The sequence below is a fragment of the Nyctereutes procyonoides genome, unplaced genomic scaffold (genome assembly GCF_905146905.1).
Source record: "Nyctereutes procyonoides isolate TBG_1078 unplaced genomic scaffold, NYPRO_anot_genome, whole genome shotgun sequence".
In the NCBI taxonomy this organism is placed as follows: Eukaryota; Metazoa; Chordata; class Mammalia; order Carnivora; family Canidae; genus Nyctereutes; species Nyctereutes procyonoides.
The window spans coordinates 423,338-711,695 of NW_026575142.1; the positions used below are offsets into that span (position 1 = coordinate 423,338).

Below are 288,358 nucleotides of genomic sequence, written 5' to 3' on the forward strand. Positions count from 1 at the left end.
TACTCGGCTAAGGGATTGGTTTGCTGATGTCATCCTAGTCTCTTGCCAAATCATTCTAAGACGTGTGATCAGTCTAAGGAATCCTGCATTTTGGTGTAGGAACTAAAGCATTTTGTTCTAAAATGTCTTTATCTCCCATTTCCCTCTACTTCATATTTCCTTTAAAAAAAAAAAAACAACTCTTGAATTGTTTCATACTTTTCTTGTGTGTCATACCACATACATTTCCTTTCATTCTTTGTGCCTCCACTCTACTACTTTTAATATATGTTTCTTCTGAAGACTGTTTGCTATTCTTTAGGTAGAAAAAACAGTCATAAGATTTATAGCTTGAAAACTCCACTCACTCTGGAGTCTCCCTTTCAGGACAGGCATTAACCATCTGCTTTCATGTCTTTATTGAGCATCTTTGTTCTGAGAGCTCTGAAATCTGCATCTTTATGTCAACCATTTAAATGGGCTAACTCAACTTCCCGCTTCCTACTGGTAACACTCGTCACATGTCCCACGGGCACTTTTAGTTAAAATATTCAAAACTTAATTAATTATTCATTCTCGGCACCCAAGGTTGATCTTTAAAAAGATTACCATTATCATTAATAGCTTTATCATCCACTCAGTCACAGAAGTATGTCTTTGAATTTTTTTTTTTACGGCTCCCTCTCTATGACATTTCCTGTTGAACTAGTGTTCAAATACTGTTGCTTCTTTTTCAGAAATAATTCAAGAATTCAACACTTTTTCAGTTGTTAAAAGGAAGGACTTCAGAACCAGAAAACTGGGGTTTATTTAATTTATTTATTTATTTTGAAAACTGGGGTTTAAATCTTGTCTTCACCATTACTATTTGTGTGACCTGGGGCCTATTGTTTAAAACCTCTCTGGGCCTCAGTTTTTTTGTCTGTAAAATGAAAATAAGCATAATATCTATATCATAGGGATTATGGACCTAGAACAGTGCTTGGTGTATTGTACATGCTCCCTAAATCTTAACTATTATCATTTTCATCACCATCTTTCCCTTCCCAGACAACCAAGAGGAATATTAAGAACACTGCTGTATAAATGAGTGTGTAGCTCAAAAGTAAGAGAAAAGTACATCGAGACTCGGTAACATAGACATTCCAACCAAGGTTTTAGAGAGAGAGAGGAGAGTAAAGAAAAGAAGATAATGGCTAAGTTTTTAATAGGTGCAACAAGTAAAGGCTGAGTCAGGGGAAGTGACACCAAAAGGAAAGAAAGAGTGCTGGAGAAACAGGATTAAAAACAGAACTAGTAGGGGAAAATTTCAAAAAGATGGAGTAGCAGCAATGTTAAATGCTGTCAGGGTTTGCACGCGGGCTTTTGCATGGGACTTAGTCATCAGTGGAAAGATGGCCCTGCTGCATAGAGTTGAGGGAAGACAGATAATGTAGAGAATTTGTTCAAGAAATATGGCCAGAAAAAAGCACAGACCCAGAGCACTTATTTCCTTCTATTATAGTTATTTATCAGCTTTTCTAAACCACTAGAATGTGCACTTCTTGTGGGCAGTTTGCTAATCTTTGTAACCTTAGCACTGAGCCCAGAAACTGGCACCCACTAGATGCTGGATAAAGGAGTTGTATGGCTGATGATCATTAGAGCGATTAACTGAAACTGTAAAATAAGAGTGTCTTAGTCTGTTTGAGATACTATAACAAGAACCACAGACTAGGTGGTTATACACACAGACACTTATTTCTCATACTTTTGGAGGCTGGAAGTCCAAGGCCAGGGTGCTAGCATGGAGGTCCTGGGGGAGGCCCTCTTCTGGGCTGCATACTTCTCATGGTGGCCTCGCATGATGAAGAGGCTAAGGACCCTCTGGAGGCTCTTCTATAAGGCACTAATTCATGACGGTTCTACCCTCATGATTAAAACATCTTTCAAAGGGCCCAACTATTGATATCATCACCTTTTTATTTTTTTAATTTTTTTCATCAACTTTTTAAAAGGAGTTAGGATTTCAACATATGAATTTTGGGGGAATACAAACATTCAGATCATAGCATAGAGTAAACTCTTTCTGGCTTAGGTTTAATAGAATGGAAACTGAAACGCGTGTTAATTTTTTTCTCCCCAAGTTACTATTGGCCTAATTTTCAAGATATGTCTCAATGATGCAAAAATATTTTGCATACTTAAAGTTAACAATAGAGATTAGAGGATCTAATTAAAATATAGCTAATTTTTGAAAATATCACAATTCAATAAACTTCACAACTCTAGTCTACGTTCCTCTTGCTCAAGTTTGAAAAGTCATACATTTACCCTACTTTAATTCCAAGTTAACATATACAAGAAGACAACTAAGCTTTTGTTTGATCTGCAATTGGTACTTCCGATCAATTTGTTGAATTTACTGCCTTGAGGCTCCTTTCAGCATTTGGTTTAAGGTTGGATAGTCTTGCTCTTGCCATCTTTCGTGTGGTTCTAGTCACCTCCCTAGCTTAGACATACCTCTTACCACTTGCCTTTCTAATGGAGTCCATCTGTCAGTGAGCCTGGACTCACTTGAACCAGCTCTTTCTCTATTCCTACTCCGTCATGGCAGGGGCCCTTTATCTCCACATGTCTCCTCTTACTCCCTCCCTACTCCTTACTCAGTTCCTCTACTCCTAGGCCATAATGGGACATACACACCTTATAATCACTTAAAAAGTTTTTTGTAGACTTAAGAGAGACTAAGAATAGTTTGTTGCAGGGAGAAGAGTAGCTGCTTTTCTATTTTAAACAGATAATTTTAGGAAATAAGGAATGTGGCAGGGTAGTCTGAGTCTGGCCCTATAATTACTTGAAAATTCCACCAATTTTTCTTTATAAATGTGATATCTTGATTCTAGTGTGTTACACGAATTTGTAATTATTTAAAAATGTTCATTACTTTTGCTTCTGTAGTGAATTATGAATCCCCCCCTTTTTTTTAACCTTGAAGATCTAATTACCTATAGGAATTGTAAGAAATTTAAAAATGTGATTGTAGACTGCCATCTGTTATTGATATCTACTATTGGTCAGATATCTTACATGCAATTATTTTACTAATCTTTGTAATTCCTCCACCATTTAGGGAGCGTTACCTCCATTTTATATACAGGTAAGAGTGGCCCATAGAGATGGGGTTAGGTAACAAGTTCAGCATGGTCATAGGAATCTAACTCAAGGCCAAATACTAATGGTGCTGTTTTTGAGAATATTAATACTCAATTCAATTATTTTAGTAGGACTTAGAGATGAACTATTGCCTCATTTATAGACATAGCCTCCCACTGTGATTTAGAATATAGGATTCGGAATTAGATTTCCTGCATTTTTTAAAAGATTTTATTTATTTATTCATCACACACACACACACACACACACACACACAGGTAGAGGGAGAAGCAGGCTCCATGCAGGGAGCCCCACAGGGACTCGATCCCGGGTCTCCAGGATCAAGCCCTGGGGCAAAGGCTGGCGCTAAACCACCAAGCCACCTGGACTGCCCAGATTTCCTGCATTTCATATGTCTTCTCTGCTATTCATCAGAGGTGAGGCTCTGAGCACATGCCTTAACATCCCCCAAACTCAATTTCATCATTTCTAAATTAGAGATGATGATGGTAAAGATGTCGGCAGTTCCTTTTTTCGAAAATTGTCTGTGTTAAATAAAATGATTCATGTAAAGCAGTTAGCAGTTTACTGGTGTAAACTAAACACAAAATAATTGTTGTTTTTTTATGAACTCAGACATTTTGACTTAAAAACATCACTTTTTTCTTTTTTAGCTAACAAAATAGGAAATAGGAAAAGCTATATGTTCAAGGTAGAAGTCTGCACATTCCTGTGAGTTTCCTCAAAAATTTAAAAGTAGAACTACCCTACAATCCAGTAATTGCACTACTGGATATTTACCCAAAAATACAAAAACACTAATTCAAAGGGATATATGCACCCTTGTGTTCATAGCAGCATTGTCTACAATAGCCAAATTATGATAAAAGCCCAAGTTATCTGTCAATAGATGAATGGATTAAGAAGATGTGATACACACACAGACACACACACACACACAAAATGAAATACTATTCATCCATAACAAAGAATGAAAAAATGAAATTTTGCCATTTGCAATGACATGGGTGGATCTAGAGAGTGTAATACTAAGTGAAGTAAGTTTAGTCAGAAAAAGAAAATACCATATGACTTCACTCATATGTGGAATTTAAGAAACAGAACAAATGAGCAAAGGGAGAAAGAGAGAGAGACAAGCCAAGAAACAGATTAAAATGAGGGTCACCAGAGGAGAGGTGGGCGGCAGAGGATGGGTAAAACAGGTGATGGGGGTTAAGGAGGGCACTTGTGATGAGCATGGGGTGTTGTATAGAATTGTTGGATCACTATATATTGTTTTTTTTTTGGATCACTATATTTTATACCTGAAACTAACAACACTAAACTAGAATTAAAATACCAGATAAGAAACCAGATAAATAAAAAAAAACAATGAGGTAGAAGGAAACTCTTCAGTCTGTGACAACATGGGACAGACCTTGAAGACAGTACGCAGATTGAGATAAGTCAGACAGTGAAAGACAAATACCACACGATATCACTTCTATGTGGAATATTAAAGAACCACACTCATAAAAATCTAGAGTAAAATGATGGTTACCATGGACTGGGGTGTAGCGGAATAGGAGAGATATTGTTTAAAGGCTCAAATTTGCAGCTAATAGTCACATCAGGCCTGGAAATCTAATGCACAGTATGCAGCATGTGGACAATATTGTATTATAACCCAAACTCGATAAGAGACAAGATCTTGGTTTTTCCCACCATAAAAAAGAAACAGCAATTATGTGTTGTGGTGGAGGTGCTGTTGCTACGAAGGTAATCATATTACAATATAGAAGTATAAAATCAACACGTACACCTTAAGTTCACATGTTTTATGTCAAACATAATTCGATAAAAAGAAAAACTGATTTCCATAAAAAAAGAAAGTAAATGGCAAGTAGGTACCGCTTTTCACCTCACCATTCCAAGTCCATAGCCGACATAATTAACCCAGCACTGTATTATTTCCTGTGCAAGGCTGAGATCTGTCCTCAGGCTCCTCCTAGTAAGATGTCCCAGGCAGTCATCATGAATCAGTCCGGAGTCAGCCCACAGGATGAAGTCTTTGAAGTCCATTTGCAATCTTTGTGAAATACTCAGTTTTTTTTTTTTTAAAAATAGCATGGGGACAAGAAATCTAAAGGGAAAATAAAGTAGGGAAATATTCCAGTGTGCTGAGATCAAACTTTAAAGATGAAATGGATTTGATAATGTGAAAGTAAGCCTAGGTCAATTCAACAACATTACTGAAGCCCAAATAGGTCTGAGTCAGACGCACATGAACACGTAATTTAGAAACAAGGTAAATTGTATTAGGTTGTGGTTCATTTGTCCAGAAAGAAGTCCTCAAAATTTCCAAGAATGGGACAAATGAGGCACTAAGGGACCATTTAGTCATTATTCATTCAGCAAACATCTTTAGGCAAAGCCCTGTTTGGTAAATGAAAAGATGCTTCTTTTTTATTTTCACTTTTGAAATGCTAAAGACCCAAACTTCCCCATAAAATAGCATACATCACTAAATTGGAGAATTAATGTTTATGCGGAATTAGGGTTTATGTGAAAATGCCTCATTCTTATACAGGGATAGCATGGACAAAGTTCTCCAATTTTATTCTAAATAATTCTCTAGCATTACTCTTGAGAATTTCAATGTGAGATATTTCACTTTTATTAAAATCCTCACATATATATAACTAAGTATTTGTTCAGTTGAGTCTCTGTTTCAGGCTAAAGGGTCATCAGCTCCTTTGGAGTTAGCTGGTGCTACGTCTGTGGGAAATAGTAAGATGTCTAGATTGGAACAAGAAGTATAGCCATGGAAGTAAGATGGGGCCCTCAATATTGAAACTGGCGACAAGAATGCTTAATACAGGTGATTTATCCCATACAAACTTAAAAAAGTACTCAGAATGGCACTCAGTTCTCTGAACTTGCTGAGACATTGCAACTTTGGCTATTCTTTTATGTCTGATTCAGCAGTTTTAGAAACACTAAAATACTCAGCATTCAGCTGTGTTCCCATTTGCACAGACTGCACATCTGCCAAAGCAAACACTGGTGTGGGCCCTGTAATCCTAGCATGCCACCAGACTTTCTCCTGTATTTATGGGATGGGTGTGTTGATTGCAAGTTAGAGTCCTGGTGTTTGGTTCTTGACTACATTGTACTTAAGTTCATTCTATGTTTGTTTTTTTTTTTTTCTTTTGGTTAGAACTTGAAAGCAATGCCACTTTTAGATTTGGGAGGGTGCAAAGAAATAAGGCACAATAATTACATTATAGTCATGATAAATCCTCATTTTATTTCCTTGACTTGTATATATGTTTGAAAGATACATCTCTTCTCGTTTACAAGCTATACTTTAAAAAACTCCAGTTCACATATTGAGCTATTAAGCAAAGTTCTTTAAAAAGTAAATAATTTTATTTAAACATCGATACTTTTAAGTATAACAGGTAGTGAAGTACCAATGATTGAAATTATTATCTGGAAAAAGTTAATAAATGAGCATTATGTCTTTGATCCACTTTCCCTTATTCCTCCTTTCTGGCCAAATCTTCCAACAAAGCTAATGATTTTAGTGATGATTCTCAAGTTCATTATGCCTCTAGTGACTCTTCCTTAAACTGAGTCATTGCTCACAGTGAGTGGTGGAATCTTGTATTCTGCTCTCTCTCCATCACGTGACCCCATGCTTAAGTGCCCCTTCCATCACTTCTTTACTTTGCTCAGCAGCTCTCTTTTCTACCACACGAGTTCTAAACCTGGAAGAGTTAATTTTTCCCGCTTCTGAATATGAAGCCTCTGCTTAGTCTGCCCAGTTCCCTTATCACCTTGTAAGTCCGTCATTCCATCCTCTACACTTGCACTTATTCTTCTCACCTCTCGCCCATTAATTCAAATCCTCACGACCCAATCTGATGATCTCACAAACTTCTGAAAACCAAAGAGATAAAAACAAAATATTTAAGACATCTAGACTAAAAAGACAAATACATAATATATAAATGATTGCACCAGATTTCCCAACAGAAACTGTAAGACACATGAAAAAGTAAAGATAAAGGGGACATTAAGAGATATAGAGGTTGGAGTAATCTGATTAGAATTTCAAAAGGAGAGGGATGCCTGAGTGGTTAGTGGTTCTCACCGCATGATCAGTTTATTTACATTTATTACAACTTAATTTTTAACATTGCATTTTATTCTTCTGATGTATCCTACTTTCTCTTTTTCCCCTTCTTGATTTTTCAGGGAAGAGGTTAATAGATTTTAGGTTTTGTTCACATTTTAATCCTCCACCCCCAGCTACAGTGTATTTTATGCATTTAAATTCTTTTAATTATTGTCCTAAATATTTTCACATACATTAAACTTAGTAATCTAGAACTAATATTTTTAACTTATTACCAACTAAAACAGGTACTTAAAATGCTTTACTTCTAAAACACAACAGCTATAAACTATATGATAAAAGTAGCATAAAAATGGCAATGAGAGAGTGGAATTCTACTGTTATAGTAAAGTTTAACACTATATGTGAAGGTTGACTTTGATTTAAAAAGTGTTGGGATCCCTGGGTGGCGCAGCGGTTTGGCGCCTGCCTTTGGCTCAGGGCGCGATCCTGGAGACGCCAGATTGAGTCCCACGTCGGGCTCCTGGTGCATGGAGCCTGCTTCTCCCTCTGCCTATGTCTCTGCCTCTCTCTCTGTGTGTGCCTATAATAAATTAAATAAAATAAAAATTATAAAAAGTGTATATTTTGAACCCTAGAGGACCACTAACAAAGTATTAAAAATAAGTATTATTCATAAGTCCATAATGGAAATAAAATAGAGTTGTACACAATATTATCATCCAAAAACAGACTAGACATAGCTAAAGAGTGAATTCATGAAATGGAAGACAGAACCTAAGAAATATCCAGAGTGCAACATAGGAAAACAATAAAATAAGAAAGAAGTTTGAATATGATACATCTAGGTGTTTTGCTTTTCCTCTTTGTTATTTATCTTGTTTCATGTTCTCTTAGCTTCTTGAATCAGTATCTTTACTATATTTATTATTTTGGAGAAACTCCTAGCCATTATCTCCCCAAGTATTATTTTTCTCATTCTTTTTTTCTTCTCCAATTTGTTTTACAACCTCATCTTCTTTTCATATTGCTGGAAACCATGATGCTTGACTGCCCTGTAACCGCTATTGGGTTAAACAAAAATTATGATTTTGAAGGTTATCTTGCTTTTACCTATTTTTAGGATAGGAGAAACACAGGTTAGCTTTCTACCTCCTACTTAGAAGCTAGATGTCCTTTTATTTTATAATTAATTTTGATACAGTATCTAATGAATTTTAACAATGAATTATATGAAAATCAGTACGTTTTACTTTCCTTTTGCCTTCCTCTTCTCTAGCTCCTTAATTTGGGTTACTTTGTTATCTAGGCCATCAAGCTTAACACATGTTTTTTCTTTCCCTTCAGTCACAATTTTTTCAGTTTGTAGCATAATCTTTTCACATTTGTGCTTCCATTTTACTGTACTTGAAACCATCTCTTGATTTGATCAGATTTTATTTTTAAGATTAATTTTTGAGCCAGTTTTCTGTTTCCTCAGTATTTTCTAGATATCACTCCATTTTTTTTCTGGTGCTGAATATTACTGCAAAAAATTTGCAAGCCAACTTGATATTTCTCCTTTGTATCAGACTTTCAGCTGCCTCAATATTCATGTAACTTTTATTTATCATGAAAATTCCATAAATCCAACAAGATAGGGCCTAGTGTTGATCATCCAGTAACAATTTTGTTATGATACATACATTCTTTCTATATGTCTATTCAAGATATTCTTTTCTTTCATGAAAAATGTTTTTTCTCTCATATCTTTATTTGTTTTCTGTTCCATTTTCTTCTATTTTTAAATTTAAGAGCACCAAATATGTATACATTGAATGTCTTATGTTTAGTCATTCAATATCTGTTTTTGCCTTTGTATATTTAAACAATTGGTTAGTTTCCACTTTATTTTTGTGTGAGTACCTTTAGCTTATTCACTATCTCTGTTTTTAGTAATATTTATTGTATTGCTTTTATGTTCACATATGGCTTTTGTTCTAAATATTTTTATCTTCCATTTTTTGAGCACTGATAAACTTATTTTACATCTTCTATTACTATATAAACTCTTTGGCTCATAGTTTTTTTGTGTGTGATTTGTTAATGGAAATGGCATACACTAATTTTATTGAGAATCTGAAGAACTCTTTATATAAACTATGCCTCTGTTTTCTTGTGTTTTGCTTTTCTTCCTATGCCTTCTGCTTGCATGTTTTTTCTCCTTTCATTTTTCAGTTTCTCTTTTTTGTTTCCATGCTGGCACTTTATGGAGCTGGAAATTTGCAGAAAAGTAGCAAAGAAACAAGGTGAAAGGTCTGTAGCTTTGAGATTTGTTTTTTTGAGCACTCTTTTAAGGTCCACCTTTACTTAGTTCTCAGCATCCATGAGATTGGCACAGCTGACAAAGTGACATTTATAGTGACGTTCTCCTTTCTGCCAACCTATCCTTTTCCCATAGTCTTTTTGAGTTTGATCTGATTAATATTACAGACCATTTGATTAAGATGCTATGCTACCTCCTAATGAAATGACTATATATACTTTAGTATATACTTTATATATATATATATATATATATATATATATATATATATATATATAAAGTAAAAAGTGAAAAAAAGATAGAAGTTATATAGCTAAATAATTACCATTTGGTAACAATGTGTTGTAGTTGAGGCTATGGACCTCTGGATTCAAAAATGTTGAAGTTTGTTGGGATGCCTGGGTGGCTCAGTGGTTGGGCGGCTGGCTGCCTTTGGCTTAGGGCATGATCCCAGAGTACTGAGATCGAGTCCCATGTTGGGCTTCCCGCCGGGAGCCTGCTTCTCCCACTGTCTCTGCCTCTCTCTCAGTCTCTCATGAATAAATAAATAAAATCTTAAGAAAAAGTACTGGAGTTTACCCAATTCCAATCACTATCTTTGTCTAACTATACTTAACCATTCTAAGTTTTGGTCTTCTTATCTTCGAACCTATCTCAAGATGGTGTTTGCATTAAATGACATAATGCCTAGATGGCCCTTACTAAAACGTTGGGCACAGAGTATCCAGTAAACGTAATGTTTCATTTTTATTATACGGGTTTTCTTTTAAGTATGAATTCTTATAAATTGGTGAAATCCTTATCTACAAGTTGCTAAAGCAAATATCCACCTTGATCTTACCTGTTTCATCTTTTCTCAGTTATCTTTTTCTGTGTCTCACCAAATTTTTTGTATCCATCACTTAGATGCATTCTGTTTTGATGGATTGTATCTATCAGGATCCTGGTCAACAAGAGATGAAGGCCTCAAAAAAGATAAAGGAGAATAATGCAATCACTCTTTACAAAGGTGTGTGGAAGGCAAAATAAGACCAATAGGAAATAGTAAAATGTTGACTTTATCATCCTTATGCCCAAAGGAGAACAAGGACAGAGAAGTTCCTGGAATCTGGGGAGGTACTGCTGTAGGAAAAAGCTACTGCCCAGGAATGCAGCTGTTCTCTAACCACAACCCGGCAGGAGGGGACTAGGGGAATATGTACTCTGACTTCATTCTCGTCCTGCTTTCCTGTTATGGTTTTCCAAAGGCCAAACCATAGCAAGTAGCCGCAGGACAAGGTTGTCTACTGCTGCAACCTGTAAATGTCAGCCTCTTGGGGCAAAGAGATGTGCAAACAAGGATGGAGAGTGAATCTGAAGGAACAAAAGAAGAAAACCAAGTAGTCTGTTGCTTCCTTTGAGAATTGATCATATTAGGATAAAAAGTCTAACTGCAGGGATCCCTGGGTGGCACAGTGGTTTGGCGCCTGCCTTTGGCCCAGGGCACGATCCTGGAGACCCGGGATCGAATCCCACGTCGGGCTCCCGGTGCATGGAGCCTGCTTCTCCCTCTGCCTATGTCTCTGCCTCTCTCTCTCATTCTGTGTGACTATCATAAATAAATAAAAATTTAAAAAAAAGTCTAACTGCAGAGCTGTATTTCTATATAACTTAGACTTTAAATTGAATAACCTTTATCTACCTGAATTTTTAGAGTTCCATTTTTTTAATGACCGTTCTATAGCTTTGTGATTTGATGAGCTCAAAACAAATAGAACTTCAAAGATTATTCTAGATTTTTTATTTTATTTTATTCTAGATTTTAAAGAGAAGAGAAAAAATTAAATACTACCTTAATAAATCTTGCTCTGAAGTTACTTATAGCTTTATCCCATGGTTCCTTTTATTTTGCTAGCATTAAATAGTTTTACATTTAGGTTTTTAATTATCTCTTATATGTGGGTTATGTAAATCCTTGCTGACTAAGAATGGAATTAATAAAGTACCCAATCTTACTTTTTTGATCATAGACTTGCCCAACAATTCTTTTTTTTTAATTTTTATTTATTTATGATAGGCACACAGTGAGAGAGAGAGAGGCAGAGACACAGGCAGAGGGAGAAGCAGGCTCCATGCACCGGGAGCCCGACGTGGGATTCAATCCCGGGTCTCCAGGATCGCGCCCTGGGCCAAAGGCAGGCGCTAAACCGCTGCGCCACCCAGGGATCCCTTGCCCAACAATTCTTGTTTATGGGAATCTAGCTCACAGAAGATTATAGAAAAAAAATAACTTTAATTCTTCCCCTACCCAGAGTCTACTAATCTGAAGAGATAAGACATGTGAAAAGCATACATATAAACATCAGCATATTACATGTGGGGATTTAGTTATTCAGGTTAATATGTGTATAGGACTTTATTTTATTTTATATTTATTTATTTTTTTCATGTGAGAGACAGAGAGAGCCTGCACCAGTGGGATGAGGAGCAGAGGGAGAGGGACAAGCAGAGTCCCTGCTGAGCATGAAGCCCAGTGCAGGGCTGTATCTCAGGACCCTGATATCTTGATCTGAGCCAAAATCAAGAGTCAGATATTCAACCAACTGGTGGTCCCCAGATCGTGCAGGCTCCTAGATCTAAATATCTATCTTACTAAGGTTATTAAAGGTTAAGGTAGCAGAATAAAAACCAACAAGGGCCTATGTAAAATTTTTACCACGTAAGACAAAAACAGTAATGTGAAGTTTCAGGCCATATCAATCACCTCCATTCCTTAAATATACCAAGCAAAAATAGTCTGAATGCATTTGTATAAGCTTTTGCTGGAGTTTTCTTCCCCTGAAAATTCTCATGGCTAGGTACTTTGGTCATTTGAATCTCAGCTTAAATATCATTAACAAACTAAATAAATAAACCTAAATAAACATTATTTTAAAGCCAATTCAACAGCCGAAACACACCCTTCCTTAACCACAACAAAGGATATATATGCCTCCATGTGGCTTCATTTACCACCCAGAAACTTAGAGAATCTTACTGGGAACTATCTCTGCTTTCCTTTATTTGTAGTATTTTAAATTGGGAACAGTTCAAGTAACTAACAATAGGAGAGTAGCTCAGTAAGTTATAGAGTTCTTAGGATAGAATATTACACAGTCATTAAGCGTTGTGCACAGAATTTTAGGTAGCGTGCATTAGATTCTTATCTCAGGGGCCCCTGGTGTCTCAGGGGTTGAGTGTCTGCCTTTGGCTCGGGGCCTGATCACGGAGTCCTGGGATCGAGTTCTGCATTGGGCTCCCTGCAGAGAGCCTGCTTCTCCCTCTGCCTGTGTCTCTGCCTCTCTCTGTGTCTCTCATGAATAAATAAAAAAAACTTAAAAAAAATCTTATTCAGTGTTAATTGGGGGAAAAAACAATATACTGAGTGAGATTACATATTAAGAATGTATTCTCAAATGAAAAAATCTTTGAAGAGAAATAAATGTTGTAAATGTTAATGATCATATCAAGGTGGTGTGTTTATTAGTGAAATTATTTTAAAAATATTTTCCTCACTTTCTCTTTTCTAGGGGCAGGAGGAAAAGCATGTGCTACTATGCAAATTTGAAAATTAAATACTGTAATAAAAATGTAGAAGAGAAATGGACATGCTTGGACTATGGTGTTAAGTCAGTGTTTCTCAAAATCTTGGTTTGCTCTCAGGAGCCCTTTGTACCTTTTTAATTACCGAGGACCTTAAATAAAATTTAGTAGTTTATACTTTTTGATATTCACCATATTAGAAACAACAACTGAGAAATTTGTATTAATTTATTTAAAATAATAATAATCATATACCCATTTTTTGTTAACATTAATAGTGTATTTTTATGAAACTAGCATAACTTAGCAAAAAAAAGTTAATGAGAAGAGTAGCATTATTTTACATTTTTGCAAGTCTCTTTAAAGTCTGGCTTCATAGAAAACAGCAAGATTCTCATATCTGCATCTGATTTCAAGCTGTTGCCATTTGTTGTAATGGTTAAAATTAATGGTTAAAGTGAAAGAAAAAAATCTGGCATCATATAGATCTGTACTTGGAAAAGGAGGGAAGGCTTCACAGACTCACCCTTAATTCCCAAAAAAGAAGATATTGTGAGCACGTAGGAATGCTTAGAGCTTCTGAAGTAGAGGATGAACTGCAAGTCAGTATGATGTCCTTATAGTTGTGTGACTTCTGCATGTCATGTGACCCTACTGAACTTATTGCTAATTACCTATGACATGAGCTTTTTTTTTTTTTTTTTAAGATTTTATTTATTTATCCATGAGAGACACAGAGAGACGCAGAGACACAGGCAGAGGGAGAAGCAGACTCCATGCAGGGAACCCCACACGGGACTCGATCCCGGGACCCCAGAATCACGCCCTGGGCTGAAGGCAGGTGCTAAACCACTGAGCCTCCCAGGGGCCTCATAACATGAGGTTCTTCACTCACTATATGGCTAGGGAAATTCGGTGGGGTGTGCTCGTGAAAGTCCTTTGCAGCATCAAGACTTGGGATTCCACACATGTCGTTTTTGCATTTTCCCTATGTAATCAAATCACATCTTTCATAGTAGTTATGTTTGAAACTCGTGTAGTCATAAATTGTAAAGGAATAATATTTGGCTTATGTACATTACTCTTAAGCAAATGGAAAGTCTGTTTTTTCCAGGGCAATGTCAGATACTTTCTCTCATTACTGTTTCCCATCGGTTCTCTCCACTTCGTCTCCTTTAGCTCATTCTGTTAGATGAGCTCTCAACTTGGATGTTCTTTCTGAGTTCAGGCAGTCTGAGGGGAACCCTGCCAAACTAAGGCATTGCTCACTTGTCTTGTCCTCTTACCCACTGAAAGTATGTTTTAAATGGCTAAAAATAACTACAGGATCCCACACTGCCCATTATTAAGCAGAGAATTGAAAGGATTCTTCTCAAACAGCTTATTTGTGTTTAATCATCCCTCAAATGTAGTAAGAATAATAAGAATGATAGCTTATATTTTATTAATTTTTAGAATTTGTAAAACTCATTTATGAATAGTTCCTGTAATAGTCATTGGAAATCTGAAGGGACTTCACGATCTCCTTTTCCAAGGAGGCACTGGGCTTGGTGCCCAGCACCCCTTGGTGGGGGGGTGCTCTCCCTGGGTCAGGAGCTCGGCTGGGCCCAGGCTGTCCTGGCCCAGGGCCACCGGGCGTCCTGTTCTGGTGAACAGCCTCGCACGCATCACACTGCAAGTCCTGAAGGACCCAAAAGGAGTTTTTGTGGTTTCCTTGTTGTTGTTGTTTTGAACCTAAAACTAGTTTGATTATATGAGATATTCATTCCCTTTCTTCAGGATTTGGAATTTGGAACTGTGTTTTTTTTTCTAAATAATTTAAAGGCCTAGTAACCCGCACGGGCTTCATCAGAGAGAGACTTAACAAACGTGTTTTCAATTCTCTTCGCCGTGTTGACTCTCAGGCTGCTGAGAAGCCTCTTTGGGGGGAACTTAGAAGCTGAGATGAGGTTGCTACGTGAGAAACAGAATTCAAATCGATGTATGGTTACTGATTCATGCACATTTTTTCTTGAGCTATGTCTTCTTTTGGAAGTAGAGATATGGGTGTGGTTCCACAAGAAACAAAACCATGCAGAATATTAGAAATGCTTTATTTTAATTTTTTTTTTTTTTTACTTTTACTACAAGAATAAAGATGTAGGCATGTTTTTGATGTCTTTCTTCACCTGTCCAGTGACAGAGCATTCTGGAGAATACAGTCCTGTGGTATATTAGTTTAGTGAAATCATTAAAAAAAAAAACCCATAGTACCTTGAAATAGAATAATTGGCACAGATATTATCTTGAGATACTGACTAGACTATTAAGGATGAAAATATTGTTAGGGTTAGGATTTATTGCAGTTGGCTTTTAAATATTTCCTGTCTTCCCTTCCCATTTCCTTTGCTGTAAATACTTTATGCTTTTAAAATATTATATTTTACTTAGTAAGTTGTGAAGTAGTAATAAGCATTAATGAATCTATTATTTATGTGTATTTATTACTTGTGTATTAATAAGTATTTAAGTTTTACTTAAATATTTCATGCTTTGTACTATGGAGGGGGCTCCATGTTGCACTGTTGAGATTTAACTCTGCTAGGCTACTGACAGCTCCTTTAAGCCACTTGAATATTTTCCTCTCTGTCTTCCCTAACCATCTTCAGCCAGTCTCTGTTGAGTGCTGTCTCTTCTTTGAAGCTCTGTGTAAATTCTTCCATATGTGTAAACCCTTTCCAGATTCCTTGTGACTCTCTGTCCTCTTACCTTACCCCATTTGCCCGTTGTGTGCACTCCTATAGTAGAACTCATCCTGGGAGAGTGGGGATTACAGGTATCAGTGCTTGTGTCTCTTACCACCAAACCAGGTGAGCCCTTGGAGGGCAACGAGTATGTCCTATATATATTTGCATCTTCAAAGTAATCTCTCAATAAGAGTGTATTATATCGAAATGCATGTAATTTTTGAAACCAGAACCCTCACTTAAGTAGGGAGATGGATATATTAGGATGTGCAAGGTACCCTGGAAACAGCATCAGAGGGTGGTGGCTGATGCTCATGCCTCAGGAGCACAGTAACTTCTTAATTCTTTCTTGGAGATGATTTCCATATCTCAAATATTGAAGTAATTTGGAGAGTTTTTAATAGATTTGTTAAAAAGTGAGCAGAATTCAGAATAAATTATTTATTTATTTATTTATTTATTTATTTATTATTATTTATAGATTTATTTATTTATTCATTATAGACACAGACTGAGAGAGAAAGGCAGAGACATAGGCAAGGGAGAAGCAGGCTCCTCTCAGGGAGTCTGATGTGGGACTCGATCCCGCATCCCGGGATCAGACCTGAACCAAAGGCAGGCGCCCAACTGCTGAGCCACCCAGGCGTCCCAGAATTCAGAATAAATTTAGTAAATTAAGTGCACTATGGCTCCACTACTGGAGCCAACTGACGGGACTTGTAGATTGACTATATGATGCAAATTAATGAAGGATCTCTTTTTACAATTTAAATGTGTACAAATTTAATTGTAGTTAAGGTAACAGGAAGAGAAGTTGCTGACGTTCTAAGTGTCTCTTGATTGTTCTTGCTGGGTATTATATTTATGGAAAAAGAGATTTCAGATGTTTCGGGGACAATTCTCCAGATCCCTCTCATTCCAAAATCATGGAAGTGGAGATGATGCTGAAAGGGAAGACAAGGCACATTTATGAATCTCACTCATCCAATAATATCTTATGATTGCAATTACTCCAGAGAAAACAAAAGTAAGCCTCCGTAAAACAAGAAAATGAAGTCCATGTGTTTTCCCAAATCTCAGGAGACAATATCACTAATATACTTTAAAGAAACATTAAAATAATATACTCTCCAACTAGTGAGTGAAACCTGTGTCTTATTTTCTGTGTATGAGGAATAATAACCCAATTTTTGTAGTAAATGATCACAGAGGGCTTTGATTTTCTCATCTTTAGGTGTCAAGGAGGACTCTAGATTTATGTGGGTGCAGTAACTTAAGATCATACTCAAAATCAAGTTTATGAATTACCCGTCACCAACTCTTTTTGTATGGGTGTGTATGTTTTTGTGTTTGGATATTTATATATTTTAACTAAATAGTAATTAGGGCATTATGTCTAAATATACAGAATGTTTCTGATTTCTAAGCAGTATAATAAGTGAGCCACTGGATCCTGGTGGTGTTTAGAACATTGGAAAGAGCCCAAATGCCCATCACCTAATAGATGGATAAAGAAGATGTGGTATATATTATATAAATATATATATGTGTGTGTGTATAAATATATAATATATATAATGGAATATTACTCAGCCATCAAAAAGAATGAAGTTTTGCCATTTTCAGTAATGTGGATGGAGCTAGAGTATATTATGCTAAGCAAAATAAGGCAGTCAGAGAAAGACAAATAATTAACTATAGAGAACAACTGAAGGCTACTGGAGGGGAGCTGGGTGGGGGATGGGTTAAATGCGTGATGGGTGTTAAGAGGGGCACTGGTTGTGATGAGCACTGGATATTATATGTAAGTGATGAATTACTAAATTCTACTCCAGAAACTAATGTTATCCTATATGTTAACTAATTAAAATTTAATTAAAAACTTGAAACATGAAAACAAAGAACATTGAAAAATCTGCTGCATAGTGACACATTTTAATAATTAAGACTTCAATTACTATAGTTAGAGCCTATCTGAACTCATAATAGTATATTTATACAAAATGAGCATCACGCCCTGGGCCAAAGGCAGGCACTAAACCGCTGAGCCACCCAGGCACCCCTGCTAGCCTTTCTTAAGAGCCAGTTTATAAAAACTTCTTGCATATTCTCTGAAAGAGAATTCCACAGCTCTGCAAAACAACTAACTTTATTAAAGGAGCTGAAGGAATAGTTTGCCCCAACACCAGGAAAATTTAAAATACTAAACAAAATACTGATGAACTTGTGAAAAGTGATAAAATATATCACATTATTTTCCTTGCCCTCTACTTCCGTCTCCATTCCAAGGATGCAGTTCCCCGACCTCTGGCTGCCACGTAAGAACTCAGAATCTGATGGGCTGAATCACTCCTTATTTTGTTGAAAAACAACCTACAACTCTTTGGCTTTTAATTTTTTTAAAGCAGTATATGGAGCATAACAAGCTCATTTGGTATAAATGGCCTTTGGTGTCATTGAGTGTCTGGACAATTTCTCCTTTGTAGCCTGTCCCTAGTCCTGCCACCTTAAAAGTTTCCCTGAGGGGAAGCCCTGACTCATGGACTCTCATTTTAGCTGCAGAGCATTGTCTATTCCAATACAAACAATCATCCATTTTAGGATTTATTAGGCTTAATAAATAAACAGTGGATTAATGGTTAAGAATGAGAATAAATTTAAACATGTAAACATACGAATTTAAGAAAAGGAATGCACTGCTGATATATGCAACAGCATGGACAAAATCACAGAATCAGACAAAAAAGGCTACATACTCTTTAATTTCATTTATATAACATTTTGGAAAGGCAAGGCTACGGGATGGAAATCAGATCAATGGTGCCAGGGATGAGGATGAGAGAAGATGGACTCAAAATGGAGGAACTTTTGGGGACAAGAAAATATCCTCTGGATTGTGATGATGGTTACACGATTGTATGCATTTGTCAAAACTCAAAGAATCATACACCTAAAAATGTGAATTTTGCTCTATTTAAAGCATGCCTTGGGGCACCTGTTGGCTCAGTCAGTAGAGCATGAGGCTCTTGATTTCAGGTTGTGAGTTCAAGCCCTACATTGGATGTAGAGATCACTTAAAAATTAAAAAAAATATTTAAAATAAAAGAGAGAAAAAGGAAGGCATGTCTTAATAAACATAATATAAAAGAATAAAAAACAGAATGTGGGAATTAGTGGAGCATACTGTGATAGATAATGAAACTTCTTTCTAATTACCTTAAGTTTTCATCTTTATGTAAATTGTAACAGTTAAATCTTATTTTTTTAAAGAGTTTTTATTGAAGTATTGCTGACATACAATGTTATATTAGTTTCAGGTGTGCAACACGTCGATTCAACAATTCTATATATTGCACAATGCTCACCATGGTAAGTGTAGTTAGCGTAAGTCACCATATACCATTACTGCAATATTATTGATTATATTCCCCGTACTGTACTTTTCGTCACAGTGATTTATTTATTCTATAACTGAAAATTTGTACCTCTGAATCTCCTTTATTTATTTCACCTATCCCCCAAATCTCCTCCTCTCTGGCAACTACTGGTTCTTTGTAGTTATGATTCTGTTTCTATTTTGTATGTTTATTCATTTTTTTAAAGATTCCACATGTAAGTGAAATCATATGTTATTTATTTGTCTTTCTGTTATTTCACTTATCATAATACCCTAGGTCTATCCATGCTATCAAAAATGGCAAGATTTTATTTTTTATGGCTGAGTAATATTACATTGTGTGTATATATATATATATATATTAACAGTTAAATTTTTAAGCTGTTGATAAATTATGCTTTTTATTTTTTGAAAGATTTTATTTATTTATTCATGAGAGACACACAGAGAGAGAGGGAGACAGGCAGAGACACAGACAGAGGGAGAAGCAGGCTCCCTGCTGGGAGCCCGATGGGGGACTTGATCCCGGGTCTCCAGGATTATGCCCCGGGCTGAAGGCAGGCGCTAAACCGCTGAGCCACCCAGACGTCCCAAATTATGCTTTTTAAAAGAAGCACTAATGCTGTTACTTGTTTTTATTTAACCAGAACATATATAATAATATTACCTGTATGCCAGACATTGTCTGTTTTACAAATATCAACCTATTTAATCCTCAAGATGACCAAGGGAGGTAGGCAATGTTATTATTCTCATTATGCAAACAAGGAAACTAAGATGCAGAAAGACATGCAAGTTTTTCATAGTCACCCAGCTGGAAAGTGGTGGACTGGGATTTGGATTCTGTGAGTCTAGCTTCAGAGTCTATGCTCATAACCACTATAATTCTGCAGACTTTATTATTACTATTATTATTATCTTAGCTTTTTTCTTTTTTTTATCTTCGCTTTTTTCCAGCTTTATGGAGGTATAATTGATAAATTTGTATACGTAAGGTGTAGCAAGTGATGATTTGATGTATATATATGTGTATATGTATATATATAGTGAGATGACTGTGATCAAGTTAATTAACAAAACCCTTATCTTACGTAATTACCTTTTTGTGTGTGTGGTAAGAACATTTATGACCTATGCTTTCAGCAAATTTCAAGTGTGCAGTAGTCACCGAGCTGTACATCAGACTTCCAGTCTGTAGACTTTTTTGATACTGCTTATCTAGTTAGTAAAATTTGAATTATAGTTTAATCATCATGAGGTACAATGGGTAGAGTGCTAGGACTTGGAAGCCTATGTTTGAGACTGTTGTTGGCACTGTGTAGCTTCTGAAAGGTCACTAATCTTTCTGAATCCCAGAGTAAAGTGGAGATAATCATCCTGACTATGTATGTATTCAAACAGTATGTAGAGAAGAGGGTGCTACACACTCCAGTATTATTTACCAGATCACTTATGACTTTGCCTCATAAGACTTTTCATAACTTCTAAATATAACTGTTGATTGCCTCAGGAGATAAGGCAGTTTTTTGGGATGTAAAATCACAAACTTTTCTCAAAATATGACTTATTCTGAAACATGTTTAGATTAAAATGAAAGTTTATAACTTAAGAAGTTAACAGTTTCTTTTTTTTTCTTTTAAAGATTTATTTATTTATTTATTCATGAGAGACACAGAGAGAGGCAGAGACAGAGGCAGAGGGAGAAGCAGGCTCCCTGCGGGGAGCCTGACGAGGGACCCGATCCTGGGACCCTGGGGTCACGCCCTGGGCCAAAGGCGGCGCTAACCACTGAGCAACCCGGGCTGCCCAGAAGTTAACAGTTTCTATTACAAAAAGATATTTCTAATTATGCCAAGATGTAGATATATTTTTAGTACAAATACTCAGAGGTAACCTATATTTACAAAGTTTGGATATAAATAGGACTTGTAATTAAATTCATTGGTTCATATAATTGCTTACTTGAAAAAACACCATGCTAACTACATCCCAAAGGATTCTCCCCCATTGTCATTTGTTAAAGAAAAAAATCAGTGATGGAGTTTAGGGAAATAGACATCCTATAATTTCTTTGAACGTCAACTCCTTGTGAGTTGTAAGGCTGGATCTGGTCATTTCTTGCTGTATGTACGACTTGACACAAGTCACGCAGCTGCCATGAGCCTCAATTTCCTTTCTTCGTCTGTAAAACAAGGAAAATAATAGCGCTTATCCCACAGTATTGATTTAGGGGTTAAATTAATTAACACACGTGCAAATGCTTACACGGTATTTGACAAAGCGTAAGGGCTTAATACGTTTAGCCGTCACCACTGCTCTTGTGGTCACTGTCCCAGTGACGCCACCGCAGGAGAGCCTAGCCCTAACGCTGGCCGCTCCTGCTCCGGGTCTGGGCTCAGGTGCTCCACGGCGGGTGGGTGCAGAGCGGCCCGAACCGGTGAGGCTCGTCCTCCTCTGACCCGGGTCCTCTTCCAGGCTCAGGTGCTTCTCTCGCCAGGGTTGTCATCTTCCTAGTCCTCTGGGTTGGCAGCTGCGAATCCTTTGGACTTTGCTCCCTGCGACTTGTGTCGCGGGCTTCAGTCGTCGAGTCCTACTGATTCTTGAGCAAATGGCAGGTGTTTAACAGGTAACTATCGGGCAAATAGAAGCAAGGTCTGTGTCTCAGGGATCTCGCTGTCGGGGTCAGGGCATGTGGCCGTGACGTGATGCTGCTCAGGTGTGCGCAGACCACGCTGGCCGGTTCTGCGAGGGACAGCAGGCCTGTGTGCGGACGTGGGGGTCAGACGTGGGCTTGGCCGGCCCCTCATCCCCTCAGGTGGCACAGCCGTCCGCCTCGGTTCTCCCCGTTAGCTAACTTCTCGGTGATTTCATTTCCAGAATCCACCCGAACCCCTTTGCTTCTTTTCATTTCCCCGCACGTCCCTGTCCGAGCCGTCGTGTCTCACTGGAGCCCGAGTGCTCCCTGACTTGCGCCCTCACGTGCGTCTTGCCTTGGTAGAAGACGTTGCTCTAAGCCGTCCAGATTTCTAAAATATCAAAACATTAGGGTACATCACTCTTCTGTTTAAAAATTCTTTATCTGGTTCTCACTGCATTTAGAAAAAGTAGCCTCAACTCCTGTCCAGGATGCGCAGGGCCTCAGGGCCGGAACCTGGCGAGGCGGCCTTCTCCCGGCCCCTGCCCGGTCACAGCCTGGCCCGTGGGGGTTGGAAGGTGGTGGCCCTCGGGACGTGCCCACGCTTCGTGTCCGCTTTGTCTGCCTTGGTGTTTTCTGGTTGTTCTTTGAGATGCCCACGTTGTCATCTTCGGAGTCTGTGACTGTGTTACCTTTCATGCCAAAAAGCATTTTGCAGGTGTGATCAATGATCCCAGGACGTGAGAGGTTGCCCTGGACTGCACAGGTGGAAGCAGGACTGTCACACGTGTCCTTAAAAGCAGAGAACCTTTCCTGCCAGTGGTCAGAGGGAGGACGTGGCCGTGGAAACAGCTGGCCTTGCTCGTGGACGCGGAGGCCGTGGGAATGGGAGGGGGCCCTGGAGGTCCGCAGAGGCGAGGAGAGGTCCCCCTGGAGCCCTATGAGGGACGCAAGCCTGTTGGCACCCTGACTTAGCCGCGAGGCCCAGGCTCGGGACTCCCAGGACGACCCAGGCGACCGCACATCGCATTGTGTGAAAGGACCACGTGTCCGTAAGTGGTACAGCGGCCAGAGGAAGGTCGCCTGTCGCCCAGGCCCCTTGGACTTGCTGTCCCCGCTGGGCATGCTGCTTCCCCCGTTCTCTAGGGCAGGTACCTCCACACTTTGGGTCTCAGAGTCGCTGTTACCGCTTTCAAGGGGCCCGCCCTGCAGGCCCTGATCTGCAGCGTCCCCGCCTCCCACTCCTGAGCAACTCTGACAACACTCCTTGTTTCCTGCACGGCGCAGCAGGGGCTCGAATTATCTGTCTGCGCATTCGCTCACTAGTTTATTGCCGTTTTCCCACTCAGGGTTCTAAGCTTCCACAGCATCGGGGACCTTGTTTATGTTGTCCACAAACATATCCTTAGTTCCTGGAGTAGAACCTGGCAAATAACGGGTATTCGACAAATAGCTGTTGAATAAAGGAACGGATTAGACCAGGGAAATGGTTTTTTTCAGGCAAAGGCCAGAGCCTGAGCAAACATCCAAGGTGTGAGACTGCCTGCGTGCCTGGGAAAAATCTAGGTTTCCAATGGCTGAAGCCAAAAGAGGAAAGGAGGAGACGGCACCCAGGAAGTAGGTGTTTCCTCTTCGCTCATCCTCCTCCCTCCCCTCCCCCGCCGCTCCCTACCTTCCTCTTCGTTTAAACTATCCTAGAACTATAGCTTGTAAGTACTTGGGAGGTAACTTGTTTTTTTTTTTTTTTTTTTTTTTTTTAAGAAAGGAGAAGTAACTGAGTGAAGGAACGCACGACAAAACCCACACGGCCTGGGGCCTGGCCAGCAGTCGGATGCGGGTGGGGGGGCCTTGCTGGGCTCCTGAGCTGGGGACTAGAGCGGCGTCCAGGGAAGATGTTCAATGCGGACACTTAGACACACGAGTCGACAGGTGTGCAGCTCGGGGGGGAGCCGTGCCCGGATGTCGTCAGCGTGTGACCCGCAGTGAGGTCAGGGATCTGACAGCGGACACGGCCCAGGAGGGGGGCAGGGGGCAAGGTGTGCCAGGACAGCGCTGGGAGCGCTGCAACCCTCTGGAAGGAATTACGAAAGAAGTTTGACCAGAAGAGCAGGGAACATAAGAGGAGCAAGTGGGACCAGGGAGTGTTGGGAGGAGGGAGTTTCAGGAAGAAGGGGGTCAAGTACTATGGGGAGGGAAGAGGAAGGGTTCACCCGCAGGGGAGGCTTGGTGTCTCCTGCAGGGCAGGCCGTGACATTCTCCTGAGGACGGTGACACACGATGGGGGGACGAGGAGGTAGAGGGAAAAAGGGGATGACGAAGGGGACTCACTAAGGGAAATCTTTGTGGGTTTTTTTTTTTTTTTTTTTTTTTTGAGGATAGAGAGGGGGACAGAGTGAAGTCCTGAAGGAGATGTGAAGGGACGGAATAGAGACAGACGGGAGGACCAACCCTAAAGGGGCTGAGACAGCTTTCTCTGGAGACTGGAAATATTGGTGTCCTGCAGGTCCAAGAGCTCGGAAGAACCGAGAATACTCACTTAGGACATGAAAGTCTCTGAAATCGGACCCTAGATCTGCCACTTAGGAGCTGAGCAAACTTGAGGAGGTAAACTTCTTTGAATCATAAATCCTCATATATGACTTAAGAAAAATAATAACTTTCAAGGAGGCCGTGAAAGTCGAGTTGGTAAAGACTTACCCAGGAGGTGCACAGTGTTATGTCTACACACGGGAGGGCTTCGCGAGGTTGTGACAGGTTGCTGGGCTCCCCGCTTAAACACCGGGGCTTGGGACCAGTTCTTCAAGGACCAAGAAACGGTCGCGTCCTCTACCCTGAATGTAACCACAGCCGCGAAAGCAACGCGCCTGGTCAACACCTGTGTACACTTAACTCTTTTCCAAGCTGCAGTGTAGGATCCCAAAGCCGATCATAGAGAAAAAGCCCAAGTCACAAAGCTCAAAAAGACGAGCTAATTTATCACAGCTGTCCTGAAAGTATGTTCTCTGTCCCTATCATGCCAGATGCTTTTGGTTTGACAGGAAGCAGAGGCTGAAACTGGAGGGACCTGTGGGAGGTCAGGTGGTGTTTTTAATCTTTGCTATAAAAGTGAAAAATCAAACTGAGAGACACAGAGGTAGAGCTGCTTGGAAAGGTGACCGCCTGTGGAATGTCTCTCCAGAGATTGTAGCTCCAAGCTGAGATGCAAAGGGTTTTGGGTTTCTTGTATTAAAAGGATGGCGCATCGCTCACCTGACCGTGCCCGCAAGCCCCCCTTCCTCTGCACGTCTCCTGCGCTGAGTGCGCCCCACAGCTACGTGCTCGGGCTTCCAGTTCTGTGTCTCCTGCAAGCCTGTTTCTTGAGCATCTCCATGTGTTCCCTAGAGGCAGTGGCATGGCTTTTACTTACTTTGTGTCACTGTCGCCCTCAGGGCTCAGCGCAGTGTCAGCTACGAGGAACAGTGACTCACCTGAATTGCGCGGAATGGGCCATTTTGGTTGTAGGGGGACTCGGGGTCACAAGTGTATTCGGTTTGCAGGACGCTGTGAGGTCATTAAGATCTTGGCAGTGGTGAGGAACGGCCCCAGATCACGAATGCTGCTCTTAAAAGGCAGGTGTAACCGGGACTGCCACAGAATCTGAAAAACTGGTGTAGGAGTCACAGCAGCACCATCTCCTCCTACGTGGCTCTTTGCCATCGGGGACGTAGCTAATACCGTGTCACTCATGTTAGTGTCGCGAAGCTGTGTACACTGGTCGGGCCAAAGCCCTTTCCTCGCAGGAGAAAGTTGGGGGCACAGGGATGATGGGGTCAGTGTTTCTGCAGTCGGTCAGCGCCGAGCTGCTGTGGGAAGCGAGACTTTGCACACCAAGTGCGGTGTGTGCCCCCCGTCCCTGAACCCGAACATAGTAGCCTGGCTCCTGAGCTGGTGAAGCTTTCTGGGACAAGAGGGCCCTGCAGATGTGCCCCCCTCAACCACAGATGTGGAGAAGGGCAGAGGTCAGCGGGGTGTCAAGCATGATGCGCCACAAACCGATTTGTCTGCAAGTTTCTTCACCCAGACGTTACCTGGGCACAGGTTTACTAGTCCCCTTCCAGAATCTGGGGGAGAATCGGGCACAGGGAGGCAAGACTGTGTCCTCTTCAGTCAAAGGAAAGGGTCAAGATCTGATCCTTTGCCATTCAAGCTGAACAGGAGCCGTGGGTTATCTAGACCCCAAACAACTGGGCTAAGAGGCTGGATCTCCTCCCTAACGTCTTTTTCAGCTTATAGGGGACGAGTGAGAGGTGAGGGGGTGTGTGTCGGGGGAAGGGCTGGGGAGGGGAGGGTGGGAGGATGGGGCTCTTTTTCCAAGCGGTTTTTCTCTAAAAAAAAAAAAAAAAGAAGGAAGGAAGGAAGGAAGGAAGGAAGGACGGAAGGAAGGACGGAAGGACGGAAGGACGGACGGCAAGAAAAGAGAAAGGAAGCGAAACGAGCGTCCGTCGCCACGGTCGGGTCCCACTCGGGTCTGCCCCGTAACCCGAGCGCGGCCCCGGCTCGCAGGCGCGGGCTCTGATTCGGCCTCTCGCCGTCAATCAGACGCGCGCTGGGCGTGCCCTGGGCGTGCCCTGGGCGGCGGGAGGCGGCGGGGGGCGGCGGGGGGCGGCGGGAGGCGGCGGGGGGCGGCGGGAGGCCGCGCGGGGCCGTCCTCCTCCTCCTTAAAGCCGCGCGGCCGGGGCCGCCCCGCTCAGACGGGCCGGGGCCGGGGCCGGGGCCGGGGCTGGGGGCCGGGGCTGGGGGCCGGGGCTGGAGGCTGGAGGCTGGAGGCTGGAGGCTGGAGGCGGGGCTGAGGCCGGGGCTGAGGCCGGGGCTGGAGGCCGGGGCTGCTGCAGGAGCCGGAGCCGGAGCCGGAGCCGGAGCCCGAGCCCGAGCGGCCCCGTCGGGGCGCAGGCGGGATGGCAGCAGCCTGCGTGCGGGCGAGCCCGCTGCTCCTCGTCGCCGTCCTCGTCGGCCGCTGCGTGGCGGTGACAGCGCAGGACGACGGCGACGACGGTGAGTCTGCCGGGCGCGCGGCTGGCGGCGGCGGCGGCGGCGGCGGCGGCGGCCCCGGGGGCGGTGACAGGTGTGCCCCGGGCCCCTGCGGAGTCGGGGCGGGCCCGCCTGGACGCGGACACTACGCGGTGTGGACGAGGCTCGAGGAGCGCCCGCCGCGGGCAGCCGGGGCCGGGGTCGGGGTCGGGGCGCCGGAGGCTGGGGCAGGGGGTCGGGCTGGAGGTCGCGGTTCGGGGCTGGGGCTGGAGGCTGGGGCTGGAGGCCGGGGGTCGGGGCGTCGGGGCGTCGGGGCTGGAGGGCGGGGTCCGCCCCGCGGCTGGAGGCTGTGGGTGGAGGGTGGGACCGGGGGCCGGGGCCGGGGCCGGAGGCTGGAGGCTGGGGCGGACGGCGGCCGGGGGGAGCCCCGCGCTCCCCTCCAGCTGCGGCTCCCGAGCCTTTGTTTAGAGACCCCGCCGCCGCCGCCGCCGCCGCCGCCGCTCCGACAGCGGATCCCCTTTGTGTCGGGCTCCTCGTCCTCCTCCCGCTGCGGGCTTCGCCGCCTTCTCATTGTCGTTTGGGATCTCGGAGCACTTGGCCTCCGCGGAGGCGGCCTCGCTGCCTTCCCGGGGCGGAGGCGGAGGCGGAGGCGGAGGCGGAGGCGGAGCAGCGGCCCCCGGAGCCGCGGGCCCCCGGCCCCGCCCCCGCCCGCGACCCAGCCCCGCCCCGGATCGCGACCCCGACGCGACCTCAACCCCGACCCCACCTGCGACTGCGACCCCGACCCCGACCCCGGGCGGACCGCGGCCAACCCGCCGCCTCCCCCGCGGCGTCTACGGGCGCTTGCGGGGGCCTTATCCTTGGGGCGCGAGGGGGGGGGTCACCTTTTCTTTTTTTCCTAAGCGATTTGCGCATGTCCGGGTGGGGTGGTACTGCTGGGCTGCCGCAGAATATAAGAAAATACTTAATTTGGTTCCACTGATTATTAGATCCTTATTCTCCGGACGTGTTCTTTTTCAGAATAGGCCATTATAGACTTCCGTGGCTATTTAACATCAAACTCAACCTTTTAAAACTTAGCACGTTGGGACTTTTCGTGTCTCCTGCGGTGTATGTCTATGTGCACACATATATAGACACACAAATACATGCCGATACATGCAGATGTGTATGCACATGTTTTTTGACCTACCTCTGTGTATTTTTGCTCTGAAGATGTTCATGAAAATCATCTAGAGGCCACAAGTTCTAAAAATCATTTAAAGAGTGAAAATAAGAATGTGAGATACCCAGCGATCTGTGCGGAGTCCCATAGAGGGGGCACTTTCTAAAATCTTGGAGCTTTTTATATTACTTTTTATGTTTTAAAAACAGACCGTTCAGAAAAGGTAAAAGTCTTGAATTTCTTTGTAATCGTGTGAAAAACGTGCATGGCTTGGAAGGGTGGGGAAAATAACTGGGAAGTAGAAGTCAGAAAAGGGGAGAGAAAAAACAAAAATTACAATAGAAATAGCAAATCTAATTAGGAGAGTTCTCTCCCCTCCCCACCAAAACAACGACTTTTAATTTAAAAATTCAAACTTTCCTTGTTAATATAAGATGAATGACTTACTTTTATAAAGTGTGGAAATGATTGAACATGTGAATAAGCGAAAGGAGTGTTGCATAAGGTTAATGGAATAGGCTATATATGCTCAAAGATTTCCCTAAATAGTTGTAATTACTCTGTAGGTGTTTCTGAAAAATAAGGAGTTAAATTTTTCTTACTATGAATTTACATAAAAGTTAGAAATTTGTAATTTGGTGCAAAACAGTCTCCATCTCCTACCAACCCTTCTTCCTCCAATGTAACCAAACAGCACAGTAGCCAGAATCTCAAACATCAGATTTTACAGAAAAAGTGTAATTCCTTGCATTCACATTGCAAAAAATAAATTCCTCTGTTTTATTACTCACCCTAGGAGAGTATATGTGTTAAAAATTTCAAGAGCAAAAGAAAGTAGTATGATCTTATGTAAAGGTGTCTAGAAGAGAATTCCAGAATCCAGTATACTCAGAGTTTTGTGACTTGTATTGTACTTACTTAAGGTGCATGTTTTGGTTTCAGTTATATTGAATGGATACTTGGCAATATTTTGTTTCCCCTGTGCAGGCTTGACACCAGGTTAATAAAAGTGTCAGTTTTGAAACTCCATGTGATTTTAAGTTTGGGGAAGAGTAAGTTCAGGTAAATGCTTTAAACTAAAGAAATATCTAAAGTACACATACAAAACAAGTATGTTTTTCAATTTTTCGCTATAACTAAACCATGTAATCTGTTATTGACTTTGTAGACAAATATGTCCTCTTTGAAATGTAGAGATGTGTTATCAAACTTTAATATTTAATATTTATGTGTTACAAACTTTGATATTTTTTCTTTTCAATACTTCAAGGTATATTTTTCATCTATTTGACTCTGGTTATTTTACCAGAAATGTAAACATAGGCATAGTGGCGCTACCTGATAGAAATTCTTAGGAATGATGTGATGAAAGTAAGGAAATAAAGTTTTAGGCATTTTAGGCCCAAAACTTTACTAATTGTCAATAAGTTTTAAGAAGTGAAACGATTTTTTTAATTCCTAAAAACTGAAAAAGTAAATTCTTAACTGAAAGGAGGTTGAACTAACTTTAGTTGAAACTATTAAGTAACAAGAATCAGAGTTAAGATGACAAAATCAGCTTTTCATGAGTTTTGGAGTATGTGTGTTTGTGATGGTGGTGGTGGGATGCTTTGAAAGTTTCCTTTTTTTTTTTTTTTACTGTAGGAGAAGATACTATAGTGCATTTATAGTAATTTTGACATTCCTAAACAAAGTTCTAGCTCCTAGTGAGTTATACACATTCTCGCTTATTGGAAATGCACAGACTTAGAAAATCATCTTTGGTATGAATCACTGATTTCAACAACAGAGAGAGAATGGAGAGAAGGAAAGGTGCAGAAATGTACCATTTTGTTTCCAGAGACCAGGCAGGTAACCTAAACAAGTGAAGCAAGTGAGTGTTTGTACATCAACAGGGATGATGGGCCTGTGGAGATCTGAAGATGCATGCCCACTTTAAGGCATTCAAAACTAATGTTTTCAAAAAGCATTGCATAAGCCAAACGCAGTATATCTGACTGCCAAGTTTGGCTCATGGACCATAAATCTGCAACCCTCTTGTTGCAGCCCTACCCTGATATCCTGGACCCAAGCCAACTTCTGATGATTAAAGACATGAGGGGCTCACAGTACTTTTTATATCATGGTCCCTTGCACTTTATTATGCTATATCTGCCACTTATCTGATTGTTAAAATACAAAGTTGAAGACACAAGTGCTTATTGCTCGGTATTACTTGGATCAGATCATTTTAAAGGAAGTAGAGAATATGAATACATAGCTTAAGGTACTTGATCATTCATAAATCATTTAAAACTCATTACTATTAAAATAGATACTTTGGATCATGTAGGATATGCACTTTTCTTTTGTACTGAATGTTTTAATTTGGGTTCAGCTACATCTAGCAGAATGCAGTAGTAAGCCAAAAAAAAAATTGGATTTCTTTTTCCCCTCTCTTTTTAAAAGAAGCTTTCAGGTAGTGAAAGGCTGGTGTATTAGCTCTACAATGCTGTCAACGACTCCACCCCTTTCTAGTTCTCTAGTCTCCTATCCCTAGAGTATGACCCTTGATGTGATGGTCCTAGATGGCTTTTGGAGTTCCAGCCATTACGTTTACTTTCTAGGCATCTGGATAGATGATGAGAGACAAAGGCTGTGAGTCTCCTTTTCTCACGGAGACTGTCAGGTCTCCATGCCATTTCAACTTGCTTCTGACGGCTGGAATTGATCATCTTGTTACAGGAAGCCACAAGGGAAGCTAGGAATTGTAGTCCTTCACCTAGGTAGCACTCATCATGTACTCTGCTGGGTAGAGTTACCTTCTGAAGGTTATAAATGAAAGAACAGCTGTTAGGAGGCGACTGTAGTCCCAACCACGATGAGGATCAGCCACTTTCAGTTGAACAGACCTGCTTTCAATGGGCAGGGTATAGTTGTGATCACTTCTGAGTAGGCCGTGGAGCTCAGAACATGGGATGGAACTTAAATGAGGCTGCAATTCCTTGCTTCCTAATTCTTTTCAGATAAATTTACAAGTGCCTGTAACCTTTATCCAAAGCAAAATGAAGCTTTACTTTGAAGAGTGTCTCTATCTATATACAGACATAGATAGATATACATAATTTTTTAAAATATTTATTTTTTAATAGGGGCAGGGGCAGAGGGACAGGGAGAGAGAGCTGCAGAGCCTCATGGGGCTCAATCTCAGGACCCTGAGAACATGACCTGAGCTGAAAACAAGAGTCAGCCATGCTCAACAGACTGCACCCCCCAGGTGCCCCGATACAGATGATTTTTTTATATTGGCAAATATATATGGCAAAACATATGTTTTGACCATGACTCGTTTAGTTCATGCATAAACCACGCACAGATCCATGTTGAGCTGGCCATATAATCATCTGAAGAGCTTGTTACCAATATTGATTCTAGGCACCTCTCCTTTCCAAATACCCTGATTTAGTAGGTTTGGATGGGATTTGCAAGCTCTGCAGGTGTTGGTTAACCACTGCATTACATCTCTGCCTAACATTCCTTTGATCTTGATATAGCCCAGTTGGCTTCTTGTTCCAAGACTGCACAACTTGACTTGATAATAACTTGCTATTCCAGTTATTCCTTTTAGTTACAAGGCTGCCTAATTAAGGTTTGTAGATAAACCGTTGCAAATTCCCCATCATTTTGGGGAAAAAGAACTCAAGCCCAAATCCTTTTTCATGGTGGCTGAGGTAAATCATTCAACTATACCATGGACTCATGTTATCAAAATTTCCAAGTGAATATATAGGTTTCATTTTCTCTTTCCCTTCCTGTTCTTCACACTTTTAGCACTGTTACCACAGGCGTGCATTGCGATTCATTGTGTTGATCATTGTAGAAATGCACATAATGCTGATGTGAGGTAAAAACAGAAAGAGAAAGCTTTGCTTTTGAGGAGATTGGAAACATGTTGATCTATGACCACAGAAAGAAATCTTTTCTAATTCAAACAAGGTGCTCCTACTTGAAAGACAATCATACATCATCATTTTGCCTTTGATCATATTTATAAAATGTTTAAAGGTCAGTTTTTGACTTACCATTTTTGCTCTGAAATCACAACATTGACAAATTTAGATATGCATATGAGAAATGTAGTAATGGTAGGGAGAAGACTAAAATTGCTACTTATTGATTTATTGTATAAATTTGGGCATGTTGTACAACTTTATGTAAAAATGGAGTTAGGAGGATGTTGACAATTCAGTTTTTCTCTTAGTTTCTCTCCAAGTAAATTTCACGTGTATTTCATCTAAATTTCCTGTAAGACTGTTGAGCCCTTCTAGTCAGTGTTTTTTTTTTTTTAATTTTTATTTATGATAGTCACAGAGAGAGAGAGAGAGAGAGAGAGAGAGAGAGAGAGAGAGGGAAGCAGAGACACAGGCAGAGGGAGAAGCAGGCTCCACGCACCGGGAGCCTGACGTGGGATTCGATCCCGGGTCTCCAGGATTGCGCCCTGGGCCAAAGGTAGGCACCAAACCGCTGCGCCACCCAGGGTTCCCTAGTCAGTGTTTTTAAAAGTATCTACTCTTGCCATTTGCTGGAGGGGGTAGGCTATCCTATGGAAAATTTTGCCTTAAAATTGTGGCCCCATTGGCAACCTTAATGTTTGTTTGTTTTTTTTAATTTTTATTTATTTATGATAGTCACAGAGAGAGAGAGAGAGAGAGAGAGGCAGAGACACAGGCAGAGGGAGAAGCAGGCTCCACGCACCGGGAGCCCGATGTGGGATTTGATCCCGGGTCTCCAGGATCGCGCCCCGGGCCAAAGGCAGGCGCCAAACCGCTGCGCCACCCAGGGATCCCAACCTTAATGTTTTTATTATATTTTATTGATGTGTTCAAAACTAAGCCCTTCAGAAGGAATCAAAGTGTTTCCATCTTACATTGAATATACTGAGGAACAGTGTATAAGAAAAATCACAGTAGTGTAAGATTCTTCTTATCTGCATGCATTCTACAGAGAAGGTAGTAATGTTGACAATATTAATGAATTAATATTAATAAATTAATGGAAACTTGTCCCTGTATCTCTCTGGTATAATGTTTAAACTAAAAAATGATTACTTTTTTTTTTTTTTTTTAAGTTTCTCCTGGGAAGGAGAAAAGACAGTCTCACAGTTCTTTTTCTCTATTTTTTTCTCTTTTGGGTGTCTGCTCAATCAGAATTATAAATTTGGTTTCAAGAGACAACGAATACATTCTCAGTGGCAGTGTTACTTGCCGCATACGCGTCACCACCTGACGTAGTCAGGAGAGTAACCCAGTCCAGCAGTCGCTAGGAAAACACCCGGGTTCTGGTCCGTCTCCGCCATGAGCAGTTTTGCCACCTGCAAAGAGGGCTTTAGCCTCACCAGACCTTTGGGTCCTTATCTAAAGTTTGGAAAATGTACACACCCCTGCAATCTGATGGGACTCTTAGCAGATCATTTGGGATCCTTACCTGAAGGTAATTTTAGGAGACTTAAATGAGACCCAGAAAGTGATACTACAATCTGATCTCAGTCATCATAGGTACAAACTTTAGCAGTGTTATTTTTGACTTTTACTTAATCTTTGAATTTATTTTGAAAAAACTTTTGGATTTGCTCTCCTTCCATATTTTTGTGTGTTTCCCATTTCCTGGGGGAACCTGCTCCATCATGCTCTCTTTTCTGTGACTACAACCACCTCCTTTCTCTGGGGTCTTTCCCCTTGTTCTGTAAACCAGCTCAACTCTCTCCAGGGCCTGCGTCTGTCTCACACCCTTAGTTCTTAGCCCAGCTGCTCTAAAGGCCTACTCTAGTTTTCTGTCTCTGCCACCATGCCGCACTCATCCTGATGAACTCTGACTCTTGCCCCATTCCAGCGATGCTGGTCCAGTGAGAGGAGGCCTGAAATGTTGGATGTCTCAGTGGGTCCCTTGTATCTGTCTTATTAGGCCTGTCTCCTTAATTCGATACAACTAACCACTCCAGCTCTCCTGAAAGACTACTCTCTGAAAGTTCTCCCTCTGGCTCCCAGCCTCTTCCTTTCAGTTTCATGGGCAACTTTTTAAATTTTTTTTTTCCCCACAGGATTTAGTTCAGTGGCCCTCCCTGTCTATTCTCCTCCTAGATTGTCCCAGAATCGCTCACCCTCAGGGTTTTGCTTAACAGCAAACTGCTGATAATTCTCAAATCTTTCTCTGCTATCCTGATCTTCCACAAGAACCTCAATACCTAGCTTCTCTCTGATGGGTCATAACCACTTCAAGTTTGGTGTATCTAAAACTCAACTCATGATGGTCATCCCATCAAGACGAGACCCATCTTTCCTATGTATTCCTTCTATCAGTTAATGGCAACATCATCTTAACTGGTCACTCAAGGAATATTCCAATCAGTCACTAAATTTTGCCATTCCATCTGCTAAGTAGTTCCCAGATAAACCCATTTAGCCCTCTCTTCTACAAATGCCTCAGTTCAGGCCCACATCAAATCCCCAGATTATTGCAATAGCATTTAAATTCCCTGCCATGCCTCCTGTGTGGCCACTTCCCATTCACATGTATATAGACCCCCTCTGCTGCCACTGTGATATAAAACTAAAATCTGATCACGTCATTACCATCCCTGTAACCTTGTGCTGACTCCCATTGTTGGGGAAAAGGATAATGTTCAAGCATCTAAGGATGGCATAGAATACCTTTTATGATCTGGCCCATTTCTAGATTCTTAGTCATATCAGCTGTCACTCTGCCTCAAAATAGGAAAGTGCTTGTACTTCCCAACTCCCACTGCACATACACACCTGTACTTTTCCTTTTTTTCACTCACCTCTGCCTTCCAGATTCCACTCCATGTTATGAATTCATTTTATATGTTAGGTACATGATAGTTTTTCCATACATTTTTACCAGTTGAATATTATTTTTGAAAATCTAAGAAAATATTTCCCACCATTTATTAGTGAACTTACGTTAAACTCAGTTTTTGCAAATTTGCATAATCTTGAGCAATTTTTGAAATGTCTTTATGTCTTAGTTTCTTCATCTATAAAATTGGAATAACAATTTTTACCTCAAGTAATTCTTATGAAGACTATCATGTATAAAAACCACTTAGGTAGTATGGATCCTGACAAATAGCAGGAGCTCATTAAATGATAGTTGATATTGTTACTTGATTACTATTTAATAATACAGCAATAAATACTTATTAGGTGATTATGAGAATGAAAATTACATATTATTGAAAAATAAAAGAATTAACTTTTGCTCTCAGAGAGGAAAGTCTAGTGGAGAACTTAAAATGCAAACTTTACCTACTGTTGTACTATGGTCATTTTGATAATACATCAAAGTATGCAACTCATTTCTAACGAGCTGTATCTTAAGCGGTCTAAAAATTGGACTCTTCAAACAATAGAGCTTTATAGTATCAGCTCCTTGAGTAGGATTACTATGGGAAAAAACAAAGGAAACATCACATCTTTCCGTGGAGCCTGTCTCATGGCCATGTGGTTTGAAGCATCACCCGCCTCTCCCGCCTCACACGCCACACACACACATTTCACTCTCCGCAATGGTTTCCAGTGTGTGAGCAAGCCAAGCATGATTCCCTCCATGGCCCAGTGCTACCTCACGCCTGCCTACCAGCTCTGTCTCAGAGTTTATTTTCTGAAAATATGATAGTCATAAAAGTCTGTTCAAAATTGGAAGCTTATTTTCCACACTGCATTGCACTGGGTTGCACTCGGAATGAGAGGAATGGCTTCCCGGGCAGGGATTTACAAGGCCGCTCCCAGGACTGTTTGGTACAGTGGTGGGGGTGACCATCTTTTCCCAGACTTGGCAGCAAGCCCTTCCTCCTCCAAAGGCTGCTCGTTTCTTCACTCCTTTTACTCCCTGAAGGTTTTTGTGAGGTTGACTCCAGAAAGCAGAAACTGATAGAGGAAGTAGGTACATTATTCATGCTCACACTCTCCTTCCTTTGCTGCTTCTTTCTTCTCGGTTTTTTAAACTTAAACAAAATGATGGGTTTGACTTAGAGGGACGTTTGCGTTGGAAATTCACCAGGTAATTTGTAGCTGTGAATTCTTTTAATTAAATCTTTATTACTCAGTATGGTGGTTCTGTGGCCATCAGCTTTAGATTTTTCATCATGGAATTCTAAAAATATGGATGGTTTCCATAGCAAACAAACTCCTTTATGAGGATTTAATATTTTCATTTATCTTAAACAGCAGTCATATGCTTACTATTTGTTTCTAAGGTAGAAGAACCTATCAGATTTCTTTATGCTGCTTCAAAATGGTTGGTAAGCCATTTCTTTCTCATTCTTTGCACAGCTTTATATTGAATAAATGATTAAGTTATAGTTTAATTTGGAACATCATCTTTCTCATGTTAGTGCTAATTTTTGAGGTAGAATTTCTGGTAGGATGGACAGTGAGGTTAACTGGTTACCATAGAGGATGAATTGCAAAAAAAAAAAAAAAGTTCCACATTTTCTCATCTTTGGCTATAAATACAAAACCTTGGAAGCTTTATAAAGAAAGCTTATACTTTATTTTGAGACGGCAGAGGGTACTGGTCATTCCAAGGCAAATGAGTGATTCTGATATAAGAATTTCCTTTTACACAAATTTGTACTGAGAAAAAAAAAAAAAAAAGACTTGGACCCTGGAAGGAGGAATAACATTTCCTCAGGAATCTTGCGTTCAAGCCTTAAGGTGCTAAAAATCTTATGTCTTTCTGAGTGTTCATTAAAAAAAATCTCACTTCTCTAACCATTTCCCATTTCCCCTCAAATCTTGACATCTACTGATTAGATTAAGTGGGTGTTTGTGCTTTTATTTTTCTCCCTTAAGCATAGTAAAATTGAACTGAATTTTGCTGAGAAACAACTAATAAATTCCTGAACTAATGGAATTCTCATTAGCCCTGGAAGATTTCAATCTTCTTATGATCTGTTTATTATTACTTTTAAAAAAGTGGGGTAATTGCATTATGTAGAGAATGAGACAAAAATGAAACAGAATTACTGCTATAGACATTAACCAGTGAATACCATTGGCAGTGCTTGTGTTTGGATACCTGGAGGAGGATGAAATAAAATTAAATTAGTATTTTTATGATAACTAGTATTTTTCAATAATATTTTGGCATATTCAGCATGAGTGTTTCATAAACTTGCCAAAGCTTACACTTACCTGAGCTACCTACATCTGTTCCATGGGTGCAATGTTACACAGTCCTTAGAGGAATGAGCAGGTTCAGTTCCAGAAAAAGTTTTAAAACAGATGACTTTTGTTTTTGTTTTAGGAAAATATGCTTTCATCCCCCTTTCTGTTTGAAGGGAAAGCATTCAGAATTCTGCATGAGAATCAGGGTCTTACCCTGCAGCTCCACCTGGATGTCACCTTCCCAAATTTTGCTTCAAGTTAGACTTTTCCTTGGAGCCTAACCTCTAATCAAAACTTAACTGTGTGTGGTGTCTTCTTCTTTCCTGCTCCGTAAGACACTAATGCACAACACATGCTCCCTTAGTTACTGTTCTATAATGCACAGTTTTAGTATTACTCCCTTACAACGAGAGCTAATTATATGGTAATTTGCCTTTTGCAATCCTTTTTCCACTATTCTCTGGCCATCAGAATCAGCAGACACCCTGGCTCTGGGTGAAAACTCCACCGTCGCATCTACTCTGTGGCTCACGCTTTAGGAGGATGAGACATGGCTGTTGTGGACACTGTTTTCTTGCCCATGGAGGGTTTCACCATCAAGACATTAGAATCACTTCAGATCCAATCTAATAGAAACTGGCAGTTGCTTAAGTATAATCAAAATGGAAGTTTCCCCACGAGATTCTGTTTTTGAAGAGGACTTTTGAGTTTCTTCAGGATAGACTTCTACGGTAGTGCACCATGTGGAAGGCATATGTGCTTGGGAGGATGGGTTCTCTGCGGGTATGCAAGGGTGCCAGTTAGCTTCATTGAAGTCATTGAAATGGAAGGCACCACGGTAATGGGAGTCGTCATGACTGTACCTGTATCATATCTTGTGAGATTTCTTTAGAGAATTTCAAAGAGGTTGGGGAAGTTTGTGACATCTTTTTACTTTTGTTCTTTATTTTCTCTATTTTTTTTTTTTACTCTATATTCCTAAAACAGCCACTTTAGAATAAATAAATAGACACTACAATACTATAGCTCTATATATTTCTTTTTTTTTTTTTTTTTTTTTTGGACAGCAGTATATATACTATCAATCAGGCCTATGGACAGAAGAAACAGGTCATTGTCTCACAGTCAGATTTTTCTATTTTTGGAAATTTCCTCAGTTCCAACTATTTCCATTTTCAGTACTTAGGGCCTTTTATAGTTAGCAATTTCTACATTTCAAACTTCTTTTCCACCTACTTTCAATAAACAGTTACTAGAATATGGGTCTTTGGAGTCCACATTTGCCATTTGCAACCTTATGATCTTGAGCAGGTTACTCATCTTTGAGATTGTTTTTTCATCTGCATATTGAAGAACTGAGTTAAACCTTTCAGCTTTTCATAGATATTGAAGAAAAGCAGGTATTATTAATATTCAGGATGGATTCCCTGATTGAGCCATTGCAGACTTTTTTTCTCCATGACTGAAATAATTCTCGTCGATCTATTCCGACTTACTAGGTGTGACAGGAGAAAAAAAGGGGGAGCGGTGACTTCTAGGCATGAGGGGCAGAATGAGGGTTTGGGAGGGAGAGGTATAACTGGGAAGTTTGAAATGGCAATAAATAATTACTTATCTCATGTTTTCCCCTTGAGCTAGGCCTCTGCCCAATTCTTGATTATTCACATAGCAGGTTAGGAAAAGAAAACCAGCAAAACCCCTGAAAGTCGTACTTTGGTGTTAGGATGCATGTCACAAACTTAATACCTATACTCGTTTAATTTCATTCTCTCTCTCTCTCTCTCTCTTTTTTTGTAACAATGATTTTTGGCAACTATTTGCATATTTGGTTCAGGTAGAGTTGTTCGAGAAAAGTGAAACTCTGTTGAATATATAAAAACTCTGTTTAAATTCGCATTTTGCCGCGGTCAAGGCGGACTTCTGAGAACCCTGGGCAGTGTTTGGTGAGGGGCGGCCTGTGCCTCCCCCTGGGCGGTCGGCGGAGACCGTGGAGCTGGTGGACGGTTCCCTGGGCGAACCCAATGTGGCGGCAGTACCTTGGGGCGCCAGTCCCGTCCGATGGCTGGAGGAAGGTGCTCCCTTTCCTTAGAAGTGCCTAGCGTTACTTTCCTCATCGGAAACAGGGATAACACTGTCTCGCAGGTGCCAAATATTCATGTGCGCGGCCACTTAGAGGCAAGGCCCGCGTGAGAAGTGCGGCGGCCTGCGCAGCCCCCGAGGCGACCTGGACGTCGTCTCCGAGGTACATGACGTCAGCGGCCCCCCGAGGCGGCCTGGACGTCGTCTCCGAGGTACATGACGTCAGCGGTCCCCCGAGGCGGCCTGGACGTCGTCTCCGAGGTACATGACGTCAGCGGCCCCCCGAGGCGACCTGGACGTCGTCTCCGAGGTACATGACGTCAGCGGCCCCCCGAGGCGACCTGGACGTCGTGTCCGAGGTACATGACGTCAGCGGCCCCCCGAGGCGACCTGGACGTCGTCTCCGAGGTACATGACGTCAGCGGTCCCCCGAGGCGGACTGGACGTCGTCTTCGAGGTACATGACGTCAGCGGCCCCCCGAGGCGACCTGGACGTCGTGTCCGAGGTACATGACGTCAGCGGCCCCCCGAGGCGACCTGGACGTCGTCTTCGAGGTACATGACGTCAGCGGCCCCCCAGGCGACCTGGACGTCGTCTCCGAGGTACATGACGTCAGCGGCCCCCCGAGGCGACCTGGACGTCGTCTCCGAGGTACATGACGTCAGCGGCCCCCCGAGGCGACCTGGACGTCGTCTCCGAGGTACATGACGTCAGCGGCCCAAAGGAGTAGAAGGCTCTCCGTGGACATGAAGAAAGTAAAATACCTGCTTGCCTAACTATCCTCCCAAAGCCTCAAACTAGGGATTAAATAGGACAAAATTAGAACAGAGGCTTTGACTTGAGGATAAAGGGGACACGAAGAGGACGCCAGCAGGACCTCCGTGACGTGACTGGTCGGCGGCGGCGCCCCCTGCCGTCCTGGCCCCGGCCGCCCGGGCAGCTGCCTCAGAGTCCGAGCGAGGCTCCGAGGGCCTGACGGCGGCGTGTCCGCCTCGCCCCGGTCGAGGTCACCCGGAGTCGGAAGCTGAGACTGGTGACCGGTGTCCGCGGCTCAGGCCAAGGCCCCATCACCCCTCAGCCTCCTTCCGGGGGGCCTCAAGGCTCGCCAGTCGCTCGCAGAGAAGCTGCGGCTAGAGTCGGGCTTCGGGGAAACCGGGGAAACCGGCTCCCTCGCCTTCCCGAGTGAGTTGTCGGAGCGACTGTAGGCACGGCTCGCGGTCGGGGTGGGACCGGGACCGGGACCGGGACCGGGACCGGGACCGGGACGCGGGGCCCTGCGAAGCTCCCGGCAGCCGCTGCGGCCCGCTCCCGGGGAACCGGCCCTACCCTGCAGGGCGCCGCGCCCTCCGCGGTCCAGGTGAGGATTTGAGGTTTTCCCCGCGTCGCAGTTCCCTGCCCCTGCGCTGCCTCCCGGGAACGCAGCTTCCAGCTGCTTTGGAAAAACAATCCGCTTTTCAGGGAACGGCTTTCGGACGAAGTTTCTAGAGAAATTTCTAAAAGGAGACAACATTTCCAGGAAAAATTCCTTTTTTGATTTTTAGAGATTCTATTTATTCCTGAGAAACACAGGCAGAGACCCAGGCCGAGGGAGAAGCAGGCTCCCCGCAGGCAGCCCCAGGCGGGACTGGACCCAGGGACACGCCCTGGGCCTGGGCCGCAGGCGGACGCCCACCCGCCGAGCGCCCCCAGATGCCTTCACTGGCCGTGCGGGTGCCCGGGGAGAGTCGGGCGGCCCCGGCCCAGCTGCAGCCTGTTGTGCCCACAAGCCTCAGATCCGAGCGGAGCCAGAACCCAGAGTCGGTGCTTACCCCGCGGAGCCACGCGGCGTCTCTAAGGGACCTTGTGACACGAACCCACAGGAACAGGAACTCACAGCCGCAGATCTTGAAGGCTTCGGGCGCCTGAGCCCCCGCTGACCCCGGGCGCCCCCGGCGGCCCGCGCCCCTCCCGCCCCCTCCGCTCCCTCCGCCCCCGCGGCCCCGCGCCCCGCGGCTGCCCGCTGTCGGTCCGCTGGTCGGTCCCGGCTGGTCGGTCACAGCCTGGTCATTCACAGCCTGGTCATTCCGCCTGGTCAGTCACGGCCAGTAGGTCACGGTCGGTCCCGGCTGGGGGTCGGTCCGGGCTGGTCGGTCCCACCTGGTCATCCTGCCCGGTCGGTCACGGCCTGGTCATCCCGCCTGGTCATCCGGGGGTCAGTCCCGGCCGGTCGGTCACGGCCTGGTCATCCCGCCTGGTCATCCGGGGGTCAGTCACGGCAGGTAGGTCCCGGCCGGTCGGTCACGGCCGGTCATCCCGCCTGGTCATCCGGGGGTCAGTCCCGGCCGGTCGGTCCTGGCCTGGTCATCCCGCCTGGTCATCCGGGGGTCAGTCCCGGCCGGTCGGTCACAGCCGGTCATCCCGCCTGGTCATCCGGGGGTCAGTCCCGGCCGGTCGGTCCTGGCCTGGTCATCCCGCCTCGTCATCCCGGCCGGTCCCTGCACGGCCGGTCGGGTTGCTCCCAGCCTGGTCCACAGGCACCTCAGGCGCTCCTGGTGCTGATGGGGTTGTCCTCAGGGCGGAGCGCCTTGACTTTCCCTGAGGACTGGAGCTACTAAACTGCTCTTCTGTTCAGACTTGGAAAACAAGGAGGGGAGACCCCGAGGTGGCTCGGCGGTTCGGCGCCTGCCTTTGGCGCGGGGCGCGGTCCTGGGGTCCCGGGATCGAGTCCCGCGTACCCATGGGCTCCCTGCATGGAGCCTGCTTCTCCCTCTGCCTGTGTCTCTGCTTCTCTGTGTGTCTCTCCTGAATGAATGAATGAATAAATAAATATTTAAAAAAAGAGACGAGGAGGAGCATTAAAAGGCTGTGGGCTTTCATGGAAGGAGCAAGTTTTTCAGCCTGCATCTACGCTTATTTTTAGGTCCTTACTGTGTTTCGCACTTAGGTTTGTGGGGAAATACGTACACGTTTACTGTGAATACCCGGGGGGTGATGCGGTCCGTCAGTATTTCCTCCAACACAGAACTTTTTGGAACATACTGCTTGCCCTCCCTTTCCTGCAGGGAAAATGAGGCTGCGTTTCTCTGCTGCTTTTCCCCATTTCCCTTGCTTAGTCCAACTGACTCTTTTATGTCCCCAGATCCTACTAGAATTTTACTCCCAGACATCCTGGGGGTGGAGAGCAGCCTTCTTTCTGTATGTATGTATGTCTTTCCCATAACTATGTGTCTAATTCAGGTGCATGAAAAATTTAGATTAAAAATCTGAAAAGAGGGCGCCTGGGTGGCTCAGTGGCTGAGCGTCTGCCTTTGGCTCAGATCATGACCCCGGGGTCCTGGGATCGAGTCCCGCATCGGGCTCTCTGTGGGGAGCTTGCTTCTCCCTCTGCCTGCGTCTCTGCCTCTCTCTCCGTGTCTCTCGTGATTAAATAAATCTTAAAAAAAATCTGAAAAGATTAACACAAATGCTAACCAGAAATGCTCACCTCCACGTTCAAATCAGAGGTGCCAGTGGGAGTCACTGTCAGGGTCTAAAGTAAGTGACCTACTGGTCATTTTCTAGCCCTTGGTAATAATGCACTTTGGGAAGGAAGGAAGATCCCCCTCAGAAACCATTATTGCATTAGTGGCATTGGGATTTAATTCAGATGATTATGAAAATTTTGACGTTTTATCAAAGGAAATAATGTTTGGGATGCCCAGGTGGCTCAGTGGGTGAGCGTCTGCCTTGGGCTCGGGGCGTGACCCTGGGGTCCTGGGATGGAGTCCCCCGTCGGGCCCCCGCAGGGAGCCTGCTTCTCCCTCTGCCTAGGTCTCTGCCTCTCTCTCTCTCTCATGAATAAATAAATAAAATATTTGAAAATAAAGGCAATAATGCGCTAATCTCAAGTGTCGGTGGTTTTGATTTGCTTTTCTCTAGAGCAGAAGGTAGTCCCAGCATACATCTATGAGACACTTCTTGTGTTCATTCATTCATTTACTACTTCAGTAAACATCTGCTGAGTACCTGTTGTTTACCAGGCACTTTACTGACTGATACAGAAACAAATATTTAATCCTTGCCCCCAAGGAGCTAATCATCTCGTGGGCACAAGTAAAATAAGGGATGGTACCGTGGGATCTGCCTCCTTTTAGAAACCTCTGTAGTCCTCCCAGACGTCTGTTCTTCCCCTTTCTATGGCACCTTTAGCACTCAAAAGGATCTTCTGTGTTGTCCTTTGCTTTATTTGCACTTTTCAGTAAATGACATTGAGCTGTTGGTTTTATCATATGCTTCTTCAGAACAAGACCATCTCTCAGTGGATAAAGTAGGTGGTGGGTGCTAAGGGGAGCACCTGTGGTGGTGGGCACCGGAGGTGGTGTGGACACCTAAATCATCCATCTGAAACTGATAGCACGCTGTGTATTGACTATGGGGAATTTAAATAGACGCTTAAAGACTGTCTCTGAAACCCAGAAAATCAAATGCATTTCTAGGGCTACACATATTGTAGATCCTCAGTAAATGTTTGTGATTAATAATTAAAGTGAAATATATTTTTTGATGGTTCAAAATCAAGTGGCTTCTCTCAGTTGATTAGGAGATTGTGTTTCAATTATATTGCTCAATCTTTCCTAGGTTTCTATATCAATAGTAAACTTGAAAAGATGGAATCAGCTTTTATATATAGGTTAGCTATATTTAGTACTTCTTTCTGTGAAGCCTCATAAAAATATATACTTCAAAGCACATGAATTGGGTATGAAATAGAAACAAAAGTTAATTTTATAATTTATTTTATCTATAGTGACTTTAGTCAGGCTTTAGGGACACAAAGATGACTAACACACGATCAGGTATTTTCAGAGACATAAAGTCCCTTAATGAGGGGAATTGACATTTGAGCCCAAAGGTAAAACGTGATATAATAGGATGAAAAAGAATGCCAAGGGTTGGTTTCCTGGAGAAGATAGACCCCCAAACATAAATGACGGAAGTGTGGTAACTAGTGGAAAGGACACGAGAGGAGCAAGAGGACGATGTCCAGTTAGGAAAAAGGACATGAAGAAATACTCATATTAATCAGCATTGTTTGGTAGGAAAACTGTGAAAAACTGCAGAAAACTGCAGCTACTTTAATTAAGGTCTTGAAGCATAGAATGGGATAGGATCATCTCATTATTAGAATTTGATTTTTTAGACAATTGATTATAAATTCTGTATTTAATAGTAGTAGTGATAAAAGTATAGATTATTATTTTCCTCTCCCTATCCAATAAAAAGCTGAATTGTGAAGTGATGGAGAAATGTAGGACCATAGTTGGGATAAGAGGTAGAATCAAGTAAGGAATTTTGCTTTATTTTCAGATGACAGGATGGGATGTTTTAGTTTGAGAGAAGGTGTCCCAGGAAGACTGATTATTTTGAAGATCCAGAAAGGGCAACAAAGGTTGCCCAACGATACAGAAAGGCACAGGGTTGGGTGTTGGGGTGGAGAGGTTAGCCTCAGACAGGAGCTGGGAGTGTCATAAGCTTTGACGCCAGAAGCAAGGAGGCAGAGAGGCCAATGCGGCTTCAGGTGAAAGCTGTCTGTGGGTGCCGGCAGGGGCATGGGGAGGCGCGAGGAGCGGAGGGTCGTGATAGCTCAGGCTATTATCAAAAAGAACACATTATTGCCTCAATGATTCAGTTACTTTAATGCATCAATTTTAATGCAGTACAAAATTAATTTAATGTCATTAATTAAATTGCATGTCTTGGAATGTTCCTCAGGACCAACTGTCCTAACTATTGGTCTGCTGTGCTAACATGATGCAGAGATTAAATTATCAGTAAATTATTTGTTTTTGTTGAGAAGGTTGGTTGTCAGATCATTGTTCAAAGTGCTTCTGCGTTATAATACTTAATGTTTCTTTTTCCAGCTGGGAGCCACCACCCTGTTCTTTTGGACAGTCATCTTAACTTTCCCTCCGACCCTAACTGTCACTTGCACCCCCACCACAGGTCGTGAAATCACAGTGATTAAAAGAGTGATTACTTTCCCAGAGGTAAGGCTAGGGTGTTCTCTCCTGGCCAGTGATCTATGTTCTGCGGACGTTCATTTGGAGTTTGCTGCCTCCGTAACTAACATCACACTGTACCTGGTAGGACTCCACACTTCACGAAGTGCATGTACTCAGTTGATGCACACGTGGAACCCAAAAACCTGAATTGACAGGTGAGGAAACCGAGACTCACAAAAAAAAAAAAAAAAAAAAAAAACGATGCAGTGGATTTTGGACAGAGGTACAGAACTTAGGTATTCTGGCTCCCGGTCCCAACAGTCGCTCATAGAAACGGAAAGGAGCAAGACACGTTTGGTCAGAAGAAAAGCTCTCCACACTACACAAAAATCGGTTTTGTTTAGTGCTGCATCCTTAGAGACCTCAGTGAGACCAAAGCTGTGGCAGGCCATGATTTGGGAAGGTATCATTTGGTCTTGTAGAGATTTAAATTTTTTTCTTAGATGTTTTTTTTTTTCCAGACAATGAAAGTTGAGGATTATCATGAAAAGCTGTAATGAGAAAATAAGCAAACAATTTTTAATTTACCCAACTAAAATTTTTACTTGAGATGAAATAGGAAACCTTGTCAGCAGATGCAATCACAGGATGTGTTATAGGATAAGAGCCAAAAATGACTTTGGAAAGAAAAAATGATGTGGATTTAGCACTCAGTGAGACACCCTTAATTATTAGGTTTTCTGTCCTGGCTTTCTGCACTCCACTGATTATAAAATTAGTGAGAACGTCACTGGTCAAATATTATTGAATTCTAAGTTCCAGCTCAGACATTGGAAGTAGAAAAATAAGAAATGGTCTTCTTAACCTACAGAGTCCTGGTATGAGAGACACAACTAGCCATAAATTTTTGTAAAGAGAACTAATAAATAGGGAACAGCATGTGCGTAGATCTGCTTAAACTTGTCTATAAATTAGTTAAAACTACGTAAACCAGACCTCTGCACCAAGCATTTTCAGTGGGAGGATCCCCAATGAAAATGTTTATTTGCTAAGAAATTTTTTTTCTTCCTTCTATAGTGACATTTTTATCAAAACATTTATCTTTCTGTGAAGATAATTACAAACAAGTTATTATTTAATCATATGCAGAAATGTTTTACATTTGTGTAAATGCTGTCCCTTGATAATTAATCTACAGTAACAAATATTTTTCTGGCCTGTATACCAGGCCAAGGGCTATGGTACACCCAATCTGTATATTTATTAAATATCAGAACTAGATGCCATGGTTCCTAACCTTAGGAAGCTTCTAATGTAGTTGCAAAGGAAACACTTGAAGTAATTAAGCTCAGAAATAGGATACATAAGCACTGAATAAAAATACATTAATTTTTTATAATAAGCATAATAAGCCTGGGGTAAGTTTAGGAAAGGGGGAAATTGGCTGGAGCTGTTAGAAAATGAGTGAAAGTTTCGGAGGAAAGCAGGCAGGAGTACACAGTGCTGTGGAAGCCTCCGGAAAGGTTCTTAGTCTTAGCTCGACAGGACTTCCATCACGGAGGCCCAAGGGGGGTGATGGAGAGTAGGTACTGGCTTTTAGAGTGTGGAGCTAACCTTTCTCAAAGGCCTTTGAGAGAATAGTTGTTCAAATAATTAAGAACCAAAGCAAAATTTCCAGTGGTTAGGCTTCTTATATGTTCTAATATATTTGTTTCTGAACTAATTTCATTTAGTGGTTACCTAAGTCTCACATTTAAATTCTACTCAGCTTAGTTCTATATTATGTTCTAAAGGACTTACTGGTATAAAAGTAGAGGACTGTGACCAGTGGATTATATGAGCAAATAGCGTAAACTCCACCTTGGCATGGTATTTAATCTGTATGGTTTAAGAATACTTGCTATAAAAAATAACATAAATTTCCATAAATTAATAAAGCCATTACTATGGAGTCAGTCACTGCACATACCGTCAGGTTCTGACGAGGATTGTAGACTCTCAGGGACCCTTCTATTAATTACTGATATGATAACCCTAAAGACTTCGACTTTCTAATTAAAATTCAGCAAGTATTTGTTGGCTATGTACTGCGTTCCAGCCACTGCTCAAGGCCGTGGGCATACATACCACAGTGTGAGACACGCTGCCTGGCCTCACTGAGCTCAGTCTACCCAGAGAGACGGAAAAGCAAGTACACAGAATGGAAATGTCATTTTTAAAGTATTTTTTAATATGTTATTTATAAAATGTTATTTTTAAAATATTTTTTAATTTTAAAAAATGTATTTGAGAGAGAGAGGGAGAGGGTGCCTGCACGTGCACACACATGGGAAGAGGGACAGAGAGGGAGAGGGCTGAGCAGGGGTCCCCATCCCAGGACCCCGAGATCATGACCTGAGCCCAAGGCAGATGCTTAACTGAGTCACCCAGGTGACCCTGGAATTGGAATGTTTTAGCAATTTAGTTGTCACCATAAACTTTCTTTTTCCAATTTAGATAAGTATCAGATAAAAATGGTTTATTATTTCATCCATTTTATTGATTGTAAAAATGGTAAGTTGTTTCTTCAAACCAGGAAATACCAGAGAGAACAGAGCATTTTGACCAAACTCTTGGCAAAGTTTTATTTCAAACCAGAATGCCACAAAACGTTTAGTTCACCAAAGAATTAGCCCACATTTTATTTTTGTCATCCAAAGCATGTTACATTCCAGACTTTCTGTTACTGGCATGCGTGAGATACACTTTGAAGTGGATGGTGGTCTCGGTTGGGTTCTCTGTTCAGTCCAGTCACGTCGGTAAAGTGCTGCAAATATCATTTCTTACGTAAGAAGATAACAGGACACTGATTATTGTTTAAGATGAATGAGGAAATGATACTTCTTTTCTTTTTGGACCTTTTTCCTTTTGTCTTTCACATGCTCTGCTAACTCAATGTTTTCAATTCTTTACCACTCTTCCATTTTTTTGCTTTTGTCTTGGATTAAACTTCTAGATGTGTTATTATTATTTTTTTGTTATTATTTTTATATGCTTTAGTAAACACAGAAGAAACAAATTTTTTAAGAAGTTAGCAAATTGGGACTTTTAATGTGGTCTGAAAGTATTAGCATCATTTGTATTTACATCTTTTTATATACGTATGTTTATATGTGTATGTATGTGGGAGAGAGAGAGCCATATATATTTATATATAATTTTCATTGAACATACATAATATTTAACTGCTTGTTATATTATGGCCTGAGTGCTGAGTGCTGTCCACTGGGGAGAAGGGTAAAAAATTAGAAGGTAGTTGGAGCCATTACATAGTCATATTAGCAGTTGCCTAGGCTGAATTTTCCATTTTGTAACCAGATGTTATTTTTTAGCTACCATGGCAACTAATCCTCAATCATTTTCACTATTTTATTGCAAATTATTACACTAACTTAATAGAGCATATGCTTGTTATATTCCCTCGCGTAAATTAATACTAGATTTGTACTAGCTATTTTGGAAGTTACAGATGGTAATGTGATTTTACACTGTCAGTTTAATGGAATTTATTCTTAGATAACACATATTTGGCACAAAAATATAGTTGAGATAGATATGTGTTTTGGGGTATGCAAAAATAACATCAAATTTTTCTATTAATGCATCAATGTGCTTATTTAATGCATATGTCTCATTGGGGCAATGTCTCCAACAAAGCAGGATAATCAGACTCTTAAAATGAATATATGGGGCAAGGCCATCAATATATATCAGAAAACTGAGCATATTTGAAACTTCCAAGTCTTGGCAAGTCCTTATGAAGGGAAAATATGTTGAAAAGAAACAACATATTGATTTGTTTTCAAAGGTACTATAAATTGTAATTTTATGGCATTTCTTGTGCTTTTATTTTTAAAATTCTACAATCTTCAATATCCATAGCCGAAAAATTATTTCCCTGAAAAAGGAAACAAACTTTATTTATTTAACAACTATTTATTGAGTGCAGTGTGACAGATACAGTCCCTGGCTCTGGGGATGAAGTCGGGAGCAGGCCTCTGACCACATGGAACTGGAATTCTGTAGGGTGTGGCCGGCCATTAACAGCCTTCCAAAGATGCCCACGCTCTGATCCCTGGAACCCGTGAATGCGTCACCTCATATGGCAAGGGATGATTAAGTGTATAGATGGAATTGTGGAGACGAATCAGCTGACTTCAGGAGAGGGACATTAACCATTAACTTGCGCTAACTGGGTGGGCCCAAGGCACCAGAAGGAGGCAGAAGAAATGCAGTTGCAAAAGAAGATGTGACGATGAAAGCAGGGGCCAGAGTCGGAGAGAGATTTGAAGATGCTGGTTATGAAAACTAGGGCAGGGCCATGTGTCAAGGGGTGTAAGTGGCCTCTTAACGTGGAAAAGACCCAGTAAATGGGTTCCCTTCCAGGGCATCTAGAGGGAGTGCAGCCCTGTCCACACATCGATTTTAGCCCCGTGTATCCCATTTCAGACTTCTGGTGTCTACAACTGTTAGACAATAAATTTGTGTTGCTGAGCCAGTAAATGTGTAGTAATTTGTTACAAATGCAGTTAAGAAATGAATATAGTATAGAAGTGGGAGAGGAAATTGGACAGAGGAACCAGAGACCCGACAGGATGAGATGGCCAGGCCTAATGTTACTGGCTTTGAAGCTGGGATGGACCATGAGCCAACGAAGAGAGGCAGCCTCTAGAAGCCGACAGGCAATGCAGTGAGTTCCCCACGGGAGGAGAGCCAGCCCCTTGATTTAGACAGACTCATTTGGGATTTCTGAGCTTCAGGCTTATAAGATAAAACAAATTGATGTTGTCTTTATTTTTTTTTAAAGATTGTTTATTTATTCGTGAGAGACACACAGAGAGAGGCAGAGATACAGGCAGAGGGAGAAGCAGGCTCCCTGCAGGGAGCCCGACATGGGACTCAATCCCAGAACCCCTGGGTCATGCCCTGGGCTGAAGGCAGGTGCTCAACCGCGGAGCCACCCAGGGGCCCCAATGGATGTTGTCTATAAGCCACTGAGTCTGTGACAGTTTGTTACAGCAGCAGCTGAAAATTAATATAGCATAAGGCAATATATAAACTAAATATTTCTTTAAAACATAGATACTTTTTAATAATAATTGGCATAAAGGAATTAAAACAAAGTAAGGTTCTGGAGCTGCGTGGTCCAGCATAACATCCCTAACCACTTGTAGCTATTTACATTAAGTTAAAATAACTAAAATCCAAGCGCTACCAGTGTGGCTGGTGATGATTTTATGGACAGTTTATTTTTTTATTTTTAAATTTATTTCTTTAAAAGATTTTATTTATTTATTCGTGAGAGACACACACAGAGAGAGGCAGAGACACAGAGGGAGACGCAGGCCCCACGTAGGGAGCCCGACACAGGACTCGACCCCGGGACCCTAGGATCAGGCCCTGGGCCCCCGGGCTGCCCCGGGCAGCTCACATGGTGGAACACGCCCATCACAGAGAGTTCTCTTGGCCAGTGCGGGTCTGGAGAACGGCACTGTGTTACGGTGGGGGGTGCAGTTTGCGTGAAGGTATGACCACGAGCAGTCAAGTCAGGCAAGCGGCTGGCTGTGGAGGCGGCAGTGCAGAGACAAGGGCAAAGTGTCGGTCGTCTTGTGGGGCCCACTCACCTGGCAAAACCGCTCATGCCAGCCGGAGAAGTAAAGCAGCAGTCCTGGATTCTGGTTTACCCGGCCAAGGAGGCTCATCTTTCCTAAACTTGAAGTCCTTCGACCAATAAGTGTTGAACTAGGACTTCACGTAGATAGTGTGTGTGTGTCGTTGTTGCTCTGTCTTCATTTCGTTGTTCTTGAGCACTTTGTGTTGGTGACTGATGGTGCCTCTCAGTGATCACGTCTTATGGATTAAAAGATCAAGTTTCCGGGGTGGTTGTCTCCAGAGCATTTGTGCATGTGAGTGTGTGTGCTTGTGTGTGTGTGTGCTTTTTTGTTTGCTTGATCCTTTGTTTTAATTTGTTCCTTTTAAATTATTTTAACTTCAGGATGTTCTAACACTGGCTCATAAAGTATGTCATTCTTAGTATGATAGAAAGTGCCAGAGTGTGCAGTCAGCGGGTTCCAGTACAACCAGGGCATGTTGGAAAGCTGTCCTCCAAGGTCATGTGGCATCCCGGGGGGTCCATATGGGAAGTACCTTTTAAGGCAAATGTGTCTTACCGGTGAAAGTTACAGAGGATGATTTCCAGATGTTGAGATGCTTGTTTTGGCGACTGCTACAGAGAACCTAGACATGTCTTGCCAGAACGACCAGAAGGGCTGTGAAAGTGCTGATGTAAGAGGGGTCGGGCACGTGGCAAGCGAGGCCAGCAGAACCCAGGAATCATGGATACAGGGGAGGCAGTTGAGCCACGGGAGCAAGATCTGGAAGCCCAGGGCACTGAGAGCACGTTGGCGCCCGGCCTGGGTCACACTGGGCGCACACATGGTGCCACCACCGCGCACTCCGCTTACCCCTTCCCCTGCCTTCTTAATCTTTCCTGTAAAGATGGGTGTCGACGTGTCAACCAGGGAAACTCTTCCCAGCTGATGTGCCCGTTAGATACGATGCAGTCAGTAAAACCTGCACAGCTGGAGTCCCCCTGATGTGTCTTCAAATCCTGTGCTCACCATTTACTTTCAGGATGACCTGGACTGAATTGCTTAACCCGGAACCAGTCCAGCTTCCTGATCTGTAGGAGGGAGGTTATGATCTTATTGGCAGAGCGCTGCTGTGAGAATCAAATGAAGTAACGGATGTGAGCGCTGGACTCCTGTTTTTAGCTCAGGTCATGATCTCCACGTCATGAGATCAAGCCCCCCGTCAGGCTCCATGCTGGATACAGAGTGGCCTTGGAAGTCTTTCCCTTTTCCTCTCCGTCTGCCCCTTCCCACTGTGCACTCTCTCTCTCTCTCTAAAATAAATAAATAAAATCTTTAAAATGCAGACTGTTACTTGTCATCCCAAACTAGTCAACCAGTTCCAAGCACTTCAAGATACATGAAATTCCTCATCTGCCTCCACATCTTGGTGAGATCTTGGACTTTCATTTTTTTTTTAAGATTTTCATTTATTTATTTGAGAGAGAGAATGAGAGAGAGCTTGCACGTGCAAGTGAGTGCAAGCAGGGGCAGGGAGAGGGACAAGCAGACTCCAAGCTGAGCGTGGAGCCCCACGTGGGGCTGGATAATCAGTTCTCCCAACCCTGGGGTCATGTCCTGAGCCATAGTTGAGTCAGACCTTTAACTGAGTCATCCAGGTGTCCTACACTTGCATTTCTAAATCATTTTGATTTCTCCCCTTCCCTCTACAACATTCTCCATCTCCAGATCTTTTCTGAAATAGAGAGTTTTTCCCCCCCAATCTCTCTGCTAAGCCTGGCCTCGGACCAGAAAAGGCCAGATTCTTCCAAAAAGCCAGACTCTGGAATTGGAACCTCAAAACCTCATTGGTACTCCCAACTATTTTCCCAAGGGGTGGAGTAACAGGAGCCAGGATAACAGGAAGGGACCCCTGTGGGGAGCCAGCCCGTTCTACACCTGGACATCTGGGTGTGTTCCACTGCAGATTCAGTGGGGAAGCTTTGAAGTCTGAGTTTTCAGTTGAGCTACACTGTGTGTTGATCTCCCAGCCATTTCAAATTAGCACATTAGCTGCCCTGCCCTTTGTCATCCTAATTTCTCTGAAGAAACATCACAGAGATACAATTCAGAATTTTTTGGCCTCATGACTTAATCACAGGATGCTGACCTTAACCTATTATTATACTTGGGAGTTGGAAGCTTTCAGCATAAATCCTAGCACCTCCGTCTACCAGCGGCATGATTTTCTATTTTAAATCCTACACATTGGGCCTCCGGTTCTAAATCTAAATAAAACGAAGGTGAAATACTTGTTCTGACTGCTTCATATTGTGTGAGGATCGAATGAGATCATGTGCGTGGAAGTACATAAAACGGTAGATGACTCCGATGTCAGTCTCCGAAATTTTGAATTTTTCTGTTCACACTGCATTGTGATTACTTGACTCTACTCTCCCTCCTTTGTGACTGAAAGATAGAGATAATTTTTATTTCTGCATATTTGTCTCAGCCCCAGTACCTCGCACGTGGCTGGTCCAGGGGAGGTATATAGGACATTCTGAAGAGTGGGCCCTCTGAAGTCATGTTGCAAAAAATCCGTATCTCAGGCTATGCTCATAGCTCATGCTGTGGGATTCTGAGCAGGACAGTTCAGCTCAGCAAGCCTCAGTCACCTCATCCCTCACATGGCATGAGAGTCTCTGCTACCTACTTCCTTTATCAATCAAGAGAACTAACACATTTAACACAATGCGTGATATGGATTAAGTTTACAAAACTTCTTAGCTTTTATTTGTACTCCAGGTACTTAAATAAATGTTCCAATGAGATTTGTTTTACCTAATACAGATTTTCTTCTATACTAGACACTGTTTTTTTTATTCTAGAAGTTTGGAAATAATTTAATGCCTTAGATTATAAGGCTTTTTGTTTTCAAGGCTCTTCAGCAAACACAGGAACAATCACAGATCTCCTTCTAAAGTAATTACTAGGATCATAGACCCAACAATACAGTTTTCAGGTGGACTCCATCGTTACATGATTTTTTAAAAAACAGAGTGGCTTTTACAATAAAAATGGTTTTTCTATCCTTTCTTACTAGGGTATGGTTTTACCACAGCTACTGAGAAGTATGTAAGATGTGTGCAGTCAGTTGAAAAAGCTCAGTTATGGCAGAGCTTTGAAAATAATTATAGAGAGTAAAATTTGAGAAGGTACTCTAGCTATTTTGAAGTTGAGAATGTAAGAAGAGTTATAGGGGAATATGTGTATTTATGGTCTTTTAATTTAATGAAAGCACACCTTGATTTTAATTTAAGAATTTAATTAAACACACTTTGGCAACTCATCGTGGAAGGAGAGTAAGCTAACTGAAATGGAGTCTTATAAAAGCAATAGCTAAATGTCAGGTGTTTACTGAATGTGCAGGTCATCTAGACCATCACTTCTCTTTAAGCCTTTGTTGTGCATTCATGTCTTTAGTCATGGATATTATAGAAAACAAGACAGTCAATAGTTATTTTCACTATTCCTTTTCTTGGGAGGATCTGCTATGTAGATGATATGTGTCTTCAATCTGAAGAAGATTGCTTCATTTGTCATTATGCCTTTATTAAATATAAACCATAAAAAAATTTTGGGACTAACTCCAACACCATTTGCCATAGAGATCCTTTTAGTTTCTAAAGAAAGTACCTTTTGGAAGTACGTCCAGGGGAGAATATGATAATTCTTTTGTAATACAAGGGGTGAAGTGATTGAGTTCATATCATGGAAGATAAGAAGGGAAGATACTAGGATAGGGCCCCTGTTAGTGTGTCTTAAAAGTATTTGAAGGACTTATTTCTTATAACTCCCAACAGACCAAGGTAGCTCCATATAGTAAAAAGTGTAAGTGGATCAACTTTGGCTGCCAGGTAGTCCATGCTATGCTGATTGAATTACATTAAAGACAGCTGCTCAGTGTTTACACATAGACACTCTCTAAATGCCATGTGAATTCTCTATGGAAGATCTTAATGATTTGACCTAACCGAAAATGGAATGGGCTCCCATTGAAGTGGGAATTTCTCCATCTCTGGAAGTAACCAAGCAGAGGCTTTATAGTCATTTAGGGATGCTAGAAGGGATTCGTAAGACATTGGGCTAAACAGATCCTTGTTTTTTTCTGACAATCTGTGTAAATGAATTTCATGTTCAAGAAGCCAAAGACCAGCTCCGTGAATTCATTCCAGAACAAAGATACAAAGATGGAACATTTATTATATATATTGAAATTCTTTATCTTTCAAAGAATCTTTTTTTTTTTTTTTTTTTTTTTTTACGGAGGTGATGAAATCCAAGCCTGGTTTAGGTTGATTCCCTTATAAGATGAACACTACTGGTAGACCACAGAGACATTAACATCGCAAATTAACATTTTAATCTTTGAGAACTTGTATGGCACTTGAAAATTTACATCTTCAAATATTTTTGTCCTGAAGTATTTTAGTTAGCTAAATTTCAAATAGGAATCTCATATGCATTGTGTCTCAATGATTTTTATATTGACCTAACAGGATGAGATTTGTGTTTGTGGCCTGATAACGTGACAATTAGGATGAACTCTAGTTACTTCTTTTCCTGTTGTTTGTCACCTGAGAGCATTTTGGATGTAATTTATTGCCTGTTAAGCCATCTCCAAAGTACAATTATGATATAGGAAACAATCACTATCGTTTAGTGGCTGAACAATTGGTTGCTTTCATTTGACCTTTGCTGTGTTCTGTAAGCCTGTTAGTTTGATTCCTGGAGGCATACACATTGTTCAGGAATTTTTGCCAGTAATGAGTGAGGGCTCGTTTTCCATATTGACCTCATACATAATTACATAAATTAAAGCAAACCATAACAACTGAGGATACACATAAAATATACTTCACAGAGGGATTTTAAGGCCCTTGCATTGCACTAAGCTGGAAATTACATAGCCATATAGGACATATATTATTTTTGAAAAGTGTATGTTTCAGTTTCTACTAAGACTTTACAAAGAACACTGAATAAAAGGTTCTGTTTTAATTAATGTTATCGTGGAGTTTTTTTCTCCAGAAGAATTTAGCTATGGAAGAGGAATATTGGCGCAGAAGGCCACATTTTATTCTGGAGGTTAGACTTGGTAATAGAAATTTCTAATGCTGGCCTTCCAAACTATCTTAAAACCACTAAATACTTAAAGGTAAAGGGGAAATGTAGAATGTAGATCTTAACCCACTGGAAAAATCTGTCGTTTTCAACGTACTTAGAATTTCTTCATTTTCTGCATTTCCAGAATTTGTTGATATTTGGCCAAATCTAATTTAAATCTGTAATTAACCCTTATCATGTGTGGTTTATTTCTTTGGTTAATAATATAGTAGATTATTATTTTTTTAATGTGAAGTATTATATTAGTTTTTATTGTTTAGACTTCTGCAAATGATACTGCATTTCATGTGGCTGTTAAAAGAATCATAGACTTTTGGAACTAAATGGAATTTAGATCCGATATTAAGTCTATTAGTAAGTTATTTATTTTAGATTGTGGAAGGACAAAAATTTTAGTAATCAATCAAATGTTAACCCAACAAGATTATTAATCAGCAAGTGTTACTGCATTTATTTCACTTCTAAAACAATCTTGTCTGAGGTTTGTAGAAGTTTAGTTCTAGTTGTCTTCACTAGTTTCTGAAACAACAAAAAAGATTTCGTAAAATACCATAAAAGATGATGAGAAAATCTTAACCTAAAATTTGGTATGAAGTTTTCTTTTTGATAAAAAGAGAGTGAAATTGTCCTGATGGAGGGTTAACATTTTCCATATTTCAAACTTCTATAGAGAGCAATCAGTATTTCTTGTAGAAGATCATCATATCACCATGAAAATAAGCTTTACGTATTATAGGAATTTCATCTTTGGTTAAGGCCGTGCTCTATATGAACAGGTAATCTGTATGTGGGATCAAATTTGTGCAGTGAAGATTCTTTCTAGAAAAATGAAGAAGATTCAGCTAAATCTACGACTCTAGGATATGTAGGGGTAAGACACTTTTAAAAGTACTTCCAAATATATTTATACCCTGTCTGGTATTCTTAGTTAAATCTTGGTCATTGCAGTATTTTATAATTTTCTAGCATCATTTTGGGAGGGCAATATGGATTTTATGTTTAATACCAACTCTGTAATGTTCTTTTCTTTTTAATCCTCTGGTTACATAAAATACAACACATATTTCATTAATTCACTAGTCCTTTAACTATCCACTAAGAGCATCACAGAACTTTTTAATGATGATCATTCACAATTTGGTTTTTTAATTTCTAGAAGGGTTTTGAATTGCCCAGTAGTGATTCTAAGGATTTGTGGTAAAATACTCAAGAATTCCCTAGCATTTGATAGAGGCCCAGAAATCCTCACAGAGGAGATGAAACTTCTCATTTTCCTCCCCAACCCCTCCTCTTCTCCTCTCATCTCCTTCTCATGAGACCTTGCCAGGGTGCTGGAATTTTAGGGTAGGCTTCTGGATAGATTTAAAGATAAAAATCACTGTGATATTATATGTAAATCTAGAGAATTCTTTTTTGAAAAGATTTAATTATTTATTTAAATTAATAGATTTAATTATTTTAAATTAAATTAATTAATAAAATTAATTTAATTTTATTTAAATTAAATATTTAATTATTTATTTGAGAGAGAGAGAGACAGCATGCACAGAGAAGAGGGGGTGGGCAAGGGAGAGAATCCTCACGCAGACTCCCTGCTGAGCACAGAGCCTGATGTGGGGTTCCATTCCAGGATCCTGGGATTATGATCTGAGCTGAAATAAAGTCAGATGCCCAACCAACTGAGCCATCCAGGTGCCCCAAGTCTAGAGAATTCTATGGGTGCTGCTTTTTTCTAGAGAAGTTATAGCACTTCACTCCTTGGAAGCTTCCAGCATTTGAACTTCTTTACCTGAAGAAATATTTGGCCCTACTTTTCGTTTCTTGACTCTAAACTGGCTCCTTAAGCATGTCAAAACATCTTCCTAAATCCCATGGTGACTCAACGTTCAAGTAGTTTTGGTATGAACGTTGTCAGAGGCCTTTAGAAAATTCAAATAAATTATATTCACCAGTTCTCTCCTGTCCAAATGCTTACTTAGCTTGACAGCTCTAATAGATTAGTCAAGCATCATTTCCTCTTCCAGGACCGTGGTTCCTCTGTGAGTTTTGTTGTGTTAAGTACATAGTTATCCCCCACTTTATAACAGATTTCATCAAATTGCCTGGGTGAAATGAGTTTTAGATTTCCAAGGTCTTTACTGGATTCTGTGTTTATGAATGGGGTCATATTGACAATTTTCCTTTTCTGGCTTGGTCTAATTTGTTATTGACAGGTAATGTGTCTTGACTCTTTAGTCAACATTTCACTCTTAAGTTCTTCCATAATTTTTGTGTAGATGCTATAGCATCACAGATGTTAATCTGTGCCGGATTTCCCAATGAATAAAACACTTAATGTATTTTTAGTAGTTTGACTTAAGCACCTCTCACATGACTACCTCAATATACAGTTTAAGTCTGAAATCTTCAAATGAATAAACCAGCCAAAACAGAAAATAACTAAACATTGTCTGAATAGTCCCCCAATGCATGCTTTTATATTTAGGATTCCTCAGTATTCTTTTTTTAAAATTTTATTTATTCATGAGAGACACAGCGAGAGAGAGAGAGAGAGAGAGAGAGAGAGAGAGAAAGAGAGAGAGAGAGAGAGAGAGAGAAAGAGAGGCAGAGACATAGGCTGAGGGAGAAGCAGGCTCCCCACCAGGAGCCTGATGCGGGACTCGATCCTGGATCCCAGGATTACGCTCTGGGCCAGAGGCAGACATTGAACCGCTGAGCCACCCGGGCATCCTGATTTCTTTGTATTCTGTGCTTGGATTCTTTCTTCCCTTTGACATTTTTAAGGATCCTTTTCATTATTAGCTTTGAATTTCCTTGTAAGATAGTTTCACAGTTATTTTTCTGGTTTGCTTAATTTATAATTGTATCTGACCTGTTACATTTAGGAAGCTTCCTTTTTCCCTTATATTTGGAAATCTTTACAGTTTATGCCTATGTACGCTCTGCGAAGTCAGCTTCTACTATACCAATTTGCTGTGAAAGCATTTTTTCTTTTTTTTTTTTTTTTTTGCATCTGGCTTGTTTTTATGATTCATGACAAAAAATTCGTCTTGGGCTTCTAATGGTGTATTTTAAAATAGTCTCCAGACTTTCTGTGGTTTATTTTATTTTAAACTATTCCTTTTTACTTTTTATAATGACCACATTTTCCTAAGCTCCTTTTCCTAAAATTAAATGATTTTGTATAGCATTCCTTCTTTTGCCCAAATGCTGAGCTGAACTGTTGTAAATAATTAGTAGACAGAAATGGGCACTCATGATACGGCCTGCATCAGTTCTTGCTCAAATCTGCCTAGATGCTGAAAATTAAGATTTGGCAAGCAGATATCTGTAATGGCCTGTGTTTTTGCATTTCCAATGTGCTTACTATCTGCCTATGAGAGAATGACAATATTACTACTTCACTAGATATTTTCACTTTCTTATTTGCTGTATACTATTCTGATTATTTTGTCTTAAATAGTTCCCTATTGCATTGAAAATAGGGTTCAAATTCTTTAACAACCAAGGCCTTTCATAATTTGGTCCTTACTTATGTGGTCTTTATGTACTTCCCACATGAGCTCTTTCTTTTCTTTCCCAGTATAGTTCCTCCTAAATGGTATCATTTTACAACTTGGTACCTACTCCCATATCTTCCTGGAGTACAGTTTCCATCTTCTTCATCATCCATGTATATTCACATGTAGTGAAGATGTCTTTACTATGATCACAACGTTAGCTGTCAGCCACTTTCCAGTTAAGTTGAACGAGACTTCCCTAAATCCATGATCCTTTGCCTTCTGTGTAATTCTACTGTCTTGCCTATATAAGTCTGGATGTGAGAGTCAGAACCTCACTCATATACAATAAAAGCCATTCATGCCAAGTCTTTGAGTATTTAATAATTGAATTGAAGATTTAAGGTTCTAAAGAAGGGTCACATTATTAAGGACTAAGACCTCAATTTTCTTTCCCTGTCCTTCCTCACTACCCCCTTCCTCTGTCTTTCTGCCTCTGTGTCCCTATCTCTCTTTTCTTCCTTATCTTCCTTCTCAGAGGAAAGATACTTTTTCCTTATCTACATTTTTTTTTGTAGGCTGAACTCACCTTGAATACAAGATTTCTCTGATAAGCAACTTAGCAAGTCTATTCTTTTCTTTAAAATACTGTACTTGCCCCATAGAATGGGGGCAAGTATGACCCCTACTGAATGAATGGCCCAAGTATTGCCCCTACTGAATGAAATGTTTAGCTCATTACCTGACAGTATTTTTTTAATTGCCTAGGCAATGTAGTAGACACTGATTATATAGTGGTGTAAATGCAGATACAATTTTTGCCTTCATAGAGTTTCTAATTTAGCATGTGATCCAAATAACAATGCATAACGCAAACTATTTGCTTTGGATCCCATTCCTATGGCTACCATAGCATCTGGTACATACTTCTATTCCTGCATATAACCATGCACTATTATAACTGATTAATCCTTTTTAATAAAATTTTTTTAAGTTTTATTTTAAAGATTTTATTTATTCATTCCTGAGAGACACAGAGCGAGAGAGAGACAGAGAGGGAGGTGGGGAAGAGGGAGAGGCAGAGACACAGGCAGAAGGAGAAGCAGGCTTCCTGCAGGGAGCCTGATGTGGGACTCCATCCTGGGACTCCAGGATCACGCCCTGGGCCCAAGGCAGGTGCTGAACTGCTGAGCCACCCAGGGATCCCCATAACTGATTATTTCTGAGTTGATCTCCTCTCTTAGTCTGTACATCTCAAAGGAGGGATGCTGTCTTAATTCACTTTATGTTCTTAGAATTCAGTATAGCATGTACATAGTATGCTCTACTGTAATAGGTATTCAATAAATTTTTGGGGTTGTGGGAATGAATATTTTATGTTTTCAGCTCAGTTGCATGATTTTAGTGAGCTATATTTGTATTACTATATTTTTACTATTAAATAGGAAATTCAATGAACACTGCCTTGAACCTATGGAAAAATATTAAACAAGAAAAAGATGCTCAAGGAATGTTATTCTTAATTCCTGATGTAAGTGATTTTTTCACATAGTTTTATGTATTTCAGTAAGCTACCTGTTGGACTTAATAGTATCCTTATAGTATTTCTAATGCTTTCTCTATGCAAGAATGCTTATATCCTCTTATATCCCACTTACTCAGAGTCTAGGATAAGGAAGTGTAGAGCTTCCATTTTTCCATAATTTAGAGATTTAAAAAGAATTCTTCAGTGCTCTGAAAGTAATGCTGGTTGTGGACTAGATTAGCTCAGCTTTCCATGAGGTTCCACACTCAAGGGCTAGTTCAGTAAGAGTAATGGTCGGGAAATTGCATGCTAATGTATTCCAGGAGATGGTGAAATTTCTTATCTTATTAATTTGGCAGTGGAGAGTTCCTCTTAGAAGAATGTAATTTCCTCTCTCAAAGAAAATGAGGCATCTGTTCCTACTCAGAACCAAATGGAGAATTCTTCATTCACATCAGCATGTCAGGGCTGCTCAGTGCTCCAACTGAACTTACTGCTCAGAATATTCGAGTCATCCAGACTAGATAGTGTATCTAGTGTTTCACATTATTTATTGGAGTCATAACCACTTACCATTTCCTAATTTCTTTATGATTTAAAAAACCTGATAAAATATGTGTATATTTTCAAAGTGTAATAAGATGGTCATGGAATTCAGTCAGATTACTTGAAAAATAACCCTATATATTACGTTTGGTTAAATATTTTTGTTTGGTCCAATCTTTCAGCACTGTGTAGTTCTGAGGACATTGCAGCCTACTGAGACCTCATGGAGCTAAAGATAAATTTAAATACAACATTTGCAATAAGCAAGCACTGAGTATTTGTTTTTCCTCCCTCTCCTTGAAGTTAACTCTTGCTCAAAAATAAAGCTTTTGCTCTTCCAACTAGGTAAAAGCAAGCAAATTCCCAACTAGGTACTCGCTTACTGAAACTGAGATTCCTTTTTTGAATGTGTGTCACACTGTGTATTTTTTTCTGTATTTCTTTTATCTACCTTTTGATTTTTTGAATTGTTCAGAAAGCCCTCAAGTGCTTTTGAGTTTACTGTTTTTAGAGGCTCAAGAGTCTTACATCAGAGCAACATGCTTCTTACAGGGGAAGAATGTCTTTGAGGGCCCACACCCCTTTCCATAACCATCTGGTTTCCAGATGATAAATACAAACACTAGGGATTTTTTTTTTCCTCCCCTAAACATCTGGGAAACAGATTGGACCTAAAATTCTACCCTGGTGATCTCTAATATATTAATCTTCATTATCATGTCAAATTCTTTAATAATTACATTGTCCAGCTACATGTTTTAAAGACTGAACACACAGTACCTGAGACATTCCACTAGTAGGATGTTTTCCATGATGCTGTGTTATCTTCATTCTTTTCTATAGCCTGACCACGTCTTACTCTTTTTTTCAAAAGCTGGTTTAAGACCTACTTCCTCTGCGAGGTTTTTCCTAGTTAATCTAATACTCATGCATCTCCCTTTCAATGCCTGGAACACTAATGTTCACTTGAAATCAAAGTGTGTGTTGGTTTGAATGTTGGGCTTGTGTGCTTTGGTTGTCCAGTCAGTTTAAGTCATTTGATAACAAGATTCTTTGTTTTTGTTTAGTTTGTAAAGTGTAAGGGACATAGTGGATGTTCAGGACCTAGTTGTTGAATGAAGACTGCATTAATGCCATCAAAGAAGCCTCATTCTAATACAGAATGTGGGAGAAACTACATTAGGAAGAGATTAAGATGGGGAAACATTCTACAATGTGCAGTATTAACCTGCGGGGTTCAGTCTAGCCTGTATCTAGCTTTCGTATAAATTAGAGAAGGTGTCACCTCTGGATGGCCCAGGGCAAGTGGATAGTAGCATCCTTGTGCAAACAAAAAGGCTTTTCTTCTTCCAGTGGATGCGGCCTTCAGGTGGACTCAGAGCAAGATGAGGGGAAGTTGGCATGAATGGCAGCTCCCACCGGCTCCCTCAGTTGGAGACTTTGTGAAGTGTACAAGCTGCAACAATCCACAACAGCCTTCTAAGCAGGTGTGCAGATGACACATGCAAGTATAGGAAGCTTGGTAGTTCAGGGAGGCCTTACCCTGGCCATACTCCGTGTGGCCTGACGCCAGAAGCTAAGAACCGAGAACGGGGCACAGATTGGGGGAGAGATGAGGGTAGTTGTGGCTGAGGTGGAAAAGATTTATTTAAGAATCTAGGTTTTTAATTATCATACAAAAGAACATTTAAGAGAATGAATGGCAAGTTCACAGACAGATAAGGGAACAGATGAAGTTTGTAAGGTGTGAACAACTGCTGGAGTGAAGAAAAGGGCACAGTTCTGAGGGTGTGGGCAGATCGCACTCAGGGCAACTGCTGAGCTTTGAGGAAGGTGATGTGCTTGAGGTGCCGCTTACGGAGGTAATTTAAGTAGCTGCTTTTAAAATAGACCGCAAGGTAGCAACAGAGGAACGAAATCTACAGGTGATCTTGAAAGCAGAAAGAGGGAAATGATCAAGGTGAAGTATGGAGAGAAATTTCTAGTTGACGTTACGGGAGTATAAAATCTGAGGATGAGCACTCTGAAAGTTGAGGAAATGGAATGGATAATAATGATTTAAGTTATTATTCCTTAGTGGATATTTGTGAATATAACAGTAATTTTTATTATGCTGAGGGTATAATTTATTGAGTTCCTAATACGTTATTAAGCCCAAGTCCCATCCATTATTATAAGTCAAGCAAGTATGTAGTGCTGAGGCGGCATTCAAAAATAGGATCTTGTCCATCTGGTCTGAAGGTTTCTTTTTTATGACAGGATTATTTATTTTCCTTAATTTATAAACTATTTATGATTATAAGCTAACTTTAGAAGTGAGTTACACTCTAAAATTCTGTGTTCTATAGGAATGCTTCCCAAAGCATATGACATTAGTCTCAATAGTACATGAGATAACTTTTAGGTAACACATAACATTTAATCTTTTGCAAGTTTGATGTTGACATATATATTTGGAAAAACTATACAGCTTATCAAATCTGAGGTTTGTTTAGAATGAAGTGTAAAAAATTAAAGGTTAAAAAATGAAAAGTCAACTTAAAATAGATTTTAGCAGAAAATGCACATAAATAATAGTATATTATATACACAAATATAGAAAAACTACAATTATAATGAACTCGTTGACTGCCAAATGGAAGATCCTAATCTACAGTCTACATATAAATTTTAAGCATGTATCTTAAAAATAAACAGGAATTGGAGAGAATTAGAAATATTTAGAAATATTTAGTTGGAAAATAGTAGAAAGAATTTTACTATTTTAAGGAGATTTCTGGTTTAAAATTATTTGCAACCATCAAAATATAGTTTTAAACCTTTTAGAATGGTCTGTATTATTCCAACTGTAGTTTGCCAAGTCTATGCAATGTTTTCTTTTTCTTTTTTGCAATGTTTTCAATATTTACATAGATTAGGGGAATATCTAGCTGTTAATAACATGAAATTCATATTACCACTTAGCATAAGATGTAAGAGATTCCAAAAAAGAGTTTGATACTATCTGTACAATGATTATCCATAAAACGTCTCCATTTCTTTCCTTAGTATCGTGAAGCTTAACCTTTCAGTCTTTGTTCCTTGACATAAAAACTTCATTACGAAATTAAGTAACAAATATTATTTGACAAATAGACTTTTAAAGATTTTAAAACAGCTTCGCTAGTAAATCCTATACTCTCTTTGACCCAATTAACTGGCCAGTTAACTTTATTTACGGGCCAGAATACACCTAAAGAATCCAGAGGAAAGTCCGTGCATTTCAGGCTTTCTCTGCAGCACTGGCGAATTTCAAGAATTCAGGGGAAAGTTGAGAGATGAGAATTAGTTAACTTTCGGTGTTGCTTTAACCGTGTGACCCATGTGACTGTATAAACTTATTTTATTTATTAGGTGAGAGGAGATCTCTCACCAGAGCCACAAATAAATCATCCTGGGGGGAAGGGCACTGCGCTGTATCCTAAGGACACAGCTGTGGGCTCAGCTTAGGTGAAGAACGCATCTTCTGCAGTCGCGTAAATAAGGCTTTGAAAATGGACTCTTCACTACTTTGGGGAAATCCTTTGCCCTGTGAGCTGCAGTCCCTTTATCTGTCCTATGGGGACATAGGAAAATAATTCCTACCTCAAATAAAAATTTAAGCATTTATCAGACAACATCTGAAAGATGCTTGTATAAAGTAAGCACTTAATAAAAGGTTTTTGTTATTACTGGTGGTGACCTGAAGCATGTTAGCTAAGCAGTGTCTTCACTTGCCTGCTGCGCACTGTGTTTCCAGCTTATTTCATCCACACTGAACCATCTGGAATCCTTGGCTCATGTTACTCATCTCCCATCTCTCTGCCTGTCAATCCTGCTTTAATTCCCAGAATAGCTTGTTTTCAGCACATCTCTATTAAAAGGAATACTTCTGGTTATTTTATAGTTCCTTTCAATAAAATAATATTTGTCATTTAAAATCGATTTAAATCTCAAATGGGTAAGATATGATATTCTAGTACATTTTAGAATAGAATATTTGAATTAGATTAACCAACAAGAAATATTTACATTTACTTTTAATGTAAATTATCTCATTTTATTTGAGGTGAGAATTACTAAAGCTAATACCTAATTTGGAAAAACTGAGCCACGGGAAAAGAAATAACTTATTCAAGGTGTCCCTGCTAGTAATTGGTAGAGCTGGGTCTTCTGATACCAGACACTGTTTTTCCTGGTATATATTAAACTTTTACAGTGAATAATTACAACTTAATACAAAAATCAGAAAGGGTAAAGCTAATAGCCTAAAGGGAGAGGTGTATGGAGATTTAAAACTCTGACAATGTGGCATTGTACATTTTGAACAAACATAAACTTCCCCATTCTCTCTCTTCCATTGTCTGTATACACACATATCCATACATTTCTGTATCCCTTTTTTTTTTTTAAGATTTTATTTATTCATGAGAGGCACAGAGAGCAGCAGAGACCCAGGCAGAGGGAGAAGCAGGGCCATGTGGGGAGCCCCATGTGGGACTCGATCCCGGGACTCCAGGATCACACCCCGAGCCGAAGGCAGGCGCTCCTCCGCTGAGCCACCCGGGGCCCCACCTTTCTGTGTCCTTATCATTAATCTTGCTGCATTGTGTTGGTATCTGCGTCTGTCTTCCTGGTCTATAAACATATCTTTGTTTCATAATCCTGTGCCAAACATGCCTCCCGGCTTAAAAATGTACAAACATGCCTCCCGGCTTAAAAATGTAGGGATTTTCACAACAGTTCACTCATCTGTTGAAGACAGAGTAAAGGACAGAAGGCAGCTTGACCCCGGCAGGGCTCTGGAGTGGGAACCAGAGGACTCTTCACCTTTGAAGGCTCAGGCCTGTTCTTTGTGTTTTAACGTGCTGGGAAATTTTTGTTTTGTTCTTTGTATGGTGTTGTATGGAGTATGTATATATGGTAAAATGAATACTCTGTTAGTATAAATTATTTTCTTGACTTTGATTATTTTGAGTTTTTCTTTTTATACTAGATAATTATAGAAATGCTCAACAATTATACCTTGGCATGCTTTAACTTCTGGTCATTTTTAAAATGCCTTTTTTTTTTTTTTTTAAGAAGTTTTAGATTTATAGAAAAAGGCACACTCCAGACTTAATTTCCCCTCTTCTTACCACCTTATACTAACAATTAATTAACCAGTATTGCCACTTTTACTCATATTTCCTTGGGTTTTACTTAATGACCTCTTTCTGTTCCAGGATCCCATTATTACTTTTAGTTGTCACACCTCCTGAGGCTCCTCTTGGGTGTGAGAGTTTTATAGACTTACCTTGAAGTACCGGTCAGTTATTTTATAAAATGTCGCTTAATTGGGATTTTTCTAACCTTTCTTTTAATGATTAGACTAGGGTTGTGGATTTGGGGGAGGACAACCTCAGAGGTAAAGTGCCATTCTCAACTGCTGATGCGACTTCCTACTGCTGATTCCCGAGGTGATGTTGGTCAGGTGTCCCCACTGTGAATCTGCTATTGCTCTTCCTTCCTGTCCATCACTCTGTGGAAGACCGTTGCCGTGCACAGCCCCATGGAAGGAGTAGGAGTTATGTCCTATCTCCTTGAAGGGTAGTATCTCCCTGAGTTATTTAGAATTCTGCACATTCCATCCATCCATCCATCCATCCATTCATTCATTTATTTATATCATGTGGACTTACAGATATTTATTTTAAACTTTGGGTAATAATTCAGTGCTACTTCTCTTTTTTGTTGGTCAGGTTTTTCCTGCTTTGGCCATTGGGAATTCTTGCAGGTGGCTCTGGTCTCTCTTTGGTAGACCGCATCATTGTTTTCTTTCTTTCTTTTTTTTTTTTCCTTTTTTTAGTACTATTTTGCTTTTTAGCATTATAAGATGCTCCAGATTTATCTTGCATATTTCCTGTTTCAGTCATAGAGTCAGTCATTTCCCCAAAAAGCCCCTTTTTTTAATTGGCATTAGAAGCCACAATCTGAGACCTAGATATATATGTTCATTGCTACTTAGAGTCATTTTTGTTTTTTTACACCTTCTCAATTGACAGATCAAGGAAATCTATGTGTGTATACAAACAGGTGTATATACATATACCCGTTAATATTTTAATGAATTATGTTTCTATTAGTGTTTTAGAAGCAAGGACACCTTGGAAGTAGGATACCCTTGGCTTTTATAGCATTTCTTCTCAAGCTTTCCATGCATGGGATGTCATATAAAACAAATGCAAATTAGGACACACTAATGAATACCATCAAGGTGTAGAGCTAAGCGAAGGCTGAAAACATCATAAAAGTATACTCTAAACCAGAGATTCCTTCCTGGAGTTCTCAGGCTGAATGGGCCTGCACGTGCGTTTTGTTTGTTGCATACAGTGCTTTTAAAACTATTTGAATCACATAACATTAAAAAAGTGAGAGATGTCAAATACAAATATTGATTTCTAGATTCTCTTTAAAGTTCATTGTATCTGAGAAACGCTGGGCTCTCATTATTCGTGTACCAATTGCCTTGCATCGAACAGGGGTTCAAGTCTTGGGGAGGACTGGACTGCACAAGCTCCAGTCCACCCTAAGGCTGGCTAACCCACTGCGATCCCTACGCCATTTTCTCGTAGATACTGAAGAGCCAACTGAGGGTCCATTGCACATGTGCTGCTGTTCTTCCCGTGCTGAAGAGGAGACAAAAGTATTTTTTGAATCCATGGCTAACACAGTGGGAAACTGAAAGGTTGTTTGCAATATATATATAATTTTTTTATGTAAAATGAGAGAAAGCATATTTCTCTATGCCAGTGGGAAATATTCCTATTTGCTTAATATGCAAAATGTGACTGCATTAAAATACTACTACTTAAAATTCCAATGCAGAATGAACCCTTGACCACTAAATTTGGATGTCTGCTCTAATCCTTTGTTCTTCAATAAGGAGCAGAGCATATAAGCCTTCTTGCCACTTCTAAAGAATGACTTTATAAAGTAATATGATCCAACACATTCCCTTGATGTGTATATACCATTAATATATAACCTACTTTTAAATCTTTAGAGGACATCTCTGTGTCTCTTATTTTCTATGAAAATTTTTTTGTAAATCTTGAACCACGTTATTTTGTATAAAAGGCCAATAATAAATAATTTACCCAAAATCTATAAACTACTTTTTTCTGCTATACTTAAGGCACTAGATTTGTAATTTTCCCTACAGAGTCCAGTTAGCCAAAGTCCAGGGCCAGAGAGTTTTATTCAGAGTCCAATTAGCCAGAGTTCAGTTAGTTTTATTCAGAAGGGACATGAAGAAAGGAAAAAGTTCTTAATTATAGAATATATATTTCTAGTATGCCAAATATATGGAATATAGATAAGGCATTTTATTTGACATTTGTCTTTTATTTTCAAAATGAACATTATGAGAAAATAAAAAGTCTGAGCTATTATTTGTTAAAGGAAAAAAAATCTAGGTTATAAGTAGCAGGAAAGGAAGCAAGCTTACAGTTTCCCATGTTTTACTGGCTGAACCAAATTCAAAATATCTGTCAGGAAAATGAACTTCTGGGAAGAAGAAAAAGGTTGTAATTATTGGAATAAAGGTGAATTTAGATAGAATTTTAAGTATAAAAATATAGTATAAAATAAAATTTAAAAGTCTAAAAAATAAAACAGGTTTAGGAATTTGACCACCTTCCTCTTCTCCCAGTATCACTGCATAATTGGCATCATAAGATTTCGTTACGTTTATGAATGTCTATCTCCATGTATATATAAATATATAAACACATAATTTTACCATGTGTATACAGATGTAATATATTTGTCTCTATATGTATTTATAAAAAAATATGTAGCTGCCAAATACGAGGGTGTATAACCATTTCTATAAAAGAAAGTTCTACAACCACAATACAAACATATGAAACTATATTTCATATATATATATATACATATTATATATATATATATACACACACACACACACACACATACAGAACAGTAATCTTCCAATTAGACAAAGCTAATAAACTCAATGGAAAATTCTGGTCTGTGGAATATGTTGAGTTTTCACATAATTTCTTAGGAGCATTTGCCACATAAAGTAACATTTAGAAAAACTGATGAATACAGCTTGAGTTAACCATTAAGATTCCAGACTTTCAGTGCTGGGAAGCCAGAAATTGAATCAGGACTTGACTCAGTGGGTTCCACGCTACCAATCGCTTTCTTCCAACGCCCGCTGAGCACTGCCCAGCCTGGGCATGAATGTGCTTGATGAAGAATATGCGATCAACAAAATCTGCTTCTCTGCTGATCTTCATTCTTGATGGAAAAGCTCCCACCTGAGATAGTACTGCTGGTTTCACATCTGGGCCTATCACTTCTGAGGTGGGAATCCTGGCCTCGGGGCAAGCAAGCTGTTTAATCACTGTGAGCTATTATTGCCACCTTGTGGGAATGATACTGTGTTGAAGGTTACATGAGATCAAGAAAATAAAACTTTTGGACAGTACTTAGCACATAAAGTATTCAATTAACTTCCTTCTGCTACCACTACTATCAATGTAAAGAAAGTCCTTTAAAATTGGATTCTCTTCTATCTTAATAACTCTTTTAAAATTAAAAAAAGAATAAAGGCCAGTATCCAACTTCTGAGTCACCAGTTCATGGTCATCAATCTGGAGATGTCCTAAGAGAGTAGGTATGGCCGTAAGGTTTACAACTGTTTGAAACCGAAGCAATTGAAACACTTGAGCCTGCAGATGATCATTAATAATAAACTTCCAAGTGGAGTAATACCTTAGTTTTTCAGTTCACTGTTTCTAACTACTATTTACGATACAAGTGAATAGGATTTGCTAGAAATCATTGCAGCATCTTATTTGCAAGCTCAGGTAGTGTTTCTCTTACCAGATAGGTACTCTGCAGTTTCATGGAGCATTGAAAATGTTTGTGTTATTATTAGCATTTGGCAATATTTGGTCATTAAATATTTTCACTATAAATTACATGTTATTATCCAGGTTAGGGAAGAAGAAAGTTGCTAAAGGGGTTGAGAGAATCTAGAAATCCATGACCATCTGTGGTCAGTTCTGTTTTTGCTGTTTGATTGGTTTAAATGAGAAGTTATGTGTTTTTAAATTAAGTTAGTACTTTATTGTTTGACTTCAGCTGTAAATGTAAGCTGACACGGAAAACAGAAAAAAAAAAAAAAGGAAAATTATGACATAAATTGAAGATTTGCCATCCAGCTAGCCCTGGGTTGTGGAACTGGAGATATGGACACTGTTCTTAAGGGCAAGATAACTTTCCAAAGCTTTGAAATGCCTCTTAGAGCTTCTCAGATTGTACTGATTTCATGTGGTTATTAATAAGGCGTGTGGGAGCTAGTGTTTTCACTAATGATGGAGTAATTGTAACTAGCAGGATTTTATTTTGTAAGTCTTAAAAACTGACTATCCACCCCATCTCCTTCTGTGTAGCCAGGCTTAAGAGAATGTAAATGGAATTTTTTGCGTTGCTATGTATGATACAATTTGCTTCATTTTCCTGGTCTTTGCTCTTTATTTCTTGGTGTTTGGTAACTCCTAAATTCCAAACTCTTTAGGTAGTTATGGTTTTTTTATGCTATAGTTCATCAAATATGGATTTGCTTTGCAAAACTGTTGGAAATTATAGTCCAATACAGTCCCCCAAACTGCCAAGAGATGGTCATGTTTATATTGTCAACTATCTCAATAGAATGATTTTCAGGCTCAGGTTATGCTTACTGTCAAGTCTGTAAAGGCTTCCTGGCTGGTGAGAGGGTAAGTTGCCAAGTGACCAACACTGGAACAGAATGGAGGGCCAGAGGTATTAGGAGCTCGCAGATTGGAGTGGAGAAGATGTTAGATCTAGGAGTCTTGATACCAAAGAACACTGATAAGCATATCTTTTCTGATATTTGTTTCTTTTTTATTAGCAAAAGAAGAGCTTGCGGGAATGGTGAGCCAGTTGCGTAGGGCTATGTCCTCACTAGTTTGTAAGGTCCATGGGGGCAGGGCAGTGATTTCCTGTATATTTTTCAGTTCCTTGAGTTCAGAAATCGATGCCTGAAAGAAAACCAAAAGACATTGTCTTTCCACTCTTCACTGCAGGATAAACTGCTCCAAAAACAAACAAACAAACAAACAAACAAACAAACAAACAAAAAAACCAAAAAAAAAAAAAACCAAAAAACAACAACAACAACAAAAAACCCACAAAAAACAAAAAAACCAACCTTTGTCTCACAAGAAACAGAACTTCTGACTCCTGACTGTCACCAACATCCGGCTTCACGTGCCTCGCTAACTTCTTTCTCTTTTTTTCCCTTCTGTCCTTAGGCTGAACCCTCCTTGATTTATCCTAGGACCAGAATAATGAGCACCTATCTGGTTTGCTGCATGGAATCTTTCTCTCCTCTATGATTCTCCCAGCTTACTCTACAATCTCAGAAGATTCAATCTTCATTCTTTCATTTTACTGCTCAATGAAGGGAAAGACTTCAGTGCTATCACATTACCATCCACCGGGTTAAACAGGACACCGTTAGCTGGTGTTCAGGGTTGTGATGATTGGGAGCAGCTCACTTCCTGGCGACCCTCCCATCTATTTCTAGGTAGAATGCTCACGGTCAGGCCAACCAGATACAAGAATGTCCCCCAAGCACACCCCATCTTCAACCCCTCATCTCTGAGTGATGGCTTAGGTGTTTCCCCGGGTGTTTTTGCCAAAGCTCCTCGCCAGGCATTCACAGGCATTGAGGGCTCAATTAATCAGTTTTCTTGAATTTTGACAATAAATGAGATGGATAGCTAAAAATCATACACCTTTTATTCCTGTCATTATGATTTGGTTACTTGAATTTCATTGTTTCTCAATTCTGGTATGCTTTTCTAAAATTGATTTATGGTATTTGGTGTGAATAAACATACTGTCAAATTTTTAGAAAGTTAAGATAACTTCTGCATAATATTTGAAGTCAAGGCTAAAACACTTGTACAACTCCCTGAGGCACACAAAATAATCTTATCTCATTAATGGAAGGCGTTCTTTAAAAAACTGTTTTAATGTACCATCAGGTTTGTAACCTTCCTAAAACGAGTTCTCTCTTTTCCTCTGATTTTCTGAAGTTGTCTGTACCAAAATGATACTGTTACTCTGGAATGTTGATGTGGTAGGAAACTTCTACTTATGTCTCTAAGAAGTAGGCTATGATTACATATCATAAAAATAGATGTAAAACGTGGCTATTCTGGCCTCTTGAGGTCAGAGAACCTTGCCAGGAGTGTGTTTAATCACATGCCTGTACATCTCAGTGTCTTAATATTTCAAATAACAGATTTTTTTTTTTATTTTTTTTTAAATAACAGATATTTTAATACAAGATAATCAAAATATAAACCTGAATGGATGAATTAATAGATACTTCAAATCTGTTACCTTCTGAATTAATCAAAACTCAGTATTCATTTTTTATTTTATCAATTATATTACATAGAATTATTTTGCAAAATATTCAAATATCAGCATGAGAAATATGTAATTGTGGACACACAGAATCTCTCCTTCTATACTTTTTTTTACTAAGTGCAAAAAATGAATTTAGCTAAAGTTCTATATGTATATGATGAAATCCTCTCGGAAGAACTATAAAGCTAATTGAATCATAGTTGAGTATTTATTCCGGTCAACAATTCAGTTATTCTTTTAAGTTTTTATTGATTTATTTATTAAAGTCATTTCTACACCCAACAGGGGGCTTGAACTCATGACCCTTGGATCGAGGGTCACGTGCTTTTCTGACTGAGCCAGCCCAGCAGTGTAGTTCTTAAATTCACATTTCATTAGAGTCATTAAATTTTCACCTTTTTGGGCCAAAGAGATTACCGTCATTGTGATTTCCTGAAGCCAAAATTGCGCGGAGAATCATCATATGTTGTCCTTCCCCTCCAGACAGGCTGGGTGTCTCCGTGAGCTCCAAACCTGGCTGCTTACTGTTTCTGCGCAACAGAGACCCAGCGGGTCGACGCAGACCTTTCTCTATGAATTCGGCAGAATTTTTGTAGCTGCCCTGGGGGGTCCAATAGCAGCTCAGAGCCACCCTTTGACTCAAATCTTTTGTCCAAGAAAGTGACCGAAGACTGTCTATCTTGGTGTCTTAAGACCATCTAATCCATTAAACTTTGTTTTCTTTTTTAGCTAAGAGCTCTTTTAGCAAAAGTTAAATTTCCTCACTGAAATATTGCCATATTTTCATGAAATTTTTGAAATGGCATGAACAGTTTTAAGGGCAAAAAGGGATATTTTTGATGCTTTGTGTTATATTTGTCATTAAGTTACATTGGCCAAGTGTCCATTATATGAACTTTACAATGCACTTAACCGTCAAAATAATTTCCTGTAACCCAAGAAAGAGCTTAAAATCACTATTCATGATGATGATACTTAAAGATGACATTCCTCCTAATAAAAATGGTAATTTAAAAAATGTTAAAATCTCTGTGAGCTTACCCCTGGGCTAGGGTTATTAGAAATTAACCCTAGTTTCCCCTCCTCACTCAACTCATGTCTTTGCTAGCACTTTCTGTCTTGACCTCTTCAGTTTTCTTTGTAACATCTGTCACTCTTGGACATATTAAATGATTATGTGTTGATTTGCTTATTTTCTGTTTCTCTCCTCTATTGTGTAAACTCCTTAAGGAAAAGACTTTTTCTGTTCTGTTCACACTTACATTCCTAACACTGGTCTGGTGCCTAATAGGTAGTAGGTATTCAATACATATGTATTGAATAGATGAATGAATGAGAAATAAATTGGACTTTTTGATATGACTTGGGATTTAAAAAGTGTATGCATAGTTCATGATTACTTGTGCAAAAGGTAGGATGGTAGACTGGTTTATCCTCTGAATATTTCTTCATCTGGAAAATGAAATGGACACTCATCCCTGCAGAAGAGGTGACGTGTGAAATCTTCCCAGAGCCAAAGTGGCTATTTATGGTAGCAATACTCTGATTTATTCTTTTCTTCCCTTTTATTTAGTTCATGCAGCTACAGTGAACACCCACTATGTCTCAGATCCTCTGCGAGGTATCAGAGATGTAGATATGAGCAAGACCGATTGCCTTGCAACCAATATGGAGTGGAGAGTGTGGCCTAGAAGGCAGGAGAGAAAAACAGGGATGAATCTGGTCAGCCTTTTATAGACGTAATTCCCTTTTGAAATTGAGCAAAGATGAGGTGCTCAATAAATAATTGTATTTATTTATTTATTTATTTATATTTTTAAAAATAGTTGTTAAATAAATGAGGAAAATGAAGCTTTAAAGAAACTCTAAATCAAAACTTAATCCCTTTTAACTTATTTCTATAAGGGAAAAGTCAAATACTTATTTTAATAGATTCTCCTCTCACAATTTCTCCGTGATTATTAGGATTTGGGGGTAAATCGTCACACAGAAAAAGCACACAGAGATTCTAGCTACAAAATATTGCCATCCTCCTGTGAACTACTGGGGGAAGGGAAATTCTCACGCAAGTCAGGTGACGCAGTTCCTCTCAGAAATGACAGCATCGAGGGACACGTTGTCCGTGACTCCATCACCGGCGTCCAGGGAAGCGTCCGGCACAGAGAAGACAAAGTGCTTTTTCGTCAAATTGAACTGAAGGATTCGAAGGAGGAAAAGTGCTTTGATTCTGTGGCCAGACGATCTCTAGAACATCTCCGCCCGGACAGCTTACTTCAGTTAACCGCTCACTTCTTTAAAGGGGTCTCTCTTTGCTGCGGGGTCGGTTGTGGTCAGAAAATTCACAACTGCTGTGACCGAGCCATTTGAAGAGCACAAGTTGAAACGGCTGCAGTGCTCAGGCCCCATGAGGCCAACTCGGTGTCACGACAAGCTCCCGCGCACTGTCCTCGGCTACGTGGCTGCGCACCGTGCTCTTTTCTTGGGGGGCCAACTGCCAGCCAACCAGCCCTCCAAACCTTAGCCTACGTGAAGCTCGAGTGGATGCACATGACACGGTTGAGTCACTCTTTGACTCCTGACTTGAGAACGACTTCCTAGGCCACATCTTATACTCTGTCCATTTTTAGATTAAATAGGTGATTTATGGGTGTAAACGTCACCTAGTAGTTCATGCAGGTAAAACAGAGAACAGGGTTTTAAGAAATGAAAACAAATGATATTTGTCATAGAAACTATTATTTGGTCCACTTCATTGTCTCCTTACTCTTGCATATTTAAGGGATGTCTCAAAATCATCTCTCAAGATAAAAGGAAAAGGTCATTCTTCAATTATTTGACATATTTCATACTTAAAATATGGATTTTAAGAAATTTCTCTAGTGAATTATTTATGGGCTGGGCCCCTTTTGGTAAAATGTAAGGGTTTTTTCCTGCCAACTTCTAAAAGCACAGAAAACAAACCAGCCACAGCCAGCGGCCTTCCAGCTTTAGTAATGCTAGCCATCTGTTTTCTATAAGGTGGTGGTTTTTTTTTTTGTTTTGTTTTGTTTTTGTTTTCGTTAAATTCTCCCTGTGAAATGCTTTTCTGGAGATTTCTTTTTTTGGTCTGTGTGTTGTACCCAGTGACACTACTCACTCATGGACCATAAAGGCCCGATCAGATTCTGGGAGAGCTTTGTAACTTCTGATATTCACCCCAGAAAATCACTGTACTGATCAAAATTGGATACTTTTCCAGGGAGGTAGATTTCTGAAATACCGGAGCCCTATGGATTAAAGTGAATTTAATTTAAGAGTTTTTACACCTTAAATTAAAGATGATTCTTGAGATTTCAGGTTTGTGGTCATTTTTAGTGGTAAATTTTCTTACTGGGGGGAGTGCCCGTTAGCTTATCTCGGTGTTGTTTTAGGGAAGGAGCGGAAAACATACTCTTTCTAACAACTGGACCTAAGAAAGGAAGGGCCCCAGGCCGGCATGAGCTTTCTGAGAAACAGCAGTTCTCTTGTTTCTTCCATTTAGCAGAAATCGTGTATCACTGGACATGCTTACTGTGATAACTAAAGTAGATGACTGAATCTGGTATCAAAACACTGGAGAAGCCATTTAAAAATACAGATTTCTAGTTGCAAAACAAAATCAGAACCACAAGAGGTGATTTTTAAAGACCACTGCTTTGAGTGATTCTGTTGCAAAGCCAGATTTGAGAAGCATGAACTTAAAACAGAAGCTGAAATCTAAAATAAAATAAAATCAAAACAAAATTAAAAAAGAAAAACTCTTCAATTTGAGGGATACATAGCATTTAAAGTGCCCAAAACCATACAATTTTTATGGAACTGATTTGGGGTGAAATCTTTGAATGAAGGAAGCACTAAAAGATCATAAAATGTGGTCATAAAATAGCCCGAAGCTGAAATGGCTCTGAGAGGGAACCGGGCTCGCCTCCCAGCCCTGCAGGCTCAGGGCTACTTCCCTACTTTTCAAGACTTTCCCTGCCAGGAGGTCTGGGCCATCGTGAAATCACAAAATACTCTGTGACCGCTTGAGAAGCCTCCTGTCAAGGTGACCGTATGACTGGCCTCAAGACCTTTCGGGCTGTGCTTCTGCCAACGCCGGCATCGCCGTGGCTGGGTGGCTCAGGCACAGTGGCCTCCACGGGCCTCCACGGGCCTCCACGGGCCTCCCGGGCCTCCCGCCTCCTACCGTGGCTTTGCCCGAAGTCGCAGGCTAACTCAGAACACTTGCTCGCGCCCTACAGCCACCCCCTTCGCCTCCTCCTGGGCTCCCGCTGCTCCCCGAGGCCTGAGCACACCCCTGTGCTGTGAGCTGTTGCATTCGTGGGCTTAGGGTGGTTTGTGGGGGGATCGGGACTCCGCCGCCGCCGCCACACCGCACCCCGGTGGGTTCCTGCCCGTTTACGGGGGCAGGATTGATGTCCCCGCCGATGCTGATGGGCCTGCGTAGCAGGGAGAGAAGTGAGCGTGACACGCGTGTGTACGGTACACGTGGAAGTGGGTTGGGCGGCCAGAGGGCTGGGGACGGCCCTGCCTAGTAATGGTGGTGCTGAAATGACCCGGGTGTTTGAGACGCTCTCACATCCCTTTGATTCTCAAAACAGCCTTGTGGGGGGAAGTATTCACCCCTGTTTTTAGATGAAGACATTTGAGGGTCAAATCAGTTCTCATTTGCCAAGTGTCACGGAGCGCCTGATGCTCCCTGCGGGGGTTACTGTGGTAGGGCTGGCAAAACGTTTGAAACGCTCAGGTGCCCTCCACTCCTCAGGTGCGGGGCTCCCGGCGGCCACCCTGGCGTCCCCCTAGATCTGAGGCTCAGGAGCCAAGGCTGAAAGGTTGCCCTCTCGTTCCCAGTTCCTCATTCTGACCTCGGTGGCAGGTGCCCCAACCCTGAAGGTGAAGCCAAAGCGCCAGGTGCTCTGCCCCTGGGCCCGCTCTGCCCCTTCTGCCCTCTCGTCCCCCTTCCCGCCTTCGGACCTTAGTGAGGGACGTACTGCCCCTGAATAAATCCCACTTGGCTCTGTGACAGCACGTCCACCAGCCTGGCCCCCGCGGGGAAGAGCCGGCAGCAGTGGGGCCTGTGCTGCTGCTGCTGCTGCTGCTGCTGCTGCTGCTGCGGGGACCGTGACCCCTTGACCCCTTGACGGTCTGAGGGCCGCTGCTTGGGGCGCGAAGGCTGGCGGCCCTAGCGCGGGGGGAGGCCCGGCCCAGGGTAGGGGCTCAGGGTCTGCTGGGTGGGTGAGGGCCGCAGGCCTCCGCTCTGACTGTAGTGTTCCCTGGAGTATTTCTGTGGCTATTTCTTTGGAGATCCTAAATCATTCCTTACTTGGCCAAGACCTTCCAAGGGTCCTGCACTGCACACTGGGTTTTATATATGTCATTTTGTTAAATATGGTCATTGAACAGGGGAAGTTAGATTTAATTACATTATTTTGTTTGTGCACACTTTACTAAAAACATGTCATTCCCCCTCAGTTTTAGGACCTTTTGACCTTTTGATATAATCGGCAAAGAGCCAATTTCCTCTTTCCTTTTAAGAATATGCTTTAAGTGCCAAATCATTTCTCTTGAAATCAGTTCTTGCTTAGCAACATGAAAAGAAATAAAGTTTTAGAATTAAAAAAAATTCATTTATTCATGAGAGACACACACAGAGAGAGGCAGAGGCACAGGCAGAGGGAGAAAGCAGGCTCCTTGCAGGGAGTCAGACGTGGGACTCGATCCCGGCACCCTGGGATCACGCCCTGAGCTGAAGGCAGAAGCTCAACTGCTGAGCCACCCAGGCACCCCAAATTTTAGAATTTTATTTTTTTAATTTTTTTTAAAGATTTTATTTATTTATTCATGATAGAGAGAGAGAGAGAGAGAGAGAGAGGAGAGAGAGAGAGAGAGAGGCAGAGACACAGACAGAGGGAGAAGCAGGCTCCATGCAGGGGCCTGATGTGGGACTCGATCCCGGGTCTCCAGGATCATGCCCTGGGCTGAAGGCAGGCGCTAAACCACTGAGCCACCCAGGGATCCCCAGTTTTAGGATTTTAAAAAAATATTAGGGAAGTACTTTCTTTTGACAGTAAACACTTAAGTATTAGTATTCTTAAAAATAAATATTAATTTAGTGTTAGCAATGATAACTGAGAGAAATTTGCCATCATCTCTTTCCCTCACATGAAATAGGACCATTATTCAAAATCTACATATACTAATAGATAATAGAGAGACTTTGCTACCTTATGGTTACACTGGCTTTTTTCTTTATTAGATTTTAAGTTATTTAAACTTAAGTTTAAATAATAATTTTAAACTATGAAGATGGACAAAGTGCATGATTAAGATTGATGAATCCCAAGTGGTTTTAAATGTAATCTAGTTCCTCTATAAAAATAGATATTTAAGTTTCTGACATCCTCAGCACACTAAATAATGGAGTTTGTAGTTCCTCATACATGGCCTGGCATGAAGTAGCATTAACTCGTGGCTGGACGAGGGTTATCACCATGTATTTTATATTCCTGTAAATTCTTGGTAAACTCCTGAAGGCCCATGATTTTATGAGTGTGGAAGAATAATGTTGCATATTTGAATTCTACTGTACTTGCAACTTGGTATGGATATAGAGAATGATTATTTTATTTTTATTATTATTTTTTAAAGATTCTATTTATTTATTCATGAGAGGCACAGAGAGAGAGGAGAGAGAGAGAGAGAGAGAGAGAGAGAGAGAGAGAGAGGCAGAGAGACAGAGGGAGAAGCACGCTCCATGCAGGGGGCCTGATGTGGGATTCGATCCTGGGACCCAGGATCAGGCCTCGGGCTGAAGGCAGGCGCCAAACTGCTGAGCCACCCAGGGATCCCAAGAGAATGATTTTATCTATTCCTAGAATTCCTAAGTCCCAGAGAATTGGTAAATGTATGTGATGATGCTTGGTAATGTGGTCCAGCCATGAAAAGTTTAGCTGAGCTCACAAGAAATCCCATCAGCCTTTATACTTGATATTTAACTAATAAATTTCCCTCAAGTAACCCTTAATCACTGCTACTCCATTAACATCATAAGAATATCCAGTTTTACCCAGTTATCTCCCATTAAACCAGTATGCAAATGATCAGGTTTTAATTTTTCATTAGATCACATGCCCTCTTTTAAAACAAAATTAGCTATCACTTTTTTGTAAAATGTTTTATTCATTTTTTTTGACAGAGGGAGAGTAGAAGGAGGGGAAGCAGCAGAGGGAGAGGGAGAAGCAGGCTCCCCGCTGAGTTGGGAGCCCGGTGTGGGGCTTGATCAGGACCCTGGGGTCATGACCTGGGGGCCCAAGGCAGATGCTTTACTGACTCAGCCACCCAGGGGCCCCATGGCTATCAGTTTTATTCCATTATTTGCTTTTATTTCTCATTATTATTGCTGGACAAATTACTAAACAGGAGAAAATTGAAATTGTACCTTGGTCTTTGGAGGGAGTTTTCTATTTTCAAAGCTCTTATCACAAGATTCAATAAATAAAAAAAGAAACCAAGAGATAAAGAAAGAAAACAGTTAAGGACTTTGGTAAAGACTAGTTTATTTAGACTTTGGGAAAAATGAAAGGAAATGAAAACCTGAATAAGGTGCAATTTAAAAAGCAACTGGTTATTGGTTTGCTTTAAATTGTATTTTTCAGTGGTGAATTTTATTGAATTTTCCCCAGTGACTTTTTCAGCATCACCTCTTAGTTTAAATAAAGTAGGTAAAGTATATTGTTTGTTATTAGGGGGAGTCATATTTATATAGCGTGGGCTGAATTTTCTAGAGGAAAATTTCATTTCCTGTGTCCTATAAACCGATCTAAAAAGGACTAAATAATAGTTGGTATGCATTCATTTGCTATTCATAGTCATCAAGATGCCCGAAGGCTTATTTGTGTCACGGAGATAGTTTTTTCCCATCAATATCCTGTGAAGCTTCAGGAAAGCTAGGGGAAATTTTGCAGGATATTACGGTGGTAACATTTGGTGGCTACACAGGCATAACGTCAGGAAATGAAATTTTGACTGTTTAGAATTGGGAACTGATAGAAAGAAGAACGGAGTTCACATTCTTAGTGGGTTTCACTTGCTTCCCCTTGATAACCAATTCTTAAAAAACCCATCGTAATCGCTCTTTTCTTATCTTGAAGATAAACAATGCTTTACTCTTGTTTCCCCTTTCAGGTTAATCCAGACTCCTCTTGCCCTTCATTCTTCCTAGGGGCTGTCAGTTTATTACTGTCACTTATTCAAAAATCTACACTCAGAATGTGAATTTTAAATTTTATGTACACAATCTTGTCTTCCCTTTGTTCTCACTCTAAGTAGCAGTATCCAACTGGCTAACTTAGAAGGTAATAACAAAGACTGTGTGGTTGTTCAAATACTGGCTCTGCCCCTCACTAACTTGGTGATAACTGACCCCAAGCCCCTCTCGGAGAGGTTGTAAGGATTGAGGATACAATTTGCCTAAGACACTGAGCGTAGCTCTCATAACACAGTAACGAGTAGCCGTTAGTATTATACTGGATTATCCCTCCGATGTAACTTAAATAGGGTTTAGAATTTTTCCAATCAAGTTTATTGGTCTTTCCAAAATTTATCTTATCAGTGTCTACACCAGTCTCCTATCCTGTAGATACCTGCATTAGTTTCCTAGGCTGCTGATTGATGACAAAGTGTGACAATCTGGGTGGCTTAAAACAACAGAAGTGTCTTGTCTCCATTCTGAAGGCTAGGAGTTCCCAATCAGGATACCAGCCGTATGGGCAGGGCGGGTTCCCGGAGACCTGTGGAGTGAGGATTCTTCGTTGCTCCTGGTGGGTGCCAGCAGTTCCTGTCCTGGGTTTGCAGGTGCGATTCGATCTCTGCCTTCAACACACATATGTGTCTTCCTGTGTTCTTTTCTCTTCTTATAAGGACACCAGTCACGTTGCATTAAGAGCCCACTGTACTCTAGTATGACCTCAGCTCGAGTCATTACGTCTTCAAAGGACTTCTTTCCAGATAAGGTCAACATATCTTTTTAGGGCACATTACTCAACTTACAACCATATCTGATAGATGTTACTTCCTCTACTCATTCCTGAACCTTGCAGGTCATTTTTAGTCCCACCTGTAGTTCATCAAACCTTGCATATTTTATACCTGGTGTCTCATGGATTTACACCTCTTTCTTCATTCCTAGAACAACTATCTCTCCTAACTACAGTTTAACATGTTCACCTGGTAGCCTTTAGTCTCCTCTGGTTCCGGCTCCTGTTCGAGTCTGTTGTCAGATCACTGTCACTGAAGGTTATTCTACATTCTTCTGTTCATTCACTTATTTACTCAACAAGCATTTAGGGGACGTTTTCCATGCATCAGGCACGTCTGCACTAATCATGCAGAGATAAACTGAATGTTGTTTACCCTCAATAAATGTGTAGCCTGGGAGTGTTCACATGCAAACAGATGGATTGTTGCAGGAACTTTGTGAGGTGGAGGAAGGTGAAATCAGGGTACAGAGAAGAGAGCGGCCAAGTTACATGTGGGAAAGTGCAAGTCATGGGACACTTTGTAGAGGCAGACCTATTCTTCCCAGAATTCACATCAGCCTGTTTTCCTATAAATGGAACCATTCCCCTCATATGCCATGTTTGCCCTCCTCCTGCTTTTTTTTTTTTTTTCTTCCCCTTAGGTGGTTCCTGCTCCCTTCCCAGGCACTCTTCCTTACCTTCACATCTAAAACACCTTGCATTTTTCAAGACGTAATGTATTTTAAAATTTAATTTTTTAAAGATTTTATTTATTCATTCATGTGAGACACGGGCAGAGGGAGAAGCAGGCTCCGTGCAGGGAGCCTGACATGGGACTCGATCCGGGGTCTCCAGGATCATGCCCAGGGCTGAAGGCGGCACTAAACCGCGGAGCCCCATGGGCTGCCCAGGACCTACTGTAGAGCCTACTTTTGTTCGTCCTTTCTCCCATCACATTAGCTCACAGCGATCCCATCTTTTCAAACCTCTTACGTGGAATTCTGCAAACCTAGTATTGTACACAAATGACTTGCTATCTTAAGTAATCTGTGGAAACAGATATAAATGGATTTGCTAGGAATAAAATAAACGCACTTCTAGCACAGGCATTTGATTCCTTATTTTCTCCTGTGTTCTAAATCATAAACTTGCACCCATGGACAAAATTCAGGGTCTTTCAATGTAGACATTATACAATATAGCTATGTTTGATATTCTAAAATTCCAAGGCCACATAAGCCAGAATTCTGTACCTAAATTTGAAAAGTGGTAATAAATTTGGCTTTGCTGAATTTCCAAATGGTTATGGAACTAGACTTGGAAAAATGCATTTATACTTCATCGCAGCATGGCCAGACTTAGTCATGGGGCAGCTGGTTCCTCCCGTGTCTCTCTGCACCAGTTCCTGGCCTCTGCACGGGTGGCTGGCTCCTCTACGATGAGCTGGACTTCCACTCCTTTCTAAGGCAGCTACCTAAAAACCTCTAAGGAGGTTTAGAAACAAGAGTGCTGTTGTTTTACCCTCAGGCAAGAGAAGAGATGGCAAAAAAAAAAAAAAAAAAAGAAAAAAAGAAAGAAAGAAAGAAAGAAAGAAAGAAAGAAAGAAAGAAAAAGAAAATACGAGTAATGAGTGAGAGGAAGTGCCTGTATGCCTTCAGATCCATCCTGGCCAGTTGGCAGAGAGAAGGAGTCCATTGCCAATTACCAGCAATGAGCCAGGAGTGACAATATTATACAACTTGGAAGTTAGTTTTTGGAAGAAACCTCTTTGGATCTTAGTTTTTTTCACTCAAAGAAAAAGGAAAACCAGGGAACAGAAAGAAGAAAAACTAAAAATGTAATACAGAAGGGAAATAAAGAAATAACAGAACTTGAATCCTAGGACTCTTGATTTTCCTTACCTCCAGCCTACATCAAGTGCCCCTCCTAAGTATTTCCATCCTAACCCGGCTTTGCCTCTAGTTTGTACTTAAAGAATGGTGTTCTCACACTCTGTTCCTGGACTGCTTCCTGCACAGAGGGAGTGAGCCCCTTAAGAAGGGGAAGGTATTTGTTATATTTCATTATATTACCTCTTTATTCCCAATGTTTGGCAGAATAACAGATAGATAATATCTGTTGTCTAAATTACATGTCAAAATGCATTTCTTCTGTTATTTTGAGATTTGCTTCGAGAGTAAGTACATTTGCTTTATCGTTTGAAAGCATTCTCAATGTCAGAGATGTTGGAAGCCTCAAACATGGAAGACCAAAACCCACACAGGGATCTTGTCACTGTGGCCCTGACGTAAGACAGCTGTATCATGAGAACTCATTGGAGGGTGTTTGTGGGTTTCTACTCTCCCACTGATAGTATTCAGACTGTCCTAGAGTCTTTATTACCAAATAGGACCCTGAAGGGCAGTCAAATAGGTGATCGGTCTGCTCTTAAGATAATTCAGTGTCACTGGGATTCCTATTCTCTTCACTCCTGGCTTACTCGAAGTCTGCTTTTATAAACATACGCCCCTGCCCCCAATGATTGCTTTTGTTTTAGCATCTAGAAAACTCTCAGGTTGATGTTCCTGAGGCTTAGTTCTAGTTAAAGTAAATAGCATTAGGCAAAGACCTTTCAAAACACAGAGGAAGATTTCCAGAATTGTTTATAAAATTTCAGTGTGTATGCAAATTTTCCAGAATGCACTATTGGAATACATGTATTATGCAAACTTATTTTTCTCCTACAAGAAAGTTTCATTACCTTTTGCAGTTTTTGTGTATTTTGATTGTTTTTGGCAAGGAAGCTGAACTCCAAATGTCTCATTTCATGATCCACAGTGTACTCGTGCATTAGACAAGTATTTGGTAAAATTTGCTGTATAAATAAATATTGACTGACTGGATTAAATAATGCCTCCATTCCCTTTGCCAGGTTGACTAATTTATTTAGATTAACTTTAACAACAGTTTAAGGTCAAACTTATTTGTAATATCCTAGAATACCTCATTTCACCTAAAAGTAAAAGCTCATATTTTATTTCTTCTTATAGGCAGAAACACTGCCTATAAGGCAGAAACACTGAGGCCCATTTTTCATGTACCAAGTAAACAACCTGGTTGCTCTTGTCTTTTTGTCCAACCTAAATTTTACACCCACAGGTTAGCAAATGTTCTACATCCTTCTGTGATTTCAATACCTGCTAGCCACTGTGAGCACAAAATAAGTGTTCCATAGCTATTTGGGATTGAATAAATAATTCAAAGTTTTTGAAAACCCTAAATCTTCCTATAGATACTTTAATAAAATGAGTGCTCTCTTCTTTTACATACATTCATAGCCACTATGTTTTTAGAAATTAACATATGAATTAAAAAACAGTGATAAAATTCAGAGTTTAAACAAAACCAAAAGGAATAATTTTGAATAGCTGTAAGTAACTTAAAGCTTCTTAAATTTAATAAAGCTTGTCATGTTCGTATTACTTCTACAAAAGGGTGTTTAATTTGGTCTCCATTCATGTACTTGTTAAAGGAAATAACTTCTCAAGAGCACATAGATTTACAGGTCAAAATCATGGGTTCCATTTTTTTGGTATTTTTCCTATCCCATCCTATGAAAAGGAAATATCCCTAGCTGAATTCTGTGGCTTGCTAAAGAAACTTGCGAGTCTTCCTTCTCAGTGTAGTAAAGGTATGTAGGGAGAAAAAAAATTATCCTGTTGGTTGATCTCAGTCTCCTTCCTCTCTCCCTGTCCTTTGTCCTCCTCCCTTTCTTCCTCCTCTTCTTCCTTCTTTCTTTGCTTTTTGCTTTTCTTGTGTGTTGTTCCCCCTACAAACACAGAAATTTCCAAATGAATAGTTTGGTCGTGCATATAGAAAGTTATTAATATAACTTTTCAGTAAAGGTCTAGTTTCTGTTTCTTCTCCGGAACATTACTATGGCATTTGGCTGGTGTTAAGATTCGGTGCATATTGGGGCTTGATCTCAAAACCGCAATAAATAAGGTGGCAGGTGTACAATCCTGGATGTGCATTATAGGAGGTAAGGTGAACGTGAAGATGAAGGGATGGATTTAGATTCTGAAATAATGGCTTTCGTCTTATTTTAAGTAATCTATTACCTGCCAAGTGATTGGCAGTGATTAAGGAATGCCAGAAAGAAGGGTAAAATCCATCTTCATTTCTGTTCTTTGGTGAAATCGCCTCCTAATTTGTAATTGCCACAAAACAGACGTAAATCTAGGTAGATCAGGACAAAAGTGGGTATTATGGGCATCAGTTCAGGTCTGTAAATATACCCATATGGATAAAATCAGAAATGGTGCCTTCAGGATGAAAGCAGTCGGGCTCCCTTCCTGCAGAAGTGAACTCCCAAGGGAACAGTGCAGAGACACCACTTTAGGTCCCCTTTACACACTTCAAGCTTTTTAGGATTCTTAAGTAAAATGAGTGGAACCAAAGAGCCATTGAGAACTGTGGAATGTTTAGTTGATTATAAAAGAAATTTTAGTCTTGTCAGGGCAAGAGCAGTGAGTAAAGAATAATTCAATTAAGAATAAAGTAGAAGAAATAAACTGACTACGATGTCTGGATTTTGTCTAGAAGCCTGAATATTCCTCTTTCAGGGACTACAAGAAAAGAAAGCATAATCTAGCTGCAAAGAAATCATAAGATACTGAGTTGAAATCATTCTAAAACCGTTTCTTCATACAGAGTATTTGATTTTATACCCATCTTTTAGTTTTGAGTGTAGTGGACACAACGTCACACAACGTCACAGTTGTACGTCATAGTGATTCAACACCTCTACACCTTGTGCTAGGCTCACCTCGAGTAGAGCTACCATCTGTCACTCACCTGAGAATATTCTCTTAAAATATATAAAGACAACTCTTTTTAGTCATAAAAATGAATAAACGTCTATGTCCTCTTCAGGACATAATATCTGGAATGCATAACATTAAAAATGACATTCCCACAAGGCCACATATCTAAAATCCCTGTAGTTGTGGCCCACATTTGAATAGTAGTGAAAAGTGAGGCTTTTAAAAAAATTGTATAATATGCCCAGGATCAGAGCAAATAATTTTATATATCCAGTATGGTCTAGGTCTCTTCCTGATATTCTTATAACTGAATGTTCAGCAAGTGCAGTCATCAAATACTTGTTGAGCATCTGCTGTGATCCTGACACTACTAAAAGATACTGAGATACCTGGACGAACCAGAATAAATCATAACTGTCCTTCTGAAGCTATTGTCCTATCATGGGGAGACCAACAATAAACGTGAATACAACAATATGGTAGAGTTCAAAGTGACAGGCATTAGATTAAAAGGAAAAAAAAGCACAGTGACTGGAGGATTGAGAGCTGCCTGTGTGTGTGTGTGGGGGGGGGGGCAATTTTCAGGTTTTCCGTCAGACGGTTAGAGCAGGTTTAAGGCAACGGGTGGCCCGTGAGCTAAGGCTTGAAGGAACTGGCAGAAATCTGGAATACAAGCACCGAACATTGCTCAGGATTTGCGGCTCACTTACCTCCGGGATATATAAAAGCCGCGACACCACCCACCTGACAGGAAAATAGGCGGATTCTTTTTTCCGTTCTCCTTTATTTCAAACAGCGTCGTGCCGCAGAGAGCCGAGGCGGGCGGCGGGCGGCGGGCGGCGGGCGGCGGGCGGCGGGCGGCGGGCGGCGGGCGGCGGCGCGGGGCCCGCCCTGGGCTTGCTGCAGGGGTCGCCACCGACACCGCCGCATCCTGAGCAGGCGGCGGCTCGGCTTCAGCCGTGTCTACAGCTACTGGACAGTTGGAGCCGCGTTTTCGGAGAAAAGCAGCATCTGTGTCAAATGCAGTAGCAGCCTGCAAGGCGGTTCTGCAGACACAGTCGTCCGCGAGCGTCGCAGGGGCGTCGTGCGTAACTTCAGCTTCGCATTTTGGCCACGATCCTTCAGATTTCCCAATGATACACGGGAAGCAACCTAAGTAGTGCCTAACGCGAGAGATTCTCCTTTTACTTTTTTTTCCCATTTTAACCGAAGTGAAAACAGCAGTCTTACCACGTAAGCGCAAACCGCCTGCGCAGACGGAGAAGCGCGCGTGGCTGCCCGGGGACTGCGTGTGGCCGCAGCGCGCTCCGGGGCTCCGGGGCTCCGGGGCTCCGGCTCCGCCGCCGCCGCGGCCTCGTCTTCTCTTCACGCCCTCAGAGCGCGAGGCACTTCCTCAAGCCCGTCGCTACTCGGCCCGGAGCACACAGTGTGGCTGTCCCCGGTGACGCGGAAGCCCGGCCGGTGCGGCGGGACCGGGACCGGGACCGGGACCGGGACCCGCAGCCTGAAGGCCCCAGGGCGGGCCGCGCCCGCGCCACCGACCCTGCGGCGCCCCGAGTCGAGCTGCCGCCCCGCCCCCGGGCTTCCTGCGCGTCCGGCGGCTGGGATGCGGGGTCAGGCGGGGTCGCTCGAGGGTCCCCGAGCACCCTGCCCGCCTCGTCTCTTCCCCGTCGGACCGACAGGGCCCAGGAGCAGAGCGAGGCGGCAGCTCCGCGGAGGATTCTGGGCCTGGAAAGGCCCGGATGTGCGTGGGCGGCGGGGCCGGCGTGGGCGGCGTGGGCGGCGGGGCCGGCGTGGGGGCACCGCCGAGGTGCCGCGAGCGCGCGGCTTCACACCCGCAGCCAGACGGGCCCCGGCCCGGGTGGGGGGGCCAGGCCAGCGGGCCAGGGAGGCCGGGCGCCGTCCTCCGTCGGCAGCGTCCAGGGCGTGAGCTGGCGACGCGGACGCGGCCCTCCTCCGTCGCGGGCACGCGGAGGCCTGGGCACGGGGTCCCGGTGACCTGATCGCCCCCGTGCAAGACGCGACGCGGCTCCGGGGACGCGGACGGGCGCCCGTGTGCGCTGGGCTCCGTCCCCCGCAGGGCCGCTTACCCCCGCAGCGCCGTCCACGCCGCCGCCGTCCCCGCCGCGATGTCGTCCCCACGCCGCCGTAGCCTGCGGCTCCTCAGGACACGAGGCTGAGGACACGCGGCGGAGGGGCCTGGTCGCCAGCCGCGCGCGTCCAGCGGAGACGAGCTCCGGCCGAGCACTTGAGGGTGAGAGACGCGCGGCTCCGGCACCGCGTGGGTGCCCCTGCCCCGCGAGGAAGGCGCCCCTCGGAGCGACGGCGCCGCCCGGGCCACGAGGAAGGCGCCCAGCCCCGCCCGCCCCGGGACCGTGCGGCCCGACGTGGCCGAGGGGAGGTTCTTCCGCGTCCGTGAGGAGGGCGCGGCTGCTGGGGCGCGAGCCTCCCGGGACCCCGCGCTCCGCGGCTGCCCCGGGCGCAGGAGGCCAGGCCGCGCCGGGAACCCTCCGCCCCACCGGCACGTCCCCGGGGCCTCCCCGGCCGCCGGCGCCCTTGCTGGGTCTCGCCGTCTGTCGGACGCGTCCGTCTGTCCGTCCACCCGCCGCGGGCGCCGCCGTGTCCTGGGGGGGGGGGCGCTCGGGGCAGCGGCCGGGGTCCACGCGGCGGACGGTGTGGCCTCCATCCCGACCCCGAAGGTGACGCGGAAAGCGGGAGAACGTCCGCCAGATGCACGCGGGGCCCCACGGCCTCTCGGTTTTCCCGCGTTTTTCTTTCTTTCTTTCTTTTTTTTTTTTAAAGATCTTATTTATTCATGAGAGAGAGAGAGGGAGAGGCAGAGGCCCAGGGAGAGAGAAGCAGGCTCCGCGTGGGGAGCCCCACGCGGGCCTCGATCCGGGGCCCCGGGGTCACGCCCCGGGTGTGCAGGGAGCAGCAGCCCCGGGACTCCGTGGACCTGCTTTTCGGCCAGTGGCGCTCGGTGTCTCCGTTGGGGCGTTTCTCCCTCAGCCACAACTTAAGGAACAGGGTGACCCCTAGTCTTTGCGTGAGCGGTCGGTGCACTGCGGGCTAAGCCCGTGCTTGCGGCGTTGTGTGCAGATGTTTACCGCGGAGCTTCGCTGTTTCAAACTGATTTTTCATCTAAAAGCAAACAGCTGTTTGACGTCCAGGCTTCTTAATTGTTTCACGGCACGTTGAGGCGTGGGTTCCATGCCTGCCTGGCTTCGAGCTCCCGGAATAGGACCCCCGCGCACACAGTCCGTGTTGTGCCGCGATGGACCTCGCTGTTGAAGCCGACGCACGGGAGCAGCCCGGTGCCTTGGCATCTTCCTGGGCATGGCCGCGCCACACGGCTGTGTGGAAGGACCAGATCTGCGAAGCCCGGGGCAGGCAGAATGTTGGCCAAGCAGAGCTTTTAGACTGAGGAACATGGGGGAAGGCTCAGTGGCTTTATCCTCAACTGAGATTTTTACCTGTAGTTCCGCGTTGGGTATACTTATGTGGCAGACGGTGAATTCTTTCTACCCTAGTACTTGTACAGTGGCAGGGAGTTGCTACACTTATTGTGGGCATTTCACAGTGTATGTGATTCTCAGATCACTAGGTTGCACGCTTGAAAATATAATAGTGTATGTCAACTATACTTCAAGTAAACATAAAGAAAAATATAAATTTTTTTAAAGATTATTTATTCATAGAGAGAGAGAGAGAGAGAGAGAGAGAGGCAGAGACACAGGCAGAGGGAGAAGCAGGCCCCAGGCAGAGAGCCTGACGTGGGACTCGATCCCGGGTCTCCAGGATCAGGCCCTGGGCTGAAGGAGGCACTAAATCGCTGAGCCACCCTGGCTGCCCTAAATTCTTTTATAAACTAATCACAAATGCATTTTTTTTTTTAATCTTTAGCTTTACTTTTGTAGGGTACAAAGTCAGGGCCAGTGCATGTAAGTTCATGAACCATGATTTAGATTCATTCATTCATTCACTCATATCTATCCTTTGAACAACTGCTTGTGGAATGTTGGCTCTCTGCAAGGTATGGAGTCAAACTTTAGAAATACCACGATGAACAAGAAAAACTAGCCCTTATCTTCATGGAATTTACTGGCTAGGGAAGGAGATAAGAAAATAAACAAAAATAGTAAACTAATACTACTTGTGGTAGATTTGATCAGCACAGTGATTTTTGCCTATCTGTTCACATTTTATTTATTTATTTATTTATTTATTTATTTATTTATTTATTTACTTATTTAGTGTTGACATTTTAGAACTGGTTAATTAGCTGGTGTAGAAAACGAGATGGATGGATGGATGGATGGATGGATGGATGGATGGACGAGTTCTGTGAGTCACACCAGTTGGATAAAGAAGGTCTACTCTTGTACAGCGGGCAGAGAATTGTGGGGGCAAATGACAAGCAAACCATAATAGTGACTTCGAATTTAAGTAGTTTGGAGGGTTCTAAAGGATTTAAGTAAGCAAGGATGATATGATCCACATTGTGTTTCAAGATACTATAGTTCTTTTTCTTAAAAGTCACAAAATTAAAGAGGTTTTATATATATAAGTGTGTGTGTTTTATAGTAATTGTCTAACAATCGTTATTGTTTTGTGTATAAATATGTGCATATTTTTTCCAAATCTGCATTACATTTTTATTTAAATGTAGAAAAGTATTTGGCAGATGCAATAGCTTATACTGTTGTGGTCATGACTTTCCTGAACTAATTTTGGTGGAAAGATAATGCTTTGCTTTTCCTTTGTGGTTTACTAAGCACCTTTAGTTTAGCAAATATATTCCATGAAATGAGACACTGTTATCCTTTCCTACCTTATGTTTAGAACTAATTTTTAAAACCCCACACACTGTTTTAAAAGTGCTTTTTTATGGTAAAAGAATATATATCATCTTCTGTTATTGTGGGATCCACTAAAGTTTCTAATGAGCTGAAAATCACAACGAGGCTCACCAGACCTGGAAATGATATATTCCCTTGTGAATCCATCCTTTCAAGTGTTTTTTTTTTTTTTTTTTTTTTTTAAGATTTATTTATTTATTCATGATAGAGAGAGAGGCTCCATGCTGGGATCATGCCCTGGGCCAAAGGCAGGCGCTAAACCGCTGAGCCACCCAGGGATCCCCCCAAGTGGTTTTTTGAATCTCTTCTTACTGATTTTCCTATGTTTGGTTATTTAAACCTTCACAAATGAAATCTTTGGGAAGCATTACCTGATTAAGTATGTCTACTTTGAATCACTTTTTTTCCTTCCCCCGTCAAGCTAGAATACAAGTATTATAGTCATTTCATTGTGAATTACATATTTCTCAATATGAAAGGACGGATGAAGTAAGTTCCTCCATGTTTGCCTCCTTGGTGGGTTACTGCTTAGCCTAAAACTTTTTGAACCCACAGGATGACTCGCCTTCTTAAATATTTCCCAGATTCCAGAATTTCAGAAGATTACTGACCTCTTTGCCTCTCCCCTCTTTTTCTTCTTATTCTAGAAGGATATGGTGAAGAAATCGCCTGCACTCAGAATGGTCAGATGTACTTAAACAGAGACATTTGGAAACCTGCCCCTTGCCAGATCTGTGTCTGTGACAATGGAGCCATCCTCTGTGACAAGATACAGTGCCAGGATGTCCTTGAATGTGCTGACCCTGTAACTCCCTCTGGAGAATGCTGTCCTGTCTGCCCACATACAACTGGAGGTAGCAATACCAACTTTGGTAAGAATGCTCAAGGCCAACTCAGAGTTGATCCAGTGACTCATCTTTATAATTGCAGTGGTTTTTGCTCTCAGAATTCAGCAACCAAAAAGAATAATTAAGCCACTAGTCAATGATGTCTGGGGTTAATGGTTTTGCTCACCCACTTTATCTAACACTAGGGAAAGGAGAGAATAATTTCCTGTTCTCTTAAAAACCAGGGGAATTTTGGGCTGAATTTTGTGTGGTTATGTCTAATTTAAGTTAAGAATTTCTTGTAGTCATTTTCCATGGTTTTTTGTTACCCTGCGCATGCTGGATGCCTCCAAAATATTTGTTGAGGTCATTTATTGTCTAAGAGGACATCTAGAAAGCCCATTTGTCTTCTCTGGAGCCAAGTTTGCTCTTGGGAATGGAATAATTATTTCTAATGTTATTTAATGCCAGAGCACCCTCTGTTACATTAGTTCATAAATGCAGAATGTTTTTAATGATGGCTCAGAAAGACAAGAGAATGAGATGGATTTCCTGGAGAAAAGAATGATATAAATTGCTGGTTTTTAAACCTTTTTTTTGAGACAAATGTCAACGTCTAATATAGACCATGTATTTGAATACATGTGTTAAAGACACATATAAGAGGAACAAATTCATTTTTATGTTTTAATGAACCAGGTAAGATTAATATTAAACTATTATTTGTTTCAGCAGTCATGAATGTTTTCGTAGCGCATGCATTGTTGTCAAGAGAGCGTTAAGGCTTTATTCCCCCAGCCCAAAATTCCATTGCAAATAACCATAAATACAATGAAGAATTCAACTGTATTTTCATGGAAGCACTAGATAGTAATTTACCAATTCTCCTCTTGGATATCATTCAACAGTAATGGTGTGCTTTGAATAAATACCTAAACTCTAGTTTTAGGAATGTAAGCAGAAACATATAATCGGAAGAGTTAAAACTATGACACCTAAGGGCTACCCAAAGCTGATGCAATCTGCAAAGAAGCTCTGGGAAAAAAGTAAAATTAAACCTGTGTGGATAAGTGAATAGTATGTTGGGACAGTGGTGGCAAATAAAAAAAAATAAAAAAAACCAACATGCGACCTTTTGCAATAGCTGGGTTTGTGAAGTCCATTTTGTTCCAAAATGAATAATAAAAATAGAGCTAGCAACAATGTTTATAGCAAAGATAACCTAAGAAAAAAGGGAAGGTGTTAGCTACATTTACAAAATTAAGAACACACTGGTAAATATATTACCACAGAACTGATAAAAATTATGACCATTTCACCACAAACTAAATAAAACTTAGTAGAGTTTATTAAGAAAGGCCTACATTAGAAATATAAAATAATTAACGATGAGGAAAGAAGCAGAGGGAAAACCAAAAACCATCATAGGGAAATGAAGATGACAGAGGAAGAAGCGCAGGAAAAATCAATATTGCCATTAAAAGAAAAAATTATCTTAACAGATCTATGAAAAAAGAGTACTTTTCTTTGTATTTGAAATAAAGATATTTGGCAAAAATAAATATTCTTGATAAAGATGCTCAATAACTTAGTACCAAATGACGTTTCATTAACCCGGTAAAATATGTACATCTCAGCTTAAAAGCTTCATTATGTTTAGTACTAGAATTATTTTCTCTAAACTCAGAGATAGGTTATGGATATCCATTATCACAACAGTTTAATATTATTGAATATACCTGAACAAAAAATTAGATAAAAAAAGAAATTAGAGGTATAAAAATCAGAAGAGAGGAGGTAAAATGATTTGTTGCAGAAAATATAACTGTGTACTTATAAAACTTAAAGGGAAAGTTTTTTACTAAAAAATAATTTAGTAAGATGCTGCAGTGTGAAATTAACAAACAAATTAACAGATTTACTATATACCAACAATCAGCCCATAGAATAAATAATGGGAATAAAAAATATCTTATTTATAATAGCAACAGAATAAAATGGCTAAGAATAAACAATGTGAAATATATAAGATCTACCTGAAAAAAATGGTTACCAAGTCAGATGACAACTCTAAAAAATGGAATTTCCCATTATGTTTTTGATTAGGAAGACTCGTAATAGAAAAATCAGTAATAGTGGCCCCCTCCAGGGGATTGAAATGTGGGAAATAGGGGAAGGGGACAGGATAGAAGGAGGTTTTTCACTCTATAATTGTGTATCTTTAATGTATTTTGGGTTTTTAGGTATACAATTGAATAACTTCAAAAAAGTATAAAAAACAAAAAATATATTGGTTGAAGATTATTCATGACAAATACAGTAGCTAATTTTATAATTTAATGAACTTTAAATGCTATATGAATGGTGTGAAGAATATTTGAATAGTGTCAGAGTTTTCCAAAGAGATGTATTACTTTGCCTGTTACCAAAATATTGACCTAAAACAACTTTTGAGTTCTCCCTACTGTTAATAGGGAAACCTGTTTAAGTTACATTCTGACACCCCAAAAACCTATTACTGAAAATAAGTATTTAGGAGATTCTCATTAACTGTTTCTTCTTAAAATAACATATTTAACATATTTATTCTTCCCTTTCTTACAGGTAGAGGAAGAAAGGTAAGTTTTACTTCATATGGTTTTATTTTCAATACTGTCCACTCAGGACTGTGCTTTTATGGTATTTGAAAGTCTTTTGTAAAGTACAAATTACCATACAAATATAAATATTTGAGCTACTTCACTTATAGATTACAGCTGCCTCTGTTTTATTCACTTTGTTAATTTTTGTTTATAGATGTTTCTTCTAGAAGGTTGTAAATCCCTTAGGGATTGAGACTGTGCCACATTAACCTTTGAATTACTTGCATTTATTGGGGTGCCACAGTGGCTTAGTCAGTTAAGCAATTGACTCTTGATTTCAGCTCACATCAGAGTCTCATGGTTGTGAGATGGAACCCACCTGGGGCTTCACACTGGGTGTGGATCCTGATTAAGAGTCTCCCTCTCACGCTGCCCTCCCCCCCCCAAAAAAAACCCAAAAACCCCCAAATTACTTGCATTTATCACTGTGCTTAGTATATACCTTACACATATTAGAAGTTCAGTAATTGTTTAATTGAAGAAAGGATGGATGGAAAGAAGGAAGAAAGAGTGGGTGGGTGGGTGATGGTTGTATTTCAGTGGGGTTGTGGCCTCTCTTCTCTTGGTTCAGAAGTGAATATTCACTTAAAAGAAGTAATTGAACACTTTATCAAACACATAATCAGCTTCTCTTCTTTCCTCTTCCCCTACCTTAAGGAGCCTAAAATCTAGTCCCAGAAACAAGCCTTACATTCAGGAGGATGATGGTACAATTTAGCCAGAATCCTAAATATAACTGCCAATTTGGCCACTTCTCACCTGGATGTGGGTAATCTCTCCTAGTGAAGAGAGTTCCATTCCCTTGGCATTGTTCTCCGTTTTCTAGTTAATTCAAAAGCAGTGGCATTTGCTTCAGTATTATCCAGATGGGATGGGCTTGGGGATCAGGAACGGAAATGGGCAGTCATCCTGAATTTCATGGCAGATTTGAGGCAGATGACCGACCACTGACTTTAAGTTGTCTTAATTTTGCATACGGTGGAACTTCATTAAGGTGATAATCAGAGCATCAGATAAAGCAAAGCTATACCCTCATATTAAATGAAATGATGCTATCCTGGCTACTTCTACAGTTTTTGGTTAAAAGGGCAATACCATAAATTGTCTTATTTGGAATAAATATCAGTGAAGCTATTTAGATTTGGATATATGTCAAGAGTAGGTCTACAGATACCAGCTCATGTTTTATTTATATCTGAAATTAAACCTGAACTTTTCTAAAGGCAGCGTGGGACAGTTGGGGGAAAGACATGCTTAAAACAGCTGCCAACTTACCACATCCTATTATGTGCTACTATCTTCATGACTCGGTCATTTCCTATCAGGTGCCGTCAGAACTATCAGAGCAGGGTACTGTAACAAAAATGTATTTTGTGCTTGGTTTATATGAATATTGATTTTATTTGTAATTCATTCGTTCATTCATGTCAACCTTCTAATAGTTACTGAGCCTTTGTTAAATCCCTGTATGAGGCAAATGATACAGATGATGCAATGGTGGGAAAAAACACTGTGACCGTCTCCATGGTAACGCCATCCTGTAAAAGTGGTGAGACATGTCCATGTGGCTTTAAGTGATGAGTAACAGACAAGAAGCAAAATTAAACTGTAATTCTCATCAGGTCTCAGATTTGGATCTCTGAATCAGATATGAGTATTTGAATTTTATGTTTCCCAGTGAGTACGAAAATCAAATTTGGCAGATGTTAGACAAATGATTATTCCATGTAAATTAATTTATTTATAGCCCATATTTTAAAAAGCAACAAATACTTACATTTGTGGCTTCTTTCCAAAATAAGAATCCTCATTGAATCATTAGAAACATTTATTATCAGAACCTGATAATGGATCACTCAATCCCCACATCAGGTATTGTGGAAAAATGAAAGTTCATAATGAGATATCAAAAACCTTACAATTTAGCTGACAAAGATACCAGCAAGTTCCATTCTCCTAAGCACAAAGAGCAAAGGCTGCATTTTAATTGCTGGTCTCTTAAAATGGAGATTTCCCAACCATTCTTAGTTGACTATTCCATTTTTCTCTTTTTGATTGAAATAATTTCTCTTCACTTTTTACTTGTTTTTCTAGATTTGTTCCAGAAAAGAACTTTTTTTTTTTTTCTCCCAGCATTATTCTCATAAAGTCTTTTCGGTATTGGGTGCAGATTTATCTACCCTTTCTAAACAATTCAAATTCTTTCAGCATCTCAAAAAAAGCTCTTACAGCTCTTAAAAGGTTAATTTTTTTTTAATACTTTCAGGAAGTAAAGTAAAATAAAGTAAAGTAAAGTAAAGTAAAATAGGAAGAGTCAGGCTGGAAGTTAGGAGACTTGGAAGTGCAGAAATAAGCCTGCTCTGTTTTCCTGCCCGTGTGTGATGATCCTCTTCTTCTAGACTGTTTGTAGGTTGTCTTTAGTCTCTTGTGTCCCACCTTGGACCTGCTCACGTAGCGCTCCCATCTGCTTCTGTAGAGCTATTTCCCACTGCCAAATTCTCTATTCCCAACTTCCTAACCTTAGCATTATAATCACCAGGTGCCTTCAGGATGTTACTCTGCCATAGAATCCATTATTAAGACCAGTAGGATTGTAAAGTATTTTTTAAATTTCATCTTATAAAATTTTGTCAGATATGAGATACAACTGGAGGGATATAATTGAATTGTACCTTTCGGGAGTATGCTTAGGTGATCTAGATCAAAAACCTGATATTAAGGGATCTCTGGGTGGCTCAGCAGTTTAGCACCTGCCTTCAGCCCAGGGCGCGATCCTGGAGTCCCGAGATTAAGTCCCGCGTCAGGCTCCCGGCATGGAGCCTGCTTCTCCCTCTGCCTGTGTCTCTGCCTCTCTATCTATCTATCTATCTATCATCTATCTATCTATCTATCTATCTATCTATCTGTCTGTCTGTCTGTCTGTCTATCTATCTATCTATCTATCTCTATCTCTATCATGAATAAATAAAATCTTTAAAAAAAAAAACCTGAAATTACATATGATCTTTAACCCACAACTTCGCTTTCTAGAGATACATCACAAGGTATTAACTAGAGATACTGCACATATATTTATAAGCAAGGATATTCATTGTGCTGTTTTTTTACTTGTGAAAATGAAAGTATAATCTAAGTAAAATACGGAGGCATTGATAAGGTACACCAAGTTCAGGTACATGCTGGAAAACTAAGAATACCAGCATGTTAAAAGTGGTTGTCTCCTGGGTGTGGAAATGTTGTTTCTTTTGTAAATTTCCTTTATTTTTAAAATTCCTCATTAACCCATATTATTTTTATGATCAGATAAAAGAGCAATGTCTGTGAAAAGAGAAATAGAACTCGTTACTCACTTTTTCTACATTTTGGATATCATTCTTCATGTATTCATACTCTTCAGTTGCCCAGTAAAAAGCATTATTAATGGAAATTAATATATTCAAGAATTTATTGAGGATTTCTGTGTGTCAAACTAAGGATATAAAGTAGACTTGATCAGGACCTTGGTGGGACCAAAATCTGTTGAAAGACAAATTCCCAAATAATTAATGCATGTAAATATATGGTAAAATAGAGGTATATAAAGGTACAATTCATCCAGTATTATCTATGTACTTGAAATCATGCTATGAGAACACAGTTTTTCAGAAACTGAAGTTCTGAGAATCCCATCTACAGCTGTTGCATTTGCTACATCTATCATAAAAGCCAATTAAACTGCCTGATGTTATACCCTTTAAGTCATTTTTGTTTCTGGTGTTATTTTTCTTTTCCTATTCAGTTAATATTTTTTCTAGATTTACCTCAGATAATGAGAATTGTCTAACCAATGTTATAATGTTCTTTCTTTCTTTCCTTCTTTTTTTTCTTTCTTTTGAAGATAAGCAAACTTTTCTCATTATTTCTCCGATTCTTCCATCAGTTTTAAAAAAGGTGGCAAGGGTTTTAGAAATGGCTGGCAACTGTAAATTACTAAAGACTGGGTGACGTGTAATAGGAGTGTGAAAATTCAGACGTATCCAAATATTGGATTTTCTTTAGAGTTTTCCATCTTTGGATAGATTTCCTATGGTACTTTGATTTTACAACTTTTCAACACAGCTATCCTGGTCTAGTCAATTACTAGGCTTATTCAGTATAAAAACTAAAGCAAAGTAACTTGATGCTTTTCACACATTGGATGGATATTTTTGTGTCTTTCAGATGAGAAGTAATTTTTTTTTATCAGCAATATCTGACTACTGTAAATATTGTTTCTTTTTTTAAAAAATATTTTGTTTGAGGGAGAGAGGAGTGAGGGAGAATGTATACGAGGAGAGCAGAAGCAGAGGGAGGGGCAGATAAATTGGGAGAAGCAGACTCCTCGCTGAGCAGGGAGCCTGACTGGGCCTTGATCCCAGGATCCTAGGGTTGACCTGAGCTGAAGGCAGATGCTTAACCAACTGAGCCACCCAGGAGCCCATTTTATACATTTTTTTACACAGAAATTCCCAGTGTTGATATGGAATATTCTAGTATGACATGATTATGCTCAACAAGCTATTATATTTTGATAATTGAACTTTTTTTTTGCTTCATAGGGACAAAAAGGAGAACCAGGATTAGTGCCTGTCGTAAGTATCCATAAATATTATTTTCATGTGTCTTTAATAAACTTAGTTATAGCACAGTTATAGATTATTGCTTATATACATACCCTCATAGAAAGAGACATCGGTTTTTTTATAACCAAGTTTTAGTATACGATAAGCAAGCCAAAAGAGATTAATTCTTTAATATAATATTTAAGGCTTATTTATTACAATATTCTTGACTTTATTGTCCCATGACTGAAAGTGGAAATCAGGGTCTTACAAAGTTAAGAATATTCTATATGGATGTAAAGGGATACTTAAGATCTATATTTTTATAGTATAAATAGCAATATAATCCAAATAGAAAGGCATTATTTAATGTTCCGCACTTCTGGAAATATATCTTGCCATTATCCTAACTGAAATTCCATACTGCATAAGAGTTACTTAGACTTGTACATGATCAAAAAGTATATTCTTAAGGAGGATGAAAATTCTTCAACCACCAGTCTCCTAGATCTCAAAGGAGTTGTCATCACTCTGTCAAGACAAGCATATGCATGTTGATTTATTTGTCAGAGTTTGCGTTTTTGCTTTGCCTTGAAATTGGCTTGTTTTTAACAAAGATTCCTAAAAAGGCAAATCATTCATATTGTTGTCTTTTATTTAAAAGCTCTTAGGTGTACTTACTATGTCTTAGGTACTATTTTGAGTGCTCTACAAGTATTTATTTATTTGTCTTCACAACAGTTCTACTGGGGGGTGGGGTAATTTTACCATCGTCATCACCATTTCACAGGAGGAGAAACACTGAACATGGAGAGGATAAGAAATAGTTCAAGGTCACACAACTGGTGAGCCACAGAGTTAGGATTTGAACCCAGGCCTCTAGGCTCCAGCACTGGTGCTCTCATTCACTATAAGGGTACTGGCTCCCTGTTTCAGAGCAGATAAGTTAGGTCATGTCCTAATGCTAAGCAGGGAGGACATGGGCATCAGTCGACAACATCCATTTGCTCTAAAAACATTCACTGGACTTTTGTTGTTACTCTTATTTGTTTGGCTATTGATTTTTCTAAAACTCTGTCGCGACGCCATTTTACAGATTATCTTGTTTATTGTTTAGGTAACAGGCATACGTGGCCGTCCAGGACCAGCCGTAAGTAGTTTCCTCCAACACTCATGGTGCCCATCAGTTCTTAGAGATACACTGAAAATCTTTAAAACCATCAGAGACATCAACACCATGACTCTTGGCTTCTTGAAATGTTTTGTTTTGAAACCTCTTCAAGTTCAGGTGTTCCTTTGCAATGATGAATGATGCATGAAAGATCATTTCGTTCTGAAATTGATGAGCCCTATTGTTCCTTTGGGTTAGAGTCACTGTTGATCATGAGGAAGGCAAGACGCTCTGTTGTCACACTGTTACATATTAGTCTTACTCATTGGAATCGGGGCCCACGCGCCTGCTATTTGACAATGATTGAAGGTGGGCTACCTCTATCTGTTTAATGAAATAAACTCTTGATTACATCTGTTTATGAAATTAAATCATATTTCCATAGAATTTGCAAAGTCACACATCAGAATAGCATATTAACTAGCTTAGCATAAAAGACCATTGATCTCTGGGTTGGATTACCAGTGGCCTTCCTGGGTAACTAGATGGAGAACATAAACATACGTTCCTTTAGACCACTGATAATTTGGGGTTTGCACATCTTTGTAGTTCTAAAAATCCAAACTGCATGTTTTTATGACCATAATTTAGTGGCAAAGGCTTGTTTGGGACAAGACAGCAAAAATGATTCTTATAAATTTTGCAGTTATCATTCAGGTAATAGATTCAGCTCACTGGGCTGCAGACACGATAATGTAGCATTTAATTCTTTAATTCTGTACGGGCCTTTAAGCTTCATTGCTGACATAAACAGCCTTTCTCTGTACACAGAGGTTTTTTTTTTGTTGTTTTTTGTACACAGAGCTTTCATACGCACATGGCTTTATATTCTATAGATTGAATTGAATTAGAAGAGTGATATTTCTGTTTTCCAATTTTCTTAGCTCCAGCAAACATTTACAACAAAAACATCTGAAGTATGCGTGTTTTGCAGGCATAATCATCACTTTCTGTTTTAGGGACCTCCGGGATCACAAGGACCAAGAGGAGAGAGGGGCCCAAAAGGAAAGCCTGTAAGTTGACAGCAGAGTCTCCTTTTTGGTGAATTGTCCCCCATACCAGTAGGCGCGTCTGTACCACATCCCTGGATACAGCAAAGAGTTGGTGGCACTGTTTCTCTGTCACCTCTATCAGATGTGTCAGAATTCAGGTCATGGAGCGATGCAGTGTCTCCTCTGCGTCGGAGGGAATTATCGCAGGGGAGGGCTTACCTATTGTCTTAGTAGGTAACACAGATGACGCCTCTTTGTCCCTCAGGAGGTCAAACTAGAACAAAGTAGAACTTAAGGAAACATGATGAATGGCTCACGTTGCTTGCAGGAGTTGTAAACCGTGAGCGAACAATGCTAAGAATGTGCTGTTGAGGTAAAACACCCAAGTTGCATGACCTGTGGTTGCCACAGGAACACCCAAACCTGATAAAGCACAAGATTATTAGAGAACTAGGTTTTCTTTCGAGCGTTTGTACAACGAATTTATTTCCAAAGTATCTATCGCTCTTTTTTCACTGCACAGCTGCTGCGAAGCTGCTATCCAAGGACTCATTTTAAAGATCAGCAAAGCCACTCCACAACAAAGGGAGCGCCTCTAAATTTAAATGATCAACTGTATACCCTTGAGATAAAACATGAAGATGTTATATAATGTATGCCAAATGGTTTTTTCTCTTATTACCAAGTCCTAGGATAGCAATTCTTTTTCTTTTTATACCTCCCCGTCGGAAATGAATGTCTTTCATGCGTTAAATAATGGGATTCATTTCTGTATTGCTATCGTTATCTTATGTTTTAATGAGAAAAACTTGTGCTGTTTGATTTTCTGTCTAGTGATTTCTACTACATTTAACTCCAGATTTTTAGCTTTCCAGATATGCGTTTATCCATAGTTAGGAGAAATAGATGAGCAGGGAAGCAAACAAACCACCTTGAGGATTAAATGAAGAACAACGTACTTCAGGTCATGTTGCTGGGAACTCTTGCCGCTGGTTCCATCTCTGATACTGTTTTATGCTTCCACGCATACGGCCAAGTGTAGTGTGATGACGTGCTCCTTGCAGATGGTGCCCGAGGCACGCGGGTGAATGAGGTCCCCCGGGGAGCAGGCCAGTGGCCTGCAGGCGCTCTGGGCACCTCATGCTGTCTTCCTTCCTCACTGCTTTCCTGCTGAGCTGCCTCACCCACGTCGGTAGCCTGAGCACAGTTAGTGGCTTTCCAGGTGTCTGCTCTGAGTTAGGGTGACAGAAACGGTCAGGAGATAACTTCAGTTAGGTGGAGTGTGGAGGACCATGAAGGAAACGTCAGGTATCAGAGCCCTCGTGCTCCAAGTACTGATCCTGCTGAGCCCTGGGTCTGGGTGGAGGTTGCTACGGAGATGGTGGTGGACTTCCAGGGTTCCTTGTTAGGACTCCGTCGGCTCTCGCCCCGTCTTCTCCTCTTTACCTAGTGTGTGATATGCTGCACTTTCCATCTTGGTCAGCAGTGAGACAGTCGGTGAGGATTAGGGATGTGTGTGTGTGTGTGTGTGTGTGTGTGTGTATACAAGAGTGGTGAGTCGTTATTTATTGGGAATTAAGTGAAGCAGTGTTGGCAGATGGGCAAACAGGAAATCTGTGGCTGTGTTAACCCTAGCAAGCAGTGGTGGGATGGTAAGTGTTTAACAACTGATTCATTAAAAAAAATAAAAAGTGCCTGTGCTTTTGCTGATTCCCGTGGTGTAAATGCCTCCACCATGGCCAGTTGCAAGATTAGCAGGCATGATGTCACAAAATACCCATAGGTAGTGTGTTCTGCCTCATGTCTCAAGACTTGAGGATCTAGACTCAGGCTGTGGCTGGCACCTTGTGGGCTGGACTCTCCTCACAAATACCATTTCTTCCTCTGCTTCCATTACCACCAGTCAGGATTTCACGATGTGAAGTGTGGTTTCTCAAGCCCAACACTCTTGGCATTTGGGGCCAGCTGATCCCTCTACGTTGCAGGGTAACTGGCAGCATTTCTGATTCCACCCACCCGCTGCCAGTCGCAGCACCTGCCCTCCCCATATAGCCGTGACAGCTAGAAATGTCTCTTGATGTCACTAAATGTCGCTCCAGGGGGAGGGAGCAAAGTGCTCAGGATGGAAAGCCACTGCTATGGAGATGTTCTCATGAAGCCCTCGTTCCTACCGATGACCATGGGGTCTGTGTCTCATCATGGGGACTTGGTTCTAACTCAACTACCCTGATCACTTCATGGTGACCCACCAGCAGTCCGTCAGGACATGGACAGTGGTTCAGGTTGCACGTGACACTTCTTGGGTCTCTTTCCTCATCTGTAAACTGGGAACAAGCCAAGTGTTACCCACCCCAGCATCTCCTGAGTGTGTGGTGCCTGGAGCTGGGGTGGCACTGACGGGCCCTTCCTCTCCTGGGTGTTTAGAGGCCGCCACCTAGTGGCCTTCGGTCAGTACTGCTGTGCAGATGGTTCCCTGAGAGGAGTAGGGGTGCATCCTGGGGGTGGGGGGTGGGAGTGTGGCGGAGGGGGGGTTGGTGGGAGTGGAGGTTGGTGGGGGCCGGGGGTGGGGGGTGGGCAAGGTTGGGTGGTGGGGGGTTGGTGGGGGTGGGGGGCGGGCAAGGATGGGTGGGTAGGGGAGGGTGGGGGTGACGGTGAACAGAAGTTGGTGGGGGTGGCTGGGGTGGGGTGGGCAAGGATGAGTGGTGGGTCGGGGGTGGGTGGTGGGCAAGGGTGGGTGGTGGGGGGGTCAGTGGGGGTGGCTGGGTGGGGTGGGCAAGGATGGGTGGTGGGTCAGTGGGGGTGGGGTGGGGTGAGGGGGAATGAGGATAACGGGACGTTTACCTCAACACAAATGTGCGTACTTCAGCTCCCTTGAAAACGGGAAGGTCTATATTTTAATGTGTTCCCAAATTATCTTTTCTGTTTTCAATGTTTATCAGAAAAACTGCTCATGTAGTATATTTTTTCTTACTTTCATGTATAATTATGTTCACTTTATTTTGGGCCATTTTTACAGATTTGTACTAATTTCAATCTCCATTTGCACAAGAGTACAAACTGTGTAGGCTATGGAGAGGAGACGCTTTGGAGGCACAGAATACCTCACACTCAGTAGGACAGTGGGCCGTCTTCCGGTCGGACTTCGAAACATGATTATTAATCATAGAGGGATGGAAAAAGGATACGATTTTTGAGGATCAGTATTACCCAGACGTCTCTCTACTGTCTCATATTGACACTAAATGTGGCTTTGGTGTTGTCTTTAGAAATCTCCTTGGGAGCAGAGATATTTCAGCTCACGTTTTGCATATAACAGAACCTGGTTCTCAGCAGCTTCATGTTTCAGAAATACAAGTTTTCCACGCAAGGCCATTCGCGTAGGTTAGACGACTGCTCTTCCTGTGCTGCCGTGGACAGCACGCATTTGCAGTTCGTGTGCTCTCATCTGTAGGCTCAGGGGTCCTAGACGGCAGTTACGGTCAGCCTCTTAAGCATGATTACAAGCCTTCAGTGAACTGGCAGTGGCGTAGGGGTCAGCGAGGGTTTGACTTGAGAAAGTAATTGATAATAGTTTTCTGAGAAATTATTTTAAGTGTGTTTCAGACTACTTCTGTTTGGTAGATAAGTTCACTTATATGCCCCTTTCCCAAGAGGTAAACAGATCCTTATGAATCTACAGAAATGTTTGAATATAGTAATTAAATTACTGAATAGCTGTTACGCCACCGTCCCCACGGCCATCATCTGCAAACTGCCCCCTTCCCCACCTCAGCTTGTTTTATATTTTCTCTTTCCGCTGTATCAGCTCCTGTTCTAATTACTTACTGTAAGCCAGGAGGTGTTCTCGTGGTTAGGCACGAGGAGCTGCTTTTATCAAACTCCAATTCACTTACCGTATTTTTCTTGATCTTTGCTTCTAATTATAAAAACCATACGGACTTTTGAGCTCTTTGGTCCCTTCTTTCCTTGTCAAGTCTGTTAAGACTCTTCAGGGTTAAAAGTCAGAAAATACTTCACAAGACTTGTGGGAATGAAGAGGTTGGGGGCTGGAGCATGTTCAGAACTGAGGACGTGGCTGTTCCCCAAGCTGCCTCCAGAATGGTTGGGAGGAGAGTGGAATTTGGCAGCTTGAAATCCTTGCTCACTTCTCTGAGAACTAGACTTGGCTGGGTCTCTGAGCCTTTCCCTCTCCTTCTCATTGGTCTGGTCTACCTTCAGGGGTGGTAAGGAAAATAAAGTTTGCCAGACTCCGAAGTACTAGAATAAAGAGGATTGAAATGTGAAAATGTAATAAGCATATATTGAGTGTCTGCTGTGTGCCAAGAACTATACAAAACACTAAAAAATTCAAAAGATTAAAAAAGCCACAAACCCCAGTCAGTGGGCTTTCAGATATTTTTTTGGGGGAGAGAGGAGGTTAAGCAGGCACATATACAGTTAACTGTAAATCTAAGACAAACAAATTCAGAGATTTTTATTAAATATCACAAAACCAAACAAATAAGGAAGCTTATTCTAGAAAATTGGTGAACTGAATACAATTTTATGATTATCCCAAGAAGGCTCATGACTGGGGATTTAACACATCAAGAGTAAAATTTTTACCTACAGTATACAATGCCCCTATGGAAATCCACGGCGTCAGCAGAGCTGATGAACTTAGTCTAGGTTGCTGGGTTGCTATTGGCTGTTTTTTTTTTTTAAATAGAATTTTTTTTTTTTTAAAGAAGTTTGAGGTTCACGTAAAATTTCAAAGGAAGGCACAGAGTGCTCATGTATGCTCTGTCCCCATAGCCTTCCCCACTGTCAGCCTCTCCCGGCAGAGCCCGTAGTTCACGTGAGGATTCCCCTGGCGGGTGTATGTTCCAGGGACTTGGACCAGCACATACTGACACATCCTCATCATCCCAGTACCATACACAGTGCTTTCACTGCCCTAGAGTTCTGTGCCCTGCCTCTTTATCTCCCCATTCCCACCCTAAGCCCTGGCAACTGCAGATCTTTTTACTGTCTTTATAATTTTGCCTTTTTCAGAATGTCATAGAACTGGAATCATCATATAGTAGGTTATTCATTTTTAAGATGATGAGCACTCCATCTCCACCAAGAAGTCTGCACGTTCAGCTTTCTATGACGTACATATTCGGCAGTGGGCTCTAAATCTGCACTGGCTTGTTTCTCCAGGGTCCTCGTGGTCCTCAGGGAATTGATGGAGAACCCGGGGTTCCTGGTCAACCTGGTGCCCCAGGGCCCCCCGGACATCCGTCCCACCCAGGGCCTGATGGCATGAGCAGGGTGAGTTCTGGGCATTACTCAGTGTTGTATTTAGATTATACGTTCAGCTTTTAAAAATTGTGTAATTGGAGTATAGCCGACCTACAGTGTGGTGGTAGTTCCAAGTGTGCAACCTCATGATTAAACGACTCTATACGTTACCCAGTGCTCGCCAGGCAGGCGTGGCTACCATCTCCTACCGCACAATGTCATCACAACGTGGTTGATTACAACCCTGTGCTGTACTTTCCATCCCCGTGACTTATTATTTTATAATCAGAACTTTGTACCTCCTGATCCCCTTCACCTATTTTGCCCGCCCTCCTCCACCTAAGTTTTTGATTTATTATTATGATTTCAAGTTGTCTCAGTTCAGATGTTGGCCCTTGACTGTAAGAGCAGCTAAGTGAGTGCAGTGCTGCTATGGAACAACAATAAAACTAAGAAGTCACCAGAGAATTGTTGGAAAATTCCAAACAGCATTTTTTTAAAGTACTACTTCAAATAACTTGTTTCTCAGTTCTGTTCTGGACTCTGCAATTTTGTTCTTTTTGTTGATTTTAAAGGACTACTAATACTCTTCCTAATAGAAACTGAAAAGAGAAACATCTGTATCCTCCTGCTGTTCTCCAGGCTCAGGATGCTCACAAAGTCTGTGCCATGTCCTCCGCAAGAAGGGAGGATGACACATCCCTTATAATGTATATGGAAAAGGCCACAGAGTTGACGCTAAAAATGCTATCTGGTTATTTCCCAATTTTAGTTTACTGCCAGAAATGAAATAAAACAAAATATCTTTCCATAAATGCTTTCTTGAATTCTTAGTGGCAGACATAGGGGATTTATGAATAGATCACCCAGGAAAACAAGGAACATATGGAGCCCTGACATAGGACTGTTGTTTTATAATAATTTATACAGTTTCTTCTCAACTGATTGCAGAAGGAATTGCCAATTTATTTTTTCTATAATATGCACATTTTCCCCAATAAAGTCTAGAAATTAACAGCACTCTTGGAATATATATATATATATATATATATATATATATATATATGGACAATTTTGGTCAGTTGGGTTACCAGAGTTTTTGTGAAAGAGAGTAGGTAAATCTGTTGCCAATTCTTGGAACAGTCAATGATTCATTAAAAGGATGATAAAATCTTTATCAACCTCTGTAAATACAGTTAAAGTTTACTGGTCATGAACAAAGAAACAATACCATCTAAGTAAAATAGTCTGGAATGGAAACTGGAATCTTCAGGACAGATATTTTAAAAGCATCTTGCAGGCTTTGTTCAGACATTTGGCAAGCACCAATTGTGGGAGGAAATCAGATAAAGAGATTTGAAGCTGAAATCGATGAGACGGGCAGGATGGTGCACGCTTTCACCCAGCGTGAGACCGACCGCGTGGTCCAAAGGAACATGGTTATAAAATACTCCGAGGAAGATTGTCGAATCAAAAACACACACAATGAAAACGAGGTTGAATCTTTTTCTGCACTTTAAAGTCAAAAATATAAAAATATTCTCAGAAGAGTCTTTGTATAAGAATCCCAGATAATGTGCGTTTCTCAATTTAAGTTTGTTGATGTATGTCTTTTACTGTGGAGATAACATGAACTTGTTGCTTTCACAGCCATTTTCAGCTCAGATGGCTGGGTTAGATGAGAAATCTGGACTTGGGAGTCAAGTAGGACTCATGCCTGGCTCTGTGGTAAGTGCAGATTTTACCGATAAAGCTCTTGTGGAAAATAACATTATATAAAGCAAGGTTTGAATTAGCTAGTTAAGAAGTAGTCTGTGTCTTCTTAAACAAATCTGTCCGTCCATTAACTCCTTCAAATTATTTATCAAACCCTGCCGTGTACCAGTTAAAAGCCCGGCGGTGTTCCATTCATAACTGTGCAAAGTACTTGTTGACTTTAATAAAGTGTTGCCTCTATAGATCATTTGATTTATGAAGAAAATAAAGAATTTTAAAACATATACTCACCACAACAAATGTTAGAAACAGTGATTTGGCAAAACTGCCATGTGGGAAATTTTGGCTATCTATCTATTTATTTATTTAAAGATTTTATTTTTTTATTCATGAGAGACAGAAAGAGAGAGAGACAGAGAGGCAGAGACACAGGCAGAGGGAGAAGCAGGCTCCATGCAGGGAGCCTGATGTGGGACTTGATCCCGGGTCTCCAGGATCACACCCTGGGCTGAAGGCGGCGCTGAACTGCTGGGCCACCCGGGCTGCCAAATTTTGCCATTTTAATTTTTGTTTTTTCCTACTTAACCATCCTCTGACTGCCTCAGCCAACAACTCTAAAGTTTCCTCATAACCATTCCCATCGACTTTTTAATTTCTTCAGCTGCCAACAGGAATCCCATTTTCTCTGAACCTGGATATTTGGAGAATACAATCTCGTAACTCAAAGGCATCCCAGATTAATGGAATGTCAGGCAGTAGCCAAGTGTGAAGTTAGGCCACATACATAACCACCCCATTTACCCATCCTTAAACATTGTTTGTATACTTTTTAAGTCCTTCGCAGTATGGGCTTCTTCAACGATCACCTTGGGATGAATTTTTGAAATAGGTTAGTTTTCATCCACTTGAAGTTCAAATTGCCTATGTGTTTATTTTCTAATGAAGTGTCAGTTTTCTTACTAGCTAAACCTCTGATCAGTTCAAAATAAAAATTTAAATTTTTGCCATAAGAACAAACTTGATTTTGATCTAATTGATTTCACTTTTTCTGCCATTTCAAAAATTATATGCATATATTATTAATATAATTTCTAAAATGGTATTTTCCTTCTCATTGTCATGCCTCAGTGTAATCATTTCATACTTAAATGGAGAAAGCCTATGTAGATACTTTAAATGTATGTTATGAAAGAAATAATCCAGAAATCTTAGTGCCATAGATAATTTCAAACTTAATTTTAGTATGACCTATTCAATATTGTTGTTGATGGCTTCCTAAGTCTTTAATTCAACGTGTTCATTCATTTAAGTTATAAGAATTCTCTGCTGTGACACTGAAGAACTAAATAGACAGTTTGAGAATTACTTTGCCTGCCAAGATTTTTCTTTTTAACAGAACCACCCTTAAGCATGCAAATGTTCTTGTCCCAAAGACATGGGGAAAAAAGAGGCTGAAAGTATATATAAAATCATCCCAAATGTTGCCAAACTTTAATCTTCTTGAATTTAGCTACATTCCAGATGAGTACAAATGGAGAATGTCATCATCTTTCACTGTCAGAGCTTCACTTTTCCAGATTCTAAGCCTGATGCAAGATTTTTGAAATTTTGGTCTAATTGTCACGAACACTATGCAACTTTTCTCATTTGTTTTTAAGGGTCCTGTTGGCCCAAGAGGACCTCAAGGCTTACAAGGGCAGCAAGTAAGTCTTTTTATAATTAAACTACGTACTGTAACAAAATAAATACAAATAAGGTCTCTGTGACATGAATGCTTTTGGCTGGCCTTTAAATTCATATTGTAATGCTCACTTGGAACAAGCTGATTCAGTTAACTTTTACTCAGAAATTTATGCAGCATGTTTTTCAAAGTTTCTTCACGGGGCTCAAGTTTTATCATCTGGTTTCTTTATGTGACTGGCCTCCAATACAAAGAATTTTTATATGCCTTTGCTTCTAAAATAACAGATCATTATGTCATGTCATAATGAAAATTCTCCTAATTGGTTATGTGCTAACTCTGAGGCTGAGAAACCAGATCACAGAAGGCTACCACCATGTGGTATTAAAAACTACAGTCAAGATAATCGCTCTATGGAATCTTTAAAAAGAATATAATACTACACTTTCTTTCTATAGCATATCAAATACAAATAAAATAGTGTGGTGCTTTCACCAGATAACTTTTGTAGTGATTTGACAGGCAGTAGGAAATATTTTTTTCAGAAGAAAGGGGAAGAAAAAGAATCCTTAGCTCTGTTAAAGATTTCATACGATTGTTGTCATGTGTGTGGAGTGTTAATTCAAGCTATTTTATATTCCTGCCGTCGGTGAATAGAAAAACCTAGTTGTTGACGGTGATGAAGAAGATGATGGTCACGTCACGATCGTGGTGCTAACTACCACTGATGGAGCACTCACTCCATGCTGGCTCTACTCTAGGTCCTTAACATGTATTTGTTACCAAGAGAGCTATGACAGCCAGGCGAAGTAGGTAGCATTATTATCCTCATTTCACAGATTAGGAAATTGAGGTATAGAGAGTCAGTAGCTCCCTCAAAGTCACAGAGCTGGAAGGTAGTAGAGCCAGTGGTTTAAACAACTGCACCATCTGCAGGAATATGTGATTTAGTATTCTGTTTTTCTTTGGTTTGTATATATAATTTACATATAATTCTATTTATTTACATAATTTGTTCTCAATTTTAGGGTGGTGTTGGCCCTACAGGACCTCCTGGTGAACCCGGTGAACCTGGACCAATGGTAAGTGTCAAGTAAGCATGTAGACCCAGTTAAATATGGGTCCACAGTTGTAATAATGTAATAATAATGATGAGCTATTTATTTTGTCAGCTCTTTCCTAATATAGTGAGAAATTACAGTCCAGTTCAGGAGGCACATATTATGTTTCCTGTGGTAGAGTATTTAAATTCAGAGGCTTTGAATATGGTTAGCAGACCATGCTGACATATTTGCATTTATGAAATTGATTTTTTTTTCCTTTGGGCCCATAAGCTGAAGCATGCAACATAAAATTTAGAATATAAATAAGGCTATTTTCTATCATATTTTCATTTGTCTCAAGGATATTTTAGATTTTTATCATTGATAAGTATAGGCGCAGAGAAGTAAATGTTCTCTTTTCCTTTTGTTTCGTTTTATTATTAGGGTCCAATTGGAGCACGTGGACCAGAGGGTCCTCCTGGAAAACCCGGTGAAGATGTAAGTTGCCTTCCTTCATTATGTTTTGAAACTTTGAAGAAGAAGGAGCTACAGCGTTCATATGAATATTATTCCTTGATTACCAGTTTATTTTCCTCACTTGTAGCTTTCAGAAACTCAGGCAAAACTGGAGCGTGGTTTTACAAAATCTAAGAGTATTCTTCATTTTGATGGTTGTATATCGTTAGATTCTTTTTCCTTGAATTTCTCTGGATTTCCATTGTGATTTCTCCATAAGATGCTAGAATTTCTGTCACGATAGCCATGACTTTTGCTGGTGGAACCCCTGAAGTGAACTTAAAGAAAATACATTGCTCGGATGGCAAAACATTGTTATGAAGTCTTCATTAAATGGAATTTTTTAATGTATTAATTGTGTAGTGCCGATATTGCTCTCCAATGCTGAAAAAGCCATTTCTTCAATTGGCTTTTTAAAGTTAAGACTCAACTTCAGGTTTTAACAGTAATAACGGGTGATCTAAGAACAGGATGCAAAAACAGATTTGCTTTTCTGGATTTTTTTTTCTTAGTTGTACCAAAATTGAGGATAAAATTATGGGTAAACCATTAATTTCTGTGTGATATAAACCAGGTAAATATTTTCTCTGTGTGTGTCATGAGATTTATTTAAGCAGATTACATTGAATTTGGTTATAAAGAAAATATGTCTAGTAGTTCTTAACTATTTTATCACAAGAAATGACATGTAGTATTCTAAGAAACTCTTAATTCAGGGCCTCATGTTAATACAGAATAACATAGCATATACCCGTCTGTGTATGTGTGGGTAAATTCTGATGTTTTAAAATAGTGAGCTAGGTCAGACAATATAATTGATATTAATTTCTTCTTCTGGATAAATTAATGAATGAAACCTTCACAGCTGACTGCTATAATGGATTGCTAGCAGGAATAGAGCCAGTTTCACTTTTATACTGTTTGGAGAGCATTGGGCATGAGCTTTCTTATTTGGTGGTGGTTGGGGGGGGTGTGGAGGGGGCATGAGCTTTCTGAAAAAAGAGTTTTATCTGCAATTGATTTGTCATCTAGTCTCAGAAGGGAGTATTTTAATCCTCTTTGCTTTCTCCTCCTTTTTTTTTTTTTTACCTTAAAGGGTGAACCTGGTAGAAATGGAAATCCTGGTGAAGTGGGATTTGCAGGATCTCCAGTAAGTTAATACTTATCAATACAATGCCATAAAAGCAAACTTTGAAAAGTAAAGACTATTAAAATCACCTTGTAATTCATGATGTACGTTAGACAGTATTACCAAGATATGTTCCCTTCTGTCATTGTGAAATAGTACATTTTGCCAGAGTGACAGCTAATTCCAATTTCCTATTTTGCATTGGCACCATATGAATAATCCTCCTAGAGCCAGATAATTATTTCATAAGCTAACATGGACACTCTCCAAACTGAGTGTCAAATTTACGAAGTCACCAACCTGACCTATTTCTATTTCACAACTTCCTAATCCCATTTGTCTTTTTATTTTTTATTTTTTTTCCATTTGTCTTTTTAATATCTTTATTTTGTATTGTCCACACGTCTAATAGAATAGCTTGAGAGTTTACTGATTTGTTTTTTATATGCTAAGGACAGTATATTGTGGACAGGATGCCTCTTTGGCTGTTCCTCAAACCGTCATGTTGGCTAGAAGTCTTGATCGATGTTCTGGACCCTAAAACCTTATGGCAAGATACACTGATGGCCAGTACCCCTAACATAGCTATTTTTCCCCCTTGGCTTACCACAGGGACACGTCCCTGGTAACACACTCCACTTGGCCCTACTCTGAACCCACCTTTTCATCCTCACTCAGTGTTACTTTGATAGGCCCTCTCCTAGGATATGCTACACAGGCAATGGGGAAAATTAGAATAAGCAAGCAAAAATCCTCTTAACACTTGTGCTCTTACAGTTTCTCCTTGTCTAACAACCCCTACACTGATTCAACCTTTTACTTCCTACATTTCCTGTAATTTTCTAGTGTTCCTTCCACTCAATACAACCAGTAGTACTGAATTATTTTCCATTTACTTCCTGAAAATTGATGAGGTTCAATGCGGAGATTTTCTTTTAAATGAGTGCTCGTGTTTTAAGGGAACTTACTGGGCTCCAAGGATTATTTCGTTTCAAATATAAAACCAGCTCTTTGCCCTCTCTCTTCTTTTCCTCCCTCATGAGGAAGGCATGAGGTTTAGTCATTAGCACAGATGTGCACGTCTTCCAGTCCAGGCTTGGGCCTCCCGTCCTGCTGCACTCCTGCGCATCCTCTCAGTGTAGGCCCTCCGTGGGGAGGAAGAGGCCCTGCCAGCATGTCACAGATGCACTCTGCAAGTTCTGTGCAACGACACATGTGATTGGGGTGTGATGACAGTCTCAGGTCAGCAGAAAGGGAAAATTTTATGAGTACTAGTACATCTGGTTCATTTTCTTGTTGTATTAGAGATATGCAATCACATGAGAATTCCCTTGCAAACCACAAAAACTCGATGTTCACTAGTTACTTGAAATAGCATAGCTCAGTAATTCTCCTATAGGCTGCATGTACTGAGTTTCCTGCTCAGGAAAGAGAGGGAACAAATATCAGTAAAGTGGGAAGCATTCCAGTGGAAAAACTTAAAGGAAGTTCTTGAAGTGAGGAATTCCTAAGCAGGGCTGTGTAAACAGAAGAATTAGTGGAACTTTATTTGTTCAGAGAACATGGTTTGATGTGCCCTGGCTGTTATAACCCCCCCTTAAAGCACTACAGAAATATTTTCCCTGTAAGAGGTCACAGAGGAGTGATTGCTTTGCTTTTATCATATGAATTTCATTGAGTATTTAGAAAACAGTGAATGAAGGCAATGATGTCCAGAACAGAAGATTTTGCCATCTGTGAGATTGTGTCAGCACAAGAGAATTTCCTTAGATAAGGTTTGGGAAAAGTGTTATGCGTGTTAAGAGCCATGTTAAACCATTTCTTCAGTTGTTTATTCAGTGTTTATTCATTGGATGCCCACTCATTAGGCATAGGGCTGAGTGCCACAGATATGCAGATTAATAGTAATAATTGATAATAATTGATACATCGATCTACACTATCACTGTACTCAGTTTTCTGGTGCCAGTGGCAATGGCATTCAATTCAAAGTCAAATTAATGTAGGCAATGAGAATAAGTGAATAATTAAGTCCCTGGGTCCTTATCTATTTGAAGAGAGTGTGAGGGAAAAGTTTCAAGCATCATTTCAAAATAGTCAAACCATTTGGATTTAATTTTCTGTTTGATTTCTCTTGTTTTTTTAATTCACTATGCTTAGGTGGGGGATTCATAAATTAGCATAAATTAAGGCATTATCGAGTCTAGGATCCAACCTGTTCTCTCCACATTTCTTGACCAACCCCAGCCCTTCTGTTGGATATTTCACTTCTTTCATTAATCTTTGAAACAGTCATAGATCCTAAAACTTCTCCTGAACATTTTACTTAAAATAAATTTTTGATTACATTTTAATGCAATCTTTCTAATCCTATTCTGCTGCCCATATTTAGTAGTTCAGAGAAAATAAAACAGATGTATTTATTCTTTTACCACAAGTAAAGCACAATATAGAGAAAGCATAGTTTTCCTTATGTTCCTTCCCTGTTTTTTTCCCCAAATATGTTGATCTAGTTGGTTTAGACATTGAACATATTGATTTAGGCTTATTTTCCTGTTTTATGTTTGTTGTTTGCTTGTATTTTTTGTTTTTTTTATGTTGTTTTTGCTATTAATTATAATACAGTGATATAGTTTCAAAATTTGGAAGTGTCATCAAATCAATACCTGACATTAATCCACATTTTTGTATAAGTCATGTTCCCACTTCTAACAGTGTATTTGCATTGCTAATTTTTGATCACCTAGGTGTATTTTGGCAGATTAAAGTGTACTACTCCATTCTCTTTGTTGGTATTTTGCTAAAAGAACCTAAGAATTAGATTTTTTTTTGGAACAAAATTTAAGCCATTTCCTATTCTTATTAATGACTTTCAATTGCCTTATCTATTTTTTTTCCCCATAGGGAGCTCGAGGATTTCCTGGGGCTCCTGGTCTTCCAGGCCTGAAGGGTCACCGAGTAAGTTCAATCCTTTGAAATCTTTTCAGATATCATAGCTTATTGAGTAGAGTCTGGGGAAGCATTACCTTCAACATCTTTATAATTCTGCTTGTCAGTTGTCCTTAGCTGGCTAGGGTCTCCGTATTCATCTGTGGTTACCAAATTCACAATGCTTTTTTATATTTCCTTTGAATTTCATTTGATTCTATAAACAAATATATTTTGTGTTCTTACTGTATGCTGGTTACTGTACTACAAGAGGACACAGTGATGAATGAGAAAAATCCACAGCCTTCAGCTTCAGGCGAATAGGGTTACAGTTATGAAGACAAAATTACATAGTAGAATAAGTGACATGATACTAGAGAGTGCACTGGGTCATGGGAGGGCCCAGTCAGCCCAGACCTGGAAGGCCACAGAAATGCTCTCTCTTTATAACTCAAGATAATTAATATGTAATCGTTATGTGTTACCTACATATATAGAAATTACGTATCACTCAAGATGAAGATAAAACTTTTTTTGCAGCAGCAGTGTGTGCTTGATCACAACATTGATGGGCATGTAACAGAACCAGAGAGCTGTTTCTGGAGAGGATTCTGTAAAGCCTGGTGCCCATCCAACAGTGAAGAAAATTTCCATTGGTTGTAGTAAAGAATATACACATGAATATAATCTGAGAGACTACTTTGAAAAGTAGGGCAAGATTAAAACCATAGAAATTATGGAAGACAGGTAGAGGGGGAAAAAGAGGATTTGCTTATGTAACTTAATGATCATGATACAATTGGTAAAATTGTTGTTCAGAAATATCACACTGTCAATGGGCATAATTGTGAAGTGGAAAAGGCCCTTTCTGAAGAAATATAGTCTGCTGGATCACAAAGAGGTCGTGCATGTAGAGCTGTCAACGTTATGGGTCGTGGAGGAAACTTTGGTGGAAGAGGAGGCTGTGGTGGAGGTGGTGGCAGCAGAGGTGGTTATGGAGAAGGGGATGGGGATATAATGGACTTGGAGACTTGGAGGTGATGGTGCAGTGACGGTGGTGGTCCTGGTTATACTAGTAGGGAGGGACATGGTGGTTTCGGACCAGGATACGGACGCCAAGCAGTCGGATATGGCGGCAGTGGAGGCTATGTTGGTTACAATAAAGGAGGAAACTTTGGAGGTAACTCTGGTGGTGATGGGAGCCACAATGATTTTTGGAAGTTATAGTGGATGACAGCAATCAAGCTATGGACCCGTGAATGGGGGCAGTTTTGGTGGAAGAAGCTCAGTCCCTATGGTGGTGGTTATGGAGCTGGTGGCGGAGGTGATGGATGTGGTAGCAGAAGGTTCTAAATCTCTCAGAAGAAAACGCTACAGTTCTTAGCAGGAGAGAGTGAGAGTTGTCAGGAAAGCTGCACTTGGAGATATCGCCCCAAATGCAGTAGAGGAGCTGCAGAACTCTGCCACTTAAAGGAACGATGATCCACAGAGAAATTATTGCGGCTTACATAGGAAACCCTTCCTACCCAGGACTCTCACAGCCCCAGTTGGCAAACCTTGCAGCTATTATTACTGCAGTTAGTGTCAGATGAGGTCTTTTATCTGTTACAGCTTTTTCTTTTTCATTTCATCACATCAGGTATATTGTCCAACATTGTGGTCGTGGTGCCAGGAATAAAAAATTAAGAGATTTTTAACTGTGTAGTTCAGTTTTTCTACATTTCAGTAAAGAAGCTTTCACAAAATGCAGTTTTTAAGATGTTTACTTGTGAGTTAACAAGTAAAGAAGATAATTGTTAATTACTATTTTGTATGAATTTTGCTCAAGTGAACTGTAAAGAAACACTTGCTGACTTGCAGTTTAGAGGGAATTGATTCTCTGGATTTCCAAACCAGAAATAGACTCTGACATGTGGAGAACATACATATTTGTATGTTTATAGTATGTTTTACATAAGTAGAATTAGGTATTTAAATTAGCATATTTGTGAATTTTATAACATTAAGATTTACCTTCAAATGAAAAAAGATCTCAAAATTCCAGAAAAAAAAGAAATTACCTATCTTCTATCTATCTGTCATCTAATTATCAGAAAGCATGACTGATATTTAATAAGTATATACTGGCTGGCCTGTTTTGAGTAGTTGAGCCTCCGATTAGAATGCGCGCTGCTATACTAGTTATTAATTATTTTGAATGTCATCCATTGCTATAACCTAGAGTTTATAACTATATAAACTGCATAATTATTTGTCTTCTCTAAAACCACCATAAGTCTTTCATATGTAGCTATAGATGAAATTTCTGCGAAGTCACAAAAATCTGAAAGGTGAGAACACTACAAATTAAGAATGTTGCTCTAATTTTCTTTGAATAGGCTTTCAAAAAACTTGAAAATTTGGAAACATTCTGAGTGACAACTTTAAATGACCATTTTTATATTTTTATAAGGCACTTTCTGTGAGCTTTTTGGTTCTTCTTTTACAAATCTGAGGATGAAAAAAAAGCAAGTAAAATATAAATTTATATTTCTCTTCTTAGGGACACAAAGGTCTTGAAGGCCCTAAAGGTGAAGTTGGGGCAACAGGTTCCAAGGTAAGCATGCCCATTATCCCCAAGTCACGTCTCTGTCACACCTTAGGTTTGCTTCAAGTGCCTACCAATTTTTCAGAGCCATCTTAAGTTCTGGAGGAATGAGGAGTACCAAAAAAGAGATATTTGAGTAGGTCAATATAATTTTTAAGAGATGAGTGGCAGTAGATTTGGCAGGGCCCATGACATGGCTTCCCTTTGCCACCAAGAACAGCCATCATGGCACTGGGTTTCTGCCAGCATGGGGTGGGTGTTACAGGAAGATGGTACTGTGAATTCACCCGTTAAACACACTCCCTCTTCTTTCTTCTTCAAAAATATCTGAGAGGTTTAGGTAGTTGTTAGCTTCATCATTTAGTACCCTTTTAATTCCAAGGCCTTCTGGCCATTGTCTTCACAAGATGTGTTTATGTTTCGAGAGAGAGAAAGAGAGAGAGACCATAAAAGAAGTACAGAGGACTTTTTAGTGGGAACTTCATGCAAGATATACATACACATATCTCTGTGTGTGTTTGTGTGTGTGTGTGTATTTATATATGTGTATATGCATTGGCTTTAATCTTTTTTATTTTTAAACTTCCTATAATAGATCTTAAAAGGTCAGTTTTAGCTTTGCAAAGTTTTACTTGAGCTAAAGTATTATCAGATATAAACATATAATTACTTTTTGTTCCTAATTAATATGAATAGACATGATAGTCTTATCAATCTTGTTTATTACATTTTCAGTTTTATTTTATGCTTATTTCTATAGAAACTAAATTGCCATTGCATTTTAAGAGAAAATAATACATCAGAATTTTGAGGCCCTTCATTTCAAGTATGCCTTTCAGATGCCCAGTCTGAAAATACACTTTTAAAATCACACACACACACACACACACACACACACAGACACAGAAAAAGTGATGTATCAGTTGTAGGTTTCTCATACTGTAATATAACCTCATTTTTGCTTTAGGGTGAAGCTGGCCCTACTGGTCCAATGGGTGCCATGGGTCCAATGGTATGTATCAATTTAATTCTTTGGGTTTTATTTGTTTTTTTTTTGTTTTGTTTTGTTTGTTTGTTTTTATTTTTTAGAAATTAAGAGAATGTTTATATGAAAAATAAAAAGATATGGAGAAGATATGTTACCTGATGAAGTAAACTTGATTACCAGCTGATAGAAAGGCATATCCAGAGAATTGCACCCTTTAAATAGAACAGGCTTCTTGCATTTCATTGTTTTTCTTAACCATTGAATGCTCTTATTCTTTTTCTATAGTTAGTGTTTAAATCAGAATTATTGTAGATTTAGTCCATTATAGTTACATAAAGTAAAATCTATTAGGTAAGAGGTGGTAGGTTATGTATCCCCACAGGTAGAGATCTTTTCAAACCCACAGTTGCTTCTAGAAATACTACTGTTTGGTGGCCAATTATGATGAGTCTTGGTTGGATTGCGTGATGTAGCCAGACTACCTTAGGAGTCAAATAAGATGCTTCAAGAGATGTTTTTTTTTCTCTCTCATCTGTAGGGCCCAAGGGGAATGCCAGGAGAAAGGGGAAGACTTGGGCCACAGGGGGCTCCTGTAAGTATGTGTGCTTCAGTGTTTTCAAAGGAACTGAATATGTCTTTTAAATGAGAAAATAGTACTGGTTGTCTACTTTTTAATTTTTCGGTTTTTATATTTGCTTTTTATTTTGAAATAAATTTAGGTTTACAGAAAAATTGCAAAGGTAGTATAGAAAGTTCCTGTGCAAACTTCACCTAGCTTCTGTTAATGTTAACAGCCTACATAACCACAGTACATTTGGTGCCTACTTATATTAATACAAAAGTTAAGAAAACTATAAAAACCTATAGCAGCATGGAATAGAGTCCATGAAAAAAATAAAAAATTTGGAATAGTAATAAAATTATAGTAGGTACTATTTACCAAGCAGCTGTCGTATGCCAAACATTCTTCCATGCTTTATTTCACATTCATCATAATCCTAAAAGGTAAGTACTGTGAGTGTACCCTTTTAAAAGAGCCGAGTTTTCTGATTATCTGTGTTTGGTTTATTTTATTAGTCTTTTAAAGCTTTTTTAATTTATTCATGAGAGAGTGTGAGTGTGAGAGTATGAGCCTGAGAGAGGGACAGAATGAGAGGGAGAAGCAGGCTTCCTGCTGCGCAGGAAGCCCAATGTGTGGAGCTCGACCCCAAGAGCCTGAGATCATAACCTGAGTTGAAGGAAGACATTTAACTGTCTGAACTACCTAAGCACCCCTGTCATTGATTTATTTTAAATGTATAGATTGAGAAATGCCCTTGCTGTCTGCCTGTGTGCCTTGACCTAGCCAGATAGGGGATGTATTCCATTGTTTCTGTTCATAGCTCCCTGAAGGTGTTAGACTATACTTGCTAATATTTCAACCTTGCAGTTCATTGTATTGCACCTGCTTTAATTTGGACAATTAAGGACTGCACCTGGCCTTTATTGCGAGATCTTCTCATCCCCATTAATAATAGGAATCCCAGGCTTACAGTATCCCCTGCTGTTACCCTTAGCCTAAAGATGACAACCACCTTAGAGTTTCTGAGTAGTACAAAGTCAGGGCCTTGGCTGGGGAGAAGTGAGACCCTCTCACTAGGCCCTTTCTTATCCCTTTGAAGATAAAGTGTCGTCTGGAAACACAGAAAATACTGTAGAACATAGTCAGCTGTTGCCTCACCCACCCTTACATGGAGTATCCACTCTAGTATGTTTACTTCTCTGTGCTTCATTCTACTACCTGCCAAGGCAGTCCTGGCATTTCTATCCCACTTAGTCTAGGCCATTGCTCTTCCTAAGTTTCAAAGAACCATCTCCCATGTCAACACCATTTTTCAGAGTCTTTATCAGAGTGTTAACTGCATCATGGGAGAGTGTTTGTGTATTCTTTAAGTTTTCCACTTTATGTTCTTTCCCTCCTGATCCAGTACCCTCAGGACCTACTCACATGCATTCTCTTTTGGATTCTCCCTCTATGTGATGTAAAGCACTCATGACTCCTTTGGTGTGTATCTTCCCTCTTTTATCAGAAGCAACTTTTCCTCAACTTAGTTATTTTGAGAAAAAATAGTTATTCATCTGGTGGCCAAAGGACAGGAGCAGGGGGTAGTGGTGGTAGCATATATTGCCTGGTAAAGTAGAGGCTTCTGCATTCCCTTTAAGCAAGGAAGAATAAGCTATTAATGGTGGGGATGGTGGGAATTTCTACAGGCCCATAGACTTCAGAGTTGAGATTTCAAAGTTCTTAAGATATCCCAATGCCAAATTTCATTCCTTCTAACCAAGGGCCCTCAAAATAGGGACAGCATAACAGGCTTTCTGTGCTTTAGAATTCAGCCTTCACAAGGGCTATTGAAGCTTTATCAAGCCCTGATCCCAACCATCAACTTTTTCTTCCCTCTGATTGTAGAAGATTACGATATTTTAAGATGCTTCCAAAAGAGTCTTATAATGATGATTAAACACCATTAGCCTTTCAATGTTTTTCTCCAATGTATTCATTCAACAAGAGCCATGAAATTCCGTCAATTTTATAATTGCTACTACTAATCCTTCTCAAGTGCCTGAGCTACTGTACCCATAGCCCTTTCTCTGACACTTGTGCCCTATCTCAGTTTACTACTGGAGACAGTGTTCATTGCTGCATCACCCCAGGATGTCAAGAGTGAGTCCTACTTCATCTGTCACAAGCCATTCAGTGAGGAGTCCAGCTTTACATTTTCATTTTAGAGTCCACTTTCTTGTACTTCTTCAGGCACCAAGGGTATCAGGATGTTAGGTCTGGTTTCCTAGGAAACAACATCAAAGCAAAGACTTATATGCAGGACATTTATTGTGGAGTGCTCTCAGAAACTACATTTGTGAAGAAATGAATAAAAAGCAGGGTTTGTCACAGGGAGAATTTAAACTGTATTACAGTTACAACAAAGACCCCAGTCTCCATGAGTCCTCAGTTCCATGAGAACTATGGGGCTGGCATGGCTCATCAGACTTGTCATGAATGGGGGGCCAATCCTTTGTACCACTGCAGTGGTACCTGGGAAGAGGCATAACCTTGGCTATGTGAACTCCTTAGCTGAGGGCAGTTTATGGGAGGGTCTTAACTATGAGTCATCAGCTTGTAACACTTCCAGCAGTGGTACAATGGTTTCTTCAGTGCTGAAGGAAGATCTAGATGATAGCCATAGCATTCACTATTTAATTTCCTCTGTGTGTGCGTGCGTGTGTGTGCTTTATTTTGTTGTTTTTACAAGAAGCACATTCCTCCTCTGAGTTAATCTATTAGGAAGGCAGATGTACAAAATTTCAGTATCTTTGAGATCATTTTATTGAAAGTCGTATGTTCCAAGTAAAAAGGATCATTTTAATCAGTTTCGTTTTTTCAATTTTGATTCTTCTTTGTTATTTTTGTAAGGACAAATGTGTTTATTACTACCTTATCAGTGTTGTACAAAAATATATTTTTTTTGACCCATTTAAGGGTTGTTGGTTAACTTTAATATTTATTCTTCAGTTTTTAACATGGAAATTTTAGAAAACAAATGAATTATGAGCAAATACTGTAGAAAATGGAATTTTATTTGTCTTTTTCCTCCTAATTAGGGACAACGAGGCACACATGGTATGCCTGGAAAACCTGGGCCAATGGTGAGTTGTATTACTTTCATATTCATTCACTCATTTATTGTTCCATTTGTACATCTGTTAACATTTACAGAGCATTCAGCGTCCTGGACACTTGGAATAAAAAGGTGATAAAAAGGTGATAAACACAAATCACTTATATTTGGAAACTGCCTTAACTATCAAGGGAGAGAGATATATCAGTTACTATTGCAGTGTAATGCTGTTGCTAACTGCTATGCTGTGCAGTGCAACTTGAAGTACAATTATGGGAACCTACCTGTCTGTACCTACATCTAGAGTAAGATAAAGATATCAAGGAGGACTTAAAGAGGAGCAACTTTCAAGTTAAGTCTTGAAAGATGAGCATATAAAATGAGCGGGAGGGGGCAGCCTGGGTGGCTCAGTGGTCTCTCATAAATAAATAAAATCTTAAAAAAATAAAATAAAATGAGCAGGAATGTAGCATGGTCTACAGGATGGATAGATGAGAAAAGCACAATAAACTCAGAGAAATACTAGGAGGGTAAATCAGATTTGAAAGTATTTGCCTTTAGGATCTTTCCTGCTTTGTTACTCCTAAAAAGGAAATAATAGCAGGAAAACATAAGTATAGTTTAAAAGGGATTTTATTACTGCAAAACTGATGGAATTATAGTATACTCCTCAAAGAAGAATCAGGATAACCTAGAATGGAATGCTTCCTTTTTTTTTTTTTTTTTTTTAAAAAAAAAGGTTTTATTTATTTATTCAGGAGAGACACTCAGAGAGACAGAGACACAGGAAGAGGGAGAAGCAGGCTCCATGCAGGGAGCCCGAGGTGGGACTCGATCCCAGGACTCCGGGATCACACCCCGGGCTGAAGGCAGAAGCTCAACTGCTGAGCCACCCAGGAGCCCAAGAATGGAGTTCATCTTATACTCATTTCTTTCAATGATTTAAACTCTATGCATGTCTTCCCAAATATGGGATAGTGATAAATATCCACGTCAGCTTGAAAAAAAAATCACTGTAAAATATCCAGGTGATTCTTAAGCATCATTTTTATAAAGTACAGTCCCGGATTTTGGTATAAAACAACTTTCTAAAAACTATATTACTTGGTTAACACAAATAAAATACATCTCTCAAGAAGCAGTTGTTTCAAACAGTTTGTGATTGTGACTTGTTCTCTAATACACTACAACAACAAGTGTTTAATGCCACTGGACATGTCTTTTGGTACTATTTCATACCAATGTTGGAAGGTACTTATAATAAAATTATATTATCGTTGGGATTTGAAAGTACTAAGTGGATTATTCTTATGTGTCCAAATACAGAACGTTGCCTAAGAATGAAAGATGATTCAGTAGGACATTGATTAAAAAACATGTCTGATCACTTTTCTGGTTTCTCTTAATAGGGTCCTCTTGGGATACCTGGATCGTCTGGTTTTCCAGGAAATCCTGGGATGAAGGTAAAATGTTAATATGTTTAGCTGATTACAAGAAGTACTAGGTTATGAATCCCAAAGTGAGGAACTTCATTTCATTAATTGTATGGAGGTTGCTCTTAACCATGGAAAAAGCCTAGAGCGTTCTCAGCGCTATTCTGGTAGGGGAAAAAAAAATAGCTTAGAATATTTAAAAATGAGATTAGCAAACAATATGTAACTGAAAGAGAATTACTGGTAATTATACAATTGTAAAGAATCTGTTGCCTTAGAACTCTAAGGCTAGACAATTGTAACAGCTGCAAGGAATAAGAACTTAATCTGAATTGGAGCTCTGTTCCTGGATACAGCACTAAATAGCAGAATGTTCTAAACAATAGGAGGTTATAATAAATCAGAGGTTGTCAAAAGGCTGTTCTCTCACACAGTGCTGGCTTTCACTCCTATTCCTGCTCCCTACCATTGACACAACCCATTTAAAGGAATAAGCAGGGAGGCTATTTGGCTTTCCACAGGGGAAGGGATTACAGTATTCTGTTGGGATGATTTACATTTGTAGGGAGCCACAATTTGTTCTTTCAGTATTTGGGATGATAAATTCAAGGATTAGAGTAGGAGATTATTAAGATTATACTAGCTAAATTAGTGAGTACATTCCGAACACTACTTACAAGTTTTAAACAACACGGTGTGTTTGATTGCCTCTCACACCCAGTTTCCCCTTGGCAATAGTTTTGTTCATCTCAAAGAGGAGATGTACTCACAAGAGGCCATGGCAATCCCCTCACTTCTCTAAATCTTGTCTCCTCACGGAATTTTGTTGAAGGTTAAGTAATGCCCTCCATATAGATCCACACTTCCTGTTAGTAGTGCTACTCAAATGGGTTTTGAACTCTATTTTGAAACAAACAACAACAAAAAAGTCCATAGCTGACATTTTAAATACTCAGAAATGTCACCATCATCAAGTCAAATGATTCTTCAGGCTGTCCCTAATGCTGTCTCTCAACTTTGGGCCGCAGAGATGTGGCTGCTTTACAGTGGCGCCCTGCATCATTTCACTAACCAACCCCTTATTCACTGAGAACTCACTGTGCACTGGAGCTCGTAGGACCCTCTTGAGGTTCCCTCTGTTTCTGATCTGCTCCCTGAGGTCCTAATCCAGCTGTTCCTGACTCTGGCCTTAGAGGGCCCATCCCCCCATGGTCCCTCATCAAAATATTCAAAAACCCTTCCCCTTTCATGTGAGACCCTCTGCTCTTACACTGAGTTCTGGCCAGAGAACTAGAGATAGAATGAATACTCACAGCGCCCACGACTAAGACTGGGCAGAAAGCAGTTTCTGCTAGATTGTGGCATCTAGCTAAGACCTCATTAGAATCACAATTTATATAACAGTTCATGCTGCATATTTCCTTCTCCTCCTCAGGTTTTCTAATACTGGCTGTTGGATACTGAAAACTGCTTAAAAATCAAACAGTTTGCAAAACTGTTTTTCACAGAAATTGTTTGTCTGTCCTATTCCCACCTCCCCAAACATAAAATTCCCAGATCTTTGTTTTTGGCCGGGATTCTGCTACACCTGTTAAATTCTTCCATGGTCTCTGTTTTTCTGGATGAAGAATAAACTTCCATCTCCAGTTCCTTGTATTTCAAGGATTCAATAGGGATTTAACATGTTTTATTGGCACTAATGAACACCCATAGGCTTACAATTTTAGTTTTAAAATTCCAGCTCCAGGTCCCACTAGGTTAGAGCTAGAGGGATCTAATATGTTTATAAAATACAGAAAGTCACTTAGGTTTAAATTTTGGATAAATATAGAATAAATTTTTAGTATAGATATGGCCCAAATATTGCCTGGGACAAACTTATACTTAAATTATTTGTTATTTATCTGAATTAAAAGTTAACTAGACATTTATATTTTTATTTACTATCTGGACCACTATCTTGGGTTGAAATAACGGTAGTTATCAGGTTACCTTGACGACTTAGCTTTGCTATTAATGTTACAGACATCATCACACTCGAAGAGGTTTAGGAAAGTGAGTCCACTTGTTAAGTCATAGTTAGGCACACATCCTTTGTAAACCAGTTTGTGCTTATGACTCCTTTAAATACTTGAGTATTAAATGTAAAGCTCCAAAGAAGCAATTAACTTTGAACCACACATTTATGTTCTTCTTAAATTAACATTTCTTTTGTATCCTGTTAGGGAGAAGCAGGTCCCACTGGAGCAAGAGGCCCCGAAGGTCCCCAGGGTCAAAGAGGTGAAACTGGGCCACCAGGCCCAGTTGGCTCTCAAGGTCTTCCTGTAAGTTCCTAGTACATTTAAGAACTATATTCTTAACAGAAAGCTTGACATGTTTTATAACTTCAGAACAAAGGCAATCTATTTTAATATATCTTCTTTGAATTCTGAATGAGTGTTTGCAACTGACTTAAAAAAACATAATTCTCTTGTCAACTCTGCAAAATTCTATCTACTTTATGGAAAAGGGAATTAGTTACAGAAGTGAGTTTTAGGATATAATGGTGGTTGATGTTTTACAACAATTTTCTGCTTCCTTTTGGAATATGAGTGGACATTCAAAGACCACCCTAGATATGGCTTAATAGCTTACAAACTTTTCATGTATCTTTTAGGGTACAGTAGGAACTGATGGTACACCTGGTGCCAAAGGCCCAACGGTGAGTAACTAAGTGCATTTGTGCCACATGAAACACAAGTGGGCGTGATCCTTGGGACCATAGACCTGTACTTAGTCTCTGCTCATCATGTCGTTCTTTCATTCTGATAGGGCTCTCCGGGTACCTCCGGTCCTCCTGGCTTGGCAGGGCCACCTGGATCTCCAGGGCCTCAGGGTAGCACGGGACCTCCAGGAATTCGAGGCCAACCGGTAATGTCCTTTAAAATAACTATCATCGTTAGTATAATCCGACGAAGAGCGCCAAGAAAAACAGTATTCAGTGAGATGGAATGAGACATAGATAATGTGACTTATTTGAATGAGCCAATTAAAGACAGAAATCTTTGTAAAGTGGAAGCCAAATGTTAATGTACAGTGTAGGCTTTTAAATTCAAAGGGGAACATTATTGCGTTGTGTTGGATTTTAGTGGGTTTTTAAATTTAAAATAATAAGGTCATGACTTTGGTCTGCCTCATAGAATTTTATCAGTATTTGAATAATAAACTGATGGAAATATTTTACAAGCCAGTGTGAAGAAATCTGGAGGCTATAATGACACTTTGGTTAAAATGGGTTTAACGGCTATTTCTCAAGAGATATTGTGAAAAGTGATTCCACCATATTGTTCAAATCAAATGAATTTCCATATTTTGTGAAATTATTTATTAGAAAAAAAATGTTACGACAAGCCCATAAGAAATAAACACTTTGAGAAGCTGTGCTTATATATTTTTAGCTTGATATATAAAAATTAAAACTTTCTTTCTTAACACTACCTAAAACAAATATTTTGAATTCTGTTCCAAGTAACTTAGTTATGCTAATAAATCCTTTTAAATGCTGGTGACAGATTTATTAAGACATAAATGTTGCTGATACTTCACATTTGATTTTATCATGTTCTCAATTTAGCAATCTGCTCCCCACAAGTTTAACTAGTATTTAAAAATACATGTATAAAAAAAACACAGAACGCTCCAAAGATGAAATGCCTGTTTGAAGTTGTCCAACTGTCAATAAAAACATAAATATAAAATTATCTTGATTCTGGGTAAACAAGTCTGTTTCCTAAAATAAACCTGAAATAGATTTATCTGTAGAAGTTGTCATTGTTAGTTCTATTTTAATTAGCAAATTGGAATAACTGAATAATTCTAAATTTCCTAGTATGCATGATAAAACAAGATTTTAAAAATAAGTCTCTGAAGACTGTAAAATAGACAAACTGCTACCTAATCAATACTAGATTTTATAAAATTTCACATACATTCTACAAGATTTGCAAAATTTAAAAAATGATAACACAAACTTACCAGCAAAAGTTTTCAAGGCCCACTTAGTATAATTAATTAAAGCAGGTTGGACTGGCTAAATGTCCTGGTTCTTATAACTATTCATACTTTTATTTTAGGGTGATCCAGGAGTTCCGGGTTTCAAAGGAGAAGCTGGCCCAAAAGGGGAACCAGTAAGTCTTCATTTTTTTGTTTAAAGGATAAGAAGAGCATGAATATTGTCCCAGAGTGCACAGGTCAACATGCTCAAGTGTTAACATAATAATACTGAGAAATATACCTTTAGATGGAAACAGTTTAATACAGTTTCACATTTATAACTGACTTCATTTTAAATGAAGCTTTTGACTATGACTCCCTTGTACTATGGTCTTTCTGGTAACTGTCCTTCTGTTTTCAATAGGGGCCACATGGTATTCAGGGTCCAATAGGCCCACCTGGTGAAGAAGGCAAGAGAGGTCCCCGAGGTGATCCAGGAACAGTCGGTCCTCCAGGCTCCATGGGAGAAAGGGTAAAATTTGAATAATAAAATAAATTCTAGAATTGTAGGGGAATTATATGGGTAAATTTTGGGATAGTAAGGAATGATAGAGCAGTTAAAAGACATGCCTGCAAGTGCATTTCACAGCAGGATGCAGGATGTTCAGGATGATTGTCAATTAAAGGAGCCACCTGTTTAATTGGTGCTCATTCATTCATTCAGTGAATACTGATTGAACAACTACACTGGGCCAGTTTGATATATTGGTACTTAGGCTACATCAGTGAAAAAGAAGGCTGTGGTCCCAGCCTTCTGTACTAGTGGGGGCTAGTAATAATCGTTTACTCCAGTGGGTAGGTACACAATAAACAAGTGAATGGGCAAACAAAAATATAATTATGCATTTCAATGAATGCTGTATATACACGTAGGAAATAACAGGGTGATGTGGTAAAGAGAGAATAACAGTATATGATGGTAGTGTGACATTAGGTGGTTAGGAAATAGGATTCTTTGGGAAGATGGCATCCTAGCTGACACCTGAAGATGAGGGTGAGCAAGAGAACTTGGAGAAAGAACGTTGTCAGCAGAGGAAACAGGAAATGCAAAGCCAGGAGGCCAGGAGGGTCGGTGACTTTAGAGATCAGAAGAGGTCGCCATAATGAAACAACAATATCACCGAACATTTGTAGAAACTTTCAGAGGAAGCACGGAGCTTCACGTGGGAGACAAAACAAATACATGTCATTGACATTTTGATGGTGGTGGATGGTGCCATTCCTTTGCTGCTCATATCAGATTTTCTCTATATTTAATTTTACAATGAATTGTTAGTATAGTTCTTAATTTGAATAATTTTTGGCTCAGTACTTACATGTTTTCCAAAATTTAACATTTCTTTCCATATAGTTAGGTTTCTTTTTTTTTTTCCCCTGCTTACTTATCTATTGCCATGTTGGCTTGATCACACCTCTTAAAACCATATAATACTAAAAGTAAAAATTATATGGGTAAATTTTGGGATAGTAAGGAATGATAGAGCAGTTAAAAGACATGCCTGCTAGTGCATTTCACAGCAGGATCAGATACTCATGATACATTTCAAGAGCATCGACAACAATTAAGAATCACGTTTTGGTCATTTGTAGGGTGCTCCTGGCAATCGTGGTTTTCCAGGCTCTGATGGCTTACCGGGACCGAAGGTGAGGTCATCCTATCAAATGTTGACGCTCACGTGGGTGGTGCTCCAAAAGATGCCACTGTCCGGAATGGTGCTCTAGCTTTGGTCCACGTGGGTCCAGATCTGAAGAGTGACATGGAGTTTGAGCCTAATGTCAAATCCCTCTTGTGCTGTTTCTATTCTATAGAGGGATGGGGGATGTATAATGGTTGGAAGTAGGGAGAAGTTTGTTTTCGGACTTTTTAGGGACACCGCTGAGAAGAAAAGGTCATACACCTTTCCTTGACTGGTATATATACTTTTTCCTTTATCCAGAATTTAGACTTTAAAATTTTGGTATTTTTTTCCCCAAATCTAGATTAGATAATTTTCATTGGCTAATGATGAAAAACCATTATCCTATAAGAAATACAAATTAGAAGAGACTATGTTGTGACATTTTTTGTGACTTTGTAACTACTTGACAAAGCGTCTGTATGGTATACCAGTGCTTTGATTTGTACAACATACATTTCATATTTATTGCTTTTATTTTCCTGCACCATTTCTTTTTTTCCTGACACATTCTGCTTTGCATTGGAACAGGGGGCTCAAGGAGAGAGGGGTCCTGTAGGTTCTTCAGGACCTAAAGGAAGTCAGGGGGATCCAGGACGGCCAGGCGAACCTGGGCTTCCAGGTGCTCGGGTAAGAACACAGCAGTTTGCTACATCAAGCCAGAACTGCTCCTGAGAATTCAGTGAAAGGACGTTTTGACTTAGCGAGTCTTGACAAGTTGGAGCATTTCTTTGGTTTTACAATTTTTTTTTAAGATTTTATTTATTCATGAGAGACACAGAGAGAGAGGGGCAGAGACACAGGCAGAGGGAGAAGCAGGCTCCATGCAGGGAGCCCGATGTGGGACTCGATCCCGGGACCCCGGGGTCACGCCCTGGGCCCAAGGCAGGCACCAAACTGCTGAGCCACCCAGGGATCCCCCTGGTTTTACAATTTTGACCTGATTGACTTTTTAAAATACTGGTTTGCTATTTTATCATGTAGAGAAAATACAGTAATTTCTACGCTCCCTTTCTCAAAGGAGTACATATTAATGGTTTTGCCACTTGACATGAAAGAAAATCGTCTTTGTCAATATTTATTTTTTCCTTTACTTGCTAACAAATAATTACCTTGGCTTTTAGCCAAACAGAATTCGTGATACATTTCATTTTGACCAAATGTCATTTGAAAATTCATTTGGATTATGGAATCACTCTTATATTCAGTTGTCAACAATGCTCCTTGAAAAGAAAGGAATTCATACAATAAATTGTTGGATGGAAACATACATTTGGCTACGTGATCTTGAACCCAGTGTTCACTATATGAGTAGAAGTGTATTATAGCTTCCTCCTTCTATGTGGCAAACTGGCATTTTCTTAGGAAATGGGCAGGCCAGCTGAAGGGGCAATCAGCATTGCTTAGAGGAAGAATGACACCCCCCCCCCCTGACTGTAGCTCACATCTGGACTGGGAGGACCACGAATACTAAAAACCTGTGGGCAGCATAGCTGTGGGTGCTGTGAGTTTGGAGTAACATGCACCTGCCTGTTGGCCAGGACCAGTATGCTGTGTTCACGATGCTGTTACAATTCTGCTCACATGGGAGTTCCAAGGCAGAGTGGCCCGTGTGCCCACCATGTAGACTTACTTGCTCACATGTGACCTGTCCCTTGTGGGGGGAGAGGATGCCCTCGGAGGCTGTGCTGTGGGCCCCCACCCCGGCCCGTGGAAAGCCCACATAGTGCGGCCTGTTGGCACGCTGTGTTTTCTGCCCTGGTCCTTCCAAAGCCAGGAGGGGCAAGGACCCCGAGGGGCGTGTAGGCCTGTCTGGAGGAGCCTAAGGCCACTGGGAATGGGCATTGCAAAGTGGAACGGGGTCCTTTTAACGTGGTGCTGTTTTTATTCTCTAGAATCTTTACTTCAGTTTCAAGTCAGCAACAAAATGATGGTTGCTTTTAATTTTCAGGGTCTGACAGGAAATCCTGGTGTTCAAGGTCCTGAAGGAAAACTTGGGCCTTTGGTAAGTAATGTAAACAATTCCTTGGGGCACCCAGTTGGTTATGCATCCAACGCTTGATCTCAGCTCTGGTCTTGATCTCAGGGTCCTGAGTGGAGCCCCATATGAAGCCTACTTAAATAAATAAGTAAATAAAGTCCACAACCATTAATAGTTCTCAATAGACCTACAACTTAAATGATAAGATGTTTATTTGAGGTTAATGCTTTTAATCGGCTGGATGCTGATCTTATTTACATGTTTAAAATGCTGAAGTAAATTTATAGGATCTTCATATTTTAAAATTCACCCAACATTGATCAAATTTAATTGATACAATATCTGAGATTAAAATTGTTTCTCTGACATCAGTGGAAAAAGTTGAAATTATGTATTCTTCCAGGACTGGTCAAATTTGTCTATTAGAAACATTCTCATTTCTTGATGTCCTCGCAGTTGTATAGGTTTAAGAGAGGTAGGTACAACTTTTGACAGCTCATGTATTCTGGGCCTTTTCTTTACACTAAAAATGTGAAATAGAAGTATCAAATTTTCATTACCACAATCTAGAGTAAATTAAAGAAGAAAGAAAATTTTCCCTATGAATATGAGAGAGTAAGGGTTGTGAGGATGAGGTTTATATATAGAGAATAAGAGTTAAATCTCTGTTCTAAATACTCAAACTACTTCAGCAATTTTTTTAGGCACTCAGCTGTTCTGATTCACTAAGAAAAAGGTGAAGGATAACTTAAAGCTTACATAACTTTTATAAGTAAGCAAAGAAAGGCAGGTGTCAATTCGGTGATACGATATTTAGAGAGAATTTACGTAAAACGTACACTGCTTCTGTCTATTTTGTAGGGTGCTCCGGGGGAGGATGGCCGGCCAGGCCCTCCAGGCTCCATAGGAATCAGAGGGCAGCCGGGAAGCATGGGTCTTCCAGGCCCCAAAGGTAGCAGTGTGAGTACAGTGTGTAATATGTTTGCTCTCTCATCATAATCCTCACTTGAAGCAGGCATGATTGGAGCAAATTGAATTTTAAAATAGTTTCTATTTTTTCTGTAGGGTGACCCTGGAAAACCTGGAGAGGCAGGAAATGCTGGTGTTCCTGGGCAGAGGGTAACTATACATTTCTTCTAAAGGGGGGAAATAGATATAAATATAGATATATGTACACACATGTGCATATCGCTCATCCAGCTGTCTCATGGCCTCACCTCACATATTATCTCTGTGTGATATTAGGGAGCTCCTGGAAAAGATGGTGAAGTCGGTCCTTCTGGTCCTGTGGGCCCCCCGGTATGTGGTCTTTCAACCAGAGTATATTCACATTGCATTTTTCACTGACGTTTGCTTAAGACTACTTATAAATAAGTTTCAGGGGATGTAAATAAGAAAATGCATGATTGAAGAATTTCAGTTACAGTCTTTTCTTTTGATTCATGTGCTGGCACCTCCTTTTTAAATGGAGTGATTGGACTTTTCATTTTAAGCTTCTTTAAAATGTTGATGGCAAAAGCTGCCTCATCATCTTTGCATGACACAGTTGAAGAATATATCAGCTAAGGAAACTCATGTGTGACAAATATTTTGTACTCTTTATTGATAATATATAAATACTGAGTTATACCTGCATTCTTCTAATGATGACTTATAGAAATTTATTTAAGCTGACTTATTTTTTTGGAGGACTGAAAAAAAAGAAAGTTTTTTATCCTTTAAGGTACATTTGCATCCTAGAATTCCAAAATTAAATATCAGAAATATTTTGGCATATTTATTTGTTTGCAATGGGGCAATTTAAATCTTTCTAAAATGTTAGATTTGCTTCCTTCAGTTGTTCTAGTGTTGAAAGCTTGATTAATATTTTTTATGACACAGAGAAATAAATTGGAATAGAGATACACGTTTCCCTCACTACTGGAAAGTAGAGCATTGCTCTAAAGACGTTTATAAGCTGAAATGACATAAAGCAAAGAAGCCATTATCATTAACTTATATGGAAAAATTTCTTAAAATTCCTAAACTCCAAAAATAACCTCTTCTGGATTTTCTGATACCTTAGGACATATCTTGCTCTTACAGATGCACAAAATAAATACAGATAAAACACAGATGCTCACAGTTGAGCGCTCAGAGAGCTTGATGCTCAGCTGCTGAGTGTGGCTCCCGAGGAAGGAGCTTGTGGGGGCCGCTCTCACTGCTAGGGGTGCACGCTGCCTCTATGGGGGCTCAGTGCGAAGCAAATGCTAAACGCTGTTTTTGCATTTTGCTTTTTTTTGTAAAATCAAAAATTATCTGCAGATTTCTTTCAGTTACCAAAAAGCTAATATAGGGCTTTCATAAAAGTGAAATGATGTAACACAAACTTTGGAAAAGCGGGGGATTACCTGTTTTAAATGATTAGATACATGAAAGTAAGGAAATTTTCCAGGTTCAACTTACCCAATTTCCCTATAATTTTATGGTTAGCTGTAGACATTTTCTTTTTAAGATTTCATTTATTTATTCATGAGAGACACAGAGAGAGGCAGAGACACAGGCAGAGGGAGAAGCAGGCTCCATGCAGGGAGCCCGATGTGGGACTCGATCCTGGGACCCCAGGGTCACGTCCTGAGCTGAAGGAGGCGCTAAACTGCTGAGCCAACCCAGGGATCCTGTAGACATTTTTTGGATCAAAAGATAAACATGTCATCAGTATCTTTGCCAGCTTTAGAAGATATTTTCTCAACATCGAGGATTCAAACAATACCATTAAATTACTTCATTATAATGCGGTTTGTTATCTGACTAAAGTGAAAACTATGTGATTAGGAAAAAGGCGACTATCAGTTCTTCTAGTAGGTCACATAAACAAGAAGCAAGTGTAAAGATCACACTCTACTCATGATTTTCTTTCCTTCATGACTTAGGGTCTCGCTGGGGAGAGAGGAGAGCAGGGACCTCCAGGGCCCACTGGCTTTCAGGTATGCACAAATTCACTTTTCTGTTTTTTTCCACTGTTAATTAAGCTGCTTTTTTAAAATATGAAAAGATATGGTCAGATGATGTGAAATTCCACAATTTTGAAAAAAGTCCCTCTTTTAGTAAATGGATAAAATGGATAAAACCCAACATTTTTGTTCAAAGAGAAGAAATAGACTTCCCTTGAAAAACTGATCAAAATCAAAATTATTAACAAATTAAAAATTATAGAGTGTTCTTGATAAGTCTTACTGGACTATATTAAAATCTACCTAGTTTTAAGGAAGGAAAAATGTCTTAAAATTATTGTTAAACAAATTTCATGATTTACCTAAATATATTGTATGGGAAATTATTTAATAACGGATAATCATACTTTGGTGAAAAAAGTTTTCAGGAGTGACTTTCAGCACTATACTAGCAACCTAAAATACTGCTTTCAGCCCCACAGAACTTAACAAATGTTAAGGATCTCCTGTTGGATTCTTACCTTTTTTTTTTTTTTAACTAAGTGGTGTGCGAATGAAGGTCTGACCCTATCCAGGGGCCGGCTGCTGCGTTAGGGTAGAAGATAGTCTCCTTACTCTGCTTTGCTTGTTTTTAAACAATCTTTTGCCTGACAGTAGAGTCACGGAGGCTCTGGGGGTTATAAAAGGTGAACTGCTGACACTCGTGGCCTGTTAAACTTTGAAAACTCACAGTTTTCTTTTCTTTCTTTCCCGTAGGGGCTTCCTGGTCCTCCAGGGCCCCCTGGGGAAGGGGGAAAGCCAGGTGATCAGGTAAGTCTTAAAACAGTAATAAGAGCAATACTAAAAGGTGGCGGTGCGTGGTATCACTTAGGATATGTGAGGCTCTGTCTGGTTTGCTTTATACATGTTGTCTCTTGGAATCCCCAGAACAGCCCTACCTATCTAGGTACTAGCGTCATGCCTGTTCTTTAGATGAGGAAAATGAGCCCACGGATGTTTTGTGACTTTCCCAGTCACTCGGAAGCTGGTATAATTTGAATTCTGGTAATCTGCTTCCCAAGACTGGGTTCTTACCCACTGAACATGTATCTTATCAACTACAGAGTTTGGCGGGAGGCTTTATATGGTTATAACAGATACTATTTTATTTCTATTATTTTACCAGGACATCAGTTAATTTAGTTTATTTTTCTATGGGTGATCTGTTCATTCATTTAACCATTCAACAAATATTTGCTGAGCACTCTGTGCGTAGTGGTGTTAAGCCCTGGCTCTAACCTGGCTTTAAACAACTGAACAAAATGGACATGAACTTAGCCCTTCTATTACACCATAGTAGGAGATGTGGGGTTTCTGGGGAGACACTGTGTGTGGGGAAACATGGAAGATTCACCTAATTCAGATTTGGGGATTTACAGCAAGTTTCCCAGACAAAGTAATATCTTTTACAAGTTAAGAGGGCAGGAGGGAAGGTAATAAAATACTCCAGGAAATTGTAACAGCAGGTGCAAAGGTCTTGCTTATCAGATTAAGACTCTGAGAAAACTAGTAAGTCAGGAATGCAGAGTAAACGCAGAGGTGGAGATGAGGCTGGATGATCAATCAGGAGCCAGATTACGGAAAGTCTGAATGTGAATGTAATTGGTTCTGATTCTTCTAACAGGAGATGATGAAGGGCTCTCAAGCAGGGAGTAGTGCTTTTAGGGATTGGACTTTAGGAAGACCACACCACAAGGAGGGGGATAAGGAGGGGTACATTTCAGAGGATAAGACTGGGCCTGCTTGATAACAGCTTTTGTTTTGTTTCTTTTTTTTTTTTAGTAAAAAGCAGAGTTTGAGGAACTGAAGAACTGAGTTTATTTGAGGAACAAAGGAACTTTTTTTCCCCTCTTTATACTTTGTGTTTATCATTTTATTAATTTTAAATAAAGTATAAAATAAAATAAATGATAAACACAAATATAGGTTAATGGCAATTCAGTACATTTAGTTCGATAAGATTTTAAAAATTACATATTCATAAGTTCACAGATCCTTTACCAACATTGAACATTTTAGTCTATGTAGTCAAAGTCTTCTGGAATTCCAAAATTTTTATCAATTTTATTTTCTTCGAACCCAAATTTTCTTTTGGCCCAAGATCTTACTGCAAATATATTATCAGTCCATCTGTTAGCAGCTTCTTTGGCCACTTTATTTGCTTGACGTAACTCTTCCGCAACTTGTGGGTCACACTCTTTATGTTTTTTACTTCTGCCTTTAGCTGTTCCCTTTGGTCTCGAAGTGAAGAAAGCTCTTTTGCTAGCATGGTTGGCTCTTCCATTTCGTGACATAAGAGGCAGATCACTAAGTCAACAGAAGCAGTGGTGTTCTAGTGGGACTGCTAGCAGCTTGTATGGTGCTACGTGAGGAGGAAAAGCTGGCCTCGTTTTGGAGGATGTGAAGTCACTGTCCAAGGACAGCACATGCTTCTTCACGCTTCCCTTCTCCCAGCATCATCCTGGGTTGGGGTTGGAGGATGGACACTGATCCCTCTAGTTAAGACATATCTGTGTGAGCTCTTCTATCACACAAAGGAGAATTTCTCATGGAGGATTACAGTGGAATCAGACCTATTGAGTATATTGAGGTTAACATTTGTGATTTTGCAAACGTAGACAGTAGTGGTTATAATCTGTTATCCAAACTATCAGAAATATGTTACTTTGTCAAAAAAATATACTCTGTTCAAAATATTATAGGGTGTTATCATGTAAATCAAGACACTATGGATAACACACTATCTGCCACAAAATTGTAAGCTCTACCGTGTTTCATAATTGCCAGATGTACCATTACTTACGTATCCTACAATACACCACATAATGCCAACTAAGCTACCGCAGTGTATTCTTATGAGATAAAATATTATGGAAAAAACGCTCGGATTTGTTTATACTTAGGTTTTCTTTTAAGCCACATATGACCCACTAGCATACATAAAAAGGAAAATGAAAAATAAATAATTTGGTTAAATTATTCTTAAAACCTCACATTCAGGACCAACCCCACTTCTACCTTAGTTTTCATTCCAGTCTTTGATGAAACAACAGCTTTCTTTGTCATTGGTAATTATTTTTAACTGAAGAGAGAGGTTTTGAACTTTTTTTAAAAAATTTTTATTTATTTTATGAGAGAGAGAGAGAGAGAGAGAGAGAGGCAGAGACATAGGCAGAGGGAGAAGCAGGCTCCATGCACCGGGAGCCCGATGTAGGATTCGATCCGAGGTCTCCAGAATCGCGCCCTGGGCCAAAGGCAGGCGCCAAACCGCTGCGCCACCCAGGGATCCCAGGTTTTGAACTTTTTGACAAACTTTCCTTTAGTAAGAGCAAACTGAAGATTTTCTAAGAGTCACGACTGCACTAGTTCGAACCCATAATTCCCAGCAGAGTACATGGTCCACGGTATATAGTCAAGAAATATTTACTAAGTTGAATTGAACTGGTTCTGTTTAAAAGATCAGCTCCTGGGGCGCCTGGAGGGCTCAGTTGCTTAAAGTGTCTGCCTTTGGTTCAGGTCGTGGTCCCCTGCATCCTGGGTAGAGACCTGCTCAGGCCCCTGCTTGGGGAGGAGTCTGCTCCCCCCCCCCCCCATTCATGCTGTCTCTCGCTTGCTGTGCTTTCTCTCTCAAATAAATAAGATCTTAAAAATAAAAGATCAGTTCTTTATTGCCTTTTATTTCAGTTTCCTCTGTTGAAATTTTTTTCATTAGGAAATAAAATTACTATATGTGTTGTTGTCTCTAAAAAAAAAAACCAGTGCACTACATTTGTGAGATAATATTTTGCTTGTTTTCATTGCCCAAAATCAAACATTCAGGTGTAATAAACATTTTTTTTCTGGAAAAATATTTCCATCCAATGTATGGGATATCCCCTCATTTATAAAAGTATGCATATTTTTCTTCAATGTTATGGGTTTATTCAAATTTGGTATGTGATATGGGAAGATTTCTAATAAATACCTAAAATTTAGCTCAAAGCATTTCTTAGAATTTTTAAAATTATATCTTATAGGGAGTTCCTGGAGATCCTGGAGCAGTTGGCCCATTAGGACCTAGAGTGAGTATTTTCTCCTTTGTCATTCACTTTGTTTCCATTGCCTTCTGTTGAAATAAAACATCTTTTATCATAAACTGGGCTTTATTTTAAGAATTAAAATTTTTTCACTTGATGAACATCAATCTTACGTTTTGTGCTGTGCAACTAGCATATCCTTCCTTGAAGTTCATATCACTAAACTAGAAAATCAAGCCTCAATAGTTGCTCCTTTCTCAGGTTTTCTCCAGTGGAAGCAGTTTTCCAGATTTTCACAAACATTTTTAACCCACTTTCAAATCAGTCTCTAAGATTGTTTGCCATCCTGATGTTGCTCTAGGGAGAACGCGGAAACCCGGGGGAGAGAGGAGAACCAGGAATAACCGGACTCCCTGGGGAGAAGGGAATGGCTGGAGGCCATGGCCCTGATGGCCCAAAAGTAAGTGTGGCAGGAGCTCAGCTCTGCAAGATAGTTTCAGCCCGATAAATGCAGGACGCAACTAGGATGTATTTCTCTTGTTGCAAGACAATTCAATTATATCATTTTCTTCTTCAACAAATTTTCAGTAAGCATCTATGAGGCTTTTTCCTGGCACTAAAGAGTCAGCTGAAAAGAAGTCTCTTTTCTGTGATGGAATTTATGGTTTAGTGTACATGGTGATACGTTCTCCTATAGAAACCCAATCCTAATATTTATTTATATGACTTTTACTAGTGACTTCCATTAATAAGCAGAGGCAATAAACAGAAAATTGTATAATTCTGTTAATAAGCAGAGGCAATACATAGAAAACCGTGTAATTTATTAAGAGATAGTCCTAATTATATGCTCCTCTTTTTTTGGTCTCCGGTTCCACAGTTCTGCTTACTAACCATAAAGTATGTCATTTTTGAAATCTGAAAGTAAAATACATCATAAGGCAAAAATCAGTACCATTTCCTTTGGGTGCCATTTAAAATTGATAGAAAATAAAGTGGCCAACTTCAATATAAACAATTAAAGTAGAATTTTTCATGATCATGTGGCATTAGATCCCTTATCATCTTCAAGGCCCAGAGTGATTACATAGGATCTGTTTTAATTTAATCACTGACTTAGCCTATAAGCAAGCTTAATGTCATGGGTTCATTAGTGAGAGTGAAGTACTCTCTAAAAATAATGTCTTCTTTCTTCATTAGGATCCCCATGATGTTGTCCAAGGTAAAGAAAGGCAACTGTTATTTTATTTCAATTGATGCTCAATTTCCCCAAAGAAAAAAGTTGAAAACATAAACCAACAATCAGAAAGGCAAAGTCTTTTTTTTATTTCAAAAAATGACCTCAGAGATAATTTTCATAAATGAAAAATAAATGCACTAAGTTGAACCATATGAAATTGCTGATATTCGACTATTTTTGACCTACCAGCAGAGAAATTTCATGTGGCTCAATCTTAATACTGTACTGGTGAGGTCACTTATTGTTGGTTCATTTTAGGGCAGTCCAGGACCATCTGGGACCCCTGGAGACACAGGCCCACCAGGTCTTCAAGGTATGCCAGGAGAAAGAGGAATTGCAGGAACTCCTGGACCCAAGGGTGACAGAGTAAGTCTGTGTTTTGTTTTGTCTTGTCTCGTTTTGTTTTAGTTCATTCATTTAGACTTTGTAAATTCCTTCTGAAAGTTATTTCCTGTCTAGGCTTTTACTTCTATCATCCTAAGTCACCAATCTTCTTTCCCTCCCTCCCCTCCCTCCCTCCCTCTTCTTCCTTCCTTCCCTCCCTCCCTCCCTCCCTCCCTTTCTCCCTCCTTCCTTTCTTCTTTCCTTTCTTCCTTCCTCTCTCTTTCTTTCAATATCTATGCTTATTAAGAAAAATACAGAGTGCCAGTCACTTCTCTAGGCTCAAGGGGATATAGCTATGCACAAGAGAGATAAGCTCCTGCCCTCATGAAGCTTCCATACAATTGAGAGAGAAAAAAAAAAACAATTGAGTGAACAAATGGTATTTTGTGTGTTTTCCCAGGGTGGCATAGGAGAGAAGGGTGCTGAAGGAACAGCTGGAAATGATGGAGCAAGAGTAAGTGAGATCATTCCTTTTCCCAGCTAAATTAGGAATCAACATTATCATTATTACATGAATTTGCATGAACTTTCCAAAATAAAGTTCATTGTGTTTCCATATGGCCAGGGCTTGGAAAATGATGAATTTTGAGATTTGATGTTGATCGATCATGGATACTCATTTTGCTTACCTTGAATTAAAGCAGGCCAAAAAGTAGTCATTGTTGAGGGAATGACATAAAACACAATTTACTGTGCATATGAGAACAGTGCTTTAAGCGGGGGGGGGGGGGGGGGCTTTATCTTTCTCCATTTTCTTTATATTTCATATGCAATGTTTATTTTTGTTCAAGTGTTAATCTAATGAGCTGTTCTAGACCTCATCCCAGGGCAGGCAAGTAGAGTTCTGCAGAGTAGCCAAGTTGAGGTAACTGTTTCTCAATATGCTGGATTTGTGGGTGAGAAAATGACTGCACAATGAATCATTATTAATGCTTTCATCAATAAGGAGGATGAAGAAGTGAAATGCAAAGGAAAATTCACCCCAGGGCATTGACCTTTAACAAGCTTTCCATCCTCAGAAGTAGAATTCATTTGCATTTGTAAGGACAGATTGAATATAATATTTTAGACATGAATGAAATTATTCTGTCATGTAAGAGGGGATAGATATAGTTGCTCAGACATTCAGCATTTCCTGGAATAATTCCTGATATTTGATGAATAATTTCTGTTTCAGTATGACATGGTTTGCTGTTAATTGTCATGCTGTGCCCTGGCAAGAGTACTTGTACTATAAAAAAGCTCACATGGAACCATCGTTAACACATGGATTCTGCACAGTGAGCCATTGTTAACACATTGATTGTATTAGCTTTTGATAAGGAAAATAAAGTAAAATACAGAAAAGTGTTTAGTTTTTAGTGGTAATTATGCCTTTTTTCTTTTTTTCTTTTTCTGAAAGTCTCCTTAAGGGTGAGCAAATTATGAACATGAGATGTTTCTTGCATTTGGATTGACTCTAATATTTGATTTCGTATTTCAAAAAAGGTCTAAGTTAATCTGGCCTATTGTTTGTATCTTATGTCAGAGATGGCCTGTGGTGCATAGTGAAGCAGTGCAGTGCTGGTTGAAGGAGTGTTGCATTAACAGTTTATTTTAAGATGAAATCTGAAATAGGTAGCTATTGTTCTATGAACTGACTTTGCAAGTGCAGTGGAAGAGAAACAGGACGTAAACAATGACTGCTTTGTTTTCAGTCAGGACAATACATTGCTTTAGGGAGGAAGCAGAGCAGACCATTTGTTGTAAACTCATACTAAAGGGAAAAAAATGAATGATGTGTTTTCTCTGTAAGAAAAAAAAATGGGAGAATTTAATCAAGTGATCTTTATATATAATCCAGTTCTTTGAGGAAATATATTAGGTAAATTATTGAAAGAATATTGTTCCATTATAGGTCTAGAGAGTATAAGATCACAGTTTTCTCGTGTTCTTAGAAGAATATAAATTTAAGAAGTAATTTTTATTCCTTAAATGCCTTACATAATACATACAAAAGTTAAATTACAAAAGAATATATGTGGGCCGCATATGAAGAGGCAGGGGAATAGGCACATATAATAGATAGAAAACTCGTTCTGGAAAAGACTCTAATATAGTCCAGTTTAAATTTTTTTCTTAAGATTTTATTTATTTATTCATGAGAGACACAGAGAGAGAGAGAGAGAGAGAGAGAGAGGCAGAGACATGGGCAGAGGGAGAAGCAGGCTCCATGCGGGGAGCCCGATGCAGGACTTGATCCCAGAGCCCCGGGATCACGACCTGAGCCAAAGGCAGACGCTCCACCACTGAGCCACCAGGTGTCCCTAATATATAGTCCAGTTTAAAGATTGTGACCACATTTCAAGAAGACCCAGTTTGAACCCTTGTGTGATAGCTCCCTAAGCTCTGAGCATAAAGAACCCCAACCACAGCGTATTTGGGTAGTTACACTCCTTGTAATCTTAGGAGAATGTAGAAAACTCAATGCTTTATCACAGTTTTACTTAAAAAAAAAAAAACAGTGGTATTTTGTTTATATAATTTAAGAATATGATATTCTAGACAAAAGAAAAGCTTTTTTCAATCTATACTCAAATTTCAAAATTAAATAGGCCAAGAAACACAGAAACATTGTAGAAGAATAGTGTTAACTTAGAACTAATGTTTTGAAGATGGTATGATGTATGGATGAGTTGAGGTGGATGAAAGAGATTAAAGCATTTTGTGGAGAGAATCCAGGAAATTGTTTTAAAGTAAGTAGAAAAATCTTAAGAATATACACATTATATATTTATTATAGACAACGTTTTGCAAGAGCAGCTAAGCTGTAACAAAACAGTTCCCTTGTTTAATCATGGAGCATTCCATGCATTCCCGTCTTCAGTGTGCCTGTGTTCTGTTCATTGACAGGGTCTTCCCGGCCCCTTGGGTCCTCCAGGTCCTGCAGGTCCCACTGGAGAAAAGGTAGTATCATAAATTTCCTATTTTGTGGGCTCAGGATCAGGAAGTCTGTATGATAGCTCTTCCACATAGTGTTCTCTGTTTCATAGAGTGTGGTGGTTGGGCCAGGTCGTCTCAGCGCTCTCTCCCCTGTCTGCCCTGCTCTTCATGCTCAGGGTCCTCCAGTTGCATTATATTCTGCTCCTGCTTTGGACAATAACCGTCTAACATCTGCTTTCTAGGGTGAACCTGGCCCTCGAGGTTTAGTTGGCCCTCCTGGCTCCCGTGGCAATCCTGTAAGTGGCAGTATTTTGATGTGTTCTAGAAGGGGAGTGAGCAGTAAAACAGTGCATCATTTTGTCTTGCTATTTATATAAAACCACGCCTGTTGCTTCAGGCTATTTATAACTTCTTAATTTTCAGCATTTACTTCTCTCATTAAACTCAAAAACTTACCAGTCTGTTATTTCTATGCAACCTATTAAATCTAGGTAAGTAGCTCATTTACTTAATAATTAAGAAACCTTTTAGAGACTTCAGACCTTGGAAATTTTGTTCTATGGCCCTTATATCTATATCAGCCTAAAAGTCTTCCTCAAGAAATACATCTAATTCATCTATATATACGTTTAAAGACACCACAAATCTAAATGTAATATAATGGTATTTTTTTTAAAGGAATTTTTTTTTTTTATGATAGTCACACACACACACACAGAGAGAGAGAGAGAGAGGCAGAGTCACAGGCAGAGGGAGAAGCAGGCTCCATGCACCGGGAGTCCGATGTGGGATTCGATCCTGGGTCTCCAGGATCGTGCCCTGGGCCAAAGGCAGGCGCCAAACCGCTGCGCCACCCAGGGATCCCTATAATGGTATTTTTAAATACTGTTTCTATTTAGAGTAAAGTGTGAAAGCCACAGTAATCTTTGTGTTCTCCTAGGGTTCTCGTGGTGAAAATGGCCCAACCGGGGCTGTTGGTTTTGCTGGACCTCAGGTATAATTTTCAAGCATCTCTAATTTACAGCGAACACTCTTCTTGTTATAGCAATAAATTTACTTGATTATCATTGTCATATGTATTGAAGGTACAACATCAGATGCTGGAAAGTTTACAGTTTTCTAGGCAATATTCTCATTTTTAATAAATTCTTTCATGACTGCCACTAAAATGGATGAGTTTGCACTATTTCAAATTTTATACTTATTTGTTGTTATAAAAATGGGATGGGATGACTTATTTGTTCAGATCCTCTTCAAAGATCTCATTAGGGAATTTTTTTCTTCTGAGCTTCATGTTGATTACAAAGCACCATTTAAAAATGTTCGGTTAAATGATATGTTAGTAATAATTACTGTGAAGTAACTAGTCTATAAGTGTTATAATCAATGGCTTATTTATACAATTGATACAGGGTCCCGATGGGCAGCCTGGAGTGAAAGGTGAGCCCGGCGAGCCAGGGCAGAAGGGAGATGCTGGCTCTCCTGGACCACAAGGTCTAGCAGGGTCCCCAGGACCTCATGTAAGTGAAAAGAAAAACAAAACCAATAATTTGAGTCATGTGCCCAATGTTTAGACTTTGTGTTTAGCCCATCTTGTTTTACTATAAGTGATTTTTTGTTCATTTCTTTCTATGTAGGGTCCTAATGGTGTTCCTGGACTCAAAGGTGGCCGAGGAACTCAGGGTCCACCTGTAAGTTGGTTTGAAGTTCTGGGAATTACGTGCAGCTAGTCACAGACCTCTAGCACCTTGTGGCCATTTTAAAGTTAATCTGAAGCTGTAACAAATTTTTATTTGTATAAGTAAACTGCAGTGGAAAGGGCACTTAAGTGGGAAGATCTGGGTTGCAATTAGTTTATGATCTTGGAGACCCAGCTGCCTCACATATAACATAAAGAATATATTGCCTGCGGAAGAGGTAATGGATACTGGGAACAGCTCAACAGAACTCCGTTATGCAGATTAATGTGATGCTAGCGCTAGCCCTGAGTATCCTGGTAGACGTGCAAGATAAATGGAAAGTAGAAAGAGAAAACTAGCGTCCTTCCTACCAGTTAATTCAGATCCACTCTAAAAACGTAGGATACAAGAAAAAAAATATATTGTTTACAACAATGAAGGGGATCTAAAGCCTAATATCCCTGTGAAAAAAATAGATCCCCAAAAGTGTATATAATTAATAGTTATTTTAAAATTGCTTATATGATATTATATTTCTAGGGTGCAACAGGGTTTCCTGGTTCTGCTGGCAGAGTTGGACCTCCAGGCCCTCCTGTAAGTCAATTCAGTAACTCAGATCATTGGTAGTAATCGCACACACACACATGAGAATACACAAAAACACACGTATATACACATTATATAGATAATATATATTTGAGTTATTGTTTATGGTTTTATTTAATCCTTAATAGTTAACCCATGTTAACAACCATTATCCTAATAATTCATACGTACTGGTATCCTGTCATAGCAAATTTGTCTTTAATCATCTAGTGTGTTTTGGAGTCGCTTATTTACAAGAGCATTTGAGCCTCAGTGCTTGACTACTATTCCATTTGGATACTAAATTCTGATGGTATTGTGTGCTAATAGCCATTTCCTTCAGTTAGGAAGCATCTCTCTGAAGCTTTGTTTAATGTTACTCTTTCATGATAAGATCTGGTCAGACAGAAAAAAAATGTTATATATGCATTGATGGAGCAAAGTCTTAAGAACTTTGAAAATCCAAGTTAATTTCAGTATACTTTCGATATTAACTCAAAGGCAATTGCAAATAATTTAGATTTCTTTTCGGGAAATGAATCTGCAGCTGTGTTTTGTTTAATTTTGTTTGAATCTACCGAATGATTATCTAACAGAAAAAATGGACCTGAGGGGCCGTTGCATCAAGGGCTCTAATGTTGCTTCCACTTTGCCCCGCGGTTTCTATCTTCTACTAGGGAGCTCCGGGACCTGCGGGGCCCCTAGGGGAACCTGGGAAGGAGGGACCTCCAGGTCTTCGTGGGGACCCTGGCTCTCATGGGCGAGTGGGAGATCGAGGACCAGCTGGCCCCCCTGGTGGCCCAGGAGACAAAGGAGACCCAGGAGAAGATGGGCAACCTGTAAGTTTGGCATCTTTGTTTTCCGGCCACCTCTAACAAAGATATTTACCATTAGAAATCTGTAATAGTCACTGCCACAGAGAAACTGTTTATGCATCTAACCTGGCTACTCTCATAAATCCTTATGCCCTATATTTTTAAGTTTATAAGTCTCTGCTCTAGGAAAAAAAAAAGTATACGTTTAAGTATAAAATATAACGATAATCCCTGTGGTGTTCAAAAACTAAACAAGAAAACACTCTTTGTTAAATATCCGTGCTGTATAGAGAAGTGTTTTTTAAAATACATTATTTTATTTGATATCTAAGTATCTCAAACACTAATGTGTGTTGCTAGACTACTATTTCTTTATTTTAGAAATTTCTTTGTCTTTTCAAAAAGAAGAGAAATCTTTGCCTAAATAGTTAACTCTTTTATTCCTTCAAAATTCACAGTACTCTTCCAAGTTTCTCAGAAGCCAGTGAGCCACCTTTAAACAATGTTAGGGCTCTGTGTGGAGAATAAATGTTGACTATTCATATCTTACAAAACAGAATTTTTTTCTTGTACTGAAAGACCAGTAGAGCTGGAATCTGTTCCTTGCATAAGGTTTTACCCTGGAGAATTCCTAATTAGTTTATCCTTGAAATTAGGGTCCAGATGGCCCCCCTGGTCCAGCAGGCACTACTGGACAGAGAGGAATTGTGGGCATGCCAGGGCAGCGTGGGGAGCGAGGCATGCCCGGCCTGCCAGGCCCAGCGGTGAGTGGCCACGTTGGTCAGCATTTCAAGTGATTATTGCAATATAATTTGTAAAGAGAGAATTTCTCTTTTTTCCTTAATAAAGTCTTTCTTAGATACAAACTCTGACTATCTTAAAAACCTTTGACTTTGAATGTCAAATTCTTTTCTTAAGAACCTTGCAAAGTCTTTGAAAAATATATTTACTTAACCCTGGGACCAGAGAAGTAGACAAATAAGGATATGGATTTGGGGTGATTCTAAATCTTTCTTCAAAGATTAAAAGTACCCACAGAGCCAGAGAAGGGGGACAATCTCCTCGTGAGCAGCTAGCCTCTTGTTAAATCAACATGTTAACAAAAGCATCCATATTTCACAGTTCAGAGGGCAAGTTTTCATAAATCATCAAAGGGAAGGAGTAGTTGAGCCAGAGCAACATTGGAGGTGAAAGTGGGGTGAGCTATGAAGATGGACTCTGACAGCACTCTCCTTTTCCCTGGAGCGTGCTAAAGACCTCATAGTCCCCGGAGTGTGGATAAAAGTTGGACTTACTGTTAGCTTTGAAGAGATTGAATATTACTGCTGAAAGTTTACATGCTTGTGGAAGAAAAATGATGTTTTTATATGGAATGTAGACAGAGAGGTGTCCTGCTGGGACCTTGGAACTGGAAGAATGTGGGTAGAGATCTGAACTCGCAAACCAGGAGTTAGGGGGTATCCTGTTGTTATCAGAAGTGAGCCACAGACCCAAAAGTAACACCTCCCGATGTGACAGTGAAACCCAAGTGCCGGGATCCAGAAATAGCGAGTCGAGAGAGCGGGAGTGAATGTGGATGAGCCTGTCTTACCAACGATGCAGGTTCCAGGAGAGCAGCCAGGATTCACCATAGGGCATGGGATTGAAACCCAAAATACACACCTGAGCTGGTGGCAGAGGACACTTCCTGGTCCCTCTGATATGTCAGAATGAATGTGAGAAGGGAGCTTGCCTCTAGGAAGGTGCTAGGGTGACAGGAGGTTTGAGATAGTGGATAATTAATATTATAGAAGGAGGGACTGGGGTGTCATTTGAATAAACAGAGCCTTTCTGGAAACCAGCTTTCTTACATTTCTTTGGAAGTGGTTGATTGACCTACTTCTACTTTTATTTCAGGGCACACCAGGAAAAGTAGGACCTACCGGCGCACCAGGAGATAAAGGTCCGCCTGGACCTGTGGGACCCCCAGGCTCAAATGGCCCCGTTGGGGAGCCTGGCCCTGAAGTGAGTGCCACAGAGAAAATTATCCGGGTGGCATGGGGACAATATTTCTTTTATTTAGAAATCAATTCAGAAATTTAGAAATTGTGCATTTGCCTTGAAGTTTTTTGGTGGTGCTCTTTGCTTCCCTGGAGAGTTGTGTAAATGACGACAGAAGGAGAAGGAAGTAAGATGGGTATCTTCGCACTGACCTTCATCTGGTCTGGAGCCAAGTATTTTAGTGGATTTAGGTTGTTACCAAATTGTTTTGAAGGTGAACAGACGCAGTAATTAATCTTTTCTTGTTATTTCACTCTATAATGGCATATTTCTCAAAATCGCCAAGTTTTGTGGTAATAGGATTAATAGAACTATTACAGCTTGTGAAAAGAGAAAAGTAAGGTGAGATCATTCTACCTAAATATCACTAGAAGGTAACATCATGCATGTCATGTTCCCTTAGGCTCATCTGAGAGGAAATCAATGCTTGAAAGGTGATTTGTGAAGTTATAGGTTGGAATCTCCTCTGTTCTGTGCTTTAATGAATAAGTCACCAGTGTCACATTTTCTTGGAACCATACCTTTCAGAGCAATTTTTGATCAAATGATAAAAATATAGTCCTGAAAAAAAAATCAAAGTAATATAGGGAGAGAAGAATGTATATTCTAAAAAAAAATGTTATTTAATATCTAAACACGATTGTTTTATTTTAAAACTTTAAGGATATTGTTTGGATAAGCTTAAGATACGAAAGGGAGGAAAACCATTTACTGGTAATACAAACAAACCACAAAATTCCAAGAATAAAATTTCAAAGGATTTGAGGTTTATCCCCCTGTTTTAAAATAAAAAGTAGAAATGAAGAAATTTAGATTAAGTGCAGGACGCCTGCCTGAGTGCATGGGGGGCTTCCCTGGTGTGGCCCTCCCCTGGGGCTGCCTTCCTGGGCCCACCCTTGAAGAGCAGATTCAGTGTTGTTCTACACAGAGCACGGAAGGACCCAGATTCATAGCAGATTCCACGACGGTTTTAAAGTCAAGCTGCCATAGTAAATGGAAGTTCTCGATGCTTGAGTGTGGGATATGTGCACAGGGCAAGGCAGTAACACTGCACTTTATAAGCACTGTATCGTAAATGGAAAATGCAATGTCTTCAATAAAACTGTATTAAAATTGGCACTAAAACAAGTAAGAATGTGTTAATAATTTTAGAAGCAATTCCAAGCAGTAGAAAAGATGGCCCAAGACTTTCTTCTAAAAAAAAAAAAAAAAAAAAAGACTTTCTTCTACTAGAATTTCCATAAGTGCTGATTTACACTTTATAGAACAGAGGTGGAAAACATGCTGTAATTTTTCTGGCGCTTGGAATGAGATTTTTGTTTCATTACTCTGTCAACTCATTTCTCAAATATGATTCTTTGTAGGGTCCAGCTGGTAACGATGGTACTCCGGGACGGGACGGTGCTGTTGGGGAACGTGTAAGGGCAATTTCGCTGATTAGAAATGTGCACTAATGTAAATTTGAAACCTTTGTAAGACTGAAGAGTAAAATTTGCCCTTTCTTTCATAGCTCTGGGGCAGTCCTGATTTTTCTGATAGTAGCTACCTTTTTTTAAGGTCATCATTTAGGTAAATGAAATGAGACTTGAGTACACAGCAAAGTGAGACGGCATTTCTTATTAATTGTAGGAAAGCAAATTGCTTTCATAGCTGGTGTAACATGAAGGCTTTGGATACAGAGGAAGTAGTCTAAGTGTCACACTCATTCACAAATATATGGAAGCAGAAGCATCGCTGTGTGACATCTAAATTTCTCTACTCATCTCCTAAAGTGAATGCCCCATGAGAAAATAAACCAGGTGGCTTTCTGCCTGTTACATATCCCATGGTGTGTATTAAATATCATGACATATGCTGACCTGAAAACATCCCCAGCCTCGTCTGAAGGCCCAGTCCCTTTGGGTAGTCACACGGTCGTCTTAGACTGTGTATCAGTCCACGGAAGGCAAAAAAAAAAATCAGTCCCCCAATTTAACATCTGTTATGACACACTGGCTCTGCTCACTTTGCAGCTCATCATGTGACCAAAAGGCCTGTATATTCAGACAGACTTTGCCCGGAAGCTTGATTCCTTAAGCAGCCAACAGTGCAGCCTTGAACAAATTTCCTGAACCTCCGTTTTCAAATAGTTTAAATACGATTAATACTTGCATTCAGTAACATGTTTAGAGTATCTAGTAGGCACTCGAAGAGAAAGAGTTTTAAGGCATCTTGAGTAAGCCCTCGCCTCATCTGCCATAAAGCTAGGGAACGCAGATTCTCTGGCACCTGGGTTTCCCCCTTGGTCAGCATACATCTTACAAGGTAGTGGTCTTCAAAGATTTTGCTAATGTGGTCCCTGGTATAATTTTGAAAATCTGTGAACCCCTATGCACAATTTAAGTTGCCATCACATTTTATTTTAATCCTAAATTTAAATAGTTGGAAAAGAGGTAATCATTGGTAAAGTCTAAATGTGTATGTGCTTTTAATACATTTTTTTCAAACTTGTATATTTGCCAGTTTTGCTTACCCGATGTTCATATGTCTGTTCTCCAGCCGAATTGCCACCGTTTATCCCGGTTGCCAAACTAACCAGTCAAATTAAGACTTAATTTCTGTCAGCAGAATAGGTCTGACTTCATTTTTCAAGTCAAATAATCATGACAATACATATTCATATAGCAATTATCTCACATTTGACTTCCCGAGGAGACGAGATTTGGAGCCTTGTCATAGTTGGGTCACCTGGATAAAATAAGAAACAGCCTCTTTCTTTCCAAGTACCTCGTTGCTTTATTCCCAAGTGAACTGTGCGTTCTAGAAAAGTCCATAGTTTGTTGCCTAGAGGTGTCCCCTCCCCGGGGCATTGCACCATAGTAAGATTGTAGAGAGATTGGAATACTTTTTCTTTGATAAAATGAGAGAGGCGTGATTATTAAAGAGGAAATAGGGAAGGATACTTCAGGTCAGTTGTCTGAGAGAACACGTGGAATTGAAAGTCTAGAAAATGGGTTCCTTAAATTTCTCCCAGCTCTTACACTCTGGAAAGTCTTTATTTATCCCAAGTGAATGGATACTCCTCTGGAGGACTCTTTAGTGTAAAAAACTCGCTAAATTCTGGAGGTGACACTGCTATACACTACAATCTTGACTGTGATGGTAGTAGGGTGAGAGTGAGGGGAGGGAGAACTGGAATTGGGGAAATATTCTTTTCAATTTGATTTATTAAGAAGTAAACATAAGTAAAATATTTAAGAAAAATATACGTTGAAATATGAAAGTAAGGTTTTTAAAAAAGGCATATGTTTTCTTACTGCGAATAGCATGAGGGTATAGAATGCCACTGTTTGATGATAAATATGAAAAGAATAATCCCATGGTTATTCTCTGCAGGGTGATCGTGGAGACCCGGGACCTGCAGGTCTGCCGGGCTCTCAGGGTGCCCCTGGAACCCCGGGCCCTGTCGGTGCTCCAGGAGATGCAGGACAAAGAGGAGATCCGGTAAGGAGACCCAGTTTCATACCGACAGTTACACCTCGGGGAGCTACATGTGAGCCTGGACTTAATCGTACACGGACCCTGGATCAAGGACTCTAAACAAAGAATGATAAACATTCTTAAATTGTTGTTAATCTTAATGGAAAACATTTGACTTCCGCTAGATATTCAAAAATCCTGATGCTTTGAATTTCATCATCTAACGATGTTGGGGTGTATAGGAAATGTAATACGTGTGCATCATGTTAAATTTATGCTAGTAATGTCTTAGCATAATCCACTAAGGAGGATCGTCACTCAGTGAAATCAGTTAATAAAGTTGGCTAAAGAAGTGTCATCGGAGTTGTAGTGAGCACATTCTTACATCTAAGGACATTTGGTTTGATTTTAATCCATTAGCCATAAGAATATACACAGGGATATACATAAACCATATAGAAGTATCCAACTTACCTATTTTTGAATTCTGTATCTATATAGTAATATTTTTTACATACCGATTTTTGTGAAAATTTCTTCTAGGGTTCTCGGGGCCCTGTAGGACCACCTGGTCGAATCGGAAAACGTGGCTTACTTGTAAGTAAAGTAATTATTCTTTAAAAATAAAAATATTCTCATATATACACACACATCTATTGTGTGTATATGTATATGTATATATGTGTGTATATATTATATGTATATATCCCCAAAGGAGCACAATTTAAGATTCAAAAATGAAGATCAGCAAGTTCCTCAAACTGCGAACAAAAGTATTACTTTAATACCCAGAAGTTTGTGTTTGTTTTATAATTTTAACATATGTCCTCTAAATTTCACTGTGAATTCTTTCAATAGTCAATAAGGACTTGTGGAGTCACAGGTTTCAAAATAATAGGAATGGTGCCCTTTTTTTTTTTAGAGATTTTCCAAAAATCACATAGGAAAATGAGCTTGAAATCTCTTTGTAAACTTGAAAAGTGCTAGTCAAATATTTTATATTTTCAGCTAGACTACCCTGCTCATGTTCTGATCTTTTTGCTTTTACAGTTGCTTCCAGGTTAATGATTATTATATAGCTGTTTTACTGCAAGTGAATCTTCTCTGACGGGCAGCCTGTTAGCCATGTTCCTTTCACACTTATTATAAAAATTAATATCTATACTGATGAAAAAATTATAGCCTTAAATTCATGATCTATTACTAAATCATAATTCTCAGTTTTAATTTGAGCCTAATCGGAGACAATTTCAGTTATATGGTGTGTCAAGTGAATGATTTTCTAACTACTTACATAACAATGTGGTTTATTTTTCATAATTAAATGAATTTTAGTTAATAATTTAAATAGGTGATTTCTGGTTTAGTTTATTTTCAATTATGAAATTCTAGGACATCCCAAAATAAAAGAACCTCTCTAACATGAAAACATTCAGGCTGATTTTAGTATTTAAATTTGTATTATTATATAAAATACATAAAAGTAACTGAGATCTACTCTTATTTTTATTATAAAAAGATTCCCATGCTGTTTGACAGTTAGGATGTCCAAATTAAAAAAAGAGAAAGAACTAAACAAAATAACAAACTAATAAAACTAACCCGAGCGCCAGTATATATTTGAGGATATTTTCCATTCTCCTAAGTCAGATTGATAGTTTGAATTATCTTTTAGGAAAACCAAAGACAACAGAAGCTGTCCTCATAGTAGATGACCCTATGCCTCCTGTCCAATTACTGTGAACCCTTAGATCCCTGGTGCTTTTCTGAGTCCCCAAGACGTAAAAACAACAACAAACAAACAAAAAGGCAGCCCAAGACTGATCAGATTGATCTGATAATTTCCACCTCTTGGCATAGCTACTATCCCACAAGAAGATGCTGAATTACTGCTTTTTCTTTAGTTTCTCAGCATCAGGATTGATGGATTTGGGTACAGATATTGCAGATATAAGGATAACAAGCATTTCTTTGTGTCTTCTTTAAAGGAGAGTGCTTAATAATGATATTCCTCTTCTGTTTGCTTGATTGAACAAGACTTTGCCAATTTTTCATTCCCCCCAAGTTTGAGATACAGTCGGCACATAACATTATTATAGTACGTAGCACAATGATTGATGTACGTATATGTTGTGAAATGATTATGACAATACCACAGAAAGTGTAATTAGCAGCCATCATCTCACATACATGCAAATTTTATTTTCCTGTGGTGAGAACTTTTACGGTCTACTCTCTTAGCATATGGCCACCTTTCTAATATATTCTCGGGGGTCATATCCAGTTAGCTTATCTACATGTGCAAACTTAATAATCATTCCTTTCTTAGAGGTAACATAAGTAAATAAGGACTCACGTTTTAGTTTAAAAGAATCTGTGTGTAGGGCAGCAGCCCAGGTGACTCAGTGGGTTAGCGCCGCCTTCAGCCCAGGGCGTGATCCTGGAGACCGGGGATCGAGTCCCACGTCGGGCTCGCTGCATGGAGCCTGCTTCTCCCTCTGCCTGTGTCTCTGCCTCTCTGTCTCTCTGTGTCTCTCATGAATAAATAAAATCTTAAAAAAAAAAAAGAATCTATGTGTAGTGGCAATATTTTTGCATAATGATATCAGAAAATATGTGCAATACAGTCTTTGGAAAGTGTTTCAGATAGGTTAGGTCAAACTTAAAAGTGCATCATTTTACTATGAATGCAGGGCAAACATTTAAAAAAGTGAATCTGTAGGAAAGCCTTATTATATATCTTATGTTTTTAGTGATCGCGCCTTCATTCTTAAGAAAAAGAGACAAAAATTTCTCAGTCCAGTTCAGATAAGTAGCTAGGTTAGTTCATACAGTTGCCCCCTTTCCCTCTGTGGGATTTCCATTACCTGTGGTTAACAGCAGTCAGGAAGCAAACGATCCTCCTTCTGGCATGTCGTCAGAAGATCAGTAGTAGCCAGACACTCCGTCACAATGCCTGCGTCATTCACCTCGCTTCATCTCATCACGTAGGCATTTTATCAAATCTCACATCCTCACCAGAAGAAAGGTGAGTACAGTACAGGAAGACAGAGAGAGAGAGAGAGAGAGAGAGAGGCCACATTCACATTATTATATTGTTATAATTGTTCTATTTTATTATTCATGATTGTTAATCTAATTCGTGCCTAATTTATAAACCTCACTCTGAGATATGTATGTATAGGAAAAATGTAATGCTTATAGCGTTCAGGCTTCCACTGCAGATCGTGGGACGTGTCCCCTGTGGATAAGGAATCCTTGTACGGTGTTCACAATTGTAGTAAATATAACTGTAAAAATTAAAACTGTAGTAAATTATAGTCTCACCAAGCAATATCCACGCCATGACCCTCTTTCTAGGGACCCCAAGGACCTCGAGGTGACAAAGGTGATCATGGAGACCGAGGTGACCGAGGTCAGAAGGGCCACAGAGGCTTCACTGGTCTTCAGGGTCTTCCCGGACCTCCTGTAAGTATTACTTGGCTTCCGTGTACAAATATACAAGTATCTTGACGTGAACATTTATTTACCCATTAGGTGATTGCACTTTTTGTATCTTCTTTTCATTTCAAAGCATATCCTGGTGAATATTTAATTACCCAGTTATCTAGGATAATATGCCATTTATCAGCTGTGATTCTGTAGGAAGCAATAAAGCAAAAGGATAGGTAGGTGTACCATCGCTCCTACAGTTGAGGATCCGTCGGCTCACGTAGGTGTTGGAGAGATGGGAGACTTGAAGAAATCAGCGTTTGCTGCGAAAGTGAATGACAGCACGTTTTTAAAAGCTGAGAACGGCAAAATGTGGGTGTAAACATTTTGGCAACAGTTTTTACTTTTTTCCTCCCTAGGGTCCCAATGGTGAACAAGGCAGCGCTGGGATTCCTGGACCATTTGGCCCAAGAGTAAGTAACAAAACCTACTAAGTTGCAGATAACGAACAATAAGGCCCTTGGTGACATAGGGCTAGGGCTTGAGGATCGTTTTTTATGACATTGAACCGGAGTCAGCCCGGGTTCTCTGGAGCTCTGATTCAGCAATTCCCTTTAAGTAGAAATATTCCAAAATATGACATATTGCTTCACGAGCCCACATTAGAATCTTTTACCTACTAGGTATATGCTGATCTGTTATTTCATTTTCTTAGTCTGTGTTCATGGAAATTTTATTGAACTCCTTGAGAAGATATAATAAGACTTACCATGAGGTACAAACAGATTTTGAAGGTGGATACCTCCCCCCCCCTTTAAGTAATTGAGATACTTTCTCAGAAGTGGTTTGCATAAGGCTAATTCTGAAGAAAATAATAAAATGAAACCAGGATTTGCAGCTTTTAAAGATTCTACATTGGTGCTAATGCTGCCTCCAAAATGTCATTAATGTCTTAGGTCAATTGACAGACATAATTACTTAGGAAAATCATTAGAAAGAATTTCCACTATGTCTAAATACAGTGTAAACAAATCCTACATAACATTGAGAAGAGTGGTATTAATATAAGTAGGATGTGATGAGATCCTGGAGAAAAAGCACACAAATTTAACTTCTATTAATCATTCATACCTTCTGTCATTTTCTTAGTCCTAACTAATTAGATTACTAATTAACTTTATAATACATGAGATTTCATAAAACAGCCTTCTTCCCATAAAAGCAGATGACCAGTCCATTAAAGTTTTTGCCTGATGCTGTCTTTTATGACACATGGATGATGGAAAATTCATGTGTGATCAAACAGTGAACATGAAGGATCCAGGACCCCAATGATTAGTCATCAGGACAATGAACGTGAAACCACTGTGATAGCTCTGTAAGGAATATAGTTCTTTGGTTAGACAGTCCTTGCAAAATGTTTTTTCATAGAATCTAATCTACCTGGCAGGCCAGAAAGGGCTGGCAGGATATATTCAGGGTCCTAAATGAGAAGAACATGCAACCAAGAATACTTTATCCAGCAAGGCTCTCATTCAAAATGGAAGGAGAGATAAAGAGCTTCCAAGACAGGCAGGAACTGAAAGAATATGTGACCTCCAAACCAGCTCTGCAAGAAATTTTAAGGGGGACTCTTAAAACTCCCCTTTAAGAAGAAGTTCAAGTAACTCTGAACGTGAATGGGCTTAATGACCCCATCAAAAGGCGCAGAGTTTCAGACTGGATAAAAAAACAGGACCCATCTATTTGCTGTCTACAAGAGACTCATTTTAGACAGAAGGACACCTACAACCTGAAAATAAAAGGTTGGAGAACCATTTACCATTCAAATGGTTCTCAAAATATACCCTAAAAACTACAGAACACTTCTGAAAGAAATTGAGGAAGACACAAAGAGATGGAAAAATATTCCATGCTCATGGATTGGCAGAATTAATATTGTGAAAATGTCAATGTTACCCAGGGCAATTTACACGTATAATGCAATCCCTATCAAAATACCATGGACTTTCTTCAGAGACTTAGAACAAATTATTTTAAGATTTGTGTGGAATCAGAAAAGACCCCAAACAGCCAGGGGAATTTTAAAAAAAGAAAACCATATCTGGGGGCATCACAATGCCAGATTTCAGGTTGTACTACAAAGCTGTGTTCATCAAGACAGTGTGGTACTGGCACAAAAACAGACACATAGATCAATGGAACAGAACAGAGAACCCAGAAGTGGACCCTGAACTTTATGGTCAACTAATATTCGATAAGGGAGGAAAGACTATCCACTGGAAGGAAGACAGTCTCTTCAATAAATGGTGCTGGGAAAATTGGACATCCACATGCAGAAGAATGAAACTGGACCACTCTCTTGCACCATACACAAAGATAAACTCAAAATAGATGAAAGATCTAAATGTGAGACAAGATTCCATCAAAATCCCAGAGGAGAACTCAGGCAACACCCTTTTTGAACTTGGCCACAGTAACCGGAGAAGGACAGTGTATGTTCTCATTCATTTGGGGAATATGAATAATAGTGAAAGGGAATATAAGGGAAGGAGAAGAAATGTGTGAGAAATATCAGAAAGGGAGACAGAACATAAAGACTTCTAACTCTGGGAAATGAACTAGGGGTGGTGGAGGGGGAGGAGGGCGGGGGGTGGGGGTGAATGGGTGACGGGCACTGAGGGGTACACTTGACGGGATGAGCACTGGGTGTTATTCTGTATGTTGGTAAATTGAACACCAATAAAAATTAATTTATTAAAAAAAAAAAAGAATCTAATCTAATCTGATCTAATCTTGTTTCCGGCAGGGTCCTCCAGGTCCAGTTGGTCCCTCAGGTAAAGAAGGAAACCCTGGACCACTTGGGCCTATTGGGCCTCCTGGTGTGCGGGGCAGTGTCGGAGAAGCAGGACCTGAGGTAATTCCAGGGGGTTGTGCACACAGAGCACTGTTGGTTCCCATAGCCTGGATTCTACCCAAGGAACCTCCATGAAGCATGGTGGACAGGAGAGTTAAAGAACTCTGGAGGGACGCCTGGGTGGCTCCGGGGTTGGGCGTCTGCCTTCGGCTCAGGGTGTGACCCTGGGGTCCTGGGATCGAGTCCCCCATCGGGCTCCCTGCATGGAGCCTGCTTCTCCCTCTGCCTGTGTCTCTGCCTTTCTCTCTGTGTCTCATGAATAAATAAATAAAATTTAAAAAAAAAAAAAACCTCTGAAAACAAACGTAGGTGTCCAACAAGAGCTTGTCTATATAAGTAACTATTTCAAGTATTTTAAGACAGATGATTCAGAGTATATAAAATGAGTCCAACCTACCAAAGCCTTGACTTCATGTGACACCAGTGAGAGAAAATAGCAGGTTATGATTGTATTTATAATTAAAGTTATGAAAATGTTGCTTTGCTTTAAATGCCAGCAAACTAAATGTGAGCTTTGATGAGTATAGTCGTTCATGAAAATTCTGGAAAGCGAAAAGTATTAAAATTAAAGTTTTTCTCTATTAAAAATGGCATTCAGAAAGGATTTAAATTAAAACTTCTTAAAAATTCTAATAGTATCGACTTGGGAGATATGAGGAATTTGGGAAACACCCTCCTATTTCTGCCATGTGCATGTGTACATGTGCACGTGTTGTTTAGGAGTTAATGTGTCTCGTTTTCCTTTCCCTCCTTACTCTGTCTCTTCCCTTTACTGATATTATCATTAAACTAAATACTTATTATTTACTATATGGATGGAATAGCCTTGTTTTTCCTATGGTCAAGAGCAATATCTCCTGTCTAGCTCTCTGAATGGAAAACAGCTACAGAATTGGAATACCTCTGACTTATGTGGCTCTCGATTGATTCTATTCTATGCTTCAGTGGCCCTTAATGGAAAAAAATACATCTTTTCCCCCAAACAGCATAAAGGAATGCATAGAGCCATGATATGACCTGAAAGGAAAAACAAACAAGCAGATTTAACAGGCTACTGAGGGAGAAGCCAGGTTGGCACTGAATTTTGAAGCAACTTGCTCAGAGCCCATAACAGGCGGCAGGGCTGGCTTGGAGCTCCAGCCTCTGACGGCTGGGACCGCGCTCTGCGCATCGGATGTGGAGCACGCGCCTCTGCAGGTTGTCCCCAATGCCCTCAAGTCCTGGGCTCTTCCTTGGGAAACTGCAGAAGGGATCGATAGTGAGGATCCACTTCCAGGCCTCTGCCACTTTAGTTCTTTATGGCAAAAAAGTAAGGGAGCTGTTTATTTTTGTTAAGAAGACCAAAGAGAACTTTTTACAATTTTGTTTAGTACAGAGAATCTGCTTGCTTTGGCAGCACATACACTAACATAGTACAGAGAATCTTAACCTACAAATTAATGCACATAAAAAGATGTCCTGCACTTTCCTCCATATTTGGATGTAGGGGAAATTGTTTCGGGGGTGTTTCTTGTGGGTATTTCCCTGATACAGACGTGAGGCCTTAGAGAACCAGCACCCACAGCTCTTCTACATCTCCTCCTCCAGCTTCTGCCCATAAATCCTTTGGAAATATTTCAGTTTGCCTTGCCCCAAGTAGTTTAGAAATGAATCGACATGTTCACACATTCTTAACATGAAACGTATTGCATCTTCAAGGTAAACATTGGAACAAATATTTTGTGCTTTGATTTTTATTGGTCTCAGAGGCTGACTTGCAGGTGTGTTGGCTGATAACAGTCACACATCATGTCTCATCCTGGGAGAGTTACAGGAGCAGGCTGCAGCGCAGCCCTCCAGGTTTAAAAAGTCTGAGGTCACAGATGTGTCAGTACCACCAAACTGGGACAGCGCTTTGTAACCCCCCACATAGGTACCAAGTCCCATTGATGCTTTGTGTCCAGATGAAAAACAAAACCCAAAAAAATCTGTTAACTGTATTTCTGATTTTTTTTTTAAATTAGGGTCCTCCTGGTGAGCCCGGTCCCCCTGGCCCCCCGGGGCCCCCTGGCCATCTTACAGCTGCTCTTGGAGACATCATGGGCCACTACGATGAGAGCATGCCAGACCCACTGCCAGAGTTCACTGAGGACCAGGCTGCTCCCGATGACAGAAACAAGACTGACCCAGGGGTCCATGCAACCCTGAAGTCACTCAGTAGTCAGATTGAAACCATGCGCAGTCCTGACGGCTCTAAGAAGCACCCGGCCCGGACTTGTGATGACCTAAAACTTTGCCATTCTGCCAAGCAGAGCGGTGAGTAGGCGCCTGCCCGTTCGGGCAGAGCCCGTTGTTCCTGATTGATTGTGTTCTTGGCCACATTCTGAAACGTGGTACTGAGTGAGTGACAGACTCAAGAGGTGACAGGACCAGCGCGGCACAGGCTTTATGCGTTGGTGGTGGGGACGGTCAGCGATGTGACCGGTTATGGGATGAGAGGATCCGTGTTATAAGGACCAAAACAAAAACAAAAACAAATAAGAGGACCTACTCCATTAGTGATCCAGTTTCATGTCATTTTGGAGATAACTGTTGGCATTCTAATTGTTGCTCAACTCATTTACAGTATTGACGATAACGTTATTTTATTAGATTCTAATTCTATTTTGCTTTAAAAAGTTGGCTTTCTAAATTTAATGAGAACACATCCATTTTGGCAAAGCCACTTCATTATGGTGACTTGTCTGTCTTTGGTATAGCTCTCTATGTAAGACGGCGATGGTGGTACTTCATCCCTGGGCATGTTTTGAGCTTTAAGCACCCTCCCGTTGTGGCATAGTACGTCAGAGCAGTGCCTGGCACACAGGAAGCACTCAGACGGGTGACTTTTACTTTTTCCTCAGCTGTAGAGTATTTCCTAAACTGAGATACTCTGTCTTAAAAGAGTCCTTCAACAATGAGTTCATACTTTTCAAACCATCTGTTAACTCTTTGAGAGACTCATAATCCTTTGAAATTCTCTTTATTTAGCATGTATTTTTATTTTGGAAAATAGGTGAGTACTGGATTGATCCTAACCAGGGATCTGTTGAAGACGCGATCAAAGTTTACTGCAACATGGACACAGGAGAAACATGTATTTCAGCAAACCCATCCAGCATACCACGTAAAACCTGGTGGGCCAGCAAATCTTCCGACCATAAGCCTATTTGGTATGGTCTCAACATGAATAGAGGATCTCAGGTAATTCACAGTCCTTGCTAAAAACTGTATTCTTTGCTTTTCATTATTTATTGTACTTTATTATTTATATAAGACCATGCTATCATTTTTGACCAGATTTATTATTGCATAAATAAATCTTACTACGAATTATATTAACAAATTTTGAATGATAATTTCCCCCTGGATGCAATGTGGAAAAGTAATCATTTTTACTTAGTCCCTTTAATGCATGTGACCCTGGCTGTAGAGTATACTCAAAGGGATCTTGCCACAGTTGAAAAAAATTGGATTATATGGGGCGGGGCGGGGGGGGGGGGACCTCAGTGACTGGCGCCTGGATCTCTTGCTGACTTTGTGACCTCAGGAAGTTGCTTAAACTTTACGAGGCTCAGTTTTGCCATTTTAAAGTAAAAGTGATGGGGCGCCTGGGTGGCTCAGTTGGTAGAGCATCTGATTCTTGGTTCCGGCTCAGGTCACGACCTCAGGGCCCTGTGATGGAGCCCTGTATGGGGCTCTGCGCTCAGCAGGGAGTCTGCTTGAGGATCTCTCTCCCTCTCTCTGCCCCTCCCTGCTCATGCATGCGGGTGCATTTGCTCTCTCTCAAATAAATAAATAAATAAACCTTTAATAAATTTAAAATATAAAGTGAAAGTGATCATATTTATCTCACAGTCTCTGGATGAATATAAAGAGCTTAATATAGTATCTAGTTCCTGATAAGCTACAGATAGGTGTTAGATAAGTACCATAGAAGTATTTTTAATGATTCACTATGTAAACTTTGTAGTATTATTTAAACTTAAAGCATTTTTTTAAATATTTTTTTTCTTTATTTATTTATGATAGTCACAGAGAGAGAGAGAGAGAGGCAGAGACACAGGCAGAGGGAGAAGCAGGCTCCATCCACTGGGAGCCTGACGTGGGATTCGATCCCAGGTCTCCAGGATCGCGCCCTGGGCCAAAGGCAGGCGCCAAACTGCTGCGCCACCCAGGGATCCCAACTTAAAGCATTTTTATAATTACAGTTGCTCCTTGAACAACACAGGGGTTAGTAATAAAAATCAGTCAAAAGTCCGTGCAGTGAGAAATCTGGGTACAACGTTTGACTCCCCCAAAACTCAACTACTAACAGCCTGCTGTCGGCAGAAAGCCTTAATCCATACCGTAAAGTTGGTTAACACATATTTTGAATGGTGTATGTATTACATACCATATTCTTATAATAAAGTAAACTAGAGAAAAGTAAATGCATTAAAAAAATCACAAGGAGGAGAAAATACATTTATAGTATTGTACACTGAATATACTGAAAAATTCTGTGGATAAGTGGACTTACGCAGTTCAAACCCTTGTTCTTCGAGGGTCAACTGCATAGGGAGTCCTTAAACATTTTGAAGTCCAGTCTCCTTTAGGTTTCTTTCATGGTCCTGCATTTAGATTCTCATCCAGCCTTGCCATTTCCTGTTGTCATATGAATATTTCATTCTGGGTCTCCTTATGGCACCCTAACTGCAATTTTCCCCTCACTTCTGCTTCTGATCTTTCCTCCGAACTCATGTTCATAGCAAACATGTGAGACATTATGAGTATATATAGGATACACTGAAATCTACCATTACTTTAATGAGTAGGAGAATTTTAAATTTAGATATACCCAAGAGAAATGTAATTTAGTTAATACAATATGTAAAAGGCTCAGATAGGAGCACTGAAAGTAAAACTCAAAGAGAAGGTGAGCAGAAAGGAGTCTGTAGGAAAACATTTTTGATTATCTGTTTTTGTTAGCTAACAGAAAGTTTGTATTTCATACTTCCTGTAAGTATGGAACAGTGGATTTTAAAAGCTGTTAACTCAGGGGGATCCCCGGGTGGCTCAGCAATTTAGTGCCTGCCTTCGACCCAGGGCGTGATCCTGGAGTCCCAGGATCGAGTCCCACGTCGGGCTCCCTGATGGAGCCTGCTTTTCCCTCTGCCTGTGTCTCTGCCTCTCTCTCTCGGTGTGTCTCATGAATAAATAAATAAAACTTAAAAATAAATAAATAAATAAAATAAAAGATTTTAGGCCAGTAGTTGAGTCCTAGTTCTTATTATAATCAGCAATAAAAACAGTGAGTTACTTTTGATACACAATTGAGCCAGTGTTCAAGTATAACTTCTAAAAAGCAATATCTAAGATTGTTTAAACAAATAGAGAAGCAGATTTCAAAAATACCTACACTTTCTCTGATGAGTTATAAATATCATTGGTTTCATTACCATTTGGTTGGAGTAGGAAGGTTTTTACTTGTGAGTATTCATAGAAGTTTCAAAATATTTTATATATAGGCAGAGTATGTTGTTAAATGAAAGAATAAAAGTAATATTCCTTAAAACTGATGTCTGAAATCACACACACACACACACACACACACACACACACACACACACACACGGGGACTGTGAGACCCTTCAGCCCTTCAGCGTTTCAGATAACAGAGACTCTTTGTTTCCCTAGTTTGTTTACGGAGACCATCAGTCACCTAATGCAGCCATTACTCAAATGACCTTCTTGCGCCTTTTATCAAAAGAAGCCTCCCAGAACATTACTTACATCTGCAAAAACAGTGTGGGATACATGGACGATCAAGCCAAGAACCTCAAGAAAGCTGTGGTTCTCAAAGGGTCAAATGACTTGGAAATCAAGGCGGAAGGAAATGTCAGATTCCGATATATTGTCCTTCATGACACTTGCTCTGTAAGTACTTTTGGCCTCTACTGATCTGATTGAAGAAGACATTTATTTTCAATAAAAATACCGTCACGGCGGAAGTGGGGCAGTTTTACCCAGTACGGGTTTATGCACGATAGCTTTGTTTACACTTATCCTGGAGGGTCAACTTGGATGTGTCTTAGTACGTGAAGCATGGTAGAGATTTTAACACAAAATAATTAGCAAAGGACTGGGTCCTTGAGAGTCGACCCGGCTCTTGTGCAAACTCCCTGTGGTTCTTCCACAAGTCACTTTATTTAATCTGAGCTTAAAATTCCTTGATTCTAAAACATATAATCGATCTGAGATACCCTTTACATTTTTCAGATTTGTAGGTTTCCTCACTTGCATATATAGATGCAAAAAGGGAAAATACTTAATGATGAATGATAGTTTCATTTGTGCAAAGCAAAAAAGTGCTCATGATTCATGTTAGTGACCATCGGGGAAGCTGTAAAAGAACAAAAGGCATTTCTTTGAGCCCGTGCCTGCCAGCCATGCCAGTGCCACCTCGATGGTAGCAGTGCTCATAATTTTAAGTATTGCCCTAAAAGTCATTGCTTTCACATTATAAAATTTGGCTTTGTAGTTTGTGTCTACCATCTTTGGAATAGTTTGTCTAGACTGTTAACCCATGGCACCATTTAATTTCAGAAACGAAATGGAAATGTGGGCAAGACCGTCTTCGAGTACAGAACGCAGAATGTGGCGCGCTTACCCATCGTAGATCTTGCCGCTGTGGATGTTGGCAGCACAGACCAAGAATTTGGCATTGAAATTGGGCCAGTTTGTTTTGTGTAGAGCAGGCCAAGATACATTGACCAAGAGCACCACCCCCGCCACCAGTGACCACCACCATTCACAAGAATTCTGACTATTTGAAGCTGATCCTGAGACTCTTGAAGTAAAGGCTAATCCCGCATCAGCACTGTATATATGGTCCTAAGTGCCTGGCCTCCTTATCCTTCAGAATATTTATTTTACTTACAGTCCTCGAGTCTTAATTGATTTAAACTATTTTTCGATACACCAGTTTAGGTTTAAGACGACCGATGATAATGACCACCTTTTTAAAAAGTAAACTGATTGAATAAATGAATCTCCGTTTTCTTCAATTTATTTCAATGTAATGACAAAGTTGCTTAGTATTTATGAGAAAATTCTTCTTCCTGGCAGGTAGCTTAAAGAGTGGGGTACGTAAAACCACAGTATGTGTTTATTTCACTTGGCTGTAGTTTGAGAACTAGAAAGTAGTGCCTTTTGTGACTTCTCATTTCCAGATTATCGATTAAAAGTGAAATCCAAATATTTATCCTTGTGACTGAAACCTACACGCATGTCTTGATATTGTTTAACTACCATAAAGACTCTTTAAAGAGAACTTTGAAAAAAATGTCAGTTTCTCATGGTCTTAAATGGAATTTTTAAGTAGCATATATTCAATGGAATTTATGGAGAACAAAGTGACCTTAAATTTTTGTGAAGGGTGGCAACCTCAGACTTTTTTCTCATTCAAATCTAAAAGTACCTTTCCCTTTTGACTCAGTCTATCAACATATATAGAAGTTATATGATTAAACATTGAATACATTTGCACTTTTCTTGTTTAAGAAGACATTGAATGCAAAATAATTTACACATACAGCTTCATAAACATATGTCCAGGACCCAAAGTCGAGAGTCTTCCACATGTACAATCTCCTCATCCTGAAGCCTATAACGAAGAAAAAGATTTAGAAACTCAAGTTGTGGAGCTGACTCTAAGCAAATGTGATGATTGGAATTAGAACATTTGATCTTTGAACTCTCATAGGAAAAGTGACCCAACATTTCTTAGCATGAGCTACCTCATCTCTAGAAGCTGGGATGGACTTAATACTCTTGTTTATATTTTAGATACTAAAAGGTGCTATGCTTCTGTTTTTTATTCCAAGACTGGAGATAGGCAGGGCTAAAATGTATTATTATTTTTCCTCTAATGATGGTGCTAAAATTCCTTCTATAAAACTCTTCAAAAATAAAGATGGTTTCATCAATACCACTTGTGAAAAAAAATAATTGTTAGACTGCCCACTTCTGAAAGAAGGAGCATTGTTCCAGTGCCTTTTCATTGTTCACCTGTCCTACCGTGTCTGGAATGTTATGTGATACTTGCATGTTTCCTAGACCAGAACGTGTAGGTCCCCTTGTGTCTCAAGGTTGTTTTTTTTTCCCCCCTCGATTGCATTTGTTGGCTCCATTTTTATTTTTTTCTTTAAAGATAAACAGCTGGGACCATCCCAAAGGACAAGCCATGCACGCAACTTTAGTCATGTATCTCTCTGCAAAGCATCAAATTAAATGCACGCTTTTGTCGTCAACGGTTTTCGTTTTGTGAGATTCCTTTGAACGTATTAGATCCGTTTTACTTACGATGGTGAAAAGTAGAGTGTTGTGTTCTTTTTTGCCATTTGTTTAAAGGACAAAATGACGAATACCTTCCATTGTGTATATAATGGCTTAGAAATGAAAATCAATTTTCAACATCACCCACGAAGGCAACACGACACTAATTATCATTGTCTTATGCCCTTGAAAATCTCAGGGTAGTATTACTGATAAAAAGAGAAAAGCAACTGATTTTTCATTGTTGAATAAACTGATAATAAAATGTATGTTTCATAGTACATCACATATGAATTTAGCCTAAATGATTTGGGTTTTATTTTCAATATTTATTTCACAACATTGTTTTCCCCCAGATTGTTTTTTTTTATTTGAGCTGTACATCTTAATTTGAATATTTATGTACCTGAAGGCATCTGTGAGTTTTGTTTGTATTAAAATGTCCTTCAAGTCCAACCTGTGCAGGTTGTACAGTTCAGATAGATAAACCAGAAATAATAGGTGGTGATTCTCTTAAGTCAAAAACACTAACAAACTCTGGCTCTAGAAATACCAGCTCTTAGTTGGAGCTCAGGAATGAAAGGTTGACCCGGACCATCCCAGCCCTCAAATTATCTGAGTTCTAGATCCCAAGGTCCCACTATGCCCGTGGACTTTAACCATCCAGCTGATCCCTCAAACTCCACGTGGCCAAAAGTGAAATAATCTACATCTGGGGAGGATTCTAGCATTCATTTATTACTAATTTATTAAAAATACAAATGAAGGGGCGCCTGGGTGGCTCAGTTGGTTAAGCCTCTGCCTTTGGCGTGGGTCATGACCTCAGGGTCCTGGAGTTGACCCCATGTCCGGCCCTCTGCTGAGCAGAGCCTGCTTCTCCCTCTCCTGTCCCTCCGCCTTGCTTGTGTTCTGTCTCTTACAAATAAAATCTTAAAAAAATAATACAAATGAAAATTCCTGGCATTAACAGAAATGAAAAATAGCAAAAATATAACAAAGAATGCTGAAAAGACAAAACAAAGAATTTGGCAAATTATGGCCAAATTGAACGTAACTTATTCCAAATTGAAAAGAGCTTCAGAGCAATTGTACACAACATCCCTTCTCAATAGTGTTGTGTTGTGTGGCTAAAGTCAAGTACAGAAAATTCTGGGGGAGAAAAAGAAAAACCATTGGAACTACAGAGAGTCCCTATCATGCTATGAATAAAGAGATGTCAGGATCACTTTCTTCTTTGAAGTGATGAAGATTTCAGAAGAGCCTAAGAAGAATAATTATTTAAAAGCTAATTTGGGGGCTGAGTTCCAAACCCTGTAAGCCAAGGCCGTGATACCCTATGCCCACCAAAAGCCTCTGGAGCGCAAGGCTTGTCAATAGGCTTTTTTTTTCCCCCCAAAGTGGGAGGTTTACCCAGGAGCAGCATTCCTTCCTCCTCTGTCAATGCACCGTTTCATCCACACTTCAGTGTGGGTGCGCCCGGGGCTCAGCCGTCCTCTCCCCCTCACGCTCCCTCTGCCAGCTCGCACGCTTACCTGCCCACGTTCGGGTCACTGTGTCCGGAGCTCCAGAGTGCTCGGCAGCCCAAGGTCTCGGATTCAGGGATGCGCGCGTCACTAACTTGCCGTCTTCATCGGGCCCCCAGGTGCTTGCGGCCCAGGCACTGTTCCTACCTGCGAGCTGCCTTATGTTCTGTGGTCCCCGCCTGGCGCCGCAGTGTCACCCCCGTGCGTTCAGTGAGGCCGGACCTGGGGGGTCGTTCCTGACCCCTCTCTCCCTCCCCCTGCCGGATCCTGGCATTGCCAAGGGTTTTTAATCTTGCCTTGTGAAAATAAGGGAACCCTAATTTAAAACAGCTGGAGAGCCCTGAGGGGCTGCTGTGGCGGAACCCCACTGCTCCCAGGAGCGGAGAGCAGCGCAGCACCCGCAGCAGGGGGGTCCCCCAGCCGCCCCTTCGCCCTGTGCCGGCGGCGTCTGCGGGCCCGTCGCCTTCCTCTGCTCTTCCCCGCCCCCCACCTGCCTTCCCCACCCAGCGCAGGGCCCAGTGGGTCAACACCTTTGGCCTGTGCGTCCCTCGCCCCTTACCTGTTCTCACCTGTTCTCACCTGTCCGCGGCGCAGCCACGGCTCACCCTTCACCCGTGGGGTAGGTAAGCTCCCTGCCAGGGCTCCTGGCTCCGGGTGCCTCCTCCCCTGGAGCACAGCCCAGGGCTCCACGTAGTCCACCCCGATGTGACAGGGGTGCTCGTCCCATGCCGAGGCTGTCGGGGGGCAGGGGCGCTGCGGGAGGCTCCCCTGGGCCGCCGGGCTCGGGTTCGTTCAAAACAGATTCGCTCAGTAAAGGATGAACAAGTGCGAACCGCAGAGCTGGAGGAGCACGGGGGGGGGGGGGGCAGGTGTGAACACCTGCCCCATGGCCTGGCGAAGCCGAACACGGCTGCCACACGTTCACGGCGCCCTTTCCATTAGTGTCACCGGCCACGAGGCCGGCGTCTGGACCCCGAAGGCGGGACAGTTGTCCGGCTGCCGCTCGAGGACGTATTGACCATTCGGGAGACAAACGGAGCAACACAGCCACTGGCTTCAGTAACACCTGGAGATAAAGGGGTGCAGGAAGCTTCAGGATGGGACCACAGGGGGGAGCTGGGGACGCCTGGCCGGGGAGGAGGGAGGACTGGGGCTTGGGGACGAGGGGAGGCCTGGACCCCAGGAACTGGGGAGACCCAGGGTCAGGGAGGAGGAGAGGCCCAGGCCTGAAAAGGAGGGGAGGCCTGTCCTGGGGAGCTGGGGAGGCCCGGGCTCCAGTAGGAGGGGAGGCCTGGGCCAGGGGCGGAGGAGAGGCCCGGTCCCAGGGAGCTGGGGAGGCCCTGGGGTTGGGGAGGAGGGGAGGCCAGGGGTCAGGGAGGAGGGGAGGTCTGGGTTCGCAGAGGAGGAGAGGCCAGCGGTCCAGGGAGGCCAAGGGTCGGGGAGCATCGGAAGCCCGGTCCGGGGAGGAGGGGAGACCAGGGTCCAGGAGCTGGGGAGGCCCAGGACCCGCGGGAGGAAAGGCCCAGGCTGGGGAGCTGGGGAGGCCCGGGCCCGCAGAGGAGGGGAGGCCGGGTCTCGGGAGCTGGGGAGGCCCATGTTCGTGGAGGAGGAGAGGCCCGGGCCCAGGGAGCTGGTGTGGCCTGGGTTTGGGGTGCAGGGAGGCCTGTGGTCATGGAGGAATGGAGGCCAGGTGTTGGGGAGCAGGAGAAGCCAGGGGTCGGGGAATATGGGAGGCCTGGTCTAGGGTGGAGGGGAGGCTGGGGCCAGGGAAGAAGAGAGGCCTGGGCCTGGGGGGATTGAGAGACCCAGTCTCGGGCTGGAGGGGAGGCCCTGGTTCAAGGAGGAGGGCAGGCCCGGGGTCGGGGAGGAGGGGAGGCCAGGGGTTGGGGAGAGGGAGATGCCCTGGCCCATGAAGGAGGGGAGGTCCGGGTCCTTGGAGCTGGGGAGGCCTCTAGGCTCAGGGAGGATAGGAGGCCCGGCCCGTGGCGGGGAGGCCTGGTCTATGGGAGGACCAGAGGACCATGACCTGGGAGGAGGATAGGCCAGGGCCTCGGGAGCTGGGGAGGCTAGGCTCAGGAAGGAGGGGAGGCCCAGGCCCGGGGTTGGAGAGGAGAGGAGGTCTGGTCCTGGGGACCTGGGGAGACCCAGGCTTGGGAAAGAGGGGAGGCTGGGTTCGTGGAGTTGGGGAGGCCCGGGCCCAGGGAGCTGGGGTGGCCTGGTGTCAGGGAGCTGGGCAGGCCTAGGGTCGGGGCAGAGGGAAGCCCTGGCCCAGGGAGGAGGGGTGGCCAGGGCCCGGGAAGGATGGGAGGCTTGGTCTTGGGAGGTTGGGAGGCCCGGGACCCGGGAGGAGGAGAGGCCCGAGTCCTTGGAGCTGGGGAGGCCCGGGGTCGGGGCAGAGGGGTGCCCGGCCCGGGGAGGAGGGGAGGCCCAGGACCCAGGAGGAGGGAGGCCTGGGGTCGGGGAGGAGGGGAGACCCGGCTTGGGGAAAAGGGAGGCCCTGGCCTGTGAAGGAGGGGAGGCCCGGGTCCTTGGAGCTGGGGAGGCCCTGGCTCCAGGAATAGGGGAGGCCGGCCCGGGGAGGGGGGGAGGCTGGGTCCCGGGGAGCTGTGGAGGCCTGGGGTTGGGGCTGAAGCGGGGGTCCCCTGGCATCAGGGAGCTGGGGTGGCCTGGGCTCGGGGAGGATGAGAGCCCTGGGACTGGGAAGGAGACGATGCCCGGTCCTGGGAGGAGGGGAGGCCAGGTCCCAGGGAGCTGAGGAGGCCTGGCCCGTGGAGGAGGGGAGCCCCGGCCCGGGGAAGAGGGGAGGCCTGTTCTATGGGAGGACAGGAGGCCCGGGACCTGGGAGGAGAGGCCCGGGCCCTGGGAGCTGGGGAGGCTGGGCTCAGGGAGGAGGGGAAGTCTGCTCCCGGGGAGGCGGGGAGGCCTGGGGTCCCGGAGGAGGGGAAGCCCATTCCTGGGGAGCTGGGGTGGCTTGGGTTCAGGGATGAGGGGAGGCCCAGGCTCGTGGGGAGGGGAGGCCTGGCCTTGGGGAGGACTGGAGGCCCAGGCCTGGGGAGTAGGGGAGGCCCAGTTCCGGGGAGCCCCGGGATTGGGGAGGAGTGGCGTCCCGGGCTCTGGGAAGAGGGGAGGCCGTGTTCGCGGAGGAGGGCAGGCCCAGGCCCGGGGAGCTGGTGTGGCCTGTGTTCAGGGTGTGGGGTGGTCCGTGGTCGTGGAGGAATGGAGGCCAGGGATCAGGGAGCAGGGGAGTCCAGGAGTCGGCGAGTATGGGAGGCCTGGTCTGGCGTGGAGGGGAGGCCCAGGCCCGGGGGAATTGGGAGGCCCAGTCTCAGGCTGGAGGGGAGGCCCAGGCCGGGGGAGCTGGGGAGGCCCGGGGTCGGGGAGGAGGGGCCTTGACTGGCTGGGGGAGCAGCACACATGCAGGCGTGGGGTCCCTAAGGACGCAGCTTGTTTGGGGGACTGCAGGGAGGCCTGCAAGAGGCCCGCCTGGGGCCAGGAGGCCGCTGGAGGCACAAGGAGGTGTTGTCAGGGGCTTGGAGGTCAGGGACGTGGAGACGCATTCCAGGCCAGCTGCTAGGAGGAGGCGATCCGGGGTTTCTGGCGGGAGCGTGGCCGTAGCCTCGGACACCCCAGTCATGCGAGGGGCTGGTTCGTGCTGTAGCAGAGGAACTGGGAACCCCTGCAGGCCTTTGCAGGCGTGGGGGGGGGCACCCTCCTGCGGGCGGCCCATGCCTTGATCCACATCCCCCCGGGAGAGAAGGGTCACCGCACAGGGGTGCGGGGTTCAGGCCACTGAGACGTGCCCTGCGGTTCCTGCCCTCTGTCACCTGGCAGGGACAGTGGGGACAATTCTTAGGGGGACTTTCTGAAGTGAGATGAAAACAGCTTAGTCACGATGATGCTGGAGGAAAGGTCGTGCAGGGGTCACAGGTCGCGGCCCCTGAGGCCGGAGGAGGACAGACGGCGTGGACTCCAGCAGCAGGACCCACAGACGGGCCAGGAGGGAAGGCGGCCAGCGGCGGGATCCCCGGTAGCTGAGGGGGGACGGTGCCCCTGGAAGGTGCTGGGGATGCCCAGCTGGGCGGGGGAGGGGAGTCAGACTCACAGACCCGGGGCCCCGACGGCTGTCAGTGCAGGAAGCAGGTCCTCCGGAATGACGGGGAGCGGGGAGCTGGGGCACATCTGGGAGCACTGAGGGCTCCAGCGCCCCTCTTCCCGGGGCAGGTGCTCGTTGCCACCTGTGGGGTCACGGGTCACTGCCGAGCTGTGGCAGAGAGTGACCCCGAGTGGTCCTGTGCCTCGGGGATGGGGGCCTCGGGCTGCAGCTCAGGCCAGCATCTGGGGTGTGGGGGGGCTCAGGCCAGCACCTGGGGCATCGGGAGGGGCTCAGGCCAGCACCTGGGGTGTTGGGGGAGCTCAGGCCAGCACCCGGGGCATTGGGGTGGCTCGGATCAGCACCTGGGGTATCGGGGGGGTGCCTAGGCCAGCACCCCGGGGCACGCAGGCCGCCAGGTGAGCCCAGCCTCTCGGGGCCTGTCTCCAGGGCTAAATGCACGAAGTCCTGGGGAGGGAGCCAAGAGGTGAGGCGGGGTCGGGGGGTGGTGGCCTGCGGGTCCCGCACCGTCAGGCCTCACGTCTGAGGGTCCAACGCCCGGAGCTCGGTTCCCAGTTCCCACTGGTGCTGATGGAAGAGTCTGAGCACCGGGGAGAGGACGTGGTCCCAGAGCTGCAGAGAAGCCCACCGCGTGGGTTCGCGCAGTTAGCCCGGGAAAAGGTTGGGGTGCAGGTGATGTCACGCGGCCCAGGGCGGTGAAAGGGGGCGGGGGGGGCGCTTGGGGCTGCAGCAGTGGCCCAAGGCCCTGGGAGGAGCACGCAGGAGGGGGCTGAGGCCTGGAGCTGCAGGGGTGCCTGGGGGCTCCACAGCCTGCTCCTCAGCCTCCCCTCTGCTCCCCGGGGCTCCCCCTGCTCCTCACTGCTCCTCTGGGCTCCTCAGGGCTCCCCCTGCTCCCTGGGGCTCCCCAGGCCCTGGACCAGGTCCCTGCCCCCGCCGGCCCCCCTGTTGCAGGCTCACCCCCGGGCGCCTCCAGAGAACAGTCTGCAGGTGATTTAAGGTGAAGACAGTGTGGGAATCCGGGGAGTCACTCTTGGGAGGAGCCCCAGGGTCCCTCCCTTCCCCGACCTCAGCCCGGCTCCCGAGCTCCCCAGCCAGCCCCCGCCCTTAGGTGCCCCTGGAAGCTCCGCCCAGAGGACTGAGTGGGGTGCTCCCTGCCGCCCCCTCCCCCGCACCCTTGTGCCTGGAGCTGTCATCCACCATCCGGGCCACGTGGATAGCCCTGGGGGCTTGGCCGCAGTGACCTAGGGCTTGGTCGGGCCTTGGGGTGGACCCTGTGGACCCCGGGGGGCTCAGTGCTGAGTGTCTGCCTTCAGCCCAGGGCGTGACCCTGGGTCCTGGTATCGAGTCCGCGTCAGGCTCCCTGTGTGGAGCCTGCGTCTCCCTCTGCCTTGTCTCTGCCTCTCTCTTTGTCTCTCTCATAAATAAATAAATGAATAAATCTTAAAAAAAAAAAAAGTGGGCAAATTCAAAGGCCAAGCCCCCCGCCCGGTTCTGCACCTCCTTTCTTCACAGTAGCGCCCTTGAACCCCCTTCCTGTTTCTCCCTGAAGACGTTCTGCTACCTGAAGACCACCTCAAAGGCTACCCTGTGCCTTAAAAAAAAAAAAATTTTCTCTTTTTCATGAGGGAGAGGCAGCAGGGCCCCAGGGAGCAGGGAGCCGGGTGCAGGGCTCGACCCCGGGTCCCCGGGGTCACGGGCTGAGCTGCAGGTGGGCGCTCCCCCCGCCCCCGGACCCCAGGCGCCCTGCATGCAGCCGCCGTCCCCTCGTCCTTTGCCAGCCCCGTCGCTCTGACGGCCCAGTGAATCCTGTGACGCGGTATTTTCTCAATGTCCTGGTGCCTCGTTCTCCTCGAATCGTCTCGAGCCCTTGGTTCTGGGCTTCGGTGCCAAATAGTCACTCAACAACGTCACTGAATGGAAATGAATAAACCGAACGACTTTAATTATGACATGTGTCGTGCGAGCATCGCGGCGAGCACCCCCTCGATTCTGCGACATCGTTCCCCTGTGGCGATGCAGGCTTCCCCCTCCGGAGCCTTGCGGTGGTGCCCACGGGTGGGGCGCACGCCCCCCGCAGCGCTGCGGGGTTTCAGAGGATCGACGCCTTCGGACAACGTTTAAACGGATGAGAAGGGGAAAAAAGGAGCAAAATTGTCATCAGAGAAGAATTCGTTTGGAGCACGTCGGCCAGGGTGACATCGCCTCTGAGCGTGTAGGGAACAAGGGAGCAGCCACCGAGCCGGGACAAGCGGACCCATGTTCCTTCCTACTTGTCTGCAGCGCCCAACCGTGTTGTCAGGACTGTGCGAATCTCCCCCTCGAGGCTCAGAAAATCGATTTTATTTAAAACAAGGAAGTAAAATAGTTTCTGTCACATGCCAGTTTGGAGGTGGAGACAGTCGTATTGGGTCTCCAATGCGTGAGGGGACGTAAAGCGATGCCCGGGCTTGGCACCGAGCGCCCGGGGAGGGTGGTGCGGCGTCCCGGCTCGTCTACAGGGCCCCGGAGGCCCCATGTCCCCTCACTGGGCCTCACTTTTAAAAATCTGTGCTGAGAGGCCTCGGAACAGCCCAGCTCTGAGGCTGCGGACCCTAACGTGCTCCCACGGTGACGCAGCAGCGGCCACAACCGGCTTTTTTCCGACGCGCCCTGTGAGGTGTGCGCTGCTCTGCTCTGCCCTCGACCCGCCTGTAGGTCACCCCGCGGCCTCGGATGCCACCAGGCTCGCGCCCGGTCCCCTCGTCCCTCCTTCCTGCCCCGGGGACCTGCCCGGGGCCTCTACTCGGCCGGGAGCGGGGGCCGGGCCTGTGTCTCCGAGGCGTCTCTCTGGCCCCTACACCCCCTCCGGGCTCCGGGCTCCTGGCTCCTGGGCCGCAGGTCGGCCAGTCGGGCTCGGTGGCTGCGGGCACCTGGCCGTAGCCTGAGGTCGTGACCCACTCGGGCGGCCTCTGCGTCCCCACTGCCCCATGTCCATGCCTGTGGGTGCCCGGCCGTGGCCTGGTCACTGGCTGGGCCGCCCTGGCCCGAGGAGCAGCCACAGCCCCGTCCCCACGGCTCCTCCTGCCCCTGGGGCCGAGGCCACAACCACACGGTGGCCGCAGCCGTTGCCGAGTCAGAGCACCGGGACCCCCTGCTCACTGTGGGGACATGTCCGGCCAGCCCCACGCTGCGCCCTCCCGGCGGCCCAGGCCAGCCTCCCCCGCCAAGCTCTGCCCCGGCTCATCCCTGTGGAGCGACCCCGGGGCCGCCGCTTGCCTCATGAGAGACATTTGGGGCCTTCGGTGGGGACCCCAGGCCGCGGACGCATGGCCCTTCGGTCCCACAAGAGCAGGTGTGGAGGGATCCCTGGGTGGCGCAGCGGTTTGGCGCCTGCCTTTGGCTCAGGGCGCGATCCTGGAGACCCGGGATCGAATCCCATGTCGGGCTCCCGGTGCATGGAGCCTGTTTCTCCCTCTGCCTGTGTGTGTCTCTGCCTCTCTCTCTCTCTCTCTGTGACTATCATAAATAAATAAATTTAAAATAAAAAAAAATAAAAAAAAAAAAAGAGCAGGTGTGGGCTGGGGAGTCACCCTCAGGGAAGGTGCTGAGCGAAGGTGGGCCGCGAGGTCGGCCGAGGCCGGGAGGGGGAGGCCAGGAGGGGAGGCCGGTGGCCACATGCAGGGCTGTCTCCCGCGGGCTGCCTGCTGTCATGCCTCAAAGTCTTAGCCTTGAAACCGGATGGTTTGGGGTAAAATTGCGACCCCAGGTTTTAACCTCTAACTAGCAGGTGCCTTCGGGGATCTGCAACTTGCCTCACCTTTCCTTGCCTGCCTGCGGGCTTTCCCTGGCGACCTGCAGCGGACAGCGCCTCGTGGACGCAGGTGCACCGCACATCGAGGGCGAATGTAAGGACAGAGCAGCCCGGGCCTGCGGGTCGAGGCCCAACGGCCACACTGTTCCGGGGCCACTGGCAGCCCCGGCTCGGCCACGCGGGCTCTGCAAGCTGCCCATGGTGCGCGGTCCGGCTGGCAGCTCACATCCTGCGTGATGGCTCAACCAAACTCCCTTCCCACCTGCCCCGGAATTTTTTGTCATTATTGGTCATTTTTATATTTTTTTTTTTTTTTTTTTTTTACTGGAGTCGATTTGCCAACACATGGCATAACGCTCAGCGCAGCTGTCGGCTGTCAGTCGGGCCACCCGGCGGGGCCCAAACAGTGGAGCCTCCCTGCCAGCCGCCACCCAAGGCTCGGCGCTTCCCAGTTAGGGCCTTTTTTTTTTGTTTTCTAAACCGTTTCGGCCGCGTCATTACAGGCACCATCGCGTGGGTTCCGGGGTCTGCGGGGCTCTTTGCCGCCGCTGCCACCATCCCCACTGGAACCACCAAGTCTACACCAGCGTGTTTCCTTCTCCTTCCATCTGCAGATGAGACTCCCTTCCGAGGAGGGTTTCAGCGGTGCTGGCTGCGGCCCGCCGGGCGTCCCGTGCCACCGGAGCGCCCCATCCTGACAAGGTCTCCCCAGACGGGCCTCCCCAACTTCTAGCTTCAGTTCTTTCATTCTGGCAGGACTTCGTGACACCTCGGATCCCTTTGTTCATTTAATTTGTGCTGCCTCTGAGACCAAGTTCAGTCAACCAACATGTCAATAATACAGCCTTTCTGGAATTTTCTGTTAACATCCACATGCCTGTGAGTTTGGTCTAATCTGAGTTGCATGGTTCCTCTTTGTCTAGTGCCTCAGAACCCACGTCTACACGTATTGCCTAGATTTTAGGAACTAGTATTTAATTAAACTTCTTCATTCTTTTTATGTGTAGGCTCCTCCTGAGGTTGACCTTCTAATTGTCACACAACGCATCCTGGACGCTGACTCGGCGGCGGAAGTGAAGTAGGAGGAGAGTCGGGCTGAGGCACCTTGCGTTTCAAGAAAGGCAGAAACATTAGCAGGCGGGAAGTAAACGATTTTATTTTTTATTTATTTATTTATCTATCTATTTATTTATTTATTATTATTATAAAGTCCGATTTTATTATTTATTTATTTATTATTTATTTATTTATTATTTATTCATGATAGAGAGAGAGAGGCAGAGACCCAGGCAGAGGGATAAGCAGGCCAAGGGCCCGATGCGGGACTCGATCCCGGGACTCCAGGATCACGCCCTGGGCCAAAGGCAGGCGCCAAACTACTGAGCCACCTGGGTATCCCCAAGGGTCCGATTTTAAATGCCTGTAATAATTTAACATGAAAGAGGAATAGTTGAAGAGAATGCTCTAAAAAACCCAATGCAAATTCCCGGGGTCCTATTATTTCTCACTTATACATCAATCAAATACAGAATCTGCAACCCATGTTGATCTATATTGAAGTTTCCCCATCTGCAAAATTAAGATTTATATCTGCTCTTCAGTTACCTAAAAGCTGTGCAAGAAGATGAGTTCTAAAGTATGTTTTTTCATGTTCATATATTTATTTTGGCACGGCCAGGGAAAGGCCACGGCTCTCCTTTCCCCCCCCCCCGCAAGCCGAGGTGGTAGGGATCTGACTTGTCCTTCTCTTCCTGTGCGTCAGCAATAAAGCCGTCACACCCATATGCCGTCCTGCAACTTCTCATGAGACTTTAATATCCTGTCATGTAGTGGAGGTCACTCACCTTCCTCAGCCTTGGCTTCCCAGGCAAGTCATTGCAGGTGATCACGACATGAGTCCTGTCTCCAGGGACTGCCAGGTCCTCATCTCTGCATGCAAATTAGATCTCCCTATATTTGCCCTTAAAAGGTACAAATATTTGATCCCAGAATTTTTCTGTTTTCCTGAACTTCTCACTGCCTTCCCTGCTGTTATCAATTGCTGTTTATTTATTTATTTTTTTTATTTTTTTGCTGGCCTAGTCACGGTTCTTTGTTACATCAACCTAAATTAACTTTGGCTATTTTAAGTAGTAACTGACAGATTTTTGTCTAAAGTTCGGGGAAGTTCCGAGAAAGCTATAGAACCCAGCCTCATAAAATAAACAGAAATGAAGAGAATGCTTGTATTCAGAGACCTAGTCAACATCATACCCCAAAAGCAGGCTGGTGAGGCCATCATAAGACTGGACACTAGATGTGTTCTTGGGCATAAGGTTGCAGACAGAATTAAAGTAGCTCATCAACTGACCCCGAGATGGACTGATTATTCTGATTTGTCCAGTTGCGCCCAATGTGTTATAAACGTCCTTATAAATGAAGGAGGGAGGCAGGAGGGCCAATGTCAGAGCGATGCACTATGAGGAAGACTTGACCAAACATTTCTGGCTTGGAAGATGCCTAAATTTAAAACTCCAGATAATTTAACTTTGGTGCGTAATGTAAATTGGCTTTCTGTCTGTCTCTCTCCATATTTCTGGAAAAGATACACAAGAAGTTTAACATTGGTCACCTCTAGCACAGAGGGTAAGTGGACTAATTGTCCTATTTTATTTTATTTTATTTTTATTATTTTATTTTTTATTATTTTATTTTATTTTTTATTATTTTATTTTATTTATTATTATTATTTTTTAGTGGACTAATAGTCTTGACGTGACATTTGACTGATGGATTTTTTTATTTTTGAAAGGAGTGTCATATATAAGTAATTTAACGTGAAAGAGGAATAGTTGAAGAGAATGCTCCCAAAAACCCCATGCAGATTCCCGGGGTCCTATTATTTCTCACTTATATATCAATCAAATACAGAATTTGAAACCCATATAGATCTATATTGAAGTTTACCCATCTGCAAAATTAAGATTTATATTTGCTCCTTGGTTATCTAAAACTTATATAAAATACTTATATAAAATACAATATAAAATACTTATGTATATAAGCCATAGAGAGTAAGCAAGCTTTGAACTATAAAGTCAAACATGCAAGACCATGCTCACAGTAACTAAAAGAAGAAAAATTTGATGGTGGAAAAGGGCCAAGAGAACAATGAACAGTGTGTAGCAGTGATAGAAAGGCCCCAACTTGCGATTATTCTTAATATTACTGTCTAGTCTGCCAGACCCTGCTTCCTTGCAATAAATTACAGCATCGTCCTCCCTGATTACTCTCACTTTGGGGACAAGTGAATTTCCTATGTTGTAATTTCCAGTGATGACTCAAAGAGAATGCCCTTAGTTTCCAATAGACCCCAGGAATTTTATTAAATACAATCTAAAAATCCTCAAGAGTCCCCACTGAGCATCAGATCTCTTCTGAACATAGCGTATGACCCCACATTCTTGAGGTCATTGCCTTATTAAGCTAGAGAGTTCGAACTCCACACGTCTTTTCAAGATCACCAGGGTTCTCGCGTGTACACATGCATTTCTTATATTTACGAAAAGTGACGAAAACCAGGAATGTTTTATTATGATATTTTATTATGGGTGTCTGGAGGAAAAAAAAAAAGACCAACAACCACATACAAGCTTACAAAGTTAAATTTCAGCACATTCTGTGTTACTGTGACAAAAGCAGCCCCATAATTTGTTGTTGTTGTTGTTGTTGTTGTCTTTTACAGGATCAAGGGAGAGAGAGTCCCCTGAAGTGACACGGCAATAAATTTTCTGAAAGGAGACACGTACAGATGGTGTGCATTTATGTTTTGAATGCAAGGCAACAATTCTGACCTGGAGTTTTTAAAGTGAAAGTACATTAGCACCATAACATGTGTCTTTAAAGCCTTCCCAAATGTGGGTAATCTTGACCATTTCAGCAATGACAAGAAAGGAGAAAAGCACCTTTAAAAGCAGTTGATATCCAAGATTTAAATCGTTGTAGATTTAAAAAAATTTTTTCTTTAAATTCTCGTACTATACTTTTTTACCAATATTTTAGGAAATTATTGCTAATTTATATGATTTTTTTCATCTTCCAGGACTTCTAGAATTCATCTGTATTTCTGACCAGGTTGAGGTAGTTGAAACAGGGAGGTCTTCTCTAATTTCATGTTTGACTATTTCAGAAAGAAAGGTTATCTTTTAATGGTAAGTCTAGTCATTGCTCTGCAAATGGGCTAGGATTCAAAGAATATAACACAGTGTTATTGTAAGAGTGTTGAAGTTTATTTATTATAGCACCATTGAGACATTTTGAAATTGAAATTGGTAAAAAAATAGAACAAAAAGCATTTGAACTGTATTTGGTGTAACAGCAAAAAAAAAAGTATCTTTTTTTTTTTTGCCAAATTATACTTTTTTCCAAAACTTTTGGAAATAAATAACTGGAATTGAGTTGGTCACTTGTACTGGTTGACAAGGTTAGAACGAGAGGAACACATATGGAGTGTGAAATTTTTTGCTGGGGTTTCAGATAGAGTTTGGTTTATAAAAAGCAAACAGGGCCAACGTCCACACCAAATTCTTGATCAGGACCACCAACATCATAGGGTGCAATATCTATAATAGGTAGTCTCACGGCCTTGCGTGTTCGGTATTCGAAGACTGTTTTGCCCCATTCCCCAGTGTGTTTCTGTAAAAAAGAGAAAAAAAAATGTAAGTGATCATGGCATTACAATTACTTAGATACCTCCTCTGAGTGATCAAGCTTAAAAAACCAGTGTGCTCTAAGGGAGGTGCCAACTTCCCCGGCTATGTTCCATGCATATGAGACCTGTTCCATTTTAAAGCTAGAATCACCCCGGGTAATAAACCATATATATATATATTTTTTAATTTTATATATATTATAATATATTTAATAAAAATATATACTTTATTTTATATATTTATTTTATTTATAAATATATAATATATTTATATTTATTTATATTTATTTATTTTATTTTATTTTTTATTTTTTTTTAGAGACTGAGAAAGAGAGCATGTGCACATGAGGGGAGAAGGAGGAGGGGAAGAGGGAGAGAGAGAGAATCTCACGCAGGCTTCACCCCCAGTGCGGAGCCCCACGGTGGCCTTGACCTCAACCCTGAGACCATGACCTGAGCCAAAGTCAAGAGTTGGACACTTGACTAGGCCACCCAGGTGCCTAATAAACCATATTGTTAACCAAGAGCCTTATAGAGCTTTAGGTACACCCAGCAGAGAGTCTCAGGAGGCCTGCTCCTGTCTGGTCACTGCTACCAGGTATACGATCGGTTTACTGAAAAGTGGGTAAGTCTCTCATAATGGAATTTGCTAATATTAGAAGCAAAGTCTCCCTTTGTTTATAAATGATAACGAAGAATAGATTTGAAGCTAACCTTTAACGTGAAAAAGTGAGCAGAGATTTTAGATCGACTCCAGATGAACAACTGCTACGCAGAACATACAGTAACCACCCAGATTATCTGATAAAGTTTATATTAAGAATTGAAATTTCTACTGATTTCAGTTAGTTTCACCTGGAGGTTGAGAAGATCGATATCTCATGTGTGGGGTATTTAAGATTCCCCGCAACGAATCAGTAGATTCTATGTAACTCACACCAAATGTTCGCCCTCGGTATTTTTTTTAGTTCTTTTCACAACAGTGTGCTTAAACTAGAAATGCTGAGATCGTTGTGATCCATGCTTCAAAAAATGTTATTACTTACAGTGCAACCATCCTCCAGGACTGTGTATGTGAATTTGCTGTTTCCTTCAGCCTTGAATTCACCTTCATTTGACCCCATCAGCCTCAGGGCTTTCTTTACATTCCCACTGGTGTGATCCATGTACGCAATGCTATTCTTGCAGTGATACGTGATGTTCTGGGAGGCCCGGCTGGAGAGAAGGCGGAGGAATGCCAGCTGGACGTCGAGGACGTCTTCAGGCAGCTCGGGATTGCCGTAGCCAAACTGTGATGGGGACAAACAAAAGGGATCAGACATCTTAGGTGCAACCGTAGGTCCTGAGGATTTGTGCGCGGTAGTATGGTCATCGTAACGTAGGTTCTTCATGTATTTTACGTATGAATATTTTACATCTGAATATGTTTTTACTGCATGTATGACATATAGCTCTACAGTAACAAAGGTGTCAAGAATTGAGAGAAAGGTGGGTGCGTACAAAGAATAACTCGATCTAACTTAGCTTTGGGAGAGAAGTCATAAAAGTCATAAAGGTATCACCCGAATATATAAAACCATTTGGGCTCCTCTGTTTATTAACTAACATAGCTTTTTTTTTTTTCTAACTTAGCTTTGTGATGAATGATTTAGGAGGAACCAAAAAGTCAGGTAAGTAGGAATGACTTACTTTAAAAAAAAAAATGGTATATCCTTTATTACCTGGAAGCCACCATCCATGGATTCTCCAAACCAAACATGTTTCTTCTCAGCACCAGAATCTGTCCACCAGTTCTTCTGGGGAACACTCCCGGGACTGGCATTCAGGCACGTCTCCCCGGTTTCCATGTTGCAGAATACTTTGATCGCATCCAACTTGCAGCCTTGGTTGGGGTCAACCCAGTACTCTCCTGAACAGTCACGAGAGAGAATAACGGGACTTGGTTATACACGTAGCCGTGGAGTTTGGGCCAGTGTGACTCCGTTGGTGTCCCTTGATAAGGCCCATTCATAATGGCCTTATAATGGTGTGCCCATTCATAAGGCCGCTTGCAGTGTGCTTGTGTTTTATAGGAGAGCATGACCCAGGAGCTTTCCCTGGGATTGCGAAGCTCAGAATGAGCCACGAGGGTTAAAAACGCTGGAGTAAAATACAACTTCTTGATATTGAACAAGGCTGATGATACTAGGCCGAGACATCTGGTTGGTGTATTCTGTTCATTGAAATCTCTCCCTCTTTTTAAGATGATTGTCTATTTAGTGCAGTCTTGCTAAATAACGTAAGCTTTTAGTCTAATCTATATTTATGCCGTTGAGTTTAACCCGAAGTCCCTGTGATTGATGGTTGTTCTCTATCCTAAGTAATTTTCAGAAATGTCTCCTAACACAGGCAATATCCCACGTCAAGGTATTTAAGAGCCTCCAGTAATTTTTGCCTTTCAGAAAAGATTAACCCAGTATATTCTTATATCTTACAGCATTACCGATATTTGATTTAATTTTATAGGAGTCTGGGATTTTTCATTTAATATGAAAAAAGCTAATAATTAGATTTATCACACAATTAATCCCATTCGATAAATATTGCAAAAGTTAAACTGCAAATCATGTCTGTATCAAGTTATATAAATTTTATTCTGAACATGCAGGGATCCAGGTTGTGTTACGACTCAGACAGCTTGGGGTTGATATGCAGGAATAGAGCAAACTAGGACTTGTATGAAAATTTCTACAAAATTGTCCAGGAATTTTCCTACGTTTGGGCTACTTTGATTATTCATGTCACATTTTGTCTACCTGCAGTGTCTGCTTGCTTAAAACATTAAGTGGATTCGAGCCAACCCACGTCCTGTGAGCGCTATGTGTGCTATGGGACGTGTCCTGCCCCAGCAGGTACTCCCCCCAACGCCGTCCCCTGACAGCAGTGTCTGCACCCCTTGCCAGAGGCTGGGAGCCCCTCCACGCACCGCTCTTGAGCTCTGGATGGCAGAATTTGAGGTCCCGGCAGTTCCGAGCGGGGTGTTTGCGGGACCCGTCGGGGCTAACAAGGCTTTCTATTTGTCCGCTGACGGATTTGAGCGAAGTCATAATCTCCTCGGTGTTGATTTTGAAATCCATTGGCTCGTCTCCGTAATAGGGGGCAAACCCGCCAGCTTTCTCCCCTCCGGCAGCAGCCAGGGAAGCAGCGCCCCCACCGCAGCAGGGTCCGGGGGCGCCAGGAGGCCCGGGGGGGCCTGGCTGTCCTGGGTGGCCAGGGGAGCCCTAGGGCGGGAAGCACAGGCATCATGGGGGACCCGTTCTCTGCTGGAAGGGTGTGTTGCTAGGCTGATAAAATGCATCACAAACAATCAATACGTCATCATAATCATTTCAAGGAAGGTCCATTTATTTTGTGACCGAATGATAACTGGTTATAATAGACTCATTACCGTGAGATTCACTGTGTACAAATCAGCGGAGCCGGAGCACACATTATACCCTATCTTGCTTCCTTCGCAACAAACGATGTCAACTTCTCTAACTCTGACGGGACAGAGGGAATCTGACAAGGACCCCCAGATTCTGATCCTACTTTTGTCACTGGCTTTGTGTCTTTGGGCTGATCGCTCACTTGTGTCTCAATGACCAGACGTGTAACTTGTGGGGAAGAGGTTCTTACTGCACCTATGCCAGAGATGTGCGACAGGAAGGTATCAGCAATGATGGCCCTGGCAGCCACGGGGGAGCCACGGGAGCTGTTGGAGAAGGTGGGCCACATGCTTGCCGGCACAATGATCGTGACCGTGAGGCCTCCAGCGTGACAGCAGCGCTGGGAGACTTTGCTTAATCGGGCTTCGTCCTTATTCTGACCCACCTGCTCTCTGAGCAAACTGTGGGCACGATCTTTCCCCCCTGGTTGCTACAGGCTGACGGAGGAGCCTCACTGGGGCGGACACTGCCTCCAAGTCCCTGTTCATCTGCCACACTATGGGGATGCCTGTACTGGGCCTCACTCGCTGGCTCGTGGGGCCAATCTTACCAAGTGTTTCTGAAAAGCGAGGGCTGTCGCACATTAAATACACGTATGTGTAAGTGATGTCTTACCTCAGATCCTCTTTCTCCTCTGTTACCTCGAGGGCCTGGTGGTCCAATGGGACCCGGATGTCCACTTGTTCCATCTTTGCCAGGAGGTCCACTGGGTCCAACTGGTCCCTAAAAGATGATCATGAGATCACAATGTTAGAATACCTTTCTGCTAGAACATTTTTTAAATTTTTATTTATTTATTTATTTATTTATTTATTTATTTATTTATTTATTTATGATAGACATAGAGAGAGAGAGAGAGAGAGGCAGAGACACAGGCAGAGGGAGAAGCAGGCAACATGCCGGGAGCCCGATGTGGGCTCGACCCCGGGACTCCAGGATCGCGCCCTGGGCCAAAGGCAGGCGCTAAACCACTGAACCACCCAGGGATCCCCAAACATTTTTTGAAATTAATTAATTATTTTTTTTTTCTGCTAGAACATCTTAAAAACATGGGTCTGCCCATCTCTGTGCTACTCACTCTGGGGCCTGCGGGGCCTGGACTACCGATTGCTCCCTGGTGGCCAGCAGGACCCTGTGAGGAAAAGAAGGGTCAGTATGAATGGAGACTTGTAGGAGATGTAGGAGACTGTGCATCCAACATCAAGTAAAAGCCACAGGGAGGGTGACGGAGTGTGATTTCCCTTCACCTTAATCTCCCCGTTGCCTCATGTCAACAGCTCTTTCGAACAAGCCCTCGAACCCACGCTCACCTCCTTTTGCACACACTCCTAAAGGTGAGCAGTCTTCCCCTTTTGGTCTCTCAGACTTGCCTTGCTCTGCAGTTCACACACACCGAAGGGGATTTGCTGACAAAGCTGACGCACTTACCGGAGAACCTGGGGCACCTGGGTTACCGGGGAATCCTCGATGGCCTTTGATGCCGTTAAGGCCACGTTCACCGGTTTCACCTTTGTCACCGCGCGGACCTTGGGGACCCTTTACAGACACATTTCAAGTCAAGGTCAAGAACATACGCACACACTGGGAAAACAGAACAGGACCTAGAGCAGCTGGCCATCGGGGACGTCCTGCTAGCTGGAACTCCCGCCGGCACCGGGCGTGCAGTGATGGGGACTGTTCGGGTAGTTCCCACGTGGGGCTAATAATCCCACGAAGCGCCAGTAACTGCTATGTGGGTCCTCGGCCCCAAGGAGCTTTTAGATTCGGAATTGCTTTCCGCATCAGCAAAAGGAAGTCACAGTTCTGTTCCTCGGCGGTGGGTGTTGCCACCCCCCTCCCCGAACACGCCAGGGCATGGCGCGTGTCCCACCGCGGGGTGAGGGGAAGCAGAGCCACTCACAGGGGGGCCTCGGGAGCCTGCAGGACCAGGAGCGCCGGAGGGACCAGCAGGGCCCTGCGTGAACACAAACACATGGCGATCGTGGGTCACTGAGAAAGCTTTGCCTTCACTCAGAGTCACTGTTGTGGTCGTGCCGTGGTCGCGGGCCGCCGGGGGCGCAGCGATCGTGACAATCCAGGTCACCTTGTCCTTGTCGGTGTTGTCCGGGCTCCCCGGCACGGCCTGGGCGGGAGGGCTGACGAGGCCACACGGGCCTCGCCCCTCCAGGCACCACGGCCACGGCCCACGAGGAGCCGTGGCGGCTCCTCATGGGCTCGGGCCCCGAACCTACCAGAGCCCTTTTCTAAAACAGCACAGCCGCCTGAGGGACAAGTCGCAGGAAACCCGAAGAAACGACGGCAGGTGGTTCGGTTGGCACGTGGGCCACCCCGCTCCCCCGACCCCCGGGCCCTCGGAGGAGCCGGGGAAGCACAGGAAACTCACCGTCTCGCCTCGGTCGCCGCTCTTCCCCGCCGGGCCCACGGGGCCGGGGGGGCCGGGGTGGCCGGGGGCGCCCGGGGCGCCAGGAGATCCGTTCTCCCCACGATCACCCTGCGGAGGGCGCACACGTGAGTGGGGCCCGCGAGTGGGGGCAGCCGTGGGCCAGGGGAGGCCGCCCACTCAGCGCTTGCTCCTACCTTGCCACCTGGAGCGCCGTCGCGGCCTGGCAGCCCGTCGGAGCCCGGGTTTCCCTGAAGGAGAGAAGGGGGCAGGTCAGCCCGGGCCCACCCATGACCCCAGGATGACAGGGTGTTCCCAGGACCCCGTGGCTCAGCTCTGCAGTGCCTGTGGCCCTCGGCGGTCATGGGGGGGGTGCTGCAGGCCGAGGCCTCTGGCCCGTGTGTCTCCCCCACATGAGACAGGGGACGTGGTTGGGGAAAGGCATCTGAGAAAACTCTTAGGACACAGGCGACAAAAGCTGGAGAAACCGTGATATAAGCTGATAACGGAAACCTGCGATCTAAGGAAAGGCTCCCCGGGCCTCCGTTCCCCTAGGGAGCTCACCCTTCGCCGTCACAATCTCTGGTAACTATTAGTTAACATCGTTCTAAATTGTCACAGAAGGGGGATCTGTCCTTAAGAAACAAGGGGAGCTTTGACAATATTTACGCTCCTGACATGAGGGCACGGCCCGCCCGGTGCTTAAATCAGTGACCAGGTACGGCCTGGACAGCCCGACATTTCCCAAGAGCTGGTACTTACATCTCTTCCAGGTTCACCAGCCGTGCCGGCCAGGCCGGGAAGCCCCTGGGGCCCGGGAGGACCGCGCTCTCCGTTGTGACCACTGGGTCCTGGCTTCCCATTTTCACCCTGCACACAAAGAAATAAAAGACATTTTACTTTGACTTATTTTATCTTTTTTTGTTTTACTTTATAAAAAAAATTTAAGCTTTTTAAAACTTACTTTAACAATCAATTAATATAATGTTATGAGATGTGCTTATTTTTCAAGGAAAAACTTTATTTTATTTTTTAAAGTTTTTTTTTAAAGATTTATTTACTTATTTATTTATGATAGACATAGAGAGAGAGAGAGAGAGAGAGGCAGAGACACAGGAGGAGGGAGAAGCAGGCTCCATGCTGGGAGCCCGACGTGGGACTCGATCTTGGGTTTCCAGGATCGCGCCCTGGGCCAAAGGCAGGCGCTAAACTGCTGAGCCACCCAGGGATCCCCAAAACTTTGTTTTATTAAAGGTCAATTGGATCTGTTCCTAAAACTACCTAAAATTTCCTTCTTTAAAATGGACAGTCAGCAAAGTAAAATGCTCACAACCTAACAGGGGTATTCAAGGTGGCAGGATATTTGCTGCGATACCAGTTTATTAGTGTCTACGTTCGAGGCTGCCCTACGACATCCATTGCTTTTGCTCTGCAGCCTTTTGATACTATGCATGCTTCCTGAAAATATCAAGAATTTGCATCTTTTACAGGAAAACGTGTCCGTTGCGTGCTTGCTACAGTTACGTGCTGTCCAAGGACTATCAAAGGAAACCAGGTGTAGTGAAAGACGGCCACGCTCACCTTGATGCCCTGTGGGCCTGGGCTTCCCCTAGGACCTGGAATGCCTGGTGGGCCCGCGAGACCCCTGGCCCCGGTGATCCCAGCAATTCCGAGAGGGCCTGGGGCTCCCTGTTGAGCAAATAATAAAGGCTTGGTCCTTCTTTATGTGACTGTGTTTTCCTCTATTGAATCCATAATTAAAAACAAAATGGTATTGTCGATCAGTAGAGCAAGAGAGCCCCTCACCGGAGGGCCCTGGGGGCCAGGCGATCCCTTCTCACCAGGTTGGCCAGCGTCACCTTTAGGTCCGGGCACCCCAGGGCTGCCAGGAGCGCCGTTGTTACCGGGTGGACCGGGGGGCCCATCCTTGCCTGGAGCACCACTGGAGCCTGGGGGGCCTGGGTTACCCTACAAGGACATTTTTTGAAATTTGAGTAGTTTGCAATGGAACAATGAATGTTTCTTCCCTCTTTTATCTCCCTCTTCTACCTGCATTTTACATGGGATTTCATACAAAGAATAGTAGCAACGGGTAAGTTTCTCATCCTATGCATATGTGACTATGCTTTATGGACTAAAGAAAAAATATTAAAAAAAAAACTCACATTATTGCCAGGAGGGCCAGGAAGACCACGACCACCAGGGAAGCCAGCGGCACCCTGGGAAATGACAACATATTTTTGAATTTCACATGTCAAGCAGGATGAATAATCAAGCACAAAAAACACATATAAAGTATAAGAAATGGGATCCGTTTTCCACCCTGGGATCATTCACGGTTTGTTTTTTTCCTTTTGGAATTTACACAGAACCTATATGATTGGGGGATTGTAGTTGTTCGGGATCCCCCGTGAGGGATCTAGCACTTTCAAGGCAGTTTTTCTACGGATGGGAATTGATCAGTGCTTCTGCGTAGTGGGGTGGAGGATGCTGGCTGGGAGAACCGATACTCACAGGACCGCCGGGACTGCCACGTTCACCTTTGACACCCTGGGGACCGGGGGGACCCTGTATGGAACAGAGGTAGAAATGGTTCATCAGAAAACCGCCAAGATCAAAACTTGAAAGAAGCACTAAGCCTTCAAGAAACAGTGGCTCTGCTTATGGTGACCATCAGTCGTGCCCCTGCGTTGGGTCACCGTTGGGCTCCTCCAGGCCAAGGTGCGCTGAGGAAGCCGCGTGGCGACCCTCTACCCCAGGCCCCCCAGTGCACGACAAACCGATGTCAAGGCGACGGGGACTGTGGAGTGGCCAGGACACCTCGGGCCGGTTCCCTGAGGCCGGGCCCATCCCCCGAGGCCTGGCGTCCAGCTGCCCGGGGCCGCCGTTGGGCAGCACGAGGGTACTCACCGCAGGCCCGGCTCCTCCGGGGGGCCCTGCCACTCCGGGGGGGCCTCCTTCACCCTTCTCGCCGGGGGCGCCCCTTTCGCCCTTAGCGCCGGGCTCTCCATTCTGTCCCTGAGGTGGGAAACGACAGCCCGTGAGCTGCGGCCTTCACCGTGCATGTGGCTCATCTTAGTTTTTCTGCAGAAACTAGAATTCTTGGGGGGCAGGACGGTGCCATACGATTGGAAAAGAAGGTTCTTGGAAGACCGGCCAAGGCCTGGTAAGGGAAGCCTCTCCAGGGGAGGTCCAAGCGCGTCACTTGTGGGGCAGGTGAGCGCGGGGGACCCCCGGGAAGGGCCAGGCCCCAGCGCGTTTTGATTGTATCATCTTGCAACAGGGGGACGTCGAACATCTCCAGGGCGTGTTCACCTGGGGCACCACGTGTGCCTCCCAACGCGCATAAGTGGGGCAGGTGTTCCCATCCCCGCCCGCCAGGGGAAGTGGGGTGAGAGCCGGACAGGAACGAGAGGGGGGCCCGGGGCCCAGGGAGCCAGCGGCTGGGCCTGCCCCACACCCGGACGGTACTCACGGGAGCTCCGGGGAAGCCAGCGGGTCCCGGGGGGCCGTGCTCACCTCTCTCGCCCTGGGGGGAAACACACTCCCATTGGTGCCCTTCCCACGGGACACGGCACTGCCCGCCACACCCGCTCGGTGGCCTACACCGGTAGCTTCTGGAAGACTCCCCTGCTCCTCAACTAGGCGCCGAGGGCGCACCCCAGAGCCCTCCGGCTGTGACGGTTATTTGCCAGGAAAGCAATCTGAGCATTTGGAAGTGTTTGACACGTGCAATCTGTAATTCTAAAACATATGAGAATTTAAAAATATAGTAAAAGGGTTAATTGAGAAATCAGTCAACTAATTAATTAAAGCCATTTACCCTGTGTCTGTCCTGAGTTGCAGACCCTGAAGGCAGAGGATTTTAGATCTAGAAGGTGCCTCAGGCAAAGATCCTACAGGTTTAACAAATACTTACAAATGTGCATTATTCGTGCCATTTTTTTATATCTTTTCCAGAATTATTCAGGAGAGAAGGTGTGACTTAAAACTCTCTCTCGTGAATTTTAGATCTAAGAACTTTGGCCTAAGGAAACGGTCTCCCACGGCTGAGACTCAGGTCCTGGGGCGGGATTGCTGAGGAAGTGCTCGGGCCTGGTGGGCGCAAGAGTAACTCGAGGCCTCATTGTCACTTACGGGGCCACCGCGAGGACCAGCTATGCCCGGGAGGCCGGGGGCACCACCTTCACCCTGAAGAAAGAGGAAGACAATATCGCTCTGCGTCTAAAAAAGCCGGGGGCATTTTTTTTGTGTGTTTGTTTCTAGGTAGTGTTCTGCGTTACCTTATCTCCGGGCTGACCCGCTGGGCCAGGGGGGCCGATGGGACCGGTAGGACCCTGAAGAAAATAGAAATACATTTTTAATTTTAGAGGTAAAAAAGCATCCTCTTTCCTATTAATCAGAGTATATAGACACAGCATTGATCTGATAAACCAGATAATAGGACTTGTTTTCTGGCTTCAATGATACGCTTCACTTGGCGCGTACATATTGCAGAGCTTAAGAACTATGAGCTTCGAGGGGGCTGCCTCTAATGGATTCAGGGGCAATTTATTGATTCAGTTTTTATTTATTTTATTTATTTTTTATTGGTGTTCAATTTGCCAACATATAGAATAACACCCAGTGCTCATCCCATCAAGTGCCCCCCTCAGTGCCCGTCACCCAGTCACCCCCACCCCCCGCCCTCCTCCCCTTCCACCACCCCTAGTTCGTTTCCCAGTGTTAGGAGTCTCTCATGTTCTGTCTCCCTTTCTGATAGTTCCCACTCATTTTTTTCTCCTTTCCAGGGGCAATTTATTGATTCATTTTTCTTTCCATTGCAGAAGATAATGATGTGACATAACATCTTACGATAATATCTTTTTAAAAATTAAAATGTGTTGCCTTAGTCAACAGCTTGATGATCCAAAATGTTTAAATACTCAGAATATATATACACATATTAAAATCTTCAAATTGGCATCTTCAAATAGTAAAATTTTACCTACGTTACCTAAGTGATATATTAGGTGTTTTTTTTTTGAAATTATTTATTTATTTATTTTTTATTTTTATTTTTATTTTTTTTTAGATTAGGTGGGTTTTTTAATTGGATGGTGGCTTACCCATCAAATCTGTCAAAAGTGAAATTTGTATGAATTTCTTTAAGGCATCCACCATGAATGTAACATCTACGTAATGACACACCAATCATGCTTATTGGCTGCAGTCATATCTAGAAGGTGTTTGCGAACGGGGATAGAATTGATGGTAATGTTTTTCTATTTGTTTTTTAACCTTTATTTTGAAATAGTTATGCCTTCTAGGAGGTTGCAAAAGAAGATACAAGAAAATCCTATGCACATTTCTCTCAGCATCCCTGAATGTCAGTATCTACACAACTGTTGTACCATGTCGGAACCAAGCGACTGGCATCGGTACCATCCCCAGAGCTGACCCTGGCCCAGCCATTGTACGTATTCTCATTTGCGCGGGAATGTGCGTATAAGCTCTAGAAGCTGGTGTCTTTGAGCTTAGCGTAAGTTGTGTGTATTTTCTATCAGTAGGTAGATGCTGATAGACTATATCACAGAATTACGATGTTGATCAAATCAAAAGATTCCTTCATGAACACTATTGATTATCTTGGATGTTAGTGACTCATTATGACTTTAGCTTTTTAACCTTTATCAGACTTTTGAGATTTTTCTATTCTCACGTCACGGTCGGACCATCAGGTAATGACAGATATAAGCCAGGAATTTTAACATTCATGTCATGTGGGCCTTCCTAGTGGTCAGAAAGTGGCCAAATACGGTCTAGGCCATCATGATGAGGTTTTACAGCAAATACAAGTGGAGGAGAGAAACTTCGAGGTCGTAGAGACACTCACCCTGGGACCATCCTTCCCCGGGGCTCCATCTGCACCTGCACTGCCTGGTTCGCCCTGTCAAACAGAAGTCAGCGTCATAGCTGGAATGGGCCCAGAAGCAACCCCGGGAGGCGGCCCCGGGGTGGGGTCATAGTCGCAGGACCGTAGGGTGGCTTTGGGAGCAGGTTGGCCTTGGCACCTGCATGGCCATCCTACCTTGTCGCCCTTGGGGCCGGGGCCGCCGGGCCCTCCTCTTTCTCCGGGCATCCCCTGCAGACCGGGGGTACCTGCCAAGCCGGGTGGCCCGGGGGGGCCAGCAGCGCCCTGGGGTGGGGGAGACACAGTAAGCGCCGGGAGGCCACTGCGCCGGCCCCCATGGGTGGCCGCAGGTCCCCACCGCTCACCTTCCCTCCTTCGGGGCCTGGGGGTCCAGCTCCGCCTCGGGGGCCCATGGGGCCTGCAGCCCCGGGAGGACCACGCTCGCCTGGTGCACCCGAGTCGCCCTGGTGGGAGGGAGAAGGCAGTTAGCAGGCCCGCAGTGGAGGGCACGCTTGTCGCGCACAGCACTGACCATGACACCTGGGAAATGCACTTGTGAGATGCTTGTCCCTGAGCAGGGAGGCGACATGGGAAGAGTCCGTAAAGAGGGACCTTAGTACCTGGCCTGACCCGCTGCCTCTGACACTGCTGCTGTTCTTTTACCATGGGGGCATTTTTTAAAAAAAAACGTTTTTCTACTTAAACAGTTTTCCTATGCAGAATCCATGCCCTGGAAAGATTCGGCGTTTGCAGTTTCAGACACTTGGTTGCTTCTGTAGCATTTGTTCATGTCAGAAAATGTGATTTTATAGATGATGCAAATCTAACGTCCTGGAAATGTCTCGAGCTACCCTAAGGGTATTGGCCAACTGTTTGCCACGTCCTGCTTCTAAGAAAAGACCATTTGGGTTTGATGTACTAAAAGGGAGTTGCTAACCAAGTCTCTCTAACAGGCTGAAGAAATTAGAAAATAAATTGAAATACTTACCTTGCCTCCTGGAACTCCAGGTGAACCAGATTCACCCTTCGGGCCCTAGAAGACAGGGTTATACAATTAGGCCTATGTCAGGGTCCAGGTTGTGTGAATATAAGCAAAAGGACTTGTTGGCATTTTGTACAGTTTGTTGAATCTTGAGCTGTGTGCCCTTTCTTTTACGGTAAAACCGAAACAGTCCATGTGACAGCTATGATTGAATAATTTTTCTTGGTTTGGTTAATGAATATTTAAAAAGCAAATGATAAAACTCAGAAACCATGGTGTGAGAAAATGCAAAAGGTAATAACTGATGAGTGATTACGGTTTATTCTTTTGGCTTCTGATTTTTGAAAAAAAAAAAAAAGGCATGTAGCTTACTGGTTCACCGGGTTTTCCATTTTCTCCTGGAGGTCCACTGGTTCCGGGCAAACCCTACAAAGAACCACATTTTGTGTTGTGTAATCACTTCAGACACTGCTCACAGAAAAGCTTCTCATCTGTGTGTTTCTGCAAGGTATTCAAAAAGGTTTAGTGGTCTTTTTAAGGCTAGGAGCTTTGTGGGTCTCAAAACCCAGGGGCGCAGCTGGGACGATCTTATCTTCCAAACTTAATGTTTATCTCCCTCTAGTTTTTCTGTTGCTGTAGGTAAAAATGAACTGATGGTAATATGGATTTGCTATGTGGACTTAAATTATAACAGAAGTAGGCCTAAGCATAAAAAATTTGATGTGCTTAATTAATTAAAATAATTGCATAATAATAATAATCCATCTGCAACAAGAATGTCGATTCACATCGTCTGTCATTTTATTTCAAGGTGGAAGACAGACCCATACATTTTAAGCTGAAGATGAATTGTAATCTATGAGTGTCACCAAAAAAACCGAACTGTCAATCAGCTCAACAAATACAGCTCACAAGGGAAGTACTGAATTGTCTGGTAGAAGCAGGAACCCAGGGATACTTAGGTAGCAACTTCTTACCTGTAGTCCTTGTGGACCAGGGGGGCCTGCATCTCCTTTGTCACCAGCCGGCCCCTAGCATAGGAAAATACAATGAGATGTCCTATTATAAAATATCCTTTCATACTTAGTCCACACAGTTTTGATTTTAACAGGCTCACTGCTTAATTTAAAACTTAATAGTGTGAAGGAGGACGGAGTCTGGCCTACAGAGTTGATGCAAGGGAGCCTCGTACAACGTGATCTTTACTTCTAGTTAGCCAGCATTTAGCTAGCTAAGTAACCAAGCCTCGGAACTGCTTTGGTGAACGATGGCATCATTCCTCGGCCCCACTCCCACTCACTTCCATCTCCAAGTTACGTGAGTAAACTTACAGTAGGCCCTGGGGGACCCTGAGGTCCAGTTTCGCCATTCTTTCCAGCAGGACCCTACAAAAAAAAAAAAAAGCAGTTAGGGAAGCAGAGGTAACGGAGATAGTAGAAGTCATAGGTTGGGAATGAAGGCTTCTAGAGAAAGCTGGAAACAAGTTAATGACAGCTCCGTACCTGAGGGCCGGGACCTCCAGGACCACCTCGCTCTCCATTCTTGCCAGGTGCACCCTAAAGGAGTGGCCAGGATTTATTCATTCTCAAAATGAAATCATTCAGTGTCCCGTTCCCTGATAGTTGGGATCTGCCTCTTACACATACACATGCATGCATCCACAGCCAAGAAATTATTTTCTAGAACTAGATTTCCATAAAGTTCACTACTCTTTCTCCAGACCTCTAAAAAAGAAAGCAAACCACAAAACCCACCCAGTCTCACATGGCATTTTACTTTTCCTATATTCTACTTCTTTGATGCAGAGATCAAGTCTTGGCCATCTCTGAACTCCCATATGGGAAGTAATAGCCTTCTGTCAAATATTTACTGAAGAAATAAAGGGAGGAACTCACATCATTTCCTTTAGGACCAGGGAAACCCATGACGCCAGGCTGACCTCGGGGACCAGACGGGCCTGGAGGACCTGGCCGACCACTTTCTCCTTGACTTCCCTAATGAGACAAAATTGCATTAACAGAGGTTTGATAAAGATCTCATGAAACTATGCCAGCTATATACCAAGACTACGCAATACACATCAACGCCAGCCAAACTGCGCATTCCATTATTCACTGGGCTTATAAACAGAGATATCAAAAATGTACATACAGGAGGCCCTGGTTTCCCATCGCTGCCTGGCCCTCCTGGGCTTCCGGGCATGCCCTAGATTGAAGAAGGCAGTCAGTCAGGTGATCTTAAAATGTTAATTAAAAAATATATATATATCTGTAAAACTGTGAGATTTTGTACATAGCCTTTTACTGGTGCATATTTTTCAATCTATAAAGTGTCTCAGTCAAGCCTTCTGTTTTTCTTCAGGCATTCTAACTTTATCTTAAGAGTATTTTGTTTTGATACTATAAAAGTAGAGTCTGCCTTAAGTTGTCTTTAATGCTCCCTTATTTGTCTTTCTTCTCACTAAATGTGAGTGTCAAGCAAACGAGTGCTTCTCTGTACCCTCATTCCTGGACCTCCTGGGACACCATCTCGGCCGGGTTCTCCAGGAGCTCCTCTGGGCCCTGCAGGGCCTGGACCACCACGCTCCCCAGCGGGACCCTAAGAGGTGAAAGAAGTCAACAAATAGGTAAAAGATCCTTCACTGACCTAGACGTGGACCATATTTAGGTCACGACGTGCCCTACAATCACTGTTTCCCATTAGTTTGGATGATCATATTGGGAATGTTTTAAGGCAACTTTGATGAACATCACATGCCACCAATATTCAGTGAGCATAACGATATATTTCTGTGCATATAAAGTCAAATATCTTTGATGATATCAAACCATATTTGTACAGTATTTTAGAGTTTTCAAAGAACTTTCAGGCACTTTAATTAACTTTATTCTTGCAATGATGCTGAAATGAATCATTCTCCAATGACAGATGAGATAAAGAATTCTCATAGAAGTTAAGTGACTTGCTTTAGCTATGAAGCTAGGAGACGGGCTGAGCAGGGGCTGGGACCATTGTATGCTGAGAATTATTATGATTTTCAACTTCCAGTGTATTTCTTTCTGATGTTTAGCTTTCAGTTAATGGGACATTGTATGGAAGAAGATGACCATTTGTAGTACCAGCATTTACAAAGTTAGACCTTAAAGTCATCTACCTTTTCTCCTGGAAGGCCATTTGCTCCAGCAGGTCCTCGGAATCCAGGTGCACCCTGGAGACAGTGAAAGGCAAATGTTGTGGCCCAAAGCATGAAACTTTTTCATAATTTTTGAGTAGCAGTGAATATTTGCATGCTATCCAATGCCTCAAAGACAGTATTTGGGATTGAGGACGGTATCCTCACCCTGAAAGTGAAGCTCTCTGTGGATGAGCATGATATCCTGCTCCTTTTAGATGCTTATGGGAAGCCTACCCTTTCTCCTGCAGCTCCCGGAAGTCCGTTTGCACCTGGTTCTCCAGGCGAGCCATCTTTGCCGTCTTCACCTTTAGGTCCTGGGATACCTGGAGAACCAGCTTCACCCTAAAAAGGATGCCAATAAAGGGTTAATTCTTTTGCCAAATTTTCACCTGGAATAAGAAATAACCAATTCTGTCGAGGGTAATACTTACACGTTCACCGCGTGGGCCTGGCTCTCCTTTGGCACCATTTTTACCGGGTTCACCCTAAATGAAACAAAATCTTGGTTTAAAAACAGGGAGTTACAGGCTAACAAAAGCAGCAGCAGCAACAACTGATCCAATTATAAACCCAGACTGAAGTCAACATAAAATCAACGGAACAAGTACAGAAAGTCTGCTGTTGATATTTTTGTTGTGGGAATTAAGTTCCATCTTCCAGGCAACTAAGGAAAATATGAACTTACTGCACCACCTCGCTGTCCAGGAGCACCATTGGTACCGGGTGGTCCGGGAGGGCCCCGGGCTCCTATCAGTCCAGGGGCTCCAGGAATGCCAGCGGGACCCTAAAAATAGCCCAAGAACGTCACATTAGTCAAACTTGAACCTTCTTTTCTGAACAGCTAACTCAAACACCACAAATGCAATGTCATGCAAAGTGCAAGGGAAGCAATAACGTGAGCGGGTGAAGTGAGGACGGAAGTGAGGGTGTCTTACCATTTCACCTTTACCGCCAGGACTACCATTGCTCCCAGGGGGGCCCTACAAGGGGAGAAGAGCATATTAAAAACAATGCAAATAGTGAACGTACATTTGCAAAGTAAATCTATTGCAAAGTGCTGGGCTTTGTAGAGATTCAGTGATTCCTCCAACTATAGCACAACATGTAAAATGTAGGCAAAAGAATTATCATTATCTGAGTAATCTAAAGATAATATGCCCTTGGTCTAAATTTTTAAATAATAAATAGGAGAGGTTTATTAATCCTGTTTCTTCTCTGAATTTCTGTGATTGGCCATCAGTTGGGGCACAGTATTTGAAGTACCAGATAACTATCCATCCTTTACTTCACTTTGTCATATAAACAAAATTCATAAATTCTAGAAGAGTGTAAACCTCAAAACCCATGAATTTTGGTACTAATAAAATCAGTGTTTATCACAATAGAATATTTCTAAGCACCAAGCGGTGATTTTTTTTTAAAAAAACTATTTTAATTGATAGCAACCTTAAAACATTTGCTTTCATGAAAGAAGTCAGGCAACACTCCCCGACGGCCATACTTGTTACTTACAGGAGGGCCTGGAGCACCAGCATGTCCCTGAGGTCCAGGTTCTCCTCTTTGTCCAGGGGAGCCGTTTGAACCAGGAGATCCCGCGGGTCCAACTTCACCCTAAGGTGTAAAGTCCCGAGTAGTCAGCTTCTCTTGCCACTTCTAATCATTAGGCCCGTTGAAACCCAGCTCCCAAAGCCCCGAGTAGTTTGACAATATAGTCTATCACAAGGAAAGAATCATCAGTCGTGAAGGTGGAGACAAATACTATGAGTGCAACTATGTGAGCTGCTTTTCAGAAAGAGACAGGGAAAAAAGAAAAGGCATAAATAAGGAGACATCAGAATAGTTGAATGCCATGGGTAACCCCTTTTGGAATAAAAAATAGGACTTTAAAGATCTGAAAAGATATCTACTTGATGGGTAAAATATATATATATATATATATATATATATATATTATATATATTTAAGAAGCAAATCAATGATTTTCTGTTGTCCTAAGATCTATTTTATATTCTTCTATGGGAATACATGTTTACCTTAGCACCAGGGGAACCGGGGAATCCTGCAGTTCCAGGGGGACCGGGGGGGCCCTGAAAAAAATTAGGGACAATTTCAAGAGTTCTTCATCAAGTAAACAAAAGCTAAGATAATGTTAACCGGCAAATATTAAGTGAGCACCTACACAACATAGAAGACAATTATACAGACAAAGTCGCATTTATCATCCAACGGATGAATGTTATGTGGGGCAACGATGTGGAAAAGTAACAAGAGAGTGAAATCTAAAGTTGGAGAAGTAGGATGCTTCTGCCCTCCGTCACAATTCTGTGACTTTGTGCAGTTTACTTGTCCCCAGCTCTCGTACGCTTGTGTATGAAATGGAGGTGACACTATTACCTATTTTTCAGGTCCCTTTAATTGCCACGTGCAGTGATGGTCATTAACTGACAGTGAGTGCACTCTACACACATTAGCGATCGGCCAAGGATCATAAGGAGTGTCATAATGTTATGTATGGGCTTAACGTTTCTAGGTGGTTCCTCGATTTCATTTGTGGACTTTGTGTCAGTTGGAATGACATATTCATGAGCCATGTTGAGTTGTAGGTCTAGGACCCACATCATCCCAACATTCCATGCCCCAAATCTCTCATCACCCCGAAGCAACACAGGGTTAGATTAAAAGTCACTCACTGGTTGTCCGTCACTTCCACGAGCACCATCGTTACCTCGAGCCCCCTAAAGAGAGAAATTTGTCTCAAATATCCTCTTAATTCTGAAAAGCCAGTCACGAGTAATGTTCTGACTAAAATTCTGACTCCACCGAGTTGGCTTTTCCTGCGTCGCATTAAAATCTGCCACCAAGACTATGTTTTGAGGCAAGTTGAGACAATCCCGGTATTCCCAGCAGTGATCTGCTGTGCGAGGGCCTGATTCTGCATTTAACAGAACTGAAAGTGAGCTGAGGGTCCTATAGGGACATGGACGAGGTTGACTTAAGTTTCAAAAGAGGCGATAACTACAAAGCCCTTATTTGTGTCCCTACAAGTGTAGCTCACGGTTTATGAAGCATCCTTAAATGCCACACTTCATAGAAAAGAGCTTCTCGAGGATTGGGCCCCCCGCAGCCTGGCCCAGGCCCTTGTCTGCACTCTTGTCGCCCCAGGAGCTGTGGGTGCGGGGGGGACACTCACCGCGGCCCCGGGGAGGCCTGGCCGTCCTCGCTCACCAGGAGCACCTCGGGGACCCTACGGAACAATGGAAAGGACGGTCTCCCTTTAGACTTGACATGGTGAGAACAGCTGGGGAAGGAGCAAGGCGACCTTTGGGTTGATAAAGCTGAAAGTTACATGAGAACTATAATTACCATGGGTCCGGGGGCTCCATTTTCACCTGGGAGGCCATTTTCACCCTAGAAACACATAAAACATGTTACCATTTTGTAGAAAGAGAGAGGAGTGTATAGTTTTTTAAATGCAGCACATTATGAAGAATATTATAGAGCCTAAGAAAAAGACATGTTCCAGCAACGTCAAATTTTTGTTAGCATTTTGTCTACCATCATTCTCAATTTTTGCATTTTAAAAACTTGCAGATGAAGCAGAAGTAACCAGTGAGTCACTCAGGGATGCACAATCATTTCTAATGTAGACAGTTCAAGTTCTCAGCTTTGGTAGGAGCTTCAATAAAGCCTCTGAATTACTCACTGTTATTTGGCTCCAAAAATGCAAAATTCAGGTAAATTTCAGAAAAAGTTAACCCCAAAATATAAGTCCTAAATATAAATATAACATTAAAATGAATTTATTTATGAAAATATGATTTTGCTTTTGATTTACCTTTAATCCAGGAGCACCTGTATCACCCTTTTCTCCGTTTCGTCCATCAAAGCCCTAGGAAATGTACAGAAGTAGAAAGAATATTAAAGATCTGTTAACAATCAGAATGGTTGAAAACTTTACATTGTATTTTTCATAACTAGTTTTTACTAGATGGCACCATTTCCAACATTGACGTAAATAATTAAAAGCCCTTTTAAATGGATTGATAGAAGACATTTGAGATTGATTTTAGAGTAAAAAATCTGAACTTATCAGCAAGCACAGTTTAGTTCAGTTAGGAAGTTGCCTTAACCCTTAGCTCTCAATAATATATTTTCTTCTTTTTTTTGACAATGGTGATAAAATTAAATAATTCTTTCCTAAGCCTTAAAACACATTGAAACTCAGTCTAATTACTATCTGTTAAATAACTAGTTGGTTTGGTCAACAAAGTTGATAGACCGTTAAAAAATCAAATTGACTAGTTGTCAAAATCAACCATTTTTGGTACATACTCAAATTGCCCAATAAAATTGGTTAGGCAAGTAAACATAGCTGGATGAAATAACTTATAATTAATTTAGAAACTCTACTTACTCTATGTCCTTTCATACCGGGGAATCCAGGCATGCCAGCTGGACCTTTAATGCCCTAAAAATAAGGAATAAAAAAGACATTAATGAGTTTTCTTTTTTTAATATATTTTTTTTATTTTATTTATGATAGTCACACAGAGAGAGAGAGAGGCAGAGACATAGGCAGAGGGAGAAGCAGGCCCCATGCACCGGGAGCCCGACGTGGGATTCGATCCCGGGTCTCCAGGATCGCGCCCTGGGCCAAAGGCAGGCGCCAAACCGCTGCGCCACCCAGGGATCCCTCATTAATGAGTTTTCAAATAGAATCACAATCCAGTAGTAAAATGCCTTCCATTTTTAAGTGTGATTCAATTTAATTATAGAATAATTTTCAGGCTAAGATTGTCATGGTTACTCCAAATAATTCACTGGATGCTGAAGACTTACTGGAGGTCCAGGCAGCCCTCGCTCTCCAGGTCGTCCCGGTCTTCCTGATTCCCCCTAGGTAGAGAAAGACAAATCACGTTAGGTGATTGTGTACGAGAAAACACATTGCAGTCAACTAGCAAACCAAAAACTTTGCATTTTTCTCATCAAAAACTCATGAAAGTGGTTAGGCTCAACCACTTTCTAGCTGTTGTAGCCATTGGAACAGCTTTCCTAGTAGAAGGAATGGGGAGGACTTCCATGGCAATAGGACTTCTGCATAGCGGGGACGTCGCCCTTCCCTGAAACATCACAGTGCGCTCTCGCCCCTTGCAAGAACGTGCCATGGGAAAGGAAGAATGACATGATATTAAAGGTGTTTTTAAGTTTTCAAGTTTGTAAAGTATTGATATCGATGTCTTCGTTACAAGAGGAAGAAAGAAGATACTTGTTTCTCCTCAAGTGATATATGCGCTGGATGCTTCTTGGCAGTGAAGAAGCACAGGTAGGGGGTCTGTTAGTCTGGAATTCAAGAAGTGGTGCATAGAGCTATACAAACCCTACACATTCAAAAAGTAAAATGAGCTAAAACGTCATTAGGATAGCACTGAGTATTCCAGTCCGGTTTTTCTGCGTATACAGGACATGCCACGTGCAATATTCCAACTTGAATTTTTCCATATCCCCATTCGATCTTAAACACTTACATCTTTTCCAGCAGGACCAGATGGACCCATAGCACCAGGGGGTCCTGGAGGGCCCTGAAATAAAAAAATAAAAAACAAATTTATCCATAGGTTTTTCTCTTACAAAGATTTATTGTTATATGTGTTTCTCTGAAAGGAAGCCTCTTCTAGAAGATACTCTCAATATGTTTCCTTATGAAAATGACACATTGAGTTAATGTATCTATATTATATCAAGTTTTTACTATTTAATGAAGTTATTTTTAATGGGAATTAGAAATATCATGGATCTATGTTTTATTCATACCTAAATGTATATTTATATATACCTCCAAGTGCACTTGTGAGACACTGAACTTCTTAATATACAGGTATTTCTTTTTTTTTAATATACAGGTATTTCCAAATAGTTTGAAATATTAAATTAAACTAACTTCACCTCACTTTCTTGTTCATACAGCATGGTTTTCTTGAAGAATTCTGCCAGATTATGCTTATTTCCACTAAATGAAGTCTTAAAAATTATACATCAAAGAGTAGATATGAAGGTGAACTGAGTGCTTACAGGGAAATTAAATCTATATTTAAGAAAAATAGGATTTGTATCCTCCCTAGGAGGCGAACTATTGTGGTGGCTAATTAGCCAGGGAATTTCCAGATGAAAGAGCAAGTATCTCTAGGAAACCTAAACCACTAAAAGACTCCAAAAGGCCTTTGGTACCAGTTCAACCATCCTAAGAAATAATATTTATTATTTAAAATTTGAGTATAAATTTAATCTATACATTATAGACCCTGTGATGATGTTTTAGAAAATGAAGATGGTTTCTGTGTAGAACTGTCAGTTCACTACGTAGAGGTGAAATACTCACCGCAGGACCAGCTTGCCCAGGCTCACCAGGGGGGCCTTGGTATCCTGGGGAACCCTAGGATGGAACGATGTGCAAATGTGTTAAAAGTCTAGAAGACAGCATGAAATCAGGATTTGTGAAGGTACTCGGTGGATCTTATTCCAATGTATAAAGAATTTTTTAGATCAGAAACAAGCAAATTTATTCCATTCCATCCATTTTATTCCATTGAGATTGAGTTGTTCTGAACTTGAAGCCATATCACATGCAAATTAAGCCTCTGCTTTAACTTTCACGACATTGTAATTACTGATAGTTGTTTGTGGAAAGGAATTAAATATGAAATTCTAATATCTTGAAGGAATGACAGTTTCTTGGTTGTGATTTTTCTACCTAATTGGGGTTATGCTTGCTGGAATGGCGGAGTTACAGCAAAATCTGTGTTAACTAGACTTATATAATATAAATGAGAAAGAAAGCCCCGTTAATGGCTAAACTTACCGGGGAGCCAGGATGACCAGATGTACCAGGGGGACCAGGAGGGCCAGGGGGACCCTGGAATGTAAATTTGAAGGATAAGTTTTTTTTTTTTTGAAGGATAAGTTTAAAATAAATGCAACTGAAATATAATTTACTTGGGCATCAAAGAGATGCTCTGTTTAGAAATGATACTGACATTTTAAAAAATGAGAACAGCATACCTCATGATACGGTAACTATCCACGGATATGATTGGTTTTATTAGACATACAATAAAGATCTGCAAAAATTCATGCAACATGCTATGAATGTCCCTGCAATATTAGGATGATACTGGTACTGGGGAAGGAGCATTTTTTGCCCGCTAGCCAAACTCCTGTGGAAAAGTATCTGCATACTGTAAATCCCAGTCTCTAAAAATAATGATGTAAATCAACGTAGAAGTTCTTAAGTACGTCACTGAGTTATGTTGATGTGAAGATTTAGACGTACGGGAGAATCATCATAAGTGGGACAATGATAAATTACAATTATAACCAGTTGATTTATCATTGCTCAGAAATACAGATTACACTAGAAAACCTTCAGTTTTATAGTATGCTATTTCCAAATACTGGTAACAAACTTTAAAACCACTGTTTGTAATTAAATTATCTCTTAAAAAAATAAATGATCTCATAACTTCTTTTCTGAAATGTTAATAAGTAATGAGTTTGTTGGTTTTTTTTTCTTGGTTTTTGTTTTTTAGTAAAAACTGTACATAAGACTGAAAAATAAGATTCATAATTTGAACCTAGCTGAGTAAGACCAGCTGTTGACATTCTTAATATAATTCTCCTTCTGGCTTTAAAGGGAAAGAAAAACACATCCCCCCAAAACTTTAGAGATTTGTAAAAATCCTCTTTTTTGCAATTTACATCAGTTTTAAGGGTCTTTGTTTAACTGGTCATTTGGCTCTATTAGTTAAAGTGTGGTCCTCTCTAGTTTGGAAAGTCACAAACCTGGTGTCTAATGATCTCGGGGACAATCTTCCATAGTCCTGGTGTCATGATTCATTCACACTCATACCTGTTACTGGCAGCGAAGCCATGAACTTCCCTACATTGCTTCTCCCAAAGCCTGTTCTGTGATAAGGACCTTTTACGTGACACCATACATCATGCCCAGGTGCTCAGGCTTCAGTGACTTTTTTCTATTTTCTTCTATCAAAACTCTAGGTGATTTACATTACCCAGATTACCTTTTGGGTACAATGTGAATAGCTATCATTTGTCATAGAGAAACCTAGACTCAATACATTCTGGAAATATTTGTATTCGACTTCAGGGTTTTAAGTAGGGCAGATTGTAATATTGGGCGTTCATCCCTCGGACTGTCATCTAGAAGGCCGCACTTCATTGATGAAAATACATAAAAAGAAGATTCCGAACAACGTAGGGAGAACGAGGAAACGTGGAGGTGAAAAACAACAAAATGTGGTTAAAGTTAGGGAATATACGAGCGTGCGACCTGAGCATGAAGGCAGGTGGGCGCCTTCTACGTGTGGTCGTGTAAAGAGAGAAGGAGTGTGCAACAGGTGTGAAACGAGGGGCGGTGAGGAAGGAAGGGGTCAGGGCAGACGGACCAGGATAATCCTAGCAGGTGCTCCCCAGCCTCAGTGGAGGGTCAGCCGCTTTGGGCAAGCATGGAATAAGGCTGTGTTACTAGGGAGCCGACTGCTCGGGGTCAACCAATGGGAAGTCAACCAACATGCCGCTCTACGATGCTGAGGGACCCTGGTACGTACAGCTGGCCCGGGGTAGCCTCCGATGCCGCCTCCTCCAACACCAGCCTTGACGTCATAGGACTCAAACTGGGGAGAATAGTTCTGTAGCAAAGACACCAGAGATATGATCATTTTGATATATATGTTGTAGTTCTTTCCCAAAACATTTAAAAGAGCCTGCATTTACAGCACCTACTCTTCCTTGATAGAAAGTTTCTACGTGCCAGAGGGTGTGGCACGTGTCATTGGGTATCTTGCTCATCCTGTCTCTCTGCAGCTTGTGTGGCAGGTACCCGACGGAAACACGTGCCTCCGTAATGCGCAAGTCTTCCAACTAACTCGGTGCAGTGTTAATGCCAAATAATTGGTTCCTATATGGTCTTACCCAAAATATGATTTCACAGCTTCAGAAACATCAGATCACAGACTGAAACTGAAAGACACTTGAAATCATATAATCTGATTTCCCCTTTTGGAGCAGGAAAAAAAAAATGGAGAAGTCAAATTACTTTACCAACATTTAATGATGCAAATAAGATTTGTCCCCCTTGGCTTCTGCTTAATACACTAACAAATTTACTCCCCAAATAAACATCCCCACAGACAATAGGCAAAGAAAAATAGAAAAACCCATGTGCCTGTTGGGTTTCTTTGGCGATTATTTTATTTTGATTTTTGAATTGCATTGTTTAAAATTCAGAGTTATTTGTATATAGTGGCTTCTAATTTCTCTTAACCTCAGGCAGCAGAAATTTTGACTCATTTATTTGTTTGGTTAGTTGCTTCACACGCAGGCTTAGCTGCCTGCCACGTGTTTTAGGAGGAGCAGGATGGGCTCTGAAGGCTTGGCCAGAGAAGTTGTCGGGCGTCAATAATCCTGCTGACGTGAAGTCAATGAGTATTCACAGCTTTTCAACTGTTTTTTTTTTTTTTGTCCAGACCTACAGAGGCTTTACCATTGGGGTTCTAAGTGCAATAAGGCACAGTCACAGCAATTCCTAAATACTCCGGGCTAATTCTTTTGCGAGTTGATGACTCGTTTCTTTTTTTTTTTTTTTAATTTATGATAGTCATACAGAGAGAGAGAGAGGCAGAGACACAGGCAGAGGGAGAAGCAGGCTCCATGCACCGGGAGCCTGACGTGGGATTCGATCCCGGGTCTCCAGGATCGCGCCCTGGGCCAAAGGCAGGCGCCAAACCGCTGTGCCACCCAGGGATCCCTGATGACTCGTTTCTTGAACATAGTGATATATCATATGCCTGCTGTGAAGTCGGGAAAGTTTGCAAAGATGTAATAGCGATACACCGGCATTTTGAGGAAAGGTAAAATTTATAAAGCACTTAAAATAGTGTCCAGCGCTTCTAAGCACTAAGTAAGGATTTGTTAGATACATGAAATCAGAGCATAGATGCAAGGAATCCACAAACGTGAGATGTCATACAGGCTGAAGAAGAGAAAACGAAGTAGGTAGTTTTAAAGGAAGGGGATCTTGTTGTCCTGGAATTTATTACCTGAGGACCAGTAGGGCAGGATTCACAGATTCCAGGGGGGCCAGGAGAACCAGGGGAGCCTGGCTGTCCGGGAATACCGGGGTCGCCATTTCTCCCAGGAATACCAGGAGGGCCCTGAAAGAATCCGAGATAAAAACTCAAAACAGGAAAAAGGTCTAACGATTCAGAATCATCATCCCATTGTAGCTTCTCTGCTTTGTAATACAAGGAATCCATATGAGTGATAAATCTTCTTGAAAATACAGACATCTAAATCATGGGAACATTTTCAGCGCGATTTATTTCTTTGTAGATTGACCTATGTTTTATTTTCCAAACTGATAATGGGGATGAAGAGATCGTATAAAATTGGGGATATTTAAATATTCACATGTACAATTACGGATCCTCGGTTTGAGTTCTTTCATGTCGTTAAATATGGGGTAGCAAAGGAAATGTCTGAATGATCAAAGCTCAAATATGAAAAGGCTATTAGAAGAAGCAAAAAAAAAAAAAGCAGCAAATTACTTAAAGAACTCAATTCATTCCACAGAAGAATGTTTACTTACTGGATCTCCCTTAGGGCCTTGAGGTCCATGACCATTAGGAGGGCGAGGAGGCTAATAAATGAAAAAGACACAGATTAAATAAGACATAAGAACAACTTTCCCATGAAGTGTGTCCCAATTTGCCTATTTATTTCTTATCCCAACTCACATCCAATCCCTAGCTTTAAACCAGAAAATCCACCTTTTAACTTGTGACACCAACATGATTGTTTGGCAGACACTACTTTCTTTTCCTTTCAGGAAAGGAAACTATTTCATGTGTTAAAATATGAATCTTATATATGAAGATTCCTAATATTCTTCTTAATATGAAGGTGTACAGATTTTCTTTAAACTCACAGATGTTGGAGGCTGTGGGCAAACTGCACAACATTCTCCAAATGGGATCTCTGGGTTGGGACAGTCTAATTCTTGTTCGTCACATATTATGTCATCGCAGAGAACAGATCCTGAGTCACAGACGCATATTTGGCACGGTTCTGGCTTCCAGACATCTCTATCCGCGTAGGACTGACCAAGATGGGAGCATCCTCCATCAATAGCTGGAAAATAAGATGGTTTGAGGTTGTTTTCTGTTTTGCTGAAATATGATTTTTTTGTGTGCTGTCACCACTTTCCCATAACCAAAATGGAAATAGTTTGAAACCAATACTTTCTTCCTTTTATTAAACTAATTTGTATGTTCTTACAAGCATGCTTATGCAAAAAAAAAAAAGAAAAAAAACCCCACAAATTACATTACCAAGAACATCATATTCTCTCTATGTAATTTGCTGACTGGAAAGAGGTTGCTGAAAATACCGAATTTGTTAACTTCAAAATGGCACACCCTAGGAAATTCTCCTTAAGGCCAATAAGAATTTTAGTTTTGATTATAGTAAGAATTTACCACCAATGGAAATCACACAAGCACTTAAACATCTATTTATTAATTGTGTAATTGAAAACAAGCCTTTCTAGCAATCACGATCCTTTGCTTTCATGGTAGACAAGAGCATTATTACACTATCGCGACGATTTTGTCACTAACTCTGAAGACTTTCTGGATTTTATTAAGCTAATTGGGAAATTCAAGGGAAAATAGATATTCTTGGCAGCATAAAACTCTCCCAGATTCCTGGGAAAGCTTTAGCAAAGCTTATTGTACGTATTGAATATCACTGCCAGCCCCATCGGGCATTAGTAGGTCAACACGATATGACATAATATATTGTATGGCCCCTGTAGCTGTAAAGTTCCAAATCACTAAAAATAAATAATGTTTTTTAAAAATAAATATGGGCGAGGAATAAGTAAGAATATTAGGGAAAAATATGAATCATGACCATGTGTATTTGTGGCTTAACATGGTAAAAAATTTGCTTCAACCAAAATTTTAAACTTGTTTCCTAATTATATGTAAGGTACTCAGGTTTCAGCGGCCATTAACAATGAATCAGCTTAGGGGTTGCCAGAACAAAACCTGGTCTCAATTCTTGAAGCATTAGCTGTGGATTGTGGTTAAAGACAACTTTAGTTCTTGAGGATTACTATGTTAGCTTGCCAGTAATTGAGAAAATAAATAAGAAGTTTCTAAACATCTGCAGAAATTTTTGCAAAGAACAATTGTACTGTTCAGTATTTATATTTTTGTGAAACAGTGAAATTTTATTTTCTCAGAGCCAAAATGATAATGATTGAAGTTCATGCTAAATAATTTGGGTTTAGAGGTTTAGCCAGCTTCACAAAGATTCACAGAAAAAGGGGTAATTTCAGAACATAGACCCTATGCAAACTGGCATTGCCTCCATTCCTCTTCTCCATTATTGGCTACAGATAATGACTTTCATGATCCTGTGTAACACGTCCATCCACTCGGGAAGTTTCAAAGTCTCTTCTTGCTGTGCATGGCCATTCCCCAACGTGCTCTACAGCTACTGCAAGGAAGCTTGTTTGTTTTACTGCGATTTTAAGAAGGCAAGAATCTGTTTATTTAAAAAATTATTCCCGTTCCTCCTCCATGTTTGGAGCAGATATATGAGGACATTGGAAAGAAATACTATCTTAGCTTGCAGAGAGGCATTCCTTTCCACTTCGGGAGCCTAAGAGCTCAACGCCACGATGCTCGCCTCACGCAAGTGAAGGACGTCTATTAATAGTGTCATGAAACGTAGGCTTAAGGGAAGCACAGTTTCTTTTTTATGTCACGATGAACAACAAGAGAGGGGAGAGAGGCACCAAACTCCTTTTTCTCTAAGCAGAACTGAAGGCTTATGTTTAGGGACTAGGTTCATGGTCTTCCAGAAGGGGTCTGAAGGTTCTAATGAGATGGAAGATCGTTTGCTGAAACTGTAAGCCATACAGTCCTGATTCTTAAAATGAAGCCTTTAAAACTTTCTCTAAACTCACATTATGTGAAATGTGGTGACAGATGATTTTCAGCTGAAGACTTCCCCATGAATAATGCAGATTTCGGACTCCCTAGCCTTCTTGAAAATACCACCAGGGTACAGGATGTAAACCACAAAGCAATGATACCGCGCAGTCAACTCGACATTTGCTGAGATTGGAAGTTAAGTGCTGACGGCCCTCCGCACACGGGAAGGTAACTATGGGGACTAACTAGTCGTTGACTTGATTGGGGTGATCGTTCCACAATGTATATCAAACGGTCACATTGTGTACCCTAAATACACTCAATTTTGTCAACGATACTTCAATAAAGCTGGAGGGAAGAAAAGAAAATACGGTGCTGATTTATCATTAGTCATAATTCTTTCAACTCCTTGACTCTGGAGCGGGAACATCTTTCTCCACATTTCACGCAGGAGCCATGTTACAAAACTTAGCTCTTGGGTGCTGATGACCTACTAGAGACAAATGATGAAGAAAGTTAAAGGGAGAGTCAAGCATCTCATGTTTTAATATCTTTTCTTAGGTTCTTAATCTGCCCTAAAATTAACATAATTTTCATCCTTCTGTATTCACCCTCTTCTGTTCACGTCTCACTGAAAGTGCCATCACATCACTAGCAACCCAGCGTTTTCCATTTGCTCTGTACTAAATGGGCACGATATTTACTTCTAAAAATTGTAAGTGAATTTGTTAGAGTTGGGTTAAACCCAGCGCTCTGTAAATGAAAGTCGTGACTTAGCCTCTTGGGTCCACATTTTATCAGAAGCCATATGCATTACGCTTTTTAAAACACGAAGGTCTCAAGATAAAGCTTCAGTCACTTTGTTGTATCTCTCTCTCTCTCTCTCTTTCTCTCTTTTAAGTGATGTTGTTCTATGGAAAAGGAAGTTGGAATACTTGAAAAATAAGAATTGATGCAGTTTGTTTATGGCCATAACATATTTCACATACATTTCAAAGAATTTGGCTCTCCTGAAAAGTCAGTTTCCGTAGAAACTTGTGGTTGAGAGTCAGACCTTCTTCTGTTGCTCTATCTCAATCACCTTTGTTGAAAGGCAGTTTCCTCTAATTTCTCGTTGTGCGCATGACAAAATATGGTCGGAAATATGTTCTCCAGGAAGCTAAGCCTCTTACACAGATGTCTCCCCGCCCTCCGTTTTGGCACCATAGCCTGGTGCCAAGAAAAAGAATGTTTTGTTCTCAAGAGGAATAAAATATTCTAGTTTGCCACTTGCAGCATTTAGAAATTGTTTAGAAAATGGGATTCAGAAATTCAAAAATGTTAACTCAAAGGCTAATAATCTCATTTTTACTACTGGACAAGAAATAGATTTTTTTCCGATTACGTCGGATTATTCTTGTTGCTTAAACGAAGTCTCCCTGTTCGAAAATGTAATTAATTTTAAACCCTACCTCTCATGTCACTTGGTGCTTCTGTTCCTTATTACAAAGAACAGTACTGAAATGAATTTATTTGTACCCACACAAGCCATGCATTAGACTAAACCATCTCCTTACTAGGACCTAAAATATAAAACAAAGCAAAGCTGGTCTATGACATCATCCTCTCTGAGCTTCTTTTCTTTTTTAGCTCTCTGTTTTGAAACTTCAGAGAAAAATAAAACCAAGTAACATAATCTAATATGTTTAGATATGTGAACACTTTCTTTTTATTGTTTTTGTTTCCATTCTTTAAATGTTAATTTAAATGCTGATTTGATAGAATTTTATTGTTGTGAGTAAAAAATAATGTAAATTATGTTTGTCTTAATTCCATTTTTGGAGTAAAAATAATATGCCCCAAAGCATCCAATCAAATTGCTAATTTAGCCTGAGTGATAAGTTTCATTTTTTTTTTCTTTTCTCTTCCTACTGAATCCTTTCCTGGGAAAAGGTGTTCTTTAATCTGAAAATTAAAAATAACAGATGTGATATGCAAATTACAACAATATTATTTCCCTGTTACTTTAGGAAGTTGACTATTTCGTAAGTGTGAGTATGTAGAGTCTATATAGCTTCCCACTGAAATGGGTTTTGCTTTTAAATGATGCCGTTTAGAAATCATACATTTTGATTAAATATGTTTCTGGGGCTTACATTTATCGGAATATTTTAAAATACATTAGATAAGTTGACTAAATTTCAAGGAAATATCAGAATTTCATATATATTCAACTTCAAATATATTCAATATATTTCATATATTTCAAGGAAATATAGAATTTCAAGGAAATATCTATAGACCTATAATGGGTGGATAGCTTCAATTTCAAAATGTTGTTTTACATGGACAAGACAGATTCTGATATTCTCATCCCCACCAGCAAATCCAAAAACCAAAGAACTTTATGAATCATTTCTAGATGTTTCCTTGCTTTATTCTTTATAGATATATGATTTTTATGTTTCCAATTAGAGATTTATTTTAAGATGATTAACATTCTGTCCTGCGAAAAATAAAAATAATTAGATAATCAGAGTGAAAGGTATCATACGTCTAACAATGAGCGATCGCACTATGACATAAGCTGGTTTGTGACACATTATAACGACACTGGAGAAAATCTACTCTGCTTGTTTCATTACAGTTGGCAAACACCAAATCTTACATCTGATCACCAAAATTCCTACCACGAAGTCATTACGTCACTTTAATTCCCTACAGCAATTTTATTTTGCGCTGGTGGTAAAACTAATATTTGTAGAGTGTCCCCTGTGCTGGGGGCTCAGTATGAGGCCTTCGGCACCTCCGGTCCTCAGCCTGCCTTGCAGTGGCTGGGTGCTGTCATCATCTTCACTTTACACATGGAGCATTGGAGGCAGGTTGGAAAACTTTCCCCAGGTTTACACGGTAGGGGGGCAGCTTCGGCCCGTCTCTACCCCAACACCCTTAGCTGCGGCTCGGGCATCCTCTGCAGCTTGAGGCCCCGGAGGGCTGGGACAGCCAGCTTCGGAGCTCTCCCCCACGACGGCTTCTGGGCCCTGCAAGCTTCAAATCAGAGTCTAAGAAGACAGTGGTTTTTTTTTTTTTTTTTTTTTTTAAGGGATGACAGTGGCCTACAGATTGTTTTTTCTGTCTGGTCTCAAAGCAAGAAGATAGCATGTGGAGTGCAGTTCTGTGGTTTATGGTCCCCTGACCTTCTGGAAAGCAGCTGCGTCCTCAAGGCCGTCCTACTGGCATCCGGACCACCTCCAGGACGAGGTGTGTGGGGACCCTCCGCAGGCACCTTAGCAGGTTCAGGGGAGCCCAGTCCCCCGGCGATGCACAGGGAGGCCGGAGATGCAGCGCCCAGATCCCGACCCTCACCTGCAGGGATGCGGGGGCCTCTGGGGGCTCGCGGGTGGGCTCTGGCTTCACCACAAGCCTCCCTGCTCAGTCTGGATGTTAGGAACATCCCGTAGTTTCAAGGGGTATTTCTCTGACTTAGCTTGAGGGACACGGCCACCCCTGGCCTCCCTGCCCCACGGCTTCGGGGGCCGGCCTCAGAGGGACTGGAGCTCTCCTAGCAAGTTCTCAGAGCAAACGTAACTTTTAATAGGCCCCAGCTCCTTGCTCTTTGACTCTTACATCGTTTGGCCATTCTAATTTTTGCCCTCTTCTTTGAACTTCTCATTTTGTTCATTAACTTCCAATTTTAAATGGCAGTTCTTGACCTCAGTCATGGAAAACACAAGGGTTTTATTAGTTAATCTGAAAGGAATCCACTTCTGCTGTGTTTTCATTAGGCGCAGACAGACCTTCCAGTGGTTAGTGTAACTCCCCAAACTGCAGTTAACAAGTGATTTGTGGAAGAGTAGCTATCTCATTTTTTCCATTGTCATTTTGATATGAAACAGGCTAAGTTTCCCCCTTTGAAAACTCTGGATTTTTTTTTTTTTTTACACTACACCTGCCTACCTTCTTCTTCTTTTTCTTTTCTTTCTTTCTTTCCTTTTTTTTTTTTTTTTTTTTTTTTTTTTGAGTGTGGAAAGCAATGGGACTGAGCTTTTTGCTTTTTTTCCAGGGAAAACTGCTTTACAAGAAACAGTCCACTGAGACGTTTCCAGAAAGTTATTGCAGACCTGGAAACTTTACAAATGTTCTTCATGTCCAGCAAAGGCAATAACATCTTTCATCTTTAAAGCCTTAACTCTTAGGCAATCCACTCCTGATGACTTCAAGGCGGGGATCTCGCTTGATGTTATGGAGTGAAAGCCTGGGTGTCGGGGGCCTGGGCTCGCCCGCGACCCCCCCCCCCCAGGGAGCCCTGAGGTCAGTAGATGGCACTGTTGTCCCGGTGACCGCTCGAGGCCCGGCCAGGACTCCGGGCTGAAACACGGGCTTTTCCTTCCCTTCCTCTCCACTCCTGGAAAACATAAGCCTTTGGATCAATCAACCCAGAGGCTGAATCTGTCCAAGGCTCACGACCACGTCTCTCCTTCTCTCCCAGAATTGTTTCAGCGGCTTTCCGCTCACGAAAGTGAGATGTTTAAGTCCAGAATTTAATCAGAGTATCTATTTACCTACATAGGACATCAGACCGTCTGATGGGGAATAGTCTGTGGGTGGTAAGAAATGTGAGATATTATGAATGAAAAACACAAAGTCTTGTATCAATACTTTATTTACTTAAAATGTGTATTGTTACAGAAATGAAGATAATCTCTGGTTAGCTCATAACTGAGCCTTGTTTCTCTTGTTTCAAGAATAGATCTATTTACCAATTCAAAGTTGAGTGTTACACAGACAAAAATCTACCTTTTTTACCTTTAGAAATGCATTTGCTGATGTACTTTCTAGGACAAAAGACAAGGTTTTAGTGTTCCTTTTCAAGGACAGTTACAAGAGTGAGAAAAGTCAGATCCTGGAGATTGAATGTATGTTTTGTGTTCTCTAAATACTTAGGATTCAACAGAATTCTGGTCCTAGTCTTACGCTATCACTTCTGGGTTGTATTATCTCAACTAAAGCCCCGAACCGGTGTGGGATGACGACACGGAAATACATGAGCGATTATACGTTCTCTCCTCTTAAAGGGACAACTGTTTCTAGTGACTTTATGCTATATTTTCTGCATTGGCTATTTTTAATTCTGGGGGCAACACAAACCAGAAAACCTGACGGATTACTAACTGTGTCCTTAAACGTAGTGGAAAATAGACTCTCATAACCTGTAATAGGGAACAGGTTCTGTGAAGCCCATTTATTTTGTGATTCAAAACAATCAAAGGCCCACAGTGAAATTATCACGGTGACATTATCAGGGGAGTGAAATATAAGCAAAATCATTACAACACTTTTAATTAAAAATAGTTTATCCAAAAAAATTGAAAAAATTAAAAAAAAGAGTTTATCTCTTTGCCCGTAACGAAGCAATATTACTTAATAATAGCCATCCATTCATTTATGCATCTGTCTAGCAGGCAGTGGCTACAATACTAACACCAAACAAGGACTAACATCAAAAACTTGACAAATACCAGAGAAATGATGACACATTAGATGTGGAATCATTACCTGTGGAATTTTGAAAATGGACGTTAACATTCAAGTTCATCCCCAAAGTCTTTGAATATTGTTACCATGTGCTTGTGTGTGTTGGGCAACACTTTATCAGTAATGCACTTATTTCCTCAGGAACGTGGTATTTAATACCTAGAATTCACACGTGTAATACTTTTAAACCTCCTTCCTAAGCATGGGGTCCAGCTGTGTGACACTTGGGTTGTCGCCGGTCCTACACACGGCAACTCCGCCCGTCACTAGGCGGAGAGGCTCTGTGCTTAGACTTGGCATGTTTATAAACTACAGGAAATATAAAACAGACCACATCTCTCCATTGGTGGAATAAAACACATGAATTAAATAGAACTCTCAGAAACTTGTGAAAGGACCAAAATTCTTTGTGAGGACAATGTTTTAAGCTCCAGAAAACTTGCGCGACCAGCCCCGAGGTCAGGACTCCTTAGGGCTCTGCTATTTCTCCCGGGGACCCTCAGGCCATTGATAAGAACCCAGAACCCGTATTCGACGGCTGTCAGTGTCTGTCTGTCCACCTTCCGGAACCTCCCAAAGCTAATCCACCAAGAGAATTTTCTTGTAAAATTTGCAGGAAACACACAGGATGTGCTATCTTAAATACTCAAGCTTTTTTTTTTTTTTCATGACAAACAAAATAAAAACCTCAGCAAAATCCCTGTCAACCTCTTTTGAGCTTAAAAGCACACACATGCAGCAGCAAAACTTCATGACTGTGTATTATTTTCTGCAGCTAAAGACAAAAGTTAAAAAGAGCTTATGTGATGCACCCATAGTAAAGGCATTAAACACCTTTTTCCCCTCTAAAATCGGATCAAGAAGACATAGCCAGAGTGCTTATTATAGAAGATGGTAACCACTGGGCAACTACAAATACTTTGTCAGCATTTTGAACTAAACACCAAAGGTTTGTAGTCTTTCCAATAAATGGCAGCTCGGATCCCCCTCCCCCCTCCCCCTTCCCAGAAATCAGGAGAAGTTAAGAGCTTTAAACAAGGTAAATGTCTTCATTGAGCTGGGGGTGTGCAGGATGCATTTGGTCCGTAGCCCAGGACAGGGGTGTAGTGTGCTCTGGGGCGGATGGATGGGAAGGCCCAGGAGAGGGGAATGGGGGAGGGAAGGGCTCCAGGGGAGGAAGGTGGGAGGAGGCGAGGAGGGGAAGGAAGGAAGAAAAGAGATGGAGGCACAAGGAGGACCCTTGGGTGACAGGGGGGTCATTGGGGTGATGGGGGGGCGGGGGAAGGAATGAAAAGGAGGAGGTGGTTCCAAAGAGCCGAAGGGGCGGAGAATTGAGAAGGAGGGGACAGGAAGGGGGCAGAGGAGCTCGGGGTACAGGCGGTGTGGGTGTTTCTCTCCTCTCGTGGCCACGGGCTGCTTGTGACTGAAGCAACGTCACTGGGTCCCCCGTCCTGTCCTGTCCCCTGCCATACGTGACCCTCGACGACATCAAAGGCTTTACTTGAAACACAAAAGCCATTGTCAGGCCCGTGTTTGCAAAACCTCAACATGAATGTAAACATTTTGGGCCCTGGGCACACAGGAGCTGCTGTGTCACGGTTTCTTCCGACACCTTTAACATTTAAAGGGTTATTTCTAAGAAAGTCTGTTCGGCAGCGTGACCTGTGTTTTCGTGACTATGAGAAACATATGAGTGAAAAGCCATATCGTCACATCATCAAATGATGACGCCGGGAGGCTGGGGAGGGCGGCGGGGGAGCCCTTGTCCCCAGTCACCGGGGGGCCGCGAACCCCCGCCCGCCCAGTGGCGCTGGCGCCTCTTACCTCGTTTGCAGGAAAGTCCAACAATCCTGGTGGAAACGCTTTTTTAAAATATTCTCTTCATTAATGCAAATGTGGTTAAAGTGGACAGCACGTGGCCAAGCCTAGACCCTCACGGCGGGCCGCGGGGTGTGCGCCGGCCGAGGACACACGGGGACCCCAGGCCAGGAGCTGGCAGGCAGTCTTAGCACTTTGGGGCCGTGTAAAATGCACTCAGGAAATCTGCTGCCTGCGGCCCTGGGGAGCCCCCCGAGACCCCACCGGGGGGGGGTCCTGTGGCCTCGGCTGCGCGGAGACCGATGGACCCTCGGGCCCCACCTGCGGCCTCCAGATGGCCCGGCCACTGGGTCAGCCATGGGGACGGGGCTCTGCAGAGGTCACTGATAAGGCTTCCAGTGCCGCTGACACGCAAACGAGTCAACACAAGAACATCTTTATCTTAAACGACCAGAAAACCCTGAAACACAAAAATGCCAATCTTCGTTCCAAGCAGCTGCTTAGAGGAGGAGCGGCCGGGCCCGGGCCCGTGGGAGCCACCGGGGTGACTATCTCTCGGAGGCCGGTCTCCCCTTTCCTCCTGCTTGCAAGAAGTAAAGACAAAACCCCGCGAAGTTTCTTGAGAGCAGCCTACTCACCTTGCTGCTGTGCCGAGATGACAGCGGGCTGAAGCAGAGCGAGAAGCAACCAGGTCCCCTTTTGCACAAAGCTCGTCATGTCTAAATGTGAGACATGAGACTCTTTGTGCAGCGAGGAGGGGAGAGCAGCAGCTCAAAGTAGCACCATCAGATGTTCCCTGCCCTGCAGCACCGGGCCCGTCATAAAACTCAGCCACTGAGATTCCTTCGCTTCGGCCTTAAATAGGAAAAAGTTTGGCTTCTCTCACTTTCCAGCCCCTTTCTGAAATATGAGAGCAGCACCCATCCCCTTAGCAGTAAAAGAAATGATTAATACGTCTCTCTCCCTTATAGAAGACACAGCCCACAAAGGAAGGAAAGAGCACATCTGCAGCTCGTGTGCAGCTGCTTGTGTGCAAGTTGGTGGCAGGGTTCGCTCCCATGCGTGTTTGTACGACCTGAGGCTGCGGGTCAGGAAGCCCTGCGTGAGCCGGGCTGGGCCCAGTTGGGGGCCCCTCGCCCCCCCACTTGGCTGGGGCTGCTCTGGACGAGACGCTCGGCCCCTTCCTGGGGCACAGCCACTTTGCAGATCTTATCTTCCTACAAGCTCTTTGTATTGGGGTTTTGCCAGACCCCCCCCCCCCCGACTCAATTTAAATAGGGAACTGGGAGAGATTAGCCGAAAGAAGAGCCTTTGTGCCTTCCCGTCCACCCAGTCTGGGTCCGAGAAGGGCAGGTTCAGGCAAATGTCCAGCGCCGGAGCATGTGAGCTGAGCACCCTGCTGAGGGCGTCTAACCACCCAGGTCCTTATCAATAGCCATGCGGCCACCGCCGCACAGATTTCATTAGCCGGCCAGAGAGCAGTTTCTTGTGAGAGCTGAAGCTTTTATGCTGCTCGTGAAAGCCAGAACAGAGCGTTTTTGGAGAAAAATGGAGTTTTTTCATGTTCTGACTTTGTAAGAAACAGGGAGGGAGAGGGCTTATCACATGGAGAGAACCAGGGCGAGTCCTCACTGTGTCTGCTTTGGTGTAAGGATTAGGATGAACTCTTGCAAGTCCAGATGTTCTCAGGTATGATCCCCAAACCCATTCACGTGGTTTTTCAGTGCGGGCCCCGGATCTGAGGAGTAATTTCTGGGTCATGTTTGAAAGAGGGACAAACACCGTCTGTAAGTCAAACACGCTGGTCCACAGCGTCAAGGGGTTTGTCGTGAGCACGATAACCCTTCACACCTTGAGCGTCAATCCGCGGGTCACCTGCATGCTCCACCTGGAATCCTCAGTTCTAGTCAATGCCATCTAGTCAAAGCCACTTTCATTTATTTTGCTTTTTCTACCTTAACTGTGCCCGTTTCTGCGTGTGCAGGTACAGATCATGCTCCGCACCTCACCGCAGTTCGTGGAGGCCACTTCTCCGAGACCTGGTTCAAAACCGTCCTTGACACTTGCATTCATCTCTCTCTCTCTCTCTCTCTCTCTCTCTCTCTCTCTCAGTTCGTGTTACCACTGTTTACCTAGTTCACATGTTGCACATACGCTCCCAGCTACGTGTATCTGCACCGCGAGGATGCACGGTGGCTAGCTTGCCTCCCAGGCTCGGCCACGGAAGCACTAGGATGTCCCAATGTAGATGACGTCCTCTGATGACAGGACGAGAGAATCCGTTGGACCAATCTCTCGTGAGTCTTCTGATTTTAGATTGGAGAGTCACCACTTGGTGGGGGGAAAAAAAAAGTAACTACTGAATAGTCATGAAAATAAGCTGTTTTATTGGCTCGTTAGTGGAGCTGTTGGGGAAACACTCTTACCTACATCTTTCTGCCTTCCATGCTATACCAAAAAAATAAAAAAAAATAAAAAAAAACCTAAAAAATCTTGTGTTCAAACGAATCCAGAAATATGATCGACTTTTCCCCCAGGGTCTTTGACACGTGCATTAAAAAAAAAAATCCAGCTATCTCTATGTATTACCTTATTGTTTGAGACGGTCAATAAAAGTTGAAATTTGTTGAGTTTCTTCATCAGAATCTTTCTGCAGTGTGAAAAGTTATTTACATTATTTTTAAAAATAATGCCTTTTATGCTCTTGCTCGGGCAGTGCACGTACAGTCGCTGCTGTGTTTTGTTGTTCCTTCCTATACAACCCGGCTGCCCGGACACTAACCAGCCCACAGAGACCTGTCATTTGCTCTCTGGATTGCATTTGGGGCTTTAACACAAATCTAAACACCTGCACCAGCAAGAGCACTGATTAATCTGGTTCTTCCTTAACAAAGAGAGTGATTGGAACGACGAGGCAAAACGAGGGTGTGGCAAACTATCAACCCCAAATTCCCATTTTTTTCAATTCAGCAGAAAGCACAGCTTGGAGGATGCCTAAGCACAGCTGTGATGAACTCAGTAGGCCAGTGAATGTCAGCAGTGCTCTCTACAACAGCGATGAGAAAATCAAGTCTCCATCAGGAGACACCCATGGAGGACAACTCTCGCTCTCCTATGTGTAATTTTCCTCTTTTAGGCCAAGGAGATGCATCATTTTCTATGGACGTTTTCTATATGTTTTCAAATCACCGTAAGCTCCTTCAAAATGTCTCTATGGTAAGAGTCATTTAAAAATATACTGAGTCCACAGCAGAATTGCAGCCTAAAAGAGGGTGACTTACGTAGGACTGCGCAACACAACGCAGGTTCTCTTCGCTCTTCGTGAGGGGTGAGCCGGTTCACCCAGTTCACGTGTGTGAAACCGCACTTGAAGGGTTGGGTTCCCCTTAAAAAGAATTTAGACAAATACCACTGTGTGTGTAGTTGAGCTAGGAATATGACTGAAAACGTGTCAGTTGTAGTTAAAGAACTTGGGCACATCCAGCTGTAGAGAGACCCAAGACCCCAAGACTGAGGCGATGGCATTAGGAGTGGCCTTGACGGGCAAGTATTTGCCTGGTTTACTATGACCAATGCTTCAAGACCCCTTTTTCAATTTCCTCTTAGTCCACAAGGTAGAATTAATTGTCCTCTTATTTTTGTTCCTACAGAACATATTGAAAATGACTTCTTTCCGGCCCAGAAATTTTACTTTTGGACAAGACTCACACTTCCTCGACATTTAGTGAAACGAAATGTGCACAATGTACTCATTTTGGAGACATATCTCTAATCCCATCCATTCTTTTTCTTTATTCCCATCCATCCTTTTTATACCCTTTGCTGGTATGACTGAGGTTCTGCTTTTCTTTCCTTGTATTTTTCAGCTGAAAATTACCCCAAGTTCAAAGAGGTTACATGACTCTCCAAATTACTCATTGGGATTGGAATTAAATGGCACGCTTTCCAATTTTTTTTCAGATGTTTTCCACTTGGATTAGTCACTGATTGTGGTAAAGATATTTTTATGCAATTTAAGAATTGGGTGAACACAAATTTGGCACTGTATTTTGACTGTCTTCTACTGGGGTTTTGTAAAATGGTGGAGAAAAGAGAAGAATAAAGTTGTAGGGTTAATGGCTAATTAAAAAAAATATTCTTCTGATTTTTGGTTTGCCATTAATCCTTATGTAATTTCCAATATTGCTGTAATTTATTTATTTATTGTTAGTAAATACTCACTAATTTATAAATGATGATGGAGTCCAATCCCAGGGCATGTAGGAGAATTCACATACGTGTAAGTATGTTTATATGCACGTCTATGTGTATGTTTATATGTATATATACGTGCGCATGTGTATATGTATAAACACATACTTTTAAATATATGTGTACTTTTAAATATATATATACACTTTAAAATATATATACATATATGTATACTTTAAAGATCGACAAAAATTTGAGCAAGTACAATTTCCTGGAAACTGCCTTAATATATGTGTTTAAACTGTGAAAGTTTCTGAAGTATTGTCAGTATGTCCTCTTGAATGACATCTTTATATACTTATGTTTCAGTGATGATTCATTTGCCATCATAATTATTATTATAATTATATTTGAAAATTCATAGAAAACTGAAATGCGTCTCATTACCTAACACACTGACTCATCCCAGAGCAGTGCGATTTTACTTTATGAATTTTACCACTAAGGTGACACAGAGGGCTGGATGCAACATCTTGCGGGAGTTTAGGAGTTCCCTGTTGGGTCTTCAGTTAACTTAATCATTCTCAGGATTGAAACTCTCTTCTGCAAATCCCACTAGACTCTATATCAAATATAATTTGTCATCTGAGTCATACTTTGGAATTTTCAGCAATATCCAACACAGCTGCAATAGCTTTTCAAATGTAGTCAATTCTGTCCGCAGATAAAAAGAAGGCCCAAATCACCATCTACAGATAGAAGCGTTAGTTAGGCCAACGCCAAACTCACTGGATTTACAGGTTTCAAACGGATACTGACTTTAATTCCTGGCAATAGTTTTATATCCAGATATTCAACGGTAGAGACTTGTCCAGATTTAGGGTCTTTTAATCCGAATAATTGTTTAGGACACAGAAATTTAGAGCCATCTGCCTTCCTCTCCAAAAATAAATGAAAATGTGGCCTTTCCATGTTTAGCTTATTGTGACTATTACTTTATACAACCAACCCGTCTTCAGGTTAGTATCATTGTTCGTGCAAAAGATATTGTCTTAATTGCCTGAAGTCTTTATTTTTGTCTGTACATCAAATCAAGTTGAAAAAAGCTCTGTATTTAGGTATGCTATTGGTCTATGAAACAATACCAACATTAAACACTTGGTGGGAGCTCCTGGATGGCTCAATCAGTTAATGATCTTGGGGTCAAGCTCTGCACTCAGTGGGGAGTCTGCTTCTCCCTCTCCTTCTATCCCTCCCCTCCTTGTGCACTCTTTCTCTATCTGAGTCTCAAATAAATAACTAAAATCTTTAAAAAAATTCTTGGTGGAAGGTGGCTATGGCACATGGGCTCCTTTTGTTTCCAAAGATCCAAGTGTCACCCTCTGGAATCTTAGCTTTCATGTGGTAATGTCCATTTTAACAGCTTTGCTTTATATTTATGCTGATGTATGTATTTATTTTATTCCTGTTTATAGGGCATTCTTTTTTTTAATCTCAGCTTCTTTTTATTTATTTTTATTTATTTTTATTTTTATTTTTTTTCAGCTTCTTTTTAAAGTCATGCACAGAAGCAAGAACAGTCCCTTGATCACAACAGGTATTGGTAAATGTGAAAAAAAATTATGGAGTTGGAATGGAGTACTCAAAATATTAGACATCCTCTTTCTTCCATATTGGGGCCGATGAAGGCCTGCTGGGGACGAGATTTCTAAAATACAAGTATGTCTGGAAGAGTGCGGTCTGCGCCTATCATCGCTGGCTTCAGAGGAGTCTCCAGAACCAGAGGGAAAGTACAGCTCCTCTTAAGGCGAAGGTGCTTGTGTCTGAGATAAACGGACTTCTGTTTGGGCAATAAATGGTCTTATGCATACAAAGGACACACAGTGACTCCTGGTGGCTAACCAAACAGAACCAAAGTAACCTGAGGAGCTGTGCCAGTGGACACAGAGGCATGGTTCATGCCAAATTCTGAAGCAATCTCCTGCTAAGGCCATTGGACACAGAATCTGTATGGTGGTGAATCCCTTAAGGATTTAAACTTATGGAAAAAAATAAGCAAAAGTGTGGAAAAAAATATTAGGTGTTTAATAATATAGACGTTTCTTAAAATGTCCGGGACCCACAGCAAGAATTCGCTTCTACCCTTCACCATTTTACAGATGTCAGATGCATTTCATGATGTGATTAAGTCAAAACATCTGACTAATGACAATAACCACTCCAAGTAGAAAGTTTCCACATAAAAATTATGCCAGCTTGATTATGCAAAGCACCCAACTTTGGCTGCTGCTGAATAGATTAGTATCACTTCATTTCTATTCTTTCATGTCCATCCATCCACACTTTCCATTTCCCCATCTCTTCCCTGATACTCTCTTAGATAATTTCTGATATGCAGTTCATCCTGACGTAGGCACTATCTTCTTAAATCCAACAGCTCTTTTTCTAATATCTAACCTATATTTTTTGGTTCCATGCCTTTCCTTGCGTTGCCATTCTGTCTGAAATGGTCCTTCTTCTACCTATATATACATCTCTATGTGATCTTTCTCTCCCCCATTTTTAAGACTCAACCCACAGATTACCTAATGTGGCGAATCTCTCTGATATTCCCTGGCAAAATACATTCGTCCTCCCCTAACTTTCCTTACCTTTCTCATGGATTGGATGAGATGGATGGATTTACAGATATTGGATTTACAGATATTTATATCTCATACTAAAAAGAAAGCTACCCTAAGGTAAGATTCAGGTTTATTCATCTTTTTATACCCCATAGTAGTTGTCACACGGCCTTCCATATAGTAGGTGATTAATAAATGTCAAGTGGCATGTGATTTACAACATACAAACTACATATGAAGTAATCTATTTCCTTAGTATTCTTTAGAATTCATGTAATTTTCAATAACTTAATAACTCCCAGTATTTCTATCACTCTGAAAGAAGAAAGGTCACTCTTTCCAGCAAAGGCAGTCTCTGGATTTATAATGGATTTTTAAAACTTCCAGATGTTATGAATTTATTTCTAGAATAAGAAAAAATAAACAATAAAAGTGGTTAGCAAACAAATTGAAAGCAGCCAAACTCTGTGTTTACCACAAGTATCACAAGTAAGAGACAGATCTCCAAAAAAAAAAAAAAAAGAAAAAAGAAAAAAAGAAAGAATAACTTGTACAATGGAAAGAAACTCAGGTAATTTACCCAGGATTGTAAGAGAGAATGACAGAAAAAGCCGTAAGTTCATTTCACAATGAATTTAAATAATTGGACAAGAAATACATCACAGTTGTAACGTGTTTTGTTAGGGGGTGAGCCTTAAAAGCAAACAAACAAACAAAAAGGCATATAAATGAGTATCATGAGAACAAAATACTTGAAAAGGGAGTTCTTGCACTTTTTTGTGTGTGAGCTCTTTTACTTCCCTTTTCTGTTTTCTTGCAATTGCAATTCTAAGAAGGGAAAAAAGTGTAACCTATCAAATCAAAATACTGAAATTTCCCTTCACCTCCATAAACACAAACACTCCACACACTCTGTAAGACAACTGCTCAATACTTTGCTCTCTCTTGTTTGCTCTGTTGGTTTCAATGTCAGGGAGCAGGGTGGAAACCAGGCTGGCGAGCTGAGCGTGCTGGGGAAGACATTGGGGTCAGGTCGCGGTGCTCTCACGAGGTCCTTTGTGTGTGGGAATTGGAATCAAGGTTTTGGCTGTTGGGGGCAAGGTGAGCTTGTCAAAGGGGGAAGCTTCTTTGACCCAGATTCCGCATCAGGGTTGTATCAGTCTTGACTGGCGTGAGCTGATGCAGTTGCTCTTAAAACTTCAAGGAGGGTGTGACGGGCAATGGGAAGCCAGCAGCTAAAGGTTAGTAGCTGGAAGCAGTACATGATCAAACTGGGTAGGAGTGTGTGAAATTGCATGTTTCTCCCTATCTTCCAAGGTGAAGAGTGTAAGCAACATACTTTTATGCTGGGGAAAGGAGGAAAAAGAACAGAATATGTTTGCTAGTTAGGATGACTAGCTAATTAAGAAGAAGTCCATCGTGAAATCAAGACTGCTGGATTGTTTTTAAATACCAAAGAGTCATTATTTCCCATTCAAAATATAATCAAGAACGGATGGACTCTTTGAAATCATGTAGATTTAATGGGGGGAAAGAGGGGAGAGGAGGCATCTTGGGAGATTTGACTGAAATCAACATCATGTTGAAAAATGGTAATTTTGTATCTGCACTTTTTGCTATAGCAAACAACAGAGCAAAATATGGCCAGTCAGTTGGGACAGCATGACACACCACTGGAAAAAATGATGTCGAGTGCAAAATTACAAGAAAAGTAAAATCATTGTTGAAGCCACGTTAGCATACCCTGCACAAAATTATATCTGATTCTCTAGACACTTCTTTTGGAAGATTCCCCAAAACAAAAGCAGAGAAATTACATAAATGGTTTTCCAAGCCAACCTTTCTGATTTAGTGTGCTGTAAGATGCTTACAGTGTTTCTCCAAGTAGAAGATCCAGGAAAATTTCTTAGGGGCTGTGGATTTTGGAACTTCACCAAATTGTTAATGATGCGGCCAATGCTAGTTAGCAAAGTCCTTCCTGGCTGTTCACAAGAAGAAAGGGTGATGAGTGACCTGCAGGAGACAGCAGCCCTCATGGCAGCCCCTCGAGCACCCCCGTGGACCCCTCCCAGTGTCAGCTGTCCTCTTCTTGCTCTTCCCAGCACTACACTGATCTCCTTGTTAGCTAAAACAGACAAAGGCAACACTTCCCATTTTCTCTTTTCAACAGCTTCGAACTGGAGGAACATGGTCATCACGACTCTGGGGTAAAGAAATCGGAAGACTTAGAGAAATGGTGGCCAAGTACGAGCCATCTTGAACGGCCACATTCCCAGACTGCTCAATTCCTTGTCTGGTATCCATGCGTGCATGCAGCTAGGCATTTCTTTATTATGGCAATTTACTCGACCACTTAGGGTTATTTTGTGCTTCATGCAGGGCTAAGCTCCATGTGGAAGGGTCGTACCCATTCTGGTGGTGACTGCTTCTCTGCCACCTAGCACACAGCCTCCAAGGGCGGCTCTCAGTGGGGCCTACAGACTGAGGAGGGGCTGAGAATCTACTCCCATACCAGTGATTCTCAGCTTTTCGTAATTTTATTGTTTTCTAGTCTAATTTACATAATATGAATTTATTTTTTAAATTTTTTAATTTTTAATTTTTTTCATAGTGAATTTAAATCAAAGGAAAAAAACTAAACTAAAAAAACTAAATTAAATAGAGTTACATGAAATATTTCATTGAAGATGAAAATGCTCATTTGAATATAAAGCTTCTAATCTGTTTAAATCAAAGGTGTCTCAATTCTCAATCTTGAAGTAGTTCTATAAGAAAATCATCACTTTAGAATAAAAGTATCCATCTGTAAAATCTGGTGACATTTTCCTTCATTTCATTTTGTTAATCCCAAGTAAAATCCCTACCAAATTAAAGAAATGCAAGAAAACTCCAGTAATTTGCCTGAGGCAAGTTTATTAACATTTTCCCAAAGCCTATCTCCTTTGAACTGTTTACTTTGGATCACTGTCCAACAGATTATTTTTTTTAAAAGCCTTACAAGAAAAGCTTGGCCCATAAATGCTAGTTAGCATAGATAAAGGCAAGGAATGGGGTTGAGTGAAGAAGAGGAAGACAGTCTCCCACAATTAAACCATTTTCAGAAATTGTTGACTCTGCATTTAAGCACTTAGCCCCAAAATGCATTAGGCAGGGAGCTTCAATCATCTGAAAAATATTAAATACCTAATTCCTGATGAAGCTCCTGGCATGTAAGGTGCTCAGTAAATATCTGTTTAATGAATGAATTATGAAGTGGGTTTACATGTTTTGATTTCATTAGTATGAAGAAGGGTATTGGGAGGGAAAAGTAATCGTGGATGATTGTCCATCATTAAAACCATAAAGAAAGCATTTCTTAACAACAACAACAACAACAACAATAATAGCAATTATGAGCACATTGGCCTGCTAAAGATCACATGGTTAGTGAACGGCAGAGCCAAGATTCACACCTGGGAAGTCGGGTTCTAGAACGCATCCCTTTAATCCCTATATGTATTCAATTATGTTGAGTTTCATAGCATCACATTCTTTTAAACAGATTAGAAGCTTTGTATTCAAATGAGCATTTTCATCTTCAATGAAATATTTCATGTAACTTATTTAGTTTAGTTTTTTTTTTTTTAGTTTAGTTTTTTTTCCTCAATTGCATAATTGAAATATATTGAATGTATCCATTGGTGGAGCCATTAAGGGTAAGCTTAATGTTTTTAGACTACTGAAAACAATTTGCTGCAATTTCTGATAAATAAATAGGAATAAACAATTTGTGGGATGCTTGGGTGGCTCAGTGGTTGAGCATCTGCCTTCGGCTCAGGGTGTGACCCCAGGATCCTGGGATCGAATCCTTCATCGGGCTCCCCGTGGGGAGCCTGCTTCTCCCTCTGCCTGTGTCTCTGCCTCTCTCTCTGGGTCTCTCATGAATAAATAAATAAATTTTTTAAAAAAGGAATAAATAAGTTGAGTGAAAATTGTGTTCGTAAAAAGAAAAGACTAAAGATAGACAACTCTCAGTACACTGTGGAATCTGAAAGTCAATGTAGGAGTTTTTTTAAATCTCATGTCTTGGGGTAAGGTGGCCTGAAGACACTTTGGAATGCAGAGGTCTGTGCGACGAATGGTCTGTGAGTAGAACCTCATTCCTCTACTAAATTATATAGTTTTATCCCATTTTTGTTTTTCTCAGAGTCTGTTGGCCAGTCCAGGTTTTGTTGTAGTCAGTATTAAGCTAGGATTAGCCAAGCAAAACCAGAAAGTGAAAAATTAGGCTTTCCCTCTCCCAGGCCCTGTCCACGTTGTAAACTGCACAAGATGATCCCATCCTGACCATGCAGAAACGAGCACAGTTTCCAACAAAACTTACATATGTGGCAGGAGCTGTCCTGAAATGACATACTGAGACAAGTATTTCCAGAGGATCATAGGGTTTTCTCCTCAACAGTATTCCCTAGACTTTTCCAGCATTTCTCAACTTGACCTTCTCTTTATCACTTTCTCTCTTTATCATATTTTCAAGAAAGAGTTTGGTTAACTTTCAATTTCTCCAAAGAAAATTTTTCTTTAGACAAATCTGTAGTTTGTTGTTTGTGTTTATTGAGTGACAAGAAGCAACCGAAGAACACATAAAAAACAGGTAAACCAGGAGAATCTGTGGATTAGCAGTTAAATAAATTAAAGCAGCTCACCAAATTCCAATTTTATTTTATTTCATTTTTATACTTTAATCATTTGACAGATGTGCCTTTTCCTCTCAGTCTATAGATTGGGATTTTCAAGGACACTGCTCATTTTCTACATCTTTGCCTCCAAATTACTTTCTAGCAACTCATGTAAGTGCCTCTAGGTAGATAGTGGTGCCTAACTGATGGTTCCAGCACTTTCCATTTGCTTAGTTAATTGTGCTGCCCAAATACCGATTGTCTATTCAAGAAGCATAATGCTGCCCTGAGTTTGTTAGGATAAACACAGAAAAGTAATGTACAACCCTTGGCCTTAAGGAGGTAATAATCTAATACCGAACGAATCATTCAGCCACTCAGCATAAATTCATTTATGAAACGACAAAGTTAAACGTAATTTGACTGGAGTTTATTCTGGCTTAAACAGTCAACAATTTTCTTAAAAAAAATCATATGGTTTGCTTTTTGTCCCCAATTTAAAAGAAGTTTCAATTATTTATTCAAATATGCTTCTTTCTCCCATAATATATTTTATATTTATGGACGAGTTTCTGTTTTCCAAACGGGTCCCGCAGACACAGATGCAACTGTTCTCTGGAGTTAACCGAACAGCATCTCCCCCCCCCCCGCCCCGATAGCACATTATTGTAAAATACAGGAAACGAGAACCAAACAGGTTTGGGGGCACCTGCTGGCTCAGCTGGAAGAACATGTGATTCTTGATCTCGGGGTCATGAGTTCAAGCCCCACATCGGGTGTAGAGATGACTACAAAAAACAAATAAACTTTAGAAAAAGAGAAGCAAATCTGGTGTGTGTGTGTGTGTGTGTGTGTGTGTGTTCAACATGAAGTGTTTCCTCAGCTGTTAAGCTACTTAAACCCTCTCTAGAGCTGACACACAGACCCCATCTTAAGGTCATGCTAGAAATGTTTGTGCTTTGAAATAGAGAATTATACATGACGCTGGAATAATCCATTCTGTTATTATTTATTTTTATTATTCTTGAGTTCATTTTTGTTTTGAGTAAACTGATTAGTTGTTGTTCTAATTTTGAATGGGATGCTTCAGAATGAAGCAACAAGCTAAGAATCTCTCACTACTGGGTAGGTGACATCTCCTTTTTTTCCCACTGGGAAGAGTTCCGGGAAATAAGCATAGGGAAGGGAAGAAAGAAGCTGACTTTCTCATTCCACCCATAACCCTTCTTACACCAAAAGATCAAAGAAATCCACATCAGAAGATGTAAGGTTTGTAAAAATAGTGTCGACGACTTAATAACTACTGGGGGTGCTCTTGTGCATGATTCAGAGGTGGGTGGTTCGTCTGTTTGTGACGGCTCTGCTGGGCTATGGCAGGCAGTCTTCATCTGGCTGTCACATTGGTTCAGTTTTCAGGCCCTGCAGTTGAGTCTGATGCACGCTGTCCTATAGAAGGCTCGAGGTTTTGCATGCATGCATTCTTCAAGCATTTCTAATCAAATGCTTCGCTCACGCCTGCAAGCATGCTAACAGTAACGTAACCCGTATTGGTGTAGACAAGAGTGAAGATGCTTACAAAAGGACGAGACGTAAATCCCTTAATGCCTTGCAACCAAACTACCTGTTTGGGGCTATTTAGAGATACTGCTTTTCTTCCCGACGCTACAGAGTTCGTGTCAGTGAATCTTGGCAAAGTCTCTCACACTGTACTTTGTCGTTGTCTTCAACGTCTTCGTGGGATGATACTGAGATGGGAAATAGGAAAGAGGTTTGGTTGATATTCCTATAAAATAGTCATCAGTAGACATAGCAGAAATTCTTATCAATTGGTAGGTGATAAAAGCCCCGGGTTGCATGATAGCATTGGGATTAAAATACAGAGCTCAGAGTATGGTGAGGCGGGCTGAAGCCAGCACAGCCAAGTCGTGTAAGGGGCTAACGTAAAGGCCTCCATTAGAGCTGCCCGGACTGTGCTGGAGACAACTATGGCTGCGCAGGAGTCATCATCGATGTGGAAAAAGAAAAAGCCGGTAGGTTTTAGTTGGTCCTACCGCGGACATACGGTTCTTGAATTGGCCCGTGCCCTCGTTCATAAATTAAACGTGTGTTTATTGAGCTGAGCCTTTGCTGGGTGCAAGGCTTCATGCTGGCTGTCCTCAGGGACTGCAGCCTGGTCTCCAGGGCTGACAAGAAGCAATTCCAGATCAGAGGGATACATGCTACGGCAAAGGTGGTACCGAGACATTTGGGGAGCACACAATTTCCTCTCTAGGTCTCAAGGTGAGTTTTCCGGAGGAAGTGGGGTAGACAGTGACACCTCATGTTTCCCAGCAATCTCGCACAAAGGGGTTCATCCAGTTGGGTGTAGAGCCCAGCCTTGGCCTGTTCCGTCATGACCCTTCAACCCTTCTCCCTCCCCTACACTATCCTGAGAAGATTGAACGTGGTGACTCCTCTAACTTCTTCAACAGCCAGATTAGTCTTACAAACACGAAATTGGACAATGATAGGTCCTGGGAACCAAGGAACTTTCCTAACACCTCTTCCGTCTCCTGGGTAAGAAGCAGAGCTGCATTCGGACGCACGAGGCAACAGCCTGTTTATGAGTTTCGGTAGAAAGGAGAAGAGACAAGAGCAAGAAATCCAAAAGCAGATCCGTTTTTCTGATTTTCCAGATCGTGATCCCAATATCCTCAAAGCATTCGAATTGGAGCAAACAAATCTCTACAAAAGCCCTTAGGCCTGAAGCAGGGCCGCTCCGCAGAATCATTCATGATGTTTACCAGCACAAGTTCGTGTCCCGTGAGAGGAGCTAGGGCATGTGATGCCCTTGAGAACCAGTTGTAGCTAAATGTCTGTTTTTTAGAGTAGCCCAGGTCTCTTTATCCTGAGTTCCTTCCTCCTCCTCCTCCTCCATCTCGTGTGTGCTATGGCCTTGACCCCTGACACACACAGGCGTCCATGGCGCACTCCTGTCCTCAGCCTTCTGGCCCGCCGGTGCCTCCCCCGGTCGCTCCCCCGGCATCTGCACCGGCTGCTCCTCCAGCAACTCAGACCTTTGCTCCAGCCTCACCCCCGCGAGTCCTGCCCCCATTACCTCCTGGAAAATCTCACACCTTCTCAACCCTTGGCCTTCTTTCTCCTGCACCATTTGTTCTGAGCACGTATGAGCCTCTGATACATGGTTTGTTTATGTGTCTGTTATTGTCATGACAGCTGCACCTACGTTCTGTGAAGACAAGGGCTTCCGTCTGTGTTGTTCTTGCCGTGGGTGCTGGCACCTCGTACTCAAGTGCCAAGTCCCAGACGTGATAGATCCACAATAGATATTTGCAAAATTAGTGGATGAGTAAACAAGCCCCGCACTTTACTGACCTCTGACCTCCTTCCCGAGGGCCCACCTCTCTGGCCCAGGGAGAGTGCCGAGCCATCCCAGCCCACCTGGATTTGGGCAGCACCTTCCCACGTTCCAGCCCTGCTTCCAGTCTTTCTTCTTTTTACGTTTATTCCTTACGCCATCTCTTGAGAAATTATTCTAAAACCCAGGTTGGCTCTTGTCATTCCGCAGCATAATGCGCCGGCGACATCTCACCACTCCTGGAAGGAAAGCCTACCCTTCGGGAGAACCACCTTGCTTCCTGTCGCTTCACTGGGCCTTAGGGCTGCACGTTCCGGTCTTCTCGGACCTTCTGAAGCCAGTGCCTCACCCTCCCCTTTCCTTGGCCCTGGACCTTCACAGCTTCACACACTCTTCCAACCGCCCATGTGACCAGACTCACTCCTGTTGGTTCTTCACTGTCAGACGGTCCTGCCCCGGGAAGCTTCCCTGAAACCCAGAAGGACTGGCTTTTCCTGCCGAGTACCTACTGAGCACCTGCTCTCTGTCCAAGCGGCCTTCAATGCTCGTGTGTCCGCTCCTGGGGTCTGAGTACCACGAAGGTAGTCACGCGTTTGTTTTGCTCACGCCTATGTCCCTGGAATTTAGCAAGGCGCCTGGCTTATAGTATGCATTGGGTATTTGTTGAAAATAAGGGTTGAAGAAAACATTGGATTGAATGAATGGGTGGGGTGGAGAGGGAGTTAGACTTTATTCTGTATTTCACAGAAGAAGAAGAAAAAAAATAAATAAAAAAAGAAAAGTTTAGATTATCCATGGCGATAAATTTTCTTATTTTAAAGGTTTTTTAATTGGATAATAAAAACACATCTAAAATCCAATGGAAAATTCTTAAAAAATTATCTTGAAGCCACTGTGTTGTTTTAGCAATCTAATAGGCCATAGCAGACACCAAATTAATATCTGCTAAACAACTCACAAGATTGTTCTCCTTTGCAGTCAGATGAGAGGCAATTATTGTGAATATACACAGATTGTTTGTTTGATAAACTTACTCTACTTTAGTGAAAACTCTCGGGCCAGGCCATGGTTAACCCTGCCCGGTGTTCACTAAGAGACTGAGAGTGACTCTGTGGATGGAAATGAATGGGAGAACCTCAGACATCATGTTGGCATGATGAGTTTTTAATAAAGTAATTCCAAGCTAGCTGTATTTATAATTTATATTTTCTTCCAAATTGCTATTAAAACGGCTCCATGTTCAGGAAGCACCAACCCTTGGGCAGTCAAGTTGTACAGATCATCATCATTGTGTTAAACACTTATTCTCGATTTTTGTAAAACTACCTATTCGAAGTTTCTGGGATCCAAAATACTTCTAATATTTCCAGATTTCTAAAACAATCCCAAACCACCAAATGATCAGCTTCCCCTTTACCTCCCCTAACTTTGATCAATTTGTTTTATCTGCTCTTGCCTTTCAAGGATAAGGAAGCAAGAATTTTCAAATGTCGACCTGCCTAGATCTGGCTCGGTGACCGAATCACCTGTAGGTGAGGCTGGGTGACCCTTCACAGCTTTGTAGCTGGATTTGGAGGCTTTCTGTTTGTCCCTCCTCTCAGACCCACTGCGGTAACCATTCTGAAACAAAGTTGGAATGTAGGTGAAGAAAAAGGATGGAACCAGGCCAAGCTTGGGACTGTGGCCAAGACCATGTGTATCGATTTTTCCTTGCCAAAATATTATTGGCATTTTCCAGAACTCTTGCTAAGGATTTGGAATCCATCTCTTTTCTGAATCTGCCACATGTTACAATTCTCTTTAGACCATGAGCTAATGTTGCGGGAGAGTAGAGCATCTGGTATCATTAGAGCACTACACTCACTCTCTATGCTTAAGACAAGTATGCTGATGAGGAGCTCCCATATATTATTAAATAGAACTGTCTCTTTCATACCAAAATAGCAAAATTATGTTCACACTAACAAAATAAAACAAAAAAACAATAACAACAAAAATTTAAAAGAATTTAATGGGAACGTCTTATTCCTTATTTGTTATATTGTGTCTCGAATTTCTTTTGTCTTAATCAAAATATTCCCAGCTCATATCTTAGTGTAATGCTTTTTTTGAAATTCTGCTAACAGAAGATACATATGACTATTGTAATCATTTCCTAACTGAATAAAAGAGTAAAATGTAGGAGATAGGATTTAGATTATGAAATGTTAACATAAGAAAATAAGATTTCATAAAAATTTTATTTTAAAACCAAATATCTAATATTATACTGCTTCTGTTAGACTATAATCCTTGTAGGTGTTTTTCCTGTAATTTCTTCAATTATTAAAATGATCTGATAAATCATGTTATATTGATATTAATTCACCACAAAATGACCAACTTGCTGAAATCCAATTTTTAGACTTATGTGATCAATAAGTCTTGATATGTTAAAGTGAGATCTGAGAAGGGAGAGGAAAGAATGTGAAACTAACATATGACATAACTTGGAAAAGAAACTAATGGGAGTGAGATTTTGAGATGGAAAAAGTATTTGACCAAGTCTGTGAAGTACGAGCCAGAGTGTTGGCTGGCTTAGGAGTGGAATTGAAGACAGGAGGAAGAGATATAAGAAAATAAGTAGTTGGCTAAATTTGATTTTATTTTACACCTTTAATTTGATTATTATTGTTGAATCTCTATCCATCCTTTAGCTAATAAATAATCCTGTATAATGAGTACACTTCCTACCAAAATTCAAATGAAGAATGTGAAAAAAAAAAGTTGTGGGTTAAGTTCAGGCTTTCCCTTATATTCAGTCATAGTCATACAATTAGGAAAACATGCACACATTGCATTTAATGTAATGTATATATTTACTTATTTTTTCAAAATATAGCATCCATGTACCTCATATGCTATTGCAGGGCACAAAGACAATGGCTTATACAAAAACTTATTAAAGGTGGCATCATTTACTTTTCTTTTTTTTTTCTGGATTATGGTATGATTCCTGAGAAAGAGAACTGGAAAAGAACACATCCTGCTTGCACTTGAAACACATGAATTTTCAGAAGTCAATATGCTCCCTCTGAGATTCTATATTACTGTGTTTTCATTTTTCTTAGCTCTGTCCAAGGAAAGATCAAGAAGAAATGACACCCCAGGAGCAATGAACCCATCTGATGCCCACGATTTCTCTGTTATCACTCTTCCCTAAAGTGAATGAGAGCACCTTGAAGAATCTGATACAGGGCTGGACACAGTAAGATGGTCCTGGTGTTCCTTGTTATGCCAGGAAGTAAGGAAGTACCATAAAAAGAGTGATGGGAACATGTCATAAGGACACAACTGCAGTTTGAAGGGGCATTACAGGCCAGATCTGGGACAATTACAGTACTAAAATAATTATACACCTTAATGAATTGTAATCCACTAAATGGGAATTCAGGGGTCCACATTTATAAGTGGAGGAATGTATAATTAAAGAAAGGAGACCTCTTCCTTATAGTAAACACAGATGACCAACTGATCAATGTGGAGGGAATGTTAAATTTGGAAAATAATCATTTGAAAAACATTATGTTCTGCATGGAATTAGGCAAAATCATGAAGGTATGACAAATTTGGAAAAGAAATGTTTATTAGGAGTGGATATTTACATTATCTTACAGTGTGTTCCCACAGACTAATTATTCATATTAAGGGAGAGAAATCCATAATTGTACAGTGGAGATTTCAGCACTATTTTAATGAGGTGATCAAAACCAACATCACCAGTGAAGGATAGATGGATATCATATGTCTCCAAATGTGAACTTAGAAAGATACAGTGCAGCTATGCAGTATTCCAGCTGAGAGTGCATAATATCAATCTAATCATGAGGAAACATCAGATGAACATAAGAGAGGAACATGGGACTTAAAAAGGAGGTCTTTACTCTTCAAAATGTCAGTATCATAAAAGAAAGATTGTTAGGGATGTTTAATATTAAAGGAAACTAAAGAGAAATAGCAGATAGCACAATATCTGACCTTGGACTGGATACTCTAATACAGGGGGGAAATGGTGTAAATGACGTTTCTAGACCAACTAACAAAATTGGAATATTGATGCTAAGATAGATCGAAGTATTATATCAATTTAAATTTACAAAGCTGATAATTGTATTTTTCATATTCTGGGGCAATGGGCTATGTAATTTATTCTTACTTGGTTATGTGTATATATGTTTCCCCCTAAGATCTTCAAGAAGGCAAGCATATTCACTCTCACCACTTCTATTGATCATTGTACGGCGGTTTAGATAGATTCAAGATAGGTCAGTAGGGCAAAAAAAGTAAATGAAAGCCATCCAGATTGGAAAATAAAAAAGTGGAACTTCTAAGTGAGGTTAATGCATTGTAGAGTACCAGATGAATATACTAAATTAATTTTGTCATCAATATTAATAGCATAAGATTGGAAATTTAAAGAAATGCCATTTACAATAGCATTAAAAGATAAAGTACTTAAGTCTGAAAAATATATACAAGGCCTATACATTGAATATTTGAAAACTCTGATGAAAGATTTCAAAAGAAACTTAAATAAATGGAGAGATACACTTCATTTATGAAATGGAACACAAAATAATGTTGAGAAGTCGAGTTGGAAAAAAATTTAAAAAATTAAAAAAAAAGTCAAGTTGGATTATAAATTTTATGCAGTCTCAGAGTCAAAATACCAGCAGGTTTTTTGAGGGGGAGTAGAAACAGACAAGTTCATTCTGAGGTACATATAGAAATATAAATCACCCAAGAGGTGCCTGGGTGGCTCAGTCAGGTAAGCTGATTTCCACTCAGGTCATGACCTCAGGGTCATGATATCAGGGTGGTGAGACTGAGTCCCAAGTCAGTCTCCACTAGTGGTGTCAAGTCTGCTCGAGATCCTCTCTCTTCCTGTCTTCCTCCTGTTTGCATGCACATGCTCTGTCTCCTCTTTCTAAAATAAATAAATAAGTCCTTTAAAAAATATATAAATTATCCAGAATAGGCAAAAACAACTTGAAAAAGAATGAATAAAGTTGGACGATAAAGACTATCTGACTTTAGGACTTATTGTAAATTACAGTAGTCCATACAGTGCGATCATGGTGTAAGGATAGACAGATTAATGGAACATAATCGAAATTACAGAAGTAGACGTGCACATATGGTCAACTGATACCAAAAAAGATGCAAAGTCAATTGCATGAAGAAAAGATAGAATTCTTATATTGTGTTTGGAATAATTGAGTATTTATTTATTTGTTTGTTTATTTATTTATTTATTTATTTATTTTTAGAGTATCCCTTTATTTAAAAAAATCTTGATCCATAGTTTTCGCCATATACAAAAAGAAACTCAAGATAGTTCATAGGCCTAAATGAAACACCAAAAAAGAAAATGTGAGAGAAAATATTTTTGATTTTGAGGTAAAGTTTTCTTAGATATAACACCAAAGCCCCCAAAACATCAAAGAAATAGTTTATATATGGAACATCACCAAAATTAAGAACTTTAGGCCTTCGAACAACATTGTTAAAGAAATGAAGACAGAGACCAAACATGGGGAGAAAATATTTGCAAACCACACATCTAGTAAAGAGCTTGTATTCAGAATACATAGAGAACTCTCAAAACTCAATAGGGAAACAACAACTCAATTTAAAATAATAATGTTTGCTTTGGTGTGACATATGCTAAAATATGAACAATACAGAGTAGATTAGCATGGCTCTGGCAGTAGGAAGATGCACAGATTTGTGGGGAAAAAAGCAAACAAAAGATTTGAATAGGCACTTTATCAAAGAAAATGTACACACATTCTGTGTGTGTGTGTTTGGTAAAAAGCACATGAAAAGATGGCCAATATCATTAGTCACTGGAGAAATATAAATCAGAACAATTAGGTACCAGTGCACACCTATTAGAAAGTCTACAGCTAAAATATTGATAAGGTGTTAAAATGTTGATGAGGATAGACAGCTACTAAAATCCTCATACGCTGCTGGTACAAATGCAACGTGATACAACTGCTCTGGAAAACAGTTTTCAGCTCCTCAAGAGTTAAATATACTTTCACCATAGGGTCCAGTCATTTCATTTCTAGCTGTTCACTCAATAAAAAGGAGAGCCTATATGTATACATGTTGATGGATGTTATTTGTAATAACCCTAAACTGGGAACAGTCTCTATCTCCAACAACAGGTCAGTGGGTAACAAATTGTAGACTTTGGTATAGAATGGACTACTGCTCAGTTACGAAAATCATCAACTATGGAGCCAGTCACCAATCTTGATACATATGAAAATAATATACCGAGTGAGAGAAACTGAACTAAAAAAAGGTACATCATATATGATTCCATTTATAGGAAATTCTATAAAATGCAAATTAATCTATAATGACAGAAAACAAATAAATGGTTTTCTGGGATGGAGGGGTGGGTGACGTATGCACAACACCTTTAGAAATATAAAACAATAAACACACAACTGCTTATATGTTAAATCCACTATTTCCAATATTAAAAAAAGGCAAGGTTGCTGGCAATTACTAAGTAAAGTCCTCTCAATGCATAAAAGAAAATATTTCAATAAGATAAATTTTTAAGGAAAGGAATTATAGATTTGAAGGATCCTTTACAAATCAGTCATTATTAAAGGATTTCTTATTCCCTTGAAACTATTGCTGAGCCATACACCATTTTTAAAATATGGAAATTTCATAACTTTTTTCAGGGTTAAAACCTGAAAGTTTTTAATTAATTTGTATGCCTGAATATATGCCTGGCAAGTAACTCCTTTAAGGAAAATGAATTTTTTTGAAATATTTTTTCTTCAAAGAAAGAAAATGCTAGATATAACAAGAATATGGCCTTAGGAAAAGAGGCAGATGGTTTTAATTGCTGGGAAAGTTCACGGGAATGTATTAGTAATCACACGTCTTATATAGAAAATCACCTCCTTAAGATGCTCAATTTCACAAAAGTGCAAAAAATAGTTCTGTGGCAGGTAGCGAGATGACCCGCAGAAGATGAGACAGTCTAATTCCTAGAACCTGTGAAGATGTTAAATTCCGACCCAAAAGAAATTAAAGAAGCAGATGGAATTCAGGTGACTAATCAGTGGGTTTGAAAATAGAGCGATGACCCCAGGTCATGTGCATGGGCCCAAGGTCATCACAAGGTTTCCTAAACATGGAACAGCCTCTGCGAGGCCGGGATGTTTGTGTCCAACTAACACGAGGTAAAACAGATTCCACCGGGCATCGCTGATTTGGAAAATAGGAGGAAGCCCCCAGTCGAGTAAAATGCAGCCTCTGGAAGCTGGAAAGGGCAAGGAAACACTCCTCTAAGGCCCCCGGGGAAGAATAGGGCCCGGCCGCCCCTCGACTGTGGCTCTAGGCCCACCTTGGACCCCCGATCTCCAGGACTGTCAGACGGTAAGTGTGTGGCAGCAACAGCCAACTCATGTGATCTTCATACTTTGTTCTGTTTTGGTTCAAGGATTTTCTTTATGTGACAGAGAGAGTGAGAGCGAGAGCGAGAGCACAAGCAGGGGGAGCGGCAGGCAGAGGCAGGCCTGACGCTGAGCGGGGAGCCCAGAGAGGGGCTCGATCCCAGGACCTGGGATCCTGACCTGAGCCGAGGCAGCGGCCTACCCTTCTGAGCCACCCGGTCGTCCCACAATCTTTATACTTTGAACTGGCATAAAAGACTCTGGCTCCGTCTCCCAGGAAATTCCCATTCTGGGCTTTTATGTTCCATAGATGAATGTGTGGAACGACCGTTTTCCTTGAGTTGCATAATAAACCAAATATTCTCTGTGCGGTATCCACTGTGATTAAACTGGTTTACCTCAAATGAAAATTTAGGAGCAAAGAGAAAGAAGGGACAAAAGTGGTAAGTAATCAATATTACTCAAGAATCCTTTAGTTTCTTAAACAGGAGATTTATATCTTGTGCTCTTCCTTAAGAGTTTTGATGGATTTTGTCGACACGGGCTCTCGTGAAGGTGGAAAGAAGTCTTGCATTTTAATGAAAATGAATCTTGCTGTCATCTCCCAACTGGACAGAGATCTGTTACGGCAAGTGCAATTTCTTGAGAACTACCATGCATACGTCCCTTGCAAAATATCACATTATTATTATTATCATTATTACTACTACTTACCACTAATGTTTTAATGCTTCAACTACCTATTGAGAGATACAACTTCTTTCTTTGCAGATTTTTTTATAACAAAGTAAAGAGCACATTCAAATTTATAAAATTCTCCAATTATTTTATTAAAGACTGTGATTTATTTTGGCACAGTGTCTATATTTTTGAAACATTCTAAAAAACCACAGCAAGAGAAAGAAAACTATACAAACAAGGCCTTCCCTACCCACTCATCATCACCACCGAAGACTGAGTTTTTAACTGACACTCTGAATGGAAATATATTAACTTCTCATTCTTTTATCCAGAAGTCATGTCTAGTACTGCCAATGTGTAATACATGTTCTGACCGCCCTATTCCTGACCTCAAATGGCACCTGTCCTCAAATGAAATGGAAGCATTTATATGGAAACTAGAAATGGTTTGTGTCATTTGGATACGACAGCCAAAGAGTGTTTTTTTGAAAAGTGTTTATTCCAAAAAAGCATGCCCTTCACTATTGTAGAATTGTCTCTTGACCTTTTTCCACTAAAAAGTTTACCAACCACTAAAAAGAAAGGATAGTTACGTAATACGATAGACGCGTTCAATGTCGCTACAATGGCAACCAGACTATGGCAGTGAAATATGGATGTATCAAATTAACGCGTTGTATGCCTTAAATTTGCACAATGTCACATATAAAGTATACATATTCAGTAATTCTTTTATGTAAAAGAGGACACGTTTATACTGTCTTAATACTCATTGGATATTTTATACATAGATCCAAGTTTACACACACATCCAAGGGAATCAACAATTTACTGACTCCTCCTGAGATTTGAGCTCAAGAAATTACTTGCCTACCGAAATACCAGTTAAAATTTTGGAATTTGGGGATGCCTGGGTGGCTCCGCGGATTAATGCCTGCCTTTGGCCCAGGGCGTGACCCCGGGGTCCTGGGATCGAGTCCCACGTCGGGCTCCCGGCATGGAGCCTGCTCCTCCCTCTGTCTGTGTCTCTGCCTCTCTCTGTGTGTATCTCATAATAAACAAATAAAATCTTAAAAAAAATTGGAATTTACTTTGTATAGAAAACCAGTCGGTCTAGGCAAACTGGACCTGGTGATTAATTTTTATTATACTTTTTCAAAGATGATGAGAATTAAAGAACATTTCTGTGTTTTCTCTTGATTTGATGATGATATCTAGTGTTTGAAGCCTCTCATTGCCGTTCTCTTATCCTTTATTATCATATTTACTTTATCATCCTTTATTATCAAATCAGTGTAATGAGATTTTAATGAGTTTGGTTAAACTTTCTCATTCTAGTCTGATTCACGTAGCCATAGTGGATAATGTGTAAAGTCCCATTTAATACCTTCCACATGTTGTAGCTTCCATGAGCTATAATGAAGAATTCTAACATAAAATTAGATTGGAGAAAAGCAGAGTCTGTATACCTAAACCAATGAATATAAGAATAAATTAAATGCAATTATTCAGTTAAAAAAAAGTATGGTACCAGAGATTGAGGTTGATGTTGGAAAGAATTTATATATATTATCAAATATCAACCACTTTTCCTACATCAATCCGTTTGTCCCCCGTGTCAATAAAATACATTCATTTTTTTTTTATTTTCTAGCTCTAATTCCATTTGAGTGCTAGCTAGCCTCCTATCTTTAAGTTTTCCATGAATAAAGGGAAAGATGAAAAGAAAGAGTTAACTTTAGCTGGGGGATATTTCTGAAAGATTTTCAACCAGTGAAAGATAATTCAGTTCAAAGTTAGAAAGAAAAATATAATAATCAAGTAACTGGCAGTGGTCCACAGGAAAAGATTGTTCATGAGCCGGCAGGCAGGCCTGGAACACTTAAGAGATGGAAGCTGTGGGTGGAAAGTCACTGCCTACATGAAATAAAGTGGGTTTTGGCACCGCTTTAAACTCGATGTCGAATTCTCTGTCTGAACCGTTTTGTCTTCCCAGACAGTCAGTCTCACCAAGGGAAGGGGGGCAGGGAAGCCGGGAGCAGCGATGTCCTTGGGAAGTGCCGGCTCCCTGGAGGGACTGTTGGAGACCCAGCTGAGTCTCATCACAGTCGTGGAAAAAAGCCCTCAGTCAATGGTCTGATCCTGGGAACATATCCCCTGGAGAATCAAAACGGCTTCGACACCAACAGACGCACTTTGTCACATGTATTTTGTGTTAGGATACTTCAGGGCCCTAAAAATCCATACTTTTTAAGTCATATTTTGTCAAGGTCAATATGCACTCCACTTACTGTCGAAATCGTATTGAGCAAATACTATTAGCAAGTTGGTATTTGTTGACTTCTTATCACTGGAAACCAGTGAATCATAGATGGAATTTCGTAAGGCCAAAGATACATTGGAAACTTTAGGCCTTATCTAGGGGCTAACTCCATAGAAAATCGTTTACTGGATCATGCTTAATAATATCTCAGGAAATAGGAGAACTAGGACATATTTTATAAAACGTGGCCTTTATTTTAGAATAAAATGCGAATATTATTTCCTTTAACTTGCAGTGAGCCCTGTAAGTACAATGAGTACCACACCTGCTGCTTATCATACTGAGACCCTGCATTATTACCATTTGGTTATATTTGTTTTCCCCAGTAGAGAACCTGAATTTCCCTGTGACTATGAATCTTCAGACCAATGAATTTCTCTGAATTTTATTTTATTTTTTTATTTTATTTTTTTTAATTCTGAATTTTAATTTTCAAGCTCTAGGATGGAATTTTTTATGATTCTTCTATGATAAGTAAATAAGGCATCTTAAAATGTGGATTTAAAAGGACCTTAAATTAACACATCATCACATATATTTTCTTGATATCCCATCAAATTGTTGCATTTTACCTTAAAATTGCCTTTTTAAAGGCATCACAAGAGGAGAAAATAAAAGATGAGTAGAAAAAAGGGAAAAAGTGGGGAAGAGGGAGAAGAGGGAAAGTATGATTGAATCCTGCTTCTAGTGTAGACATGTATAAACCTGTTCATTATTTTTCACATCCCGTATCATTTTCTCCGAGCTTTCCAAACCAAATAATGGAGATAATTTGCACTAACTCCAAATGGCATCACTTTTACATATTCTCCAAAACAATCATGCTCTGAGTTGTGTAACAATCATGTATTTAGAGGTTGGGATTGGTGAGTGGAGACTAAGGCTCTCTGGAGCCCGAATAGCCACAGAAAAAGGAAGTGAAGGGTTTGAAAAACAAACTTCACAAGCTTGCCTTTACCTAGACTTGTATATCTTGTTCTTTTCATATACTTACTATGACTAATATATTTTAGAAGGGTATAGAAACTTGACTAAAATCATACGTTTTTTTTCCCTAAGAATTTCATGCCGAATGTGCAAGGCTGTTGAGTTTTGGTCCATCCAAGTGTCTAGTGTTGTTATGTAGTTTACCTTGTACGACAATCAGGATAGATCACCTTATGCTGCAAAACAAAGAATCCCCACATCTTCGCGGCTGAAAGCAACAGTGATCCATTTCTTCCTTGAGGTACCTGTAATCCAGGTGGCAAAGGGCAATCTGCACACCGAAGCCCCTCAGGAGGCCAGGTTCAAGCTTCGTGGCTGCCTGGACACAAGGCCTCAGGTTTAGATTTGGTCGGACCGAAGAACCTGGAGACTTCCGTGGAGACTTCTGCTTCTGCTCAGGGGTGACACTTCCTTTCATTTCCATTTCATTGGCCAAAGAACGTCCTTCGGCTACGAAACACTTAGAAAATGAATGTTCCTGGAAAGGAGGAGAAGGAAATCTCTGGGAACAATATAAATAACTATCACACTTTGCTTTTCTATCAATTATTCTGTTCACTCTTCTTCCCACACGTGGAACACACTCACTACGACCGAAAAGAGACGATGCGAAAGCCGACCCCAGTCATGCTGTGGAATTTAGAATCCAGGATCCGAGTGGTGTGTGTTGGTCTTAATATGGCTTCCCTTGGTCTGGAGAATGGGGAGCTAGAAACAGTGAGGATGTGCTACCTTCCCAACCAGATAGACGCACGGTATGCAATGGTGGGAAAGAAAAACAGTAAACACTCCCATTCAGAAAGAGGAAGAACGGGGGACTTTCTATAAACTCTACTTCACAGCAATTCTAAAATTCCAAAGGGAAGATATTATGGGGATCCCTGCCCCGGGGGTATGGAATGTTCCTTGGTTATGCCCCGGTTGTGTTCACTGGGAGGAACTCCTTTGTTCATTGTTTTTCAAGTTGCTAGCTACTCCCTCTGGGAGAGTATTCCTTTTCCAATATATTTCTTGGCCACATCTTAAATGGCCACTGGGGAATATGTACTTGCTTTCTTAACTCATTTCTGCCTATATAAGGTGGGGAGCCCAAAGATCATTTAAAGTCTGGAAGAGGAGAGGAACAGACTCCTCAGAAAGTCAGTAAAAGATTATGATCTATATGCTTGTAGTCAGCTCCTTGGGCCGGGAACCAGATCAACCCTATTTTTTGAGATATAGTTCCCAGAACTGCTACATTTCTTTGTTTTCTCATTCACATTAGTGTCAAGTACTTTGATACCCTAAGATCTAATAATAACGAATTCTTTTTTTAGTTGAAAGGACTTATGAGTTTTCACCCTTAATTTGCTCCTTGCCCGAATGTAGTCTAATCAGTTGAAAGGTTTTAGTGGATTTTGGTTCCACAAAGTATTTCTCAATGAAGGAAAGACTTTCATTGTCTGGGATGAAAAAGTAATGTCTGGCCTCACTCTATTTCCTTTCCCTTCTGCTTTGGAAACTGGCTAGTTCTTTCCTGAGTTCATTTGTTTCTTGCCAAACTACCCAGTGGTTACCAAAACACACAACCAACATTGTGCTTTCCGATGTGTTCCTTCAGAGCTACGAGTGCGTTGGGAACATGATCTGCCCTTCACGATATTATAGGCCATAGCACATGTTTCACCATGTTGTGAAGCGCAAATCTCTGTCTTTTCAGTTTCTAGAATGATGCCCTGCCACCAGCTATTAGATCCCAATAGTAGTAATCTATGTTTTAGGTTTCTGTTAGGGAATCAGCACGCTTTATGCACAATGTTCACATTCATCAAAACAGTTGATTGATAACAAATAACCCCTAAACTTCAGATGTTTAAAGCAGCAAAGCAGTTGCTTTCTTATTTAACAATTAACAATTAGAAGGTGGAAAGAAAAATGTTAGCATTTACAATAGCACCAAAAAGAAAGAGGAAATAATTAGTTTTAAATGTACAAAATATAGGCTGAATTGGTATATGAACTATTGTAAATTATTGACAAAAGAAATCAAATAATATCCAAATAAATAAAAAATATTTCTTCATGGGTAAGAAAATTCAGTATTGTTAAGATGTCAGTTCTTCCTAGCCCTATCCATAGATTAAACATAATCCCAATCAAAATCCCTACAAGCATTTTTGGAGCTATGAAAAAATTACTCTAAAATTCATATGGAAAGGTAAAGAACCTAGAATGCCAATACAATTCTGAAAAACAAGAGTAAAGTCAGAGTACTCCCATTATTATTTTTCAAGATTTATTGTAAAGCTACTAGAATCAAAACAGTCTGGTATTGAGAAAAAGTGGAAACCAGATTAATCGTACAGAATAGGGAACCAAAAAAGTAGACCCACACAGATGTAGTTGACTGATTTTCGACAAAAATGCAAAGGTAATTCCATGAAGATAAGGTAGTCTTTTCAACAAACGATGTTGAAATAATTAGATATCCTTGTGCAAACTATGTGAACTCACACACAGATTTCACATCTTACACAAAATAAACTCAGAACGGACAGAAGATAAATGTAAAATACAAAGCTATCAAACTTCTAGAAGAAAAATAGGAGGAGATCTGTCTGAGCGACCTCGTGTTTATGACTTTTGAGATACGACACCAACAGTACCATCCAGGGAAGGAAAATAATAGTACTTCATTAAAACTAAGAACTTTTGCTCCAGGAGAGATACTAAGAGGACAAACAGACAAGTCACAGACTGGAGAAAATATTTGCAATTCACATATTTGATAAAAGACTTGTACACAGGACACACAAAGAACTCTCAAAACGGGTTTATTTTGTGCGTATGGTACATGCGGTTGCAGGTCAGCAGGGGTTTTGCTCATCGTGGTCACTCAGGGAGGGAAACCCCTAGAAGCTCTGCTGTTACATGAGCAGGAGGCTTTCGAGTTGGCTTTGTGAGCTACAGAGATTGTGGGGAATTGGACAGTTGGCCCCGTCCCCACCAGCAACTGGCCCGCCACCTCCAGTCACTTTCATGGGCTAAGCGAAACAGCAAGACCCGAGGTGTGCTTACAGAAGAAAATTCCTGGTATAAAAAACTGGAAATCTTATTGGGCACTAGTACATGTTCCACATATGCACAGACAGACGAGAGACCGTTCAGATGGCATTTATTAAACATTGCACATTTATTTTTTATTTTTTAAATTTTTTTGTGAGATTTTGAGCGTTTATTTATTTTATTTTTTTATTTATTTTAATTTATTTTTTATTGGTGTTCAATTTGCCAACATATAGAATAACACCAAGTGCTCATCCCAAGTGCCCCCCTCAGTGCCCGTCACCCAGTCAGTCATTGCACATTTAGATCAAACTCCCCATCTTCACAAAAATGGCCATGTTGCAATAAGAATTGTGGCATATTAAAAAAAATAACATTGCACATATGAAATTAGAGATTTCATGGTATAGGAACCTAGTTACTTCCCATCTTTGCAGGAGATTGAGAGTCTAAAGCAGTAAGATATTCAACTTTTATTTTTTATTTTTTTTTCAACTTTTATTTTAGATGTTGAATTGTAATTTAATCCTTAGGTGCCCATCTTAGAAAATTGTGAGATCTTTGGGAAAACAGAGAAAGATAAAAGAAAACAAATATGCCTTTTGAAAGTGCGTACAGCCAAGATCGTCAGAAACAAAATAACTTTAGAGGAATGCTTAACAGAACCATGTAAACCCCAGTGGTTTCTTCTAAAGTTGCCGAATTCTTTCGTTCAATTAGATCTCTAAAGTGAACTTAAAAACAATGTAAACATGAGAAGGCCACACGAGGGGTTTCCTGAGTCAGAGGAAAGCCATCTGAGTTGTGGAAAGTTTCAAGCTGAAAGAACTTCCACTTGAGAAATGCAAGTGAATTATTCAAATTTTACTCACTTCCATAGATAGTTTAACATTAAAAAACAAAAAAAAAAAAAACAAAAAAAAACCCTTCCTATCACAACTCTCTGTCATTTAAGTAGATCAGACTTCTAGGTTTTACACGAGCTTTAGTGGTCTTCCTTTTTTGGGGTTTTTCCACCCTTCAGTTAAATCCAGTAGAGAAGTTTAATTAATTAATTAAAATCAATTAATAAAATCTTTTTTTTTTCTTTCACCAAAGAGTATAAACCAATCATTGGAATAAGAAATATCCAAAAATGGAGTGACCAGGGTGTCTGCTTTCCCAGCTCCGTGAGCTTGACTGTGGAAGAGGTGCAAGTTGGTGGCACCTGCGGGTTCGGTGGGTTAAGTGTCTGACTTTTGATTTCAGCTTAGGTCTTGATCTCTCAGGGCCGTAAGTTCAAGGCGTGTGTTGGGCTGGGCTCATGCTGGGTGTGGAACATACTTGAAAGAAAAACAAAAGAAAGAAATGTAAGTTCAGTGAATATTAGTAGCCAAGGATAAATTGAGGTGAAAAAATATCATTAATTGCTAATCAATTTGATGTTTGTTTTTTTTTAAAGATTTTATTTATTTATTCATGAGACACAGAGAGAGGCAGCGACACAAGCAGAGGGAGAAGCAGGCTCCATGCAGTGAGCCCAACGTGGGACTCGATCCCGGGACCTCGGGACCCCGGAGTCACACCCTGAGCCCAAGGCAGACGCTCAACCACTGAGCCACCCCCGCTCTTTTTTTTTTTTTTTTAAGATTTGATGTTTCTTTCCCACTTCAGTACAATTAAGAATCATAGGCAAACAGCACATTAAATGCTGTTTTGTTTTTTTGCTGTTGGTTTTTTGTTTTGTTTTTACAATAATCAGCTTTTAAATGTTGTTTTCTTGGTTAGTACTATCACAAACTGTTGGCCTGAAAAGAACAAACCGACAAGGAGTTTCTATAGATCTCAGTTTAAAAAAAAAAATACATCAAAGTAACCTCAGTAAATTCTGAAAAGCATATTCGAGTTCGTGGTCTCGGTGATAAATTGTGGGAACTAGGGATAAATGACAGCGCAGAGTTGTAAACTCTATGCTCTTTGAAATAAATGACATATTGGATATTGCCTTAAACGTTTCAGGGCTTAAAAATGCTCACAAGAAAATTTACCCACAAAAACGGTTATTAGCCTTTCAATGCATTTTTTTTAAAAAAATGAATACTCTTTTTAGCTTACTGAGTTTGAGTTTGGCCCAGTCCATACTTGATTGTTGCCATTTCCTCTCCCGTTAACTCAAAGTAATAACACAAAATGACCTCATCCCCCGCTCACCGTCCCTATAACTATGTTTCTCTACCTATCAGCCCTCTAGCTGATTTTCGTCACCTACACAAGAGAGGAGAAGCAGAGGCTAGAAAAACTAGGCGGAGTGATAAAAATAGACACTAACATTTTTGTTTTCAAGTTCTTTCAGTTGCATGACCCTGGGCAAGTCACCTACCCAGTTTTACCCTAGATCCTCTATCTCTAACTTGGAAAAGACAATAGTTATTTACCTTGCAGGGTTTTTATGAGAATCGCATGAGGTGATAGCCATGAGGAACCAATCCTGGCCATTGTCAAGGAAGCGTTAGTGGCCATTACCCAGTGCACTGCCTGATGTTCATGGAATTGTGACGCTCGGTTTCTCCTGCGGCTTTCTCTCCGGAGTTCCTTCATACTGACCGCTCAACCCGGTACAAGTCAACGTCTAAAACACTTTATGAATGCTTTTCTCCAGGTCTTGGTACCATCTCAGCTGGTCGTGTTCATTTTCATAGTTGCATCCTTTTACTCCAACTACTACCTCCTCCAGACGTGCCTTTTCTCAACTTCTCTGCACGTATCCAGGAGTCACTTGTCATCCAAAGGCAAGATCAGTTTTATAGGTTGTTGTCAGCTATTGTGGAAAAAGATGATATGACACTTGAGTTTTTATGATACTTAATATATTCTTGAAATTTAGAACTGTCTAGAGCGTCTGTCACTGTTGGCCAGTTAGCACCAGACTGGCCATCTTAACATAAACTATGTCAAAATAAGAATTCATATCCGTTGACAGATATTTTTGACGATTGAGGGACACAATTTCGTCACTTCATTCCCCACTCAGTTCTTTTTCTTTTTAATAGTAAATTTATTTTTTATTGGTGTTCAATTTGCCAACATACAGAATAACACCCAGTGCTCATCCCATCAAGTGCCCCCCCTCAGTGTCTGTCACCCAGTCACCCCCACCCCCCACCCTCCTCCCCTTCCATCACCCCTAGTTCATTTCCCAGAGTTAGGAGTCTTCATGTTCTGTGTCCCTTTCTGATATTTCCTACCCATTTCTTCTGCCTTCCCTTATATTCCCTTTCACTATTATCTATATTCCCCAAATGAATGAGAACATATAATGTTTGTCCTTCTCCGATTGACTCATCCCCACTCAGTTCTGATTATCTGATGGTTTCAAATTAACTTTGCCTTTGTTTCTCTTTCATTTATTCCTACAGATGTTTCGTTATAGGATAGTAATGTTGAGAACATTTTTTTTTTTTTTAGTAAAATATTCTATGGAAAGACCAGTTGCAGTGTTATTTCTCAATTGCAGGGATGTTCTTTGGTACATAGTCTTCCTGCTAATTAAGTATGGTTTCCTCTTGTCTCTATAGGAGGAGATAAGGCAAATTTTTACCTTTTTTTTTTTTTTTTTTTTTTTAGTTTGTATGTTAAAGAGAGAGAGAGAGAGAAGGTTATGAGGTTCCCACCAGAGCTGATGGTCATGGGGCAAAGTCCATCCTGGGGGATGGCTACCTCCCCGCCTGCACGGCAGCCCCGTTGGGGAACTTGTGGTCTCATCCCTCTTGTGTGTCAGCAATCAGGACGCAGCATCCTTTGGCCTTGAACACGGAATGGCGGGATAAAGGGAGCTACTCTCATCAGATGCCCCCTTGCAAAATCTGAATCAGATGCATGAAAACGATTAAGCAATTAGGAAAAAGGGCAGAACTTGAAAAATTTTTGCCTAGTGAATATAGCAAATATATAGCATTTATATATAAATAATATATTAATATATATTAATATAAATATAATAATATTATATAATATAATAATATATAATAATATAATATAATATTATATTATACTATATATCAAGCTGAAATTATGAGAAATCAAAGAAAATTTCTTGTGAGAAATACATTAAGAGAAAAGCCCTGTGGTTCCTAGAAAACCAAGATGAACGCCAGGATTTCGTGAGTATGCGCCACCCGTCGGGCTCTCATGCAGTCCTTCCCCGTCTCCTCGACCAACTTCAAGAAGTTTGTGTATTTGATTTATTTTTGAGTGATTGTTTTCCGTGTACTGTGCATCAATACCCTGTAACTCTTAACTGTACGCACAGAGAATTGAGGCCAAGGAGGGGTATGTATTAGTTTCCTATTTCTCGGTAACAATCGTGACAAATATAATGACCACAAATGTCCATTTATTGGTTGGGTTTTACTGGCAATACAGAGGTCGGGAGGTAAGCCTGCCCTCTGCCTGGGGCGCCAGGCTGGGATCTGGCCAGTGCCCGGTGCGGTCTCCTCTGGGGGCTCAGGCAAGTGGCCCCTCCAAGTTCTCCCTTCTTGTTCCTTGAAGGGCAGCCCTGAGGTTTCCAGTCCTTGCCGGCCATCTGCAGAGAGCTGCCCTCAGCCCCTCGGTGTCCCCTGGACGCTCCGCGCCAAGTGGCCTCTTCTGCCTTCAAGCCGGTGACGGTGTGGGAGGCCTCTCCTATGCTTTGAATTTATGACTTCCTCTTCTGTAAGAAGACACAGAAAACTCTTGGCTTTTAAAGGATTCTAGAAAAAAATATATATATAGAAGAAAAAGAAGAAAGAAGAAGAAAGAAGAAGGATGCTAGTGATTAAAATAGTCACTGAATAATATTTTAAAAAATTAATTGTACCACATGACATCATGTAGTCATGGGAGTAATATCTATTTTATTCACAATTCCAAAGATTAGGACCGGATATTTGGGGAGCCATCTGAGAATGCTATCTACCACAGTGACTTTTTTTTTTTTTTTTACAGATCTTTAGGTACAGACAGACTTGTTAACACCTATATAATTAGAATATTAGAATGTGATTTCCACAAATGTTTTAAGTTGTCCAATGCTTAATATTGTTAGATCAAGGGAAGTTAAATATAATTTAGTCAATATGTTATATGCAAAGAAATGAAATACAAATGTAAATAGAGAAATCAGGTACGTGCTAGTCATTTCTAGCAATTTAATCAAGACCACAGAGAAAAGATCTCAACTGCCTAATGATTTTGAAAAGCACAATGAGACCCTTTTTTTTTTAAAGATTTTATTTATTTATTCATGAAAGACACAGAGAAAGAGAGGCAGAGACACAGGCAGAGGGAGAAGCAGGCTCCATGCAGGGAGCCCGACGTGGGACTCAATCCTGGGACCCCAGGATCACGTCCTGGGCCCAAGGCAGATGCTCACCCGCCGAGCCACCCAGGGATCCCCACAATGAGACCTTTAGTTATTTCATTAATCCCTTACTCAAGGAAAAATTGGTAATCTATTCAGTATTCACTAGAAACAAAGAATATTACCTGAAATCTGTACTAAATAGAAAGAAAAAATTAAAAATGGTAACCTGGGCATCTGAATATTGTCTAGCACACGGCACTGACATTCACATTGAGACTGAAGGAGAAAGCAGAAGGAATCTCAGTCTGAACGCTCTGACCGCTGAGAAAACTGTAATTCAGAGACTGGGCCTTGCCCAGGAATGTACAATCACTTAATGGCGGGACAGAGACGACAGTGTCTGGTCGCAGAACCTTGCTTCTTCTTCTGCTACGACCCGACATCACTGACATCATCACTTTCTGTCTCAAGTGGTTTCCAAGCATGAGTGTGCAAATCTGTTCAGTCCCACCTCTGCCCTGAGAAGAACTGAACACGCAGTCACTGCAATCCAAATGAAATATTAAGAGCGCATTTTTTAAAAGTAAATAAAAAGAGCAACTTGACTAATGGTGCGCCTGGCCACGACAGCAAGGCAGGCACCAACACCCTGGACTTGGAACCGAGAATGCGGGATATAAGCCTTGGCTCTGCCACCCACTGGCTTTAGACACCTTATTGAATTTCTTATAACCTCAGTTTTCTCACTTAAAAAAGTTAATGTCCTTTGACTCACAGAATTGTTTTGAGATATATGTGAAGTACCAAGAAGCAAAATAGAATGTTGGGCTGGTATTAAAGCAACCGACTCCATGAGCAATGATGGAAATATGAAAGAAAGATGAAAGATTGAACATAAGCTTAAAGATCGTAGTGAAATTTTCACTGATAGACCTAATTGTATGCTTATTGTGCTAATTCCTAACTATTCCATATTACATAATTCTCTACAGATTGGTGGCAGCCAGAATGAATTCCTGCAGCTCTCTGTAGTTGGCAAAGCCCTTTCTTGGTCAGAATCAACCTTATCCCATGAAGGCTGATTTACAGACCATAATAGCCAACAGTGTTGGACTCATTCATGTGGACAGTGGGCAGGGGTTTTGGGATCTGGACTCAGCCTTAAGGAATTTGAGCCAAGGAAAGCCTTTCTTCAAAATATAAGGACTCTAGACTTACTTTTCTTGAAGAATAGAGCTCCTAAATATAAAACAAAAGGTCCTGATGGCCATCAAAGGCCTAATTCATCACAACTGTCAAGGATATGCCCTCCAATGAAAAGCACGTCATAGGGGCCCCTGGGGGGCTCAGTGGTGGAGCGTCTGCCTTCAGCCCGGGGAGTGACGCGGGGGTCCTGGGATCGAGTCCCACATCGGGCTCCCTGCAGGGAGCCTGCTTCTCCCTCTGCCTGTGCCTCTGCCTCTCTCTGTGTCTTTCATGAATAAATGGTTTTTTTTAATAAAATAAAAAAATAAAAAAAAAGAAAGAAAAGTACGTTTTAGAAATGGATTAAAATAATTATTCAGAATGCTCCTCGAACCAGCTATGGAGTTCTGGGGCTGGAGAGGATCAGAGATGATCCAGCCCAACCTGGTCCCTCGACAGGTGAGAACACTGAGACACACAGTTTAATTTATGAATGAAAGTCTCTGAAGCCTAGGAAGCTTCTCCAGGTTTAATAGGTTTCGTATCGCATCATGCAACTTTTCAAGCAAGTATATTTTTATCTTTTCATCCAAAAATATTCTCCAACATCTCAAGATTGAGGAGCTGAAATATTAATTATTCTTCTCTAACAAATTTGACATCTGTTTAAATCATTTATCTTCATTACCAGTTTTTGAAATAAGCTTAGACTTTTCTTTTAAGGGTACGTAAGTGAAATAACTGCATTCTTCAGGTTCGTCTTCAAAAGTGTTTCTTCAGACCTAATTGCATATTCAAACCAACCAGGAGGCTTTAAGAAATACAGATGCTTACAACTCCCTTCCTGAGATTTTGGGTTGTTTAGTCTGAGATGTGATCTGTGTGGGATCTTCTTAAAAAAAAAAAAATCCTTCGATGATTCCATGGTGCAGCTCCAGGTGAGAACCGCAGCAAGGTCCCCAGAGTAGGCAGGGTTGGCAGCAGAATCGAGGCTGTGTGCGATACAATTCTGGCGTTTTTCTTCTGTACACGGTGAGTCCTTTTATTATTTGATCAGAACATTAAATGGGGAATTGGTACATTTTGTTCATACCGTTAAAAACATTTTTAAAGTCCAAATATTTGCTAACCACTGGTCATATAAATGCAAGTAACACATATTCCCCGTCCGTAAGGAAACTCCTGTCGCAGCAGGGTCGGGTGAGGAAGTCCTCATGCCACCAACGACCACGAGGCCCGAGAGGGGGGTCGCGATGAGGCAGGCTGGCAGATTTTGCCCACCAATGTCATCTATCAGTAATAATAGTCGGGCATGGAGCATTTCTGTCTACATCCAGGTATCTCGATCTGAATGCAAGATATTTTGTGATGGGGAAGCAAAGGAAACGGTCTTGGAATAGGGCAGCTGGTTTTCCAAATCACTCAAAGGAAATGGATGAAGAATAGACACCCTAATCCCTCCTTGTGCTGGACGAGTGTGTGATTTTGCCTGAGTCAACTGCAATTAAAGGAGAGTCAGTCCTACAGCTCAGGAAAATACTTCTGCAGATTCCTGAACACACCCTGTTCATTCATGCTCCCCTCAGCAGCATGAACAGTTCTCTCCGACAACACAACCACGCGGGTTCCTGCCAGCCTGCCGGGTGGGATCTAGAAGGTATATAAATAGGCATGAGGAACAGATGACAACATTTGTTTTTCTAAATGACTTAGAGTAATTTAAAATAGGAAGTCTCTGCGACTAAAAGGAATTGAAAAACTAATTTCCCTCCTAAGTACAGTATCTATTTTATATTTTATTTTATGTACGTATGAAATGAAATTTTAAAGATACTTGAGAGGGACCCCTGGGTGGCTCAGCAATTGAGCGTCTGCCTTTGGCCCAGGGCGTGATCCTTGGAATCCCGGGATCAAGTCCCGCGTCGGGCTCCCTGCATGAAGCCTGCTTCTCCCCCTGCCTGTGTCTCTGCCTCTCCCTCTCTCTCTCTCTCTGTGTCTCTCATGAATAAATAAATAAAATCTTAAAAAAAATAAAAATACTTGAGAAAAATGACAAAAGTAACTATCAGTAAATCATATACGTTATTTATACTACAAATTAACATCAACCTCAAATACTATTTGGATATAAAGATAATCATAATACAAGCTCAATGACTTAAGGTAAAAAAAAATTTCCATATGATTGGATTCACCAAAATTGAGGTTAATCTTAGAACTAGATTAAGCTCTCTGAGGCTGGAATTTTTTTTTCACTCTTAGAAACGTCTTTTTTACAAGTGTTGTTTTTTCTTTTAATTGAGGTATAATTGAATGACATATAATATTATATAAATTTCAGGGGCACAACATATCGCTTTGATAATTTATGTTGCAGTATGATTGTTATTGTAGTATTAGCTAATCCCTCTGTGGTGCCACATAATTATCATTTCTGTTCTTAAAAAATATTTTATTTATTTATTTATTTATTTGAGACAGAGCATGAATAGGGGAAGGGGCAGAGGGAGACAGAGAGGAACTCAAGCAGATGTGAGCTTGACTCGGGGCTTGATCTCACGATCCTGAGATCATGAACTGAGCCAAGATCAAGAGGCAGACACTTAACCAACTGAGTCACCTACATGCCCCAATTATTATTTCTTCTAGAGGTGATAATTGTTCTAATCATTCTAGAGGAACAATTATGATTTCATCTCCTCGCAAGTTTAATGTGCAGCATTATTCACGGAAGTCAAGGTACGAAAGCGAACTGGTATCCATCAATGGACGAATGCATACAGATGTGGTGGATGTACACACGTGCCATGAGGAAAAGGGAAATTCTATCGTTTGCAATAGCAGGGTCGGCCCTTAAGAAGATCACACTAAGTGAGATAAGTCAGACAGAGAAAGACAAATACTATATGATATCTCTGTGGAATCTAAAAAGAAATGAACCCCCCCCAAACCAGAGTGGAAAGGTGGTTGCCAGGAGCTGAGAAGATGTTAAGATACATCTTTGGGATGGTAGGCAGGTGACCTCTGGAGATCTAACTCACGGGAACTATCTTAGCTACCAGGGGATCTAGCAGAGTTACTTGTTGAATGAATGAAGAGAGGTCTTTGGTGTGTAAGCTAAATATGCATTTGCCATTTTTCCCATTTGAAAGTATTCAGAGTCTGGTCTTAGTGTTTCTTCTCATGTAATCTTTTTTACAGGTTTCTTAGAACTAGAGGCTGTCTTACACATATTTCGATTTGATAATACTAGCAGTGAGGTAACACATAATCATTTCTTTATTACATGATAGGTCACATCCAGCTGAGAATTTTATCACAAATAAACAGTTTTAGAGTCAATAAATATCTAACAACCATTTTATTTTGTTTTATTATTTTTTTCTAACAACCATTTTAAAATAGAATATAAAATTAATTTTGATATTTTGTGTGATAATGAAAAGTCACATTTAAACTTTAATATAAAAAATAAAATAAACTTTAATATATATTATATATGCATTGAATTTATACACTGATTTCCAAAGAGTCGATTATGGTAGTGTATTGACTGCATAGCCTTGAAGATATAGAGTCTTTATCAATGAACTGTAATTTCTTCCAGGGCTTGTAAATACCTGAAATGTGGCAGTAACTGCCATAAATTCTATAAATCACTTAAAGTGATGGGTCTCCTTTTTTTTGCATGTGTCTCCAACATGGTGGCTGGTAAAGCACCAACTGTGTTCAAGTTTTACCAACTGAAATTAAAACCTGATACTTTCTCAAAGTCACAGCCAAGCATTGCCTAGAGAATTCCCATTCCTCGTCTGTAGTCACATGTGAGTCAAGCATAACGTACTACCACCTTCTAGCTTATTGGTATTAAGAAGATGTCAAAAATACCTCTTCCTGAATTTGAAAAAAGACCGCTCTCAATCTAAATTTCACAGTGGGGGATAGGGAGAGCCCAGCTCCCTGAAATGTTTGATCATTATATATATTATGATAAAAAATCCGTATACACATACACATATTATATGTGTGTACATACATGGGTGTGTATGTATACATGCCAACTATGTATTTCAAGTTGTAGATACGTAAGAGCCAGAGTTTCGCATTATGAAAATAGAGAAGTGTGATACGTACAAAGCCCTGTATCACTCTTGCTCTGCTGTCAACCAGTCATCCAGAAACATTACTAAGATGCACCTGAGTATGAAAATCAGCCTTTTTTGAGTCAATTTTACTTGATCAAACGTATCCATGTAGATCAAAGACATAAGATTGAAAAATAAAAGACATTAATTATTTCTCTAAATAAAATGAACTAATTTTCATCTCTACAGAATTGGTTAATTTGGTTTTTCTTACCGTAAACATTTATTAAGCATCAATACTAAAAAAAAATAAAATAAAAATAAAAAAATAAAAAAAAATAATAAAAAGCATCAATACTAGATGACAGGTCCTGGGCTAGACTCTGGGTATGTAATTGTGATGAAAATAGTCATGATGCCCCCTATGGCAGAGACGCGTGGGAAAGAGAGACATTAATTCCATTTTCACACAAATTGTTGCTTGATACAGAACAATGCTAAGTGCTGTGAAGTACTGAGGTCTTTGACCTGGTCTGTGGTGTTTGGGAATTATTCCCTCAGGAAATGAAATTTGACCTGAATGATGAGTATTCTCCAAAGTTGGGAAAATAGCAGAAGATCATAGGCTGAGGGAAGAATTTTAGCAAAAGTGCTGAGGTGAGAGAGAGCAGGCCACTTTCGGGGACTGAGGCAATGCCTGTGGAGTTGGAGCAAAGAGCCAGGTGGAGGGTGTGAGGCAAAGCCCCAGATGCAGGCGGGGGTGAAGCCGTGGAAGGCGTTGCCTGGTTCGTGAAGGTGCAGGATTTCGTTCTCAGCAGGCGGGGAGGCCATCAGGAATTTCTAAGCAAGACAGAAAACAGTGATGAACCCTTGGCTTTCAAAATGTGCCACGACGGCAGCATGAAGAGGACTGGGTTGGGTGGAGTAAATTGGGTGAGGACACCGATCGCAGGCTGTTCCAGAAGCTAGCCTGGTGGAACCGAGGCCCTAGCTACAGGCGTGCAGCACGCCTGACACCGAGTGCACGCAGCTGAGGAGCGAAGTGTAGGGGTCGATGGATCTGGAAGCAAGGACAAGGGTTGGGTTTATGTAGAGCTCGTGCTGATTTAAACTGGGATGTGGGTGACCATTGTGGTGAGACAGCAAACGGGGGAGGAAACCACGTGGGTCCTTCGTGAGGAAGGTTTGCTGTGCTCATTCCTTTGAGTAGCGCAGTTTGGGTAGGAGGAGTGGAGCATGTGATTTGGGGTGTGCGGAGTCCGAGGTGCAGCTGAGCCCCACAGGCGGCCTGTGCGGGTCTAGGGGTCCTTCTGGCTACAGCTTTAGGGCCCGGAGAAATTAGGGGGCTGAAGACGCACACCTGGCAGACAGGGGTGGCCGGTCAGCAGCTGGCTGGGTTGCTCATGGGAACGGGTGCATTGAGTGAGCAGGACGAGGGGGATGCCTGCAGGGTCGCCCCTAAGAACGACACCCGTGGTGGGGGACAGGGGGCCAGGAGCTGCCAGAGTGAGTGTGGCCAAGAGGCTGGGAACCATAAAGGGAAGGGGATGTTTGAAGAGGGAAGAGCTCACCCAACTCTTGAAAAGGTGGAGCAATCACATGGGTGGTGAATTCTTTGTTAGAGTTGGACTCTTGTGCAAAACCAGGTCAATGACTAAGACCTTTGGGGGAAAGTCTGGTGAATTTGGCAAAGTAGCTGTCCCCGGTGGTGGGATTTTTTGTTTTTATTTTTGCTTTTTTTTTGTTGATGTTAGTTTGGGATTTTAAAATTTTGGTTTAGGGACCCACATGAGAGGGGAGGCATGCTGAGCACGTGGGAACAGCCTGTGTCCCTTGTGTTCATGGTACTTGTGCTTTCCTTTTTCTGCAGACTGTGGGGCGCTGGCCTTCCCTTGTGCGGGAGGTTTCTTCTGCCTTTTGGAGGCCGTGCTCCTGGGGAGGACTGTGCTCCTGGGGAGGGCCATGCTCCTGGGGAGGACTGTGCTCCTGGGGAGGATTGTGCTCCTGGGGAGGGTTGTGCTCCTGGGGAGGACCGTGCTCCTGGGGAGGGTTGTGCTCCTGGGGAGGGCCATGCTCCTGGAGAGGACCGTGCTCCTGGGGAGGATTGTGCTCCTGGGGAGGGTTTTGCTCCTGGGGAGGACTGTGCTCCTGGGGAGGGTTGTACTCCTGGGGAGGGCCATGCTCCTGGGGAGGGTTGTGCTCCTGGGAGGGGCCATGCTCTTGGGGAGGATTGTGCTCCTGGGAAGGGCCGTGCTCCGGGGAGGGCCGTGCTCCTGGGGAGGGCCGTGCTCCTGGGGAGGATTGTGCTCCTGGGGAGGATCGTGCTCCTGGGAGGGCTGTTCCGGGGCCCTACCTGCCGCAGCCCAGCCGGGGGAAGGAGCAGGAAGGTTGAGGCGGCTGGCCGGCCTCAGGGCTGCGCCCAGGGTCTGCAGGTGCAGGTGCAGCACGACACGTGCATGGAAGCTGATGGACCTCGAGGGCCCTGCGCCCTTGGCCGGGCAGCTCGGGGAGCCAAGGCAGCAGAGGGCTGGGTGACTGCCGCCGGGGTGAGCACACTGCGGGTCCTTGCTTCCTCTCACCAGGACCGAGCGGTGCCGTGTTCAGCCCCGTGTTCAGTGGATTCAGACTGGCCTAAAGTCCTCTTTGCTTCACAATCCATCCACAGCCTCCGACCTTCTGTGAAGTTCACCTGTAATTTTTCTTTACCTATTTTTTTCTACACTAACTCCTAGTGTATTTTGTTATTTTGATTATATTTCAGTTTTGGGGGGATTTTCTCTTTTGTGTTACTTTTGTCTAGTCAGGATCAGGGCTTTGTGAGTTAGATTATCATTTAAAGATTTAGCCATCTGTCTTCAAGTAGTATCATTTTTTCGATGCTATGTTGCAGGAAACTGCTATTTATCTCATAAAATGGACTAGCCCATTTCCAAACAACTGAACCTCAACGTTACCGTCCGATAGTGCACATCATGCCTTGGGTTTGTAGTTGATGAATTTATAATAAGCTTATTTAGCATCAGACCTCGAACAACAACGCAGGACATCCAGAACCTGATCGTGAGATGCATGTATTTAACCATCGTTCTGGAACGTCAGCTCTACAAACGTGGATGAAGGTGGGTTCAAAGAACTGAATCCTATCATTTTATAGATAAAACCTGGAATTCCTGTTTATATTCCCTATTACATACTTGCATAACTGGTCTTCTTCATGAGTGGCAGTGATTTTGAGACTATGTTTAATACCTATTTCCTCAGCAGTCTGCAATCCCAGCATGTCGGGGTGAGCGCGATAGTCGGGGGGCTTGCACGGTGTCTAGAAAACCGCAGACCTCAATCAGCACTTATGGAAGGGCTGAGTGGATGGATGGGTGAGTTGTATTTTCTATCTAAAACACCTTTCCCAGTTCCCTAAAGCATTAAGGTATTTTCCAAGTACGTAACATATTTTATTTTTAGTTGAATTCTTATTCATTCACCCAGTCAGCGTTCATCTGAGACCCAGTTTGTGGCAGCCCGGTGCTGGGAGCCCCTTTCACCATTCGGGACAGAGTACGTGTTCTCATCGTGCTCGGAAACCTGCTGCACTGACTGCCAAAGGAAATTTCTGGACGTGGAGACTGTTTGGCTGTGCAAACAGTAGCCTTCCTCCTTTCCATGTGTCCTAGAAAGAAATCCAGAGGAGGAAATGGCAGAACGACTCAATTGCAAATATGTTTTAGAGATTACATGTCGGGAGAGCGTCCCTGGCGTGCTGTAGTTATGAATAGGGAGTCCTGGGAAGGGCTCGGCGGGAGCACGTGTCTGGACCAAGCGGTCCTGGGATGCAAAAGACAGACTTCTGGAAAGGCACCCCAGCCACGGAGCCGCTCACTAGTGGCTGCTCTTATTAGAGTAGCAATAGTCACAGATGTTTTCTTCAGTGCCATGTTCCTACCACCCTGCGATTGGTGGCGGCACAGCTGGACTCCCCCGAGGTGACCCGGGGGAAGGCCTCCCGGCCCGCGTGAGCCCAGTGTGGGCCACAGTTGCCCTTGGTGGTCAGCTGGCAGCTCTCCGGGAGCACAGGCCCGGCCTCGGCTGCTCCGGGTCTGCTCACTGTCTCTCCTGCAGCGCCGTGCAGTCTTGTGCATAAAGGTGGCAAGTGGGGGCCCAGAGGGTCTCACTGGCAGCAGTGGCCCAGCTGCCGACCTTTTATCCCAGGTCCCGGGCAGGCAGCGTTTCCCTCTCACCCCGCCGCTGCTCGGCAGGCCCAGCCACCTGCTCCAGCCCGCAGGGCCACCAGCGTGTGGCCCAGGGAGGAGGCGCCCGTGCCCGCCGAGGCCTCCCGAGGCCTACCCCAGGAATGAGAGGTGGGCCAGTGCGAGGAGACCCCGGGCACACACTCAGCCCTCCTCAGGATGTGCGCGCCCCGGTCTGCGGGACCCCTGTCACCCCTCGTTCACCGGTGACAGCACTGCAGCCTGAAGGACACAGAGACTTGGCTTCTCCTTTTAAGGTCAACAAACTAGAACAGAGACAAAAATACTTGAGGGGGTGACACATGGAGCCTGGGGGGCACCGCAAGGGACCGGGCACAGCCTCAGCCACAGCCAGTTAGCAGTAGGAGAGCCCAGGGGTCCAGTCTTTGTCGTACATGTGGCCGGTTTGTGTTGGGCACTACGTTGGCTCGCTTTGAGGTTGTAGCGATAATCCTCACGTGGAACTTACGAGGTAGCTCGGAGTCCTGTTAATCGTCAGGTGGGAAGCTGCGTCTAGGACATTTTCAGAATTAGGGGATGTGCCCACAGTTGAGTGATGTGATCCCAGATCCCTGCTGAAAAGCACAGGTACACATATGTGAATATAGAGTCATGTATACCGAGAAGCGCATTTTAATTTTCACGTATGGAAGAGATGTGTAGCCCACAGCCTACGGCTAACCATGGGCCATGGAACACTCCGTCATCGACTCCGCATGGCCAGTGAAGTCTCCCAGAACACTCTTTCGGATTTTTGCTGAGCTCTGTATCCATAACCAATCTGTCACTGGAAATGATGGGTAAATGTAATTCTGATGTGAACACTGTTTCACATTTTAATTTACATTAATAAGTAAGACAAAGTGAGATAATAAAGACACACGGCAGAAATTCACTTATTGGTCAATGCCTCCGGCAATTTTTTTTCTTTTTTCTTTTTTACTGAATCTCATACTAGCTTTTGAATCCTGGGAGAGTATTTCTTTAATTGTTGTTGTGCTATTTAAAATACAAAAGCTACGTAGCTGACATACTTTTGTTTAATCTGCATTATTAACATTTTCCCGATCATTTTCTTAAGTCTTACCGATCAACAAAACAATTAATCAAACCTCAATCTACATATGGCATTTGTTGGTGTCCATAGTGTAAGTGGGTCCACAGCCCGTGGGAACCGGTATGAGCCAGAGTCAGCAGTACTCAGGAAGGGAGAAAGGCTAATCTTAGCCTACTCAGATATTACTCTGATTTCAAGTAATATTTAGGAATTTTCTTTGAATTTTAAAATTTTTGGTCTGCTTTCAAATAGATAAAATTTGCAAGAATCGTACAAAGAGCTCCCACCCACCCCTCAGCAATTATTTCATGTTTCTGCCTAATTTGCTTTATTATTTTTATCCAATTCTGTTTCCTTTCTGTCTCACAATTATTTATCAATTTCATTTGTCTTTTCAAGGACCCAAGTTTGACTTTGTTAATTTTGTCTATTTTCCCACACTTTATTACTGATGTTTGCCATTATTTTTTAAATTCAATTTAGGTCTAAGCAGCACTTCTTTTTCTGCCCTCTTGAAGGAAAAACTTGAAAATAGGTTTTAGACTATTCTTCTTTAATATAAACATCTAAAGTTACAAATTCCCCCAAATACAGTTTTAAATTTATGCAACAATTTTTTTGTGATGTGTTTTCAATATCATTCTCTTTGAAATATTTTCTAATTTCTCTTGCAATTTGTTTCTTGAGCTGTGAGTTACCTAACAGTGTGTCAGATTTCAAAATAATTGAGGGAGTTCCTAGTTACTGATTTCCAGCGCAGTCCTCTACTATTTTCTCTGCTCTAACTAGTTCCATTATTTTTAGTGGTTGCCCTAGGAATTGCAATATGCATTCTTTATTTTTGAAATAACACTGTGCTTTATATAAAAGGTAAAAACTTTGTAATCACAGGGTTCCTTTTTATCTGGTCACTGATACACAGTGACACAGATATGATCTGGTCATATATATTCCAGCCACTGGCAAATGCTATGACTCTTACCACAATACTGTTATTTTCATTCCATCATATGTCTTCTAAGGAAGTTATGATAAAATAGCCTTTTGTATTTTCTTATATTAACGTTTCTAGTTTTCTATATTCTTTCCTATAGGTCAAAATATTTATCTGGTTTTTATTCCCCTCAGCCAGAAGAATTTCTTTAGCTTTTCCTTCATTACAGAACTACTAGAAATGTATTCTCTCCATTTCAATCTGAAAGCTTCTTTAATCCTTTTGTATCTAAAAGATATTTTTACTGGATATGGTATTGGTGGTCATTGATATTTTTTTTATTATTGTTGTTTGTTTCAGAATTTAAGGATACCATTCCATGGGGATAAAACTTGTTTCATTTTGTTTTCTGAAAGGTAGTCAACTTTTATTCATATTTTTCCCCCTGAATGTAATGCGTATTTTTTTTCTAGCTACCTTTAACATTTTCTTTTCATTTTTGCTTTACCATCAGTTTGGTTATGATGGGCCTGGCTGTGATTTCCTTTGTACTTAAATGGCCTGTGGTTCAAAGAGTTTTTCGGATTTGTGCATTTGTGTGTGTTTGTGTTTTACCATATTTGGTAACACTTTGGCCATATTTCTTCAGTGTCCATATTTATATCATCTATGTCTATATGATATAGTAGAGGAGTAAGACATTGGTATCTTGAGATAAAGCATTCCAGACAGAAGGGAGAGTCTGTGCAAAAGGCCCTAAGATAAAAGCATGCCTGGCATGTTTCTGGAACACGGAAGAAGCCTGGACAGCTAGAGCTATGAGTAAAGGGGGAATGCACTAGAAGAAGTTAAAGAAGCCACGTCATATAGGATTTTTCAGTCTTTTTAATAGAGCTGTGTCTCATAAAGTTTAGGTGGAGAACCATTGAGAGAGTTTGAATATTGCTTGCATACAGGCGTTACTCTGGCTTCTGTACTGAGAGTGTATTAGGGTTGTGGGGGAGAGAAGAAACAGGAAAAACAGAAGCTACTTGAGTAACTCAGGCACAATATATAGTAGAATGTAGAGTTGAAGCCGACAAGAAGCAGTAAGACCCTAAGTATATTCTGAGGGTAGACCCAACTGAGATTCTTAACAGTCTGAGTGTAAGGAAAAGAAAGAAATGATAAAAGAAAACTAAAAGGATAGCTTTGTCCTCCATTTAGAAAGGGTAGGCTTCAGGTGGATCAGGTTTGGGTGGGAGGAGGTCAAGAGTAGATTTTTTAGACTTCTATTTGAGATATTTATTAGAGCGCTAAGACAGTGTATCAAGGAGATAGTTGTGTATACATGTTTCAGATTCAGGAGGGAGATCTGAGTTGCAAACATAAATTTGAAAGACCTCAGCATATCAGTTTATAACCATGATTGGATAAAAGTCACCAAAGTAGAAAGTTTAAACAGAGAAAAGAACAGAACCAAGAACTGAGAATAGGGCTCAGAATTGAAGTAAATGAAATAAAGAGAACCTGGTAAAATAACCCGAGGTTGGCAGTGCGGTAGGAAGTCCAGTGAAGAAAATATATAAAGGAAGAGAGGGTGATCAGCTTTATTCAAGGCTCCTGATCAGTGATTTAAAATGAGGGCTGTCAGCAATGTCCTTCGACAGATCAATGGATAAAGAAGATGTGGTCTATATACACAATAGACTACTACTCAGCCAACAAAAATATGAAATCTTGCCATTTGCAATGATGTGGATGGAGCTAGAAGGTATTATGCGAAGTGAAATAAGTCCACTGGAGAGACAATTATCATATGATCTCACTCATATGTGGGATTTAAGAAACAAAACAGAGGATCCTAGGGGAAGAGAGGGGAAAATAGACAAAACCAGAGAGGGAGACAAACCATAAGAGACTTAATCATAGAAAACAAACTGAGTGTTGCTGGAGGAGAGGGGGGTGGGGGGATGGAGTAAAGGCGGGATGGACATTAAGGAGGGCACGTGATGTGATGAGCACTGAGTGTCACTGGCCTCTACTTCTGAAACTAATAAATTCAAATTAGAAATGTATAATCAAAGGGGATCCCTGGGTGGCGCAGCGGTTTGGCGCCTGCCTTTGGCCCAGGGCGCGATCCTGGAGACCCGGGATCGAGTCCCACGTCGGGCTCCCGGTGCATGGAGCCTGCTTCTCCCTCTGCCTGTGTCTCTGCCTCTCTCTCTGTGACTATCATAAATAAACTAAAAAAAAAAAAAAAAAAAAAGAAATGTATAATCAAAAAACTTTAAGAAATAAATAAAATGAGGGCTGTGAATGAACAATTGGGTATTCCAATGCAAAGGTCATTACTCATTTTTGAAAATATTTTACTTATTTATTCATGAGACACACAGAGAGAGGCAGAGACACAGGCAGAGGGAGAAGCAAGCTCCCTGCGGGGAGCCTGACGTGGGACTTGATCTCAGGACCTGGGATCACCAAAGGCAGATGCTCAACCACTGAGCCCCCCGGGTGCTCCTCATTACTAATCTTGATAAAGGCAGCTCTGGTGGAAAAATGGGAGTGAAAGTTTGATTGTGGTGACATTCAGAAGTATAGTGGGGGGAAGTTGGAGATGTTGAGTTCAGATAGTTCTAATGAGTAGCTTTTTTGAGAGGTTGCTGTATAGGAAAGTAAAAAAATGGATCTGTTGCCACAGGGAAAGCAAGGTCATAAAAAGTTTATTTTAAAAAATTTAAAGTTTGTAAGTTAATGTTAATTTGACTGGGCTGTGGAGTGCCCAGGTATCTGGCTATATCTGGTTGTGGGTGTTTCTGGATGATGTTAATGTTGCAATCAGTAGAGTGAGTAAAACAGATCGTCTTCCCCAAAGTGGGCTGACCTCATCCAATACACTGAAGGCTTGAATAGACCAAAAAAAGCTAAGCAAGGAAGAATGTGATTTCTCTGCCTGTCTTTGAACTGGAATATTGATCTTATTCTGCTTTTGGATTCAGACTGGAGCGTATACCATCAGTTCTCCTAGGTCTTTAGCTTCCCATTTGCCAATCTTGTGCAACCCTAACCTCTTGGCCTCCCTAACTGTGTACGTCAATTCCTTATAACACATCGATAGACACAGACACACAGATGGGATACAGACAGATATCCTATGGGCTCTATTTCTCCGAAGAACCCAGAATAATATAAAGTGGGAGAAATTGTAGCATGGTTGCCTACTGATTGAAATGATACAGGGAAGAGAGAGGGAGATAATTTGTGGGGCTATGAGCTGTACTGGGAGAAAGGGAATGAGATTTACTGTACTGGTGAAGAGACTGGAACGATTCTCCTATAACCACAGTGACAGAGGACAGTGTATGGAAATAGGTGCTTCTTGGTAAATAGATTTGGACGTGGGATGTAAGTAGATTTCATCTTCTTTTATTTTCTCAGTGAGGTGGGGAGTGACGCAACTGACTAACAGTGAATATGGTGAGCAGGTGGCTTGAGGAGGTTGGGCATATCAAGCAGTCATTTGGGGGAGTGGGAGAGCGAATGTACCGCACAAATATATTAGGTTTTCTGCTGAAACAAACTCAGGGGAAGAACAACAGAAAGGGGGACAGTATTAGTCCAAAATTCCTCCCAGTAGCGTCTTGTGCCTTGGCCATTTCCTCATCTTCTTTTCAACAACCTACTTTGATACTTCTTTTCCCAACTTCATAACCATCATGTGCCCAATATCCCATATTTCTCATTTTCTTTCACAAGCTTCTGCTTTAAGATTGTGTCACTTTATATCTGCCGACCACTATCCAATTCACTCTGTCCTCGCCCAGTATCCACTGCAGGTGACCAATCAACTCACACTGGTTAGAAGATCAAGAAATTTATTAGTTCTTGTAATAGGCTAGATGTGAAGAAGTTTTCAGAATTAGTTGACCTAGAGATTTAATGATATAATCATGAATCTAATTTATCTTGGTCTCTCCTTGGTGTTGTCCATCCTTCCAGCTTCATCTATGTCAATATTTCTCAGAGATTAAAGTCTCGCAAGAGATTTTACCCCCATGGGACATTTGACAGTATCTAGAACATTTTTGATTGTCAGAACTGGAAGGTTTCTACTAGCGCCTAGCTCGTAGAGGTCAGGAGTGCTGCTAGGCTCCTACAGTACCTCATAATAAAGAATTATCTGGGGCAGCCCTGGTGGCTTAGTGATTTGGGACTGTCTTCAGCCCAGGGCGTGACTCTGGGGTCCTGGGATCAAGTCCCACGTCGGGCTCCCTGCATGGAGCCTGCTTCTCCCTCTGCCTGTGCCTCTGCCTCTCTCTCTCTATTTCTCTCTCTCTCTCTAATAAATAAATAAATAAATAAAAAATCTTTAAAAATTATCTGGCCAGAATAACCCTGATATTTCATTGAATAATGTTTCAGTGGAAATAAGGGGTGCATATTTCTTCATTTGTATCCAGGAGGAGAAAAAGAAATGAGTCTGACTTTTTTCTGTCTCTTGTTTTTAAGAGTGAAGAAACTTGAATACTTACTTTCATGTCTCACCAGACCAAGTGGATTATGAGACTCTTTAAGTCAATCAGTGGCAAAGAGGATGAGATTATCACAAGTGTCTTAGAAAAATCAGGGTCCAAACTTGGTCACAAAATTGTATTGGTTCTACTTGTTGGGGCACGGTGAACTAAACATTGGGGAGTCGATCGCAGTCATTAAAACAGTCATATTTATAATTAATCTATACCACTAAATACACGAATAAATGTGGTCTTACGGAGTTGAAAGGTGATTCTGTTTGCATGAAAACTACTAGATATTCAATTCTCTAATTATCTTTTTATAACTAAGAGCTGCTAAGTGGGCAAGAGAGCCAAGAGAGAGTATGCTTCCCTTTATATTACTAGTCAGCACCCTCTCAGGTGTAAGTAGGTGGATACATCACTTTAGGATAAAGAAGGTTAAGATGAGAAATAAAAATACTACAGAAGAACAAGATCCAGATGTCTGCTGAGATCATCCTCTAGATACAAGAAGTGTTGCTTACCAATGTGACTGCGGAAAACATTCAATTAGCAGTTGCCTGGTGACTGAAACACCAACAGCAGGACCAACTCATGAAAACTGTAAGGAGCTGGGCCATTGTTTTTCTCTCCTTCTTTTAAAGTCGTGGGGTTACAGCTGACCTAGCTTATTTACACAGTTAAAAATAATATCTGCATTAGTCAGAATTTTCCAGAGAAACAGAATCAATAGGATATAAAGGAGATTTATTATAAGGAATTGGTTCATACAGTTAGAGAGGCTGAGAAGTCTACCATTTGCAAGCTGGGGACCCAGGAAAATTGGTGGTATAATTGAGTCTGAGTACGAAGGTCTGAGAAGCAGGGGAGTCAATAATGTGTATTCTAGACTGAGCACAGGAGAGGATGAAATGAGATGCCTCACCTCCAGCAATGAGGCAGAAAATAGGGCCACATTCTTCCTACATCTGCTTTTTGTTCCATTCAGACCTTCAATAGATTGAAGGGTGCCCAACAACATTGGAGGGGATAATCTGCTTTATTTGGTCGGCTGATTCAAATACTAATTTCATCCAAAAAACATTGTCATAGCCACACCCAGAAATGCTTTATCTGGACACCCCGTAGCTCACTCAAGTTGACACGCAAAATTAACCATCGCAGGTTCACCCCTTGTCAGGTTGGCATTCACATGCATAACGTACATTCTTAAACCAGACTTGTCTCCAAATAAAGACAATAACAAGGTCATAATTCCACCTGACATGATACAACTATCCTGAATACAACCCAAAACATACCAACTGTCCCCCAGGAGAGAAGATAAAGTCTTTGGGTAATGTTAACTCTTCTTGATATACTGTAACTTAAATAATATGAGGTAAAAAATCACAGCATTTAAATAGTATGATACAAAATCAATAAACCTTCTACTACATGATAAGAGAATAAGAAAGGGATGAAGACATATACTTGCACATACACAGATGTGTTCATAACAAAATGGGAAGACAATACTCATGACAGTTAGTGTTCATTTCTGTAAGTTATCACGTGATCACAGCTGCCATTTATAACCAGTTTATCCCATTACCCATTCTGTATTCCCTTTGTTTTCAGCAAGCACCAAGGCTGGTCATGCTTTTTACCTGGTTGGGGACCTAAACCTTCATTCCTAAAGGGTCTAAGTTATTAATGTTTCTCTGTAGATTGGGCTGCTGTAGTTTTCTATTGGCCTTAGTTGCAGGACAAGTTAATACTAAGAGACCATTGAAGGGGTCTCCAATATTCCAAACACGCGCTTCCTTACTTCCACTGTGGAACAGTCATCCGACCTCCCCCAGGCAGTGAGAAGCAGACACCCCAGACAATACTGGAGCTCCTTTCTTTGCCTGTTGATTCAGAGGAGCCCAGAGTGTCTGGGTGGCAGTCTCGCTTCCAGTTCAATGGATCATTATTGTGTTCCCTGGTGGGAGTATTCCTCTCTCCAAAACTAGCACCATTACGCAGCAGAGCATAAAGTCATTAGAACAGGAAACGGAATTTTGCTAATGGGTCACTAAAGGTCATCCATCGTGAATGATGCCACTGTCATTCCCACCCTGTGATTCCTGGGCCCAAGAACCCTGGTATTGGAGAAACAGCACCATACATTGGACACAGCCACCACAGAGCTTGTGCAGCCTTCCGAGGAACCTTCCACCAGCTCGGCAAGGTATTGCCATTGAACTGCTACCGTGATCGAGTCTTCAAAAATCCATGCCACCATTCCGTCAAGCCAGCTGCTTCAGGATGACTGAAAACATGGAAGTGCCAGTGAATTCCACAAGCGAGGGCCCAGTGCAATACTTCTTTTGCTGTGAGGTGACTTCCCAGACCAGCAGCAGTGCTGTGTAGGGTGCCGTGATGGTGCAAAATCCGCGGATGGAGTTTTGCCGGAAGCATTGAACATGGGAAAGACAAATTTGGGTGACCATTTCCTTTAAAGCTGGGGTTTCAGAGCTGTGGCATCCTGGTGAGGAAAAACAGTGTAGAGCAGATGCAGTGTGCACGTGCTTGTGTCCATGTGTGCACTTCTCAAGTCAACCCAGGCATCAGGATATGTGGGTAGATGCCCTTTGCCATAAACCAGTTGATTAGTGAGCTAGCAAGTCTGTTAACTGATCTTGGCCCATTTAACCTCATGTTGTAAATGAGAGAATTAGACTAGAAAGTTTCTTTCTTTCTTTTCTTAAAAAAAAAAAGATTTTGTGTATTTATTTGATATAAAGAGAGAGCACAAGCAGGAGGAGCAACAGAGGCAGGGGAGAAGCAGACTCCTCGCTGAGCGGCGAGCCCGACGTGGGGCTCCATCCCGGGACCCGAGATCATGACTTAAGCCAAAGGCAGACGCTCTGCCAGGTGAGTGCCCCCAGAGCCCCGAGGCTAGGAAGTTTCTGGTGGCTGTGCTTTCACATTCTCGCAGCCACGGACCAAGCACGCGCCTGCTTGTGTGTTGCTGAGGGATTCCATAAAAATGTGTGGGAGATATCAGAAAGGGACACAGAACATAAAGACTTCTAACTCTGGGAAATGAACTAGGGGTGGTGGAAGGGGAGGAGGGCGGGGGGTGGGGGTGAATGGGTGACGGGCATGGAGGGGGACACTTGACGGGATGAGCACTGGGTGTTATTCTGTATTTTGGTAAATTGAACACCAATAAAAATTAATTTATAAAAAAAAAAAAAAAAAGATCACTCCAAAGTTTATAAATCCTAAAGAATTGAAAGTAGTTCAAAGAAGGTGCTCAAATACTTCATACCTTATATTTCCCTTACAGGGCGACCAGTAAAAATTTATTCAATTCAACAAACATTCGTTGTGCAAAGGATACTCGGCATAACAGGCACTAGGAAAATCCTAATTATGCGACATAGGCAGGATGGCTGTAATTCTCATCATGTGGCATTTTGTATACTTACCTGTCATTCACAGTAGCTCTGGGGTCTGTGTCACTGTAGCATATGCAGAGCAAGATTTTACTATAGAAAGGTTTTTGGTTTGTTTTTCTTCCTTGTAAGCAGCTATTTATTTTAACCTGTTTTGATAAAGTTGTCTACTACGCAATTACACTATTATTAAAATGTTCAATGCCATCGTTGGCACTCCATAATTTTATTTTCCATTAAATATTTTCTCAAGGACTATTAGCACTGTTGCATTACATCTTGAGGCATTAACTCATTTTGATTAAGTCCATGAGTTCTGGAACCAGGTTATAGGTTTGAGTTCTGGCTTTGCCACTTGGTAGCAGTGATCTTGGGTAGTGTATAGAAAATTTCTGTATCTCATTTCCTTACGCACATAGTCGGGATAGAAACACGCCCACTCTTTGGGGATGTTGTGAGGATGAAATGGATTATTCTATTTGGAGTATGAAGAACAATGGTAAGAGCTCAAGGAATATTAACTATTATTATTTCCATCTTTCTCTGCCCTTCTTTTTCTTTTTAAAAGATTTTATTTATTCATGAAAGACACACAGAAAGGCAGAGACATAGGCAGAGGGAAAAGCAGGTTCCAGGCAAGGAGCCTGATGTGGGACTTGATCCTAAAACTGTGGGATCACGCCCTGAGCCAGGGGCAGGTGCTCAACCGCTGAGCCACCCAGGCATCCTTTCCTGTCCTTCTTTTATAATTAAAGTCAGTGGAGAGAGAGAATTCACAAACCTACTTGACTATAAAGTAATTTTGTTAGATATATTAATTTTATTTAGAATTTTTTATAATAATATGTATTATAAAATATATCAGATATGGATTGATGTTATAACATATATCAAAAATGGATTATATTGAGCTTGATAAATAATTTTGCTCATTGGTAAATCATTGTATGCTGATGTGAGCACCTGTTTACCTACTAAGGCCAAAACTCTTGATTATCTTATTGTGTAAAAACTTGGCTCTTTGAAAACAGAAAGGAATTTTCCAGAAAAGCAATCACTTACTTCACATCAGAGCAGGAAGGAGAACATATAAACTATGATTTAATGATGCTCTTTGCAGCTGGGCAGCCTGACTTGGAGAGGAAATGAGGGATTAGTTGATGAGCTAGAAAGAGTAAGCAGGTGTGTGTACTTGAGTATGATGTGTTTGTGGAGTAGGGAAAGAAGGGGAAGCAGGTGGGAGAAGGTGGAATTGGAGCATCCCGGGAAGACCACAACCAGAAGTGTGTTTTGGGGGGAGTGGTATTGAGATAAAGCACAGTCAAGTGGTTATTTCCAAATTTACACTTGTGGTTGAAATATGACAGCAGCAGAAAGTGCCGATGTGTGCATTTGGGAAAATTGCTTGGAAATGATTCATTTTGTTTAGACCCAGACACAGGATCAGAGCTGGATGGGACCTAGAAATTCTGTCTCCAAAATCATCCAAAACAGATGATGATTGTCTATGCTAATTATAAAGCCTACAAGGGAGACTTTCCACCATCTAATGAAACTTCAAATTATAAGCAACAGCCATCATCAACATATGTACATTTCAGTAGTTGTTAAGGCAAATATGAAGACGTTGGTGTTTAAATGAACATTTGCATCACACTAGACAGTCCTGTCACATCCTACATTCTCTTACTCTAATTTATTTCAGTCATCCATTTAAAATGAAAAGGAATTTCATTGCTTTGTTTCAAATTAGAGAATGTAGGAGGTTGTGCCTGCCTCATTTGTCCTGCCGGCTTTGATGTCTTGACTTTTGTTCTCAAAAGCTCAATTTTGGTATTAGGCTCCTGGGCCAATTGCATCTGTCATTCTCTAGTCACGATAATTGTTAAGGGATGGAAAACCATAATGAAATTAAGATGTTGCCTTGTCTATCATCCTGAATTATTGTCTTACAAGGTTTTGCAGAGGAGGTAGAGATGGAAAGAATAAATAACAAACCAAAGGGCCAAATCATAAAAATCAACCAACATGGGAGAGTCAGAAAAAGGATATGTTAAAATATGTCTGAGGGAAATTTTGTCCATGAAAATTTACAGACTGTTTCTATAAAATTATTGTCACATTCGAATAATTTGCCTGGAATCTGAGCCGTTCTTTTCTTTAGTGAAATTTGTTGCTACCTTCGCCATGAGACTTAAGACCAGAGCCTGGCCTTCTGGCTGATTTCCACATTTACTTTTTCTGAAATCCCTAGGTGTAGACTACAAAGATAGGTGTTGCCATCACATTACAGTTCCTGAGAAGCCTTGAGAAGCGAGGAGAGCTAAGTCAGAAAGACAGAAAAATACAGTGAAGTTCCTTTTCCTGGTGGCTTCTCTTAGGAAAACCCCTAATTTGCATTCCTACTCCTATTATTCTAGTTTCTTCATCTGAAGCCCATTTCTTGCCACTGTACAGTCAATTCTTCATGCTGGTCTTCAGTCTACAGTGGCGAACTGGGCACATACCGGCTTCTCTCCTCCATCCATAGATCCCATTGAAGGGCACTAAAGACATAGAACATAGTGAGTCCCTGAGGACACTGCCCAGGAGAGGATTCCTCTAGCAAACTAGAGATTTTACAAACTTCTGGAACTCTGAAAGTGGTAGGGGTTACACTAATAGATGAAGCAGATGGGTGAAAAAAGTCATGGCTTGGAAGAGAGGCGACAGTAAGATGCTGCAGATGAGGGCAAAGCCCTTCCTAGCTGAGCTCCAGAGAAATTCTACATTTGGAGCTGGCAGAGAACAAAAGAGCAGGACTGGGCAGCGTCATGGAAATCCTTGTGTTTTAAGTTGGCTCCTTATCTTCTGGGGCAGTTTTGGAGTAGCATTCTAGAACGTTTGTTCACAGATGGAAATGCAGGATTTCCCCTCTATACAGAGTAAGTAATAGACCTGGGGAGGCATCAGGCAGAGTCGAGGTGAAGTAGAGAAGAGGCTGAAAGGATACCATGTTCGCACAGGAGACTAGGACAGCCATGGCCCAGAAGAAGTACTTTGTGCAAGGATCTGCTTCAAAGTAACATTTACTTCAGCATTTGTGGAGTTCTTGAGCCAGCCTTTCTGCCCCCAAGTATGTACCATAAAGAGAGGCCTGGTTTTCAACAGGATCCATCAACTCACACGGGGGTTTCAGGCAGCTGTTGCTGTTCTGGTTGGGAAGCATAGACGACTGAAAAGGAAAAGCGTGATAGCAATTCATGCTGAGTCAGATAAAATTCTGTTTGATGAATATGAATCATTAACTGAGGACTCTTAGGCCTCTGAGGAATACTTAACAGCCTGGAAAAGAAAGACCAGGATGGGCAATCAGAGGAGCACATCCCAGATATGGAAATAATGCAAGAAATAGTAGAGAGTTTAAAAACTTGCGTATGTATCTTTAGAGATATTCGAGGGAATTTATCATTCATGAAGCACAAACAAGATACTAGGGAATAGGAGTAATCACAGGCCAAGAAAAATTCTTAAAAATCTTAAAAATATGCAGGAAAAATTAAAATAGTATCAGTCTAAAAAAAAAGAATTAGAAAATCAGAAGTAAAGTGAACCTCAGCAGAAAGAGAAAAAAGATGGAAAAGAGTTCATAGCTATGGAAGATGCAGAGAACCCATATTCTAGCACATACTACAGATGGCAGAGATGGAGAAAATGGAATAGGGTTAGGGATAATCAAATAAACCACTGGTCAGAAGCCACAGGGAGAAGGGGTGTTTGAGACTTGCAGTAACGGTGGGGTGGGCATTCTGGGCAGAGAGGGTTATTTCTGAGAAGACCCAAGGTAAGAAAACCCCTGATTTATCTGAGGAACAGCAAGGAAGCTACTGACACTAGAGCTGAGCAACCAACAGTGAGGCTAATTGGACATGAGGTAAGAGAAGTAACAGGGGCCAGAGTTTCTTAGTCTTTTTAAACTACTGCCAATGCATCCTAAGGTGAAGAAGGAGCAATTGGGTGGTTTTGAACAAAATAATGACACAATCTGACCTACTTTTTAAAGGGATGACACTGACTGCTATTCTTGATTAAAGTACGTTTTTAATAACTTTTTTTTTTCCACGAAAACTATGTGGGTTACACCCTGAGTCCTTGAGGATTTGAAGCTATCTTTCTATTGCTGTGTTGTATGAGTAAAAACATCTTGGGCCCTAAACTTTTTGCTTGAAAATTCTGTAGATATGCTAGTGTCTTCCAGGATTTAGTGTGGTAGAGGAGAAAAAGGAGATGATTCTCCCTGTGTGTGTGTAGATAATATTTATTGTATCTTTTTATAGAAACCTCAGGTATTACTCACCTGTGAACCTCGAATATTTCACCAGTGATATCGAAGCAGTCACCATTTACCATTAACTTCATACATAAATCCACGTCTTGTAGAGTAGTACTACTGCACCGATTTGGCTCTTTTTTAAAAACCATTTATTTAAGAGAGCAAGAGAGGGAGCATGGGTGGGGGGAAGGGCAGAGGGAGAAGCAGACTCCCTGCTGAGCAGGGAACCCGACCCCGGGCTCCAGCCCAGGACCCTGAGACCGTGACCCGAGCCGAAGGCAGACACTAACCGACTGAGTCACCACCCAGGCGTCCCTTGATTAGGCTCTTATCACGAGTGACTATCTTAGTTAATCCTTGCAACAACCCAGAGGAGCAGCTGCAATTATTCTATTTGACAGGTGAGGTGAGCGAGCCACAGAGGGCCACGTCCTTCACGACTCTCGACACAAGGCGCTGTGTATCTGGTACCTTCACTTGCTGGTTGAGTCTCCTGGACCCTGCATTGGGTTGAAGCTTGCTCACGTGTGAAACGTGTTACATTGAGAATAAGGGGGGTTCCAGAGGGAGGGAAGCCAGCCTGACTGTGGGAATGTTAAGCATGTCAGAGGCTTTCTGGGCCTCGGCCCAGTGCCCCCAGAGAGCTCAGTAGCCCTCTGCTCAGGTGAAACACGGATGTGGGGCCGGAGACACAGTGAGCCCTTTTGATCTCTACATTCCAGGCTTTCTTTAGCTCAGAACACTTTTGTTTCTTAGAAATACCTGCATACGTTTACATAGAACAATCTGATGTTATCTCCTGAAGCATATCTTATCCAAGACATGTTTGGAGGAAAGTGACACCAGTTTACATACGTGATGGTGCAGGAGAGATGGCCACCGGGGTTGGCTGCCTAACCAGCCACCCCCACGCCGTACTTTTCTGCAAACTGAAATAGGTTTGTTTAAGTGAGAGGTCTTGATCTCCAGGAAATAAGGCAATACGTCAAAACTAGGAAATGAATTGTGATTAGTTGACACCAATCATGTAACTTTATTCTCACCTGATAGAAACTCATTTTTTTTTTTAAACTTCTTGTAGATGGGAGTGACCAAGTGATTAGAGAGAGAGAAATTCTCCTGAAGGTTATTCGGGGGAGGGGGGGAGTTCCCAATTAAAGAGACAAATAGGAGACTAATGTTAGATGAACCTTCTCTTTCTTTTTCTTCCTACTCTGAAAATGGACATTATAATGTCTTGAGCGATGGCAGGTACCCACCAATCCAAAGACAAACAGGAAATATAAAAATATGGCAGAGAAGAAAGGGAGAAAGAGCCTGGATCCTTGATGACATCCCTGAGCTGCTGTATCAACATCGAGACAATTTTTATTAAGTAAATAATAAACATTTTTTGTGGTTAAATAGTCAGATTTCTGTTATCTACAGTCAAAGATTTCCTAACAAACATAACCGTTTAGAGAATAGTATTTGATGAAAATATTGACTGAGCATATTAGATATTTTAAACAAAAAAAATGGATTTCCCTATTAATGGGTATATTTAGGCACCCTGTGTTTAGCTATTAGGCACACAGACTATATAAAACCATAGCAATAATCATGGAAATCCATTTATTATGTTTTGGACTACTATGCTTTTTGATTTGTCATTAATGACAAAAGTCAGCTTTGGGCACCACCCTTGAGGTGTTGGCTCTGGTTGCTTGTGTTTGTTACAGATCATTCCCAAGCAGAGCTCACCAGAAAGTCTAATTCCAGTTTGATTTGGAACAATAGTGACAGGGTAACTCATCCTTACACATTTGATTCTGAAATGTGCTTTTCCTATAAAAATGTTTTTCTTCTCTCTACTTCATTGTTTAAGTGGATTTAGATGCTTTTAGAATTTTTGTCAAGGGTGGTGGCAATACTTTAACACCCCTCATCTATAGATGGTCACATAGGCAGCTGTAGACATCAGATTGGTTATTAGTCAAATTTACGTGTAAATATTTAGCTTCTTGATTGGACCTGGGGTTGAATGTAGCACATTTGGGAAGGAAAATACATAGCACCAGCACGCTCACAGAACATTGCTAGGAATGGGTGAAATAAACTCAGTTTGATCACGTGTCAACTGTGTGTCATGCTTGTTATGGAAATGCACAAGAACTTTAAGAACCATAAAGAAGTTCTTTCAACTTATGCTCTTCAGGGTTGACTAAGTCCTTTCAAGACTATTACTATTCCTGGTTCTGATTCCACAACTTAAAAGGGGGAAAATGAGGAAAATTTCAGGGGTCATCCACATGATTGGTAACGGACTGGAAATAAAAGTGATGAGTAAAGTCTAAAGGATCTTTATTGTTTAGTCTTGATTAAACACTGAGAGCTGAGCCTGATCTCTAAATATATAAAAGATGAACATACAAAGGAGAGGAGCCAGCTGTTCTCTTTCACTGGTGACTGAAAAGGCAAAAATGGGCTTCATCTGTGATTATCTTGTGGCCCGAGGCCTAGGCAAAATGTAATGTTTGCATAACTTGGGGATAATGTGCCACTCCTTTTTTTGAAAGGATATTCTAGGATGTTTTGACCTTTGAAGAAAGCTTCCAACTCTATTTCATGATTCTAAAAGAGAACCACGTTATGTTTAAATAAGATACAAGAATAATAAGTATGAAAAAAATCTATCAGAATGTTAACAATAAAATACAGCTTCAGATTAGCCATTCCTCTTTGTTCCTCTTTGAAAAACTTTATAAATCTAAAAGTAAAAAATAATGTTTGGCAGGAAGAGATCAGTTTGAAGATGAATAAAGTTTGCAGATACTTATAAATTATAAACTTATGTCAAATATCCTATTAGTAATACATAAGCTTAATACGCTAAGACTAAGTTGGAGATTTAACTATGGCCACACCTTCCTCTTCCCACTGAAAGTGGAAGATAGACGATCACTAACGTATCTCAGAAACTTCTGCTGGAGAATTCTCTCTGACGTGGTGTCGGTCACATTCTAGGTGAGAAGCTCCCCTCAGCTCATCTCACCTGGATGGGACAAAATACCCACTGACACACGTTTTGACAATTCATTTCTTCCACTTAGCAAATGTTTCTGACTTTTGGCGATGCCAGCCCTCCTAAAAGCTCCACCCTCACAATATGGGTTAGGCATTTCTGTCATTCTCAGAAATGGCTCATGATCTAGCTATAGTTGAGATTAAGGGCCACGTCTAACATAATTTGATTTCTCAAACAGTCAAAGCTGGACAGAAAAAAAAAAAGACATGCTCACGGGAATGCTGGCAGATTAGCTTCTAGTTCTAGCCAAAAAACAGTCTTTCTCACATAATTTCAGTGTGTCCAGTTCAACCCAGGTCAGAAACCAGAAATGCAAAACATTTACCAATGTTTCTGGACTTCCAGCAATCAGCCGATGCTTGGGTGGCTGAGAATGTATTTATTTAAGCATGATCCTACTTTAAAACCATGTACCCTGCCTGATTGTGAGAGGCTGTGGGAAGTTGAGTGCCCACAGTGAGTGACTGTGATGCAGGAATAGAAGTTCTTTTGTTTTCTATATACTACCATGTCTTGTTTTATTATTTGGAGATGTCCATTATATCACGAGACTTGAACATTTTTATCTATATAAATTATTAGCCAAAACAAAATTTCATAGTTTCTTGATTCAATAAGCATATTGAGAAAGGAATATACATATGCTTTTTAAAAATTTTTTAATTTTTATTTTATTTTTATTTTTTTATACCTATGCTTTGAACAACGAGGGACTTCTTTTTGATGATGCTACATGTTTGACTCTCAAAAATAATGAATACAGAGTAAAAGATGTTGCAAATGTTATGCTTTTAATTGGTAACTAGCACTTGTAAGATTTGGGTAATATTTACATAGACTAAAAATTGAAAAATTTTTACATCAAAATATAATGGTTTTTTCCTCTCTCTACCAAATGTATGCAATGAATGATGATTAGCTTTGTTCTAAATACGTAACCAAACCCAGATTAGAAGATGAAGCCCAGAAAATGTGAAGATCTCTGTCAGAGTTTCTGAGAGTCTCTTCTATTTCACAAATATATTTTCCAGTTTCCTTCATATTTGAAAGACATTCTTTCTAATGTTCCACCATCAGTGTGGCTCAGCAAAAATGAAGGAATGGACTTTGTACTCACCCTATAATTTACTACATGTGTGAACTCTGCTATTGTGTTATGACACAGATATCAGTATCAGAAATAAAGAATAAGAACACATCAAGACAAGATATCAGCAAGAATGGCAATGTTCAGTGGAGACCCACATACTAAGAATTACAAGAAGCTTATGTTTTTAATTAGCATCTCATCAGTTTTGATTCTACATCCACAAGAAAGAAAATAAATCACTTCATCAGGTTCTTTATTGTTAGTTGGGAGACTGCAAGTAGTCATGAGAGATGAGAATTATTTCATTAATTCATTAGTTCAATAACATTGTGAAATCACTGGATGAAGAAAATCAGAAAATTTTATTTTCTACTAAATTTCTGTATCATGTGTATACTTTTTAGAGATAACATTATTTAAAGGTGGAAATGCATTGAATAGGTAGATGAAAGATAACATCTCTGTTGAAAAATACCAAGGATTTGAAATTCCTTTTCCTCCTTCTCTGCCTCTTCCTATTTTTCCTCTTTAAAAAATAACTCCTTATAGCTTATAAAGGAAGTAAAAACATTTTTAGCTTAGGCTTTTTTAGTTAAAGGAAACTTAAGCCATTATACACCATATGCTATGTACAATGATCATTTAGTAAATATCCTTTCGTTCTCAAGTATTTTTCTTGGAATAACAAACTCTACAGCCCATGTATTATGTGGTAGAGAAACCATGGAGGATATCTGCTAATAGCCGGGGCCCATCTTAGGACCCTGAGATCATGACCTGAGCTGAAACCAAGAGTCGGCTGCTTAACCGACTGAGCCACCCAGGCGCCCCCATAAATGGCTTTTTAAAAAACAAGTCATGTTCAGCAACTTGTGAGCAGTTTTTGATATTGGCTCTCTGTTTTTATATTACTTCATTTATTGCATTATTAAATCAATTCTTACTTTGGAAGCCAAGAAGATGTTTTATGCTGCAGTATGGTTGCCTCCCCAGAGTTCATTAGCTCATTTTCCTTTGGTTAACTCTGGGTACGCCATGACCCTCTCCTCAAGTCGTACTGTGCACGCAGGCAGAGCAGCCAGGTTGGTCTTGAACTGTCAAACAAAGTATAAACTGCAGATGACCTTGCACATGATCTATCCTAGACTCCTGCTTGTCTGTCGGGGTCGTTTCTGGAAGATGAACCATCTGAGGCAAAGTCACGTCACTTAAGTCTGTAGCACGATATATCCTTGTTAATTAACCCTGGAAAATACTTGGATTTGTGGAAAAGTTCGGACTGCCCTTCCAATGACCTATTCACTGTGCTGTTATATTTTTAGTGCTTTCAAAGAACTTCAACATGAATGGGGGTCTGTGGTCTTTACTTGGAGTTATCCAGCTAGTTAATGATGCTGCTCGAAATGCATCACTCCAGCTGCTACTCCAGTAATCTTCCAATCCCATCAAGGTAAGTAAATAGCCGAGTTACACATTCATATACGCTCACTATTAGCACACATGTGGGTTCAAGAGTGAGAGCAAATGAATTCCCCTCAGACTTAATGAACTGAACTTTTTATTTCATTTAAACCCACCAATATGTTGCTGGTGGTTTAAATTTAGGTAGATTTAGTTGAGATTAAATGTTTAAAACTTGAGTAAAAAATATGCACAGCCAAGTACTTTATAAAATTCATTCTTCCTGAAAGATCAATTCCTACTTTCTCTAACTTTTAGTATTAACTGTCTGGTGAAACCAAACAAATGGAAAGCTTATCTAGATGAAAAACTCACATTTTCAATAGAGAAATTTTTAAGTGTTGTCTGATTAATGAATTCAGAGTTAGAAAATATAGCCTTAACTAATATGCATTTTGCCTAGTTCAACACAACAATCCCATTACTTGCTTAGGCTTGTGGAAGCAAGGGCTAGTGAACTCGATGTTAGGCCTATTATCTCTTTTAGATAACATTCTGTGTTGAGCAACAAGAATGCTTTCACTGCCTTTTTCCAGGAAATCTTTTCTCATTGAATTTAAAACCAGAGGTTTGTTTTAATGTTTTAAAAGTTCATAACTTTACTTTCTAAAACAAGGAAGAACAGATGAGGATTACTTGTAATCAGAGGTTCTTTGGGATACTACTGAAGTGGTTACAAAAGTTGCTTTTGCTTTTCTAGCCAGATTAGCAATTGCTCTTATTCCCATGTTTCTCTATCTAAAAGGGAGGCTGCATATGCTAGGCTGTCAGCTTTTCCAGCAGCACTCACAAGTATTTTCCTTTGCTGCAAACTAAACCCTTGACTCAGTGTCTCACCCAGTAGACATTATTCATTTTGAAACAACACAGCTGTAATTCAGATTTTGTGTCTGATACCTTTCTCCAGGAGTTAGATTGCAAAAGGAAGCAAAAATATTGGGAGAAGTACATTTAATAAATTTCATGGAGAGAGAATCTGTCAATGCAATTATCTTTCAAAGATAGTAGGGGTTTTCCTATTGTTCATAGAAATATTTATTTATTTATTTATTTATTTATTTATTTATTTATTTATTTTAAATTTATTTTTTATTGGCGTTCAATTTGCCAACATATAGAATAACACCCAGTGCTCATCCCGTCAAGTGCCCACCTCAGTGCCTGTCAAGAAATTTTTATTTTTAAAGATACTGGTGACTCAGTTGGTTTATTCATCCTTAAATAGCATATCTTTGATAAAATGTATAAGCAAATAATTAAATCAATCGATTAATTTTTCATTTCTCCACTACTCAAAAGCAAGTGGTGAAGGGTCATGTCTGGAGATATGAGAGTTTATAGAATAGTTCATGAAGCTGATAGCAACATCAAAGAGGGGTCAAAATGCAGAATGATATTTTGTCCATGAGAGGGGTGCAATGTGTGCATATATCACATATCTAGTTATAGGAGATGTGGTAAAGTGAGTCAAGGGAGAGAATTTGGCATCTAGAGAGTTGGTTGAAACAGTCAGTACCAAAGAGTTTCAGAAAATGGCATTGAGCTTTCCACAAGGCCAATAAAACACTCCAACAAGGATTGTAGAAAATAACATGTAGAGATCAAGGTCTGCATCAACATGGTCTTTCCTAAACAAACATGACATTAGCCATAAAATTGGAAGGGAAGAGACAGGATTTCAGCAACAAAAAAGATCTGGAAAAGTAAGGCATTGATACTATGCTGGAAAAATGTCCAGACTTTCTAGACATGATCTCTTACACAGAAAGGGGAAAAAAATGACTCGACCAAATGGGGGCCCAACCTGAGAGTTTGTTCCCAACTCCATAAAGTCAAAAGATGAGAGTCAGACTACCCACAATGCTGACTTTATGTTATTCTTGATTTTGCAAATGTACTTTAATTTGGGACAGGATTGATTCCAGCACAGACATGTAAGATAGTGGAAAGAACAGATGGGAGAAAAGGAAATTAAATGGAAAAACATAGCAGTGTAATGAAAAGGCCTGGAAAAACTGTGAGATACTTCCTGTTTCTGATAACGATGGAATAGGTTGTTCAGATCACTCATCCTGTTGAAAATAATTTAAAACTTGGATAAAAGATTTTTTAAAAGAAAACCTCTTTAAAACATTAAGAAAAAGACAGGAATATCAACAATTACCAGTGGCAAAATAAAGGAATGTTAGAAATCAAGTACGTAAGCAAACATAGATAGTACTTTAGGCATTTGTTGACCTAGAAAATCAAAATCTTCCTATGATGATGAGGCTGAATTTAAAGCTGAGAGTGTACAGAAGAGTCTAACAAGATCCTCAGGTTATCTTGGACTCTGGATGAATGTAAGAAAGAAGGGAATTAGTTCTTGGCATGGAATTACAATCCAGGTTTCTATCCTTCAGTCCTCTGAGGAATTTGAAACTGGCATGGTTGAAGGTTGGACACAGCAGGTAAAATCCGTGGTCATTCATCAGAAAAGAATATACATCTTGCCCCCAAAGGAGAAACTTTCCATAAGTCTGCAATTCTAAAAATATAATTAGTCATAAAAGAGACTTGATCACAAAGGAAATGACTGTGAGCCAGAACAAACAAGAGAGAAAGAAATACTTTAAAACACAAAATTATTAGATACAGACTAAGAAGTCATTATCCTAACAAGAAAAAATAAAAAAAAAAAAACAAGATTGAAGACCTACAGAAAATAGAAATCTGTGAAAATGGCTTACTATGTGTGAAAAAGAGTCACATTGAAATTATAGGAAAACAGCTCCATAGATATTTTAAAAGCAAGGTAAACAGTTATAGAGGGAGCTTATGATCTGTAATATAGGTTAGAAGAGTTATCTGAACAGCATGGAAAATGATCAAAATATGGAGATTTTTGTAAGTGACTAGGAGAAAGTAAGCTGTAAAAGGGTTTGAACATATGTATATTTGGAAGATAAAGAGAGAAGCAAAAGAGAGAGGGAGAGAGAGAGAGAAAATTTAGAATGTTTCAAGACCTGATGAAACATATTGCATTACTCAGAAACCTTCATCAATAGTAGGATAACAAGCGACCTCCACATATCAGTGGTCTATAGTTAAACAAATTCACTTTTGTTGTACACAATTGATGGAGGATCAAGTTTAATATTGTTGTGTGGGACTCTGGTTGGGGCCTAACAGCCCGTTTGAACATGCTTTCCTCATGGAGTCAGGACCCATGGAAATACCAGGTATTCTTAGAGCCCTGGCTAGGTCCTGGCACACCCACACCCTCACTCCCTCGTACATTTTACTGATCAAAGCACGTTGCAAGGTGTGCCCATTATCAATGAGATGGGGACATGCTGTAGACCAAGATCTATGCAAGCAGGGAAGAAAGAATTGTGAGAACATAATAAAACATGTCGAATAGAGAAACAACAACAAAAATAAAATAAAAAATAAATAAAACATGTCGCACAGACATCCACTATTTCAGGAAGTTCAATTAACCTCAGGAACATGAACAAATGAATAGATCAACAGAGATCAGAGACAAAGAGGAAATCTGAGTCTAACTAGAGAAGACAGATTTTCTCCAGAGGAGTGAAATTAGTTGACTTTTCAACACTTTTAGCAACAGCCACAATAGTAATTATTTTTTCATACAGGTGGACTAAAAATGTTCAAGTTAAAAGACAAAGATTGTCAGACTGGACAAAAGACCATCTAATTATAAACTAGTTAAAGAGATATATCTATAACAAAGCATACAGAAAAATTTAAGTATGGAAGATAAAAAATGTATTATGAAAACACTTGGGAAAGAAATCTGTGTGACTTGACAACTCTCTTCTCAAGAAAGATCGTCCTAAATGATGATGAGCACATTAACCAGCCATGTGAAAATATGCCCCATATATTACCTTCTTTCTTAATCCTGTGCCCTCTCCTTCCTTGGAGCGGAGCCTCTGTGTGTTTAATGATTATCTGTGATTTAAAAAAAAAAACGCATTTGCCATTAAATGTTCACTCCATGGCTATAAAAACCTTCTTTTCTTTGAACCGTGAAGGCAAAAGTATCTCATTTTATACTTGGAAAAGTGTATCATTGTCCTTCTCAAGCATCTCTATTGTAGGATAGCCGTTACCATTACTCCGAGAAGAATAGGACAATATCTTGCGTATTTTTACAGATTCAGATACACTTGAGTGCCTCTCAGGACCCATTCTCAATTGATATACTTTATTATATTTCATTTATCTTTCTCAAACTGACAGGTCTGGAATGCAAGAAACTCTCACATGCCATGCCATCTTTTCCTCTACAAACAAATAGACAAATCATTTTTACTAAAAGTATTTCAAGGACACTAATCCTAGATTTTAGGTACAGGGTAGCAAGTCTAAATATTAATGAAGGACAGAGATGAAAAGATTAGACTGGACTGCCTGAGCCGAAATGTTTACAGTCTTAGAAGTTGGATGGCCATTGTTTTTTTAGATTTTATTCATACCTGTTTTGGATCACTTAAAAACATAGAGTTGGACATGTAAAAAATTAGGAGGTTTGAAAAGTTGCCACTGTGATTGAAATTAGAAGAGAAATGGACATGGAAGCAGGACCTTTGAGTTCCAGCCCAACTTCAGCCACTTAATGTACTGTGGCCTTAGATAAGTCACTTTATGGCTTGGAATCTTGGGCTTTTCAGTGACAAAATTAAAAAAAAAAAAAAGACATCCTGAGGTTGGTGTGAGGGGTCAGTGGAATATTAGATGTGATTAAAACATTTGTGTATTTTAAATAAAAATAAATGTTATTGTGATTACCCTTCAGTTCTCCTTGTCTATTTATTTATTTATTTATTTATTTATTTATTTATTTATTTATTTATTTATGATTTTATTTTTAAGTGGTTTCTACACCCAGTGTAAGGCTCGAATGCACAACCCTGAGATCAATAGTCCCCTGCTCTACTGATGGAGACAGCCAGGTGCCCTCCCGTTGCCCTTAATTCAAATGTCTCCTAGGCTTTGGAGCTTCTTCCCACTGAGGGTCCTGATGTCCCTAGGCTCCAACCGTATGCTTTTAGTTCTTCTTCTTTTTTTTTTATGCTTTTAGTTCTATGCTGCAGCTATATTCACTTTTCCCAGGACTGCCCATACGTCAGACCTCCTTCCTCCTTTCTACATACTGTTTTCCAAGTTTATCTGGAAGTAATTACCATATGCCCCATAATCATTATATACTAAATTACCCACCGCTACCAGTTGCATCTCTCTTGTTAAGAGTCTTTTGACAAAAGGCATCAGTCAAAAAAAAAAAAAGCATCAGTCATTAATCAAAGATTATTTAGACGCATAATAATCAAAAACTATGTGTGTGTTTGAGGACAGAAAGTTCTGGGATAATGAAACTATCAGAGTTCATCTTTTCACCCAACTTGCTCTTTTCAATTTTGTAAAAAAAAAAAGAAAGAAAGAAAGAAAGAAAGAAAGAAAGAAAGAAAGAAAGAAAGAAAGAAAGAAAAAATCTGTTGAGGAATGAGAAACAAAAAAAAATGATGCATAATTATTTGGTTGAAAAATTAGTAACTTTAAACTATTTCTGCAGAAAAAAATAGAATTTCCTCATATTCTAAAATCCTCAGATTTTATCTCCCTTATCACTTGGTCCACTAAGTCGTTGCAGGGTGGGTGTAGAGGAAATTAAATACAGGTAAATCTAGTTAAAAATATATGCATGATAATTTAAAGAGTCTGTTTAGATTTAATTCAATTGTTTGGCGTCTTAACGCAGAACTTTTAGAGTCCTCCCCGGAGATGCGAGGGAGACGTGTATGACCTCTTGGTGACAGGAGGGAAGGAGCTTTCTGGCTCATGCGGTGATGGGCTACCTGCGGGCTCTTCCTGGAACACAGACGAGGCCCTGCCGAGGCCGCCCGCTCCGTGCCCTTCCCCAGGCCGTGGCCCTGGCCTCCCACCCGCTGGCTCCGACCCACAGGATCTGGAGGGAGCACCCATTCCTTCCCTGCTGACTCCACCCGCGGACCTGCCGGGGCCCTCCCGCCCACCTGTCCCCCGCAGGGTCCCCTCCCACCCACCTGTCCCCCGCCGGGGTCCCCTCCCGCCCACCTGTCACCCATGGGGTCCCCTCCCACACCTGGGCACTAGATCACGCCCCGGGAGTGTTGAGGCCCTGCTCCCACCTGCATGCCCCACGGGAGGTCCGCAAGCGCGAGACCCTGATTCTTCCCCCAGAGAACAGTTTTAGTTCTGTTCCAGGTCATTAAAATACAAGCGACAGGGACCCCTGGGGGCTCCGCGGGTGAGCGCCTGCCTGGGCCCAGGGCGTGACCCTGGGTCACGGGATCGAGTCCTGCGTGGGGCCCACTCGGCCCCTGCTTCTGCCTCGGTCCATGTCTCTGTCTCTCTCTGTGTCTCTCAGGAATAAATACATAAAATCGTTAAAAATACATACCAGAAAACAGCAGAAACCACAGAAACACAGCCTTGTGCAAGGTGGGCTCGGGAGACCCAT

General features: G+C 41.5%; 2 protein-coding genes and 1 non-coding gene across 3 annotated transcripts; 2 read left to right on the forward strand and 1 right to left on the reverse strand.

Moving 5' to 3' along the window:
- Positions 1 to 26,714: 26,714 nt before the first annotated feature.
- COL5A2 (collagen type V alpha 2 chain) lies at positions 26,715 to 167,445 on the forward strand. Its single transcript, XM_055308458.1, has 54 exons — positions 26,715 to 26,913; positions 92,474 to 92,698; positions 95,258 to 95,271; positions 99,873 to 99,905; positions 100,993 to 101,025; positions 102,006 to 102,059; positions 107,223 to 107,333; positions 108,954 to 109,031; positions 110,678 to 110,722; positions 111,729 to 111,782; positions 112,188 to 112,241; positions 113,356 to 113,409; positions 116,293 to 116,346; positions 118,859 to 118,912; positions 119,871 to 119,915; positions 120,430 to 120,483; positions 123,534 to 123,578; positions 124,960 to 125,013; positions 127,209 to 127,307; positions 127,640 to 127,684; positions 127,795 to 127,893; positions 129,096 to 129,149; positions 129,380 to 129,487; positions 130,606 to 130,659; positions 131,223 to 131,321; positions 132,643 to 132,696; positions 133,534 to 133,632; positions 133,738 to 133,791; positions 133,918 to 133,971; positions 135,585 to 135,638; positions 136,362 to 136,415; positions 139,661 to 139,705; positions 140,022 to 140,120; positions 141,159 to 141,266; positions 141,685 to 141,738; positions 144,177 to 144,230; positions 144,449 to 144,502; positions 145,147 to 145,200; positions 145,619 to 145,726; positions 145,844 to 145,897; positions 146,426 to 146,479; positions 147,148 to 147,309; positions 147,942 to 148,049; positions 149,182 to 149,289; positions 150,690 to 150,743; positions 152,701 to 152,808; positions 153,328 to 153,381; positions 156,145 to 156,252; positions 156,636 to 156,689; positions 159,026 to 159,133; positions 161,137 to 161,428; positions 162,168 to 162,355; positions 164,831 to 165,070; positions 165,740 to 167,445. Exons 1-54 carry the CDS (start codon positions 26,817 to 26,819, stop codon positions 165,884 to 165,886), a joined length of 4,500 nt encoding a protein of 1,499 aa, XP_055164433.1. The 5' UTR covers positions 26,715 to 26,816; the 3' UTR covers positions 165,887 to 167,445.
- A 13,013-nt stretch (positions 167,446 to 180,458) lies between these two features.
- Positions 180,459 to 218,669, reverse strand: COL3A1 (collagen type III alpha 1 chain). Its single transcript, XM_055308454.1, has 51 exons — positions 218,468 to 218,669; positions 208,481 to 208,683; positions 208,142 to 208,192; positions 207,594 to 207,707; positions 206,103 to 206,183; positions 204,338 to 204,391; positions 203,858 to 203,911; positions 203,007 to 203,060; positions 202,321 to 202,374; positions 201,896 to 201,949; positions 201,317 to 201,370; positions 200,845 to 200,889; positions 200,672 to 200,725; positions 200,172 to 200,216; positions 199,515 to 199,568; positions 198,994 to 199,092; positions 198,417 to 198,461; positions 198,167 to 198,265; positions 197,913 to 197,966; positions 197,716 to 197,823; positions 197,461 to 197,514; positions 196,806 to 196,904; positions 196,458 to 196,511; positions 196,202 to 196,300; positions 195,809 to 195,862; positions 195,638 to 195,691; positions 195,284 to 195,337; positions 194,679 to 194,732; positions 194,313 to 194,357; positions 193,690 to 193,788; positions 193,502 to 193,609; positions 193,307 to 193,360; positions 191,715 to 191,768; positions 191,569 to 191,622; positions 190,907 to 190,960; positions 190,342 to 190,449; positions 189,946 to 189,999; positions 189,597 to 189,650; positions 189,238 to 189,399; positions 189,013 to 189,120; positions 188,194 to 188,301; positions 187,629 to 187,682; positions 187,435 to 187,542; positions 186,952 to 187,005; positions 186,480 to 186,587; positions 186,130 to 186,183; positions 185,667 to 185,774; positions 184,550 to 184,844; positions 183,306 to 183,493; positions 182,631 to 182,873; positions 180,459 to 181,568 (listed from the first exon to the last, which is right to left on the reverse strand). Exons 1-51 carry the CDS (start codon positions 218,544 to 218,546, stop codon positions 181,422 to 181,424), a joined length of 4,398 nt encoding a protein of 1,465 aa, XP_055164429.1. The 5' UTR covers positions 218,547 to 218,669; the 3' UTR covers positions 180,459 to 181,421.
- A 19,675-nt stretch (positions 218,670 to 238,344) lies between these two features.
- Positions 238,345 to 238,456, forward strand: LOC129499014 (U6 spliceosomal RNA). The gene has a single exon (XR_008662280.1). It is a non-coding gene; the product is annotated as a U6 spliceosomal RNA (small nuclear RNA).
- The last annotated feature ends 49,902 nt before the right edge of the window (positions 238,457 to 288,358 follow it).

Coding starts and splice junctions, on each gene's coding strand:
- COL5A2 (XM_055308458.1), top strand. CDS start 26,817: ATGGCAGCAGCCTGCGTGCGGGCGAGCCCGCTGCTCCTCGTCGCCGTC. Junction 146,480..147,147: donor TTGGACCTCCAGGCCCTCCT/GTAAGTCAATTC, acceptor ATCTTCTACTAG/GGAGCTCCGGGACCTGCGGG. Junction 148,050..149,181: donor CCGGCCTGCCAGGCCCAGCG/GTGAGTGGCCAC, acceptor CTTTTATTTCAG/GGCACACCAGGAAAAGTAGG.
- COL3A1 (XM_055308454.1), bottom strand. CDS start 218,546: ATGACGAGCTTTGTGCAAAAGGGGACCTGGTTGCTTCTCGCTCTGCTT. Junction 195,692..195,808: donor CTGGAGGTCCCGGCCCTCAG/GTACGGAGCTGT, acceptor TTTTTTTTGTAG/GGTCCTGCTGGAAAGAATGG. Junction 190,450..190,906: donor CTGGCTTCCCCGGAGCTCCC/GTGAGTACCGTC, acceptor TTCCCACCTCAG/GGACAGAATGGAGAGCCCGG.